The sequence below is a fragment of the Sapajus apella genome, unplaced genomic scaffold (genome assembly GCF_009761245.1).
Source record: "Sapajus apella isolate SASKATOON/1434 unplaced genomic scaffold, GSC_monkey_1.0 scaffold70, whole genome shotgun sequence".
Taxonomy (NCBI): domain Eukaryota; kingdom Metazoa; phylum Chordata; class Mammalia; order Primates; family Cebidae; genus Sapajus; species Sapajus apella.
In genome coordinates, this window is record NW_022437010.1 from 7,904,194 (window position 1) to 8,191,882 (window position 287,689).

At 47.2% G+C, this 287,689-nt stretch overlaps 3 protein-coding genes and 1 long non-coding RNA gene across 11 annotated transcripts in view; 3 read left to right on the forward strand and 1 right to left on the reverse strand.

Annotated features, from left to right (window-relative positions):
- The first annotated feature begins 40,026 nt into the window (after nt 1-40,026).
- SLC22A23 (solute carrier family 22 member 23) lies at nt 40,027-226,752 on the forward strand. 6 transcript variants are annotated; one of them, XR_004260379.1, is made up of 11 exons: nt 40,027-40,759; nt 78,799-78,902; nt 84,791-84,945; nt 170,645-170,813; nt 197,292-197,419; nt 205,484-205,586; nt 207,542-207,774; nt 209,398-209,571; nt 210,562-210,685; nt 221,081-221,812; nt 222,263-222,338. XR_004260379.1 is itself a non-coding variant. In XM_032250062.1 (11 exons), the coding sequence occupies exons 1-11, from the start codon at nt 40,106-40,108 to the stop codon at nt 222,618-222,620; spliced, it is 2,085 nt and encodes a 694-aa protein (XP_032105953.1). In that variant the 5' UTR covers nt 40,039-40,105; the 3' UTR covers nt 222,621-226,752. The 6 variants fall into 6 exon arrangements, 5 of the variants coding, with proteins under 5 accessions (XP_032105955.1, XP_032105951.1, XP_032105953.1 ...); XM_032250062.1 differs by lacking the exon at nt 221,081-221,812 and having other exon boundaries at nt 40,039-40,759; nt 209,398-209,430; nt 209,552-209,575; nt 222,263-226,752; XM_032250064.1 differs by lacking the exon at nt 222,263-222,338 and having other exon boundaries at nt 221,081-222,003.
- On the forward strand, nt 52,045-53,974 carry LOC116531343. The gene is made up of 2 exons (XR_004260381.1): nt 52,045-53,389; nt 53,702-53,974. It is a non-coding gene; the product is annotated as an uncharacterized LOC116531343 (long non-coding RNA).
- Nucleotides 226,753-227,985: 1,233 nt separating the features above from the next.
- Nucleotides 227,986-237,068, reverse strand: PSMG4 (proteasome assembly chaperone 4). The gene is given in 5 exon segments (XM_032250073.1): nt 227,986-228,201; nt 231,204-231,234; nt 231,237-231,334; nt 231,783-231,858; nt 236,775-237,068. Coding segments are annotated over 5 exon segments (501 nt in total). The 5' UTR covers nt 236,949-237,068; the 3' UTR covers nt 227,986-228,079.
- Nucleotides 237,069-268,516: 31,448 nt separating this feature from the next.
- LOC116531340 (tubulin beta-2B chain) overlaps nt 268,517-287,689 on the forward strand; it is a 23,536-nt gene continuing 4,363 nt past the window's right edge. Inside the window, exons 1-4 of one of the 3 annotated variants that reach the window (XM_032250068.1) lie at nt 268,517-268,806; nt 269,603-269,711; nt 270,012-270,122; nt 270,471-270,874. In XM_032250068.1, the coding sequence (XP_032105959.1) occupies nt 268,750-268,806; nt 269,603-269,711; nt 270,012-270,122; nt 270,471-270,874 (681 nt within the window). In that variant the 5' untranslated portion in view covers nt 268,517-268,749. Of the gene's footprint in view, nt 268,807-269,602; nt 269,712-270,011; nt 270,123-270,470; nt 272,023-287,689 lie in introns of those variants that run through there. The other 2 variants (XM_032250067.1, XM_032250066.1) reach the window with 2 other exon arrangements.

Consider the following 287,689-nt stretch of genomic DNA (forward strand, 5'->3'; position numbering starts at 1 on the left):
ATGCTTTCCATACAGCTCTCCTCTTCGACTGAGCCCTCACCAGAATAGCCCTTCACCGTCCGGTCTACCCATTATCCAGTTAGTTTCAAAGCCACTTCCACATTTTTAGGTATTTGTTGTAACAACATCCCCCTTCTGGCACCAATATCTTAGTCTATGTATGCTTCTATAACAAAATACTTCATACTAGGTAATTTACAAACAGCTCAAATGTATTTCTCACAGTTCTGGAGGCTGCGAAGTCCAAGATCAAGGCGTCAGTAGGTTTGGTGTCTGATGAGGGCTTTGTCTCTGCTTCCAAGATGGTGCCTTGGATGCTGCTTCCTCCAGAGGGAACAAATGCTGTGACCTCACATGGCAGAAGGGACAGAATGTAAGAAAAACCCAGCTAATTCCTTCCGGCACTTTCATAAGGCACTAATGCCATCCATTATTAGAATCCTTACCATCTAATCACTTCCGAAACACCCCAATCCTTAATACTGTTGGACATAGTTCTGTCCCCTAGGTCTTAGCACTCTGCACTTTGATGAGAGGGGTGGCCCCAACAATCTCCAAATTACCTCCATGGTCCTTCCTTCATTGTCTGGATGAATGGCATCTGGCTTTCTTCTATCGATACTAATCTCCTTATCAAATTCTCACTTGGTCACACCCTTAAGGATTCAGTTACAACATGTTTCTTGGAGGGAAAATAAACATTCAAGCCATCGCATAGAGCTACTAGTCAACTCTTCTAGCCCTTGTGCCCAAAGTAAGCTCTAAGCTCTCATTTATAAATCTGAGATCAAAAGACTCAGTGAAATAAAGAGTTTTTTTTTTCCTTTAACAGCATATTTTGCTTTTACTCTCTAATGTATCCTTTAAGAGAGTCCCTCCTCCTTAAAAAGCCAATAAGATTTGATTTCAAGTAGCCATTTGTTTCCTATTTTATGTATTTATGGAAGAAGATCCAGTGAGTTAGCTACTTGGAAAGATTTTATCTTTCAATGAGTTAGATTTATGTGAGCGTTTTAAATTAAGAAAGCAAAGGCCCACCCCTTACCCCAGAAATTAATATAACATTGTTTAAGTTGCTTAGGTATTCTGCAGATATCCTTACCTTTGTCAAGATGCTACAGCTAACATCTATGAACTGTTCTTAAAGGAACCAGGAAGATTTTAAAGAGAGACATAATAAACAGGGTAAAAGAAAGTAAATTTTATTTTTTGTTCATCCAGACTTCATTGTGCTCACTGGTCTTCCTCCCACCTCTGATTCAAGCACTGTTTATTGAATAAGTCTCCATTTGTCACTCTTATCTCATGGTGCCTCTCAGCAAATTCCCTTAACATTTCCTGGAGCACCTCTTATACGCTGGAAACAGCTTATTCCATTTTGTTGTTAGTCAGCCTACTCCGGTATAAGCCTTCAAATTGGTTACTCGAGTTTGCACATGTTAGGTGTTGGTTTTCCCAGCAGACACCAGAGTTCACTCATATGCAATGGTCATTCTACAGTACAAATTTGCTTTCCTGGTGACTGTCAAGGTGAAAAAAAGAGTCAAATTTTAGATAAGCCAACTAGCTAGCATATGATCTCTTCTTTCTTTCATTCCAGGTTTGAGGGTTTTTGCTTTTGTGTGTGTGTGTGTTTTTCTCATCCAAGTTTTCATCTCTGCTCTTGAGATTAATTCCACCAATTAGTGTCAAGAGTTTTCTTTTAGTCACTTCAAAAATAATGATAATAATGAAATTAGAATATTGAGAAAGAAGAAAGAGGAGAAAGAAAGAAGAAAGAAAGAAGAAAGAAAGAAGGAAAGAAAGAAAGAAAGAAAGAAAGAAAGAAGGAAAGAAAGGAAGGAGGGAAGGGATAGAGGGAGAAAGGCAGGGAAGGAGAAAGACAAGAAAGTAGCATTAAAGCAGGCCAGGCTTTAAGTGTTTCACTAGCTCATCATGGCACGAACTGCAGTCTCCATCCAGAAAGCCTCTACCCATCAGTGACCCATTGCATTCAGGCTAGCTTTGTGTGGAAAACAAGTCACTTAGGGGCTGCATAAAAGCTTATTGATTATCAATGCTCCATTCTGTGCTAGGTACTTAGACAAGGGGGGGAAAGGAAAAATACAAATAAGCCCCAAAATTACTTCTGCAGAAAGAAATGGATGAAGTACCAATATGGCACCTTCCCAGCTCAGATCATTTCTTAAACTCATTAAAATGCAAAAGAAGCAATCCAAGTGTGCCCCCCAGGAAACTTCCAGTCTCACTAATCAATCTTCCTAACGTTTTTCTCCAACTCCAGCAAAGGTTCTCTGAGGGATGGAGGGAAAGAAAGGCAAACACTGAAGGTGCTGGTTCTCAACCTTGGACATCCATCAAAATCACCTGGGGGACTTGTTAACACAGCTCTGAGTCCCACTCCAGTAGGTCTGAGTCAGCCCAATAATGCATTTCTAACAACTTCTCAGGTGTTTTGGTTCATTTGTGATGCTGCAGCAAAATTGCACACACTGGGTAATTTATAAACAATAAAAAATTATTTCTCATGGTTCTGGAGGCTGGAAAGTCCAAGACCAAGACACTGGCAGGATTAGTGTCTGGTGAGGGCAGCTCTTTTCTTCCAAGATGGTGCTTCTTGCTGCAGCCTCTGAAAGGAAGGTACACTGTGTCCTCACATGGCAGAAGGCAGAAGGCAGAAGGGCAAGAGAGAGTTCCCTTTAACCTAGAGCCCTTTTATGAGGGTGCTAATCCCATTCATGAAAGTGGAGCTCTCATGACTTCATCACTCCCAAAGGCCATACCTCTTAATACTGTTGCATTCGGGATTAAGTTTCAATAATGCATTCTGGAGGAGACACTATTATTCAAACCACAGCACTGGGGGATTTGAGCCTGCTGGTCTGGAGACCACTCTTTGAAAACCACTGGCTACACTGGTTACAAGGCAGTAAACCATAATGGCGACGAACATAGAGTCTGAAATACCACCTCTATCTAAACCCTTGCTCCACGGCTCACTAACTCTGTGACCCTGGGCAATTACTTATTGGTGCCTCATCTTTAGAATGGGAATAATGGGAGCATTTCATAGTATTGCCTACTTCATAGATTGTAAAGAAAACTAAACGAGTTAATAGGGACAAAGTACTTAGAATAATGACTGTCACATGGTAAAGACCATGTACAAACATTAGCTAATATCTATACATTTTTAAAGTTTGTGTTGTTTGTTCCGTGACTCCTTCCTGGCCCTGAGTGAGCAAACCTGTTCTTCTGAATGTCTTTTATGTGAACCCACATTCTCCTCCCAGCTCTGCAAATTATTTGCTGAGTGACTGAGACAAGTCAATGCATACCTGGGCCTTAGTTTCCTCATCCATAAAATAAGAGGGTTGACTTTCAAGGTTCCTTTTTACAGTAAATACAAAATGACTTCTCTAGCTTACTGGAGGCCCTTTGAATGTTCTGGGCTATAGCAAGCTTCTGAGTCAGCATGCCTTGAAGAGTGCCCCAGAGCTGATTGTGCATGGATTGCTCCCAAGTGTCCCTTCTCTCTTTCAGACATGTTCCCTGCCTCCCCCACAATCAAGGAGGAAGGAAAGGAAAGAAGGCTGAGCCAGCTGCTGTGAAATCCCCTCACATATTCCTTAGGGCAGCTCTTGGGGGCAGGTGGCATGGTCCCATTTTTCAGATGAGGAAATTGAGCTTAGGAAGTCGCCTGCCCAGAGTTAGCCAGTTGGCATGGGATGAAGCTGAGATGTGAGCCTGTGAAAGGGGCTGGAGGTGGAGAGGTGAGAAAACACACAACCAAGACCAGAACACCCCCAGAAGGTCCGTCCAGAGTGGGCACACTCCCGGGCCAGCTGCAAAACCTGTTCTTAGTGCCTGTTTGTCACAATCCTCACAGAATAATCAACGTTTGACTTTCTTCCACGGTTTTGGGAGGGCATGTTCTTCTTAGAAAGCTCAGGATGACAGGCAGTTCCTACAGGGTAAGCAGTGCCTGAGTGTGGGGAGCCCAGAGTTCTGTTAACCTCCCTCTCTCTTGGGTCAGTCCTCATGGAGGAGCTGGAAGGCCTCTAGTTCACGTCCCTCCCTCGTGAGAGGGGCCTCTGATGGCTGCTCCTCATCTCTGCCCCAAATTTTACAGGGAACAAGAGGCCCCAGCTGCCCCCGCCTGTACTTCCCTGCACACATCTACTTCTCCTTCTTGTGGTTAGGACACCTCTCCACTGCCCTCCCCCACCCCCGTGCCCACAGGAATCATCACCCATCTGTGACAATTTGGCCCATCACTGCTCCTCCAAAAACTTTAAGACCTGTGCTCTCACTCGGCAATGCCTGCTTCTGCATCCTTGCACCCTGCAGAGCACCCTACCCATCTCTACCTTAGCCCTGGGACACTTTAAATCACTCTTACCTCCTCCTGTATGATTCCACCTATGATATGAAGGTGTGCTCCACACCCCAAATTCATATGTTGAAGTCCTAACCCCAAGAAGTAATTACAATTAAATGAAGTTGGCCAGGCATGGTGGCTCACACCTGTAATCCCAACATTTTAGGGGTCAAAGGTGGGTGGATCACTTGAGGTCAGGAATTTAAGACCAGCTGGTCAACATGTCTACTAATGATACAAAAATTAGCCAGGAGTGGTGGTGCATGCCTGTAATCCCAACTACTAGGGAGCACAAAAAGCACTTGGACCCAGGAGGTGGAGGTTGCAGTTAGCTGAGATTGCACCACTGAACTCCAACCTGGGAGACAGAGTGAGACTCCATGTCATTAAAAAAAAGAAAAAAGAAAAAAAAAAAAGGCTCACACCTGTAATCTCAGCACTTTGGGAGGCCGAGGCAGGTGGATCCTGAGGTCAGGAGTTCAAGACCAGACTGGCAAAGACAGTGAAACCCCGCGTGGTGGCAGGTGCCTATAATCCCAGTTACTCAGGAGGCTGAGGCAGGAGAATTACTTGAATCCGGGTGGCAGAGGTTGCAGTGAGCTGAGATTGCACCACTACACTCCAGCCTGGGTGCCAGAGTGAGACTCCATCTCAAAAAAAAAAACAAACATTAAATGAGATCATTGGGATGAACCCTTATCCAGTCAGACTGATATCCTTATAAGAGGAGGAGATTCGAACACAGAGACACACACAAATACAACCCTTTCCCCACACACACACCAGAAATACTTGTAGCAAACAGCTTGGCATCTTAGGGATAGAGTTCATCCAGGAACTGCTCACACCCAGGGCAGCCCAGTTCTTAGGAGTCCTGGGTAAATGCATGCTGGCTGAACCAATGTGTGGATATGCATCCTGATCTTTCATTATAAAGCCCCTATTGTATGCCCCTCACCTGATACAGGACATGCATGAGATAAACTGAGGCCCCTCACCCCGGCCCAGAGCTGTGCATGAAAAATAATGGATGAATGAAATTGGCTGAATGAATTGGTTTTTCTTTAATGGAGTACAGGGGAAATGAACAAACTGCAACCCTTGACATCTAGAGACCAGCCTGATGCTCACAGCTGGGCATATGCCACAGCACAGAATACCAACTTCAGGTGCCACTCTGCAACAATGATGTGATGAGACACAGCAAGGCGACTGCATGAGCATAGACCAAAATCAAGGTCACTGTGCCACTCACAAAAATATCCCCCTAAAGCCCTTCTTTTGGCTAAAATCAATGTCTGCCACTTTGCTGGTGACAGCTCTGTCTTGTTCTCATCTCCCCTCCTTATAGAGTTGTTGAGACGGCCTGTCATAGACTTGCCCGTCTTTCTGACAGCATCCAATCTAGCGCCGACCTCCACTTCCTGACAGCCTCCCCAAATCATTCAACCAAATCCCCAATCCTATCATAGGACCTTCCTAACACCCTCCTATGGAGACACCCCATGACTCCCGTGAAGGGCATCCTCCCCCACTGCAGCTCATGATAAACCCAACTTGCTCAGTGGCAGGGGTGCTCCAGGGGTTTCAGGCTGGGCCTCCCTGATAGTGCTGTTCAGTTGGTTTCCATTTGGTGACCCACATGCCAGCTGCCAAATTTGTGAGAAGGGGTGTTGAGAGGATGATAAGATGGAGGCCCTGAAGATGAAGAGGAGGGTTTGGGTGATTTCCACAGAGAAGGGGAGAGAGGAGTTTGGAGGGCGTGTTGGCATAGATTGTCCCTGTAATCAATGCAGCCAACAAAGCCTTCAGCAAAGGATGGATGACTCATTAAGCTCTTGAAGTCGGGTGTGGGGCAGAGAAGGACTGGATCTTTCGCGGAATGAAGAGATCGGACTATAACCTGGTATCACAAGAGAGATAGATGGCCCCAAAACGCTCTACCTATCAGGTTATCAAGATTTCCTCTTCACCAATCAGTCTGCAAATGTCTACAGGGCAGACAATTTAATCACATTTAGTCCCTACAGTACCCTATACGGTGTACTGGTCATGGTGGGTTCTCAAGACTCAGGTTCTGGGTGAGGGGTCCTCTGTGAGAAGAAACCCTCCCTCCTTCCAAAGATAGCTGGCCATGTGACCCACCGCCACCCTGCCCACAGCCTGAGGAATTCGCTCTGGGCCCCTGACCCCAGGAAACCCCATCAATAGGCTCCCGCCAGTAACTCTGCAGATCAGGGATGACAGTGGCTGATGGGCCCATTCTTGCCCTTTCTCAGGGAGTCTGGCAGTAAAATAGAGAGGAGGCTGTGAGCATATTCGTTTCCTGTGGCTGCTGTCACGAGCTACTGCAAACTGGTGGCCTCAACACCAGAGATAATTGTCTCACAGTTCTAGAGCAAAAGAGTTGTTCAAGATGAAGGTATTGGTGAGAAGCATGAGTGAAGGCTCAGGCCTTGCTCCTTGGCTTTTGGGTGGCCATCTTCATGTCCACATGGCGCTCTCCTTGCACGTGTGTCTCTGTGTCCAAATTTCCGCTCTTTATATGGCTGTTCATACTCACATATGGAAGCTTTACAAAGGTTGATCTCATAGACATAAACAGTAGAACAAAGGATACTTGGGGCTGAGAAGGATGGGGAAGAGAGGATTAGGGAGAGATTTATTGAAGGATTCAAAATCACAGCTAGATAGGAGGAGTAAGTTCTCATGTCCCGTAGCATTGTAGGGTGACCATTGCTAACAATGCTCTGTACTTTCAAACAGCTAGAAGGAGAATATTAAACATTCCCAACACAAAGAATTAATACATGTTTGAGCTGACAGATACGCTGATTACCCTGATCTGATCCCTACACACCACAGTTCCCCAGTCTTTTTGGCACCAGGGACTGGTTTCATGGAAGACATTTTTCCGTGGATGGGGGTGGTGAATGGTTTGAGGATGTTTCAAGTGCATTATATTTATTGTGCACTTTATTTCTATTATTTTTATATTGTGATGACATTTAAGGCAATAATTATATAACTCACCATAATGTGGAATCAGTGGGATCCCTGAGTTTGTTTTCCTGCAACTAGACCATCCTATTGATGGGAGACAGTGACGGATCATTGGGCAGTAGATTCTCATAAGGGACTCCCATGCACAGTTCACAGCAGGGTTCATGGCCCTGTCAGAAACTAATGCTGCTGCTGGTCCGACAGGAGGCAGAGCTCAGGGGGTAATGCGAACGATGGGGAGCGGCTGTAAATACAGATGAAGCCTCACTTGCTCACCCACTGTCTGTGGGCCGGCCTGACTAGTGTCAGACCTTCCTCGAAAGCTGGACAGAGCAGAGTTTTCTCTGAACTCCCCAGTGATAGGGAAACCACCCCCTCACAGCCTGCTAAATAACGGGCGCCTCCCCGGATGCTGGTGTTACCACAAGGCCTGCCTGCTAAGTGCTGGCACTACCGCAAGGCATTTACTCTTGCCTCCTGATCCATTCTCACAATGTCCCTTCCGTTCCTAATTATGTTTCATCCGATTATGTCTATACTATAAGACTAAAATGTTCCTATACTAAAGCAAAGATTAATAGAGAATAATGATGTAATAAGATTGATTATATAATCGATTATGTGATTGAATCTAATATCTATTTGGTGTCATTTCAATAACTAAGTAATCAGTAAATATATCATTGCTATAACTAAGTAGTCAGTAAATCTATTTGGCATCATTGCTACAACTAAGTGATCAGTTCTTTATTATGCTGGGGCAGATTGTGCCTTCAGTCTCCTGCTGTGGCACCTGGGCAACTTTCTTCCTACACTCACCCCTTACAGCCTGGGTCCTAACAAGCCATGCGCCAGTAGCAGTCCGTGTCCTGGGGCCTGGGGATCCCTGCTGCATACTAAATGTATTGAAACATCACTATGTACCCCATGAATATGTTCAATTATTATTTGTCTTTTTTTTTTTTTTTTTTTTTGAGACGGGGTTTTACTCACCTTACCCAGGCTGGAGTGCAATGGCGCGGTCTCGGCTCACCACAACCTCTGCCCCCTGGGTTCAGGCAATTCTCCTGCCTTAGCCTCCTGAGTAGCTGGGATTACAGGCACGCACCACCATGCCCAGCTAATTTTTTTTTGTATTTTTAGTAGAGACGGGGTTTCACCATGTTGACCAGGATGGTCTCGATCTCTTGACCTCGTGATCCACCCGCCTCGGCCTCCCAAAGTGCTGGGATTACAGGCTTGAGCCACCACGCCTGGCCTATTATTTGTCAATTAAAAAAATAAAATATTTAAAACACAAATTTTCCGTTTTTATAAGGACACTAGTTGTACCGGGTCAGGGTACCCTAATGACCTCACTTTAACTTGATTACCTCAGTAAAGACCCTGGGTCAGACTCTGAGGCACGGGGGGTTAGGACTTCAATATGTAAATTTTGAGGGACACAATTGGACCTATAACAGCAAATCAGCAGCAGACACCCATGGCTGACTCTGAAAGACATCATCTTGACTGGCTCTTTCAAACCTCAGTGCATGCAGATTCTGATTTCTTTGTTCTGGGGTGGGCTAGAAGAGTCTGGTTTTTTTTTGGCAGGGTCTTACTCTGTCACCCAGACTGGAGTGCAGTGGTGTGATCTCAGCTCACTGCAACCTCCACCTCCGGGGTTTAAGCGATTCTCCTGCCTCAGCCTCCTCAGTAGCTGGGATTACAGGCACAGTCACCGTGCCCGGCTAAATTTTTTTTATTTTTAGTAGAGACAGGGTTTCACCGTGTTAGCCAGGATGGTCTCAATCTCCTGACCTCGTGATCTGCCCCCTCCTCAGCCTCCCAAAGTGCTGGGATTACAGGCATGAGCCACCATGCCCAGCCGAGGAATCTTAATTTCTAAAACAAGTGGCCAGAAGATGCTAATGCTGGTGCTCCTGGTTCATGAATCCCACTGGGACTAGTGAGGGAGCTGCACTTCTCCTGGGGACCCCACTGCCCCCTTGAACAGTATTCGTGGACCTGAAGGACTCAACTGTTCTCAGTGACTCCCTGAATTCTGGAGCTTAAGGCAGTTGTTCTCAACTTTGCAGCCCATTGGAACCACCCTGGGAGCTTGAAAAAAGTCATCATGGTCACCTCCCAGAGATCCTGATTTACCATTTTTAAAAGCTCCCCAGGGGATTCGACCACTGCTTTCAGGGATCCTTCCCACAGATCACAGATTTACATTTTAGCAGACACACCTATTAACCAGTGACCCTTACTATAAGAATTTCAACCACCAGTTTCAATGGTGGTAAAATATCTGTGGACAAACAAGTCTTTTGTTCTTCAAATAACAACAGAATGAGGTCATTTTAGTGCTTTGTAAGATTATCCTTGCCAGAAAGTATGGGGTGGGGAGTGAGAATGGGTTATAGTCTTATTTAGAACAGAGCAATGTATTAAATCCTTATTTTCCAAGAATGCGTTGAGCACTGCTCAAGGTGAGAACAAGCTCTCAGCCTGTACAACACCTGTAATCACCAAGGGAAAGGAGTCTCTTACTTGTTGATGATGCCTTAGCAGAACTAGGGTGCCTGGATGGGAAGGGCCTTCTGAGACCAGTCCTCTAGGGACCGTGACTCAGTAGGACACCTCTAAGACTAAGTGCTTAGAAATCATGGAATATACTTATGAGAAAATTATGGTATGTGGCCCACAGTGTTGGCTGTGAAAGCAAGAAGCTGAGATCAGGTAAAAATAGGAGAATGTCATTTCAATAATACCATGAAGAAGGTTTTTTAAACATCATATAAAATTTGAAAAAAATAAAATAAAAACAAGCCAGGTGTGGCGGCTCATGCCTGTAATCCCAGCGCTTTGGGAGACCAAAGAGGTTGGATCACCTGAGGTCAGGAGTTCGAGACCAGCCTGTCCAATATGGCGAAACCTCATCTCTACTAAAAATACAAAAATTAGCCAGGCGTGGTGGCAGGCACCTGTAGTCCCAGCTACTCAGGAGGCTGAGGCAGGAGAATCACTTCAACCCAGTAGGTGGAGGTTGCAGTGAGCTGAGATTGTGCCACTGCCCTCCAGCCTGCGTGACAAAGCGAGACTCTGTTTCAAAAAATAAATAAATAATTTTTTAAAAATTCCCCTGTTAAAGAGTTTTGTTTTCTCTTTGTCCAAACGTCTGACATACGAGCATCAAGTTCTAAATACTATTAGGTGTGCATGCCACCTGTGATACTGTAAATGCCTGCATACAACTCTTTCTTCCTAACCATCATCCTTTCTTGGGAAGCCTGTGCTGTCTCCATCAAGGAATCTCCGGTGTCCAGCATGATGCCTGACACATCAGTTGTCGCAGGCATGATAGATCCTGTTCATGTAGTTTGCTCCCTGGGGTCCCAGTGCCCTGCAGAGCACCTACACAGACAGGAGCTCAGTATTTGATAAATGAGCATCAGCCTATAGAGAAGTAGAAAGTCAAGCTTTCACTAGCTAGAGGCATGCTCTCTGATTTTTCAGATTATATCGTTTGCCCAGATTGGTGCAGCTTTAGCAGGAGGGAAGGTGGGAGGGGTGAGAGGTGGTAGCCATGAGAGGTAAGCAGTAGCGTGATCTTTGACCTGATCTTTACTCTTTTCCCCTGGAGACAGTCTGGTTTGCAGCAGCCCAGCCTCCTACCTCCCTGCTCACCCCCAAGTTCAGAGTCAAGAATCTAAGCTGCCTTTCCACAGAGCAGTGTTTCGTCAGAAGATGCCTGCAGAGTCCTTGTTGTTGACGCCGCCTCTGTCTCACACTTTTCTACTGCTTCCCACGCTCTCCTGCACCTAGCTCACCACGCTCCCAGTCTTGCCCTCAAATGACCCTGAAAGCTGCCTTTTTCCAAACGTGGAGACCCAGCACTTCTTGGCCACTGTCAGGCACTCTCAGGCCAGGGCTGCACACCGGAATAGATTTAAAAGAGCACAGCTGACATGTTGGAAACTGATTAGTACTCTGACATTTGCGCAGCCCAGCTGCCTAAGTGGAATCTATTCACGTCAATCAACTAGTAGCTGTTGAATATCTACTGGGCAGTTTAAGACTGCTAGGTCCTGCTGCAGGAGATACAAAAGAAACACAAAGTGATCTGTGGTGGGAAGCAGTTTCCTCCTTTTATGGGGTGGCAAGAGTAATGCTGAGGATAGCGGCCAGGTGCTTTATTGGGTGACAATGTGGTGCTGAAGGTACGGCAGTCGAGAGCCAAGAAGAGGACTGGGGACAGAAGTAAATGGACAAGGTGGGGCTGGGACTTGAGTGGACAGAGTACAGAAAGAGGGAAGCATCACCGTGTGGGTGATTGTGAGAGTAGAGGTGCAGCGGTGAGAAAGAGCATGTTGTCTTAGGGGACCACAAGGAAGCTGGCCTACTTGGACAGAGGACATGTGTTGAGACTCCTGACCAACCGGGTTGATCAGCTGGGGCAGGGCCAGCTGACAGGGGATGTGGAAAGCTTTGCTGTACAGAGCATCAGGACAGTACTCGGAGAAATCAGCTTGCTCAGCAGGCCGAATAGGAAACACGCCAGAGGCTGCCGGGCCCCAACCGGAGAGGAACATGGCAGTCATGACATGGTGCAGGCCCTGGCTGCAGTAGCAGGACTGGGATGAGGAAGGAAGGACAACTCCAAACTAAGAATGAAGGATCTGGTGACACATTAAATGCAAGGGGAAAGAAAAGAGAGACTTTGGGGTGCCAGGAGGTAAGAGGTAAAAACTTTCACGTAAATTTTAATGGCATAAAAATTAGCTGGAGAGCTTTTTTTCTTTCTTTCTTTTTAAAATTATTATTTATTAAATTGTAGTAAAATGTACATAATACAAACTCACCATTTTAACCATTTTAAGTATGCAGCTCATCTCACCATTTTTTTTTTTTTTTTTTGAGATGGAGTCTCTCTCTGTTGACCATGCTTTCTCCCACAAGGCTGAGCCCCGCTGTGGTTAAATGCCTTTCCAAAGGGCCAGGACTAGGACGGGAGGAGAAATTGCAGGTCTGAGTGCATTCACACTGTTATGCAACCAACACTACCATCCGTCTCCAGAGCTCTTCTCATCTTGCAAAACTAGAACCCCATTACCACTAAACAATAACTGCTCATTGCTCCCCACTTCCTCGTAACCAGCATTCTGCCTCCTGTCTCTGTGAATTTGACTACCCTAGGTACTTCATATAAGTAGAATCATACAGTGCTGGCCCTTTTCTGACCGTCTTATTTCTCTGAGCCTCTAGTCTTCGTGGTTCATCCATGTTGTATCATATTCAGTCATGAACAGAATTTCCTTCTTTTCATGGCTAAATAATATTCCACTATATGTATTTTGTTTATTCATTCATTGATGGATACTTCCACCTTTGGGCTATTGGGAATAATGCTGTTATGAACATGGTGTACAAATATCTGAAGACCACGCTTTCAATTCTTTTGAGCATATAGCCAGAAGCAGAATTTCTGGATCATATGGCAATTCTCTGTTTAATTTTTTGGGAAATCACCAAACGTTTTCCACAGAGGCTGCACCCGTTTTATACTGCCACCAGCAGTGAACAAGCATTCCAGCTTCTCCACATCCTCACCATGGAGAGCTTGTAAAGAGCAGATTCCCAGGACCCTTGGATTTTTGGTTCCAGGATCTAGTGTGGGGGCCCACAATCTGCATTGCTAACAAGCCCCCATCTCATCCTGATGCTGGTGTCCCCCCAAACACACTTTTGTTGGGGTTCTATGAATGTTCAGTCACCGGCAGGGCCTTCGGAAGGAGATTCCATCATGCGTACCCAGGGTTTGCTGAGTCTTATACGTGCCAGGCAGTTGGAGGTAGTCTGAATTGAGCCCTGTATTCCCCAACTCCAATTGGTGTCAGTACAGCTTAGGAAGAATACATGACATTCCCTTTTAGACTCTGATGTGGCAAGTGCAGGGCAGATAGCTTGTGGCCCTTTGTTTGGAAAGCTGTGACATCCTGGAATGGGTGCTGGGTCTCAGACATGCAATTTCCCCACCCATCCTAGTTCTGCGCCTCTGGGAAGGCATTTAACCACAGCGGGTCTCAGTCTTGTTGTGAGAGAAAGCGTAACCTGTTCTCGGAGTTGTACAAAGGGCCAACCCTGATCAAGAACTTAGAGGCAGTTTAGCACCCCGCATACTTACGAAATTCCTAGCCACAGCCTTGCAGGCCACCCTAAGTGGTCTAACAAACAACCAAAGATTCCCTTGGCAAATGCCTTTCATACTGATTGCTTGCCTGCTATGAAGTGTGGGAGGGGCAGCATCCTCTTTGGGTGGCATTGATTTAGAACAGAGACTAAGAATGGCAAATATTGTATTGCAGAGAATTCTTAGCTGTGCAGCCTCTCTATGGACAAACGCCTGATTGGGTGGCAGTGTCTGCCACGGGCATGAGTCAGGGGGTATAGGGTAACAGAAATGTATGATTCCTAGCCCAGGGTCTCTGGGACCATGCTCTTGTTTTTCAATTGATTGGGCTTTGGTAACCCTACCACCACTCCCAGGATTGGAATCTGTTGTCCAAGGATATAGTCATAATGCCAGAGGGCAGCAAACCTATTTAATGATTAAACCCAAAACTACCATCCTGTCAATCTTCAGTATTTGTAGAAACTAACACATTGCCTTCCAATAACTGAATGTTTGATGAATGAATGCTTGTGTGCACACACGAATGCATTGCTACGAAAGTGTCCCTGGCATTACACCTCCAGCAGCATACCTTAAATCACAAAGAAAAGGGGACAGCCCATCTCCACGTTTCATCTCAGATGAGACAAATATATAAGATCATTAACCGGCCAATACATAGTTACAAGCAGATTCACTTGGGTTTCCAGGCACCTCCCTTGGGCACGCTCCAGCAGCACTCTTTCCACTCTACCATTCAGCAGCTCCTGTGCTGTATTATAATGACATGACTATGCTGTTCCTGACACTACAGAATTAAGCTCCTTGAAGACAGGGAGCCCCTCTCATTATTCTTAGTTGCCAAAGCCTGGCGCAGAATCTCCCACATGGTTGTGATTGCAGTGAAGGAAGAGGCCATCTGTGAACCCTCCAGAGCTGGGGATGCCAGCCATGGCGTCCTCGTTCCCATTCCTTTCTCCATATCTCAGACCCTAAGGGTAGCAGAGCAGGCATCACTTGATTTATTTTGGTCTTTGTGTCTATGAATGCATACATTAGCTGGCTTTTTAGAAAGAGGTGGCTATTTGAAAGACTGGAATGAGATGTTGTTTTGAATGCTTAGAAAGCTAGTTATGGGATTAGAAAAATGCCCTCCCCTAAAATAGGAACTGAGATGCTTCCTATTTTTTAATATAAAATGTGAAGTTAACATGATTCACTGTCATTTTTAATGCCCGTGTACATTACAGAGACCCATTTGAGATAAATGATTTTCAAATGCCTGATCAGTCTAGTTTGAAAGCCTCTATGGAATTAATGTGATATAATGTATTCAAAGCATTTTAAATCCAGGCCCTGCTTCAATATTTGTTTCCCATTGTCATCGCTGTTGGAAATACAAGTCCACATAATCAGGACATGGCCAATGGGATGTGTTCTGCCCTGACTCAAACACTGGCTGTTAATCTGAATGCTCTTCTTCTAGCTCAGCCCAGATGAATGGTGAGGTCATGGAATAAGCCTCTGGAGATGTTGATTGTGACCCACGTGCAGTGAGGAGGGAAGAGGTGAGTGGCATGGGAGTGTGTGGGTGTGTGCACGTGTGTGTGTTTACCTTGGATGACCGTACATATCTGCAGGAGAGAAATTTTAAAATCTGTTGGATGCAACAAAAACAGGTGTATACATGAAAAAATTTGATTAAAAAATATGTACATTGAAAAGCCATTCTCCCTACTCCTATTCAGTAATTTCTAGTGTGTCTGTCCAACATTCTTTTATGAATATGTAGACATATCGTATTTTTCCCCCATACAGGGTATTACAAAGGAGAAAAAGTAACGGCAGGTTATGTTTATTAGCATTTATGACAGGCTGTAAGTATTCATTTGCTCCTTGAATCAATTCTAAGAGGCATTAGTAGTATTATTAGCTCATTTTATAGATGCAGAAACTAAGGCAAGTAGAAGCTGAGTTAAGTCACTTGCGCAGGTGAGTGCAGAGGCAGGATCTGAACCAGCCAGAGTTGGAACCCCTAATCTCCACTCCCTCACCTCTAGGACAGAGAGAAGAGTCTGTGAAGTTTCTGTTCTCCCCAGTGGTGGAGTCTCTCCAGTAGGGACTTGAAAATGCCAAGGATCAAATAATCCATTGCCCTTCAGGTCCTAGAAAAGAGGCATGTGGAATGTGAGAGGCAGGAGCTGTAAGGATGATCCCCAGCCCAGAGCCATTGTGGAGTCAGTCAGTCCTATAGACACTTCAGTGTCTATGAAGGAGACTTGTGCTGCTCCAAGGTGAATCCAGGGTGTAGCAGAAACACAACTTCACCTGGGTGGCTCTTCCATCTCCCCAGCATGGTGTGTGTGCCGCACACATGTGCCAGGGCCTCGCAATGACTGGGGCACCTCTCACTCTGTGTTCAGCACCTAGAGCAGTCTCTGATATACAAGGTGCTGAATAAATGCGTGCCCAGAATAAGAGAAGTGAATATTCACTTGTTCATTTAAAAAACGATTGCCGGCTGGGCGCGGTGGCTCACGCCTGTAATCCCAGCACTTTGGGAGGCCGAGGCTGGTGGATCACGAGGTCAAGAGATCGAGACCATCCTGGTCAACACGGTGAAACCCCATCTCTACTAAAAACTACAAAAAATCAGCTGGGCATGGTGGCGCGTGCCTGTAATCCCAGCTACTCAGGAGGCTGAGGCAGGAGAATTGCCTGAATCCAGGAGGCGGAGGTTGCGGTGAGCCGAGATCGCGCCATTGCACTCCAGCCTGGGTAACAAGAGTGAAACTCCGTCTCCAAAAAACAAACAAACAAACAAAAAAAAAACGATTGCCAACCACTACGGACCAGGCACCCAGCTAGAATGGTGGGGATACAGGGATGACCAGGACATGTTTCTGCCTCAAGGAGTCCATGGTTTAGTGGGGAACGTGAGCAGGTGCACAGAAAACTGCGATGAGGAGCTATAAATGCTGTAATGATGACACCACATGTGGGCGCGGAGGACGACCGCTGTGTCTGGTGGGAAACAAATTCTACACAGGTGATTCGTCTGAAAAGGTGTGTGTGGGTGGAGGAGTGGAAACAATTGGGGGTTGTGCTGAAAGAAAATGTCCGTTTTGTCTTTGTCCCCTGGTTCCCGGCACAGAGCTCCTAAAACCCTTGGAATTTCCTGAGCCATGGGAGTATATTTTGTTATCCATAACAAGCCCCTTCTGACTATATCTGAGTTTATGCTAATGAGGTGACTATTGGTGGGCCCCTAGGTAGCTTTAAGGGAGGGGCTGCTAGCCAGGGCAGCCAACAACACGATTAAAGGGCTGGGAATTTCAGACCTACCACTGACCTCTGGGATGTGATGGGTGTGGGGACTGAGTACAGTCACCAATGGCCAATAATTTAATCAATCATCTCTAAGTAATAGAGCTTCTATAAAAACTCCAAAAACTGAGGCTTGTGGGGGTTTCCTGGTGGGTGAACATATCAATGTACTGGGATAATGGTGTACCCCAACTCCAGGGGCACAGAGCGCCTGCACTCGGGTCCTTTCCAGACCTTGCCTTATGCATCCCGTTATTTGGCTGATCTTAAGTTATATTCTTTATAATGAAAGTATAATTGTAACTATAGTGCTTTCCTGAATACTTTGAGTTGTTCTAGTGAATTATGGAAGTTGAGGTGGGGCCGGGAACTCCTGCATTTGTAGCCAAGTCAAGCAGAAGTGTGCGTCACCTGGAGACCTGGAACTTGTGGCTGGCATATGCAATGGATGCAGTCTTGTGGGACAGAGCCCCTTAGGCTACTGGATCGGTGCTAAATTTGTTAGGATTGAATTAATTTTAGGACAACCACTTTGTGTTGGAGAAGCAAGACAAAGGGTTGCCGAGGCATCCAGAGTCTGGCAGCAGTGGGAAGCTGTTACCACTGCCAGGAGTGGAGGGACAGAGGCAGGGAGTGGCAACCAGGGAGAGTAGGAGGCATGAGGAGGGGTGAACCCAACAGGAGCTGTCACTGAGTATGCAGCTGGAGCTGTGCTCAGAGTGCTGAACGCCAAGCGGGGAAGCAGCAGAGATGAGAAGACATGACTTGCATTAGATGCTGTGAAGAATGGAAAGCAGGCACTGACTCTGGAAGGCTGGCAGGTGGTACCAATGGCTCAGCTGATGGTGATTTGTAGTAACACCCACCTGGAGTGCTTTCTCCATCAAAGCTTGGCAGCCTAAGTTTAGGAGCATGAAGAGGAGAAAAAGATTGATCTAGGGATAGGGTTTTGGAAGAATGGGGCACAGCAGATTAGAAGAAAAACAAAACAGTGGGTTTGGGATGTTAATCAGATTTTGTAAAGGTGGTGGGCTGCAAAGTCTAGGTAAGACAGGGAAGAGGTGAAGGCAGCAGGAAGGGGGTGGTAAAGAAAAAGGAATGCACAGAGGAGTTGAGCTGCTATAAACCACGGTGAAGGTGAAGACAGGTAGAGTGAGAGTAACTGAGAGGATGATCTGGAGGAGACAAGGTTGTATTTAGAGATGGGACAGTCAGTCTCAGAGTTTGCGGTAACAATGGCAGTAAGGCATTGATATACACTGTGATCCTCCCAAATTCACATGCTGAAACCCTTTCGATGTGATTGTATCTGGAGATAGGCTCTTCAGGAGATATCAAGACCAAATGAGGGCCAGGTACAGTGGCTCACACTTGTAACCCCAGCAATTTGGGAGGCCAAGGCAGGTGGATCACTTGAGGTCAGGAGTTTGAGACCAGACTAACCAACATGGTGAAACCCCATCTCTACTAAAAATACAAAAATTAACCAGGTGGTAGTGGTGCACACCTGTAATCCAAGCTACTGGGAAGGCTGAGGCAGGAGAATCACTTGAACCTGAGAGGCAGAGGTTGCAGTGAGCCGAGATTGTGCTGATGCACTCCAGCCTGGACAACACAGTCAGACTTCATCTCAAAAAAAAAAAAAAAAAAAAAATCAAATGAGATCATAAGTGTGCTGCCTTAATATAATAGGGCTGTGGCCTTATAAGAGGAGGAAGATATATATATTTCTGTCTCCCTCCTTGCCCCCCCCCGTCTCTTTTTCCTCTTCTCCCTGTTGTGTGAGGACACAGTAAGAAGGTAGCCATGTGCAAGCCAGAGAAAGGACCCACACTAGACCCCAAGTCAACTGGTGCCCTGATCTTGAACTTCCAGCCTCCAGAACTGGGAGAAAATAAACTTCTATTGTTCAAGCCACCCAGTCTGTGGTATTTTCTTATGGCAGCATAAGGTGACTAACACAGATTTTGGTACCAGAAGTGGGGTGCTAATACAAATACCTAAACATACAAAAGTGGCTTTGAAACTGGGTAATGGGTAGAGGCAGGGAGAGTTTTAAGGTACATGTTAGAAATATGAACATTAAGGACAATCTGCTAAGAACCCAGATGGACATGAAGAACCGGTTATTGGAAACCAGAGGAAAGCTGATCCTTGTTATAAAGTGGCATAGAATATGGCTGAACTGTGTCTAGTGTTTTGTGAAAGTATAACTGGCAAGCAATGAAATTGTATGTTTAGTTAAGGAGATTGTAAGCATAGTGTTGATTGAAGGACAGTCTTGGTTTCTCATGACTGCTTGTAGTAAAATGTGAAAGAAGGAAGATGGATTGAAAAAAGGAACTGTTAAAAAGGAAAGGGAACTTGAATATTTGGGAAATGCTCAGCCTATTCATATTACAGATGCCCTTTCCAAATGGCTGTGCCAGTGGATCTGGAAGGTAGGGCACAAACTAGAGGATTATTCTAGAGCCTTAAGATATGATGGGATTTGCCTAACTAGGTTTTGGACTTGCTTAGGGCCTGCTGTGTCTTTTTTCTGTTCAGTTTATCTGTTTGGAATGAGAATGTCCCTGTTATGCCTGTCCCACCATTGTATTTTGGAAATAGATAACCTGTGTAAGTTCATAGGTTTACAGCTGGGGAAAAATTTTGCCTCAAGATTCATTGGGTCTCACTCATATCTGATTTATATGATCTTTAGATGAGTCTTTGGACTTTAGACTTTGGAGTTGATGCTGAAATGAGTTAAGACTTTTGGAACTATTGGGATGAAATGAATGTATTTTGCATGAGATAAGGACATAAATTTGGGGCATAGGGTGGAATGCTGTAGACTGAATTGTGTCCCCCTCAAAATTTGTATGTTGAAGCCGTAGCCCCCAAAGAATTGTATCTAGATACAGGGTTTTTAAGAGGTAACTAAGATTAAATGAGATCATAAAGATGCATCCCTTAAACAATAGAACTGTGGCCTTAAAATAAGAAGAAAGAGAGAACGCTCTCTCTCACTCTCCTAGATATATGACTCAGTGAGAAGGCAGCCACCTGCAAGCCAGGAAGATCACCTTCACCAGGAAGAACCTGACCATGCTAGCACTCTGATCTTGAACTTTCAGCCTGCAGAACTGGGAGAAAAGTAATTTCGGTTTCTTAAGCCACCCAGTCAACAGTACTTTGTTATGGCAGTCCAAACTGACTACAAGAATCATGGCTATGGAAAGATGGTTCACGTGGAGTGGAGGAAAAGATCACAAGCTGAGGAGGTCAAGAAGCTGAGAAGTCAGGTTATCAGCTGGGCCAGCCACATACAGATCAAAAGCACCAGAATAACAGTGGGACTGAGAGTGCTGACAAGGGCCAGTTGCCAAACACTTTAAAGCACAAATGAGGGGAACTGTCCGGGATGGTGTTAGATGACAGCACATCAGAGGGATGGGATGTGTTCTCCCTGGGAGCAGCAATGACTGCTGATGGAGGGAAAGAAGACAGGCTCCAGGACCCCAAGAGTGGGGTACACAAGGGAACAAGGAGGTGAACAATTTACCTCAAAGGACAGATGACCTAAAAACATTTATACTATACTGACTCTGCCACCCAGATATTTACTTCAGTACACAAATGCCTCCCATCAAAAGCCCCAAATGTTTCTCTAGAGTTTCTTTATGAAAAAGAGACTGTGAAAGGAGAGGCAATTATTAACACAAGTGATAGAAAGTTATGAGAGAGAGAAGATGCCTAGGGCAGTGATGGCATTTCTGTATGTGGGGATTCACAAAGGGCTCCGGGTACATCTTTTGGGGATAAGTAATCTGATCTGCAATACAGAGCAGATGAAATGGGGGAAAGGTGCACTGTCAAAGAAATTGACACAAAGTCATGAATTGCCACAAGCAATTGTACCAGATCAGAGGGAAGGCAGTCCAGCAGAGGCAGGTGTTTGGGCACCTGGGAGTGAGTCCACTCACTGTCATCAGGAATCCCTGAGAAAATTCCAAGGGAGCTAGCCAGTCCTCCAACCTCCCAGTGAGCAGGTACCAGTCAAAGTGGACAATGTACTTAAAACCAGAAGATTAAGAAGTAAAGAGAATTTGCCTCTATTTCTAACTAGAAGAATTTGACAGTTCTTTAGAGCAGGGGTCTAACCCCTGGTACCAGTCTGTGGCCTGTTAGGCACCAGGCCACACAGTGGGAGGTGAGCAGCAGGTAAGCAAGCATTACCGCCTGAGCTCCACCTCTTGTGAGATTAGGAGGGGGATTTGATTGGAGCACAAACACTATCGTGAACTGTACATGCGAGGGATCTAGGTTGCATGCTCCTTACGAGAATCTAATGCCTGATGATCTGAGGTGAAACAGTTTCAACTGGAAACCACCATCACCTCCTGTCCCCTGATACCCTGTTCTATTGGTGGAAAAATTGTCTTCCACGAAACTGGTTGATGGTGCCAAAAAGGCTAGGGACTGCTGCTTTAGAGAAATAGAGATGAAACAGGCCCACATCTATGTAAAAAGACATCTGTGTACTAATGGTTAAGAAAATTGTTAAGAAAAGTACAATATTCACTCACAGTATTGTATTAATTCTTCTCTACTAATTCTTATTGTTTATAAAATCCTGAGTTACAGGGCATATCTTTATGATTTCTTAAATAAGATAAAGAAGCATAAACCACAACAGAAAAAGATCAACAAGTTTGACTAAATGAAAATTTATTTATTTATTTATTCATTCATTTGTTTGAAACGGAGTTTCACTCACGTTGCCCAGGCTGCAGTGCAATGGCATGATCTCAGCTCACCACAACCTCCACCTCTGGGTGGAGCAATTCTCCTGCCTCAGCCTCCCAAGTAGCTGGGATTACAGGCATGAGCCACCACACCTGGCTAATTTTGTATTTTTAATAGAGACAGGATTTCTCTGTGTTGGTCAGGCTGGTCTTGAACTCCCAATCTCGGGTAATCTGCCTGCCTCAGCCTCCCAAAGTACTGGGATTACAGGCATGAGCCACCACACCAGGCCTAATATTTTTATATAAGACACCAGAAACAAAGTTAAGCCCAATATCAAGGACAAAAGGAGCCACAGATTGAAGGAATATATTTGTAATGCATGAAACTGATAGAGGATGAGTATTCAGGATCCACAAAAATCCCTGCAAACCATTGTTTTTGAGAATGAACAATTAAAAATAACTTACATATTCACCAATAAGTAAATGGATTCATAAATTGTAATAAATTCATAGAAATAATGCAGAAATAGGTGTTCAAAATGAATACACTAGCTCTCCAAATATCAACTGAGACAAGTCTTGAAAACATAGAACTGAGTGAAAGTGTAAGTTGCAGAAAACTGTTACTTGTATAAAATACAAAACATTACTAGATGTTGATTATGTACACCTATGCGTGGGTACAGAAAACACACACCAGTATCAGAATGGGGGTTCTGCTGCAGAGCAGGTGGGGCTGGGAGGAGGAAACAGTATGAAAGAAGTTTCCACCACAGCATTAGAAATCACAGAGCAGGCTGGGTGCAGTGGCTCACACCTGTAATCCCAGAACTCTGGGAGGCCAAGGCAGGCAGATTACTTAAGTCCAGGAGTTTGAGACTGGCCTGGGCAACATGATAAAATCCTGTCTCTACAAAAAATACAAAAACGTCCCCAGGCACAGTAGCACACACCTATAGTGCCAGCTACTTGGGAGGCTGAGGTAAAAGAATCACCCGAGCCCAGGAAGTTGAGGCTGTAGTGAGCCGTGATCATGCTGCTGAACTCCAGTCTGGTTAAAAAAGCAAGACTCAAAAAAGGAAAAAGAAAAGAAATCGTGCAGCAGATGTAGTTAGAAACCCACATTTGTCACATCTGTATAGCAATTATTATTCTCTGAACTTTTCTGCACGTTCAAAATATCTCAGAGAGAGACTCTTTCAGGCATCCGGAACAAGGTGACCTGAGTCTCTTTCCGAGTCATTCTGTGCTACTGGAAGGTCCCTAAGTGGCCTGTTAGACCTCCTTCCCTCCCCTCACTACTCAGTGAGGTTTGCCAACAGCCGCATCCCCTGGCAGCATCTTGGAAATGAATTCACATTCTTAGGCCCCACCCAGACTTACAGAATCAGAATCTGCATTTTCATACGCCCCAGGTAATTCCTATGCACATTAAAACCTAGGTAGGCTACACAAAACTGCTCCTGCTTCCTCTGCCCCTCCTGCCCACTGCCCCTATTCTTACCCAGATAACTCCAAAGGCAACATCTGGATGGAGTTTAAGGACTGCATGTTCTAAGGCTGTTATAAACCCCTGTCTAGGGCAGTAGTTATCTGTGTATACTGGACACTTTATTTTATCAAATTCTGCAGCATTGTTATCAGTGCTAACCAGACAGTAAATTCCATATTAGTCCAATTAACCTTTGGGGAGTTGTCCATCCTCGTAGTTCACAGAGAATGGCATGACTTCAATGAATGTTTTGTGAATAAATAAAGAATCCACATTTTTAAGACACTGGTAAGGCCATCATCCATACTGAAAATGTTCACTCAGGGAATGGAGTTTCTGATTCTGGAACACTGTAATACATGGAATTAATTTCTTACCATCTTTTAAAGTTCTAAATCTAAAATAGATTAAATTTATTTTAAAATTATTGGCATTTTTAAAAACTGTGCATGTTTAACGTTTTGTAGCAAAGTGCTATTTTTTTATGGCACATCTTAATAAATTGATGTAAAAATGTCTCCATTTTAGGAACTGTTAGTCTTTCAAGGAGTCTGGCCCCATTTGAAAGCCAAATGGCAGATACAGACCTTTTCTCCAGACAAATGTGCATGATCAGCATTAATTTCAGTATTCACAAACCCCAGGCAAAGAGTACCTGCTCTAAATTCAACAAGGCTGTAGATGATGCCCTTATCTCACATCATTCCAGAGTTTTCTACTGTGTCATGTGAACGAAGGTGTATCAGGGAGAGTCCTACCATAGCACGCCTTTCACGGCCACTTCATTCCTCTTGCAGTGAAAACAATCCCCAAAATTATGACCACCTTAAAAAAACTCCTGCAATTACTGATTAATAAAGTGGTGGTCGAAAGTGTTTCCTTTTGAACGTGCCCCCCAGTTTCCACCTGTGGATGTGGAACACAGGAAATCTAAAATCAATACTGCTGCTCAGAGGCCATCACACAGGGTACACGGACCTGAGTGACAGCCCTTTCCTTGTTACCTGGACTAAATAGGATTTTATTAAAAAAAAATTTTTTTTTGAGGTAGTTTCATTCCTATCATTCAGGCTGGAGTGCAGTGGCATAATCTCAGCTCACTGCAACCTCCCAGGTTCAAGTGGTTCTCCTGCCTCAGCTTCCCAAAGAGCTGGGACTACAGGCATGTGCCACCACGCTTAGCTAATTTTTGTATTTTAGTAGAGATGGGGTTTCACCATGTTGGCCAAACCTATCTTGAACTCCTGACCTCAGGTGATCCACCCGTCTGGGCTTCCCAAAGTGCTGGGATTATAGACTTGAGCCACCATCCCCGGCTCTTGTTGCTTTTCTTAAGAAATATTTAAAAAGCACCTTGGTAGCAGTTAGAAATGCAGTGCAAATATTTTATTCTATTTACAGGCACCATCAAACTGCCACATGGCTTTAAATATAATAAACAACTACCAATAAACAAGTAACACCCACAGAAATCCAGAGCAAGGAGGAGATATCTGCATTAGTCTCTAGTGCTAAAAGAAGCCCCCATTAACAGGTCAAGCTTCCTTGAGTTTATTTGCCAAAAAACATACTAATAACAATAATAATAATAAGTCCACCACCCAATCCCTTCCTTAGCAGCAGTCCTTTCCCCTCCCCCTCCACATTCAGTCACTGGAACTGGAAGTCACTTTTACATTAAATAATAATGATGGCCACGCACAGTGGCTCATGCTTGTAATCCCAGCATTTTGGAAGGTCAAGGCAGGCAAAGTCAGAAGATCGACACCATCCTGGCTCACACGGTGAAATCCCATCTCTACTAAAAATACAAAATATTAGCTAGTTGGGACAGCACATGCTTGTAGTCCCAGCTACTCAGGAGGCCAAGACAGGAGAATCGCTTGACCCTGGGAGGTGGAGGTTGCAGTGAGCCAAGATCGCATCACTGCATTCCAGCCTGGGTGACAGAGCGAGACTCTGTCTCAAAAATAATAATAATAATAATGACGGTACTAATTCGCTATTAGTGTCATTTCACAAATAATGAATTTGCACCATTTTTAACTTGGAAAGCTCTTTCACTTTTGTTAGTCTAGCATTTTAATTATGTTGCCAGAAAGGAAAGAGTGAGCTGGAAGCTGGAGCCCCTTCCTTCACTCGGCCCCATTGCCCATCTCAAACCAAACGCAGCTCCTGCCGAGCATCCGCAGAAACCACCCACTTGTGAGTGTGTGTGTGTGTGTGTGTGTGTGTGTGTCTGAATTCGTGCTGAGTCATGGGAGCCAGCATTGTGCATTGTCTGGTTGGTGAGAAGCTCTCAGATGTTTGTGAAATGATCCCTGGGGGACATGAGTAAGCTCTTCCTAGACTCTGAGTGCTGAGGTCAGAGGTTAATTGAAAAAGAATTAGAAATTTTGAAAAAGGCTTAGAAATTCCAAGCAGGGCAGAATTCATAAGAGAGGCTAGCCTTGTTAAAGTAACTGACTCTTTTGAGGACTCCTATCCTTAAGGATCTGGAGAGAAAGTGAAACTTTGGATGAGTAATTTTTTATTTTGAATTTTAAATATCGCACTGATGTTTTTAAAATCAAGCAACCTTATCAAAGTAATAGAACTGCAAGATGAGCTTTCCATAGGGGAACTTGCTTCCACGTGTGGCTGATTAACTACATTAATTGGTTTACTAACAGGGGAGACAATTTGGTCCTTGGTAGCATAGCTGGTTTCTCCTTGCTTCTTTCATTCACCATTTATTGAACGCTAATCCTTCATTTGCACCATTTGCTAGGTGCTAAATGTGAAGGAAACACAGTTGGACCTCCCCAGAGCTTAGTGTTTCATGGAAGAACTCAAAGAAGACCCATTCTAATAGATTTAAGCCATCTGTTTCCAGAGAGACGAAGCTGGGGAATGACCATGTAACCCATCATCTGTGCAAGACGGGAAAAGTGCCCTATTGTCAGCCATTTCTTTACTGGTGAAACCAAGGTGTTCTACACAGATTCGGTTTGCAGAAGGGCAGCGTGGAGAATGTATTGTCTGGGAACCAGAAGAGCTGAGCTCTAGGACCGTGTCAGTTTCTAATAAACTCTTACATTTAGGTCAAAAGATTCCACTTCCCTGGGCCTCAGTTCCCCCTCCCAGAAAACGGGGGGCTTCAGTAAATAGCTAGAGGCTCCATTTAGCTTCATGATTTGCTTTCACTCAAAAACCTCACTGTCCTGAGAAAGGGCGCATTATTAATTCCTCCCTGTCTGGGAACGGAACTAGCTGTGGTGCACTAGCCAACGCGCAAGCAAGCTCAGCCCTGAGCCAGCTGCTGCCTTCCCTCTTACACTGTGACTAACTGCCACTGGGCCTTAAGGTAGTAGTCATTAGAACCAATAAAAGGAATGTTCCTCCTTGCCCTGGGCATAAGTACAAGTGGCTATTTACAAAGTACATAATGGCCTTAATTAGTATGAGTTCACGCTTGGGCTTAATGCAAACAGACTCTTAGTAACAGAGAACTTCAAACAGTGAGGCTGAATTCCAGTGTAGACACTACCTAAGCAAGTGAAGAATCAATTTTGAGGGGGAAAATTAGAGACTTTGGGATGGAGTCCAGAAACCATGGGTGGGGCTCAGTCATCGGAAGAAGGAGAGGGGCCACCTGAATGATTTTCCCTGAGCAGCTGATGAGCGTGCTAATCTGGGCAACAGAAGATCCCTATCAAACTATTGATACAGCTGTGTTTGGGTCCAAATGTGCTGAACCTGGGCCAGCTCTTCAGACACCCTGGGATCTAATGAGCTGGGGACAAGAACTGGGACCTGGCCCTTGTGTGCTCATTTGAAAGGGGGGCGGAGGAATCAAAAGTGGAAAAAAGAGGGCTGGGCATGGTGGCTCATGCCTGTAATCCCAGCACTTTGGGAAGCAGAGGTGGGCGGATCACCTGAGGTCAGGAGTTCGAGACCAGCCTGGCCAACATGGCGAAACCCCATCTCTACTAAAAATACAAAAATTAGCCAGGCATGGTGGTGCGTTCCTGTAATCCCAGCTACTCAGAAGTCTGAGGCAGGAGAATCGCTTGAAGCTGGGAGGCAGAGGTTGCAGTGAACAGAGACTGCACCATTGCACTCCAGCCTGGGCAACAGAGCGAGACTCTGTCTCAAAAATAAAAAAACTAAAAAGTGGAGAAAAGAGAGCCCACAGGAATGGGGACACCGTTTCAGCTTCGTTTTATGGTCCTTTTTTCTTACCTGTGTTCAAAAGCTAGGCCTATCAGACTAGCAGCAAATATAAAACGTACCTTTACAGAGAGGACATATGGACAGGAGTGATTTAAATTCCTGGCCAGTTCCTCTTAGGGTTCAGACATGTTGTCACTCTCGTTAAATGAAAATGTGAAGGATAAATTCTCAGCAAAGATCACAAAGGGAGTGGTGTTTGAAAGCAGCAATAGAGAAGGAAGCAGGCTCTCTAATCTCACCCGCCTCCACACCGCACCAGGATGAGGGAGCCTCCCTGGAAGTTTTCATGTGTCTCCGAAGAAAATAATTACCATCAGAGCCACTTGAAGAACAACAAAAGAAATCCTTCCTTCTAACCAAAAAAAAAAGAAAGAAAAAAAAGAAATCCTTCCTTCTTATTTTACAGTCACGGGTTATTTTAAACCCCAAATGGTATTTCTCAGTTTAATCACTAAACTTGGTTTCAATTGACTTTTAGTCACTTTTCTTAAAGTCAAGAGCATAAAAAATTTCTCACAATTGAGAATATTCAAAAGACCGTGCAGCAGACTCCAAATGCAATTTCAGGAAGAGGGGGCCAAAGGGGTTTGAACAATGGCAACACCTTTTTCCGAAGTCTATCATCCTCTGTTGAAGAGGTGAGAAATTTGTCCAAACAAGCCCCGGCCTGATTATTTTAAAATATCTAATTTCATTTGTAACATTCTTATCTGAGAGGCAACATTAAGATCTTTCTTTTTTTTTTTTTTTTTTCTTTTTTTTTCTTTTTTTTTTGAATCGGAGTTTTGCTCTTTGTTGCCCAGGCTGGAGTGCAATGGTGCGATCCCAGCTCACCACAACCTCCGCCTCCCAGTTCAAGGGATTCTCAGGTCTCAGCCTCCTGAGTAGCCAGGATTACAGGCATGTGCCACCTTGCCCAGCTAATTTTGTATTTTTAGTAGAGACGTGGTTTCTTCTTATTGGTCAGGCTGGTTTCGAACTCCTGACCTCAGGTGATCCACCCACCATGGCCTCCCAAAGTGCTGGGATTACAGGCATGAGCCACCGTGCCTGACCAAGATCGTTTTTAAATGAACTAGGTGGAGGAAAGGGCAAAAACATGATATAGAGTCACAGAAAACAGTTTGGATTCTCCTTGATTGGATTCCTTCTGCAGAGAGATTCCTAGGACCTCCAGAGCCATACCTAGCTCCTTCGATGACTTTCAAACTCTCTCCAGGCACTGACAGTGAATCCCTAAGGTGCCTCAAATAATGGCAGGTGTCGAATGAAAGGCTGAAGTAGTTTACCTAAGCGTCTAGTGAGTTCTGTTTCCAATAGTGGGATTTTCTGAACATCTCACATAATGAAGACAGAGTGGAAGTTACAGAATTTTATACTCAGGAGGCTTGGAGAATATCCCAGAACCCGAAGCAAAAAGGAGTCAGACAACTTTATAAGAAGCCTTGTGTTTTGTTCAGGGAATAAGGGCTAATGCTAAAATGATCCTTCTGACTTCGTAAATGATTTCCAGAGAACGCAAGGACTTAGGGATGTCTCCAGGGAGTGTGCAGGGGATGACAGTACCGGCCTGAGAAGCTGGAAGTGGACATTTTCCTGGAGGGAAGTGATTTGGGGTTTCTCAAGCTCACTGATATTGGGGCAGAGAGGAAGCCAGTTCCAGAAGCAAAGGTATGGGTCACAGAAGCCCACTGAGCCCAACTCTTGCAGGGAGGACAGGGAAAGGAAGCGGGAGTGGCCATGCATCTGACTGGAGATGAGCCCTGTCAGATCTGGACGTCTACCCCAGGAATCAGAAAGACCTGGCAAAAAGACCAGGGGAGGTGGCTAATTGTAGTGGATAAGAATTCCGAGCGTTGGCAGGAGACAGGTCTGAGTTTCCGTTTTAAATCATGGTTCTGATACTTCGACTTAACATCTTTTAAGATTTATATCCTCATCTCCAGAATGGTACAATGATCCTTCCTTCGTAGGTGTGTAGGGTACTTTAAGTGAGGTGATAGATGTGGAAAGGTGATCACGTGCTCAAGATATTATTAAGTTTATCAGGTCACGTTTCTGGTTCTGTCCAAGATGCACAGCAACGCGTTTGCAGCAAGAAGGGCAAGTGGGAGAAGGTGGGGCCAGGATCTAGCATTAGAACTGCCAGGTGGATGAAAACAGAGGTTGCCTCTTGTAGGGGTTCTGTGAGGTGGATGAACACTGCTGGGGTGTGGCAGACCTTTACTCTTGCTTCCCTTTAGCCTAGGGGACCACCTCGAGGGCTGGCTCTCCTGCCCTGGGGCAAGGTGAGGCAGCAGGTCATTCAGGACAGCACAGGTCTGGCCTGCAGACATTCGCTACCAGGAAGTCTGATCATGGCAGCAAATTCAAGCTCTGGGTCTATCCGACTCTACTGTAGAATTATTTAGCAGAGCTAATGGAATGAAATGTCCACTGGGAATTCCAACCTCTTTTCTCTATTTGATTGACAGTGGAATCTGACCCTTGGTTTGTGGAGATGAGGAATCAGATAAGCTCTATATAGATAGCTTGAGTGGCTGGGGTCAAGATGACCATTTCTGATAGCAACTCAAGAATACTGAATTCGTTCTCATTATCTCATTGGTTCCTCACACCAACCTGTGTGATGGGCAGTAACTCAGGTGTGATGATTATTTTCATTTTACAGATGAGGAAAACAAGGCTGGCAGAAGTAATGGGGCTTGTTCAAGGTCACGAACTGGACAAAAATACAGGAGGTCTGACTCAGATGCTCTCCTTTCCCCTAGGTCCTGCGAGGTGTTTCTTAGGGCTTAAAACTTCATCCTTGTGGATGTAGGCTTTTATCTTAGAAGCAGATGGTGAAATAGGGCTTCATGTGCAAGGAAGCAGGAAATGGAGTTGGGGCTTTTGTTGTTCATGCTCACCTGTCCCAGGTTAAGGGGGAACTAAACTCCCAGCTACTTCTTACTGTCTTGGCAAATTGGCCAAGACAGTAGTAATTAAAGAGCCAGGCTTTGAAAAACAAGTCTAAAGCTGGGGGCTGATAGAAGTAAAAGCCCTTGAAGCTTGCTTCCCTTCCCCAGTCTCCAGACTTCCAAATTTAAATAGTTAAAAGAGCCTGGAGGGAATGTGGGCAAAGCAGTGAAGTCAGCTCCTGCAGTGTGACTTTGGCCAGGAGGACTTTGAAGCATCCTACATCCCAATCACACAGTGTTGGGTCATGTTAATAGCAAATCTTGGTATTTTTTGTTACATGAGCTATTCAAGTTCCCTTTGTGCATAAGTCAGTTTACCTTGAGTTTTCTACAATTTGCATGTGAAAAAATACTGATGCTGATGCACTCACAGTCCGGGTAATTTCCTGTAGATTTCTTGCCCTGAAGTATGCAAACCTAATATGCCATCTAAAACTAATTTTCAGGCAATGACGTGTGAAGTATTCCCTTTAGCATACTGTGCCATCTCCCCACTGTCACTTGTGTTCTTGAAGTATGTGAGCAATATTCAAATTTCCTAAGGTTGTAAGCTGTTCAGTGCCAGCTCAGATGATGCTCTTCCCAGCCCTGCTTTCTTTGTTCTATCAGCGGCCATAAGGACAATTGTTGTGGATTGGTGACCCACAAGGTGTCATTTTCAAAAAGTGAGAAATGACTTATCATACAACCCATCAATCCTACCCCTAGATATTTATCCAAGAGAAATGAAAACATATTCTACACAAAGAACTCTATGTGAAGGTTCCTAGCAGCTTTGTTCAGAGTAACCCCAAACTGGGAGCAACCACAATGTCCATTAACATGAGAATGGATGACAAGCTGGGGCCTGTGCCTAGAGTGAGACACTCCTCAGCGACAAAAAGGAATAAAATGTTGATACGGCAACCACGTGGGCAAATTTCACAAGTGTTATGCTGAGTGAAAGAAAACAGGCGCAAGGGAGTGTGAGCTGCCTCGTTCCATTTATTCCAACTTCCAGAACAGGAAAAACTAATCTGTACTGAGAGAAGGCAGATTAGTAGTTGCCTAGGGTGGTGTGTAGGGGGTTGGCTGCAAAGAGGCACAAAAGATCTTTTTTGGGGGACGTGAAATGCTGTGTGTCTTGATTCAGGAGATGGTTTCAAAGGTGTATACATCACTGAACTGTACCTTTAAAATAGATTAATGTAAATTATACCTCAATAAACTCATTTTTTAAAGGCAAGGTATTTCCTTGGGGTTTTCTTAACTTCCTTTTAAAACTTGTAATGTTTATACTTAAAATAGCATTATCCAATTTTGCTCTATAAATACTGTAAGTAAATCATACTATGGAAATGCCGTGTACCAACTACCACAGACATGCACATCTGGTTCCTACCTTTGCATTTCATTCTTGCTATTCCTTTGATTTGGAATATACCGTTCCCTCTTCTCTCTTTGGCAGAATCCTATATAGCATCGTATCCTTCCTTCGTTCATCCATTCAGCAAATGTTTATTGAATGCCAGACCCTGTGACCAGCAGTGGAGCTACCAAGACATATACATCAGGGGCCCTGTGCTTTAGGGACACATACTAGAAAATGGAGTTTTACTTGAATGTCCTTCAATTTATATTCCCAGCATCTTCTGGCTGATAAAAAGACTCTGTCAAAGATTGTTAACCTGGAGGCTCCAGCCTGGCCTGTTACATTACCTAAAAGTAGGCTGGTTATTCCATACACATGTATTTCACAGCCTCCCTGAAGGTTCTATGTTAACTTTTAAGAAATGGAATCCTTGAGAAAGTTAACAAGGCAGAAGAAAAAGCTCTAAGAAACTAAAGAAAAATTGGCTTAAATGTATTTCTAAGTCAATGATGAAAACACAATAGAATATGGAAATGTAATCATAAATGGAACAAGAGAATTTTAACAAAGTGATAGTTTTCATGTGTCTCAGACAGGGCTGGCTGGAGGCCCACCTGGCCTTGCTGGTCTCTTAGACCAGAGCCTGGGTCATAGCTCATACTTTTGCTGATACTGGCATCTTTTAACTTTTGGAGAGTTTTAAAAAATCCATTACTATAATAAGCTCTCATTAAACTTTATTTTTCAATCATTTAAATTTTTGTCTCACCCTCTCATCAACTTTGGGTTTCAAACCATTACAACTTTACTTGATTAAAAATGTCATCATAGCCAGGTGTGGTGGCTCACACCTGTAATCCCAGCACTTTGGGAGGTCAAGGTGGCAGGATCACTTGAGGTCGGGAGTTCGAGACCAGCCTGACCAACCTGGAGAAACCCGATCTCTACTAAAAATACAAAATACGTGTCTGTAATCCCAGCTACTCGAGAGGCTGCGACAGGAGAATCACTTGAACCTGGGAGACAGAGGTTGCGGTGAGCCAAGATCATGCCATTGCACTCCAACCTGGGCAACAAGAGTGAAACTCCGTCTCAAAAAAAAAAAACAAAAAGTCATCATAGAGATAAAAATCTATAGAGAGAAATTACTGATCGTATTAGTCCATTCTCACATTGCTATAAAGAAATACCTGAGACTGCATAAATTATAAAGAAAAGAGGTTTAATTGGCTCACAATTCCAGAGGCTGTACAAGAGGCAGGATGCTGGCATCTGCTCCGCTTCTGGGGAGAACTCAGGAAACTTACAATCATGGTGGAAGGCAAAAAGGGAGCAGACGCTTCACACGAAGAGAGCAGGAGCAAGAGTCGGGGCGGGGGATGGGCTTCTGTTATGTTCAGAGAAGCCCAGAACACATTTTTGCAGGAGGGGTTGCTACTCAATTTTAAACAGATTCCAAGAGAGAACCCAGCATCTTGAGGACAGCATCAAGGGGATGGTGCTAAACCATTCCTGAGAAACTGTCCACATGATCGAGTCACTTCCCACCAGGCCCCACCTCCAACACTGGAGATTACAATTTGCCGTGAGATTTGATGGGGAAACATATCCAAACCATATCACGGATTTAGAAATTGAAATGAAATATTGATGTTTGAGATGTAATTTTTTTTTTTACAAAAGTAAACTTTTAATTTCAGAAGAGTTCTAGACTTACAAAAAAATTACAAAGATAGCACAGAAAATTCCCTCATATCTCACACTAAGTGTGCCTTCTTAATGTCTTATACATTGATAAGTCTGATACATTGTCACAACTGATGTATCAGTATTGATACATTATTATTAATCAAGGTCCATTGTTTAGTTCGATGTCCTTAGTTTTTCCTTAACATCTTTTCCTATCCAGGATCCCATCCAGCTGAGCCCCTTACATTTAGTCATATTCTCTCCTGTAGGCTCCATCTGGACATGACAGGTTATCAGACTTTCCTTGTTTTTGATCACCCAGACAGTTTGAGTACTGCTCAGGTATTTTGCAGACTGTCCCTCAGTAGGAATTTGCTTTATGTTTTCCTCATGGTTAGACCGGGGTTATGGGGTTATGGGAGAAAGATCACAGAGGTCAAGTGCCATTCTCACCACATCCATCATATCAGGGGTTCATAGCACCAGCATTCATCACTGTTGATGTTAACCTCGATCACCTGGCTGAAGTACGCTTTTCACTGTAAGAGCTTTTCCACTGTAACCTTATTTTTCCCCCTTTCCACACTCTTTGGAAGGAAGTCAGTAAGTGCAGCCTCCACTTCAGGAATGAGGACTTACACTCCTGCTTGAAGGCACAGTATCCACATAAATCATTTGAAATTTTATGCATGGGAGATCTATCTCTTCTTCCTCATTTACTTAATCATTTATTTTTTACATATGGATGCATAGTATAGATTTTATAATTTGGGTTATTTATTATTCAACAGTACCTTATTTTTTGCTCAAATGGTTCCAGCTTTGGACTTTGGGAGCTCTTTCAGTTGGCTCCTGTGTCCCTTCCACATACCCCATAACTGACTGGGATGTGGAGGTATTCAGCTCTTCCTTCCCGGCACTACACAAAATGCCCCAGGACCACCTTGTAGATTTCCTGCCCTGCCCTAGAATCAACCATTTCTCTCCAAGGGGCCCTGGTTCCTTATATTGGGAATGGTATTAGATATCAAGATCTGGGTGCTAGGTGTGCTTGTTGATACCAGGGTGTTAAATCACCTTATAAAGAGAAAAAGTGTTTTCCTCAAAGTTCAAAATTCAAAAACTTAAAAATACTGTTAATTTAGAATGCTTTAGTGACTTTATCCATATATTTACATATATTTTACTATAAGAACTGTAAATTTTAGTGCAACACCCTCTTAGATGGCCTAGAATTTGGACTGAAAATAATATGCATACACAGCCAATTTTTTAAATATGAAAAATCCTTTGTGACTTTGTAATGGTAATAAATTCAAACCAGCCTTATTAAAGAAAAAAGTTCAATAAACCAATGTCTTGGTCAAAACATCTTGCCTCGGAAAGTATATTCTGGGTCTAACAATCTACCTCCTCCAGGAATATTCATTCTGCTTGTCACCCACTAGCTTCCAGTCATAGAAAAAAAAAAATCCATTTACTACTTTTAGATTTGGCTACATCCATCTGTGAGTTTTTCTTCACCTCCATTTAGAATTAGTAGGGAAAGCATTAGGGCAAAAGGCTTGTTTAAAGAGCATTAGTTTCTCTTTCTTGAAAAGTGAACTTCTTTCCTCCAAGTTCTGGTTACTTAATTGTTCTTTCCACAAGCCCTTTCTGACAATGATTATCTGCAGTTTGCTCACCCATTATCAAGAGCCCAGCATCCATACTTGAAACCCAAGGTTCATCTGCAAACTTTGGAATGATTCTCAACAAACAGAAGAGGCTGTTTTCATGCTGGAATAAAACACGTAAGGTTTACTTATAAGTTCTTGGCATTGTGTTATTTTCGTGTATGTGTGTGTGTGTAAGTGTGTGTGTGTGACAAAGAACATTTTTAAGTGCAGTAAGACGACAAAGATGACATCTGTGATTTTCAGCTAACAGAAGCCAACATCAAATTTTAGATCAATTTGCTTCCCTAATTTTTCTAACTCAATAAAAGAGTTCAAAATTAAATTTTGACCAAACTTTGAAAGTAACTGGGCCCTAGCAATCATATTTACAACGGAGTAGCTTTTTGCATAGAAGTCTTATCTTCGTTTTACCTGTTTTCACTTGGCCTTTTGATTAATTTGGTTTGTACTAGGTGAATAGGTAGTTTTTCTCATGGTACTACCTGTAGCTTTCCTTAGGATAGATTATGTGACATTTTTATTACTTCTGTCACTTAACCACAGTAGCTTTTTCATTTTCATTTATGATAGGTTTTGTAAATGTCAAATTCCTTGTTAAAGAGTCAGACTTGACATTCCAAAAGGCAAAGGATGATATAAGTAATATTCAAGTATACACAACTACAGTTGGAAACAGTTTCAATCACTTTCTCCCACCCTCCCAAAATCAAGGTAACCTATTTTTCAAATAATTATTTGAAAGGAAGAAATCAAGCTGCAGTAGGAAAAAAGAATGACGCAGGCTATTCTAAAATGTGATGTGTCTATCCATAATTCAAGTATAAAGACCATGAATAATCAGAGAAAACCAATGTGAAATCCATTTGCTATGACTTATAGCATACATTTAAAGTTAATTAACCCTGCCTTGAATTCCTTAGAGTTAACTTTTACAGAATTATAGAGGATTTAAAATTAGGTTTCCATCCATTTTAGAGGCAAGCTAAAAATTTTTTTTCTCTTGTTATCTCCAAGGAAATAAAATTGTTCAAGTGTATTGGTGATTAGGTTATGACTTTCATTTTCTTTCTTTACTTTCTCAATTTTTAGGAAACTATAAACTGGTAGATTCTTTAACATGCTTTCAAAGGAAAGGGGAATGACTCAGCTTCTTTATGAAGATCACTGGGTTCAGGACGCTCCTATAAATTTAGGGTTACAAACACAGTCACTTTGGGGGCCGAATGACATGCATGAGGGACATGTGTGGGGCAGGGATGAAGGCAAGCTGGGGAGTGCCTGCTCATTTACTGCATTCCAAGAAAGCACGGTCCTGCAGACCTGGGGGCATCAAAAGGACAAAAAGCCTTCTGTTATGTACAGAGAAGCCCAAAACACATTTTTTTCTAAGTATTCAATCTCCCAATTTTGAAATGTTAGCAATTATTTTTCTGAAAACATTGCCTATGGTCTGTGAGCTGCATTTGGCCTGCAAGCCACCATCTGTAAGCCAACGCTGCCCAAGAGAAGATCATATTGGGAGCTAATCCAGTAACCACAATGCCTTACAATAAGACATATAATTGTCAAATTCATTTCAAGTCTCATGTTGGCTGATCTGAGGACCATCTTTGAGAGACTGAACAAATATGAAAAGGTAGCTTGATGATTTAAGAATCAAAGTAAACAGAATTTTATGATCTGAATAGACAGTCTCATCAAGCGATTAATAACTTGCTATACTCATTTATTCAACAAAGATATATTGAGTACCTTCCCTGTGCCAGGCACTGTTTTAGCCACCAGGCATACAGCTGAGTACAAGGCACCTATCCCTGAAGGCATTCTAGAGGCAGAACATAAATAAGTACAGAGGTAGTAAACAACTAAGTGAACAAGAAAAATAGCAGGTGATGATCACGATCGTGCAGAAAATTAACAACAGTAATTTGTTAACAGGTGTCTGGCTCTCCTGTACTGGTCCATAGATCTAAAACCTCATGCCCTGAGGCTATCAGAGTGTCAAATTCTTCCTCTTTACTCTTTTTGCTCAGGTTATGAGGTCACTTGTATGTTTTAATAAACTGAAGGCCACTTTATTTTAAATTAGTTACGTTTTAATCTTCTTGACTAGATTTGGTGGAAATGTCAATCCAAGAGGGATTTAGGGAAACCTCTAATCTAATCAACAGCTTAATTATAATGCCTGGGCCAGTGCTGCAGATGGTTAATTTCAAACATTTTATGTTGCTTCCTTTTAGCTTCAGTTTTAGAGGGTACCATTTTCCAGTGTGTCCCTAAATTCTGAGAATGTACCATTTGAGGATTTTTACCAGCTTTTGGAAACAAAGACTAATAACATCTTCACATTGAAACTCTTTGCCTAGGGCCAGGGCTTCTCCCAAGTAAAATGCACATTAACACATATCTTTGTAAACTCTTCCTTATAATTCTGTAATCTGCCCCTGAATAATGAAATGGAGAAATCCTGGAATGTCCAGTCAGAAAATATGGGTTCGAAACCAGATGTTTGGCTCAGCTGTGGACCAACTCTTTGATCTCGTAGTCAGTCACCTAATCCTTGCTGATTCTTTTGGAAAGCCCACTTCTTGGGGCGCTGAACGTGAGGACTGAGTGAGAGTGTGAATTTGAAAGCCAACTCTGAAAACGCTGGCTATGATAGTTATTCTGATTGGAAGGGCCATTAAGGTCAATGGCAATGCTCCTTTTGTGATCAGTTACAAGAAAACAAATGGGTCATTGTGACTGTGGGGAAAAGAAGCAGAGGCAGACACAAAGCAGGCCTCTTCTGGAAAATTAGCCGCTGAAAGGGAAATAAATACAATCTGTAAAGTTACATTTCAATTCAAAAAGAAATGTGGATTGTATGTAATGGTAAGAGGAGTACTAGTAATAATATACGGCTAACATTCATTAAGCACTTACTCTGTTCCAGTCATAGGGGTCAGAACTTTGCATGTATTAGCTGTTCAAATGAGGGGAGGGGAGAAAAGGAAAGGAAAAGTTAAGCTAATAAATAATATGAAGTTGAAAAAAATTACCACGTACACAACCTGCACTATCCTGTCCTCCTTCCCGCCCCAGCTCTTTGTATATGTGGTTTCCAGACCCATTTCTCAGAGGCTTGGTGTCTTTTGCAGCCCTTTGGGCCCCTTCCGCCCATTGTTATCTAATCTCCCCTTCTCCGCCACGCAGGAAGGTCCAAGACCTCCCCTGTCTCCCAAGACCCGCCCACCCGAAGCCTTCGGAAATAGCTCTCTCATACGTTTGTGCCAGCATTTTATGCAGTAGGCACATGTTGCCCTTAACGCTGAACTGCAGGTTAAAAATGTATTCCACTAAACTATGCAGCGGTTAGCTGAGCAAATAATAAAAACCCAAAAGAATACATTCAATACATGTAGTTGAGAATATATCCTTTTGGAAAGCAAAACATTTCTTTTGCTTTTTTTTTCTTGCTTGCTTGCTTGCTTTTTTTTTTCTTCTTTTTTGCCCCAAATAAGACTAGAAATGGATTGCTCCATTTAAGACTTCCATTAATAAACTTCTCAGAATATGAATGTCTCCAATATATGGGGACGCTGGGGTGAAAGGTGCCGGATGATTCTCATTGGTGCGGGCGCTGGGTGCAGGAGGAAATATGCTAATGCAGCCGTTTGCCGCAGGGCTGGTGTTATTTATATAGCGCCGGCTGGGCAAGGTTGGCGCTGGAGCAGGAGAGGAGGGAGAGGTTTGTCTTCTTGTGTGAGAGTACAGATGTGTGCGCCTGTGCACACGGCGTTCCAAACGTGAATCCAAGATCTTGGGGAGGGGGTGGGGAATGCTATCACGTTTATATTGTGTGTGTTATAACAACTTGTGTTGGAGATCTATCCCAGCATCGTGCTTATATCGCATTCACTTAGGAGTGGGGGAAGAAATGGCGATTTGGGAGTGGGTGCGGCTGGTCGCGGGTGGTCAGACGCTGCGGGGGACTGGCGACCCGAAATTGGCAAAGGCGCCTCCTTGACCCTGCTCCACGGACACAAAAATCAACCTTATTTGCTCCTGGAAAAAGCGCAGAGGGTTGTTCCTAAAGGCCGGAGACCCTCGGGCTTGGGACTAAGAGCGGGGCGCGGGCAGCGGGGCGGCCAGGCGCCTCTGAAGAGACAGAGGTCACGGAGACCCGGCGCGCGCGGGGTGGGTGGAGGCACCGTGAGGCTGCGGGAGCCCAGCCTTCGTAGAAGACCCAGCCCACAGGTTCCCAGCGCACGCCGACTTCGACTGGACCCCTCACCGGCCCGCGCCCGCTGCTCCGCGCGCCTCCTCCTCCCCAGCCCTGCCGGGCTCTAAACGAGCACTGGCAGGAGATCCTCCGGCCAGGCGGGCCCGGGGTGTCCCGTTTCCCCCGCCCCCCGCCCCCCTCCCTTGGATCCCGGGCGGCGGCAGCGCGTCCGGGCTGGAGGGGGCGCTCGCGCGCAGGAGCCGAGCGCAGCAGGTGCCGCGGTTACCTCCACCTCGGCGGGGGGAGAGGGGGCGGGCCGGGGGGCAGGGAGGAGGGGAGGAGGAGGGAAAGGAGGAGGAGGAGGGAGGCCGGCTCCAGGAGCCGGAGAGCGCGGCCGGCTCGGCAGGCTGGGTCCGGAGCTCGCGGCTTCCGGGAGGCGCCCGAAGTCGGAGAAATACAGCGCGGCCACCCGGGGAGCAGCAGCAGCTGCCCGCACCGCCGCCCGCACTGCCGCCCTCAGGGCCCGCAACCACCTACAAGGGCGCGGGTCGGGCGCCGCGCCGGCTCCTCCTCCTGCCGCGGCCGGCGCGGAGCAGCGGAGAACGGCGGGTTCGGCCGCCGGCGCCCGGGCCGCGGAGCCGATGAGCCGCGGCGGCTGAGTGCCCGGTCGGCCTCTGCCCGCCTCTGCCCGGCGCCCGAGCGGGGCCGCAGCGCCCGGGGCGCGGGGTCCGGCGGGTGACATGGGGGCGGCCTGACGCACCCGGGGCCGCCGAGCGCTCTCTCGAGCCGCGGGCCCTCCTAGGCGGCGGCGGCGGCTGCAGGCGCCTGGTTCGGCGCGCTGTGCCCGGGGCGCCCGCGGAGCCTCCGCCGCGCTCTATGCGCCTCTGCGGGAGCCGCGGGCCCGGGCCATGGCCATAGACCGGCGACGCGAGGCGGCGGGCGGCGGGCCTGGGCGGCAGCTGGCCCCGACCGAGGAGAACGGCTCCCTGCCTCCCGGGGACGCGGCGGCCTCGGCGCCCCTCGGGGGACGCGCGGGCCTCGGCGGCGGCGCGGAAATCCAGCCGCTGCCCCCACTGCATCCTGGAGGCGGCCCGCACCCTAGCTGCTGCTCGGCGGCAGCGGCCCCGAGCCTCTTGTTGCTGGACTATGACGGGTCGGTGCTGCCCTTCCTCGGGGGCCTGGGCGGGGGCTACCAGAAGACCCTCGTGCTGCTCACCTGGATCCCGGCGCTGTTCATCGGCTTCAGCCAGTTCTCGGACTCGTTCCTCCTGGACCAGCCCAACTTCTGGTGTCGCGGGGCAGGCAAAGGCACCGAGCTGGCGGGGGTCACCACCTCAGGCCGGTGGGGAGACATGGGCAACTGGACCAGCCTCCCCACCACCCCCTTCTCCACTGTCCCCTGGGAGGCCGCGGGCAACCGGAGCAACAGCAGCGGTGCGGACGGAGGCTACACACCACCCCTGCCATCCCCTCCGGACAAGGGGGACAACGCCTCCAACTGCGACTGCCACGCGTGGGACTACGGCATCCGCGCCGGCCTCGTCCAGAACGTGGTCAGCAAGGTAAGGGCCGCGGCCGCCCGGTCCCTCCGACCCTCTCCATGCAGACCGAGGTCCAAGCCCTAGGCAGCTGGAGACCCAAAGTCCCCAAAGTGGTAGTGCTAGACTGTGTGTGCGGGCATTCCGCATTGGCTTCGTCTCCTTCCGTCCCCCAAACCGCAAGCCTTTACTTGGGCTTAAAGGGAGCACCATAGCCTTTCCTAGTTTGCACCCAAACTCCTGTCCCAGTACGCGGATGGAAAGCGCGCCCTTCCCCCCACCTTCAGGGTGAGGCAGCTGACCTGTCACCAGCCCGCCCTGGAGGACTCGCCTTGTTCAAGGTTTCGGGGGGAGCCGGGACCACGGCTCTGTACTGCCCGGAGAGTTGTTCCTGAGTCTCCCACAAAGCAATAGTTTCCCATCTCACACTTGATTCTGACACAGGTAAAGCCCCCTAAGAAACAGGAGTGAGAGCCAGAGAAGCGAAGACTTCTGCAGATCTCCAGCCCGCAGCCCATGCTCAATCCTCCCCAAAGATATCTGACTTTAGACTTTGGTACCCTAGTGTCTCCTCCAGTGTTTTCTCAGTGCTCCAGTAAACATCACTTCAGTATGGGAAGGAGGCAGAGAATATGTCATTTGGGTGTTCCCAGGCCGTCACCGCTCTTACACAGCAGCGGCTTTTGGTTGAGGGACTGAGAACGAGGTGTGCTTTAGCTGAAACACACACCTTGTCCTCTGAGTCGTGCAGCTAAAGCTCCCTTGCAGAGGTATTGCATTGTGTGAAATGTAGCAGAAGGGAGCTGTGAGGCAAGTGTGAAGGCCTAAACACAGAGAGTGGGCAATGGTGGGCACTCAATGCCCTAGACAGCTATAATTTTATTCTTAACATATAAGAGATGTCAAGACACTTGTAGTTTTGCTCCTTCTGTGTTTAAAATAATTAATTCACATTTTAAAGTACATAGAGACTCTCCCTCACCCCTACTCCGGAGAGTTTTAAACGCTTTGTCTAAATGTGAGTTTGAAATTGGACAGTTTCAAATAGTCCGTGTGCATGTAACCTCCTCCCCCCATGTGCATTGGTAAACAGTTGTAGCTCATGGATGTGTAAGATGAAACTCTTACATCATCATAATCATTGTTTTAATCTTGTACCAACCTGGCCAGAAATGCTTTGTCCTGTGGGAACTGGCTGCCTAGGCTGCCCCTTCTGCCCTACGAGGTAATGGGGAAGGTCCTTCTAGCTGGGTTCTTCTTGATCCCACCGACCCCCGCCTTGCTTTCTAAAGGTGTTTCTGTGACTGTTTTCCCTTCACGGAGGGCAATTTTCTTTTTCGGTTTAGCAGCACAGAAAAATTAATGTGCTGCTAATTAATTATTTAAAAATTAATAAATCCTCAGTCTGTCAGACATACACAATGACTATTTAAATCATTGTGTATGTCTGACAGACTGAGGATTTGGCAGCATTGTTAAGTATTTTAAGTCCCTTTCTGGAGCACAGGGAGAATAATGGATCAAAGTGAGTATGTGTGAAGAGTGCTCTGTCCTGGGGTCAAAGCAGAGGTGAACTTGAAAGTGATGAGGTGGGATACAGTGCCATTACCTTGGCAGTGAGGACCCAGGAAACAGCTATTCACACTCAGCCATGCATGGTGGGAGGAGAGGACAAAAATAGTTTTTAAAAGCAGACTATGGAGGCATATTGGAGAGCTGGGCAGTTTTTCTAAATTAGCACTCGAGAGGGGCGCAGACAGCACTCATGTGTGTGGCATGTTTTGGGCAATGCTTGATGACATGTTGCAGTTTCTGGGCCAGACTGAGAGGGAAAACCTGGGAACAATAATTAGAGACACATTTTCTTATACAGTAAAGCCTAGAAAGGACGTATTGATTTTCGCAGACAAAAAAGATCTAAATAAAGGACTGCTTTCCCAGTGTTCTGTGTGTTTCAAGCACATAACAAATGCTTCAAAGAGCTTTTCAAGCACATTTTGGCACGTTGGAAGGCAGACTTTTCCTATGCTGCTGTGTATGTTGAATACCGTATCAGAAGCACAAATGTGAGGTGTATACTATGATGAGTGCCGGAGTTCTAGGGGCCAGGTGCCTGTCAGCCCGCGTCCCAGGTAGAAGCAGAAGTGGAAGGAGCCTTTGCCTTCTGTCAGTAGATGAAAGCTTAGTGTCTGAGATGTCTTTTGTGCCTCCTTCCCGCTCCATTCCATGAGTGTTCCCTTGCAAATAATCCTCATGCCGTCTTCAGTATGTATCCCGTATTTAGCCTATAGCCTTTAGCATGTGTGTGCCCCTGCAGTCTATGCACTATTCTGTCCCTAGGTGCCAGATAGGGAGAGGAAGACAGAAGAGCCACCAGGCACAGTTCTGGACTTCCTTCTCATGTGGCTGCTGATATCCAAGCACCCACCTACACATGCAAAACTATCAAGCCAGTTAGAATCCCAAGTTATTGTAGTTAAAAGGGATCTTAGGGCTAACAATCCTCTCTCCCCTTCTGCATGATATCCCTGACATGAAGTTACCCATCCTAGTTTGAACACTTCCATCGATGGGAAGGGAGTGCTTTGTTAACGAGGCAGCCCATCCCATAGTTGCTCTTCCTTGCAGAGAGGCACACTTTTTGGTAAATAAAACTCAGGTTAACTCAAGCCTATTTGTGCTGCTTGTTCCTCAGAATAATTTTTTTTTTTCTTAAATAAAAGATGTTTTCAATAGCTTCTTTCCTGGCTGAAAAATCTACGGTACTTAAGCAATTCCATACATGCAAAAATTTGCCATACTTATCCCTCTGCTTGGCATGCGTGTCCCTTACACATAGCACCCAGAATGCAACCCAGCCAGGCCGTGTGTGTTGGAACCCAAAGAGGGGACCGATGGATGCTGTCCTTCATCTCCTACAACCTAGAGTTGATGCCTTAGACTTTAACTAGACATGACGTGCTTCCATCTCCAGATCAAGATCGCCCAACCCCCCACGTCCTTTTCCTGGGAGTGGTGGATTAAGTCAGCATTTTCTCAGTTCTAGGCTCATGTAGCATGGCCATGACTTAGGTTTCATCTTAATAATTTTGAGTTTCTCGATCTCTCCTGTTAGGATCGCTTTTGTTTTTATTTTTTGCGTTGGTCCTTGTTATCTATACCAGAATTTGCATTGCAGAATCTGCCATGCCTTCAAAATAATGACAACAATAATATCACTTTTCTTTTGTGCAGCCCTTTATAGTTTATAAAATATTTCATATATATTATTTTCTTTGAATAATAACCCAAGGCCAGTCTCCAGTATTTATTTTTATTTATTTATTTATTTATTTTTGAGATAGGTTCTGGCTCTGTTGCCCAGGCTGGAGTACAGTGGTACGATCACAGCTCACTTTAGCCTCCACCTCCCAGGCTTAAGTGATCTTTCTGCCTCAGCCTCCTGAATAGCTGGGGCTACAGGCATGAACCACTACACCTGGCTAATTTTTATTTTTATTTTTATATAGAGACGGGGTGTCTCTATATTGCCCAGGCTGGTCTTGAACTCCTGGCCTCGAGCAGCCCTCCTGGCTTGGCTTTCCAGAGTGTTAGGATTACAGGTGTGAGCCACCAGCCAGCCTCATAGCAAGTGGTAATGATGGATTTTCAGTCAGTGAACACACATTTGAGTGAGCTACCAGCCAGACTAATAGCAAGTGACAATCATGGATTTTAAGTCAGTGAACACACCTTTGAGTGTGCCATGTGTTCTACACAAGAACCAGGCACAGATGTTCCTCTCCTTAGGAGGGGGTTGTGTCTTGTGTCCAGATAAACCCCTCATCCCTTGGAAATATTGAAAGTTGAAAATGCATTTAATACACCTAACCTATTGAATATGCTGGCTTCTCCCAGCCTACCTTAAATGTACTCAGAACACTCACATTAGCCCACAGTTGGGCAGAATCTTCTCACACAAAGCCTATTTTATAATGTCTTGAATATCTCGTGTAACTTATGGAATACTGTACTGAAAGTGAAAAACGCAATGGTTGTATACTTCGAATACTCATGCAACCATTGCGTTTTTCACTTCTGGTGAATAAAGCGGCCCTTACTGATACGGTTTCTATTGAGTGCACATTGTATTCACACCATCATCAAGTCGAAAAATCATCACCTCGAACCGTTTCAAGTCAGGGACCATCTGTGTTCAACTTTCTGATGATTCTCATAAGCTCTGCATTTTCTCTCCCAGCTCTGTGAAAGGTATTGTCAGTGCCTTGCAGAAAAGAAGAATCAAATTCCTTCCAAGTCACATAGACAGCAAGGTTTGGGGATCTAAGGACTGCAGCTCAGCTCAGTTGCTTCCCTCTCCCACACCAGCATTCCCTGCGCAGCCCAAATTCTCAGATACTTCTGAGATTTTAGTCAACAAAGTTAAAAACAAAAAAACTCCATGGACTTGCAAATATTGCTCTTAATCATTTGCACTGGCTGTGTGAGGTAGCTCATGCCTGTAATCCCAGGACTTTGAGAGGACTAGGTGGGAGGATCATTTGAGATCAGGAGTTCAAGACCAGCCTGGCCAACGTGGTGAAACCCCATCTCTACTAAAAATACAAAAATTAGCCAGGCATGGTGTCACACACCTCTAATCCCAGCTACTAGGGAGGCTGAGGCAGGAAAATTGCTCCAGCCTGGAAGGAGGAGGTTGCGGTGAACGAGATCACTCCACTACGCTCCAGTCTGGGCATCAGAGTGAGTCCTTGTCTCAAAAAAATAATACTTTGCACAGTGTATCCTACATTGTTGTGAGTGAATCTGTTGGTTTCTAATACTCGTCACTTTCTTGAATAATCTCTAGAATTTTGCCAATAATCCATGCTAGCTGACCTGCCCAAGCCCTGTCTTTTTCTGTATTTGAAGTACAGGATATTTGTCCAACTCCAATCTTTTGATAGTATTTCTTCTGTTGTCAAGAATTTGCAAAGATTTCTGACCTTTATCCTGAAAGTTGCTTAAATATCCTGGGAAGTAATTTGTATCCTTTTTCTAGGGCTAAAGACTAGAAGTTATTTAAAGTAACTTTAGTACAATTTAATTAAGACTAGAAATAATTATATCATTGCAACAGTAACACTTTTAAAAATAGCCCACAATTCTATGATCCTAGTTACCATGTAACTTTTTTGAAATGCTTACACACATACCTGTTGAAATGCCTTACACTTTTGAAATGCCTTACATGCATACCTGTTTTTATAGTTCTAATAAAAGTGTTCATCTAATGGAATCTGCTATTTTCTCTTGACACCTTATCAAAAGAATTTGTCCAGTTCTTCCAAAACCCTTTAAATGCATAACATTTTTGCCAATTTATTAAAATTTCTTAAATTCTTTTTCTAATACTGAACTGACTACCATGAGGTCATCCCAGTGGTGGCTTTTGTCTAGCATATGCAACAACAGCGAACATCTCTAGGCATATCTATTTTTTAAAATTGACTATAATAGGTAATACATGTACATGGCACAGAACGCATAGAGTAAAAGTAACATTTCTTTCTGTCTTTGCCCCCAGTTTCCCTCTTCAGAAGCAATTGTTACCAGTTTCTCACATATCCTTCCAGAAGTGTTCTACTTTCATTTATATATTTTGTCTCAGAAACACTAGTGTATTCTAAACACTGGTGTGTGTGTGTGTGTGTGTGTGTATGTGTTTTGCCTTTTTATGTCTGCATAGTATTCCATTGTTAGATTGGGCTGCCATTTATTTAATCACTTACTGAGGAAGCATTGCGTTTGTTTCCAGTCTTTGCTGCTATATTCACAATATGTAATGAAATCTTGGCATGCACAGACATTTGCACATGTGCAAGAAATTTTTAGAAGTGGGAGCATCAAAGTGGGCTGCATTTTTACGTTGATAGGTACTGTGAGAGTGTTCTCTGTAGAAATCTGAGCTATGTCTACTGCTAGTGTTTGTGGACCTGTTCCCCACACCCTCCCTGACCCAGGGGGTTATCAAATGTTTACATATTTTCTAGTCTGATGTGCGAAAATTTATATTTGGTGGTGGTTGTGATTTGCACTTCTCTTATTATGAAGGAAGTTAAACATCTTTTTTAAAGTTTTTGAGCCATCCGTATTTCCTATTCTTTGAACTATCTCTCCATTTCCTTTGCCTTTATGTGTGCATATATGCTGTGGGGAGCATTATTTTCTTATGTATTTATAGGTGCACTTTATGTGTGATGTAAATTAGCCCTTCTGGATGACTTGCAACCATTTTCCTGCTGTTTGTTTTTTTAAGTTTTGTATATGACATCTTTGTTATGCAGAAACTTATGGTTTGGTTAGAGCTGTATGAATCAGTGTTTTTTATGCTTTCTTATGTTAGATTTAAGGCTTAAAAGATTCCTGGAAGACTGGGGGGAAATCCTATGTTTTCTCCCAATATTTTTTCGTTTTTGTTGTGTTTTTGAGATGGAGTCTCACTCTGTCGCTGGGCTGGAGTGCATTGGCGTGATCTTGGCTCACCGCAACCTCTGCCTCCTGGGTTTAAGCAATTCTCCTGCCTCAGCCTCCTGAGCAGCTGGGATTACAGGCATGTGCCACCACATCTGGCTAAATTTGTATTTTTAGTAGAGATGGGGTTTCTCCATGTTGGTCAGGCTGGTCTCGAACTTCCGACCTCAGGTGATCTGCCGACCTCAGTCTCCCCAAGTGCTGGGATTACAGGTGTGAGCCACTGCACCTAGCCTTCTGCTAATATTTTTATGATCTTATTCTTTATTTTGGGGTTGGAGATTTTTGCTTTGCTTTTACTGAGGTATTAGGATAAATTGCTGCAAAGGTCAGAGGATATAACCCCCATTTCATGTTATGAGCATGTTTGACTTGCTCATAACAATGTCCTAAACATTTAATTTGGCAGTGGCCTTTATTGATGCAGGGATCAGAGGCTAACCAGCTGTTAAACAGCCTTTCCTCCTCCTTTTGGGAGGCAGAAGTCTTCTCAGGTCCTAGGTCTCCCTCTTCAGCTTCCTGTTCTGAAACATCCACAAATCTCTCCCTCTCCATCTTTCTTTGTCAGTAGCATTTTTTGCAATGTGCCTTTATTTTGCCCTTTAGTTCAAGGTAGGATTGAGTCAAAAGTTGGTGTCATTTAAAGACAATTTGGACTTTCTGAATCTTTGTCTTTTGCCACAAACTGGTGGTATGTGAGAGCCAGCTTGGCTTCTACTGATGCTGAGCCCACTGCACGAGTCCATCCAACTTTGCATTCAGTGGTGTCATGCTGGCAGCTTGACATTCACCATGGTGGGAGCGTTTATACCGTGGGAACTGGCAAACAGTATAGATCAGGGTTTGTTGTTGTTCTTCATAGAGCCAGTTGTTAAATATTTACCACACTAGTGAGTGTCACCCTGGGTCACTTTGAAAAGAAATTTTTGGCTAGGTATGGGGGCTCACGCCTGTAATCCCAGCACTTTGGGGAGGCCAAGCAGGGTGGATCACCTGGGGTCAGGAGTTCGAGACCAGCCTGACCAACATGGTGAAACCCTGTCTCTACTAAAAATACAAAAATTAGCTAGGAATGGTGGCAGGCTCCTGTAATCCCAGCTACTCAGGAGACTGAGGCAAGAGAATCACTTGAACCTGGGAGGCAGAGGTTGCAGTGAGCCAAGATTGAGCCCCTGTATTCCAGCCTGGCGACAGAGACTCCATCTCAAAAAAAGAGAGAAAAAAAAAATTTTTTTCCTCCCTCCTCCTTTTCACGGATTTGAGTACCTGTTCTGAGCTGAGCATTGTGCTATGTGTTGGGGACACAATGATATGTGAAAGTAGACAGCTCAGGTTCCATAGAGCTTAGAGACTTCTGGGGAAGGCACACCCTAGCTGATCAAATAATCTTTTAATTACAAACTGAGTTAAGTGTGTGGAAAGAAAGGGAATTGAGAGACTAGAACAACAACAAAACCTTGGCCTAGACAGACTGGTCTATGTGAGAAACTGACATCTGAGATGAGATCTAAGATTTGAGCGGGAGGTGGAGAGAGAGGTAAAAGAGGAAAGAGGTGTGTGTTTTCCAGAGACAGCAAACAGCATTTGCAAAGGCCCTGTGGTGTGCAGGGCCTGGAATTGATAGCAATTGTTGTAGGAATGGGGGGTGATGATGGCTTATAAACCATGCTAAGAACTTTTCCTCTAATTTCAGAACAAAAGAAAACCATCAAAGATTATTAAGTGGGATAAGCGATATGGTACAGTCAGAATTCATATTTTTGAAAAGACTTCTCTGGCTGCAGGGAGATCTTGTGTGGTGGGGAGGGGAGGCTGTGCTGAATGCACCAAAGAAAGCCAGCAAGGCCTGTAGAAGATGCGGAGTTATCCCAGTGCTGATGGGGAGGCAGACACTCTTGGGAGATACCAAGGAGATGCCCTTAGCCAGCTGAGGTGAGGCCTTGGGAATGGAGGGCGTCAGTGGAGGGCATGTGGGGTGAGAAGAGGCCCTGGGCCCAAACACTGCACATGCAATGGAGACGGGGCTCTGCAGCCACCCCTAGGCAGAAGGGAGGGAAGGCCACTTTTGACAGGGAGAGGCAGCCTGACCAGAGGCTCTGGAAGAAACTGGGCCTGTCTGTGAAGCAGATATACTGGCCTGCACAGGGGTACTGGGGATGAATGGTGGGAAGTCCTACGGGAAGTTCAGAGGCCAGGCAAGGGGGTCTGAGTCTGTTCCCGATGCTGTCCATAGAAAATATGGGCCCTTTGGAGTGTTCTGGCGTTTTCTCTTGCCCTCCTACTCAACAAGGGAGGATACTAAGTAAATTTCTACACAGCTAAAAGACCCAGATATGTGAAATCATAGGGCTAGGATTTACCTTCAAATTCGGCCGGCTTTGCCTTTGCTAACTGCCTGATCTAGGTAAAAGATTGTCCTGGGCATGGCCATGTTTAATACGATCATGTAGTCAAAGCCTTCAGTTTAGATGAGAAGGCTGAGCTGGAGGGACATTGGCTTGTCCAAAGCCACCAACCTATTACAGTTTGAATCCAGTTCTCTTTGCCCTCTGCCCCAGAGTGGCCCTCACCAGGGGAGAGGGGCCAGGAAGGGCTGTCAGGGGCTCCCACCCTTTGTGACTTCTCTCTGGTGCTGGCCTTTCAGAGGTGACCCTCCTGTTGTGCTTGAGAATTGTGGTTGCTGTATGTTTGGATCACTGGACAGTTCTGCTGTGGCTTTGCATGGGTGGGCTTCTGTACCAACACCTCTCTGGGCAGATGTTTCTATTCTCTGCCTTCTGAGCCCTGCTAGTCAGCTCCCCGTCTTGTCTTGCTGCTCTTAACACCACAGGCCCAAGAGACAGAAAATAAGATGGAAACCTGCCCACGTCGCTTCTCTGCTTGGAGCCTTCCATGGCTCCCCATTACTGTGGCACCCAGCAAGGCCTGAGCCCCATGCCCCTTTCCTCTCCTCCCCTGCCACCCCTCCTTGTTGTAGGTGGTATCTTGTGTATGTTCATAGTTCCCAGCCCGATCTCTCTCACTGCCTTGGTGCCTTGCTCACACTATTCCACTTTTCCGAGCCCCTTGCCTCCTTCCTTCAGCCCCTTGGTTCCTGCTCATCCCTCAGGCCAGCTCAGTCTCCATCTGAAAGATGGCAACCAGCTGTCCCCTTATCCAAGCCCTCACTGGACCTTGGTTGGAAGGATGTCTGTCTCTCTCCCCGCTACTGAAGGTCTTTGACTTTATGAGGTCGACACCATAAATGTCTGAGCTCAACTGAACTTGATGTCATGAAAAGGGCAAGAGTGGCCGGGTGCGGTGGCTCACACCTGTAATCCCAGCACTTTGGGAAGCTGAGGCGGTGGATCACCTGAGGTCAGGGGTTTGAGACCAGTCTGACAACACGGTGAAACCCCGTCTCTGCTAAAAACACAAAAAGTAGCTGGGTGTGGTGGTGTGTGCCTGTAATCCCAGCTACTCAGGAGACTGAGGCAGGAGAATCGCTTGAACCTGGGAGGCAGATGTTGCAGTAGGCCGAAATGGTGCCACTGCACTCCAGCCTGGGTGACACAGCACAACTCTGTCTCAAAAAAAAAAAAAAAAAAAGAAAGAAAGAAAAGAAAAGGGCAAGAGTGTTTGAGTTTGGCAGGCCTGGCTTGCAGCTCTGACTCTGCCGCTTGTCATGGGTCTGTCTCCTGGAGCATTACGGCACCTGTTTCCTCAATGGTAGAGTGGGGTCAGTACTGCCTGACCTTGAGCTTGAGGGCAGTTGTGAGGACACAGGAAGAACACTGGGAAGTGTGCCCCACCCCCACGTGCCTGGCAAACAGCCCCCACCCTGAAAACCTCAGGTGGCTCTCTTCCTCCCCTAGGTGGGGTGAGGACAAGCTGGATGAGTCATCTGAGAAGCGCTTTGAGGGGGAGGAGCTGAAGGCCACACCTGGAAGGGCGATGTATTCCTTGGGTGCTGCCAGGTGTCTGCCGCCTTCGCCCAGAAACAGATGATGTTCAGAGACAGGTGTGCCCTTCTGATAGGAAGCCTGCATCCAGGGGGTTGGGAGGAGTGCCAGCAAAAAGCACCCTCCACAGGGCGAGTTCCAATCTGAAAACAAAACAGGTGACCGGGCCACAGAGCTTAGAGAGGCCAGGATCAGAAAGGAGGGAACCTTTCTGGGTAGCCAGGGCTCTGAGGTCTGGAGAGTGGGGCTCTGCCCAGCGTGTCACTGCCTCCCGGAGTTCTCAGGCCAGAAATCTTGAGTTTATGCCATTTAGTGCAAGATGAGCTTCTTGTGTTTGAAAGCCTGGCTTGGGTGTGCTGCGTGAAAATACGGATCAGAGAGAGTGGAATTTGAGAGAAGAGTTGATGATGACCTTGAGCCTATAGCAGCGGAGCTCAGAGAGCAAATCCAAGGGCGAGTTGAAAACTGGAGACAGCGCTGGGGCCCCTTCCCACCTGCAGCTGAGATTTTATGGGAGGCCATGGACTTTGATCTCAGCACTATAAAAACCTTGATCTTCTGCAGGCTGGGGTTTACTTGTTTTGTTCTTTTGGTCTTTACGGATGAGCAGATCTTCCTCTGCACAAGTGACCTAGAGATTGACAAGGGCCTGTTTGTCTAGGAAAGGGCAGGGGCTGTTGAATGCATGAAGTGGTTTCCTCTAAAATAAACCACTGCTGTGAAAGGACACTGCCAGCACTCACCCGCCGGTGGCATCTGCATGGTATCGTATCCCATCAGACCTCGCTCTGGACTCTTTTTGCTACAAGTAACAAAAACAAATTTAAATTACATTGACAAAATGTAAAAGGAATTTCTTAGAAAGTTGCAGGGCAGGGGGTGGAGGGTGGGATCTGAGATCACCAAGTAGAGTGGGAGCATCTTTTAGGAGCCCCGCTGCCGCTGCCATTCCTCTCGGAAGCCATGTCTTCTCATCCTTTTCTCCATAAGTGACTCTGTTCCCGCTTCAGACGGGCTTCGCCTGACACTTTTGCTCATGTGGTCCTTGGTCAAGCAACGGCCAACGCAGGCCAGCATCTCTCTGTCCAACTCCAGCTTCCTGAGTGCAAATCTGATGCCCAGCATGGCGTGGGGTGAGGAAAAGAAGGTTTTGGAGCAGGGAGTGAGGTTACCTAGGGCTGGGGACTCCTTCTAATGGTGTGACAGGATGTGGGTCTGGCTGTTCTTCAAGCTGGGGTGGAAGGGGCTATAGGCAGATGTTTTTGGCAGTTAATTGAGGGTAATTGAGCATTGATGATTTAACCACTAAATGCTTTAAACAAAGTATTCTTTTCCTTCCCAGAGTCTCGGGATGTAACTCACCTGCTGGCTACTTGAGCTGAGTGTGGAATTAGCAGGAACACATCTCCTAAGGCTTCTCTTCTAGGAATAATTAAACATGGCCTTAGATGTTAGCTGCAGATCACCCAGAGAGCTTGGAAGGAGCCGTTGGACAGTCACCAACACAGTGCTGCCAATTGTCACTCCCACCCCGGCCTTCACACAGGGCCAGTCTCCTGCTTTCCAAACATTTCTTCTAATCAGGGCCAGCTTCATCATTCACAGGTCCCCGTGGGCAATGAAAATGCAGAGCCCCTTGTTGACAAGGCGTGTTGTCACCACCGCAGAGCTGGGCAAGGGTTTCCTCAAGCTTTCCCTGCCGGTCTTCCTTATTTTTCAGTAACTTCTCTGCCCCTCCTTCATTGTATTTTGTATCTTTTTCTAGATTTCTTTTGGCAAAAAGCAACGCACACTTTTTGAGGACCTGCTTTTCCCAGAGAACAGCTTCACAAAGCCCTAACCAATTTGGTTTAGGATGTTTGGTTAGTTCAAGATGCGCAATGGCATGAAGGAGCCCAGGAGCCCTCCTCCATTTGAAAACACTGCTCTCTCAAAGTTAACGGTTAGTGTCTGAACTTTGAGAGAGCGACGTTTTCAAATGGAAGAGGGCTCACTTTACCTGAACAGAGAACCAAAGAGCTGAGTCACAGAGATGTGTGGCTAAGGATGTGAAGTCATAGGAATGCTAGTTTAGTGTTTATCAGGTGTTTTGTTTTGTTTTGTTTTGATAAAGTGGGGAGGAGGAAGGTGAGTCCTTTATATAATTTAATTCAACTAGCTAACAGTTGTGCTTTGTTTCTTAGAATCATTTTAGAAATAGGTGCAGGCCGGGCATGGTGGCTCATGCCTGTAATCCCAGCACTTTGGGAGGCCGAGGCAGGTGGATCACGAGGTCAAGAGATCGAGACCATCCTGGTCAACATGGTGAAACCCCGTCTCTACTAAAAATACAAAAAAATTAGCTGGGCATGGTGGTGCGTGCCTGTAATCCCAGCGACTCAGGAGGCTGAGGCAGGAGAATTGCCTGAACCCAGGAGGCGGAGGTTATGGTGAGCCGAGATCGTGCCATTGTACTCCAGCCTGGGTAACAAGAGCGAAACTCCGTCTCAAAAAAAAAAAAAAAAAGAAATAGGTGCAAAGGAGGTAATGCCAGCCTCAAACAACCACAAGCATCCCAGTGGTCACATTGAATTATGGACGGGTTATGCTCTTAGCATCGTAATTTGCGTTATGGAGCGTTTCCCCCCAGATTAGATGAAAAGCTGTCTTTTGCACGTGTTTACAAGATGCTGTACAAATTGGGCGCCCTTGATTGCTACGTGTTGAGGAACTCCACTGTTTTCAAATGGATATACTTTATCGTCTGCAGTAAGTGGATAGTCTTTGTCCTACTCTTTAAAAAAAATTGTATTTATTTGTAATTGTGGTAAAACTACAAATTATAAAATGTACTGTTTTAGCCATTTTTCAGTGTAAAGTTCTGTGGCATTAGGTACATTCTCATTGTTGTGCAGCCGGCACCATCATCCATCTCCAGGACGATTCCATCTTCCCAGACTGAAACTGTCCCCACGAAACCCCAGCTCCCCATTCCCCACCCTCCAGCCCCTGGCAACCCCATGCTACCTTCCATCTCCATGAATTTGCTTACTCCAGGTACCTCCTATAAGTGGCATAATGCAGTATGTGTCCTTTTGTGACTGGTTTATGTCATTTAGTGTGATGTCTTCGAGGCTTTTCCGTATGGTATTGTGTGTAAGCGTTTCCTTCCTGCCTTAGACTAAGGAATACTCCATTGTGTGCCTGTGCCGTATTCTGTTTCTCTGTTCACCCATCAGCAGACACTTGGGTCGCTTCCACCCCTTGGCTATGGTGTATGTGCAGCTGGGAACTTGGGTGGCATCCTCCTTCTCAAAGACAGTTCTGGACAATCCCTGCATCCCTCCCCTGCCTTCCCCTTCAGAGGCGATGCTGCAGACGCTTGCGTGGTGTCCCTGGTCTTCCTCTCTGAACATCTGCCCTGGGCTAGTGTTACAGATGGAGAGAAGATCGTGTCTACCCTGGAGAAGGGAGCTACTGGTGTAGCCGGAGGCAGCTGGGAAATTGAACATCCCTGGCGTGTGGCACAGGTCGAGCAGGGCAGGGCATAGGAGCTGAGGGTGTGGGGGTGAACTAAGCACACCCCAGGAAGGCAGGTGCGGTGCACTGTGAGGTGCTCTGGCCCAAGAACAGGATGAGGTGTAGAGGAGTTGCTACCACCAGTGGGCAGGGAAGCCCAGGGGGTGGTGGCATTTGAGCCATCCCCAAGGAGGGCTTGGGTCTGAGCAGTGGAAAGGCTGGAGAGAGGGCCTCTTCTGTGAGGAGCTGATGAAGGCGGTGAAGGGACATGTGCAGGGTGCAGAGAGGACATGGCCTAGAGGAGGACATGGGTCCTGACCCTGCAAGGAATCAGCCTTGGGCATAGCTTGAATTTTTATCTACCAGTAGACAATGAGTCTCCTGAACTTTGTAAGCAGGGAAATGATAGAAGAACAAGATTTTTGGACTTGATGGGAGAAATTCAAGAGAGAGGGGCTTGTGTCCACCCAAGGGGTCTGTCCACAGCCCCTCAAGCCAGCCCCTGAGGCGCTGTACCCCCAGGACACACCCGAGTTATTCAGTCCCTCTTGAAAGCCACCTTAATGAGTCCTCATTACAAAACACGGCCTGTGCTACCCAGGGGCCGCAGCCCTCTTCCTCTTGACATGTCTGAGCTCCTGCAAAGTATCTCCTCTGCCCAATGCCCAGTGCCCCTGCCTCCTCCAGGCCCAGCCCAGCACCACGTGGTCTCTGCCCTGCAGGTGGCTGTCAGGTTTGCCTGATGCCAGACCCCACAGAACTGTTCAAAGATTTCAGTTGGCCTCCCTGGGTAAGTTGCTAGGGCTGCAGAGTACCACATACGGGCAGCTTCAACAGCAGAGATGTATTTCCTCACAGTTCTGGAGGCTGGAAGTCCAAGACCAAGGTTCAGCAGGGTTGGTTTCTCCTGAGGCCTCTCTCCTTGGCTGTCTTCTCTGTCCTCACACAGCCTCTCTCTGTGTGTGTCTGCATCCTCATCTCGTCTTCTTATAAGGACCCCAGTCAAATTGGATCAGGACCCACCCTAATGGCTGCATTTTACCTTAATACCCTCTTTAAAAGCCCACTCTTGAAACAGAGTCCCATTCTGAGGTCCTGGGGGTTAGAGCTTCAGTGCATGAGCTTTGAGGAGACAGTGCAGCCGATGACAGAGCTCCAGCATGCACCCTGAGTAGGGTAGCTGTGATCTGTATCTGCACCCAGGATGTTCCCTAAAGCCCTGGGCCTGTGTATTCCGTAACCTGCTGGACTGGCCCTCTCCTGTGGCACCTGATCTTATCTTTGCCTTTTCCCTAAATCCCAGTGTTTTGGTCCCGGGATACTGTCGCTGAGTGGCTCTTTATCACTCCCCTGCTTCAGATCCTCTGTGGCTCTCCATGACCTTTAAGATGAAGTTGGGCCTGGGTGGTGGGGTTCAATGTCCCTGTCTGCCTCTATCCCGATCTTCCCCACAGGGACCCTCAGCTCCACCCACCAATTTGTTTATTTCCCAAAAAATGCTCTGTCTTCCCCATGTTCTTCTTTCAGCCTGGAGTCCACCCCTCCATCCTCTTGCCTCCTGCAGACCTTCTTGGCTCCCTCTTCCTCCCTTCCCATTTCCCACCCCTGCTGTCCTGGCCCAAATATATATCCTCAGCTCCTGGGCCTAGCAGGTACTTAATAAACACTTCCTGCATGGTGCCAGTAAGGAGGCGGTGAAAGGGCTTTGCTCTCATCTGGGTGAGACTGGATGGTTTAATTCTAGGATGACAAGAATTAAAAGAAGGGGACAGATTCATAAGTCAGCTCAAACCTAAAGTCACATTTCAGTGAGCTGCTGAATTTTAAGAAGAGGTATGTAGCTCATATGAAATGGCAACTAATCACACTTGGGCGGATCATGCTGGGCTCTGGAGTCGGTTCTGTCTTTAAGCCGCTGCTGCTCAGAACTCTAGGTCACAGGGCCTTTCCTTCACATGGAACTGGCCCATCCGAGTTCGGGGCTGGAGTGGCTCCAGTGCATTTAGAGTCACCCTGGGGAACTTTGGGAAATGCCTGTGGGACCCCGGCATGCATTGTTTAAAAGAAGTCATCTGGGACAATGTCCACATATGACTTTTGCTCCCATAGGACATTTGGCAATGTCTGGAGACATTTTTCATTGTCACACCTATAGGGGCATGGAGAGAGGGTGCTACTGGTATCTAGTGGGTAGAGACAGGGGAACTGCTAAACATCCTACAGCGTACAGAGCCATCCACATCACGAAGGATGGTCCGGCACCAGATACGTCAAGCTGGAGAAACCCTGGTCTAGACTAATAAAAACATTCATTGTATTTCCTGACCACACGCAACAGATGGCCAGGCCCGTGGGGTGGGACAGTGGGACCTCTGCTCTTCTCTGTCCCACAGTGTGGGGGAACATGGGTGGTCAGGCTGAGGGTGTTTCATCCTGCTGAAAATTCCCACTAGGCAGCCAGAGTTCCCTGCCCTCTGTGAAGGAAGGGTTTGCTGAGCTTGTTATGGGATAAACAAAGCTCAGCGGGGGCAGTGGGCAGAGTTAGCCTGCCTAGGAAAGCACGTTCGGAAAAAGGGCCATAGTGTATTTATGCAGGAATGAATGTTGCTAATGACGAAGTCACTCCTTGAAGCAGGTCCTTTGAACCTCTGCTCAGAATAACCGTTAATTACTAGAAAAGGAAATGTTCTTTGGAAGTAAAAGGTACTTGTTTTCAAAATGTCTCTAATTCAAACTGGCCTTTTTCATAATTAATTCCCATTACAGTGGTTTTATAGTGTTGTCAGCAGTAGGAAACTGGAGCTCTCCCGTGGGACGCAGACACCAAGCGCAGGAGGCCAGAACTGAACGTAAGCACTGTTTACGTTTGCTGAGTAGCAGATCAGGCTGGCTCCCTCCCTGGGGCAGTAAGCCTGATGGATCATCTAGTCCTAGCAAAACACCTGCTACCTGTGCCGAGGCTGGCACCTCGTGGCTTTGCCAGCTCCAAAGGTGAAAGTGCTGGGTATTAGCTGGACTGCTGGCTGGGGGCCCCCCAGGTAACCAGAGCGACCCCATCTCCAGCAGGATGGGCCCTGCCTAGATGCTCGCAGCACCGTCTGCTTGTCCCGCTCGCTTGGCCCTGGACTGGGTATTGTTGTCTTCCTTTTTGTGTGTTCTTGATGTTTTTGGTGCCTCTAGTGCAGGGCTGTCAGTGGTAGTGGCAGGGGAGACTTAGCTGGGCGTCCTGGCAGGGATCCATGTCTGACTCTGAGAGCTGCTTTCAAGCAGGCAACAAAGATGTTCCACTGGGGCCCATCTGGCCAGAGGGAGTGAAATGCAAGAAGGTAATGGGTTCTCACAGGGGCCTGTCCAGGGCTTACCGGTTTCTGGAACTCTATTTGCTGGAGTCATCAAAATCTTTTCAAAAAATTAGCTGGGAGTAGTGGCACATGCTATAACCCCAGCTACTCCGGAGCTGAGGCAGGAGAATTGTTTGAAACCGGGAGGCAAAGGTTATGGTGAGCTGAGATGGTGCCACTGCACTCCACCCTGGGCGACAAGAGCAAAACTCTTTTTTTTTTTTTTTTTTGAGATGGATTTTTGCTTTTGTTTCTCAGGTGGGAGTGCAATGGTGTGATCTCAGCTGACCACAGCTCCACCTCCTGAACTCAAGTGACTCTCCTCCCTCAGCCTCCCAAGTAGCTGGGACTACAGGTGCCCACCACTACGCCCGGCTAATTGTATATTTTTAGTAGAGATGGGGTTTCAGCATGTTGGTGAGGCTGGTCTCGAACTCCTGACTTCAGGTGATCCACCTGCCTTGGCTTCCCAAAGTGCTGGGATTACAGGCATGAGCCACCACACCCAGCCAGAAACTCTGTCTTAAAAAAAAAATCTAGTAGGTTCCAGAGTGGGTTTTTAAAATTATTATTTCATTTTAAGAAAAAACTTATTTGTAATATTTTTCTGGGAAGTCCCATAAGAAGAAACTTGTCAAAATGGATATCATCAAGACTATGAGGGGATTTTCGTGTGTGTGGCTTGGTTTTGTTTTGGGGGTTTTTTGTTTGTTTGTTTGTTTGATGTGTCTGCTGATGGTGTGTTTTAAGTATAAGCGGTGGCTTCTCTGTTGAATTCATTTCTCATTTGCCTTCTTACTGTTCACCGTTTCTAACTCTAGTTCTTTTTGGGCCAAGTCTTAGGTAAAGGACCAACGGGAGAGTGGTGAGACAAGCCAACAGCAACTTTGATGATGAATCTCATTTTTAATAGCAGTTTTGGGGAATCTGAAACAATCTTTGACAGGCAGAAGGTTACCAGGGAATTTACAGACTGAGGATCATCTTACTGAGAAGAGGTTTTTAAGTCTCCAGAAGGCATTTTCTCCTTGGGTAAGGGAAGCGAGGACACACAGCAGCCTTTCTTTTGCAATCTGTTTGATATAGCAAACACAGTGACCCAATCTCATAGTTCAAAATTATGTGGGGAAAATACCACATCAGGCATGTCCTGAGCAGTGTTCGGATGTTTATTGAGCGACTACTTTGGCACAGCCCTGGCTAATTTTGTATTTTTAGTAGAGACAGAGTTTTACCATGTTGGCCAGGCTGGCCTCAAACTCCTGACCTCAGGTGATTCACCCGCCCCGGCCTCCCAAAGTAGTGGGATTACAGGCATGAGCCACCATGCCTGGCTTTCACAGATTTTTTTTTTAAGTGGAGGCAAATGACCGCATAGTAAAATGGACAGATGTTAAGTGTATAGCTTAATAAGTTTGGCTCGTATATCTGCCCATCTAAATTAAGGTATTTCCCTCACCCTAGTGAATTCCGCTCTGCCCATCTCTGGTCAGCCCACCCCTTAGGCAACCGCTGCATTAATATCTATCCCCGCAGCTTGGTTTTGCCTATTCTGGCAGATCATATGAAGGAATCCTGTGGTCCGCGGTGTCAGTCTCATCCCTGGATTCGTGCACGGTACTGTGTGCATTGAAAGTTGTTCCTGGTTGTTGCTGAGCCCTATTCCACTGCCTGGGTGGATTCTCTCTCGGGCAGTGATGGACACTGGGTTGCTTCCAGCCTGTGGTGATTATGCACAGAATGCTACGCAGATTACAAGCTGAACATTGTCAATCCTGCCACTCCCGGCTACCCCTCTGTTCTAATATTTAAAAGTTGATTGGCAGAATCAGGGCAGCCAGTGAAAAGTCTTGACTTATTTATAAGCTAGACAAGTTTCCTTCTTTTTCTTTTCAAAATTTTTGGGGTAGGAAGCAGGAGTGAAGGGAGGAATGTGGGAAGGGGTTACTATTTGTTAGGGGTAAGGATCCCTGGTCCTAGGGAGTCGTGGCCTCATAGCTTCCAGCACTCACTCCCTAGGGCTGCTAAGGGGGCTGTGGGAATGGTGATAGTGCCATTTGGGCAGGAGAAGCCACCTGGAGGTGGCACAACCAGTCAGCTGCTGTTTGTGTCCCACGGATGACGTAGCAGCTGTTCTGAGGCGTTTCCTCCTGTCCCTGCAGCACGTGAGAGTGGCTTTGACAGCCAGGCCCTCCTGCCTCTTTGTAGGCATCTCTTGTGCATGAGAGCTTGATGGAGACCTCTTTATCCTTCCTCCTTTCTGTAAGAATGACCTGGACCAGGCTTTTGAGCAAAACCTCAAACAAAACGGGTGGGGCTCTGCTGTCATCCAGCCCACAGCTAACTGCAAAGAGCCACAAAGCCCCAGCTTGTGGGGTTTCAAGCCAAGGAGGGGAATTCTTTTCTTTTCTTTTCTTTTTTTTTTTTTTTGAGACGGAGTCTCACTCTGTCGCCCAAGGTGATGCGATCTTGGCTCACTGCAACCTCTGCCACCTGGGTTCAAGTGATTCTCCTACCTCAGCCTCCCAAGTAGCTGAGATTATGGCATATGCCACCACGCCCAGCTAATTTTTTCGTGTTTTTAGTAGAGGCAGGGTTTCACCATGTTGGCCAGGCTGGTCTCAAACTCCTGACCTCGTGATTCACCCGCCTTGGTCTCCCAAAATGCGGGGCTTACAGGTGTGAGCCACCGTGCCTGGCCAACGGGAATTATTTTCCGATGGAACCTGCCCTGGAGAATTCTATGTTCCCTTCACGAGGTTCTGGAGACCACTCGGGAAGAATTTTCCAACAGGGATGAGTTAGTGAGAGAAGGAGGGCCGGGCCTCCTGATTTACCCACTCCTGGCTAAAAGCCTTAAAAAGAGCAAAGAAATGTAGGTGGGCATTTCCACCACGTTTAAACATAGGAAGAGCTTGGTACTTTTTGCAGGGTTTCCCAGGGCTTCAAGTTTGCAGCCACTCTGCACTTGATCAGGAAGCATGTTTGTGCTTGTGTGCCTGTGTCATCCTGAGGCGAGCTGCATTCCTCTGAAAGCAGGTTAAACAACTGATGGTGAGCTTTTATTAGGGTAACAGTTTAGAAATTCGAAGCCCCCAAATGTTCCACATAAATGATGCATTCATCATAATGGCTACTGAAATTACTGAGCCGGAGAGGAGAGCTAGAAGGAGACGCATTACTGGAAGTCCTCCCCCTGCCTGGTTTTACAGTGAGCTCAAGAGCAGTTGTACACAACAGCAAGGAAGGCTGCTTCCTTTAGGTTCTGCAAAAGCAGTCTCAGAATTTGGGGAACAAACCATTAAAAATTTATTTTAAACTCAGGTTTTTTCAAAGTCTCCCAGCCAGCCTACCCTCAAAGCCTACGTGACTGTGGAAGGAGCCAGTGTTCACTCAGCAGAGGAACAGAGCTTTCCTACCGCAGGCTCTCAATGACTGAAGATCCAGAGAGCAGAGGCGGGGGTGTTGAGCGCTGGGCTCAGATGCAGGAGAACTGGGTTTGAACCCTAGCACTACTGCCTCTTCACTGAGGAACCTTGGGAATTACTCAGCCCCCTGGAACCTAATTTCCAAGGTGGAGATGACACCTATAGCATAAAGCTTTGTGGGGATTACAGGAAATGATGGATGTGACACTCCCTCTCAGCAGAGTGTGTGCTTTGAGATATGCATTTAATCTGAGCCCTTTTCTGCAAAGAGCTCCCAGTAGAGCTCAGAGGACAGTCATGTAACCAACAACTACAATGCATTATACAAGCACCTGCAATCTCCCAGCCATTAACTCTAGACCTCTAAAACAGAGGTGTGGAAGTTCACGGAAAATGACCGAGGTCAGCCCTGGCCAATGGCAGTCTTTGTGCCCCCAGCCGACCACCTGGGCCTTTGACACGCTTATCTGCCGTGTGCCTTCACTTTCAGAATTCCTCCTCCTTTGGCCTCATATTGTCCCCAGCTATTCAACATTTCCTCATTTATGTGTGCTTCCCGGGTGCTCTCAAATGACCTCTTTTTCAAAATTTCCTCTCTATTCCTACTTTCCAAAACCAAAATATCTGGCCAGCTAATTTTAGCTAAGAGATGAAAGCAGTTCACACTAACGTACGAATGACTGATAGGATTGACCCTACTCCCTCTGTGCTCCTCCGTAACTTACACCTGTTAATTGAGGACTGGCCAGTAGCCCACAGACTTCATGCCCACCCGTAGGTGGTTTTGGAAGGCTCAGCCTTTGACAGCCCTCCCTCCCATTCTCCCCTCCCTGTCCCCTGCAGAGCCAGGCCCAGGAATTTGTTTCTCCTCTTCTGAAAGACTGTGATCCTTGATCAGGGTATTTCTAACAACAATATCATCAACCAAAAGCCCCAAATAAGGTTTGATTAAGTTATTTTTTTTTTTTTTTTTTTTTGAGATGGAGTTTCAAACTCTTGTTGCCCAGGCTGGAGTGCAACAGCATGATCTCAGCTCACTGCAGCCTCTGCCTCCCAGGTTCAAGCAATTCTTCTGTCTCAGCCTCCTGGAGTAGCTGGGATTACAGGCATGCGCCTCCACACCCAGCTAATTTTGTATTTTTAGTAGAGACAGGGTTTCTCCATGTTGGTCAGGCTGGTCTCAAACTCCCCACCTCAGGTGATTTGTCCACCTCAGCGTCCCAATGTGCTGGGATTACAGGCGTAAGCCACCACGCCCAGCCTGAGTTAACATTTTAATTGCATTTTAAGGCTAGTCCTGATTAACATTCTACTCTGTGGCGTGGGTACAGGGTGTGTCCTCACAGGGCCTGCCCTCACACCCATTCTAACTCAGTGTTCAGCCAGGTACCGGTCTCCTTCCTGGAAGCCTCCCTTGAGCCTGCCCCACACTTTTAACCCCTCACACATGCTGTGTTTTCTGTCTCAAACAACTCTTCTCTCTGCTCCCCTCCAGCCTCATCCCTTCTGGTCTTCCCAGCCTGGCTAGGGCTGGCCCGGGCACTCTCACAGCACCTTCTGTGTGTCTGCTGCCATAGCTCTTTACCCCTCTGTGTCATCCTTTCTTAGGCCTGCCCCAAACTCTAAAGAGCAAGGACAGCACTTTTTGCATTGGTGTTTCCTTGGAGCCTGGCACTCAGTAGGTGACCAATAATAAGTAGTCATGGAACACTGAGACTGTGGCACTGGTCTGCAGCCCATCCTGGGGCCTGGCCCATGATGCTGGGGACTGGGTGTCGGCACAAAGGGAGAAAACGTATTTACACAAGGCCAGGACCTAAGAGCTTGGCGTGGCCTGCCTTGAACATGAGAGAAGTCAAAGAGGTGTGTGACTGAGGGAGGGGGGACAGTCTGGTCATTCTTCCTTTTGGCAGGCAATGTCCTTCGATCCTTTCACCCATGGATAAGCTTGGGAGAAAGGACGTCTCACTGCCAGCAGAGATGAGCTGTCGGGCAGAATGGCCTGCATCTTGGAGATTTTCTCAGGAATGTAGTCCACAAGACCACAGGCAGGAAGACCACAGCTGCTCCGTGCTTTCTGCTGCCTGATCCAGGGTTCTCTTCACAGTGCTCTGCCCTCCATGTTTAAGTTAATTAAGATGCTGGTCGGCCCATTGTCTAAAGATAACGCTTTCTTTAAACTTTTTTTTTATTGTGGGAAAATAGACGTAACATAAAATGAACCATTTTAAGTGCACAGTTCAGTGTCAGCCATTCACATTGTTGTGCAACTATTGCCACCATCCATCTCCAGAACTTTCTCATCTTCCCAGGCTGAAACTACATCCCCGTGAAACTGACTCCCATCCCCCTCACCTTAGCCCCCGATAACTCCCATTCTACTTTCTGTCTCTATGAATTTAACTACTCCAGAACCTCATATAAGTGGAATCATACCATATTTGTCCTTTAGTGATGGCTTATTTCACTAAGCGTGTTTTCAAGATTCATCCATGTGTAGCATGTGTCAGAATTCCCTCCCTTTTCAAGGCTGAATAATACCCCATCGTATGCATGCACCACATTTTATTTCTTTATTTGTCTGTCAGTGAATACTTGGGTTTCTTCCAGCTCTTGGCTACTGTGAATAGGGCTGCTATGAACATGGGTGTGCAGATATCTTTTTATGTCCCTGCTTTTGCTTTTGGGGAGTGTACACCCTTGTGGATTTTTTTGTTGTTTTTTTGTTTTTTTGTTTTTTTGAGACAGAGTTTTGCTCTGTCCCCTAGGCTGGAGAGCAATGGTGTGATCTCAGCTCACTGCCACCTCTGCCTCCCAGGTTCACGCGATTCTCCTGCCGCAGCCTCCTGAGTAGCTGGGACTACTGCACCTACCACCACGCCCGGCTAATTTTTTGTATTTTTAGTAGACACGGGGTTTCACGTTGTTAGCCAGGATGGTCTTGATCTCTTGACCTCATGATCCACCTGCCTTGTCCTCCCGAAGTGCTGGGATTACAGGCATGAGCCACCGAGCCTGGCCCTGACTATTTTTTTTTTTTTTTTTTTTTTTTGAGATGGAGTCTTGCTCTGTCATCAGGCTGGAATGCAGAGGCACAATCTCGGCTCACTGCAACCTCCACCTCCTGGGTTCAAGCGATTCTTCCACCTCAGCCTCCCGAGTAGCTGGGACCACAGGCACGTGCCACCACGCCCAGCTAATTTTTTTTTGTATATTTAGTAGAGAAAGGGTTCCACCATGGCCAGGATGGTCTTGATCTCTTGACTTTGTGATCCACCTGCCTCGGCCTCCCAAAGTGCTGGGATTACAGGCATGAGCCACTGCGCCTGGCCCTGACTATTTTTTAAAGGATAACATAGTGTAAATCATTGCCTGCATACTTCATAATCAGCCCTGGACTTGGGCTAACTGAGCAATTGTCCTTCTGCAGAGAGGTGGGGAACATACAGGACAGTGATTTGTTCTCAAGGAAGTGGAATTTTACACAGTTGACTGCTTCTTGTTGTGGTTGACCTTTTGCAGATCACTTCTTTCGTGTGTTAAATGTTTGTCCATATCTTACCAATTAGCAGTTATAAGCTCTCAAGACAGAGGCAAATAGTTATTTTTATTTTCTCTAATTAAAGGCAGAAAAACATTCCTCTGGTTCTTTTGAACATCCTTTGATATACATGCATATCCCTCCTCTCTTCCTTCAGTTAGATTGTCAGGAGTGACAGGACTGTTTTACCCCAGCCTTTAAAATCCTAGAATTTCCATGTGTTATGATTTGCATTGTGTTGACACATTAGGTCATGCAGGGCAAACAAAATATACATGGCAACATCTCTCATATTCTGCAATCCAGACGTGCCCTTGAAAGTATGCAGGAGGGAGAGGGTTTCCAAGGCCAAATACATTTAAAAATGCATTACATAGAGCCCCCTTTTCAGGATTCATGATACACATTAACACATTAAAGGCTCTGAGAAGTCCTGCAAATGAAACACCAGCCTAACTTTCAGTGAATGTTGCCGCTAATTAACCAGTTACTCCCTGTTTTAGATGAATGCTTCCTGATGCCCTTTTAGGCATGCCACTTTCAAAAAATGCTTCAACTGCTGGCTTAGAAGTGAGTACGTCTTTCAAATGCAGCTACACAGAGAGGACAATCCAGTTGTGAGGGGCTTCCTTATTGGTTCATTAATTTTGTAAATATATTTTTACCTTCTCTTTTGCTGCCTATTTGCCTTTGAGAAAGACGGAAGAGAGAACTGGGGAATACTGAATGGATCCACTTGATTGCCCTGTGGCAAGCTTTGTCAAGGCTGCTCTGCTGCATTGGTAGCCGATGGAGAGTATTATTTTGGCAGGGCTGGGTTGGAGTTCAGATGCCCTGGCTTGTTCTGCAAGGCCAAGCCCATGAAGCCCCAGACACCGATTGCAGTTAGTGCTACAGCAGAAAGGCCTTCTCACGTTCATCCCTGGAGTTCCTCCAGCAAGCTCACATCCTCCAAGTCCTGTAACTCCAACCCCTCTAGTAACAGAAGGATGTCTCCTCAGGAGCTGGCCACCCCAGGCCTGTCACCAGTGTTAAAACACTGTAGCACTCAGAGCAGTCTGGAGGGTGAGGAGGGGCAGGAAGGTCTGAGCAGGGACTCTGTGGTGAGGGCCGTGACTTGGGCAGCTTTGCAGCCTCCCTGGCATGAGAGGATCTCTGCTCCCTTTCTCTGTCCCCTTGCTGAGGTTTGAGTTGTGACATGTGTTCTCTACTCCTTTCTGTCCCATACGCATCTGGCCAGGCCCAGGTGAGTTCTCAGGGTAGTGATCCTGGCTTTGGCGTAAGGACGCTTTGAGGTTCTATCTGAGGAAACTCTTGGAGAGCTGTCTCTCAGTCTGCTGGTCCCCAGGATGCCCGAGGCACTGAAGTGGAAGGTCGAGGTCCTTCCTGGCCCACCCCATCTCGGGTGCAGCTGACCTTCTTCCTCTCCTGACAGGAGGGTGGAGGCTGGTCGCCAGGAGCCAGACTGCACAGTCACATTCTGCTGTCATGCTGCCAGTTTGGCATGGTGTTTTTAGAAGATTAATAGTTCAAAGGAAGAAAATAAAAACACACTCTTGGGTATAATAGTGTTGTCAGCTTTTGAGAACCATCCTGCATTTTTTTTCTTTTGGTCAGAAAAATAGTATGTTGAAGGAATGATTGCAGGAAGTGTTGGGAACAAAGCTGTGTTGCTATTCCCAGGATGCTGCTGAGGAGGTCAAAGTGAAGGGCACAGCGTCCTGAGAGGTGGTGGGAGGACCTGAAGCACGGTAGAGCCCCGGGCAGACCTGGGCCTGCCTGACCCCAGCACCTCCCAGCTGTGAACACAGCTGCTCCCTGGAGGGTGGCTTCCATCCTCACCTGGCCCACTTTCTATTCTGGTGCTGACTATGCAGACAGGATGTAAAACTAGTAAAATACCCCTTAATTTGGGTCAGTTAGGGATGAGGCTAAAATGAATGGCTCAGACTCTAATCAAAACCCTTTTTGAAGTAGTTTTATTACTCTCAGATCCAGAATGTTACTTACCAACAGACATAAGCCCCCGAGGACCTGCTTAACTGACAGACAAAATTAATGAGTAATAATCACCTTGTGCCAGTTACTGCACCAGGCGCATTCCTGATGTTATTTTTGACTCTTGTAACAACCCTATAGTGAAAGTTTTGCGACTCCTACGTCATAGATGTTAAAACTGAGCCCCTGCAAGGTGAAAAAGCTTGCCCTGATGATCGCGGGGCCAAACTAGAAATAAAACTGGGGTTTTTCAGGCTCAAAATCTGAGCTCTTAGCCTGCATCCCAGCTGTGCTTGACAGCACATTTGCACACTGGGCTCAGACCCCACTTTAGGCTCTGAATTCTATGCGGCCAGTCTCTCGCTTACCAGGCGATGCTCTTCTTCAGAGATGAAGGTAAGCCAGAACCCAGTCCAAGTGTAAGGAAGACAAAGGCCAAATGGGTAACAACTTGAAGGAGTATGCTGTCCTGTGGTCGTCAGACCTGCTGTGGCTGAGACCTACTATAGTAGAGTAACTTTGGGATGTGGAGTGGGCCCAGGGCAGCCTCAGGCTTGTGCACCTTTTGAAGCAGGTGGGTGTTAGCTGTTTTCATGGAAAAGGTGATCATTTAGATCCACAGTTATACCGGCTTCCAGTTTGAGTTAGACAAAGCAAAAAAAAAAAAGACATTATATCCTTTTTGAGATGGTTAGACCTGTGTTAAAACAGGAGAAAAACTGGTACTCTGATCAATATGTTACCCAAAAGGTGAGTATTGGGCAGGAAGCCTAAGAGTAAGTTCTCAATTAAAATGTTGAGTTAATTTTTTTTTCCGAATCCTTCCTGTTGTAAGAGTCTTGCACTAGAATGAAGGTAGTTCGCCACACTGACCGACAGCAGCTCTCCTGGCTTGGCAGTAATTGACTTGTGAAATTTGTTGGGACAGTCATGCTCCCCTGTGTACCAGGTCACCCTGTCTGAAACTACATTTTCCACGGCAGCCTGGTACGGAGCAACTGAGCCCAAGGAAACCTGGGCTCTGCTCAAGTCTGGCTTGGCTACAAGCATTTTTGATTCTGAACAAGTCACTTCACCTCTCATTCAGTTTCCCCAATTTTAAAATAGGAAGTTGATCATAACTTTTATCAGCATTTTGGTACTAAAAATTCTATTTTAAAATGATGCTGTGATATTAGTATTTTAAATAGCCACCATGTATCAAATACCTGCTATTCACAGACCCTTTACAAATCACTGTTTGTTTAGTCACGCAAAGCCTGCCTGTTTTCAGTATGCTACTTCGCTTCCATATGCAAATGAAATGTGTTTAACATTTGTCAAGACAAATGCCATAACCTATAGCAAGTTAATATAAACCAGAGAATTGTTTTTATTTGTATGAACTAGGGTCGTTTTTGTGAGTTTACGGGGGAAAGAACCTGAGTTTCCATCAGATACAGATTTATAATTTATGTAAGAGCCACTTGATCTTGGACTAGCTTCACCTCTCAGCCTCAGTTTCTTCATCTGTGAAATGGATACACTGGTAATAATGGCCATGTGATAGGCCTGTCGTGCTGTCAGGGTGCTCAGTCAAAGCAGCTGGCAGAGTCCCTAGCACAGGATAGACACTTCACTCATCTTAGCCTCCTTTCTTTGCCTAGAACAATGCATAATTTAATGTCGTAGATTTGTTCTATTAAGAGAGAATTATTCATTGTTTTAAATAAATTCCCCATATACCCCATTTTATATTGGCTTGTATAATAAAACTAGAAATATCTTTCCCTGGAGGAAAATTACCAATAGAGAAAAGTTTGGCAGAAACATTTAAAAACTATATTGCCTATATAAATTTGGTATAATAATTATATATTAATTATTTTAATTAAATTATACTTGAAAAAATAATCACAGCACAAGGATTAAGAAGATAAATAGCAGGGCACAGTGAACACAGGTGAACATAGGAACGTTCTGACTTCTGGGAGGGTCATTCCTACCTGACATTATCACTTTGCCCCTCCCTCATTCTGAGCATTCGCTTAGGTGTAAAGGAATAAGACATGGTCCCTTTCTTCAAGGAATTTGTAGTCTAGCACAGGAGTCAGCAAAGTTTTTCTAAAAAGGGGCATACGGTAAATATTTTTGACTTTACAGGCCATGTGGGCTCTGTTTCAGTTGTTTAACTCTGCTGCTGCAGTGCAGAATCAGCTGCAAATGAATATATGAATGAAGGAGCCAATAAAACTTTATTTACAAACACAGACAGGGCTGTGTTTGGCCTGTGGGCTACAGATTACCACCCCCTAATCTAGTAGACGAAAGACTTGTAAACAGGTAATCATGGTATATTGTAGTAAACCGTCTGTATGTTTATCATGAGTACAGGATGCTTCAGAGGCGCAGAAATGAGGCTCCTGATCTGACTTTGGGAGAGCATACCTCTCAGTGGAATTTATTAAACTTGGTAGAAATACGGACGCACTTTCATTTGGATATTCGTAATTTGTACCCCTTTCCCTTTTCACTTGGCTGTGTCCTTACAAAAGTAATGTGTTCCTTGAAAGAAAAAAAATGCATGCAGTACAGAAAGTCGGCCATACTTTGACCGGCAGGTAATACACAATGTTAAATAAATTTGGCTGTGGTGAGGCTTGTCCTTTAAAGCAGACATCAAGCCAGAAAAGCTGGAGTGGGAGAATGAGGGTGTTGTGGGCGTGGGGCTCAGAAGAGCAACGTGGGCCAAAGGCATGGAGGCTCTGGGGAGCTGGGGAGCACTTCAGCAAGGCTGGGTCATGGCCGGGGTTGGAGCAGAAGGTGGTGATGAGAGAGGTAGGCGGGGGCAGCCAGTTTGCAAATGGGGAGAATAAAAGGTGACAGGTGACTCCGGGCCGTAAAGGGAAGGTAACAGGGTCCTGTTACAACAAGGCCATAGCCTGCGGCTGTGGGAAGCCACTGAGGCGTTTGTTTTCAGCAAGTGGAAGATAACTTTCCTTCACCCTCCAAGTCCCCTTCAGGATGGACCACCTGGGTCCTTAGTCTTCTCATTTCAAGGATCCCCTGATGCTCTCAGCAGAAGCTTCTCACACCTGGCTCTCTTCCAGAATTGATGGGGCTATCTTAAATTTTAATGCTACAGTCCAGCTCTGTTCACACACTGTGTTATACTAGAAAATATCCTCCAGTAACACTTGAAGCAACTTTTGAATTTCTCAAGTTAACAGACTTGAAGTTATATCATATAAATGAGTGTGCTAGAAACCCGTGTGCTGACTTCTCACAGGGCATTCATAGCTGCTGCCTTTTGATGCTCAGGGCTCTGTGGGGTTCCTCCCTCCCTCCCTCCCTGCATGTCTCCCCTCTCCTTCCTTCCTTCCTTTTTAACTTACAGGGCTTGCTCTTCATTTCCTTTCTTAGAGGTAGTTGATGAGGGCCATTCGTAAAATATACATTGCAGAATCAGGAAAGACTCTTCAAGGTTTGAGTAGCTAAAAGGGCATTGCTTATCAGTTGTCTCCGCTGCCTTGTGGGTATCTATTTAGCTTCCCCAAATGCCACCCGGGTACTGTACCGAAAGAATAAGAACATTCAATAACGAAGACCTCTGCTCAGAATGATACACCTCCTTCTTTCCTTCAAGAAAAAGTAAAAGAAACAAAGAAAAGTGACTCATTGTTCTTTTTCCTCAGAGATAATCCTACACACCTGAGGATGTGTTCAGGTGGTAATTTTTCTGTTTCTCAAGTTCTGCATCTCTAGCCCTTCAAAAATAATCAAATTCAGTGAGACCCTAGAAAGCCCCAGTGTCAGTAAATGAAGCAGTTTCTATTCTCTCCCACTGGGAAGGCTGCACTGCCACAGAAGAGGAGCAGGCAGCAGAGTTGTCATTTGAAGAAAAAAAGACAAAAAATAGATTATTGCCTAAGGGTTTGAATGAATCTAAAATTACTACATTACTCATTAAAATGGGACTACATGAAGTTTAGGAAATGTGAGCAGCTTTAACGCCGAGGCCCTGGGGTGGGTTTCCTTAGAGTGGCTCCGAATGCAGGTCTGCTAGAGTTGGGGTGTCTCTTCCATCTAGAAGGGAAGCTTGCAATCGAGTTTTCCCTGCTGTTACCCTCAATGTGCCATGGTTATTATTTTAGCACTAAGGTAAAAAAAAGGAAGGGCGAGGAGTGATTTGAGCAACAATTAATATTCATAAACAACAGAGAAACAAAACTCAAAAGAGAAAAAATTCCCCCGGAGTACCCAAGGATGTTCATTACGTCATTCAAGGAAGCTTGCAAGGATGCCAACTCTAATTGGCAGTTGTGTTGGCTACTGTTGACAGCAAACCTCCTAAAATCGGAGGATGAGCTTAGAGGCAAAAAACAGAGAGTAATTTGAGGTTTTCAAGTCATGCGGTATATCCTGAGTTTTGATGGAATCTTTTAGGGGAAAAAAATCTGTCTACTGTTAGATTAACAATGTGAAAACCACGGTTAGGTAGCATAGGCTGCCTAAATGTTGAGAAACTAATTGCAGCTAATATGCTTCATCAGCCTGGCTTGTGGAGGGTGTTTCTTTTGTCCGTCTGTGACCTCATCTTCCAGGGTGGACTCTGTATGTGTGTGTTCTTGTCATTTCTATTGTCTGCAGTTAAGAAGTGCAGAGCACAGCACATCCATGGTATAGAAAACACTGGTTCATGAGAGGCTGCTGAAATTCTACTTTAAGGGGGAAAAATGCTGACCCTACATTTCTCTAAATTCCTGCGACCCAGACAGGAACTTTGTTTCACTTAAGCTTTTGAAGTTTTAAGCAGTAATATCCTCTTTGTAGGGCTGAACAGAAATATTTTCTTTTATCTCAACTGATGCTGCTCAGCCTTAGGACAGTGTGCACAGTGACTGGTAAAACCCTCGTGGTTTGCTGATAGAACAAGTTCAAATGGGGATCTCCACTACAAAAGATGAAACTTGGGGAAAAATTTTCATTCACTTCCCTAAAAAACACTTTTCGCTTTGGTCAATGAGCATTAACTTGCATAATCCTCAGACTGTGAAGACATGGTTTGTTCCAAGCCACTTTCAAAATAAGCTTTCTCTAGGCCTGATTTACAGGATTGTCTTAAAGTACGTATTTCTGAGGAGGTGAAAGGGTTTTTCCTTTGTTGGTTTGTTTTTTAATGATTTTGTCTTTGCCTCACCACCATCACTGCCACTGTGGGAGTTTACATTATTTTTCCATACATTTTTTTCTGTCATCTGAGGGTTTATGGATTCATCATAGAAAGTTTGGAAAAGTCAAGAAAAGTGTAAAGTTGGAAGTAAAACTCAGTCTTATTTCTACTCTTTAGAGATAATCACTTTAAAATATATTGGAATATCTTCTTTTAACTTTTCCTGCATATACAAACATCTCTTCTAGTCACTGCTTTTCTGTTCTGAGGCTTTGCCACACGATTATACCATAAGCATTTTCCTCGATCATTCATTTTCAAAAGTGAAATTTTTAATGGCTGTATGGTACCACTGACATTTAGTCAGGTTTTCAACTTTTGCTCTTATAAGTTACAAACAGTGAAAATCATTGCATAGGGATTTTCTCTGTGGGTGTCTCTGATACTTTACTTGAGATAAAGTTCCAGGAAAGTGAATTGCTGGGATGAAGAGTGGATGCCGTTTCAAGTAATGTGCTGCGTGTTGCCATATTGTCTTCCAGAAAAACAGCACCTGGTTTATGATCTGTGTACGGTGGGTCCCACTTTGTTTCTCCTGCATCTTTAGAAATTTTTTTTTAATTTTCTTTTGAAAAACAAAACATTGTCTTGATTTTCTTTTCTTTTCCTTTTTTTTTTTTTTTTTGAGACAGAGTCTCACTCTGTCACCCAGGTTGGAGTGCAGTGGTGCAGTCTTGGCTCACTGCAGCTTCTGTCTTCCAAGTTCAAGCGATTCTCCTGCCTCAGTCCCCAGAGTAGCTGGGATTACAGGCACACACCACCACACCCAGCTAATCTTTGTATTTTTAGTACAGACAGGGTTTCACCATATTGGCCAGGCTGGTCTAGAACTCCTGACTGCAAGTGATCGTCCCTACTTGGCCTCCAAAAGCGCTGGGATTACAGGTGTAGGCCACCACACTGGGCCGTCTTCATTTTCATTAGTGAAATCAAACATTTCCCAGTGTTTAACTATTTGTGTTTCGTATTGGTTAATCATCTGGGAGCTTACTCAATTTCTGGTTGCACTGTTGGTGTATATTGATATGTAAATGAGTATATATTACAAATTTAGGTCTTTACGATTTTGCTTATGGTATTTTTGATGCATCAATATTTTAAATAATAATTAAAATTAATAGTAAAGTAGTAGTGGTTAAACTGTTACAAAATCTACCAGTTGTTTCCTTAGGTAGCTTTTCCCCCTGAGTTTTTCTCTTTAGAGATTTCATCTTCATTTCAAAATTAAAGAGGCAATCTATTTGCTTCTAATTTTTTATGTTCTTGTTTTACATTTTATCATTGAATTCATTACTGTTGAAAATAAGATTGTTTTCCTTATCTCCCATTTATTTTTCATCTTCTTTAGAAATTTCGTGAGTTTCCTTGATGAATATTTCTCCACTCTTGCAAATCAAGCAATTCAATTATTCCTTTCAAAATTATATTTATATATATATATATATAACTATAGTTTTATATATATACACACGTATATATATATATATATAGTTTTTGTTTTTGTTTTTTTTGTGTGTGAGATGGAGTCTCTCTCTGTTGCCAACGCTGGAGTGCAGTGGCATGATCTCAGCTCACTGCAGCCTTTGAGTCCCAGGTTCAAGCAGTCCTCTGCCTCAGCATCCTGAGTAGCTGGGATTACTGGTGCCCACCACCATCCCTAGCTGATTTTTGTATTTTTAGTAGAGATGGGGTTTCACTGTCTTAGCCAGGCTTGTTTTGAATTCCTGACCTCATGATCCACCCGCCTTGGCCTCCCAAAATTCTGGGATTACAGACCTGAGCCACCATACACCCAGCCTCAAAACAACATCAATGGTATTTTCTTTAGCTTATCCTTAAAGTATATAGGTACAAAAACAGTCTACCAGATTTTCTATAAATCTACTTTTTTTTTTTCTTATTTTGCCAGAACACATAGCAATTAATGTGTGGAAAGCATAGACACACTCTGGAGTCCTTTGTCTCACCACCCGGTGATGGCTCAGAAGCGTCACATGGCATCATCATGAATGTCCCTGGTCTTGGAAAAACGACAAAGCAAGCCTAAGATTATGAAATGGGACCCTGACTTCAGTACTTTTATGATCTTGTTAAACCTGCGATGAGGTGTTAACAAGCTTAATTAAAGGATTCTTTCCATTGTTCTCTCGGGAATGGATTTAAGGGTGGCTGGAGTTCAAGGACACTTTTGTATTAGTTCAGGAGAGGGAGGATGGCAAATGGGCCTCATCTTGTCTGCTTACCTCCTGCAAATTCCATCCCAAGGAAATGTGACCAGAGAACAGTTTCGATTTGCAAATCACAGAAGCCACTCTGGTATTTCAGGAGATAGGGATTGAATACAGGGAATAGTGCTTACTGAGTTGCAGATCAACTGTAAAGTGGGCCTCCAGAAGGATTCCTGGCACAGCTCTGCAGAGCCAGCCTGTCCAGGGAACTGTGCTTCTGTTAGGAGGCTGAAGACTTAGGAAGTCACTGTCCCAAGCACTGGTTCCAGGATCACACCTCCTTAGCCACCTCCAGAGCTGTTGGCTCCCAGACCACCCAAACCTCGCCAGATCTGAGCAGCAAAATGGATGTCTCCCTTCCTCCCCTCTTAACTCCCTTCCTAACGTAAGTCATCCAGAACTTAGAACGAGGTTGCACACAGAAAGTTATTTTGGGGTGTGCACCTGATCGGCAGGACCCAATCACATTTGAGACTGTAGGTGTACCAGAATCTGAGAGCGTTGTTTTTGGCCTTCCAGCCCTTACTATAGGAGCACACCCCAGAAGGAGACTGGAATCGCATGAGTCAGTGCCTACCCCATCCCTATAAATCGGGGTGTCTGTGGGGACAATGGAGCATGAATGGTATGTTTGGGATATGTCTGAAAGGTAGAACCTGCAGGAATTGGTGATTGACTTGATGGGGAGAAAGGCGACAAGGGTAATGTCAGATATAAAGCCCATTACATTAAGTTCTGGTTTTGTACTTTTTAGAACATTACTCCTGTTAGATATTTTTTGAATCTGAAAAATTATAAATTGCTTTAAACATTGCTTACCCAAATGGTCAGTGAAATGACCAGTTGCCATATCTCACCTAGAGCAATGTGAATAAATTTCAAGAGCCAGGTGACCTCAAAGTTTCCTCATACTTCTGAAATTCTTTAGGAGATTATACTGTATCTGAACATACTTTCTTTTCGTGATACATTTTTGTCGATACCAGAAGTAGAAGTCAAACAAGGGCGTTGGCGGCGTGGGTTCCCCAGCCCCACCCTACCCTGCTAAATGACAGCGCCTCCAGGATGGCAGGGGTGGTGTTCCAGGCGGATCCCCAGGCATGAATAACCCTTATCATGGTAAATTTGCTGGGCCTGGGAATCCAGTTGGTTTACTTGTTGCTTCAGATATGCTGTCTGTTCTTCTGCCTAGTTGAGGAGGGTTTAAGGCAGCAGGTGTCTGCCTTGCCCTGGGTTTCCTGCCCCCCGACCCCCACATCCCAGGGGGAAGCCCACAGGTTAGGAACTGTGGAGCCGTCAATACTTCTAACCAGGCTTCCTCTCCCTACTAGCCGTGTGATTGGCTCAGTCTCCCTCCACTGTGTTCATTTTCCACTGTGGCACTGTTAATTGATAGGGCTGACCACTGAGCATCTTATTGGCTAGCACCTTAATGGGGTCATGGCTGCCCCAGGCCAGATCTGCCCATTGCTCAGGTGGCTGAACTCACAACAGTATTGGCAATTTCCTCCAGTCCCCTGAATGCTTTATTAAAATATCTTCTGCCTCCTGGCCATCTCATAGAAGCATAATGTACTCATTTGCATCCTTTAACCTCAAGTAAACTCATCAATGGGAAGTCTTGGTAGAGACATGAAAGCATTTCAGATGACTCCCTGCCATTGAGACAGCAGCTGGTGCCCTTCTCCCCGGCAGCAACCTGGGGTCGGGACGTGTTCCTCTCCTGCCAAGATTGTGTCTGGCTGAGGCTGCTGCAGGCATGGTGCAACTGGGACATGAGTAGTTCCATGTAAGCACCTCCTCTCCCAGAGCGTATAAACCAAGCTGGGAAAACAGAATGTGCACACACTGTGGGTTATGAAGCTGTAACTCACATTTTAAGGCAAAACCTGCATTCCTGAAGTTAGAAATAGGTTGCATGGTGGAAGGTTTTTATTATCAAAAATACATTTTTTCCTAGAAACAGCACATATGTGAATGTTGGTTTTCCAGGCTTGCCTCCAAAAACCCACTTAACTCATCACCTAGCTGTACGACCCGGCGTTTGCAGGACAGAGCAGCAGCCAGGAGTCTTGTGCATGGTTCCCACAGCGTTTTAGCTTCTCCCTGCTCTTGGGAGTTGTTTGAACCCCAGCCCAGGACAGTGAAGCTCATTCATTGCCTTCGAAATGGCAGGGCAGCATTGGCCAGTAGTTCTCAGAATCACTGGGCAGGCTTGCTGAGCCACAGTGCTGTGCTTACCTGCAGGAGCTTTCATTCAGTGGGCCCAGGATGGGGCCCAAGAACTTGCCTTTTCTAACTAGTCCCCAGGTGGTGCTGATGCTGCTGGTCCCTAGACTGCAGTTTGAGGACCACTGGAGCAATCATGGAAGGACATTAACCCTGGAAGGAGTTCTGAATTCTTAATAAGAACCTGGGCCAGACGCGGTGGCTCACTCCTGTAATCCCAGCACTTTGGGAGGCTGAGGCGGGAGGATCACAAGGTCAAGAGATTGAGACCATCCTGGCCAACATGGTGAAACCCTGTCTCTACTAAAAATACAAAAATTAGCTGGGCGTGGTGGCATGTGCCTGTAATCCTGGCTACTTGGGAGGCTGAGACAGGAGAATTGCTTGAACCCTGAAGGCGGAAGTTACAGTGAGCCAAGATTACGCCACTGCACTCCAGCCTGGCACCTGGCAACAGAGTGAGACTCTGTCTCAAAAAAAAAAAAAAACCAGAATCTGTGCAACCAGCAGTGCCCGGCTCCCCAAATTCATGAATAAACCCTGACAACAGTAAATTCCAAGCCATCTTTTATCAACGAGGCCCTTGTGTAGTCTGTGCTTACATTCCATATTCTCTTTCTTCCTGGGCCTGGCGTTGCAGATGACTCTCGAAGCAGATAGGGTAGAAAAAGAAGTCACCCTCCTCAGGTCTCTGGAAAGCCATACCTGCCTTGGGGGCGTCGGTGAGCCAGTGTGTGTGTGTGTCCCAGGGAGTCCAGGGCAGACGTGGAGATGGTGTGACAGGCAGTGACTTCCTACTTATCCCAGCCAGGTGCTGTTCCCCGCATCCACTGACACGGAGCTTAGCTTTTCCTGAATTTCACTGAAGCTGAGAATCACAGCTGGGACCTCAGGGGCCTCGATAAGGCTCTGGAAGTTTGGGAACATGGGGTAGGAGGACCTCAGTGCCTTTACAGTGCCCTCTAAGGATCCATCCTCTGTTGCAGTCTGGTAGCATAGAGACAAGGGGCCAGGGGAGACACCTAAGAAGACAGAGCTAGGATCAGGGTCAGCCCACTCACTTCTGCATGCCCCACCCCCTTCCATATGCCCTACCTGCTCCAATCCTGCCTCTGCTCTCAGAATACCTCCAGCTGTGGCATTCTCAAATGCATTGGCATGCATTTCTTCAGCTGCTTCCCTGTACCACCCCATTCTCTGTCTTCACTGACCTAGAGTTGAGAGTCCAGAACTGGAAGCTTTGGCTGCTTCTTTGCAGCAGAAACAGGACATCTAGACCCCCGCTCTGCTGTCTCCGCGGCCTGGCCAGCAAGGACCCTGCTTATTTATTTGCCCCTCTGGCCCGGATGCAAGCTGCGTGTGGATTTGAGTCCACACACTTGGGCACACATCACTTAGAGGGAACAAACAGGGGTTTCTCTCTTGACTCTGCAAGTGGAGAAAAGAAAAATGAGAAGGTTGTATTTTTCTTGTTAAATAATCCAATAGTCTGAATGTTGTGTTTACTAATTGACCGTTTTTCTTTCCAAGTAGAGGAGATGGCTTTAGAGGGGAACACAGGAAAACACAAGGGACATTTCCAAGGGCAAAATAATGTTTAGTTAAAGTCCATATTTCGCTATTCACTACTAACTCTCACCTTTATTTTTAAGGCTCCTTGTAAAGTTTTGGGAGTGTTTTGGGATGAAAATTCGAAAGTAACTTTTAACCTCCCCACGTCATCTACCCATGCAGAAAGTTGTCAGGGTCTCCCAGCCCCTGGGCCCTCAGAGCAGCTCTTCAGGGAGGGATCACTGGTCCTCAGGGATGCCTGGTCTCCCTTGCTGTCCTGCTTTGCCTCAGTTTACATTTCTCGTGGTGGTTGGGACAGAAGAACACACATCCCCAGATTTCCTGCATCATCCTTTGCAGACTTATAATCTGTCCCAGACGGAAATGTTACATTTCCTTTTGTGGGCAAATTATATGTCTCATTGGATTTTCAAAAATGTGGAGGAGACTGAATGGCGTACGCGGCATGGTACTGGCAATGGTGCTGCGGTCCTTACAGGGTTGTTGTATTGCCCTTAAAATTGAGTACGACTAGCTCTGTGTATGTTTCTCTCTGATTTATTTTCTATTTGCCCCTCTCTAGTGGGATCTTGTGTGTGATAATGCCTGGAAGGTCCATATCGCTAAGTTCTCCTTACTGGTTGGATTAATCTTTGGCTACCTAATAACTGGATGCATTGCTGACTGGTGAGTACCAACGTGCCTGCCGCACGAACCTTTGGAAGCCACAGCACGCCTCTGCGGGCTAAAGAAAAGTGGTCAGTGTTAGCTTACCGTGACTGAGTCTTTTCCCAGTGCCAGAGCAGAAGGCCAAAGGTGCCACATGGAGAATGCAGAGCTCAGAGAAATGGCCCATGCACATAGCAGATTATTTGGAAGTGTGAATTTAAATTCAAAGAAATTCTCTAGCTGCTAGAATCTAGCAGAACTAGCCTGCAGCCCCATCTACTTCTAACCTTTTATGTTCATTGAGAAAGAGCTTAAAGACTTATGTGCAGGGCTCCAGGGGCTGGGCACTAAGGGGTGAATACAGAAGATGCATTAAAAGATAGGGGAAGGGGGAGCTAGAGACCCTTCCCCCATGTGAGCGAATGAGGAAGGCAGTGCTGATGAGCACCTCTGAACGTCATGTAGATCTTTAGAGAGGGAGAGTCCTTGGCTTGGCCAGGAGATGCCTCCGCAGGGTCTGTGGGGAGCTGCGTCTTGAGAGATGAAGAGCATTTGGGTAATACAGATGGGCTCTGAGGGCAGAGGAGGTGGTGGCCAGAGGTGAGAATGCATATGCTTTGTGTGGGTAGGAGAGGAAGTCCGGGTGCCTGGGGCAAAGCACCTTTGTAGTTCAGGATGAAGGGATGAGGTTGGTAGGACAGAGGTCTGCAGGGAAAGATGGTAGCAGAGACATGAATCATAATGATACCATTAGCAGGTGGCACTTGCTGAAAGATTACTGTGTAGCAGGCACTGTGCCAAGTAGTTCCGTACATTGACATCTCCTTACAACACCCCAATAGGAGGTGCTATTATTATCTGTGTTTTACAGTTGAAAAAGCACAGAAGTGTAAGTAAAATCCCCAAATTCACCCAGCTTTAAGCTGGAGAGCCAGGACTTGAACCTCAGCCACGTGGCCCCAGAGCCTGCCCCTCCACCAGGGTGCTGCCATGCTTTTATTTAAGACATTCTGTGGAGCCGGGCACGGTGGCTCAAGCCAGTAATCCCAGCACTTTGGGAGGCCGAGGTGGGTGGATCATGAGGTCAAGAGATCGAGACCATCCTGGTCAACATGGTGAAACCCCGTCTCTACTAAAAAAATACAAAAAATTAGCTGGGCATGGTGGCACGTGCCTGTAATCCCAGCTACTCGGGAGGCTGAGGCAGGAGAATTGCCTGAACCCAGGAGGCGGAGGTTGCAGTGAGCCACGATCGGGCCATTGCACTCCAGCCTGGGTAACAAGAGGGAAACTCCGTCTCAAAAAAAAAAAAAAGACATTCTGTGGTCACAGGAGCAGCAGCGGTGACGTGTCCAGGCAGGGAGGCAATTGCACAATGTTGACAGGTTTTTCAAGTAGTGAGATTGCTCAGGAGAGGGGCGTAGTGTAACTGTCCCCCCAGCTTTGCACTCTTTTCTCTTTAAAGGATTTTTTTTCTTCTGGTGAATCAGGACATCTTGGCCTGATGACATAATAAGGGCCCAGAGTGATATGGAACAAATCTGTAGGTCCTGTGACCTCTGCACCCCAGTTAACTGAGAATGCTGGCCAAGGCAAGTGCCTGGGTGGACAGCAGTGGAGAGTCACATTACACATGTGGAAAATATCTTCCAAAACCAGCGTTCTATTTGGGAGTTCCCTGAGCTGGCATGTAATGTGATTTCCTGTGTGCTTGATATCTGCTTCATCATCACTTGCAAGTGCTCCTCATGGACACATTCTCTGTGAACAGCAGCAGAGAAGCAGTCAGTGACCTCTGGAGACCTATGCGGGGGACCCCTTGTGGGCTTTCTCTGGTAGAGGCAACACAGGGTTTATTTTTTAAACCAAATACTTGAGTTCATAGGTTTCTAGTGCAAGCTATATTGGTCTGAAATATACTGTTTCCCAGAAATCTCCACTGAAATAGGTTAGAAAAATATACTAATATAATCCATGTTACCGTCTTTCTAAAAAAAATGCAGACTTGATGGGTTTTTGTGTCCTTATTCAAGAAATAATTTGATAGAAAAGTAAAAATCGACTTTTATTAATGAACCAGTCTGTAATAGTTGAAATTGTTTAAAGGTTGTTTTCTTGGCTTTCTTCTTGTACACACATGTGATGTGGCCTCCCTGATCACACACCAGGCCTGAGGACAAAAGACTAGAGTTTGGGTCTTGCTCTTTGAGTAACCAGAAGTCTGACATCACAAACCCTTTCTCTGCAGTTGCTTTTCTGAGGGTCCTCATCAGATGGGCAAGATTGAGGGGGTACCCTGGGAATCAGGGGCAGACTGCCTGAGTGGTGGTTTTTTAACATTTTGAGTGGGCTTCCCTTTCCATTTGAAAGCTTGGTATTTTCCAACCCCATTCTCTGGCATTTTACTCCCTGCTTGAACCTTGCTTAAAAGGAAATAAACCCATTTAAAGGGAACTGCAGACCTCACGGCTTGTGGGCCCTGTGTCACGGCTGCACGGGGAAGTTGTCTAAGTCGTATAATATGCTTCCTAAAGCTGCAGTCAGCATTTAGCAACATTTAAACAGTACACGTCTTTCTTTAAAAAGTGCCTGTTTTTGACATTAAGTTTTGTCTGGGGATGTTCACTGGGCATGGGTATAGAACCTGCTAGTTCAGGTGGGTGGGGGGAAGAGGATGGTCTGTAGCCCCAGAGATGCACTCCTTCTTCGCGGCCTTTGTCACTGCAGCAGGCCTCTCCCCTCTTCCCCAGCCCACCCTGGGAAGCTGGCCAGCATGGGCTGCCCTGGAGGACCCCTTGCCCTCCAGCTCCTGGCTGAGCGTGGCCAGAGGGAAGCAGTAGCTGTAAATCCTCAGGGGAGAGGAGAATGAGGTCAGGCACTTGTGTGCCCAGCTTGCTCTCTGCCAGGCTGGAGGGGCCAGCCACCTCCTGTCCATGACCTCCACATAGCATCTCATTCTCTCTGGGGCTAGGACTGTCCTTCCCGTACTCCCTGCTGTCCAGAGCCATAAGGTCAAACACCATCTCTTGTGGGTTCCCTCACAGCTTATTTACTCTTTTATAAATAATCCCTTTATTAAAATCTCCTCCAGTCACTTCATTTGAGTGGGACTTCTGTTTCCTGTTGAGACCCTATGTCAGCTCTCTATGGCTGCTGTTACAAATTACTGCAAGCTTGGTGGCTTCCCTAATCCGAATGAATGATCTTAACAGCTCTGCAATTCACAAGTCCAGCAAAGGTCTCACTGGTCTAAAGTCGGGTTGTCAGCAGGGCCGTGTTCCTTTTTACAAGATCTAGAAGACAGTCTGCTTCCCTGCTTTTTCTAGCTTCTAAACGTCACCTGCATTCCATGGCTCATGACCCCATCCTCCATCTTCAGAGCCAGCAATGTCAAGTCAATTCCTTCTCACATCACTACCTCTCTGGTTACCTGGAGCCAGGGAAGATTTTTCTTGTCATTAGATTGGACCTACCTGCAAAGTCACCTCATCTCAGGGTCCTTAAGCTTAATATCATCTTCAGAATTCCTTTTGCCATGAAAGGTAAAATACTTACAGGTTCTGAGGATTAGGACATGGACATATTTCAGGACCACTGTTCTGCCCGCCACAGATCCTAAGTGGTAAAGTCCTCTACATTACAGACAAAGGCTGTGGCTTTATCAGTCCTCTCTGAGGGTGTTCTGCTCTGGGAGCCGGTTCCTGTGAAAACCATCCATACTTGTAGCTAACATGTATCGAATGCTTGCTGAGCATTTGTTCATATCCATTCCTGTCGACAACGTTATGAAGTAGACATTCATTGGCCCTTACCAAAGGGAACTCGAGGCTCATTTGAACAAGCCTGGCCTTACTCCAGATCACATAGTTCGGAAGTGGTGATCCTGGATTCAGAACCAACACACTCTGACTTCAAAGACTGTGTTTGCTCTGTAGACCTTGATGATAAGTTTTACTTCTTGATTTTAGCAACTTTGGAAGGCAGGGACTTAGAATGGTTGCTACATGCTTAAAAAGATCAAAACTCTTTTCTAAAACATCAGAACAGAGCAAGCCACGTTTGGTAGGCATCAGGGATGTAGAAGTGTAGAAAGAAATGAACACGAAAACATTTCACTGTTTACTTTGCGCCAGGCGTTGCGTCTGTTCCCCTCATCCCCGCTAGTGAATAACCTCAACACTCCACCACGTAGGATGCTTATCCCCATTTTACAGACCAGGGAAGTCGAGGATAATGCACGATGTTAGAGTTAGTTCATTTTCCTTCATTTTAGGAGAATGACTAAAACTGTATTTTAAACTTATTTTTGTAAATGAGTTAGATTTGGACAAAATCAGCTACACAGTCTTTCCTAGTAAGGGCTTCCTGACCCCAGCACCAGACAAGGGGAAGTACTGGCTAAAATCTCTAGGTGAGATTATTGACTTACATTGAGCTCCTCGCCTCGGCTTGCTTCACTAAACCAGAGTGACTGATGGGAATGGTTAGAACCAAAAGTTCTGAGTAAAATTTCATCCTGTTGTTTCTTTCCCTGTGTTTTCTTAAAATTACATCTATCTCCACAAGGGAGGGCCGTGCCTTGCTTTTTTTTTTTTTTTTTTTAACAGTTTTATTGACAGATAATTTGCATCCCATAAACCCACCCATTTTAAGTGCACAATTCAATGGGTTTAGTATATTTGCAGAGCTGTACAGCCATCACCACATTCTGAATTTAAAACCTTCCTATTCCCTCAAAGGATGATGGAAACATCACCCTCCAGTCCTGGGCAACCACAAATCTACTTTCTTTTTCTGTGTATTTATCCTTTCTGGGCATTTTATTTAGATGTAGATGACTTGTCATAAACATGCCTAGGACAGTTCAAGCCCCTCAGCTACCCTCTGTGGTACTGGGGGCACTAGATCTAGATTTCTCCCCCTTTTTTATCCTGGCAGACAGCATCCACTCTGCCCCCATTTCTCCGAGTTATCCTTTAGACCAAGCCAATCGTGTTTGATGGAGAGTTTTTGTTGCCGTTTTATTTTTAATCGCTTAATGAAGGAGAGATGGAAAGTCAAGAAGGGGCCACAGGAACTGGTGACTTTCCGATTCTTGTAGACCACCCTCTACTGTCCTCCCAGGCACTCTAGCAGCACATCGCCCCCTAGTGGTCACTGATCTGAAACGGGGGCCAGCTCCAGAACCCACGAATTTAGTGTCTCTGTGGCCCTTTCCAGGGAAACATTGCAGCCTGGGCTCCCTGCCCCTCAGTCCAGCAGAGGGGCCACACTGTCAGCTCACTATGAGGTCACGGGGCATTTACAGTTCACACTATCTTAGCTTGGTGTATAATCCCTTAAAAGTTACTTCTTGTCATGTAGCTGAAACTAATTGACAGATGGCTTGGCCCTCGCTCAGATAGGCTGTATGGTAGGATCAGGTGTCACTTATCCGGCTTAGTTAACAACCTGGAGAGAGGAAACAAAGCCGCTTGGCTTGGTGACCATGTTGACCTTTGATCCAATCCCAAAGGTCAGCAATTTCTCAAGACTCTTTATGCTGGGCGTATCAAGGTTCCTGTTTGGAGAGTTAATAATTTTGTCCCTCTTGCCTTGAATTCTATCGCTATACACTCAGAAACAGACTCAGCAACAGGAATTGGATTGGGCTCAAGTCTGAATTCTCTTACCCTGTACTTGGTTGATCCCTGCTTCCTTATCTCAAGAATTAGGGGTTGGGCTAAATCTCCCTTTCTGCCCCTAGCAGTCTAGGATCTAGTGAAGTGGGTGGAGATGGCACAGGACTTTTTGCCCAGTACTCATTCAACACATATTGGGTGCCTGCTGGACACTGGGTTTCAGCATCTAGTGTCACGGTCTTGTTTCACAATGATTCCTAACCTTTTTTCCCTCTCCCTGTGCAGGGTCGGCCGGCGGCCTGTGCTGCTGTTTTCCATCATCTTCATTCTGATCTTTGGACTGACTGTGGCACTGTCAGTGAATGTGACAATGTTCAGCACACTCAGGTTCTTTGAAGGATTTTGCCTGGCTGGAATAATCCTCACCTTGTATGCATTACGTAAGTAGGAACCTTCATGACTAGTCTCGCAAGAATTTAGCAAAAGTATTGTTGCCTGGGGGGTCCTGGGAAAGATACTAGGCATGCTGCTTGTTTGGGGTGGCAGCTTTTTGGAAACAAACACGAAAGGCCTCTAGCGTTGTGAAAGAGGCTTTTCAGGTGATGCCGTGCAACGTTTCACCCAATCCTGATCTCCAGCTTGGGCTCAGAGCACATCAAAGGACATAGGAGGTTGCGTAATTGCTTGGAGAAGTGGCGATGAGCCCTTTCCTGATATGGAGAGGCTTTGGCTTTTCTCCAGAATTTTCTGCATTGACATTCTGTGTGCTTCTATCTGGTGTATAATTGGGTATCCATACAGAATCCAAATTTTCCACATTTTCATGTCCCCAGATGTGACCTTAAGTGGTCTGGAACTGAATCCTAAGCATTGGTACTGGAAAAGTAAATGGCAAGATTTGGTAGTCTTTGCTCTTTTTAGGAGGAGGAGACATTTCTTTCATTCATCTCTCTTGTTTGTTGGCCATATTAGCTCTGCTGAATATAGTTACATTTCACTTGTTTGTAGTTGGTGTTTGCTAGAACACAACCACAGACCCGTAAGGAGAAGGAGAGTTTTAGGCAAGAATATTTCACATATTTACTGGTTTCATACTTTTTAGTCACTTTATGGAAAGATCTGTTGGGAATACTGTAAGATTTACGATATATTTTGTCTTTCTCTTTGACAGCCTGCGAAAGAGTCGCGTATAGATTAAGTAGCAATTTCCACTGTGACAACATAAGAATGGTTCTAATTCTCTTAAATTTGCATATTAAAGACTTCTTTCAGATAGCTAAAATTTTTGTTCCACTAGAAATATAATCAATTCAGAACATAGTTTTATTGTCACAGGAAGGCGCAGACACAGAAAAAGACTACTATTTTTCTAGATCCATAGTGGGCAGTTGTGTCATCAACATTTAACTGAATTGTAGTTCCTTAAAAATCACCTTTTCCAGTTGATTTGCATTTATCTTAGAACCCTTGTCTCTTGGGGGAGTTCCTTAGGAAGACATGCGTGACAAGATGAGTGGGCCTGGGTGATGGTGTTTGGGGACTTTGTTTCTTTGAATAAATAACATGACTGTTGGGCTTGAACCTCCCCAGGCAAAGTGCCTGTGCCATTGTCTATGTCCCTGACCCCTGTCAGTCTGTGCAGAGGAACAGGTCTAAGCTCTTTTCTAGAGAAGCCTCCTGTTCCTGCCCTCAGGCATCCCTTGGCCCACATATGCGCAGGTACACGCTGGGAGCCTTCCTCCAGGCAGCTATCCTTGCCAGGCTTCCATTCTCACAGGGGAAGGCAATCCAGCCCTCCCACATAGATAGATGGTCATAAAAGGAGACAGCTCTGCACTTGGACAAAATGGAATAGCTGTGCTTCAGGACCTCTGCAGAGAGTATAACCTCAGTTTCATTACCCCCAGGCGAGAGAGTGTTCATGGAAAATTGCCTTACCGCAAAGATGGTGTATTGGTTTTATCTTGTATGCCAACTGCTAATGACTGGCTGAAGCTGCCAGAGAACTAGAAGAAGACTTCTGAGGACACTTGGGGGCTCAGCAGAAGAGAACACCTTGATCTGTTAGCCATGACTGCCAGGGTCAAGGAAGGAGGGTAGGGAAGGGCTACATGTATAACTAGTATTTGCCATCTGGAGAGACTATTGGTGCGTTAAGCCAGACCAGGAGTGAATTGTGCCTGAACGGCATGGTTTCCACCTCACATACTAATAGAATTGTTTTACTGACTTGCATTGTGACATCATGCCATTAACCTCTGAAGCCAATTGCTATATTTACTGTAAGATATTATGTTGAGGATTTTTTAAATTAGATTACACAGTGAGCTCTTTATAGCAGAAAGCTCTCTTCCACTTCAGAACCATACAAAGAATGTACTTACCCTAGGAGATTGCTTTACTCCAATCTCCTAGGCACAGAATCATATAACCCAGGTGTTAAAATAAATTTTTTTCATGTAGGAAATTTTTCAGGCTTTCCAGGTCATGTTGTCTCTGCCACAGCTACTCAGCTCTGCCATTGTAGCCTAAAAGCAGCCATAAAGAATATGTAAATGAGCAGGTGTGGCTGTGTTCTAATAAAACTTTATTTATAGAAACAGATGGTGGGCCAGATTTGGCCAGTGGGCCATCATTTTTCAACCACTGATGTATTTGTGTGTGGGCCTGATAACACGAGCTTTAAATTCTGACCTCTCTCCTCGTTTCATTTTAACTTCCCTACTTTAATTTCTGCTTTGTCACATTTTTCTTTCTCCACAATTTGTGTTCTTTTGTGTGTATGTTGTTAGTATAAGCAACCTTAGGTATTTTCTGCAGTATAGCAGGTCATGTTTTCTTAGACTGGGACCACAAATGAAATAAACATCATGACAAATGTCAACGCAATGAAAATGTTTCAGGTATCAACAAGTGATTGATTCACTGTTAGACCTAATTAAGTATTTGAAGTTACACAACTAAGCTAAACCAAAGGGATGTGAATGATGACTCAGACTTTGTTGAGATAATATTTAAACAATGAAAATTTGGGAGAGCTGGTTGAGAGACGGCAAAAGAGCAAAGCTTTTAGAGAAGAATCAAAAGGAAATAAAGGGAGAATTTAAAAAGGAAATAAAGGGCAGGTGAGATGGGGATAGGATACGGTTGGGGTGACTCATGTCTATATACACAGGGTAGTCTTGGGAGAAGGGAGGGGCTGGTGACGAGAAGTTAAGAGAGGAACTCCCAATCAATAAAGCAGTCCCTGAGTATCCAAATCAATGTACTTGCTAGCATTTTATGCATAAGTAGTATTTATGATTAGGTAATGCTTGGAAATTTGTTTTGCTTGAAGAAAATTATTGATAAGCCAGGTCACAGGGTTGAAGTACTTCTTGACTCTTAAGAAAAGTTTAAAATGTTGGGGCATTGATCATTTGGAAGTTATATTTGTAATGGCCTCAACTTCTTCTCCCCTCCAACCATAAGGGGTTTATCTGACTTAATGCATCTGCTGGAAAGGCCTGTGCTTTCTTAGAACAGAGCTGGATAGCATTCTTTTTTTAGTCTTGCAGGTGCTTGGCAATATAAGTAAGGAAAGTAATGATTTTTGCAGTTTTAGTTTCTTGTGTGGCTTGCCGTGAAGGTGGACTCTTCATTTTGAGAAATGCTGCTGACTTGTGGAAGTTTTCTGCTTTATTAGCAAGGCTGATGAAGTTTTTTTTTTTTTTCTGCTTTGGATTTTTAAGGTACATTCCAGTTAAATGCACTTTACATGTTTGTTTCCCTCAAGTCGCCAAAGGGAGACATGGTTGTGTAGTTAGTACATAAAATAGAGATTACTGGCATCTTCCCAAGGTGTGTTTGCATGGAAGCCGAGTTGCACATTGGCAAGAGCAAGAGAGAACAAGCCAAGCTCAATGGGTCTCCCAGGCACAGTAGTGGCCTCTGAGATCATTGTGAGACACTGAAATAATTTCTAAATACACTTGGGCTGGATCTCACACACACACACACACACACACACACACACACACACACACACACACACGCAGTCGAGTCGAGAAACTGACTTAGCAAGGCAAGGGGCATGGACCAAGATAAGAAACAATGGATCACATTTTCCTATTTATTTATGAAAATACAGTCTTATTTTCAGCCTAAAGAAATGGTCACTTCTCAGCATAGGTGGATGTGATTTGTTGTGGTGTGAATCCGTTTCCTAACCAGGATCCATAACGTCACAAACAAGGTAATATAGCACTGTGAAGGATGTGTCTTTCTTCAAATGCAGGCAAAGAGAGGTGATGTTTTTTAAGTTGATTTGATGTTGGATATATACGTCCTGTGAGAGAGAATTTTTTAAGTAAAAAATGCTGTTTAAAAATGTCTGTCCTCACTCGATCTCTGCCCTTTCTTTCCCTCTCCACTTCAAACAACCTCCCCCAACTACAATTTCCCAATTTGAAATAATGAACAATACCTTTTGTTGACAGAGAGACCAAACTTTAGTTACTATGGCCAAATGAAGGGTTTTTTATTCCCCTTAACAATGAACAATTTTCTTGAAAAAGTCTCTCAAAGATGTTCTTACTCCAATAACCCTCCTTAAACCCAGACAGCCTAAATGATTGGATAAATGTTACACAAGATCAAGGAACAACCAGAAATTTCACAGCTGACTCAGCGGCTGATTACTTTGCAAAAATAGAAACCAAGTCTTGACTTAACTGGTAATAGACTCAGAATTTGAGTTTGCTCTTGATGGGGTGCTGGTCCTTTTTCACGTGACACTAATGGTTTTAGACACTTACAGAAGTGGTTGAGTAATTTCTAATGTGCTGTTGTTGGATGGCTTTTTCTTTCTCACTATCCCATATATTTTTACACTTCAATATTTCCCTGAACTAATATTCCTTGCAACATATTTCAGTCAACAGGATCATTAAGCATCAGCACTATGCTATATAGGTTAAAAAAAAAAAATTGACCGAACCAAATGGCTCCATAGGGTGAGTTGTCAAAGTGTTGAATGAAGAGATTGGAGATTGCCAATGTCAACTAGAAGTGTCTTCAACTATTGTGTGGGCTTCTGGGGAATAAACATTTGCTCTGCATTTGGGTGAAGGGAAAGTTTCACAGGAATATGTGCTCAGTGGTCTCTTTCTCTCCACCCATTTCCCCATCTTCAGATACCTGGGCCTTCCCAGTAGCAGCACCTTCTCAGGGCAAAAAGCCCTTCTCCCGATGGGACTGACTCTACTCACAAGGCTTTTTCCACCAAGGAAGTGAGTCAGAGTTTACTGAAGGCCTTTGACAAAACCTTTTTTTTTAAGCTTCAAAGGAATTTTGGTTTTACTGAGGTTCAGATAGGCACAACTGGGATATCGGAGCAGATTGAGGTCTCTCCGTTGGTCTTTTTCTTCACTGGAAACATATTACTAACCCTGCGGGCAAACCGTGCAAAACAAAGGAGTAAATTTCTAAGCAAAAAGTAACAGGGCATTTGCTGTGTACCCCACTGTCTTCCCTGCCCCACCTCTGAGCAGTCAGAACTTCTGGCCTCGCTGCCGAGTAAGTAAGAAGTGCCTGTTGAGGGAGTTCCAACCCCTGGGAAGGTGAGGATGCTGTGCTGGCCAGATAGGTAGTAGGTCTACTGGTCATGGGTCGGAGCCTGGAGGGGTGAGCCATCCAGCAGGGAGCCACGCGTGCCACTGAAGACTGATTTTTCTCAAAGTTGTGCCAGTCCTTCAAACAAAAATTTACTCAGACCTTTCTCTCTCTCTCTCTGTCTACTTACATGTTAGCCAAAACTTGGACTTTTCTTTCTATAGACCTTTCTCTGAAAAAAAAATACAGATGTCTTTAGGGCATGTAAGGATATTATCATGTCACCTGCATATTAAAAATGGAAATATGAGAGCAGAGAAAGAATAAGCGGCCAATGGCATCACTGAGACCCATCTGCCCAGTCTGTCCAGAAGTCTGTGCAAGAAAACATGTAGATATGCCTAATGTACAGATAGGTTTTCCAGTGCATATATCTCCTGGTGTTTTGAATTTGGTGAAGGTAGGCCTATGTCCAGATCAGAGGAAGATAGTAGCAAATATTCAGAGACATCTGGGTATTTTAAAATTAGAATATTTGGATGCTTTTCCACACAGAGGAGGCTGTTCTTAAACTGTGCATCAGAACCTTACGGACTAGGTTTTTTCCAGACTGGAATTGTAGCGTGTCTGTGCTTCATTTGAAACAAAGCTGTTCACTGCTCTAAAGGGGGAAGTGAAAGGGTCTGGAGATCAGGAGATCTGAGCTGGACTGTGGACTCCACAGTTGACCGACAGTGACCGTGATGGATGGCGAGAACTCTCTGAGCTTCTGTCTCCCTATAAAGTAAGGGGATGAGATTTTAAACCATGTTTTGTGTAGCTGTGCGATCCCTTCCTGGAATAACGCATGGAGAAAATGAATGGAAAGCAAAACAAATGGAAAGCTATGAGCACCAACGTAAATTCCAGTTTTAGAATTCTACAGCTTTTGAATTCTTAGCTTAACCATTAGCCTCCTTCAGTGTTGAAGATTTCTTGGGGTGGGAGTGGGGGGCAGTGAAACCAGGGGTGCTTTCTCTTATCTCCCCAGAAGTGCCCGTCTCAAGTCCACACTAGTAACTAGAGTTGTTGGACTTCCAGCCTTCCTCTCTGTGTGGCTGCTGTACCAGTGCTGCTCTACAAAGGTGATCTGGGAAGAGGTGCTGTGATAGGGTTAGATTAATGGTTAACAGCTTCCTTTTCCCCAGGGTTCCAGACCCTGCCCTCATGTCAGCAACCTTGCCCTTGCTGGCCCCTGCTGGGAAATCCTTTCTTGCTTGCTCCATTTGCCTCTCTTACCATATGTTTGCTGGCTAGAATCCTATTACACACCCTGGGATTTTTTTTTTTTCACACCTGGACAGACAGGATGGGACCTGAAGCTAAAAGCTGAGTTGACCAGAGAAGAGTGTTCAGGAATGTGAGAGAGTAATATTGGGCTGACTTTGTTGTGTTTTGTATTTGCTCTTAAAAGCAAATTAAAAGAGGAAATAAATCAGTCACCCTGAAAGCAAGTAAAAAAAAAAAAAATCACACACACACGTGCGCACACACAAGGCCTCTTGAAAACATCCGGACGTATCTGGTGGGAAGCAAAATCATTATTGGTTTGCCAAGACTTGCTATTAGTGAAAAGACAGACTCTTGGCTGAGAGCACAGAGAGAAATATAACTTAAATGGTGCAGAGCCATGAAAGTTTGTTGTCAACAACTGTTTCTCAAATCAGCATATCCTGCCAGATAGGCTGTGTTACAAAGAGTTTAAATTTTAGTTTTTCATGACCTGCATGGAAGCACAAGATTGCCTTTTCCTTTGTTCATTTGCTCCATGAACGTGGAGGAGGTGAGGACCTGTCGGGTGCCAGGAGATGGACAGTTGGTTCCTTGATTGCATACTAAACCCTCGCCATTGTTGAGTATTGAGGACATAGAGGCAGACACGTGTTCCTGCCCTCTAGCACACTCAGAGTTTAGTGAGTGAAGAGGCAGGGACACACCCTGCTGGGACTATGGGTACCAGAAGAGACCCCTGAGCTGTGAGTTCTGTGGGGTCAGGGGGAACAGGTGTTTGCTATTTGCAGTGGGCACTCAGATCCTGGAAGAGCCTAGTGCACTCTGGGTAGTGGGGTGATTGGGGCTTAGGTGGGGCCTAGTGCACTCTGGGTAACATGGGTGATTGGTGTCAGCCAGAGCCTAATGCACTCTGGGTGGTGTGCGTGATTGGGGCTTAGCTGGAACCTAGTGCACTCTGCGTATTGTGGGTTGTTGCGGTTGTCTGGGGCCTAGTGCACTCTGGGTAGTGTGGGTGATTGGGGTTGTCTGGGGCTTAGTACACTGTGTGGTGTCGGTGATTGGGGTTGACTAGAGTCTAGTGCACTCTGGGTAGTGTGAGTGATTGGGGTTAGCTGGAGTCTAGTGCACTCTGGATAGTGTGGGTGATTGGTGTCTGCTGGAGCCTAGTGCATGCTGGGTAGTGTGGGTGATTAGGATTGGCTGGGGCCTAGTACTCTCTGAGTAGTGTGGGTGATTGGTGTCAGCTGGAGCCTAGTAAATTCTGGGTAGTGTGGGTGACTGTGGTTGGCTGGAATCTAAACCATGAATAACAAAGCCAGGGAAGGAGGATGGAACAATACACACAGACCTGTCTTCTATGACCTTAGGGCAGTGGCGGGCCACTGAAGAATCTCGATTGAGAAAGAGAAGTCTTTAGATGACCGTTTTAGAGTAATATCTCATCTATTGTGTGAGCAGGCCAAGGAGGAAAAGAAGGCCAAGCTAGAAGCTGGGAGGCTGCTGTGGTAGTGCGGCGAAGACGGAGAAGAGCCCACGTGCGGGTGGTGGTCATGGGGCAGGAGACTCTGAGGAGGTAGACTGCAGCCTCAATGACTGAAGAGTGGGGACAAGGGTGAAGGAGGGCCAGGGGCCTGGCCTGGATACCTGGAGAGAGGGGATTTTTCTCTGAATGGCGAGGCAAAGGGCTCAGCCCAAGCGTTCTATTCTGATTCCAAATCCGATAGAGCTTGAAGCTACTGACTATTCCCTTCCTCCCATGAGTCTGACATGGGAAGATGATGACTTCCATTTCAGACATTGTAAGCTGGTGGAGCCTTAGGGCATCTGAGAGGATGGATTTGCTAGATTTGTTATTCAGAAGTTCGGGAGCAAGGCCCCTGTGTCCTCAGCATGAAGGTAGTAACTAAAGGCTACCAGAACTGAGCTCACCCAGAGGCTCTGTAGTTGAGCAACAAATGGGTGGAGGTAGAAGAGCCAGTGGAGGGGGATGGGGAGAAACTGGCTGTGTGGTCACTGGAAAGTCAGACCAGGCTGGTTACCAGGGAGCCAAGGAAGAGGCTGAGGGCAGAGTCAAGTGATGTAGGACATTGAAAAATGTCCTTTAGGCATAGCGAAGATTGCCCAGTAGGTCAGAGGCAAGTGTGGCAAGAGCAACTTTAATTCCATGTAGTAATTAATGTAATGTGAATTATTTCAAGTAGGTTTTAATTCGCGTATGCCCCAGAGAAGCGCTGCCTTGTCCTATGCCAAGTATTTTAGAAACAAAGTTACTCTTCTTTTTACTATAGTAAAAAAAAAAAAAGAGTAACTTTGTTTCTAAAATACTTGGCATAGGACATTACATACAGTTTACCATTTCAGCCTTTTTTTTTTTTTGAGATGGAATCTTACTCTGTTGCCCAGGCTGGAGTGCAGTGGCACAGTCTCGGCTCACTGCAACCTCCATCTTCCAGGTTCAAGCGATACCCTGCCTCAGCCTTCTAAGTGACTGGGACTACAGGTGCCACCACGCCCAGCTAATTGTCGTAGTTTTAGTAGAGACGGGTTTTTGCCATGTTGACCAGGCTGGTCTCAAACTCCTGACCTCAAAGTGCTAGGATTACAGGCACGAGCCACCGCACCTGACCCATTTCATCCATTGTTAATTGTGCAAAATTTAGTGATATATTTTCATTGTTGTGCAAGAAATTGATTTTTTTAGAGTGGTAGATGTTTATTATTATTGAGTAGAAAAAACCTGAATTGGAAGGCAAGTTGATAATGGCTATTTTAGCTTAAAGTCATCTGAAACATGATATTCCCATGACTCAATAACTGGATATTCAGATATATTTAATACAATTGAGTTGAGTTAGAGTTGCAGTTTTGTTCTGATGTTTCACTATCTGTACTGAAAGGCAGTGTGTGAAGATGTGCCATATCCCCACTCTCTTTCTCATCAACACACACCAGTGCACACACATATGTGTGATCACATGGAAGCACTTGAGAAGATGCTTAGGTGGAATCCAGACTTGGATTGGAACCCAAGCCCCCCCACTTGCCAGCTGTGACCTTGAACACGGTAGCTGACTACTCAAAGTCAGTTTCCTCACCTTGGAAAGATTGGGCAGGCGGCTGATAGGATGAACATGATTGTCATCTGTAAAACCACGAAGTTCAGGGAAATGTTGGTGGGCATTTGCGTGTTTGTGATGTGATGGCCACCATCCCACTGCATGCACCAGTGCTGTGCTGAGATAATCGGTCCTTTCCTCTTCCATGAGGCCCACTCATGTGAGGGATTCTCTGGGCTCAAAGCAAGTTTGGGAACTTTGGACTGTGGCTGTCTAGTAGCTTAGGGTTGAATTGCAGAATAATCAGTAGGTGGGGGCAAGAATCTGCTTCATAATTGTTTTTCCAGTGGCTAGCTTAATAAATTACCTCTCTTATAGCATCCATTCAGAGCTTTTAAAATGCATTTCCAGGCACAGTGGCTCAGCCTATAATCCCAGCGCTTTGGGAGGCTGAGGCGGGTAGGTTATTTGAGGTCAGGAGTTTGAGACCAGCCTGACCAACATAGTGATAACCCATCTCTACTAAACACAAAAAATTAGCCAGGTGTGGTGATGCATGCCTGTAATTCCAGCTACTTGGGAGCTGAGGCAGGAGAATCGCTTGAACCTGGGAGGTGGAGATAGCAGTGAGCCGAAATTGTGCCATTGCACTCCAGCCTGGGCAACAAGAACGAAACTCTGTCTCAAAAACAAATAAATAAATAAATGCAATCATACGTTGCATTTTAGAAATCTTAACCACTTCAGGGATAGGAGAGGACAATAAACTCCAGAAAAAAATCCTCCAGGACAGATCATTCCTCGGACTCTTCTATCTGACTACCTGAGTATCCATCACTCACAGAATGCTTCATTAATTGGTAAGAAAAAGCCACTGAAGAAAGAATAGTGGTAGTCATTTTCAAGATTTATCTTATCTATATGCCACCTCTCCCTTTCCCTTCCTGGTATTAATCCCTAAAAACGCCTGTAAACATTTTGTTCATATTGTTAAATATTAACTCATGACACTGCTCATGAACCATGACACAGCTGTAGGCTTGGCCCTGTTGTTTGCCATGTTCTGCCATAAGGCTTCACTGTCTGCCCTCTGGAGGGGCGGATGGCCATTCCTGTCTGCGATGTGGCTGGTGTGAGAACGTGTGCTCCCAGGGTGGATGTGAATGGCTTCTTAAGGAAGGGCATGACTTTGAATAACACAGGGTTTATTTTTTATTGTATTTTCAAATGGCTCTTCTGGGGGAAAGGCAGTTCAGGAACCACATTCCAATTGCTGGTCCAAAATCCATGTAAGACCTAGCAAGTACTTGGGGTGAAACGACCGGCAGTGCCTTGTTTTGCACATTTTATGATGGGAGCTCGTGGTCCCTCTGAAGAGGCATTCTCTCTGCATGGTGAACAACCTCCCGAGTCTGGCAGCCAGGTCTGTAGGAACCACGTGCCCTGAGACTGGGGAGGGGAGGTGTCATGTCAGGTTACTTCCTGGGTTGCAACAGCCTGTCCAGCTCAGCTCCATGGCAGGAAAATGGGTCCTCTCTTCGTGATGTTTATAGCTCCCACTGGCCCAGACTCTGGAAGCAGGGCATTGCTGGTGATTCTCTAAATGGTGAAGTCAGACTCAGGGGCCTTCTGAGTGTTTTTAGTTTTTTTGGTTTTATCGTTTTATTTTATTTTTAGGAGTCAGGGTCTTGCTCTGTTGCCCAGGCTGGAGTGCAATGGTGCTGTCATAGCCAACTGGAATCTCAACCTCCTGGGCTCAAAGGATCTTCCCGGTGCAGCCTCCTGAGTATCAGAGACCACAGGCAGGCACCACTACGCCTGATTACTTTTTAAATTTCTTGTAGAGATAAGGTCTCATGATGTTGCTCAGGCTGGTCTTGAACTTCTGGCTCAAGCAATTCTCCCACCCCGGCCTCCCAAAGTGCTGGGATTACAGGTGTGAGCCACCAAATCTAGTCCTGGGTGTTTCCAAAGCTAAGACCTCTACCCCAGTAGAAACCAACATCAAGGAGCCTGAGGAGGCAGGGAAGGTTGCAACTGGGGTGAGATGCTCTTGGTAGAAGGTGCAGGGCCTCCTCTTTGGGGCAATGTTCCCAGGTGACAGAGTGGGACAGCTCAGAGGGCCTCTGCACCTCCTGCACAGAACACAGAGACCAGAAAATTATGGGTCTCTGATTAAGGGCTGTTATTTTCTTTTTGTTTTTCCTTCCACAGGGCTTTTGATGATTTTTGTGTAAAAAAAAAAAAAAAGTGCTTTGTATCCACCCAGAGAGTTGGCGCTGGCTGCCCTCTTCGCTGGCTGAAAGGTGCTTGTGTCCTTTTTAACCTCTGCCTTTTGAAAGCATGTCTTGCTTGTTATTTGCTTTGTGTCAGTTCTGGGAAACGGCTCAGAACTCCCTCCAAACCAAAGTCAGATTTTCAGGGTTGGGGGCAGGGTTCGGAATTAAGGGCTGTTTAGTTCTAGCTCATTTATTTCCGCATCCATGTCAGTTTTAAATAGTAAAGAAATTTTGCTAAGTTCCCATGGGACTTAGAGTTTTTCACTATTTCTTCCCTGCCATCAGTTTAATTTGTCAAACTGGCATTGCTTTCTAAGCGTGCAAGGCTACCGGGGTACACAAGGACTCTGAGATGGAGCAGAATGTGAAGGAAAATATGATTTCTCCTCTTTGGTAAATGGCATTGGCTCCTTTGTGTCAGGGTGGGGGCATGTGACTACCCTCACTTCGCAGGAAGTGCTTGCTGGGAGCTCCAGGGCCCCCCATTCTTGGTCATTTGCTCCCCATTGGGCTGGCCTCAGAGCTTGGAGCTTGTATGATTGTGTCTTGTATCTCATTATGTCATTCCCTTACTTCTTTTTAGAAAGAACAATATACAGCCCTGGAGTGTAAGAGTTAGACATCTAGCAGCTGCAATGAATCTTGGCCGGAGACTTCCCTTTTGGCACACCCCAGCATGTGTGCGTGTATACAGCATGGTGCTGTACAGCTGAGCACTGTTTTGATATTAAGGAGGAAAAAGCGATTGAGGCTATCATGATGATAGTACCTTGATAACAATGATGATAAGGTCTTTATTAAGCATTTTCTAAGTTCAGAAACTATGCTGAGTTTTACACATATACATATACACAAATATATAGAGATGTAAATTTCACAGTAACCATATAAAGTAGCTCCCATAAATAGCCCTTTTTACAGTTAAGGAAACAGACCTCTAATTCCCGGACCTCGTCTAATTTGCTGGAGATGCCTTGAAGCCAGAGCTAACTTACCGAGCTTGTACACTGCCCCTTCTCTGAGTCTTACCTGAGCCCCTCTCACCAGGAAGCCTGGCTAGTCAGGATGTGACTCTCCATAGGAGACACGGAATTGTCATGTGAGGACTGTGCAAAGGTAAACTTTTTCACTGTCGAGTGCTATGGAACTATTTAATGCACCCAATAATTCTGTGATGTGAGCACTCATTTCACAAATGGAAACCTGAGGCTTAGGGAAGGTAACTTGCCTAAGGCCATATACTAATGAAATGGGAAAAGTTCCCTTGTCCCCCTGGAAGGGCGTGGGATGAGGGAGTGGCTCACTTCTCCAGTGCCATGCTGCTCAAACCTCTAGGGGAGCATAAAGCAGGCAGGCTGTGGAGCTCCGACCCCACGGCAATGTCTAGGGGTGGATGTTTACAGCTCCTGAAGCCCCAGTGGGTGTGTGTTACAGAGTGTTCTTTCAGTTTAGCCATCTGTAGGCACTTGTTTAGCTTTAGACCCCTGATATATTCAAGGACAGAGGGCTTTCTGTATCCCGGGGTTCTTGCCTTGGTGTACTGGAAGAATCAGATCACACCTGGGCTTGGAGAATGAGTGCAAGGCTTTATTAAGTGGAAGTAGCTTTCAGCAAATGGGGGAGCTAGAAGGGAGATGGTTTTCCCCAGTAGTCGGGCTCCTTGGCGGCCTGGGCTCTCCTCCGACTGCCCCGCCAAATTCCATGTCGCTCTGCGGTTCAGTGGCCTGCCAGCCTGCTGGTGCCTGCCAGTGCATTCCTCTCAACGTCCAGCTGCCTGTGTGTTCCGTTCCTCTGCTGATGTGCTCCTCTGCTCCTCTCAATGTCCAGCCACCTGTGTGTCTGCCTGCTAGGGTCTCGGGTTTGTTTGTTTTGTTTTGTTTTTAGACAGAGTCTTGCTCCATGGCCAGGTTGGAGTGCAGCCTGGCGTGATCTCGGTTCACTGCAGCCTCCATCTCCCGGGTTCAAGCGAGTCTCCTACCTCAGCCTTCAGAGTAGCTGGGATTACAGACGCATGCCACCACGCCAAGCTAATTTTTATATTTTTAGTAGAGACAGGGTTACACCATGTTGGCCAAGATGGTGTCGATCTCTTGACCTCGTGATCTACCTGCCTCGGCCTCCCAAAGTGCTGGGATTATAGGCGTGAGCCACCAGATGGGGCCTCTCGGGGTTTTCTATAGGCACAGGATGGGGGGGGTGGGGTGTGGCAGGCCAGAGTGATCTTGGGAAATGCAGCATTTGGGCAAATGCCTGTTCTCAGGTAGGTCCGTGGGGGTGGAGCCCTAGCCAGAGACCATGCCCTCCTCTACCCAGTACTTCCCTTCCCACCTTCTGTATCATTTAAAGGGGCCACACTCTTCCCTTCCCAGCACGTCCTTCCCATCACTAAGAGGTGGAGGAAACAGAACTGCCACAGTTCCAAGTCTGCCTGGCTCCAGTGCCCTGTTTATACTGTTGTGTTCCCAACAGCCCCTTCCTTCTTTGACTTGAAACACGTTGTTATAGTATTATTTTAAAGTGTACAATCATCTTATAAGGAATTTGCATGAGTTCTTGTAACTTCCAAACAACTATAAAATTAAAATATTAACAGCAAGACAGTTTCAAAACCTGTATAATATAATTTAAATCCAGGAGTTCCGTGTGATGGAAACAGAATTATCCATTCATGCATGTTGGGTTGAATAGCAGAAAGATGTAGCTTCAGATTAATATTTAATCTATTTTGGCATTTTGACTTGAGTAATTCCAGTGTCCATGTTTCCTTTTTGCATAATTTTGCCATCTGAGGTGGCAATGGTTTTCAGGCTTCGCTGACATAGAATACTCAAACTTTATATATTTCCCCTGGCCTGCTCTGTGAGCCAGCTTCAGTCATTTGCTGTGATGAGGTGTCACTTGATGGCTGAGCTACTGTATCTGTGTCTTCTGAAGATAAAGTTAGATTTGTGGCATTGCTTTAGAGTAATAATTAAATATGCATTTAGTCCATTTATGGCCGTCATTGAGACTGGAAGCATTCATTATTGCCTGTTTCCTGTTACTCTTCTTGCTAATGAAGTTGATCTTTACAGAGACAGATGGGCACGGTCCTTGTGGTCCTCTGCCTGATGCTCAGGCTCAGTGGGATTAGCTGTACACGTGTGAGATCTTGATTCTCTGACTACTTTATTCATACCTGTTAGACCTGCATTTGTGCAGCCAATCATGATGACATGTGGCCTTTGGTGAGTGTAAATCCAGATGAAAATGCGGGCTCCAAAATCTTACTATAGGTCCACACCGGGCTACAGGCGGCCCACCCGTTGATCGAGAATATCCTTGTGTTAATATAAGACTAAGATTTTCACTGACATGAGAGCATAATATTTTAAAACTCTTATAGACTACCGAGAACACACGAGATGGCTACAATCGTCCCACCCCCTTCCAGAGCCAGTGTCCTGGAGCCCAGCCCCACCTTGGTGACCCACCCTCCCTGCCTCATACCTGCCCACCTTGGTGCCTGCTTTTCATCACTGATTTGATGGCATGGCTTAGACCTGCCCCCTGCCCGTAACTCCATGGTCCAGTTGCCTCTGTGACTCTCTGGCTGCTTTCTCCAGCATCTGAGGATGAAGTACCTTCCCCGAGTCTTAGCTTAGCCCCTGTTACCAGGGAGCCTGGCCAGACAGATGTGACTCTCCACAGGAGACATGAGATTGTCCTTTGGGGGGTGTGCAAAGGTAGACCAGAGAGGGGCAGGCCACAGAGGAACTTGGAGACCTTAAGGGGTCTGGTCTTTACCCTGTGGGCTGTGGGGAGCCACTGCCAGCTTTTTGAGGGACAAAGTGATATGCTTTGCTTTGTGTTTGGGGGAGATCACTCTGGGGTCACACCCTTCTGATTCTGGGGGCTGCCATGAAACAGTCATAGTTTGTGCAGTTTAGCAAATTCAACCTGATAATTTTCTCTTTGATGCAGTAGGCATTCCTGGAAAAAGTTAAATGGAGAACTAATCCTCCAAATCTATATTTCCCATAAATGAAATTTACCAAAATCATTCCTCTTCTTGACAGTTTTGTCACTGAAAAGATGGTCTTTGGAATCATGGTTCAGTTTTCTTGTGTTTCACTTGGGCTTTCTGAGTCCCGGGAGTCTAGAGCCCTCCAGCCACATACAAGAATTATTATGAGAACTTTAATGTGTGCCTGGAGTTGTTGGGGGAGTATCTGGTTACTCTGTGCTATACGGATCTTGTTCTTTGAAAGGATTTAATTGAATTACAGAATGCACCACCCAGAGAGTGCAAGCTACAGTCCTGGGCTATTACAGTGCCTGGTCCCTCTTTTCCTTTGTAATTGTTACCCTAAAACACAGTGGTGTTCTCTGACCCATTCTGGGTTGGACCTTATTTTCCATTTCTTTCACGGGGTCACTCTTGGATCTTATTTCATGTTCTCTGCAGGGGTCATTGCCCTTTTGCTGTTTTTGCAAGCTCTCCTTTTTGGCATTTTTCCTTCTCACCTTGTGACAGTGGAATCGAATGTTTGCACAGTTGGCTTTTCTGATCTTGATGCCTGTGTGGAGTGTGGGGAGAGGAGGGCAGGGCACAGGGAGAAGCCACGCCGTCTCCAGGGCCTGAGAGGCCGTTGCCTCGTTCCTACCCTCTTTTCAGAGGGATGAGGACGTAACTCCAAATGAAGGAATGATTGAAAAACAGAATAATTACCTCCTGAGAAGCTATGCAGACCTCTGCCCTCTTCAAATGCTGAAAGTTATTATAAACAGTTTGTAAACGTGAACCTGAAGAATTTGGGTAAAGATGCAGGAGCAATGGTTGTCACATGTCCAAGTTATAAAAGGAAAATCAAGTGGGAAACATGCTTTTCTTCTGCCATTGTCCCGCTCACATCATCCTACCAGGCTAGGCAAACCAAGCATAATAGACAGTTTCAAAGAGGAACTTAGAGGAGGGTTTAGGTCAGAGCTGCCCAAGAGAGCTTGCAGCATCAACAGAAATGTTCTCTACCTGTGCTGCCCAATAGTCTAGCATTGGGCATGTGCACTATTGAGTGCTTGAGATGTGCCGTGAGTGACTAAGGGACTGGATTTGTCCTTTTTTTTTTTTTTTTTTTTTTTAAGACACAGTCTTGTTCTGTCACCCAGTGTGGAGTACAATGACGCGATCTCAGCGCACTGCAACCTCCACTTCCCGAGTTCAAGCAATTCTCCTGCCTCAGCCTCCCAACTAGCTGAGATTACAGGTGCCCGCCACCATGCCCAGCTAATTAGAGATGGGGTTTCACTGTGTTGGCCAGGCTGGTCTTGAACTCCTAACCTTAGGTGATCCACCTGCCTTGGCCTCCCAAAGTGCTGGGATTATAGGCATGAGCCACTGCCCCCAGAATCAGAAGGGTATGACCCCCAGAGTGATCTCCTCCAAACACAAAGCAAAGCATATCACTTTGCCCCTCAAAAAGCTGGCAGTGGCTCCCCACAGCCCACAGGGTAAAGACCAGACCCCTTAAGGTCTCCAAGTCCCTCTGTGGCTTGCCCCTCTCTAGTCTACACCCCACACAGGACAATCCCATGTGACCTGTGGAAAGTCACATCTTGTCTGGCCAGGCTCCCTGGTAACAGGGGCTAAGCTAAGACTCGGGGAAGGTACTTCATCCTCAGATGCTGGAGAAAGCATCCAGAGAGTCGCAGAAGCAACTGGACCATGGAGTCATGGGCAGGGGGCAGGTCTAAGCCATGCCACCAACCCAGTAATGGAAAGCAGGCACCAAGGCGGAAGGCAGGGAGGGCGATTCAGGCTGTGTGAATATCACCCTGGTTGTAAGTGAAGAATGAGCTATAGAGGTCTGAGCAGGAAGCAGCAAAATCAGTTAGAAAGCCATTGTGCTTAGTTGTCCAGACAAGAAACTAAAAGGCTTTACCTCAGGGGGTGGCAGTGGAGATAGAGAGAAATTGAGGGACTTATAATGAATGTAACTGGAGGCAGAGCTGAGAGGATTTGCTGTTCAAGGGAGAGAGAAAGAAGAAAGGGTGACGCCTCATGATCCAGATGGATTTGGCTTGGATGCCAGAACAGTTGGTTGGATTCAAAACCAATTGCTCAACCACATTCTACAGGTATTGATTAATGATTTGATATCAGTCAGAATAAAGTCTCTGTGAGTTGGTGAGGACATTTATGTGCAAATCACATTTTAATGAGCCCAAAAGGGGGATGGTCAATGATGAATGATAACCTAAAGTCACTCTTCCTTTTCCTTACCATTACTGGTGGATTCCCAATGATGAATGATAACCTAGGGTCACTCTTCCTTTTCCTTACCATTACTGGTTGATTCCCAATGATGAATGATAACCTAGGGTCACTCTTCCTTTTCCTTACCATTACTGGTTGATTCCCTTGTGAGTCATTGCTGTTATTTTCGTTGTAGCTCCCTGAGAGAAGGGACAGGACTGATCTTGTATCCTCTCATTAGGGGCATTTTGGTAAGTTTGAGACATTTTTCATCACTCTAATGAGTCAGGGTATGATTTATCTTCATTCAACTCAGGCAGTTGACCAAATTCACTGAAAGGGAGGCGCCAACATCAACAGTAAGTGTTCTGGTTCCCTCAGATCTCTGGGTGGGGCTTCGAGGCAGACCTCCAGCTTCCGCACTGGAAGCCAGTGGTTTGGCAGGTTGACAGCATATTATTTGGGTCTGTAGGACCTGAAACTGATGTTTAGAATATAAAGAAAGGAGAGTTTAGTACCCTCCATAGCCCCACTCAAGGTCCACTGATACATACAAGGCTCAGAAATGCTGAGTGGCAGCCAGCTTTTGGTGCATGAAACTGACTGATAGTGAAACAGAACCAAAGTGGCCCCAGCATGTGCATCTCTGTGTTAGGTTATTCTTCGATAACATTTAAACCTGCAAGTGAGACCTAAGTGTACCCCAGAACTCTAGGCCCCTGGGAGCACTAGGGTTCACTCCAGCTATGTGGATTTCTTCTCATGAGAGATTCTGAGGACAGAGGTCATGGTACATGTGAACAGAATTCTTAGCCTCCTCATGTTAGGTTGGCACTCAGACTTAATTGGACTTTGGGGAGGAAGGAGAGAGGGAGTAGGGCAGAGGAAAGAAATACAGGATCTACTTAGATCTCTCTGCATTCTGACAGAGGGGCATCTTTTAAAATCTGATGGAGTAGTATTCTGTGATTAAGGCCGGTTACCTGAGATGGCTGAGTATTTGTAAAATGTCCAGGCAGTCCTGCTTGCTTTCTTCAGTACCTTTTCCTCCTCGGGGTCATTGGATGTGAAGTGTAACATAGGCCCAGAGGTTATGGAGAGAGCCTCATTTCTCTTCCTGACTGTGGCTCACCACTGGTTGCTGTTCCGGACGAGCCCACAGACGGATGGTGGCAGCCGGCCCGGCGATGCCGTGCCAGGAGAACTTTTCATCCCAAACCAGGCCTTTTTTTGAAATGCAAAGCGATGATGTCACTTTGGTATTTGAGCCCATCCTTTGGCTGAGTATTGTTCTTGGAGGATGGGGACATCAGCTTTGCGAAGTTAGTCAAAAGGCAACAACGCGAGCAAATCTTTGGAACTCGTTCCAGGAAGGCTGTTCTCCACTAACAGGTGTGGTGTTGCGCAGTGGGTTTCGAGCAGCTGGCAGCAGGCTGAAATGCACATAGCAGCTCCCTTTCCCCCATACCTGCTTTGCAGAGTGATTCTGATCCTTCGGTGTGTCAGGAAGGATAACTTCACCCCTGTACTTTCTCCTGCACAGGCCCTAGGCCATCTCCATGAGTGACTCCACCACCCTGAGGAGTTGAGATCTTCATGGAGTGGGAGGAGGGTGACTGTGATGAGCCTGCAAAGGTGGTGAGGCAGGGCAGTGAGAGAGCAGGAGACACAAGGGATGCCAGGGCTCTCTGTGGACACATCGACTCTGTTTCTCGCCCCACCTCCCTGCTCAGAGAGGCCTTCCCTGACTGCTTACTCAGCGCTCACCAGCTTGTTCCTCGGCTCACCGTCTCCTGCTCTAATTTTCTGCACAGACTTAAATTTCAGTTGTGGTAGAAAACACATCCCATAACATTTACCATCTTAACCATTTTTAAGTGTATATTTCAATAATGTTAAGTGTATTCACATTGCGCCTCCATCACGCCACCCAGCCCCAGAGCCTTGTTTTGATTTTCATTTATGAGATGGGGTCTTGCTCTGTCGCCCAGGCTGGAGTGCAGTGCCACCGTCTTGGCTCACTGCAACCTCCACCTCCCAGGTTGAAACGATTCTCCTGCTTCAGCCTCCTAAGTAGCTGGGATTACTGGCACGCACCACGATGCCCGGCTGATTTTTATATTTTTCATAGACATGGGGTTTTGCCATGTTGGCCAGGCTGGTCTCAAACTCCTGACCTCAGGTGATTTGCCTGTCTCGGCCTCCCAAAGTGCTGGGATTACAGGCATGAGGTACTGCACCCAGCTGCCCCAGAACTTTTTCATTTGCAGAGCTGAAACTCTGGTCTCCATAAAATACTAACTCCCCATGCCCCCTCCCCGCAGCCCCTGGGAACCCCCACTCTGCTTTCTGTCTCTGTGAATTTGACAATGCTAGGTACCTCATAAGTGACATCATATGGTATTTGTCCTATTGTGACTGATTTACTTCAGTTAGCATCATGTCTTCAAGGTTCTGCAGCACATGACAAGATTTTCTCCCTTTTTAAGGCTGCATCATGTTCCATTGTATCCACGTATCCGTATGGATGGACCACATATTGCTTATCCATTCATCTGTTGATGGACACTTGAGTTGCTTCCATGTTTTATATGTTTTGAATACTGCTGTTGTGAACTTGGTTGCACAAATCTCTCTGAGTCCCTGCTCTCGCTTGTTTGGGTATATACCCAGAAGTGGAATGGCCGGATCATATGATATTTGTATTTTTATATTTTCGAGGAACTGACGCAGTTTTCTACAGTGGCGGGCTGCTCATCTTACATTCCCACCAACAGGCCACAAGGGTTTCAGTTTCTCCACATCCTCACCAAGACTTGTCATTTTTTGTTTTGTTTTTGTTTGATGGCAGGCTTTGTGATCTGCATACACTTCCACTCTGATATTTTTGTTTATTGCATTTTGTTTCTGTTTATTGTGTGCTGGTCACTGCATTTCTGCCCTCCCCCCTGAGGAAGTATGTGAGCTCTGTGACTCCAACACTGTCATCTGACCTATTGATTCTCACGTTCCAAAGCACTGGATACATTTGTTGGATGAGTCGCCTTCGTCTTCACTCTTTGTTGAATGAATCCCCTTCTGTGTTTCTGTGGCAGCCTTGCCCTCTCCCTACATCTAGGTCAGCGAGCCATTTTGATTTTACAACGTGAAGGGCTGTACCGGTGATTTGGGTGCCTGGTTGTAGACTGCATCTGGTTTTATTATGATTTTAGGATAACTGGTAGGAAAAATTGTATTTGCCAGAGGTGTCTTGTTGGATCTCTCAGGCAGCAAGAATTCCACCCAAAGGACATGCTGTGGCAGAGACCGTTGTGGACTGCCAGAACACCCCCCCCCCCGCCCCGCTCCGTGGTCTCCCTTCTCCTTTCCTGCCACCCCACCCTCAGAGAATTTTACTAGAGAAGCCCACGTCTCGGGTTTCGTTAACTCTTTGAGTGAACTACAAATGTACTTATTTTTTCATCATATTTTAAAAACCATTTTAAAGTAATTTTGGAGTTACAGATGAGTCACAAAGGCAGTACAGAGATTTTCTGTAAGCCCCTCACTCACCCACCTTCCACTAATGTGAACTCATAACCACGCTACATTAGCCGGGCGTGGTGGTGCGTGCCTGTAATCCCAGCTACTCGGGAGGTTGAGGCAGGAGAATCGCTGGAACCCAGGAGGCGGAGGTTGCAGTGAGCAGAGATCACACCATTGCACTCCAGCCTGGGAGACAGAGCTAGACTCCGTCTCAAAAAAAATAAAAATAAAAAAAATAACCACGCTACAGTACCCCAAGCTGAAAAACTGGCATTGCTGTGGGCCTGACCGAACTCCGGACTTTCCTTGAATTTCACAGCATTTTCTCTCCTGCCCTTTTTCTGTTCCAGAACACTCTATTAAATGTCATGCCTCCACATTCTCCTCTGATCTGTGACAGCTCCTCGGGCTTGTCTTTTGTGACCTTGACGCTGTGAGGACAGTGTTGTAAAGGGTTGGTATTTTGCAGAATGCTTCTCAGTGTAGGTCTGTCTGATATTTTCTCTTGCTGAGGCTGGAGGGGAGAGTACCACCCTGCCCACGGCGTCGTATCGAGGCGGGGGCTCTGATGTCAGCATGAGTCACAGGTGACGCTAACCTTTCTCGCTTGAGAGGGGATGTGCCAGGCTCTTCCTCTGCAAAGTTACTGCTTTTCCCTTTCTCCACTCAGTTTGTTAGGAGTGAGTCACTTTATTTCTTCATCAAAGGGACTCACGGCTATGAAGGGCAGAGAATCCACGTGGCTAGGTACACTGCTGTTCAGCTCCTCACCTCGAAAAGCTGTCTCTTCTGAATGCATGTATCTTTTTTAAAGGTTAATAAGGTTTTTCTGAGAAATGAAGGAAAAAAGCTGGGTGAGATTGGAGGAGAGTTGTGTGTGATTGTTGATTTCGAAGGCTGGAATGGTGGTCTGAGTGATGAACCAGAGAAAGGCCTGCCCCGCCCTGGGCTGCCTGCCCCACCCTGGGGCGCCTGCCCCGCCCTGGGCTGCTGGAAGCAGGTCCTTGTTCCCCATGTTGCCCCAAGGTCTGTGTGTCAGCAGCAGAGTGTGCAGACTCTCCAGATGTCCTTCTGCTGGTGCCCTGGGGTGGGAGACCTGGTCCCACTGCCGCCTCCACCCCTCCCAGGCTGGGAGACCCGGGGGCAGGTCCCCAGCAGTCCTGGATTCACTTTCTTCATCTGTAGAGCAAGAGGGTTGGACCTGGAAGGCCGCACTGGGCTCTTGGGCTGTCCCCGACCATGCTTGGCACGGCTACTGAGGAGTAAGCGGCCTCTGAGCCTGGCAGTGCCAGCCTCCTCTGTGTCTGGAAGAACAAGGCTGCCTCAGAACCCGGAGCCTCCTGTGGCTGCTTTATTCAGACCCTCCCCCACTTTCCAGAGAAGCCAACTTCTTGAGGAGGAAAGAGAAGCACTGACTCCGGGTGCCACATCCAGGGACCCCGGGCTGATCCTGCGTGTGGCGAACACGCAGCAAGCGCACTTTCCCTTCTTCACTCCTGGCCTGAGGCTTGTCTGACTTCTGGCTTGGGCCGCCACCACCCTCAGCTGCCTTTTCTGTCTCCTCTTCCCACCTCCCCTGTCTTGGGTTCCTTCTTTCCCTTCTTCCCTCCCTCCCTCCCTCCCTCTCTTCCTCCCTCTTTCTCCCTTCCTCTCTTTCTCCCTCCCTCTCTTCCTCCCTCCCTCCCTCTCTTCCTCCCTCTCTCTCTCTCTCTTTCTTTCTCTCCTCTCTCTTTCTCTCTTTCTTTCTGGCAGAGTCTTGCTCTGTCACACAGGCTGGAGTGCAGTGGCATAATCTCAGCTCAGTGCAACCTCCGCCTACCAGGTTAAAGCAATTCTTGCGCCTCAGGCTCCCGAGAAGCTGGGATTACAGGCGTGCTTGGGTTTCTAAACTTCTAACTGTGTGCAGCCAGGGCACGCTGGCCTCCCTGTGATGTTCCCAGCTAATGTCAAGCCAGGTCATTAATACATCCACCTTGCTAGGTAATGAGATGCTTGGGAGGGGTGTGGAAAGGTGTGAGTTCTTCAAGCCTATTGAAGTCCCCTCGTCAGTGACCACAGGGGTGAGCGTGAATGGAGACTTGGAGAGCCACATCATTTAGAGTGAGATGGGCTGTATCTGGCAGCAGCCTCGGCGTCCTGCTCAAATGCGGGGCTGGGGTATTTGTTGCAATATCTTGGCAGCCTAATAGGCTATTCTGTGGATGTACTTTACGGAAAAGAACCGTGAAAAAAATGAGATGACCAAATTTCCCTTTGCAGCGTTCCAGCTCTAATACATTTCTCTGTCCTGACAACAGAGTGTTCTCTGAGGAATGTTGTTTGTTTTGAGGACAGGGAGTTTTTGTTTTTCATATGGGCCAGTTGCAGGCACACGTGTGTGTGGGCAGCCCTGGTCAGGCGTGGCTGGCACTGAGCACGGGCTGTGACTTCAGAGGACTTCCCCAAGGAGCCCAGACTTGAAAGGGAACTCAGACAATTAGCTCCAACAGTGGGGGACAAAGTTAATTTTTAGTAAACTTGTCAGTTCTGCGGTTCAGTTAAGGTACCAGTGTTTCACAGCTTTTTGTTTGATTATAGTAAAATGCACATACCATAAAATTTACCATCTTAATTTTTCTTTTTTTTTCAGATGGAGTTTCGCTCTGTCGCCCAGGCTGGAGTGCAGTGGTGCCATCTCGACTCACTGCAATCTCTGCCTCCCAGGTTCAAGTGCTTCTCGTGCCTCAGACTCCCAAGTAGTTGGGACTCTAGGTGCGTCCCACCATGCCTGGCTAATTTTTTTTTTTTTTTTTTTTTTTTGTATTTTTAGTTGAGACAGGGTTTCGTCATGTTGGCCAGGCTGGTCTCAAACACCTGGCCTCAAGCGATCCACCTGCCTTGGCCTCCCAAAGTGCTGGGATTATAGGCATGAGCTGCCTCACCTGGCCCTTCTTAACCATTTTTAAGTGTACAGTTCAGTGGCATTAAAGTTCATTCAAACTGTAGGGTACCCGTTCCCACCATCCATCTCCAGAACTCTTTGCATCTTCCCAAACTGAAAGCATACCCATTTAACAACAAAGTCCCATGTTCCCTCCTCTCCATAGCCCTTAGCAATCCCCCTTCTTCTTTCTGTCTCCTTTCTGACTTCACTACACTAGTACCTCATATAAATAGATTCAAACAGCACGTGTTTTTCTGTGACTGGCTCATTCTACTGAGCATAGTGTCCTCCATGTTTACCATGCTGCAGCAGATATCAGAACCCCCTTCCTTTTTAAGGCTGAATCATGTTTCATTGTACAGATAGGCCCCATTTCGTTTACCCATTTCACACTGAGGTCGCCTCCACATTCTTGCTGTTGTGAATCATGCCGCTGTGAACATGTGTGTACAAATGTGTTTTTGAGTTCCTGCTTTCAGTTCTTGAAGGCATACACCCAGAAGTAGAAATGCTGTATCATGTGCTTTTAGGGACTTTTAAAATCACTGTATTCTTTGGAGGCTGCCTGTGAGGTTCTGTTTAACTTACCATAAGCATTAATGAATAAAAGTTTTTATTGACGTTTTCAAAAATAGAAGTAACAAGAGACAAAAAGAATGTGGTAATTATTTGGTAATTGAGGTTCAAGTTCAAACTAGGTAGTGTGATGATGAAACCAGAAGGCAGCTCTGTTCCGTGTTTTATTTTCTTTGTATCATTATCTGCCTCCATGTTTATTCTTGCCACTAGGGAAATGTGTTTTTTCAGTGATTTTCCCATGGATATGATTTAGAAATATTTATAAAGTGTTTACGGCATTTGTAATTTTTACTTATATATACTTTTAAATGATTAAGAAACATTCTTAAACAAAAATGTTTATTTAAAATGAGTCTGAGATTTTTTAAAAAACCTATTTTGATAACGCTGATGTATGATAGGAGATTCTTTAATTTAGAGAAGGGGCAACCACTTTGCAAAGATTCACCTTGAGATGTCTTTACAATTGCAAGCCCTACAGGTGCACGAATATTTCATTCGATGTACAAAAAGTCGATTTGCACAAATGTTTTTTCTCCTGCTGACAGCAGTCTATAAGCATCTGCTGTGATAATGAAGCACCCCGGGCAGTTTGGGCCTGGCATCGTTTTAGCTTTTTTCAGTAGTAGGTGTGTGCGTCATTACTTTGGACATCCAGGAACTGGCACTGTCATCAACTCAGAAGAAACATGAGGGACTTTAGGGTCGCAGGGGAAGCCAATGTTGCCACAGCCAGAAGAATCTTGTAAAAAGGCAGCTCTGGTCAGTCATTTTACTCTGTACCATAAATCTTTCAAAGGCTCTCATTGCTTTTAGAATGAAGGCTTCCTGTGGCTGGTCAGGCGCATAGTAGGGCCCCAGGGGGCCCTCTGATCCCCGTTGCTCACCACCCCTACCTCACTTGCCCTGCCGGTTTTGCTGGGCTGATATCAGTTCCTTGAAAACCTCATAATCTGTGTCATCACTGGGCTTTGGCCAGAACGCTGTCCTGTGACTTTTTCTCAGGGTGAAATTTGCTCGTAAAGTCCTCAAAGGACGTTGGTGTCACTTTTATCTAGGGATTTTCTTCTGACCCTGACATGAGTCAGAGGCCCCTCGTCCACGTGCCTGTGGCACTCTCCCCTGTCCCAGATACAGAACCACTGACTCAGTGTTCAAAATGGTTTCGTTTTATTTAGCCATGGAGTAGATATAAAAATGCTAAGAAGATATATGTCAGATACCAAGGATTCTACACCGTGCACACTCAGATACTCACTGCCCAGCTTTGGTGCCTTTGAGGTGCAGCTCCACCCTCAGAGGAACAACCAACTGGAATTTTGTGTGATTCGCTCCCTAAACAGTACATCATTTAGTTCTGAATGTTTAATAAACCATACTGTGTGTTCCTGCATTCATTACCTTTCGCTCAGCATTATTCCTGAGGTGCCACCCATGTTGATCTTTATAGCTTTATAATTCATTTGTTTCTCAGCTGTCTGAATATGCTGCTGTCATTTGGGCTGTCATTGCTTTTATACATCTCTCTATTCCTTCTCTTTCCCCTACACCCCCATCTTCACCCTCACATACAATGTCAATCTCCGAAAGGGTAGAGTTTATCCTGCTCATTGTTAAGTCTTAGGACCTGGCACATAAGAAAATGTTTGTTAAATGAAGTGCATACCCTTTGGTCTGAGAGTCTACTTGTAAACAGTGAGTGAGTTGACCATTCCATCAGTAATCAGCAGCAGTGCCCTTCTTTGGCAAGAGCTCCTTCCTCTTTACACCTTTCCTGGCTACAATACTAGACTAGGGCTCGATAAACTTCTTCTGTAATGTCCCAGATGACAAATACCTTAGGCTTTGCAGACCATATTTTTTTTGCCATAACTACTTAATCCTGCCACTGTAATATAAAGCAGCCATAAATGATATTGTAAACAAATGGGTGTTACAATAAAGCTTTATTTACAAAAACAGGCAGGGGGACAAGTTTGTCCCAAAGGTTATAGTTTGCCAACCTCTGCTCTAGATGATTCACCTCGTTGGAAGGAAGGGCAATATTGCTACTAGGTCAGAGATGGGAAACTTTGATCATAGAGTCCAGAGGGACTTTCCCAGTCTATTAATAGTACAGGCAAGGATAAAGTTGAGCTTGTGGTACCTCATAAGGCCATGTGGCAAAACAAAAGTCAAGGGAGAAAGGTAACAATTTTCAGGCTAGGGCTTAAGTTCATCTTAAGGATAAGTATGTTATGCATTGTGGACTGCGTTACAAAGCCACAACTAAAAATACTACCATAAGATTTGAATTTTAGGCTGGGACAGAGTTTAGGTATTCATCACACTGTCTTTCATCTGACGCTTTCTTCCCTGCCTCATCTCCAGCATCTGAGGCTTGAGCCTGGCTGGCTATGCATACTGAGGACTAAGAGTTAAAGGCTTAACCCTGTCACTGTGTCAATCATACAGAATAGATTCTCATGGAGAGAATACTGACTTATCTTTGTTGAACCGAGAGGGCAGCATCCTTGAAGAGTTCTAAGTACAAGTGGAGGACCCACCTTCACTGAGTTATTCTCCTTATGTTAAAGCGGACCCCCTTGTCATGACATCAGGGTAAGCAAGGTGGAACATTACAGGGAAAGAGCATGGGCCTGGGGCAGACGGATGGGAACCTGGGTCACTTGTAGTCGTCTCATTCTTTAAGCAGAGTACATGTCTATCTCACAAAATCAGTGAGGGATGTGACTTGCTCATGATGGCAGCAAGTGAGTTTGAAAGGAATGTGGCTGAGGGAGGCCAAGAAGATGCTGATAAGAATAGGGATTTTACTGTGCACTGCCAGGCATTGTTCTAGCTCTTTCCTCCTCACTCCATTCTCACCTTAACCCCGTAAGAAATAAATTCCACTACTGTCCTTCTCACACAGATGGTAAATGAAGCAGAGAGAAGGCAGGGTGCTGGGCTGGGCTTGCTTGACTGCAAGAGCGAGGATTGGGAGCACAGTGTGTCTGGCTGGAGAGTCCTCACTCTTCTGTACGTCCTGGTTTATCACAGTGGCAGCGCTGATATTTTAAGTTTGGCTGTTGTTACATTTTTATTGAGGATTGGTCCTGAAACTCCTCACCACTGAGGCTACTCAGCCTCATTCTGCTGTCCTGTAATTAGTTGATCCTGCCCAACCTATGGCAGAATAGACAAAAGGTGTCCTAGGGAAATGTCCCTGAGAAAGATCAGAGTATAAAGTTGAAGACGGCTGAGTCCCACTGTGCTACAGGTGTGGTGGTTAATGACCAGACAGACCTTGCTAAGGCAGGGTTCTCTTCCTCGTCTCCCCACAAAGAGGACCCAGAAGGCTGGAAAGATGCAGTGTCTCCTTGCCTGATAGAGATAGCCACGGGAAGGGACTTCAGTTAGTCCTTTTGATAGTTCTTGGGCTCTGATGAAGGAGACGCAGAAAGTGGCTTAGAGCCATCAGCCATTCCCCTAAGGATACAAAGCACCCAGGAAGTAGTGTCAGTGCCTTCACATATGATGCGTCTTTGAAGCAGTTTTAAAATGTTGAAGACATCTAAGAATGCCCATGAGTTTGGGCAGATCCATGCAACTGGCCCTGACCAATGAGCTGTGAATGGAAGTGACCGGTCGCTTCTGGACTGGAGCATCCAGTTACCTCTGAGAGACTTGATAGGCCTCCTGCACACCAGCCAGCAGCATTCACCATGATGGCTGGCTGCTCCTTCAGTTGCATCACCACGTGACAATGGCAAGCAGAGACCCTGCCAGCCCTCAGTAGGCATGCAGTATGAACAAGAAATAAGTTGTTGACATTTTCAGCCTCTGAGATGTTAAAAAGTTGTTACTTCAGTGAAACGCCACTGTGGCTAATATACAAACTCACTGCAGGTTTCCCCTGCCCTTGCTAGTAGCTTGTATTTTTAAAAAAATAGCTTGATGTGAGTTAGTACTAGCATGAAAGGATGTTAGGGTTGATTTTGTGTGGATAGAGTTTTGTAGGGAGTAAATAAGAAGTTCCAAAATAGAGTCCAGTTTTCATAAGACTTTGTACATACTGATTTAAATCTACCAAAATGGCTAGTTTCATGATAATGTCAATAAATGTTTGATTCAATGGTCAGGCCATTGTTAGGCTACTCAAATGTATAGAAATACTATTAGCTGATGCATTCAAATTAGATATTCCCTGGAATATTCTTCTTACCAATTCCTTGTTGTTATGATTTGAAATAATTCGCTGTTATACTAGTATCTTACCCAACTATATCAGGATAGGTTAGCGGAGGTGTTATAGTCAAGGCTTTCCTTCCTGTTTATCCAAACTGATTCATTTCGGTTTGAAGCTTTTATCTAAATGTTTCTAAAGCCTGCTCTCACCTTGTTGAGTTGGGTCAGCCACTCACCCCTATGGAGTCAGTGTTGTTCAGATATCAAGTATTACTCTGGCTAAGAATCTATATTCTATTATTGATGTCTTTAACAGAGATTGTTTGGGATTTCTCTTCCCTTCACCTTCTAGCCACCTCATCCCTCATTATTTTTTTATATTTTCTCAATCTCTCCCACAGGCATGTGTACACGTGTACAGACACACACACACACACACACACACACACACACACACACTCTCTCTCTCTCTCTCTCTCTCTCTCTCTCACATACATATCCCTTTTTCTCCAAAGATTTAAACTGATCCTGTTCTAAGATCCCTGGTGCTGGGGAAATGTGTGCACAGCATTTATCATCCCTAATGAACAAAACCGCAGGAACCCTCTGAAGCCTCTGCTGGGAATGAGGGCAGCTTGTTGAGTCGTCATCAGGTCCTCTGAGCCCGCCCCAGCTGCACGGCTTCTGTTTGAATTGCCTAAGTTTCTGCTTAAGCACGTGCTGCAAAGGTTTAGGTTTTCAGCTTGTGTTCAAGGTGATTCGAAGCAAGGTGAACTTAGTGGGAGAATTTTAGTATTGGGGGAAAGGAAAAAATGGCAGCATTTCAGTCCCCAAAAGGTCTGTTTGCCTTTCTCTTTCACTTAAGCTAAGCCCTTGGAAACCACGTGGAAAATGCTGTCTATCCTTCCCTCTGCCCGCCCGCTCACCCTTCCAAAATGCGCTGTCCAAGCCCTGCAAGTATAAAGCCTTGAATTTGCTGCATGGTGTTCGATAGTTCTGTGACAGCATTCCATAGCAGGAGATATACATCATATTCTGGACAAGGAGAAGCACACTCTGAACTTTCTCAGGGAGCGTTAGGTGGTTTTTCAAGTTCATAGATAGTCATTAAAGAGGTAGACCATTCCCTCAAAGAACTTCTAATCCAGCAGGCTTGAAAACTACTTTTGCCAAGAGGAAAGAGCATATTTGTTGGGGGAAGGTGATGTCCCATTGGTGGAGGAGAAGGATGTTTTAAGTTGCTGCTGTGGTCTAGACTCAACATCAGAGACTAGAACTTGTCTCAGAGGCAGGTCAGGCATGGGAGAGACTCTTCAAAGAGCTCATTAAGGGCACCAGAGTTACACTGTGGAAGAAAAGGGACAAAAGCAGGTAGGCTGCAAGGAGACCCAGAAACTCTCCCATAAAGATGGCTCTTGCCTGACCTACAGCTTAGAGCCCAGGCCATGCACAGTTCCGCTCTGCCTTTGTGTTAAAATCTGACACTGAGGTAGGGCACGGTGGCTCACGCCTGTAATCCCAGTACTTTGGGAGGCCGAGGCAGGTGGATCATCTGAGGTTAGGAGTTCAAGACCAGCTTGGCCAGCATGGTAAAACCCCATCTCTACTAAAAATACTAAAATTAGCCAGGTGTGGTGGTGGGTGCCTGTAATCCCTGCTACAAAGAAGGCCAAGGAAAGAAAATTGCTTGAACCCACGAGGCAGAAGTTGCAGTGAGCCGAGATCGCGCCACTGCACTCCAGCCTGGGTGACAAGAGCGACACTCTGTTTCCAAAGAAAAAAAGAAATGAAATTAACAAAATAATAATAATTTAAAAATCTGACACAGAGAGAGGTTCAGAGACGTGCCTAAGGCTGGACAGATGGACAGATCTGAGCCAGAGTAAGAACTCAGACCTCCTGTGTAGCAGTCTAATGGCCTTCAAGTACTGAAAGCCAATCACAGCAGACAGATAGGAACCACACAAAACAGGAAAGGAAGTGATGGCTTTTCAAGGGCACCTGTTGCCTCAGTCACAACAGCAGCAATGGTCACTTTGTAAAAAGTTTTGAAAATACCCCTTAAGTCTTTGAGGAGTTAGTGCTGACGCACGGGCCGAGGTCTGCGTGTGCTTTCGGCCTTCTATTCCTGGGAGAACCGTCCTGGTTCTTACCACCCATGCCTGATGGACTTCTGGCAATGCTGACTTCTGGCCTCTCAGTGCACCCACCTGACAAATGTGGGCCCAGCTAGGAGAGAAAAGGACCAAAGGCTCCCAGGTCAGTTGAGCAAAAAGTACAAAGTGTTCGGAGCCGTCGGTGATATTAAATGTTAAAAGAGGAGTCGTGGGCATGTAGGAATCAGTCATGAGTGTCCGAGGTACTCTTAGGTATGTGCTGTCAGGATGGTTTCCAGGTAAACAGATTCCATAACAACCGTTGCCCTGCCTGGCAGACACCTCGGGACTCCTGGGTGTCCTGTTCCCCGGAGGAACTGCTCCCGGGAGCTGTGAAACGGCAACATCCTCAGGCCGGCAGCACTACTGATGCCTCACATGCCCTGTTCTTGTGGCGGCTTGGGCTGTGGAAGGGGCACGATCCCCTCGGGAGTGGCTGTTCTCTGGGGGAGCTGAAACTCCCTGTGCGAGGTGTAAGTACTTCCCTGCCAGGGCCGCTGCGCTAGTGTCATTCCATCTTGGGATGTTGTCAATAGTCTCCTCACTCATTTCCCTGCCTACAGCCTCTGCCTGGCCCAGTGCTGTTCTCGACTGCTCATGGTCTTTCTATAGCACAGCCTGAGTCACTGATCTGCAGCCTAGACGCATTCAGTGAGAGACTTGGGGGAGCACGGATTACTCGTGAGGCCCTGCGCAGCTGCACACGAGGGGAATGGCATGAAAACCATAACGGTGCTTTCTGCCTTCACACTGCCCACAGACTGGAGAGAGCACACGCGTTGCACACAGCCATTGCACCGTTCAGTACAGCAGGGCGGCCCCCCAGCCAGAGTGATCCAGAGACCTGGCGGAATCCGGCAGTTGGTCCGCTCTCTCAGCGTTCATCCCACTGCTTTCCACCCAGTGCTCCCACTGTTGACCCGCTCAGTTCCATTATTCCATCAGGAATCAGCAGCGGTGCCCATCTTTGGCAAGAGCTCTTTCCTCCTTACACCTTCTCTGGCTATAATAGTAGACTAGGGCTCAGCAAACTTCTTCTGTAATGTCCCAGATGGCAAATATTTTAGGCTTTGCAGACCATATGTTTTTTGTCACAACTACTTAATCCCGCCACCGTAGCATGAAGCAGCCATAGATGATATGTAAACAAATGGGTGTTACAATAAAGCTTTATTTACAAAAACAGGCAGGGGGCCAAATTTGTCCCACAGGCTATAGTTTGCCAACCTCTGCTCTAGATGACTCATCTGGTTGGAAGGAGGACAATATTGCTACTAGATCAGAGATGGAGCTGTCCACCCAGCCCTTCCCCCAACACCTTCATGTGGACCCTTCCCTCCATGTGAAATGCCCTTCTTCCTCCATCTACCATCTGCATAGCCGCATTCTATCTATGTCTCAGGGACCAAATCAGAAGGCCCTTTTTCTTGACAGACCTTCTTCCTGTCTCCCCCCCGCCCACAGCCAGGAGGCCAGCCTCACTCCCCAGACCCCTGCAGGACCTACTTCACCTTTGCCTTTCTTACAGGATGCCTCTCACTCCAGCTAGTCTGTAAGATAAATGTCTGTCCCATCCATTTTTGTCCAAATAACCTAATACAGTGAGCTAAATGCCTAAATACACTGAATGATATTTAATAGGCACTTAAAATATTTGCAAAATAAGTGAATGATATAAGATTGATGCAGGGTGGCTGAAATTCTTTGAAATTTAGAAGAAGGGAAAGAACAGCATGAACTTTGAAAGATAGGAGAGTCTCCCTATGGAAGGGATGACTCGAGAGGGAGGTAGTTGGGCCAAAGTACCAGAAGGCACATTCTGGGGTGGAAGAGGCACAGAGCTACTGCAATGGGCACTACAGGATATTGGTGGGGGCAGGCAGGGGGGAGGTGCGAGGTGATGGGGGAGCATGGGACGTAGCCCAGCTCAGAAAGGTCGACTTCAGAGGGGGACAGTGGTAAGGTTTGCTTTGCTCTGTGATGTAGAGTTGACCTCCTGTGGCTGAGGCACAGCAATGGGCAGACGCGTTGCTCAAATCAGACAGTGAAATGAAGGAGGAGGAGGCGGCGGCTGAATGTCCAGTCTTCAGCCTGGTTTCGTGCTAATGGATAGCGCTCTGCAATGACTGCACAATAAACCTTTTATTCTGAAGCCAGCATTAGTATTTACTGATGTGCTCTTACTGGCACGATTGTTTAATAAAATCTGCAGGATCTTTATTGCCTCAAAGGCAATGTGTTTTTCCAAAGAAATGTATATGGCCATAAAATATTCAAAAATGAAATATGGAAGAGGCTTTCTAATGCCTTCTAGAAATAGAATTGAAATACACACGGTACCAAGTGAATTTATTTCTACTATTACAATTCCTAATTTACCAACTACTTAAAAAGCAACTTCAAGTAAGCAGAATAGGCATGTGTTTTCCTCTGAGGGGAATATTTTAATAAGAATAGAGACAGTTGATAGATAGACATTTGTATCTGAATCTCTTCTTTATGCCCCCATTAAACCAGAAATTGGTCTTTGCCAGTAGTGACCAAGAACATGTGTCCAAGTCAAGATGAATAACTGGCAGGGGGCCAATTGCAAAAGTGCTTATCCTGTCATATTTAATACTCATCTTGTATATTCAACATATGTATACACATTGGAGGCTTTAAATTCCCTCCTTGGAGAGAGAAACTGTACACAAAGCAGTAAATTATGTCTGCTGAAAATAGGTTGAGCAGTTTCTCCCCAGAACTTGCGTCCCTGCCCACGGTAATGGCCTCGGCGCAAGCCCACCAGCCCACATTGATTCTGGCAATAAAGCTCACCGTAGTGCACCACTGCAGTCGTAGTCAGCAAATGGTCTAGTTGGGCGCATAACTGTGCTGAATACATTGAAAAGCTATTAGCTTCCTGAGGGTCAGTAGCTGATATTCCATTTCAAAACAGAGAATGTTGTTAGATATAATCATGAGAATTCATCAGACTCCACAGCAGTTTCTAAGTAATATTTTGACAGGAGGTGGTTTGTTTTGAATCTGGGAGTACTGAAAATGTTAAACGGTGAACAGAGGTGGATAAACCAACTATCAGCTGGTTCATTTTTTTCGTAGGCTTGTTGGTAATTTTTTCTACTAATTTTTTTTCTTCCTGTAGCTTATTGTCATTGAAAGTCTTACTTCTTATAGCTATTGAGATTATTGTTTTCCTTTATGCATAATTTTGTGTGAAATAAAGAATGTGTTTGGATTTTCTTTCAAGACATCCTTACTTCCATCACCAGCACCATTATTCACTCAGTTTTCTGCATTTACTTTTCAAACACCCCTGCCACTGTTAATTAGCTACCAGTGTCCATCAGTTTCCTCTTTAGAAATGGTTCTTAAAAACCACAGCCACCACCCAAATTCTAACCTAAATCTATTAGAATCCTAAAGGGATAAAGTAGGAAAGAATGTCAGCGATGGTTCTCTGAGGTCTTACGTGGACAGATCTAGCTCTGAAACCGCCTCCAGTTTCGGGTTTGGTCTGCCCCCAGGGCTGGCTGTGCTGGGGGACATTGTGCTGAGATTCCTGCAGCAACTTGTCAGCTCCTCGCTCTGCTTCAGGGCTTTGACCCAGCTAAGCCATCCCTCTCTTCTGCCCCCGGATTCATCTTCCCATATCCTCACTTTCATTATGGTCACTTTCTTTCTCATTGGCTGCCAATTACTTTCAGACCTTTTAGCTTTTTACTTACAGGTCATCATAGTTTCATTCCGCCCAGTTTCTCCAAAGCATGCCTTTTATTCCAGCCAACTTTCCTTCGGCTCCTCAACTTACCACGGTCATTGCTGGCTACAGCCCTTCGCTCGTGCCGCTACCATCATTAGATTGCTTGTTTTCCCTTCTGACTCTCCAGGATTTACCTTCGGGATCCACCTCAGCATCCATGTGTTTCCTGCTGCCTGTCATCACAGGCCTCCCAGTCCCTAGTGGTTATTCTCATCCACCCCGCTGGTCTCTGACTGCTCTCCATGTGCATGGTGCCAGGGAGGGGACTCAAAGATGCACCAGGCTTGAGCCTGGACGCACAGCTAATAGCTCAGCATGGGCATTCAGACTTGCACACAAATCATTCTGGTGCTGGGGAGGATGTCATAAATGCTGTTTAAAAAAGAAAAAGATGCAGGTAAAGTTGGGCCTGTGTTTATACTAGCGTAGACCTCTCTCTGTGTCCAGAGAGAGGCAGCATGATGTAATGGTTAAGAACTGAGATTTTGAAATCAGAGGATGTGTTGCTGATAACTAGCCTTGTGACCTTGGGCAGATACTTAACATTTTTGTGCTCAGCTTCCTCATCTGTAAAGATGGAGGCAACAAAAATACCTGCCTTCCAAGGTTGCCATGAGGATTACTGGAGTTAATGTCAAAGTGCTTAGGACAGTGTCTGGCATGTAGTAGCCACTAGGTAAGTGTCCAGTGTTCACTGTTACTGCCATCGTCATCATCTCCATTGCTGCCTCCTTTACTTGACTCTTAAGTTTCTGAAGGGCAGCGATCACAGTGTGCCCTGAGTGTGTAATGGGTGCCTGGTCAACACTGAGTGGAAGGATAGATGACCTGCTGCTGCTGCTTCCTCCTCCTCTTCTTTTTCCTTCTTTCTTCTTCTTCTTTTTCTTCTCTTCTTTCTCCTCTTTTTCTTCCCAGCTTCTTCTTCTTCTTTTGATTTAGGATGGATATAGTCGGAGCCCTCCCCCTCTCCCCCAGGCCTTCCTATGCCTCACAAAGCACTACTGCAGAAGAACAGTATTTTAAAATGAATTGGCTGAGCAGGACTGCATCAGAGGTCCCCAAGACCACTCCCAGGTTGGCTGCATAACTGGGACTCACAGTACTTGGCCTATGGTTGTATGCATGGCTATGATTTATTACAGCAAAAGGACACAGAGCAAAGTCAGCAAAGGGAAAAAGCAGATGGGGTAAAGTCTAGAGGAAACCAGACACAAGCTTCTAAGAGTCCTCTCCTGGTGGAGTCACACAGGATGTGCTGACTTCCCCCTCATGGGACTGTGACAACACATGTCCAGGGCTGTCTACCCAGGAGTCTTGCTAGATACTTAGTGCCCAGGGGGTTTTGCAGGACTGGTCACACAGGCACAGGCTGCCTGGTGCATGCCAAAATCCCAGACTCCCAGAAGGAAAGCAGGTGCTTGGCACAATCCACATTGCTTGTGAGACATCATAGGGAAGATCAGTTAGGGGATGGTGGGAACCCTTCTGGAATCCAACTTCCCAGATGCCAACCAAGAGCCAGCCTTGCAAGCAGGCCTTCCTGAGGAGAGCAGCCTCAGGACTGCTGAGCTAATTCTTTCCTACATGGTAACGTAGGCTGAAGGTACGGACTGGGCAAGCTTTTGGCTAACTGGAGTTTTACAGAAAGAATCCTGACTCTCACTTAGCATATTTTAAGTATTTCATGCATGTTTGGTGATGAAATATAATGAACAGAAAGAGAGATTTGAGATGGACATTGTGAAATAAAAACAAGTCGGAATTTGGAAGAGAATGTTAGTCTAGATTGCCCTATGACTTGCGTGCCCTGAGGCTCACAGTGAATGTCCAGGCTGTGCTCCAGCTCTCTGGGATGCTCATGGTCTCACCTGCTGCTCACGGCTGAGCTGGGAGGCTGGAGTCCATGCTGATGGCCCTGTGCATGAGGATGGGAGACACGCAGGTGGGGGGCGGGAGAGCCACAGTTTTCTCAGGCCACGCCGCCAGTATATGACAGAGCTGCAGGCTAGTCTCTGGCCCCTGAACTCCACAGCCCACATGTGTTCCTTCCACACAGGGCAGGAAAGCTTGAGTGTAAGAAAGATCTCCCAGGGCTCCTCCTCGTGCCCTGCTCTGTCCACATTACATGCTGTCAGCATCTACTCTCATCCTCCCTTCCCAGCACAGCCATCAGAAGGAAACCGCAGGCTTAGACCTTCATGCATTTTGCCACTTTGATTCCACATTTTCAAATCCCCGTTATCTGTTACTGCATTCATACCCTATTTTGAAACACCAGAGGGATGAGATTTACTGGCCTGGTAGTATTCACCCTGTTTCAGACTTTCTCTCTCTTCCCTTGCATATTCAGAGTCCCAAGTGGTCCAGCCTTCTCGCAGGAGTCTGTGCCCTTGAGGCAGAGCTTAGATCCTGGACTAGGTTGCCCAGGTTCACGGTCTCAGCATGGATGCTTCCTAGCTGTTTAAGCATGGGCTAGAAAGTGTTCCTCACCTTCCTCAGCTCTAAATTAGGAATGATGAGAGTACCTACCTCCTGGGATGGCTGTGGGATTAAAGAAGATACCATATTGTATTGATTCTAAAATGCATCCTCCAAAATACACATACTCTTGGGCATTTGTGAATCAGGATCTTACAATCGATGCTGCGTCAGAGGTTAATAATAGTAGCTTTTTCTTTCTTGGTGGCACATTCAATAATGGTGCATCTTAAAATCAATGGCATCTTAGGTTAGATAAAATACTGTAAAAAGCATGTAGCACTTAACACAGTGCCTGGTGGGAAATAAGTGTTCAGGAGGGTTAGTTATTGTTGTATCAATGTCATCATCATCAAGGAAGGAGATCCGCTAACATTCATCAGTGTTTTCTGTGTTTCAGTATCTAATTCTTAGAACTCACGAGACAAAGATTTTCATCTCTATTTTGCAGATGAGAAAACAGGTTCAGGAAGTTCAGGCAACTCCCCTCCCCGCATAGAGCTGGTAAGGGGCAGACTGAGGGTCCATCCAGGAGTCTAAGTCCCCACCCATTGGCCAAAGTTGGCCACCTACCTGTTTTCATAGCTGCCTGCAAGCTCTGAATGGTTTTTACATTTTCAAACAGTTGAGAAAAAATAAAAAGTTCAATATTTTGTGACACACAAAAATTTAGGAAATTTCCATTTCAGTGTCCACAAATAAAGTTTTATTGGAACACAGCCCTGGAAATCCTTCACTTATATAGTCTATGGTGGCTATTGCTCTCTAGCAGCAGACACCATGTGACCTGCAACACCTGAAATAGTTGCCATTTGGCTTTTTTTCTGGAAGAGTTTGCAGATTTTTAGTCTAGCCGTTGGCACTCTGACTTGTGCCCATTTGAGGAAAGCAACGTCCTATTCATCTTCTCTTCCACACTTGATAGGTACTCAATAATTATTTGCTAAAATGACTTTCTGTCATCACTTCTAAATCTGAAAAGTAAATTTCAAGTCATGGAAGTTACCATGGCATCAGATAAACATCAAAATAAATGCTCGTCCGCTCAAGGAGTGGAGAGCAAGGTACAGAGGCTCTCCAAGGCTCCTTCCAAGTAAGCTCATATTTATGTTGCGATCTGTCTTGGAGATTAAGTAAAATAAAGTGATTTTGAAGAACAAGGCCACATTGCCGGGAGCAGCTGAATGGTAAATAAATCTCAGGTAGGAGATGTTTTCAGGAAATTGAACGCTTAATAATCTCTGCTTATCAGCCCTTAGAAGGCCTCCTATGCCATGGCAGGACCAACGCAGGTGACAGTGGGGTTCAGCTCTCAGATACCCTTAGCAGGTCTGAAGAGAAGTGAGTAGTGATGTCCTGGCTTTGAAAGTCCTATTGGTTTTAAGAGATCAATCAAGTTATTGAAGCCAAACCACAATCGACGTTTTCTCTGCATTAAACGTTTACAAGGGAAGCAGGGGTAGGCGCACTCAAGGTCATCGTGAGGCCTTGCTCAACTTGGAGTTTGAGCTGGCCTAGGGCGCACAGGCCCAAGTCAGATGAGAGGCACTGAGGGGAGCCAGGAGGTCCCACCACTGCACGCTGAAGGGGCTAGGCACAAGCTACCCTGCAGGCCACCTGGATGCCATCTCAGTTTGTGTATCTGTGGCTGCAGCAGCCTAAGAGCAGCAAAGATGGCCATTGCGGCACACCTGGAGGCTTTGCCTCCAGTGGGAGTATGCTTTGCTTTCCACACCTGTGCAGAGAAAGCTTTGTAGAAAGTGAGGACCAGGCTCGAGCCACCTGCCCTGGGAAGGCATGTGCACCCCCGCTGCCCCGTGAGCCTTGAAGTTCCTCGGAGACCCACAGCCGAGGCTCTCCAAAGCTTGCTTCAGGCATTTTAGTGGTGGTGTTAAATAATTTCCCTTTCAGTCATTTCCCATAGAAACATAATTCTTAAAAGGCTTTTTGCCTTTTTATTTTTTGAGATGGAGTCTCGCTTGCTCTGTTGCCCAGGCTGGAGTACAGTGCTACCGTCTCAGCTCACTACAAACTCCACCTTCTGGTTTCAAGTGATTCTCCTGCCTCAGCCTCCCAAGTAGCTGGGATTTCAGGCACCCGCCACCATGCCCAGCTAATTTTTGTATTTTTAGTAGAGACAGTGTTTTACCATGTTGGCCAGGCTGGTCTTGAACTCTTGACCTCATGACCCACCCACCTCGGCCTCCCAAAGTGCTTGGCCCCACTTTTTGTTTTTTAAAAGAAAATCCCAGGAAAAAAGTAAATTTAGGGGAAAAAGATTCCCGACCAGGAATTTGTTTAATGGAAATGTATACTCCATAAAGTCAAATTCAGCAAAGCCTATTGTAGCTGATTTTCTAATAACCATCCTGATAAAATTGGATCTATTTTCTTACAGTTGCCTCTTCCTCCAAAAAGAGAAGTGTGATTCTCAACAAATATTAATTATGGTTACAGCATAGTGAATTTTTGCTTATTAGCCTTTCTCTTGAATGTGGAGACATACCTATATGTAAGGGAAATTTTCACAAGAAAAAATAATCATGCTTAAGATTCATTGAAAGCCATTTCTAAAACAAGCCATGTTTACATATGTGTGTGCATACATTCTAAGCATGAAGTATGTCAACAGTTTTTGGGTTAAAATGCTTGTGTGGACTAGTCCAGGGTCGCTATAAGTGAGAACCTAAACACATGTTTATTCCATTACCTTTTTTTTTTTTTGAGATGGAGTCTCACTCTGTCATCCAGGCTCGAGTGCAGTGGCATGATCTTGGCTCACTGCAACCTCCGCCTGCCAGGTTCAAGCGATTCTCCTGCCTCAGCCTCCTGAGTAGCTAGAATTACAGGCATGTGCCACCACGACCACCTAATTTTTGTAGAGATGGGGTTTCACTTGTTGGCCAGGCTTGTTTCGAACTCCTGATCTCAGGTAATCCACCTGCCTTGGCCTCCCAAAGTGCTGGGATTACAGGCCTGAACCACCACCTATTCTATTACTTCTAATCAGTTATCCATGGACTTTTAGAAAACATGTGGATGTGGATACCACCTTGAACAAAGGTTGGAGAAAAATTATAAGGAGGTGATGGCGACTTTTAGAATGCTAAGGCTATAATCCTTTTTGTGCCATCATTTTTTTTTTTTCACCCTTTAGGTTTAGCTGTGGTGGGGGGTGGTGGGGGGCGGGCAAGAATTCACATGGTTTTTACCAGTTCCCTTCTGCCTAGGATGGTTACCACATCTTCAGACAAAATGCTTGAAGAAGACTGGAGGAATTATAAGCTAGGCTAAATTATTCATGAGAATATTAAGAAGGGAAAAAGTATTTTCATTAAAAAAAAAAAGGTAAACCTCACACTGTAGTGACAGTCAGAATTAGGTTAAAAATAGAGCCGTCTCTGGGAAAAACCATCGAATTTTAATTAGCTCATCACTCTGAGCAATTCTGGTGTGTCAGCAGGTTCTTCCTTGCCATATAGTCATTTTTATATGTTTAAGTAAAAATAGGAACTGGTGCGCAGCCTAAACAGGCTGCATAACGAACCCTCCTTCCCAGCAACTCACATCTTGGAAAGCGGATGCTGCTGCCTGGCCTGATAGGACTTTCCCTCCTGCTTGGTGTCTCTGTCAATCCTTGCTGTCTTCCCCCACTCATACCGTTCTTGCCCCCCAACATCCCTCTCACAGTTCATGATTCCCCATTCTATTGGATTTTTTTTTTTTTTTTTTTTTTTTTTTTGCGTAACTTATTGCATTGGAGGATTGGTTTTAATTTCCCTGAAATCTTACAAATTAAATTGCCTATCCTTAGCTTTTTCAGCTTTTCCTCACTCTGACCCACTTTATGTTGAAATGTGGCCAGTTTGACAGAAGCGAAAGCTCCTTTTAAGGCAGTACTTCTGAATCTTATGAATATTTTTGGGTCAGAGACCCCCTTCCAGAATTTGATGGCAGCTACGAGTCCATCCCCTGCAAAAGCACATATCTCTTATACATACATGTACATGTGCGTAGAGGTTTCACATGAAGTTACAGAGGCCTCTGATATCCCTGAACACATTCATGGATCCCAGGTGAAAATTACATGGCCAAGGAGCAGGTCGGGTTGAGCATGGGATGCAAGGGCCTCACAGGGAAGCCTGACCTCTATCCTCGCCAGCACCAGGACCATGTGGAAGAGCAGGGTGTGAGGGGCTAGAAAGGAGAGCATATCCCCAAGATGGAGATGCCATCAAGACCTTTGTCATATAGGGCCAAGGATTCAAATACACCTTCTGTTTCCAGAAAACACCGTTAGTCCATAAGGGTGGGAAGTGAGTGGTTGTGACTTCCCAGCCCAAGGCCACCCACCTTTGCTCTCTGCCTTCAGTCACCTTAACCTTGCTCAAGTCCAGTGATGGGTGCTGGGCCTCTTGGTCCACTGGTGAAGATGCAGAGATGGACATTTCTTGATGAGGCTGAGACAGGAGAGAGGACTCAGTGTTCAGGAAAATGAGACTTGACCCAGCAAGAAAAGCGCAGAATCCAATGTCAGCGTTTTTCCCTGAACTAAGCAGAGGGAACCGTTGTTACTGATGAGTCCCAGTGAGGGTCACTGGGTGCACTGATGGAGGCTGGTTCCTTTTTTATTTCATGTGACTAGTCTTTAAGTGCTAACAAATACGAGTTCTTCTACATAGAAGCCACTGGAAAACCTCACCTAGAATTCACTCTAAACCCTTCTGCTGCCACTATGAGCTGTGTGACTTTGGGAAACCTAACCTATGTCCCTCAGGTTCCTCCTCTGTGCAATGGGAGAATGAGTGTTTTCCTCCCCAGACTGTAAAGTCACAGAGAAGCTGCTTGGCCCCTTCTATGCACTCTGAGATCCAGATGCATCTCAGTCCTGGCCAGGCTGCCATATGCCTGCACTGATTTTGGGGGGCATCAAGGAGTGAGATACAGGTACTGCAGAAGGCTGTTCCTAGGGCAGGGACAATGGGAGAACAACCCTGTAGGCACGATCACATCCAGCTTGCTAACACCCAAGATGATGGCATATTGAAATAGACATTTCCCATTACACAGTAAAGCACAAGCAAAAACGAAGAAAGAGATGTTTTCAGTGATGGCCAAAGAATAGGCTTTGAATACCCAGCTAACTGAACCAGGCTGACCCTTTATCCTGACTCAAAAATTTGATTTCTGGATTGCTTGAGAAATGTGCTTTGACCTTCTAAAGGCCGTGAGACTGATGCTCTTGCCACTAATGCAGTTATAACCTCAGAGAAGCAGAAAGCTCCAGGGACAAGAGCATTTCCTTCAAAATACACATGCACTTCCCTCTAAAGGTCTGCGAGCAGATGTTTGGTGGAGACAGAAGGCATCAGGAGTTGGTGGGGTGCCTGCGATGATTGATTGCCATGTTTGCACATAAGTGAGTTCTTGTTCATCTGCTTACTGCCTAAGACCTGGCGTTAATCCCCCCTGCCCTTCCTTCTGGAGGAAAATGATTTCTGCCGGGGAGTTGAGTAACACTGACAAATATCAACTAAGTTTTCATTTTGAGTGGAGGTTGGGATAGGCGACAGAGGCCACTTGCTTGAACTAGGTCCTACCCCCCATTGCTGGGATCCTGCCTGTCCAAGGTTCATGCTGGCTTCTGCTGGGGTTGTGGTCAGGAGGTAAATTATTAAGCTCTGTGCTTTAGTCACTCTCTGAGGCTATTTCAGACTGATACTTAGTGGATGAAAGTGGTCTGTCAAGTTATATGAACTTCAGCAATTACATAGATCGTATAGAAGTATTTTCCACGAGATAGCTTGAATAGCAATAACTCAGGAAAAGGTAGTTCGCGTGTACTACTGATGGTAATAATAAAGTAAGAAGCAATTTGTTGAGTCAGGAACTGTGTGAGGGACTGATCATGTATTAACCCATCTTCCCACAACACTGCAAGCTAAATAATTAACACCATTTAACAGAGGAGAATGCCATGGCTCACAAGGTGGACCAAGCTACACGGTCCTAACGTAGGGCATCATACCTCACACCTTTCTCTTTCTGATGCCCTTCCACCGTGTTTTCTGCTGTTGGGTGACGCCATGCACACTCCAATGCATGCACCATTGCTGTGAGAAGTTAAAGGAGCCAGAGAGAAATTTAGTGAATAACAGAAACTAACATGTCTTTGGTTAATGAAGTATGTTGGCTAGAAGATGAAGTTTTCTGGTTTTGTTTTTCCTTCTGCTACCGATGTTTCCAGTAGACTTAAGGTTAAGGATGCTTGCATTAAAGACATGATGACTGTTTTTTTAATGTTTTAACATTTTTAGGGGAAAAAACATGTAGTTCAACCCTTGTCTATTGTAACAACAGAAAAGAATATTTTTTAGCAGATTATCCTGGAAAATACAGGAGGATCATTTCCAGAGTTACAGGTCTAATTTGTGATCTTCAGTGTTAGCTCTTGGCCAGAAACATTATTAAATAGAGAATGTGCTATGTGAGGGCATCAGGTCAGCCCACTGCTGCATCCCCAGTGCCTAAACAGTACCACTTACATAGTCAGGCTCAGCAACACTGGAGTGCCTGACTGGACTGGATCTACAAGCCAGTATTTTAGGAAATTCTGTTCTATAGCTTCACTATAGTCTCTTCCTGTGTCTTCCCAAATTAAACAAAGAACAGAGGTCAGTGCAGTGGTGCAATCTTGGCTCACTGCAACCTCCATCTCCTGGGTTCGAGTGATTATCCTGCCTCAGCCTCCCTAGTAGCTGGAATTATAGGCATGTGCCACCATGCCTGGCTAATTTTTGTATTTTTAGCAGAGATAGAGTTTCACCATGTTGGCCAGGCTGATCTCGAGCTCCCCACTTGAGGTGATCTGCCCACTTCAGCCTCCCAAAGTGCTGGGATTACAGGTGTGAGCCACCATGCTCAGCCATAGAGTGGTTTATTAGTTAATAAACTATATTGCCGACACCTGTGCCTCATTCTCTTGGCCCTTTAATGTCCCCTTGGCTCCCTGGGGCTCAGATCATTCCAGGGACCTTGGCATCTGTTTGCCGTCCCCCTGCCTCCTGTCCACCCCCACCACCAGAGTGAGCTTTCCAAACCCAGACCCATTGCATCACTCTTCAGCTTCATGTCCTCTCAGCAGCCCTGACTGTCCCCAGGCCAGATTCCAAGTCTGAGCCCACACGTCCCAGATGGTGGACAACACCAGCTCGTCTCCTGCCACTCTCCATGCCATGCTCCTCCTGCCAGGTGCCTCTTGCTCCCGTGTGGCTGCCTCGGCGGGGAGTGAACTGCTCCCTCCAGCTGCACCCTGCACGCATGAGACCTCTCACTGACCCTGGAAACACAGCAGTAGGATCACTTCCTGATGCCCTCCTTTACCTCTGTGTTGAATTTAGGTGCCTCCTCTGTGAACCTCATCACACGGTATGAGCAGGGCCCCTGGGCCAGGTGTGACATCATCACATGGTGTGACCAGGAAGCCTGCACTGGGTGTGACCTCACATTTTTTTAAAAGAAGGGAATGAATTTTTTTTAAGGGAGGAAATAAATATAAAAAATCTTTGTCCTAGAGTCAGAAAACCTGGATTCATGTCTTAAAGTTGAGACTCTCTTAGCTCTGTAACGGGGTAATTTACAATAGAGAGCTGATGTTGGTTCCTGGAAGTATAACATGGGAATGATGCCTCTTCCAGCTTACCTAGTTGCTGTGAAAATCAAATGCACTCATATGAATAGAGAGGTTTTTGAAGATATGAAACCCTGCTCAGGTATCTGGTGGCACCATCGGGACCCTTGATGTTCATTTCCAAGCAATACAACATTGCATATTTGGGTGCAGACTGGATAATGAGCTTTCTGTTACCTGTGACCCATCCCAGAGAGGCTCATGAAAGTGCCTCAGGAGAGAGCGAAGGCAAAAGCTCTGCTGGGTAAGATGCACAAATGTCAGACCATGCCAGAGCCTTCCCTTTGTGGGCCCATGGGCCAGGCCAGATAAAGTCAGTACTGTTTGGGGCCACCAACCATACCAGAATGTCCTTCATGCCTTTGCTGTGCCCAGAGGCAACTCATGCCTGTGAGGATCAGCCAGTCCCTGGCTCTGCTCCATGTCCTGTGTCCCTTTGGAATGTAGAGCTAGTGCCCCAGAGAATACCAAGATGGGGACAGGGGCACTGGTGTGACCATCTAGTAGATGGCTGAGCAGAGGCCAAGGAGGCACCCAGCAGCTCCCCAGAAAAACACCCCTTTGTCTCTCTGGAACCTGGCATTGGTTAAAGGCAGGAAGGACCAAGCTGGAATGCTGTGCTTTTTCCTTTTTGGGGTGTCATTGTCCTCTGGAGAATCACAAGCAGGCGCCTCAGTGCTGAAGGTGCCACGTCCTAGTTTGGGTGTGACTGTGGGTGCCCACGCTGGGCCCAGGGTTGGCCATGGGCAGCAGCCTGTCACATCAAGGTGAGCAGCAGGCCACGAGTGGTGACTAAGCATGTGAGCCATATTCCTGCCCATTCCTTTCCATCCCCTCCCCTTCTCCCTCAGAGCCTCTCCTCAGCCTGTATCCTGGGGTGTCACAGTCCTCCGAAGAGGAGGCCTGGGCCTTGTCTTAGGTCCTGTTCTGGCGGTAGCCTGGCCCCTGGAGCAGAGCCCTACAGGCAATTGCTGACCGTCCACTCCTGCTGTGACACACAGGCAGTGCTGCCCGAGCTCACCCATGCTGCTGCCCTTGGTGAGGACAGGCCAGCTAGGGCTGCAGGAAGAGAGAACTGACTTTGATGTGGGGGAGACCCATCTGCTTTGGTATTTTGTGTTAATTTAAAATGGCAAAAACATAAGTCACAAAAAACATGCCCTTGCCTGAGCGTGCCATGCCTCACTTCTCAACCAAGTGGAGAGCCCATTTCTGAAGCTCATCGGAAGTTGCAGGCAGTGGGCTGCGGGATGTCCCAGGATGCAATGAAGGGCCCTGGGTCAATGTTCTCAGGCAGGGGCATCACCTGCTATAGGCACAGGGGCCAGGCAGCCTGGGCTGACTGTGGTAGACATAGACCCAGCCAGAGCAGCCAGCGTCCGAGGAAGTAGGGTTAGCAGGATGCCCACACGGGACGGGACGCTGTGCCTGCCGAGTGCTGAGCAGTGGGAATGCAGATCAAAACTCTCTTCCTCGGGCTCTGAGCAGTATGAAGTTGAAAGGCTGTTAATTGGCAGAGCCTATTTAATATTTCATTCATGCACACATGGAAACAAAGAGGCGGCCATGGCAGGAGCTGGCACAGGACATTCCCCTGTCCCCACCACCCCATTCCCCTTGCCCTCGAAATCTTTATTCGATGGTCCTTAATGTCCGTATTTCATTCATGCTTCCTCTCCTGGGTCCTGGAAGTCTGCATGCTTCTGGGACCTGCAGACTTTCTCCATGGGGAGAGCTGGGCTCCAGTTCTCCCCTCTTCGCTCTGTGTAGTAGAGAGACGGAGAGGCCAGATTTGTATATGGCGTCTTGGGGGCTCTACCTGGCCCCAGGGTTCCATTCCTCTAATGCCTTGCTAAAGAGATGGGATGGGGGCTTTCCTGTGCTCATTAATTTCAATCCCATGGAGCCCAGGGCCATGGAGAGCTCTAAGAAAGGTCATGGCCTTTGCCTGGTTAACAGCTGCTTGGGTCAGGAAACAGTATCCTTAGTGGTTGTTTCAATCCCTGATAAAAACGAATGCAAGTTTTTTTAAAGTTTACTTTAAAAAAAAAATGTATTTCTCCCTAGAGGACCTCACAGGGCCTGTAATTTGCTGACAAGCACATGCATCTGAGGGGAAGGTGTGTAGAACGATCTGATAGATTTCCTCTGTGTTTCTACAGCCTGTGTGTGAGGCGTGCATGAGCATCAGCAAGCAGCAGTGTGGTGTTGGATTTGGAGTATTTTCCATGTATGATTGTAAATCCCTCGGGGTAGGGACTGTGTCTTTATCTCCCTAGGTCCTGGCGTGAGAACTGGAACGTGTTTCCCGCTTTATAGGTGTTCTGGGCCTGGATGCCTTTGCAATCTGTTGAGATGGCCTCATGTTTCTTCTTGCCCCAACAATGTGATTCGGCAAAAAGACAACTGAGTAACAGACCCATGGAGCCATTTTTCTTGGATCCCATGGGGCTTGCTATATTGAGACTGGGCTTTCAAGTCTGAATTCAAATGAGAGTGAGGGTTGCTAATGCAGAGAGACTAATGTTCTCTGTGAAATTGGGGACAGAGGCTAAATCTGGAGACCCAAACCCCAGAATTTTAGAGGTAGAATTGATGGCAGGTGGGTCATCATTCTCCTGGGGCCCCAGCCTGTGTGGCCTCTCCCAGCAGCTGAACTTTGGAGCCCCTCTCTGTGACATCCTGCTCCTAACCTGGCCACACGATGCTGCTTGAGGCAGCCATGGCCTGAGCTAGGACAGCTCTTGAGAGAGGAGAGCAGGCTCTGGGGTGAATTGTCATGGTCACAGATGGAAGGGACCCAATTCCTTTAAAAAAGAGCAATGTAGGAGTCTTTAAGTGTCTTTAAAGGGCAGGGCTTGAGGGTCCTCATGTCCCTCCTATTGAAGCACCTTTCCCTCTCTCTCTCTCTCTTTTTTCTTTGGTAGAAAGACAGTCGAGGCGGTGTGTTCTGTGCAACACTGCTACAAGCCTCCTTTGCGGGGAAACCCTGATCTAAGTCACAGCTGGCTGGGGTCTTAAGTCCCTGAGTGATTTAACTTGGAGTCAGGCATAAAACGGGGGTTAGAAATAGAAAATATACGAACAACAGGATTATAAAATGTGGGACACTTTCTGTGGCCTGGACGTCCCTGCTGCCTCTAGCTTCCCACAGCTGCTGATGCCCACTGGCGCCTCAAATCACTCCGGTCCCTGCTCTGACCTTCTGTTCCTGCTACACCCGTTCCCCACCCCAGCATCCTTGCCTGAGGGAAGCCTTTGTCCAATCCTGTTCCCGCCCTGGATGACCACGCCACCTGTGGGCCTGCCTGGCCGAACGCAGGTCTCCATCAGAGGGGCCCGTCTGCCTGGGGGTGCCTGCACATCTGTTGTGTTGACATCACTGAGGACCCTTTAGGGGCTCAGGCCAGCTGGTGGGCCTCTTCGTTTCCTAAATAAACTGGGACAGTATCGGGGGCTTAGATGAGCAGTCAACATAGCAATAAGTGATACAGAGATGTGTGGACTAAGAAGACTGTTGAGGTTGACTCGGATGTATGCAAAGACCCTGAAGCGACCTCCCTCCATGGTTGAGCCATTGCCTGCAACCCGACCGTGAAAGTGCAGTTCTTGATTTTAAGGCACATGGAAGAAATGCCCCCAAGGATGGTAATGCTGTGAGCTCTGTGACTCACCCCACCTCCTGGTGATTGAGCTTATCTGATCCTCCAGAGTTTAAGGATCCTCGGGTGGACGGGTGGGCGGGGCATGGGTGAGGCCAGAGCTCTCAAAAGACAATACTACGAACTTGCCTTTTTTGTTGTTGTTTTATTTGGAGGGACTGTTCGTTTTATCACGGTAAAATAAACATGGCATAAAATTTACCATTTTAACTATTTTTAATGTACCGTTCAGTGCCATTAAGTAATTCACATTTTTATGCCGCCATTTCCACCATTTAGATCTAGAGTTCTTTTCATCTTCCCAAACTGAAACTCTGTCCCCAATAAACACTCACTCCCCCTTCTCATCCCCCTAGTCCCAAGCAGCCACCATTCTACTTTCTATTTCTGTGAATTTGACTACCTAAGAACCTATTTAAGTGGAATCATGCAATGTTTGTCCTTTTGTGACTGGCTTACTTCACTTAGCATAATATCTTCAGGATTCCTTCAGAACAAGGATCTCTAAGGACAAAACAGTGAAAATTAGAAGAAAAACAACATGTTTCTTTATTCTGTAGCATGTGTCGGATATGGCCTCCTTTTTGAAGGCTGAGTCATATTCCATCATCTGGCTGGATCATATTTTCTCACCCATTTATCTGTTGATGGACCCTTGGGCTGTTCCCACCTTTTAGCTGTTGTGAATGTGCTGCTGTGAATATAGATGTGCAATATCTTTTCACGTCCCTGCTTTTGCTTTTGGGAAATATATACCCGAAAGTGGCAGTGCTGGGTCAGATGGTAATCCTGTTTAATTCTCTGAAGCATAGCGGTGCTGTTTTTTTCCAACTGGCGGCATCATTGTACATTCCCACCAGTGTTGCACCAGGGTTGCAGTTTCCCTACATTCTTGTCAGCACTTGTTATTTTCTGTTTCTGTCTGGCCACAGCCACCATCCTGATGGATGTGAAGGGCACCTCATTATCGCTGTGATGTATGTTTCCCCAGTGACAGTGATGCCGAGCATCTTTCCATGTGCTTATTGGCCATCTGTATGTCCTCTTTTGTTTTAAACTTGCACTCAGATGGATAGTTATGTGTGTGACCTAAGAAGAACTGCTCAGTGATGAAGAATAAATATGGAAACACCAGCTAGCATAGCTTAGCAGCATCTGTCATCTGCCTGAGGGCCCTGAGTTCCCAGAGAGATGGCGGTGAATTCCCGGGAGATGCTCATTCTCATACTGTCCTAGAATGAAATGAGTCTCCGCTGGTGTGCTCCTTGCTTTCCTTCTCAGTGCCCATCTTTTTCTTAGTTGAAATGATGGTGCTACCTCATCATCTTTGCTGAATATGATTCTGGATGTAGCCTGTGTTGTTCTGGACTGTCTCTGTGTTGCACTAAATTAGTAAAGGAGCTTTCATTTTTGCAGTTATGTATTTTGAACTCCCTGTTCTCTCTTCATGCTGAATGACTGAGACATGATTAGACATGGGTGGAGCACACCCGACTTGATGCTGACGTGGAAATGCAATGGGCGGCAGCTCGGGGCGTTGAGTAGTAGCAAGCAGACACCACCCAGGACGCCATGCCCAAGGGCAGCCAGGGCTTCCGTTTGAAATGGCAAAGGCTCCCACCACCCCTCTAGCCTCCCGATAGCAAATCCCTTCTCAGTTCCTCCTCACTGGAGCTGTGGCTCCTTCTGGTGTTTTCACTGGGTTGATGAAACAGAAACTCTCCTGGGGCCTTATTTATTTTTATTTTATTATTGTTGTAAGAACATTTAACATGAGACCTATCCTCTTAGCAGATTTTTTCAGTGTATGGCACAGTATTGTGAACTATAGGCACAATATGTATAGCAGAGTTCCAGAGCTTATTCGTCTCGTTTGACTGCAACTTTATGCTCATTGACTAGTAACTCCCCATGTCTACCTCCCCAGCCCTGACAACCATCATACCATTTTCTGAATTTGCTTATTATTTTTACATGCCTCATGTAAGTGGAATCATGTAGTATTTGTCCTTCTGTGGCTTGCTTATTTCACTTAAAATAACTCCTCCAAGTTCATCCATGTTGTCGTATGTGTGAGAATTCTATTCCTTTTTAAGCGGAATCCTATTCCATTGCATTTTTCACTGTGCTTCATGTGTCCATTCATCCATCAGTGGAAGCGTGGGTTGTTTCCATATCTTGGTTGCAGTGAACATGGGGGTGCTCCTCTCAAGTGCTTTGAGATCCTGATTTCACTTCTTTCGGATAAGTGCCCAGAAGGAGAATCGCTGGATCATGTGGCAGTTCTGTTTTTAGGTTTTGAAGAACTGCCACATTGTTTTCCATAATGACCACACCATTTTGCATCCCTACCAGCAGTGTTGAAAGCTTCCAACTTCTCTCCATTCTGGTGACTTTGATACTGAGAACTTAACTGTCTAGCCTCTCCTGCACTGGCCGCCTTTGCAAGAGCTGGTTGCCTCTCTGAAACTCTCCTCCCAGGCCTCTTCCCTTCCCCTCACCCACATGGCAGGACAGACCTACTTACTTTTCCCTTAAGGGAAAATTCAAATGCAGCCTCTTTGTCAAAGCCGGCCTGTCCCTTTTTGTGCACTCCTGCAGCACAGGGCCCCATCTGTGTCTTACAGGCACGTGTCTCTTCCATCAGACTGTCAGCCCCTTGAGGCCGGTGATGTGGCCTCTTCATCTTGGCATCTCTCCTGGCATGGTGCTACCTCATCATCCTTGCTGAACACGTGAATGAAATGCATTCATTACGCACAGCCTCCTTCTGTTTTTCACTGTTTGTCATCATTCAGTGTTTTCTGTGAGCCAGGAGCTGGGCATGGCGTGGTGAATAAGAACACAGTCCCTAAACTAAGGAGCTTTTACATTGGTAGCCAAAAAGGGAAATTCTAAATTTCTTATGACAAGCATTTAGATATCTTTTTGATATTTAGAATGAGGTAAACACAGTAGATGTAGTCCAGTTTTGGAACCCATGAAGACCTGAGCCTAATTCAGCAGGTGGAAAGCCTGGAAGGACACACTTGTATTTGCAATCCTTTCCTCATGCTAATTAATAAGGGGATTAATCCTTAGACTATTGCGGAGCCACACCCACATTTAAAAATAAAAATTAGGAAAGCTGCCTGGATAATTATTAGCAAAGATTTTACCGAGGCTGGGATGAGCCCTCCAGCCGTTTGTTTGCACTGGGAGTTTTACAGTGTACTTGACCTTTGCTTAAGGTAAGGGAGTTTGTTTGGCAAAAACAGTGATAAATATTCCCATGGCATTGAAATCCTGCTGGATTTCTGAGACTCTGGGCACGTGGATGTGGACACTGGAGTAAATGTGAGCATTTCATACAGCGCCTGCCTTGTTTTAGGTTTTGGGGCTCTGTTTTGGTTTTCTCTTCCAGTCTGTATTGCTAGGTTTACTGCTTTGAAATTGTCTTTGTGGCCCAGGCTGCTGCAGCCTTTAGAACAAACCACAGCAGTTGGGATCTAGAGGCCCTTGCCTCTCCCAGAGGCACCACGGGCATCAGTGTCCATGACCTGACCTTTGAAGGTACCATTTCCCATCTTGGAAATGGGGATACTACTTGATATTCTTATTTATAGGATTTGGTGAGGGCACAGGAGGTAACACATCCACAGATGATCTCTCTAAGGGCTTGGGTGTGATCGTGCACCTTGCGGGGTGGTTGATACCTTGGGCAAGTTTCAAGACCCAGAGGTTTAAGCCAGTCCATCTCACTGCTGAGCCAATAAGGAAGAAGACAGCATGGTTACAACAAAGCTCCAGGCTTAGGAAGAAATGTTTCACGTGGTTGGTGTCCTGGCCAGTGGGTTTGGTTCTAAAATAAACACTCCTGTCTCTGGGGCTGAAGGTTTGCCCAGTGCAATGGAGAAGCCAGGGGGAGGGTAGTGCGGGTTGGCTAAGTTTAGGGTTAGCTTTATTTTCAGAGGCAAATGAGGAAGTGAGAGACTGCCAGGATCACTCCTCTGAGGCTTCCCCTGCTCCTTGGATGAGGTTGCTGCCATCTCTGAGATGGGGGCGTGGCCTTTTACCCTTGTAGCTGCCGAGGTTGGATCCAAGACACTGTTTTACCATCCAGTCCTGTCAGCTGTTCCATGGCCCACCATTTCCTTTTGAATGTTTCCAAGAGCCAGGAGTTCAGATTCCAAGGGCTGGCACGTGGAAGGAAAGCCCTCCAGAGAAAACACGCGTGCTTCTGTTTCTTTCGTTAACTGTGAGATGTTTCTGACGTCGCATGTATTCACTACCCAGACTCAGAAACAAGCCTCGTTAGTAAGGCCACCCTCCCGCCCTCCCCGCCCCACACCTCCTCCCTACCCCTGTCCACGTGTCCCCCCACCTCAATTTGCTATTTTTCACCCTCATGAGTTTCCTTAGGTTTTACCACATCTAGAACACCGTGTTAAACAGTTTTGCCTTTTTAAAAAACTTTCTACAAATGCTGTCATACTGTTTGTTTTTCTGAACGTCCTTCTTTTTTTATACTTCAGCATTATTATTATATATTATATTTATTATATTAATTATATTATCCAGTGGCTCCTCCGTGTCAGTGCAGGGACAGGGAATGAGCGAGAGTGATTCCAGCTTTGAGAGCTGGCGTTCTTGCAGGGCTGAGCGAGACCTTGGGCTCCTGTGGCCCAGGACTTAAGAAATAGAAAAGGAGAATAGTAGATGAGCCAGAAAATGAGATTAAATTTGGGAAGGCACAGAAAGGATTGACTGGGCCCCGCGTGGCCCAGCTCTGGAGCCTGGGAGTGGGGCTGATGCAGGGAGCGGGGCAGGAGGGCCCAGACCAAGCCCAGACTCATGAGAACAGTAACCTTGTGATGACCTTGGCCTTCATGCAGTAACTTCCCTCTGTCCAGCAATATCCTCTTCTCTCATACAGACGGTAAGAGGGAAAATATCTATCTGTAACTACAGACATAGTTTTAAGAGATTATCATAGAACGCTTTTTACTTGACCCCGGGAGAGTTGCTGTGTTGCATAGAATAGGGTGTGAAGAACCCATGAACAGACTTGTCTCCCTCCTGTCTTTTAAGTTCAAAGGCTTCTCACTATACCTAATAAATCAATCTCTTTGCTCTCATATTATTTCTGATTTCCAGTTTGAAGATGAGAAAACTGATCTTATCAAGGTCTCTCTATTCATCCTGTTTCATTTGAAGAGCTACTGGATAATATTGGAGGGAGACTTTTTTATTTAGTTGGGGATGGTGGGGACGACAAAGACAGGGAACCATTTCCAAGTGGGTAGAGTGTGGGAGCACAATGAGGATTTGAATACTGCCATGGGGAGAGATGCTGGGTTTTTCTGTTTGTGTTTTTGTGAACTCGGTAGTAGGAGCCTCATCGTTTTTCCTGTTGCCTGTTTAAAGGAAAGGGTACCGCACAAATCGTCCAAATGCCTTGTAGTTTCAGGGGCAGAGTTGACACTGTAGCCCCCTGACCCTCAGGTCCTACTTTTCTATTTTGCATGTTGTCTACCCATGAACTAATGAGGCCGGCCTGCTTAAATGACATGGAAAGACAAGTGCCAACTGAAGAAGATGTTGAACTATGATATTCAGCAGCCCATTGTGTGGCCACTTGGCCCAGCATAGTACCTTCCCCATTTGTTAGACATTCACTATTTGATTAGTAAGAAATTAGAGATGGTGTGGATCACTGAAATCTAGTCTAACTTAAAAGTTAAGGCAAAAAGTGAACATAATCACTGTATTAATCAAATATTGACTCTGTTTCTTAACAACAAAGTCCTGTTGGGACAAGCTGAACTGCAGGGGCTCTGATAGCAATGTGCAGGTCACAGGGGCATCTGACATCCTCCCAGGTGTTACCAGGGCGTGTGGCTTGTACATACGTATTAGGGAGTGTCTCTAAACTGCTATTGGCTCTAAGTTTGCACTGTGTGCTGTTCCCTCACTCAGGTTAATGAAAGATTTGTCATTTTTCTGCTTTTTGAACATCGGTAAGCAACACCAATTATTCTCAGACCTCCAGTTTTCATATGCTGTGAGAATATGATTTAAGACTCAAGTGAGGCCATTTCCCATGATTCAGGTGAGTCCAGTAGCAGGTTTCTCATTTTCAGGTGGAAAAACAAGAATGAGGCAGAGATCAGAGCCTGTTTTCCCTTTCATCACAGCTGGGGCTCAGTGTGTGCTCACCTTCGGTCTTTCTCTCTGTTTGTATATTTGTGTGTCTGCAAGTATGCCTATGTGTGTGTGGCTGTGTATGTGAATGTGTCAATATGTGTCTCTGTTTGTGTCTGTGAATGTGTGCTTGTGAGTGTCTGTGGCATGTGTGTGTGTGTCTGTATGTCTGTGTGTGTATGCTTGTGTCTACAGCTATGTGAGTTTGTCTGTGGCTGTGTTTGTGAGTGTGTATCTCTGCATGTCTGTGTGTGCATGCTTGTGAGTGTCTGTGGCTGTTGAGTGTGTATGTGTGTCTGTATGTCTGTGTATGCTTGTGTGTGTGCCTGCATTCTGTGTGTGCATGCTTATGAGTGTCCATGGCTGTGTGTGTGTGCATATCTGTGTATGCTTGTGAGTGTCTCTGGCTGTGCTTTCGAGTGTGTGTCTCTGCATGTCTGTGTGTGCATGCTTGTGAGTTTCCATGGCTGTGTGTGTGTGTGTCTGCATGTCTGCGTATGCTTGTGTCTGTGGCTGTGTTTGTAAGTGTGTGTCTCTGCACGACTGTGTGTGCATGCTTGTGAGTGTCTGTGGCTGTGTGAGTGTGTGTGTATATGTGTGTATCTGCATGTCTGTGTATGTGGTTTTCGCTGTCAGAGCAGCAGGACCAGAGGCACTCACACATCTCTTTCCACAACCTGTCCTGTTCCTCCCTTCCTTCTCTGTGGTCCTGGTGGGCCTGTTTTGCCTGTGGCCTCTGCCACCTCTCCGCACTCCAGTAGCCCTGCCTGGGGAGGGGAGGACATTGAGTGCTTTCGCCTTGACTCCCATTTCAGAAACAGAGTGACCTTGCCAGTTGGGTGATGGACAGTCATCCACCCAGAGCATCCGTGTCTGCTCTCTGGTTTGGTGTGGCATAGAGGGACTCCATCTATCTCGAGGTGGTCCCCAGGACTGTGGTAGCCCAGGCCTTGGCCCTGCTTCCCATCCTCCTGGTCAGCTGGGGGTCATGTACATTAGATGAGAATGCATTAGAACCTGGGTTTCCTGAATCAGTCCTGAGTGAAGTAGCAAGTCTTCTTGGGGACAGTTTTGATACAGCAGACATATGGCATCCACAGGGCCCGCCCTATGGTGTGGTGTGGCTCGGGAATGAGATGTGCTACAGAATCTTCAAAGTGGCTAGTGACATGTTCTTAGGCTAAAGCCAAGAAAGGCTGCGGGGAGAGAGTTTTCCAGAGCAGCGGGTGGGAGGGGTGGGCAGGCAGCCACAGAGAGGGCTGTTGATTGAGCTGGGATGACTGCTCATTAGTCCTGACCATCCAGTACTTGTGGGCTGAACATTCCCCACTGCCTGGCACGCTCAGGGCAACCCCCAGGATTTGTGTTCATTGCCCAGCTCAGCCACCCCCACCCCATAAAATCTCAAGACTTGTCTTTCTGCCAGCACTAGCTGATAACATCAGATTATTTTTCCCTGACCCTTTTCCTTCGCCCCTTCATTTTCCACCCCAAGAGGCTAAATGGCCTGGCATTTTCCACCGCACTCCGATTACCCTGGACAAAGGGCCATCCGGCTAGAATGCTAATAGGGAGATTTTTTTTTTCCATGCTGCCTGAGCCTCACAAAAGCTGGGGGCTTTAGCTGCGGGGCCTCTCCAGCTCTCACTTTCTTTCCTGTAATTCTATACAGATGGCATTAGCCTTTTATGAGGTCTTTGTTTGTGGCCATTCTGAGGGTACTTTTCATCTCACATGGGTTTCTTGAATTTTAAGTGGAATTTGTTCCAATCGGCCTGGCCTTACTTCTCATAGAGGAAATGCAGGCTCACCATTATAAGTTAGGAAATTCAAAAGGGATTTTTGTTCAGAAAAATATCTTTCTCTTTCACCACAAATTAAATGCCTCAATAAGAGAAGGTGATTAAAAATTCAAGTGCCCTTTGAAGATACAAGACGATTGACCTCAGAATGGGAGTGAGAAGGACAGTGAGACCAGCTCCCCACTACCCCTAAGAAATTCCATTTGTTTTTTCTCTCTCTGATGTGAAAATAACTCAGTCTCCCTTGAGGAATCTGCTTTCTTAATAAAAATCACCATTTGCATTTTTTGAGTGAAAATGCTGATTTTTCTGTTAGAAACGGAAGAAAAACGAAAACATGCTAGCTGTGACCACCAGTTTGACAAATGGATTGGTTAATCCAGTCTGCAGCTGTCAAAGCTTCAGAGAAGGTAGGGGCCAGGTTTTCTGCAAAGGGCCAGAACATGAATATCCTGGGCTGTGCAGGCCACGCGGTCTCTGCCAAGCCTACTGCTGTTACCACAACAGCAGCCACAGACGCCCTGGAAGTGAATGAGTGTGGCTGCACTCCACAAAAGCCACGTTTATTGACACTAAAATTTCAATTTCACGTAAACTTCACACAAGAGATATTATTCATCTTTTGGTTGTCCTGAACCATTTAAAAATGTGGAAACCATTCTTACAGGCAAGCTGAATAAAAACAAGCAGTGTGTTGTACAAAAAACAGCAACCTTCAGCAGGATTTGGCCTGAGGGTCATAGTTTTCCAACCCGACTTTAGAGGAGCTTTTAAAACTGGAGTTTATGACACATTCGGGGTTGGGTTACGGGTGATAAAATCCATCCCGTCAGTCCTGCCAGCATTTTTAAAGAAAAAGAATAGAATTAAGTACATCACACACAATAAGGGTTAGGTATTGTTTCATGAAACTTTTGGGGTGTGTGTGTGTGTGTGTGTGTGTGTGTGTGTGAGTGTGCGAGCACACACTGAGTCACTATGCCGTCCAGTACTGGGAAAGAATTTTCTACCAACCACAGCCGTACCAAGACGAAGAACCAAGGGAGTGTGAATCGAGTTAGCCCACAAGAGGGGATGGAGGGGACCGTGGTCATCTGCCTTCATGTGTCACAGGAATCAAGAGCCCTGGAAGTGCTGTGTCCCAGGTCTATGATCAGAGAGCAATGGGAGCCACAAGCCACCACCTTATCTCTCCTGAGGTATTAGGTTGCTTGGGGCACTGCCCGCTCCATATGAATTTCCTGCTTTCATGTTAGGCTTATTTCAGTTCAAAGAATTCATCTTCTCCACTCTGCTCTTCCACCTCCCAAGATTCAGTGATATTTAAAGCACTTGGTTGGTTGAGTATTCAATATTCTTCACCAAACAGAAATACAATAGTGTGTGGGAAAAGGGGCCACGCATTTTAATCTGATGAAAACAGCTCATGCCAGCCGTGAAGGTTAGCCTAATGCAAGCCAGGCTGTGAGGAGGTGGAGGAGGAAGGAAGGTATATTTTGGTACTGTAATAATTCAGGGCCTGCAGGGGATGCCCGTGAGTGATCCACATTCTAGAGAGCGTTCTAGAAACTCCAGGGGACACAGGGCTTCCCTGGGGGTTGGCTTCGTGATTTGGTGATAGGAGTCAATTTGGCCAGAGTCCCTGGTAGGTGGGATAGGAAGAGAAGGGCTGCCTCTTAGGTCCCTAGGAAGTGGGGAGGAAGAAAGACAGGTAGGAGACAGAAAGGTGTTTGGAGCTCCCGCTGCACAGTCTGAAGCCCCAGCTCAGTGCCAAGCTGCCTTGTTGGCTAGGGCAGGCTTCCTTGAGGGCTCTGCAGACTTCGGCAGGGAAGGGTGAAGAGCAGAGGCCAGCTGGCCCCCGTGGGAAGTGCCCCATTGCCCAGCTGTTTGCGGAAAAGGCAGCTGTCCTCGAGGGCAGAAGCAGAGGAGCATCCCCCTTCCTTGCCATCCTGCTCAGGGGAGGCTTTGTGGCTTGCTGGTTTACTCAGAGGGAGACACTGTTTACTCTTCTGAAGGGGTAATGAAAGATGAGCATCTATTTCCAGAGTGGTGATGAAGGCTGGGGAGACAGGTGGAAAGGAAGAGAGGACCAGTTGACTCTCCTCTGGAGCAAAGCCTCTAAATTCCTGAGCCCTCCCTGCCCTGGCTCTGAGTCATAGGGACCCAGTCCGTTGGCTGGGATGGGTTTGTCTCCTTGTGACTGAGGTTGCTTGCTGTAAGGTTCAGTGACTTTCTGCAGCTGGAAGGTTTGAAGCTCTGTTTTCCCTGGATGGTTTCCTAGTTGGATCTTGGGATGAGTGAGCAGCCACTGGGGTGAAGTATCTGGCCTCAGGTGTCAGGTGGGTCAGGTCCTGGGAGTTGGGAAGGGCACCACACCAGCCCAGTGCCTGGAATGCGGTAGATGCTCATGTGATCGCCAGGTCAGTAAGTGCCGAATAGCGGGCTGCATTTTTCTGTCAACAGGGCCGGATTCTATAGTGTGCACTCATTTAGCTGCAGACAGGACTCAGTAAGCAAGCAGTGGCTTTGCTCAGTAAAGAATCTGAGGGCAAGACAAACACAACGCAGACTGCTGTTGTCACTCTGAGCAGATGGCCACAAGTCAACCAAAGCTCAGGTAAGAGAAAACAGAAGCTTGTAGAAAATACAGCTCCTGTTCCAGGAAAGAGGGCACCTAGGCCTTGGTTCAGAGAGTAGACCCCATAGTGGTAGTAGTTGTTCCAGGTCACGGTCAGAAACCAACTCCCTCCCTCACTGCCCCACGTTCCCACCTCCTTCCGTCCACAAGCATGGAGTCGTGGAACGTGCAGCCACCGAGGACTAGAGGTTTGGGGTTGAAGAAAACAAAAATAACGTCTCTTTCCTCCTGGAGCCTTCAGTCCAAGGCAGGAGACACAAGGCACGCAGGTAATTAGATATGTGTGTCCCCCGCAGCTGGGACAGGTGCTGTGAAGGAGGAGCCTACAGTGAAATAGGAGCCAGGGAGGCCTGAGTTAGACGAAGGAGTGGAGAGCAAAAGCCTCCATGAGAAGAACACATCACCGCGCAGAGACAGGAGGGTGCCCAGGCTGGGCCGCCAGTCGCACGCCTCCCAGCGCTAGGCAGAGCTTCATCTCCAGCAGTAGAAGGAAGGGCTCTTGGCCGCAGCCTGAGGGCAGGGCAGACTGTGTAGGACCTATAATGCCAAGCCAAAGACTCAGGAATCTTGTGGATAAAGTGAATCTCCAGTGGAGATTACAGGAATATTGAGAAAATATCAGATTTTTTAAAAATTCAATATGAAGTCTTAAAAAATCAGATTTTTATCCTAAAAAGTGTAGATCAGAAAATGTAAAGTAGGAGGAGCAAGAGGAGGCCACTGAGGTGAATCAGGAGGTAGCCAACACAAGCAGCGAATGAGAGAGGGAGACTGGGAGAGACGCAGCTTAGGAGACCCAGGAGATCAAGCAGAGACCCAAGGCATTTGGGAGTTCATGGCGTGGCAGAGCCCTGCTTCCTGTACCAGGGAAAGGAATGACCGGGTGCTCCTGGTGTAGTTAAACTCTCCTGTGCAGTTCAGCGCTCAGAGGTCAGCTGTGATGACGCCCCGACGTTGGGGGCGGGTTACTCAGGTCAGCCGCCAACACTCACCAGAGCCTTCTCTGTGCCAGCTCTTCACCATCCTGAGAGGTGTGAGGAAGTGTGAGAGAAGGACATGGCCCACAAGAACGCTAGGGTTCAGTCAGGGGGGCAGACACGTGTGCGTGTAAGACAATGCAGCTGTACAAAATAGGAAGCCGCTGGATGTCCAGCATTGACGCGAGGGGTAAGTCCACGAGTGGCGTGGCCGCGTGGTCAAACTTCGGGCTCTCACAGGACATCACAGCATGGGGGGAAGTTAATGACTTGGGGAAATATGTGCAACGTAATGCAAAATAATAAAAGCAAGCTGATAATTTAAAAAAAAACTTTTGGAAGATTGGGAGGAAATATACAAATATAAAATATGAACACTGGGTGTTTGGGTTATTGGTGATTCCCTTAATACATACCTCTGTATTTTCAGGGAATTCCCATGGTATCTTTGTTTAATGTAAAAAGTTAAAATGTATGTATGTTATCCTGTAGATGCTACTAGCAGGAATATGCTGTGTGTCATATGTGTGCCCTGACCCAAGACAGCTTCGCCAGGTCCTAGGTTAGATTTCATCCTGGGTGGCGTCAAGTGCGCAATATTTCTAATAGGACTGAGCTGAGTGAAGGCATGACAGGAAACCAAGTGGAAGGTGGGCCCAAGGAATGGCCAGGGAATGGGCACAGCTCCTCTGGACTCCCAAGAGTCAGTGGGAGGGTGCAGCTGGGCGTAGCGGAGGTGCTGCATGCCCGCCCAGGATCTGCATGTTATGACAGAATTGTGGGGCCGACACAAGGGTTTTTGTTTTGTTTTGTTTTGCTTTTTGAGATGGAGTCTCACTCTTGTCGCCCAGGCTGGAGTGCAATGGCGAGATCTCGGCTCACTGCAACCTCCGCCTCCTAGGTTCAAGCGATTCTCTGGCCTCAGCCTCCCGAGTAGCTAGGATGGCAGGCACGCATCACCACACCCAGCTGATTTTTTCTATTTTTGATAGAGGGGTTTTACTGTGTTGACCAGGCTGGTCTCGAACTCCTGACCTCAGACGATCCACTTACCTCGGCCTCCCAAAGTGCTGGGATTACAGGCATGAGCCACCACACCTGGCCAACACAAGAGCTTGAAGAGACGCTTGCGTAGGAATACTCTTGTAAGCTGTGTGGCAGCAGGCATGGAGGGGACCCTACCCGAGTTGGAGCGGAGCAGCGGCAATGGGGCGCACAGTCACTAAGAGGATTTGTAGGGAGGAAGCTGGCTGGACCCTGGGACTTCATCCATGCTAGGGAGGAAGGGGTAGCTGCCCCAGTTCTCAGCCTGGGGCAACTAAGGGAATGCATGGGTCATTAACAGACATGAAGTGGATGGAAGAGCTGGCTTTTGTGTGAAGAGGGGCAGATGTGAGTGCAGCTTCAGATGTGTAGTGTTGGGTTTTAGAGGTACGTGAGCATGTGAGCAGGTCAGCAGAGACGTTGAGCTGGGACCTGGGCAAAGATGGCCCTGGGATGTCAAGTTGATATTGTGCACATCCAAAGGGGGGCCGTGCCCTTTAACAGCCAGGAGCCCATTTGGGCTTTGAGCAGTTCGAGGCGGGAAAAGCTTCAGCGACGCCAGGCTGAATCAGTCATCGGCTGTAAGTGGAACATCTCAAATGCTGAAGCGGAAACCCTTTAGTGGCAGTGTGACAGCTGACAGCAAGCATGTGTGTTGGGTCACTTGGTGTGTTCTGCAATACCAAGGAAAGCCACAGCAGCCAACACTCTCAGAGAATGGGAGACACCAAAATAGAAACAAGCTCGGCTGTATGTACAGCAGGTTATATACATAAAACTAAAATAAAAACAAAATCTGTTTAGCAGCAGGTAGGCCAGTTCTACTTCATGATTATTTGGAAGCAGAGCGGGTTTTATATAATAACAGAAATGTATTACTGTAGTCGGCAAACATTTGACCATCAATTCCATATGAATACGAGTCCCGCATTTCTCTCTTATCCTCTTGTCTTGGGGAAGGGCACCATGTTTTTAGAAATATAAACTACCGGGGCCAGGTGTGGTGGTTCACACTTGTAATCCCAACACTTTGGGAGGCCAAGGCAAGAGGGTCATTTGAAGTCAGGAGTTCAAGACAACCTGGCCAACATGGTGAAACCCTGCCTCTACTAACAATACAAAAATTAGCCGAGTGTGGTAGTGTGCACCTGTAATCTTAGCTACTTGGAAGGCTGAGGCATGACAGTCACTTGAACCCAGGAGGCGGAGATTGCAGTGAGCCAAGGTCACACCACTGCACTCCAGCCTGGGTGACAAAGCAAGACTCTATCTCAAAAAAAAAAAAAAAAAAAAAAAAAACTATAAACTACTGGTACTTTCTTTATAACTTAAAAGTGAGTGCTTTCCCTGTAAGAGGTTGTTTTCTTAAGATGAATGGAGGTGGACTATACAAAGCTCAAACATGCGTCTTTGTTTCTCAGTCACTCGGTACCCATTGAAACACCTCTGTGTGCTAATTCCCTAGTTGCTGAGGCCAGGAATCTACTGAATTTGAGAATATAGTAGAAGTAACACTAAGATAAAAGGAAGTTAAGAATTCTGACAAAGCCAGTTGTTCTTTGCATTTGGACATAGGGACGTATGTATTACAGTCTCAGCCATGGGTCCTTTGTCTAGTCAAATACTGGACAACAAATTACCATTTTCTTTGTGTAAAGGAAGTTTGCTCAGTGAGGAGCCCATCTGTTTCCTGATACTTACAATTGCTTGAACAATTCACCAAGACTAGGAAGATGGTTCTCTCAGCACAGGCTCCCAGTGCTGCCAATAAATGAGTTTTGTCCTGTGTTTGCTTCTAGCTCCAGAAGCACCTCTACCCCATTTTAAGGAGGCAGCAGGTGGATCGTTTGCGAGAAGCTTGCTTCTGAAATTATAAGGACCAAAAGGTGATACTGAAGGAGTTCATGATTGCCTAACACTTACTTATTTCTATACGATTAAAGTTTGGAATTTGTTCTTTCAAGACACGCTGTTCATTACTACCTCCAGAAAAAGGATCTTTATGCATCACTCTGTGTACAAATTAGTTTCACTTTAACCTTTAGCGAAATTCCAGACATTTTAGCATGGCTTTTAGTTTTGCAGAAAACTTAGAACCCAGGCTGTTTGGCTCCAGAGCCCAGCTCCTAACCACACGGTCGTGTTAGACGCTATCGCCTGCATCCTTTGAACTTTTCCATAGAGCTTTTTAGACTCATCAGAGGGATCCAAGAAAGGAGGAAAGAAAGAGGGGAGGAGAATATGGCACATGTAGAAACACACAAGTGTTCTCTATTATTTCTTATGCTTTTTCTATGTATGTGAAATATTACATTTTTTTTTAAATTCAGTTCAGTTTTTCCCTCCTTCTTACTTACATGCCATTGAGAATGCTGGGAAGGTATTTTCATTTTGACACCTTAACATCAGATTCTAGATCAGTGCTGTCCAATAAAACACTTGAAGTGTGGCCAGTGCAACTGTAGAATTGAAGGTTTACTTGTACCTCATTTTAATTAATTTAAGCTTAAATAGCCACCTGTGACCACTGTATTGGACAATGCAGTTCTGGAAGAAAAAGCCACAGAAACCGAGACATTCCCCAGTGCTGTCAGAATGGACAGTAGATTCTAATTTGTGTGCCATTCCCCTTAGCAAAAATCTTCTTAAAATATTTTCTAACTTAGGAATAAGTGAATCAAGTCTAAAATTTACTCGAGAAAATAATCTCAATATTTATAGAATGTGAGTTCCTTCTTCTGCCATCCTGTGTGTTCTGGCTTTTCCAAAGAAAACCTTTTCCTTCCTTCTTGTGTGTATGTATTTAAGGGCTGTTCTCTGGCCGGCACCAATGTTTGACAGTGATTAGCTCTTCTCTAGGTTTAAATACAGCCGACTCCCTAAGGTCATCAATCACCGTCATTATGTTTGGAAGCAGATGGACAATTCAAGAGCAACCTAGGGTCTTTCGACATTTGGCTGGTTGCTGAGTATTTAATTACGTCTCAACAAACATGGGAGAGAGCCCTCATTGATGAGCTTAGCTTGTTAAGGGCTGGTCTCATTAATGGTCATGGTGATAAATTGTGCTAGTCTTATTGAAAAAAAGATGTCTAAAAGGAGGACATTATGTCTAAATGATGAGGATTTGGGCGTGCGTGCATGTGTGCGTATGTGTGTGTATTTGTGGGGACTAGTGGTGTTTTTTTTTTGTTCTTAAAGGATAAATCTGGTGTTTAAAATCCCAAGATCTCAATTCAAGTTCTGGATACTATAAAGCATATGACCTGAGGCCTGTTTGGTAACTAGCCTCTTGGGGCCTCCCTGTTAAATGGGATTAGCACTTGTATACATGGCAAGAGTGTGGTTAGGAAGAGCTGTGGAGATGCAGTGAATGTTTGCTGCTGAAGTGGTCCAGACTGTGCCACTGGCTGTAAGGATTGTTTTGAGCTGAGCATAAGGATTGAGCTGAAAGCATTTGAGAACCAGCAGATCAGGGTGTGGCGTTGTCTGCCCTCCCCCATCTACCTATAAACAGAGCTTTCCCAAAGAATTCAACTGTCGTAAATCCCCATTTAAAGGTGATTTCCTCCAACAGAGGCGAAGATGACAAGTTGGTGTAGGATAAGAAATTGCATAAACACACCTTACGAAAACCTTCCCTGACGTATTCCCCCATGTATTTCTCAGTCGTTCTCCACTATTCATTGTCGATTGAAATCCTAATGCCCACCCTGTGTTAGGATGGTATATAAAGCCCCAGATTCCAGCCTCTCCTCGGAGCCATTTTTTTGTACGCTCCTGCGGGTATGTGAATACACTTTGTCTTTTCTCTTGCCCCCAGCCTTTCTTCTGTCAGTTTAATTCACAGGCCCAAAGCACTAAACCTAAGAGAGTGGAGGGAAGGTTTTACTCTCCAGCAGTAAGATGAAGCTGTTATTTGTATGATGGCAGTTTCAGACAGATGGAAAATCCTAGCAATTTTGCTGACATTTGATGGCAAAAGTTCCTCAAGGTTCTAATGTCCTGGGCACCCCTCCTCCCCCATTGATTGACTTCCTGGACTCCTTCCTGAAGGCATCTGTTTCTTGGAATCTGGACTCAGGACCCCAGGGGATTCTGATGCTGTGGGTCAAAGAAGCCCCACTTTGAGAAGCACTGTTTTCAGAGACCTCTGCAGATTGGAAGAGAAAAAGGCTTGTGTGCGTTTCACAGAGGGTGAACCTTGAGCCCAAATGGCCTCACTTCCATAGTTTCTGGGACTATACTTCATTATGAATTTCAAATTTTAGTATTCAGTTGCCTAACTAAAGTAAGGCATTCCTTTAAATTTTGTTTTATCGCAATTTGTTGGCCACACAATGACTTTGAAGGAGAATTTTGTTAAGGAGACGCATATCCTTAAAACAGCAAACTACATCGGGCTGGATTTCAAAATCTGGCTTCCATCTTAAAACACAATGGTAACTGAAAATAAGTTTTCATTTTCACGCAGACACACCTAGAATTTAAACCCGTATTATGTACCTATGTTGTATTTGGCCGGAGCGTAGAAAGTTATCACCAGACAAAAGTATGCCAGATTGCAGGGTCATTTATTTATGCCGGCGACCACAGAGGACTCACGTCTCTCCAACCTGTGGTGCCAAAAGGAGGGTGCCATGATTTTTTATACCCGAAAAACCACCTTGGGAGTGGGGGTGAGGGGCGGGGATGGGGATGATAAGGTTTCGGACATTTCAAGGGCTAGGGGGTTCTGTGATTCACCTCCTGGGTGGAGACAAGGGCGGGGGTCTCCGGACATTCCAAGGGCTAGGGGATTCTGTGATTCACCTCCTGGGTGGAGACAAGGGCGGGGGTCTCCGGACATTCCAAGGGCTAGGGGACTTTTGTCATTCTGTTTGTTACTTCAGTGGTTTACAGAAGTCAGAATATACATTTGTTTACACATCGTCTGGGTGGTGATAGAAGTCACAGATTTTAGCAGTTACTGATAAGAAAAGGTAAGCAGCTTTACATAGTTTTGAGGAACAAACTGGCAGTTCTATTTACAGAGGCCAAGGACAGTAGTTATTGTGAGGAGAATGGGGCAGCCTTTTCAACTTATCTAAAAACAGTTTTGCATTTTATAAAATAGTTTTGCTCCGGTTCTGGCTCTAGGCCAGCACAATATCACACCTAGAGGAACAAGATGCCAGTTTAGGAGCTGCTGAGCCGGGATTATCTTTTTAATGCTACTGAACGGATTTCTTCCTCTTATCTATGAATCGAAATGTAGATAATCACTTGGTCCTAGGATTTGTTTAGGAAATGAAAGAAGTACATGAAGATTTAAGTTGTAGGATTTTTAAAAATCTGTTAACTTTTCTTTTAAAGGATTTACAGGTGTGGAAAGAACGGCCCCAGCCTGGAATTTTATTCCCAGCTTGTGTTCTGCTTCCTGCTCTCCCCAACCCCACCCCCCTCCCTTGACAGGGAAGCTTCAGTCATAACAGATGACAAATGAATTGTGCGTGTGGTTTCTTCTCTTTTGCTTCTTTTCTCTTCTGCCAACTCTGTGAAAGGCAGCTCAGCGCGAATCAGGAGTGCTGGCTGAACGCTAACCCCCAGAAGAAGTCTGAGGTGGTTTGGTAATGACAGCATTTACATTTGAATGCCACCTAACACCAGAGCAGTGATTAACCAGTCACTGCAGAGTCACATCCTAACTCGAGTAACACTGTGATTTTTTTCTGGGTTTTCATGTTCTGGACCCAAGGACTTGGAAGAAAGAGAGAGAGAGAACAAATACCATGCACCTAGGAGTTTCGAAGTGAGGTCTGACATCTGTCATTCTAAAAAGTTTCAGGTGCGTCCTCTAAACTTCACCTTGAAACAGCCTCTTGCACTGTATAAAAGGCTTTTGGAACAAAATTTTTTGAACAACTACAACAAAAAGTATGCTTCAGTGGCATAACTTTTTCAACATTTCAGTCCTTCATATTTAACATTTTTCCTCTCAACTTGATTGGAGGGAGTGCATTCTGAGAAACCCTCTTTCCACTGAACCTCGAAACAGCTTCGGAGGTCATCTGTGACTTGGGCCAGCCTCTGGAGAACCTCTGTGTGGGGAGTGTTTCTCTGTATTAAATGCTGTGTGTTCTGAACATATTTCCCTCAGAGCCAGGAGCTCACAGGAGCCACGTGACCCCTGACTTCATGGCAGGCCACCTTCAACCCTGTGAAAGGAGGGAAGGTGCCACCACAGGCACTGGTGATGGGAATGCCAAAGGCTGTGTGTAGCATGAGAGACTGGCCCCTCCTCCTCAACCTGACCCTGAAAAAAGGCGCATAAGCGTGAAGACATGAGTCCTTTAAATATCATTCCCTTAACCCCATATTGCCCCAGTTTCTGTTTTCCCAAATGGTAAATGTGTCCTTTCCAGATGGATCGCATCAGAACCCACAAGTACCTAGGGACACTCTCTCGGTTCTCACATCTCCAGCACGTCACGAGACTGCCCTTTTCCTGGAGGCCCCAGCTGTTTTCCATAAGGGTGGCACTCCAGTCACTATAAATTTGCTATGGCAGTTGTCCCCTGCTTTTTCACATGGGACCTTGAAGATCGTTTTTGGCCTTTACACAAAAGATCATTTAGAAAGGTCCTTATACTGTGGTTAGAAATCGGGTCACTTTGCAAGTTGCTATTCTTATGCAAAATGTTCCCAACTTTTGCAAGAATTATAAACTTTTACAAAAGTTAGTTTATATCATGGTTGCCTGGAAGTAAAGGGGCAATTTATCATAGACTGTTGTGATTGTGCACGGGTCCCCAGGCCAGCTCACAGGGCTGTTTAATCGTGTCCCTGAATTATTAAACTAATGTGCTGTTTGAAGGCACTAGAGAGAATGTGCTGGGCAGAAGTTTTGCTTTATATCATCACTTTATTTGACTCTCACAAACAGATAGGACCTCTTGTCATTTCATAAGAGAGTCATAAGCATGTTAAGCCTCTTGCTCAATGTCATTCATATAGCTGGTACTTGGAAAATAGAAATTCCAACCAATTTCAAAGCCCTTGCCCTTGCCACTCCCTTTTCCAGGCTATCCCTCCTGGATAATACTGCTTTTGTGGGAGCACTGTCTGGACTAGGAAATACCTCCCTGTGGGGAAAGGAGAGGAGGGAAGGTGTATTCTCGTGGACACATTTTTAATTTCATACGTCTATATAACGAGGCTCAGATGTTCCTCAGGTGTCATTGTTACAGCAAAGGGGTCCCCATCCAGACCCCAAGAGAGGATTCTTGGATCTCATGCAAGAAAGAATTCAGGGCAAGTCCACAGTGCAAAGTGAAAGCAAGTTTATTAAGAAGGTAAAGCACTAAAAGAATGGCTGCTACATAGACAAAGCAGCTCTGAGGGCTGCTGGTTGCCCATTGTTATGGTTATTTTTTGATGATGTGCTAAACAAGGGGTGGATTATTCATGCCTCTCCTTCTTAGACGACATAGGGTAACTTCCTTACTTTGCCACGGTGTTTGCAAACTGTCACGGCGCTGGTGGGGGTGTAGCAGTGAGGACGAGCAGAGGTCGCTCTTGTGGCCATCTTAATTTTGCTAGGTTTTGGCTGGCTCCTTTACTACACCCTATTTTATCAGCAAGGTCTTTATGAGCTGTGTTTTATGCTGACCTCTTATCTCATCCTGTGACTTAGAATGCCTTAACCATCTGGGAATGCAGCCTAGTAGGTTTCAGCCTCATTTTACCCAGCTCCTGTTTAAGATGGAATTGCTCTGGTTCACACGCCTCTGACATTAAGAATTGGAAAGCTCTCACCCCAGGAGGGACAGGACCAGGGCTTGGGAACTCGGCTGCACCTGGGGAATGAACAGAAGAGGAAAAGCTTTGTGGCAAAGCTTGACAAAGTCTTTGAAGACAGATCACCATCTGTCTCCATCAGTGGCCTATGTGCATGGTGATGGGTTATCAGATTAGGGGTGGAGGAAATCACACTGTTTTAATTTTTGTAAAAGTTGAGGGAGGAGTTTTAAAGGATATGAGATCCCGACTGGTAGGAGGCTGACATGGATTTTAGCTGCAGTGGCAATAATAGCCACAGAGCTATTGCATCACCTAAGAGATGACTGGCTCCTCCCTCCCCTCAACCCTGTTGTTCCCTCTGCAGCTCTGTGCTCTCCACACACATCCCCTCTACATCTGGCATCTCCATCAGATGCTCAGGCTTCAGCCTTAGGGGTCACTTTCTCCATGGGGCCCTCCTGGGCACCTTTGTTGGACCTCTCTTGACCCATGTTCCCCATCTGGTCAATGTTGATAGAATAGTGGTTTAGACGGGAAAGAGCTGATGTTCTCAGACAAGAGCAAGAGACCCAAAAGGCGACATCATCTTACATAATTAAACTTGGTGCTACCACTTTTAATTCTGTATGGGCTTTTAAATCTCTAACAGCATTCTTCTTTTTATTATCACATAATTATGAAATGGTACCATTTTAAGGATGTAACTATAAGAGAAGAAAAAACATTTTTCTCTACCCTTTTAGGTTTAGAACCTGGGACCCTGTCAGTAAAACTGACTAAAGGCAGATTAAGGCCAGGCACGGTGGCTCACACCTGTAATCCCAGCACTTTGGGAGGCCAAGGCGGGCAGATTACTTGAGGCCAGGAGTTCAAGACCAGCCTGGCCAACATGGTGAAACACCGTCTCCTAAAAACATAAAAATTAGCCAGGCGTGGTGGCACGCACCTGTAATCCCAGCTACTTGGGAGCCTGAGGCAGGAGAATCGCTTGAACCTGGGAGGTGGAGGTTGCAGTGAGCCAAGATTGTGCCACTGCACTCCAGCCTGGGTAACAGAGCAAGACTCCATCTTAAAAATAAAAAATAAATAAAGACAGATTAACAGGAGAAAAGGGCATACTTGTACTTGATGCCAGGATTTTAATTTTTACGTGTATAGGGAAGTCTCACAGAAAAGGAAATGAAAGCCCAAATAAAATGGTTAAGCCTGAGAGCTTGTATACCATTTTAACAGAAAGCGATAAATGATTTGAGAAATGACAAGACAAAGGAAAAGGCTTTGGGGTTCTAGAAGCAGTGCATTATTGGAAGGTAAATATATGGGGGAAACTGGTGGAAGATGAGGCTATTTTATGAGGTTTGTTTATGCAGATTCAAGTCCGTAGTGTCCTCAGTGATGAGTCATCGCATTTCCTCTTGCTCCTGTGGGAGAAGGCAGGGAGTTTAGGGGTGACAACTTCACAAAGAGAAATTTGTGCCCCGCCTCTAGGCAGAAAGCTGGGTGAGTAGAGAGCTCTTCCTGCATCTGCTGTTTCCCAACTGCCTTCAACCCAAAATAATCACTTTGCAAAAGTAGCATATTTACATATTTCAAGGTGATGTGCTCTGAGCCTCTTGACAACTTTGTGATCTTGTTCCACATTCCTTTCACACATTTGAAAACCCAGGACCAGAGGGAGTCCCCGTGGATCACAGAGGCCGAGCCCAGCCTGTGGCCTCTGTGTGCCTGTTACCCACACCAGGCTGTCCGTGCCCTCTGTGGAGCCCGAGCACATAGCACACAGGAAACAATCACCTGGGTCCCTGCTTTTTTGCCTCTTGTTACCTTCCCATCAGGGCTTTGCAGGGGCCTGGGCTTGAAATCTAGCTCTTCCTTTTCCTAACTGCATTTACGGGAATCAGTGAGTTAGTTTTTCCTGAGCTTCAAATGAGAGTGTTAACACTGGTGGCGGGATAAGGCAGGATTAAAAAAAAAAAGGAATTGTAACACTTACCACAGAGGTGGCTGTGCAGATGATTAAAGGCACTGTGCCCAGTACCTGGCACCCACAACGCCTCCCTGAATGCTCACCGCCCTCCCCAGCAGCACCATTGGCAGCTCTGTAAATGGCACCTCCGCCTTAGGCACACATAGTCACTGACTGCAACTCTGTGGGGTGGGGTGGAGATTTGCTGTGACAAACAGGCCACCTGGCCTCCTGTGGCTGAGGCAGCCCTGAGGAACTCTGTGCATTTGTGTTCAGTGCAGAGCCTCAGAGGCTGCATTCATGACGGACAGTCATGCCATTGTGTCAATATGCTTAGTAAACACTAGTCTGCCAGGCGTAGAGGCTCACACCTGTAATTCCAGCACTTTGGGAGGCTGAGGTAGGAGGACTGCTTGAGCTCAGGAGTTCAAGACCAGCCTGGGCAATGTAGCAAGACCTTGTCTCTACTAAAGTTTTTAAGACTCAGCTGGGCATAGTGGCATGTGCCCGCAGTCGCGGCTACTTGGGAGGCTGAAGTGGGAGGATTGCTTGAGCCCAGGAGGTCAAGGCTTCATTGAGCCATGATCACACCACTGTACTCCAGCCTGGGTAACAGAGGGAGACCTTGTCTCAAAGAAAAAAAGCACTCAATTTGTCAGCTCAACAAATGTACCTCTCTCATTTATGTGGTCTGATTCAGGGAGAGTTAGTGGAGCGTCCGGTAAGTGCTGAATACAATGCTAGATGTTAGGAAGGACACAGGTGAGAGAGTGGTTTTCCTTTTCCAGGAGCTCGCTACCGTGGCAGGATAGGGCTTTACAACCATCTGGCTGGCCAGGAACATTGAGTTATGTGAGAAGAACAGCCTGTGAGAAGGGGAATAGGCCTGGGACAAAATCATGGAGGACCATGTTTGGTGGGCTCAGAATTTGGACTGATGTAGAATTTTTAGCAGTATTGAAATAGAACTGTGCTTTGGCAGCAGTAAGCTGCCAGCAGGATGTCAGCTGGATTAAAGAGAAGAGCTCTTTGGTAGCAAAAGCCTTCATCAGAGGTGACTGTGGCAGTCCAGGTGAGAACACTGTGGGCGTGGCATGGAGGTGCTGTCTCCTCCTTCCCACCCAAGTAGATGACCACACGCACATTCTGACTACCAGCCTCCCACCTGGTTGGGAAACATTTACTTAATGCTGAGTTGGGTGAAGTGCAAATCTGTGTGTGTGCATTTTCTTTTTTTGTGTGATGGAGTCTCGCACTGTTGCCCAGGCTGGAGTACAATGGCGTGATCTTGGCTCACTGCAACCTCCGCCTCCCGGGTTCAAATGATTCTCCTGCCTCTGGAGTAGCTGGAATTACAGGCACCTGCCACCATGCCCGGCTAATTTTTTGTATTTTTAGTAGAGATGGGGTTTCACTGTGTTGGCCAGGCTGGTCTCAAACTCCTGACCTTATGATCTGCCCGCGTCAGGCTCCCAGATTGTTGGGATTACAGGCGTGAGCCACTGCACCTGGCCGTGTGCATTTGCTACAACTTCCAGCCACTCCTAGGCGAAGAGTCCAGATTTCATATAAATGAGTCCGTCAACTCATTTATAAACTCAGATATCTTATTAGGTTATTAGATATCTTATTAGTCATTGCTGTTTAAAAACCAAGCTATAGAACTGGAGGGCAAGACAGAGCCTCCAGGGAAGAAAAGCCCCCAGCTCAGCATCTATTTGGCAGCCCAAGCTGTGCACACAGCAGGGCATGGGTGTGATACACACAGTGTGACCCATCAAGTCTCCTGTATGGGACGTGAGAGCCCTGCCCACTGAGGCTTTGTCCCCACCTGACACAAGGGCAAGAGAAACTCACCACAGAGATAGCGGAAACTCAGGGGGATGCTGTCACTAAATTCCTGGTGCAGGACTTGGCTGAGAACTAGTGTTCCATATGTCAGAATCCTCATGGCTCTGTCTGCATGAGCAGGAAATTCAAAGGCCGACACTGTGTGTGACAAGCTCTATCAAAAACAAGATGGCCCAGAAACAAGATCGTGCCAGAGCAAGGCGGCACTGGGTCTTACAAGGTCTCGGAGCCTCTGCCACTGCTGAAGATGCACTTTCACTTAGGTTGAGAGGAACACCACATATCGCTCTCACCTGCCAGTGTTTTCCTCAATCACAGACCTGTTTCTCAAAAACCCCTTTCCAGTTGCTGGCCTGGTCTGACCCTTTATTTCATGGCTGGTGCCATCATTGTGTTGAATGGAGCTTTCCGCTTTGGTAGAGGAGGAGGAAGCTCATTTTAACTGCTCTGTGTCCTGTCAACTTCAGCTGTTGTTTTTATTGTAATGTCCATTTTTACAAAAACTCAAAAGTAATCCTAGGGACTTGTATTCTCCAAAGCCAATGTGGTGAGGGTCCTGAAGAGCCCCCGGTGAAATCACAGCTTGCTTTCGTTACCTGCTAACTCTGTGACCTTATTTTCCCCTTGAACAAAATGAGCAGGTTGGACAAGGATCAGCAGCTGCAGGCTGGCAGTGTGCAGTCAGCCCCTGACCCCGCTCGTGTTCTGTGTGACCTAGACAATGTTTTCATTTCTAATTGAATTTAAAGGCCTTTAAACTGGGCAAGCACTGGGCGATGTGCCATAGGCTCCACCCTTAGCACCCGGCGGGCTCCACACGTTCCTTATCTGCCTGGCATTTGACTCTGCCAACCCTGATGAGTGTACTCTGAGTTTCCTTTCATCTGAAATAGGCTGAGAAAACTTGAATTTCTTTGCAACATTGGGTCTCTTAAGCTTCTGCCTGTTTTGCCCTTTGGGTGTTGAAAGAACTATTTTTTTTTTTAGTGGAAAAAAAAGTCACATGCCTGGTGTTGGTTAAAAAAGCCAACATCTAGGCCAGGCACAGTGGCTCATGCCTATAAATCACAGCACTTCGGGAGGCTGAGGTGGGTAGATCACCTGAGGTCAGGAGTTTCAGACCAGCCTGGCCAAGATGGTGAACTCTACTTAAAATACAAAAATTAGCTGGGCACGGTGGTGGGTGCCTATAATCCCAGCTACTCGGGAGGCTGAGGCAGGAGAATCGCTTGAACCCAGTAGGAAAAGGTTGCAGTGAGCCGAGATTGCGCCATTACACACCAGCCTGGGCAACAAGAGTGAAACAGTGTCTCAAAAAAAAAAAAAGTCAATATCCAGTTACCCCAAGGCCAGCAGGCCAATAGGTGTTGTAAGCTCTAAAGCAGCTTTGCTTTGTTTTATTTTTAATATGCTAATGCTACAATGGGAAAATTAACTATGGAATCTCAGGGCTAAGATGTCTAAAACTCTTCAGTGTTCAGAACGCTGCTTTTCAAAGGGTGTTCCTGAAGCAGCTGCATCAACATTCCCTATCTCATCCACTTATTTGGAAGCTTCAGTGGCTAATTTTTGCAAAGTATACTGCAGTGGTTCTTCAAGTGGAGCCTGTGTCAGAATGACTGCACAGCTTGTTGACACAGATTGCTGAAACCAACCTCAGTTCCTGATAGAGTAGGACTGAGAAGGGCCCTTACTCTGTGTTTCTGAGACGGTGGCCCCAGGTGAGGCTGCTGCTGCAGGTCTGGGACCACACTTGCAGACCACTGTCCGGGAGGCAGTCTCCTCTGTGTGATTGCAACATGGAGAAGCAATAGGGCAGGGATTAGGATTTTGTATAGCATGGTCAGGGCAAAGCTGCCGAGCAAGATCGCACTTAGGCAGAGACCTGAGGAAAGGAGGAGGGAGATAGGCAACTCTCTGGGGAGGACAGATAGGGAGTGCATGGCCCCGAAGGGGGATGTGCTTGCTGGGTTTGAGGAGAGGCAGGGAGGCCAGTGTGGCTGAAGTAGAGCGATGGGGCGGGGAGGGGCAGGTGATGTGGTCTGAGGGGTATGGGGGGTGGAAAGCATGTGGGTCACTGTGAAAGACTGCATTCGCTCTGAGTGGAATGGGAACCCTCGGAGGGGGGCATGTGGTGTGAAATTATCCATCACCCAGAGTGATTGTGATTTCATGGTGCTGCCTCTTCTGAACTGACTATTTCAGGGCAAAGAGCCGGCCCTTATTGTTGAATACAAGTTCTTCCTTACAAAGTAATTCAAGGTGAAAACAGTGCACAGTGAAGGATGGAATTAGAAAATCAAATCACCATTTTGCACTCCCTAAAGAAACCATTAGGGAAAACGTTGGTGAACGACCCTAGGATGGGAAGCTGAGGCACCGCCACTTGGCTCCAGGGATCCGTGATAGCCTCATTCCCAGCAGGTGACCTCCTGCGGGGCAGCACCGTGACGCCCAGACACCACCTGTGATACGTTCTTCCAAAAACCTGAACCTGGGTCTCACTGGACCGTTAGGTGGAACTTCCCATTTAGAGGTTAAAACGGTATGAAGGAATAGGTGAACAACATCGTGGGAAAGTAGTCACATAAAACCAGCGGTTTCTTCAAGTGTCATGGGGAAAGAGGATGCAGGGAGGTCTCTAGATTGAAGGAGAATTAAGATATATAGAATGTGGATCTTGTTTGGATCCTGATTTTTAAAAAAAGAAACCATCAAGAAACTTTTTTGGAGTAATCGAGTAGGTTGGACACAGACTAGATACTGAATAATATTAGAGAATTATTGTTAATTTTGTTAGATGTGAAATGTCTTTTTTAGAAGAAACATATTTGTATTTAAATGTAAAATGACATGATTTCAGGAATCTGATTTAAAATATTACAAGGAAGAGAGAGAGAGAGGCAGAAGAACCTCAAGGGCCAAATATTGATAATTGCTACACCCAGCAGATGTCATATGAGGATTCATTACATGATTCTTCTTTGTGAATATATGAACGGTCAAAAGAAAAGTGTTTTTAAATCCAGATGCAAGAGAAGATGGGAAAATAAGAGAAGAAGAGAAAAGACTTACTTGGACAGACTAAGTTGCCAATAATTCTTCTCTATTTAAGAGAATTATGCCAGAAAGTAAAATGCATTTACTATTACTAGATTGCCACACAGTAATGACACTACGAACTGGTGTTGAGATCTATTCTTGTTTGCCAAGCTCACAAAATAACGACAACTGACGATGACACTGATGATGAGAAATAAAAGTCAGATGATCTTCCCCACCCTCTGACAGCCGGGGAGCTAAGAGCGTGCTGTTATGGGTCAGAGCTTGAAGTAACTTAGGGCTCATCTGTTTGGCCACACTCCTCGGAGGTTTCAAATGCGAAGGCCTGTGAGGCTTCCATTTGCTCAAAGGCATGATATAATTATACATAGTCACTCACTGCGTGTGATTCTGACCCCTAGAATGGATAGCACCGAAAAAACTGAGGATTGAGAATTGGCAACTTTGGAAAACCTGGGCGGTAAGCTGCTCTCCACCTTGAAGCCACCCTGTCCCTTCTCTGCTCCTTGACTTAGCTTGAAAATGCGTGCCAGACCTGAAATGAAAGAACTCTAGTGGATGGGAGGTGATTCTAATCTTTGAAGTCATTCCTCTCCTTGGCTTTTTCAGCTCTTTTTAAATACTAGGAGACTAAAAGTGTCATTAATTTAAATTCTTGAGCATGTGCTACTGAGCATCAGTCTTTGTTTTTAAACAGCAGAGATTGCTGAGCATTTAAATCCCTATTCCTCATTTGAGTCATTAAAATGTTGGTTTTAGAGAAAAGACAGAAAGTAGTAGATATAACTTATTATCTGAAAGGAAACTGAACTCTGTGGCTCATGTTGGGCTTTATGGTTAATTTTCCTCAAATTATTACTCACATATGAATTTATAGAACCATGATGTGGACTTTGAAAAGTCCCCACGTAAGGTGCCAGGCTAGCTGCTTACAGATTCACTGACCAATCTCTTCCACGTTGACTCTGATTGGGGGGCACAGGTAAAGTGACTGAATTAGGAAAAAACGTTTACATTTATTCATTTGACAATTATCTGAGCTTCTGGTGTATGTCAGGCACAGTCCTAGGCTCTGAGGAGCAGCGGTGGGCAAAACCTAAGAAGCCCTTCCGTCCTCGGAGCTTAGATTCTGGTAGGGCACAGAGGAGGCTGTACTTGAAGACTGCAGAGATGTGGAGTCACATGAGGGAAGCTGGCTTCAACTCCCATCTTGTTTATTTCTTAGCTGTGGGATCTTGGACAGTTTACTCAATCACCATGAGCATCAGGATCCTCCCATATAAAATGAGCCTGAAAAACTAAAAACGATACGTACGTGATACAGTCATTGTGCAGATGAAATGAGTTTAACACATGAAAAATACCTCCCAAAGCATTTAGCCTTCAGCAAGTGAGAACTGTTGCTTAGCTTAGTACTGGAGACATGATAGGTATTGAGTTGATAATTAATTCAGTATTTCTGCCTTTGAGCATTTAATGCCCATGTCTACATGTCTGGCAGGCACCGGAATGTGATTTGTGAGAAATACTTAAAATTTCTTTGTTTTTTAAAAGGTTCTCTTTCTCTAAATGGATAAAACTACTCTTTCAGATTCTTCTGACCATTCCTTTGGGTTGGTAGGTCCTAAGATAAGAGGAAAAAGGAAGTCTTCCACGTGGAAGGAAACATGTAGAGCTGTAATAGCAACTTTTTGCGATCATACCCTCAAATGCTATTTGGGTCTCCGTGACTGGCAATTTCAGGCCCTTCTGCTGTAATAAGGAATTCCACAATCACAGGCCCCAAGATCTATTTTCCAGGATTCTGGGGGCCATGCATTCTTGCCTGTGGCAGTAATTATTGAGTGGTGTGTTAACTTCCAGGCCTGCTTGCAGAATGACAGGAAGGAGGGAGAATGCATGGGAGAGGAGAGAAGTTTGCTTGGTGGCCCCGGAGATGGTGAGGCCAGCGAGCAGAAGGAAGCTCCCTGCAGTTCTCCACCTTGCCAGGGAGGGGAGCAGTCCAGGATGATGGGGCTGTCTTCAGAGGACTCCGGCGGACTCCAGGTGGGCGTCAGCAGCCTAGGGCCAAGCCAGAGCCAGGTTGGAGGAAGCCCAGCGAGGCAGGCAGCGTGGCCAGCCCTCCAGTCTCTGTTTAGAAAGCTGTGCCTCCTCCCTTTCCACATTTTCCCTCTGCTGGCAGAAATGGGCTTCTAGTCTATTGGATGATGGAAGAGGGCTGGGAGAGGAGAGGAGGGGCGTGGTCCACTTGTAAGGACAGCGGGTTGGAGACGCATCCTCTGTGAATCCTGTGCATTCCGGGGCTGGGCAGGGCAGTGGGATTCCCCAAGCCCCCGTGTCCTAGTGGCCGAGTCAGCCTACGCGAAGACTTGCCCTTGGGAGAGGATGGCCCAGCCATTCAGCGGTGGCCTCTGTGTGAATGGATTTCCCATTCCGCAGTCCTATTCTGGAAATTGCGTTTAATTTGGGAGCCTGGGCAGTGTGGGCAGATGCTGTCCTTTCCTGAGCCCGTCTCACCTCCCTCTGCTAGTGAGTTGTGTAGACTTGCCCTGTCCCTAGAGCGGCCTTGGGTCTGCGGAGTGCCTGGGGTAGCAGCACAGCTGGGATGTCACAAGGGCTGGCTTCTCTCACCAAGGGATTTCGAAATAGAAGGCACCATGGAAGTGGGTCCTCAGTCCTTGCTGGGCTCATCGGGAGCTCTTCTCTCCTGAGAGCCTTGCTGCTCCTCAACTCAGACCTCTGTGTGGCTTTCCTCGGAATTCCATGATAAATCAGTGAGGAGCAGTGGGGGGTCTGTGCATGCCTTTCTGGCTGAAATGAAGTCCCTCAGAGGGAGACACAGGCATCAGGCATGAGGGTCCCTCACAGGTCTGTGACTGGACAAACACCCTTCCCCACAAGGTGCTTATCTTTTTAAGCAGCCTGGCCAGCTCTCCCTGGACAGCAGAGGCCTGGAAAGAAAAGGACACTGTCGGCCAGGCATGGTGGCTAATGCCTGTAATCCCAGCACTTTGGGAGGCCAAGGTGGGTGGATCACAAGGTTAGGAGTTTGAGACTAGCCTGGCCAATATGGTGAAACCCCGTCTCTACTAAAAATAAAATAATTAGCCAGGCATGGTGGTAGGCGCCTGTAGTCCCAGCTACTCAGGAGGCTGAGGCAGGAGAATCTCTTGAACCTGGGACCAGAGGTTGCAGTGAGCCAAGATCACACAATTGCACTCCAGCCTGGGTAACAAAGCGAGACACCGTCTCAAAAAAAAAAAGAAAGAGAAGAATACTGTCACACGGAGTTGGTGCACTGTATTGTCTGAGTCCATTTTGACCAAGCTTTTTTTTAAAACACAGGCTAGTTTAGGTCCCAGATGGAAGAGCTTGATTCACTAGAGTTAGCCTCATCGCAAATCAGCTACCCTAACGCTTAGCAGGGCGGCCTCGTGTCTGTGAGGCCAGCGACACGTAGGAAGCCTTCCGTGGCATTAGAATGAGCCAATGCACTCTGAGCGCTTCATGAGTGTTGTTTTCTCATGACCACCCTCTGTGGTAGGTACGAGCATTATCTACCATGGATACAAGGACACAGAGGCTCAGAGCGGCTGCGTAACTTCACACCTCCCAGCAGAGGCCCGGGAGGAATCTAACCCCCACCCTCGGACCAGAGCCTGAGCCTCCTCCCGTACCCTGCAGGGCACGCTTTGTTCCGCGGGCTCGATTCTGTGAATTCCTGTCCTCTGGCTTAAGTATTGTCAGTCAACTTAATATATTCCTTTGTTACTAGCCAACTCCAGTCCAGAAAAATCCTGTACACTCCTTTCAGAGAAGCCAGAGCACTTAGCAATCCCAAGAAAATGTCTATTTTCCCTGCTGTCATAAGCATTCAAGAGTTTCTTAAACGTATTTAAGGAAGAATAAGTGTTGTGTTTTATTCATTTGTGTGTTATGGGAAGATGGGGACTTTTTTTTTAAAGATTGGCTTCAAAAGGTTTTTGAAATTGTATTTATAATTACCGAACCCAATGAAGAATTAGATCAGTGTGTTATTTTTGGGGGTGAGGGAGGTGGGAGGGGAATGATAAAACTTTGGTCTCCCCCTGGTATTTCTGGTGGGCAGATGCCTTAGCTGCTGGAGCTGGGCTGAGCCCTGTCAAGTAGCACAGCTCGGAGCTTTGCGTTTTCCATGGGGCTCCTTCCCTGCGTGGTGCAGTGTTTTGACAGACGGCCCCTTGAGCTTGGCAGTGCCCTGTGAGGCTGGGACCTGGTCCAGGCTGGCTGGGGAAGAGAAGCAGGGACAGGATGAGAGAGTGGGGAGTAAGAAGGGGAGGGGAAGGGGTGCAGCTTTGGAGATGAGCTTCGTGGAAGGCCCCATGTGACCCTGTGTGATGTGCAGGATTCCCTGACCTCTGTCTCAGAGTTCAACCAGAGAAAAGGAAACAACGGGAGATCGTGCCCACATGACTGTGAGAGTTGGCTGGACTGACATCCATGAGGGGCCAGCGGGAGGGCTAGGCATCAGGACTTCAGGGCATCAGGACTCCGGGGCATGAGGGCGGGCACTGCCGTTCACAGGTAGAATCTTCTTCCTTCTCAAGGAAGCCTTGGCTGGGTGTTCAGGTCTTTCAACAGATGAGGCAAGACCCACCCAAATTATCTAGAAGCCCCTCCCTCCAAGTCAGCTGATTTTGGACTTCACTCACAACTATCAGCTATCTCCCCGGCAGCACCTGAGTCCATGCTTGAGCAAATCCCGTGACTACAGCCTCGCCACATGACACATCACACCCCTACACCCCACTCCCTCGGGCCCTCCTCCTCCGTCATATGAAGTGACTCCTCTGGGAGGCACAATGTTCTTTTCCTCCTGAAAATTGGTAAGAATCTGACAACTTCTGAAAAGCAAATCTCCCCGAGCTATGGCCTCCTAACAATGCCACGTTTCTATCAGAGCCTCCAGGCGGCCTCTGTGCTCAGACTGAGTCATGGTGCTGCTGATTCACCGACCAAATGCCTCAGTTCAGTCTCAGCTACTTACGGTTTCATTCTCACAACCCTCAGTAATTTCTCTGCTTATTGACAAAGTATATCTAGCTGCCAAGAGTAGCTCGTAACCATTTCTCATTAAGGTGTTTGATTGGTTGTTTGGTTGGCTGGTTTTTAGAGATGGGACCTCACCATGTCAAACGAGACCAAAGAGAGACTTGGCAATAATTATACTGTTATGTAGGTTGGGTATTCCTAATCAGAATATCTAAAATCCGAAATGCTCTGAAAGTTTTTGAGCACCTAAACGACACTGCAGGTAGGAAATTTTACACGTGACCTTATGTGATGGGTCACAGTCAAAACTTCGTTTCATGAACAAAATTACTTAAAATCTTATATAAAATTGCCTTCAGGATATGTGTGTAAGATGTAGATGAAACATAAATGAATTTTGTATTTAGACCTGGGTCCATTGCCCAAGATACCTCATTATACATATGCAAGTATTCCAAAATCTGCAAAAATCATGCATGAGATTATTAATCATAAACGCTAACACATAGCAGTTATGTTCCAACAAAATACGCTGTTTAGTGCTCACAGCATCCCATTTTGTAGACAACAAAATGGAGGCACAGAACTCCTAAGTCACTGAACCAAGGTCACAGCTTCTAAGTACCAGGAGCAGGATGTGAACTCGGGTACTGTGGCTATGGAGTCCAGGCTTTTAACCGCAGCAGTGGAAGTGCTACACACTGGCCACTTGAAATAGTTTAATGTCTGAATCTTTGATGCGTCACCCAAGATGATATTTTATTATGGCACTTAAATGTTTTAGATAACCAGAGGGAGTCTTGCTACCCATAAATGAAAAATCTACTAAGAGGATCTGGGTTTGGCTCCATTGGCAAAGAGATTGATTCTAGCAAGTACCAGGACACAGCTGCCAGCCAAGGTCTTCCACCGGCGCTGTGGACGCCTGCCTGTGAGTGATCTGCTCTCCACATTAGCCAGGCCCTGAAGGGGCAGTTGGACTGGGGACATCATTCCCTGCCTTGCAAGCCCAAGCCCCAGTGGGCCTGGCCAGGTGGCTGGAACCATCTCCAAGGTGTGGGAGCTGCTGCACTAAATGCTCCTACTTGCAGATCCCCGCAGAAACCATCCACCTGCATCCCCGTCCCTCCTTAGGGATGCCAGGACTCAAGGCTTAAATGTCCTCGTGTGTTCTTTCCTCTCCCACTTCAAAAAAAAAAAAAAAAAAAAAAAACTGATTCCTCATCTTCCAGAGAAACATGTGATTAATGGCAATCCTCAAGTGCCTGCAGTTTCTTACTCATTGCTTTCTTTTACAAAAACGTCTTTATAGCCACCTTCAGAATATAGTTAGATTCAAGCGGTTCGGAAAGATTTTCTGGTGGGTCAAGGCAAATAAGGTAGTTACCTGCAGATGGCCACACCTGTGTCCTTCCATCAGCCCACGTGTTTTTCCATTGCCTCGGCAGGAATGCTAAAATACCAAGTCTCTGCTGGAGTGCTCTGAGTTTTTCTACCTGATGAAATAAAGTCGAGGCTCTGCTAGGATTACCAGCAAAAACAGAAGGAGTGGAAAGGTCAGAAAATTATTCCACTCCCTCAGCTCCCACAGATATGTCTGCGAGGCAAAACATGCTGACAATTTTGGGGAAACACAGTGAGCCAGTGCTTCTCAAGGAGTTGTCTGGGAGCTCATTCAGATGCAGATGCTGATTCTATAGGTCTGGGCGGGACCTCAGATCCTGCATTTCTAACAAGCTCACATGTGATACCGACACAGCAGGTTCGTGTACCACTCTTTAGGCGGCAAAGGTTTAGGGACCACACCGACCACTTACATACAGGAGAGGATTGAGAGAAACTTTGGAAGAAAAACTATGACCATTTAATCATTGTCATATTGACAGTCACACTAAGAGATGTGCCTGCCACAGCAATTCACCTGTAGCAAGAGGAGACTGAAGTCAGACTGGCCCAGCCAGGGACCATTTTCCCTGCTCATCTTCAAGCCTAGAACCTGGTCTGGGAAGTGGCCTCATGATCCTTTGTGTGACATCACATCAGGGTAGATTAGGATGTGGGGTTAGACATCCCAAAGCAGGCTCTGGTAAAAGAAGTGTAGTTGCAGATATTTTCTTTTTTTTTTTTTGAGACAGAGTCTCGCTCTGTCGCCCAGGCTGGAGTGCAGTGGTGCAATCTCAGCTCACTGCAACTTCCACTTCCCAAGTTCAAGTGATTCTCCTGCCTCAGCTTCCCGAGTAGCTGGGGTTACAGGCATGTGCCACTGCATCCGGCTAATTTTTTTTTTATTTTTTGTAGAGACGGGGTTTCACAATGTTGTCCAGGCAGGTCTCAAACTCCTGACCTTGTGATCTACCCGCCTCCACCTCCCAAAGTGCTGGATTATAGGTGTGAGCCACCGCGCCTAGCCAATTGCATATATTTTCATTGTATCATGTCACTAAATTAAAGAGAGGTATTGAAGAGAAAAACAGCAAGCAACATATGTCTGCTGTACCAGCAAACCACTGAAACAACGCCATCGTGCTATTTCCACATTATCTCTTTGACTTTGTTTAAAGGTTACCTGGATGGCCAAGTGCTGAATTTCCTTATCTGATACTAGCCCATGCCGAGCTTCCAACACTGAACTTAACCACACTAATGTAGATTTCTGGTTTCCATAGCAGCCAATTTACTGCTTGTGCTTAATATGTGAAAATGAGACCTACAATTGTTAGTCTTTTCTTAAAGACCTTGTGTTCTTTTATTTGTAAGAGCAGAAATGCCAGAACTGGACCCTGCTAGGAAGTGATCTTTTAAATGAACCTGACCTATGGTACCAAATTAACAGCATCGCAGCAAATGGGCAAGAGTGAGCCATTTAATCGTGTTTTCCTAATTAAATGGTAGAAACCTCTTTCTAAGCAATAATCAGTAAAATCTGGTTTCTCTCTTGTTCGCTGTTAGCTATGATGATGATCTGTTTGCTTGTGACTGATCAGGAATGGAGATTCTGATGGCATAATAATTTTTTTTCCAGCAGATGAGCTGCTGTAGGAATTGGCTGGCATAGTGCCCTCTCCTTGTTAGGGCTGATAATATCCTTATAGCCAAGTGTAATTCATCTGTTCTCTGTCTAGTCTGTTTCCCTTCTTATTGCCTTCTGACCTCCTCCCTCTGCTGTGGTCTCTAGACAGCCAGCAGATGAGCTGTCACAACTGATCCATGAGACCCACCATCCGAACAGCCTCTAACATACAGGCATAGAAAGTGTCCTCTCCCAAGGATCTGTCTTCCTCCTCCTCTATCCTCTTCTTCTTCTCCCCCATTTTCCTTCTTCCTCTTACCTTACGTTTAAGAGAGCAAGCAAGCAAGAAACCTTTAGAGAATACTGCATATTGCAGAAGAATTTTACATGCTCTATAGGGAAAATATATATATAACCCAGCTGCTTTTCTACTATAAAGGGCTTTCATTACAATGATTCATGCAGTAGCTCTGTATTGGTTGTCACTTGGGTGCTACAGATAAAAGTTTTCTGATCTTTTTGACTTAAGGTCAAAGTAAAAGAATAGATCCTTGCAAATAAGAGGGGCTGTGGTCCCCCTCTACTCAGTGAGCATTTGTTGAAAATAGACACTGTTTTTGGTTTTAGAGCTACAAGGATGAATTAGACATGGCCCTTGCCCAGGGAGAGGTGTCTCATAGTGACAGAGAAAGGACGTACAACTCTCCCACTTTGCAATGGCCAACAGAACTCCCACATGGAGAAGGGGCTTTCTGGTAGGATCATTGCTATATGGTCTGAGTCAGCCTTATTGTTTGTTTTTGTCTTGTTTAATAGACAAGGTGGGATTCAGCTCAGCCTCCCCACCATCTCACAGTGTGAGTAGGTTGCCTGGAACTTGGAGTGCCCCAGGCACACTGGAGCAAGAACCAGAAGAAGGGGTGGGTGGTACACGTGGGTGGTAGTGAGTAGATGGACATGCCTGGTGTTCTGTCTGGAGGTCAAGGTAGCCCCTAATACAGCATCATGGACAGGAAGGAATGGCAACGGGATGGTCATGAGGGGAAACGTGCTGGACAGCAAGCTCAGTGACGTCTGGAGAGCACAGGAAGCGGGAACAATGGGTGATCTCTCTCATAAGCAGCACCATTTCCTGGCTTCTGAGCTGAGCACCTCTGAATTACAGCATCCCCTTGTCATTGACTAGTTCTGTGGCCTTGAATAACCATCTCACTTCCCTTCCCATTTGGGAGTCTCAGTGCCCTCATAAAACATTGGCACACCACATAGGGCACTTGTGGTGGGCAGCAGATGGAAACGATTTCAGTCGTGGTGGGTTGAGCAGTGCACTGGCCCGGGTGCACCCAGGACTCCCTCCCCGGGCTGTCGAGCATGGTACTCATCTCTCTCTCGTTGGTTCTGTGTTCTAGGAATAGAGCTGTGCCCCCCTGGAAAACGGTTCATGATTACGATGGTGGCGAGCTTCGTGGCCATGGCGGGACAGTTCCTCATGCCTGGGCTAGCTGCCCTGTGCCGGGACTGGCAGGTGCTGCAGGCCCTCATCATCTGCCCCTTCCTGCTCATGCTGCTGTACTGGTCGTGAGTATCCTCTGCACGGTGCCCTGGGCTGGTATGTCTGCACGTGCTTCCTGAAGGCCCAGCCCCGGGCAGGACATATGATCCCCAAACTTCCCACTCATTTCAGTTTGTGGTTCTGTCTGAGAAGGGTTTCCTCCCTTTTTAAACAATTTTATTTTATTTTTTTTTATTATAATTATTATTTTTTTTTTTGAGACGGAGTTTCGCTGTTGTTACCCAGACTGGAGTGCAATGGCAAGATCTTGGCTCACCATAACCTCCGCCTCCTGGATTCAAGCAATTCTCCTGCCTCAGCCTCCTGAGTGGCTGGGTCTACAGGTGTGCACCACCATGCCCAGCTAATTTTTGTATTTTTAGTAGAGACGGGGTTTCACCTTGTTGACCAGGATGGTCTCGATCTCTTGACCTCATGATCCACCCGCCTCAGCCTCCCAAAGTGCTGGGATTATAGGCATGAACAATTTTATTTTTTAAACTTTCTGTCTTGGAAGTGTTCAGATATATACAGTAGTAGACAGAAGCGTGGAATGAGCCCCCCATCCCCTTCACCCAGCTCCAAAAATCTGCAGATCTACTGATCAGTCTGGTTTCACACCCACTTGCTGCCCACCCCACGGGGTTATTCTGACATGAATTTTATAAATGGATTTGCAGGGAGGTGGGGGTCTTGTGTTGGGAGGGGGGAATTTGGAGATATTAAGGGAGTGATTTAGAAAAGCCCCCCTATCTCTTCTAGGTGAGGGGTAGGTAACCTTCAGCCTGTGGGCCAAATCGGGCCCACTGTCTGTTTTTGCAAATAAAGTTTTATTGGAACACAGCCATGCTCATGCGTTTACATAGGTATTAACTATGGCTGCTTTCTGGCTATACACACAGTTGAGTGGATGCAGCAGGATGCTGTGGTATAAAGCTAAAAATACTATCTAGTCCTTTACAAAAAATAGCTTGCCCACCCCTGCTCAATATCAGTCTAATATGTGTTTTTGAACTAAGAGTAACCTTAAATGTTTTGATTTGCTGATTTTGGGGGGAAAAAACACTAAACTCACTGGTATAGGGGGTTTCATAGGGCAACTGGGTTTTTTTAAAAACTCACTAGAGAATTAATGTTGAGTCAAGGTTAAAAATCACTGCCCCATGGAGAGATATTTACCCAAAAAATGATTGTTTTACCTTTTTATAAATGCTGTTTTTCTTCCTTTCCCTTCCTTCCCATCCCCCTCCATGCTGATACTCTCACCTCACCTACAAGTAGATTATGCATGTGACACTGTATTGCTACTATTTAGTCCACAATGAAAACCAGCTTTCTGGCTATGCAGTCAGCCGTGCAGCTGTGTCCTTGCTTTAAGGCTTCTCTGGAGCCGAGCCTCCTTTGCTCAGGTGCCTGGGAGGGAAGAAAGCACCTATCTTTTGGCTTAGTGGTACTGTCCCCCATCCCCTCCCTGGTAATAGATGTACCACAAGGGTGCAGGTGCATTTCCTCAAGAGCCTGGGTCTTGCTCCCTGTATCGTGAGGACCTCGGTGGCAGCATGGGGCCAGCAATAGCAGCTGGGAAGAGGTCACCTGCCAGAGAGTCCACTCAGCAGCCACAGCTGCCAGAATGGGGCTCCTCTGCTGGGGTCCCCTCCAGCTCTTGTCCGAAGTCAGACATCCAGACTCCTCCCACGGCACAGGTGTGTTCCAGGACAGCCTTTATGCCCCAGTAGGGCCTTAAGGGGCAGAGAATGAGCAGTAGTTTCCCTGGATAAGGATGGAGTGGGCAGCTCTCTTCCTTTTATCTCCTAAGGAAGCCTTTCTACCCCCTCCCTTGTGGCGGCCTTTGCTGGGCTTAGCTGTTTCAGAGTTCAAAGGTGCTGACTTATCTAACAAATGCTTTTCTGTGCTTCCGGATGTACCAGGCACAGATGGCAAGCACTTTGTGATGGTAAATGGTTCCACCCCATATCTCAGCAGCCCATCGTACAGAGGATAGAACCATGGTCCCCCGACCCCCGCCGGCTCATGTCAGAGCCTGGACCTGAAGCGGGCTGGCTGTTGTCACATCTGGCTCCTGATCTCCCCTGCGTAGCCCCTAGTCCTTGTTTGTTCTTTAGAGATACAGCACTCTAAAGCACTAAGTACACTGCTGGGCATCCTGGTACATGCAATAAATACTTGCTCATTAAAGGAAAGCAAGCAACTTTCAATATTTTGCCACCAACAGCTGGTCATGCTGGCTGGTGCTACAGCTCACCCCCTCTCCCTAGCAGGCCCCTGTCTTCCCTCAGCTTCCATCCCTCATCCCCACCCAGCAGATCCCCTCTGCCACCTCCTCTGCTGCTGGCCTGTACCAGGGTTCTCTCCTAGGCTGGGAGAACAGGGCACACCCTGTTGGCGACTCATACTCCTGGCAGGGCAGACAGGGTTGTTTCCCTCGTCCAGGCTCTGCTCCCACCTGTCCCAGGCAGGAGGACACCTGATGGGGAGACGTGGCAGAGAAGGTTTTTCTGAAGCAGTTCCAGTTGTACAGGGCTGACCTGTATGAGAAGGGCTGGGTTTTTGTTTTTGTTTTTTTTTAACTTTAGAAACATATTGAGGTCTATTGATAGGCAAGGTAAGGCATTCATTTATTTAAATATATTCTAAAACCTCAGCAAAATTCTTTGAAATACACAGTTTTAAAAACAAATCATAGGCCGGGCACAGTTGCTCATGCCTGTAACCTCAGCACTTTGGGAGGCCAAGGTCAGAAGTTTGAGACCAGCCTGACCAACATGGTGAAACCCCATCTCTACTGAAAATACAAAAATTAGCTGGACGTGGTGGCGTGTGCCTGTAGTCCCAGCTACTTGGGAGGCTGAGGCAGGAGAATTGCTTGAACCTACTAGGCAAAGGTGCAGTTAGCAGAGATTGTGCCATTGCACTCCAGCCTGAGTAACAAGAGCAAAACTATCTCAAAAACAAAACAAAACAAATTGTATAGCTTTTGAAAAGGCATCTAAGGGACTTGCAGAAGTAAATGTGTGTGCATGTGTGTGTGTATGTGCATGTGGGTGTGTGCATGTGCGTGTGTGTGTGCATGTGTGTGTATGTGTGTGCATGTGTGTGTGCGTGAGGACAGTGGTTCCCAGGTGCTCTGCCCCCCACTTACAGCTCCAGCTTTGCAGTCTGGGTAGAGCTGGCCCAGCAACTGGCTGTGCTGTGTTCAGCCTGCTGCACACCTCTCTGAGCCCCCATTTTGTCATCTCTATAAAAAGTGGATCATAATAGTTCTTACTTCATGGGGTTGTTTTGAAGTCTGAAATAATGCGTGGAAAACACATGCATGAAGGCGCAGTCTGAAGGGAGGCTCAGACATGGAGCCTGGAGCTCTGCCATTTAATAGCTGTGTGACCCTGAGCAAGTTGCTTAATCTCTCTGTGCCTCGGGTTCACCAGCTGAGTCATCATGGTCAATAATGGGGTTGAGAGGAAGTGAATTATGTATGAGACATTTAGAATGGTGCCTGTAACTTAGTGCCATGTGTATGTTAACTGCCATGATAATCATAATTATTTTCATGTTTATATTACTATTAAGGTGCTTAGTACATGTCTGCTCTATAAATACTCATAAATATTAAATATTAGTCACTACTGTTACTGTTATTGCATCCTATTAATATATATAGGAGTCTAGGTATAATGGGACCAGGTTAAAAACATTGGTGCTGAGAAATGTAAACCACCTTTGCCTACCAGCCTTAAAAGCCTCCGCTAGAATTATTGGCTTTAAGAGCCAGTCATTGCCTACTCTTTTTTTATAGTCTTCCTCCCATCTGCTGCAGTGAGTTCTGTTACTTGACAGGATGGAGTGGCCCGCTGGGGAGAGGGGGTGTGAGCTGTACCACCAGCCAGCATGACCAGCTGTTGGTGGCAAAATATTGAAAGTTGCTTGCTTTCCTTTAATGAGCAAGTATTTATTGCATGGCTCAGGGTGCCCAGCAGCATACTTGGTGTTTTGGAGGGCTGTGTCTCTGAAGAGCAGACAGGGGAGCACGTACATTAACAAGGACTAGAAACCGAGCTGCACAAGGCACAGTCCCCAAGGGGCGGCTTCTTGGGGTAGGGACAGTAAAGACAAAAGTGTAGGGACTGGCCAGAAGGGATCTTCTGGTCGAGATGGCAGACTGAACAGACATGACCCCTCCACACACACCCGCAAATGCTGGATACAATACAGTGCTTTTTACAAGTGTGACGCTGAGCTCCAGTGCAAGAAAGGGAAGTCCCAGGCCAGGCACGGTGGCTCACACCTGTAATCCCAGCACTTTGAGAGGCCGACATGGTGGATCACCTGAGGTCAGGAGTTCGAGACCAGCCTGACCAACATGGAGAAACCCCATCTCTACTAAAAATACTACAAAATTAGCTGGGTGTGGAGGCGCATGCCTGTAATCCCAGCTACTCGAGAAGCTGAGGCAGGAGAATTGCTTGAATCCAGGAGGCAGAGGTTGCGGTGTGCTGAGATCACACCATTGTACTCCAGCCTGGGCAAGAAGAACAAAACTCCATATTATTAAAAAAAAAGAAGAAGAAGAAGAAAGGGAAGTTCCCAGGGGTCAAACCAAGGAGGGAATCCCAGCAGGAGCAGACACCAAGGCAGCTCCCAGGGCATCTGCACCAGAGAGGAGCATGAGGAGCTTGGGTTTGAACACCTGTGGGGGCTAGCGCTGAGCTCCCAGGCCTCTGATGCAGTTAGAACTGAGCTCCTTCAGCCAAGCCAGGAGGCAAAACTGTCAATGGCCACAGGACGGGGAGATCTTTGCCTGCCACAGGGACGCAGCCCAAAGCTGGCGGACTGCCTTGGACCATGGGCAGAAAAATATTCACCCAAAGAAACTGGAGCCTTGAAGACTGCACCACACAGGGCTGTGTGTTCCAAATTCCAGGTGCTCCCTGAGGCTAAATATCAATGGAATAACCCGTGAAGCTCATGGGACCTCTCAGGGTCCAAAACAGAGCCTCCTACAGAGCATTCAGGACTCACGCAAAAGAAAAATCGCTTTAAAGATGAGCTCACAGGCAAAGTTCACAGATCCACGGGGAAACCCCCATGAGGGCCAAAACCTATAGACTGGGGAGTGTGCCTCTCAGGAACTGTGGAAGATCCAGGAATCTGAAAGGGCAGTGAAGGGAGCTGATATTTGTTAAGCAGCCACACCAGCTCATGCTGTCCCTGATGCCAGGCATTCTAGATATGTCTCTAGAGTGAGCCCCCGATCGCCTGAAGAGCACATTGTAGGGTGGAGGTGGATGGGAGCCTGAAGACCGCATACTCACAAACGTGAGGAACATGCCTTGTTTTTTTTGAGACGGCATTCCACTCTTGTCATGTAGGCTGGTAACAATGGCCACAGCGATCTCAGCTCAGGGCAACCTCCACCTCCCAGGTTCAAGCGATTCTCCTGCCTTAGCCTCCCGAGTAGCTGGGACTATAGGCACACGTCACCACGCCCAGATACTTTTTGTGTTTTTAGTAGAGATGAGGTTTCGCTGCATTAGCCAGGATGGTCAATCTCTTGACCTCGTGATCCACCCGCCTCGGCCTTCCAAAGTGCTGGGATTATAGGCGTGAGCCACCACACCCAGCCGAACATGCTTTTAAATAGACTTACATACCAAGTAGGGTGGTCAGGAGAGACCCCTCCGAGGGGCTGATGTTCATGCTGGGGCAAGAGGAAGTCACACAAACTTCTGGGTGGAAAAGAGTCCTAGGCAAATGGGAACAGCCAAGGCAAAAGCTGGCTTCTGCTAGGCTTATCCTGGAACAAGGAGAGGACAGCCAGCATGGCTGGAGCATGGTGGACAAGAGGGGGACGGAAGGTGACTCAGAAAGGCAGGTGGAGTCAGACCCTATGGGGCCTGAGGAGCACGGGCTTGTTCTACAAAGACGTAAGACGCACTGGAGGGTCTTAAGCAGGGTCATATGCCCTGGATTGGGCTCTGTGAGGACCCATCTGTCTGCTTTGTGGAGAAGGCGTGGAGCCGGGCGAGGGCCGGGGCAGAGGCAGCGCACACACTGGGCTGTGTGACATCCTGGTGCCTGCACTAGGGAAGGCCATGTGTCACCTGCAGAGGGCTGATTTGAGAGATACTTTGGGAGTGGCCCTGGTGAGACTTGCTGATGGATCTGAAGTGACTATCAAAGGTGAGAGGAGGCAGGTAGGTCTGTTTCCAAGATAGGGAGGCCAGAGCTTTAAGAAACATGGAAGCTCAGGAGGGCTGGAGCCTGAAGTCCTGTCCTGCCATCTACTGTGGAGGGTGAAAGCGTGAGGGGACCAAGAGGCTTGACTGAGGCTGCAGCCTGTGTTAAGATGTGGTTTTATTATGATCCAGGTAGAGTGAGGTCAGCAGGCCAGGAGACAATTGCCATTGAAAGATCATTTATTACTCTCAGTTCCCAGGTAAAGGGGGCACTTGGGGCTACACAGGGCCTCCTGGGAAGCACCAGGTAGGTCAGGAGGCAGACGGTGAGGGGAAGACGTGGGCAGGAGCCTTTACTGTGGTTTCTGCAGGAGGAGCAGGTGAGGCAGACTGCGCAGGTTTAGTTTTGGTAGTTTGATCATTTCTGCAGCTCGTAGGCATAGGGCTGTCCCTCGGGTCTGGAACCTGGCCCTGGGGTGACTGGGGCAGGTGGATAGTGGCCCATGTGTGAGAGCCCAATGCAGAAAGTGGTTGGGGTGTTGGCTCTGGATGGGTTGGTTTGCATGTGAAAAGCGCACTTGCAGGTGAATCTTTTGCTCTGTCTAGGAATTAGCCAACCCTGGGAGGAACAGCCTCTCTAGAATCAGCAAGGCCCCAGATGTCAAAACATTAAGAAATACAGAAAATAAAAAGGCTTGATTAATATGCAGCAACCGCAGGGTTCCAGAATTCTGGACTGAAGTGACCCCAAGAGGGGAGACGCTGGCCAGGCAGCAGCATGATGCACCCAGAGACTGGACGGAGACGTGGCAGGGGTGCAGTGAGCGCAGGAGCTCTACAGTGACGCGGGGAAGATGGGACGCGTGAATGATTTATGCCCCAGCAATGGAGCCAAGATAGGCGAGCAGTGTCATTGCACGAGCTGCCGGGGGATGCTTATATTATGTTGAGCCTTCTGGGCCGTGTCAGGACCGGCTGGGCTTTAGGTGAAGGAAGAGCTGCAGAAGCTGGTGGCCAGAGAATGGGAGGGCACGCGCTTGGGCGTTGGTGCTCTTGTGTGCTTTGCAGAGTCAAACTTGAGCACTTAGTTGTGAAGGAGGAGCAGCAGAGGAGAGAGTACTTGTGAATGTTTTTCAACTGAAAGTAAACCCCGTCAAAGCGGTAATTCCACTGATGGATGCAGATGCCTGAAGAGAAAGGCACCTTTAGTCATTTTCCTCAGGCATTTTTTATCACTCAGTAAAAAGCGGCAGGGCTTCAGCGCTCATCTAGAAGGAAGTCATACTGACTGATCCTTCTTCCAGAATAAAGGTGAAATCCTTCCAGGGTCACAGCCAACAGGTGAAGGGTTGTGGGGAGATGCAAGATCCAAACCATAAGAAGAAAGGAACATCTAGGAGCATCTGGGAGGATTTCCGCTTAGATGCGCTGGGAAGATAGGTGGTTGGGGGTGCCGGGATGGAAGAGGGAGCTGGGTGCAAGGGCTGCCGCTCTGAAATTGTACACACTGGGGAAAGGTGCCCCTTCTGAGTGTTTACAGCCTGCACCCGTATGACTTAATGTCAGAGCTCCCCCCTCAGCTGGGAGTCCTTCTGCAAGACACAGCCAGGTCACGGTCAAAACATTAGGACAAACAGAAAATACAGAGGCTTAATTAATATACAGTAGCCACAGGGTTCCAGAATTCTGGAATGAAGTGACCCAAAAGTGGAGACGCTGGCAGGAAGAGGTGGCAGCGGCAAAAGTGTGATGCACCTGGAGGCTGGACAGGGAGGTCCAGGTCTGCGATATGTTAGAACATCCTGGAAAACCATAGCGTGGAAGATCAGCAAGGTAATATGTGGGACAGGGTGACATCAGTTTTCCTGCACAGGAATTCACTGTTGAGGAATGACAAAGGAGGGAGAAGGCTGCTGGAGAGGCTGCCCACGTGGTGTTTATCTAAAGTAGTTTGGAGGAAGTCATAGGAAGTAAAGGCTTCTAGAGATAATGGAGATGTGAGTGCCACTCTCCCAAAACGTTGGTGCCTGTATCACCTTTCCTCACCAGGTGAATTAAGGGTACTGAGTACACGGTATCATTTATAATGCAAAAATTTGCAGCTGGGCGTGGTGGCTCATGCCTGTATGCAACACTTTGAGAGACTGAGGCAGGAAGATCACTTGAGCAGAACAATTCGAGACCAGCCTGGGCAACATAGTGAGACCCCATCTCTACAAAAAATTTAAAACATGAGCCAGATATGGGAGTGCATGCCTATGTCCCAGCTACTCAGGAGGCTGAGGTGAGAGGATCACGTGAGCCCAGGAGTTCAAGGCTGCAGCGAACTATGATTGTACCACTTCACTGCAGCCCAGGTGACAGAGCAAGACCCTGTCTCTTAAAAAACAATGTGTTCATCTGCTTTAAGTGTAGGTGCAGGATTTTTATGCTAATTCAACAAGCTCCCCAGTGAGGGCTCTCAGCCCAACATGTGAGTGCTTAAAGCGGTATTCTCTAGGGGTGGAGGTGTCATTGTAAGCACGGCAGACAGCCCTGCCCTTGTGGAGCAGTGGGGCAAGGAAAGAAAACATCGCACTTGGACATCTTATGCCTCCCTCGTGGCAGACACAGGCACTGTGGCATCGGCTAATTGAGTGTGTCTTAACTTTTTAAGAGAGACGCTTTTCCTCAAATCAGCTACACGCTGCTTCTGTGTGAAGATGTATAAACCATAGTACTCTCAAATTCCTTAGCCCTTCCTGCATCCAAGGAACAGGAGGTTAGGGGATTTATTACTGTTTGTAAGTAGGGAAACTAAGAAATGAAGAAAGCTTCACCAAATCACTCCTAAGTGTGGGAAAAGCATTAAAAACCGGTTTTCAAATGTCAGTGGTTCTCAAAGTGCAGTCCCTAAGCCAGCAACATCAGCATCACTTGGGAATTTGTTAGAAACCCAGGTCTCATGCCCAGCCCCAGCCCCAGGCCTGCTGAATCAAACCTCTGCGGTGGGCCTGGCAGCCTGTGTTTTAAGAAGGCCTCCAGAGATGCTGCTGAGCCCTGCTGTTTGGGAAGCACACATAGGACCTAACATATTTTGAAAAAGGATGGTAAGTTGCCAAAGAAGATCCTATGAGTCAGCTGCGTAGAACACACACTTTTCATACATGAAAGAGGGTTCGAGATTCTGTAGTGAAATGAAACTGATGTCATCCTCGAAGGGTCTGTGAGATCTGTGGTCCTGTCCAATTCCACGATGTGAACGGATGTCCTGACCATCTTGGACAACAGAAGTCATATGTATTCCCGGAAGTGATGAAAGAAAGTAAAATAAGCTGGGTCCTGGCTCTACGCGTTTCCTCTGCGCTGTGGGGACACGCACACATGCAGGCACATTGTGGAGTCTTCAGTCACAGCAGTGTTCCAGGTTCTGAGAAGGGAAGGCTTGCCCAACCTGCTCCCCCGACTTCCCCACAGGCACAGAGGGGGCATTGTGCTGGCAAAGTGCTTTCCACACCCAAACCCATCCCTCCAAGCCTGCAGGAAGCATGTGGGTACGTTTTTCTTGTGCTTTCCCCCAGGACTTTTAATCAGGTGCATAGCTATTAGAAAAAGATTGTCACCTGGAGCCTACCTAATGTGTGTGTGTTGCATGAAACGCCTGGAGAAAGAAATGCAAAGGGCTGAGTGTGTGAGGCTGGTGAATTATTAACTGCGCTCAGTTCGGTTGGAATTTCACTGTGACAAGAGGAAAGAACTGCTGGCAATCAGCGTGATTGTCAAAAGCACCTGGGAAAGCAGTAAGAAGAAGAAAATTAGTCGTATGGGAAATAATGAGGAAATTATAGAAGGATCACGCACTGCGTAACATTGGAGAGTAAGGAACAGAACCAACAAATGAAGAGCTAAACTTTAGCGTGGAGGACGTGAGAGTGTGCTGCCGTAAGGGACACTGGCCGGGAAGAAGACACTCCCAAGGCTGGCTCTGTAGAAACTCTTAGAAAAAAACGGACAAGCTAAAAGGAGTTTCAATATTTTTTAATTTCAAAAAGAAAGCTATTATAAAACATTTAAATGGCCTCAGGTTAGATGAATGCCTTGTTTTAAAAAAATACAATTCCAATATGTAAATAGCCCTAATTTTGTGGCTCTTTTAAATATCATTAAAGATATTTTGGTCAGACTAATACCAATTTTTAGCATCTCTTGAGAGTTTGTTTCTTAGACACTGCTGAGAACTTTACGTAACTTAGCTCCTTAAATCTTCCTGAAGACCCTCTGAGGTAGATACAAGGATGGCCTCCAGTACAGATGAGGAAACTGAGGCACAGAGAGATGCAGTGTTGCCGAGTCCCCATGGCTATTTTATTGTGCACCTGCCCTAATAGTGGCTCAATAAAAATGTGTTGAGTTAATCAATTAATTTTGCTTCTTTTCATTGTTGAAATGACTTTTTTTTTTTTTTTTTTTTTGAGACAGTCTTTCTCTGTCTCCAGGCTGGAGTGTGCAGTGGCACGATTTCCAGTCACTGCAACCTCCGCCTCCTGAGTTCAAGCAAATCTCCTGCCCCAGCCTCCCAAGTAGCCAGGACCACAGGCGCCCGCCACCATGCCAGGCTGACGTTTTGTATTTTTAGTCGAGATGGGGTTTCACCATGTTAGCCAGGATGGTCTCGATCTCCTGACCTCATCATCCACCCACCTTGGCCTCCCAAAGTGCTGGGATTACAGGCGTGAGCCATTGCTGCAGGCCTGAAATGACTTTTAAAAGACCCTTTAAGAATTTTTATACATACATAATCCAGCAGGTATCAGCCATTTTTCTTGCCCAAACACACTTGACAGACACAACACCTCTGTCAAAAACAGTTTTATTTTTAAAAAGGGGCAAAATTCTGCATTATACAAAGAGACTCTTTACAGAAAGAGTAAGTGCTGTGGGATCCCTGCATGACAGGAGGGAAACTGAATTCAGTTACGGCAACAGTTAAACCACGCAGGAAAATGCTGTCCTCAAAGGAAAATGGAAGAGCTGAGTCATGAAAACCATGCCGTCTCTGGGAGCTTGAGTCAATAGGCAATAATTATTTTTACAAGTTATCCGATAATCAATTTGAGAGATTGATAGGAAACATCAAAAAATTTTGGGGTCGAATCTTGTTTGCCTATGAACTGTCCAGATGGGAGAAAGATTAGGTAATACTGACGAAAGGCAGGGGTGGAAATAAAATGGTATTCCATATTCAATCATGAAAATGGAGCAATTAACAGTGAGATTGGAATGCTTTCTGTAAGTTGGTATTTTGGGATTTGCTGATGGAATTTTAGGGAGCCCTCAGGCTACACTCCTCAGAGACTGTGTAAGACAATAGAACCCCTGAGTCAACACAAATGCCCACAAGTAGAAGTGGAGAGACTCCTGCAGAGGGGAAGGGAGCATCCAGCCTCTGCTCTGGAGGCCAGTGTTGCTGTCCCCAGTGCCAGCCTTCATCCTTCCTGCCCCGTGCTAAGATGTGCCCCAAGAGTCCATCTCACCACCCTGCTCTCCCCGGGAAGCTGGGGTCGCTCCAGGCCAGCTTGAGATGCACGCAGCTTTGAAACAGGCAGGGCGCAGCCAGCATGCGTCTGCGTGTACATGTGTGCACAGGTACAGATGTGTGTGTGCGTGTACTTTGTGGGGTGGTGGGGCTGGGCTTTTGGCAACTGACAGAGGCCAAGTGGGTAGGCCTCTGGTAACAGGTGTCCAGAGCCAGTGGCTAGGGTGTTGATACGCTGGAGTGAGGGCAGTGGGGACTCAGCCACCCGTCTGCTTGGCCCTAGGGCCTCTGGCAGAGCACACGGCCAGTACCTAAAGAGTGGCAGTCCTGAGTGCGATCGGCCATCAGAATTGCCTAAGGTGTCGTGACTCATTTCATTGGGAGGTCAGGCTGCTAACATAGGTGTCGATAAAATTCTGCGTAGAAGCAGAAGCAAGAGTCCCCTTATTCGTCTGCCCACTTACCTCCTCACGTCGTTTTACAACATCAAACTTTTAAAAATCCATTTGCGAAAATGCCACGTTCATCCCCCTACCACATTATATTTTGAAGGTTCTGTGTGCCTTATATTTTCTGCAGCCTGATAATTGATTCTACATGTAAATGAGTGAAAGCTGCAGATGGAGGGAGAAAGTTAACCCAGCTACATTGAAGGTTACAGATTGTAGGTAAATCTGTAACTGGACTCTAAGTATTCATCTGCTTATAATATGAATTGAGGCATGTTTTAAATGTGTGCTGATTGTTATGCATTCAGAGGTTGTTAATCATGAAAGGTCTGACTCCAAAGGCGTTTTAGGCACTGACTTCATTTGGTCTGGCAAAAGCCTAAAGCGGCATAAGTGCGTTTATCGAGTGTGTTGCCAGGAGCGACGTCTTCTTCACCTTTCAGAAGGAGGCGACAGTGAGCTTTAGCCCTCCATCCCCCCTGGTCTACAGATGTGGGGAAACTGAGGCCTGAGGAATAAGGCGACTTGCCCAAGGCTACAAAATTGGCACACAAACCCAGGGCTCCCAGGAGATTCCTACCATGATTTTTCTAGAACAGAACTTTGGAGCCTCAGTGTATATCACTTTGAAAGACAAAAGAGACACAGGATTCTGAGCTTTAGTAACAGATAAATTAGCAGGATAGTCATTTAAATTATAAAACCACTTTTTCTCCCGAGAGATTTTCAAGGAATTCATTTGCCTTAGGAAAACCTTGGGGTCTAACCATCCTCAGAGCCTATCTTTATTCGATTTCATGATACTCATCCCTTCTCTCTAAATTCTGACATTTAATGAAAGCCACCTTATTGTTTTATACCAAACAGAACTAATGTTTAAAAAATCCAAGTGGAAGATTATGTACAGAATCCAAGCTTATATTTTTTACAAAAGTTTTGAACCAGAAACTAAAGATACTCCCCAAACTGGTACTTAATTCAACTTTAGCATTTAATTTATTATTATTATTATTATTATTTTTTTTTTTTTGAGACGGAGTTTCGCTCTTGTTACCCAGGCTGGAGTGCAATGGCGCGATCTCGGCTCACCGCAACCTCCGCCTCCTGGGTTCAGGCAATTCTCCTGCCTCAACCTCCTGAGTAGCTGGGATTACAGGCACGTGCCACCATGCCCAGCTGATTTTTTTTTTTGTATTTTTAGTAGAGACGGGGTTTCACCGTGTTGACCAGGATGGTCTTGATCTCTTGACCTCGTGATCCACCCGCCTCGGCCTCCCAAAGTGCTGGGATTACAGGCGTGAGCCACCGCGCCCGGCCTAATTTATTATTTTTTTAGAATTCTTCAGAATCTTTTAACACTCTGATGCTTGACAACAGCCCAAAGCATCAGCAGCTAGAATCACCCGTTGAAATCAGAAGCACCCTCACTGCAGCCGATGGCCCTTCTCATGTCACATTCAGGGAAATCTCATCTCCATGATGGCTTTTGAGATTCTCCTCCCTCTCCTGGTCCCTGCTCTGTGTCCACCACTCTGTGATGGGAAGACCTATTTGATAGAAGCTCCTCCTTTATTAGGCATTTATTAATTTACATGTTTTTGCCCCAACTAGACAGTGAGCTCCTTGGGGCCCAGACACTGTGTGTTTCGTCTCCAGGGCCAGCTCATCCACAGCAGGTGGATGGTGCCCAGTACATGTTTATCGTTTTACAACATCAAATGGCATCACATGGAACCACAGACAGGAAGACACACCTGTCTGCACAGGTATCGCCCTAAAACTAAATATTTTGAAAAACAAATAAAGGAATGACTTGAGGGTAAAATTAATAAGCGTGGACAGCTCCTCTTATTTCCTTCCTGTATTTTCTTTATGAGTAATTGTGCTAGTACAATATGTTAACGAGGGTAGACGTGCATCTTATACAGAGAATGGCCAAGCCGGCATTTCATCAGAGCGGGTGTTAAGTGAATTGGCAAGAAGGCAGCCGACATAGTATACTTGTCTATGTCAGAGACTCCAACTGGATAGAGGAATAATTTGTTTTATTTTTAGACGTCAAGGAAAAATGATCAACCTCATAGTGTTTCACAGTATTGAGTTTTAATTACAGATTCTACTGAGCGATGATTCAGGTTACAGGGATGTAGAACAGATCCATGAAACATAAATCAGACGGGCTTGAAAAGTAGCCAAATCTCCACTCCAAGAAAGAGGGCAGAGGTGGGAATGCAGACCACAAGGAACACACTGCTGTTAAATCATAAATTACCCTGCGCTGTGCCAGGTGCCCCAGGAGACAGGGCACTCCGACTTCAACTGCGCGCTCACACTCAGCTTTGAGAAGCGACGATGTGGTGCTATTAAGAAAACACAGAGAAATTTCCCTGGCTTGATACAGTAACATCGTGTACATGATGCCATTGGGGAAAAACTCCACAAAAACATAGTTTCCATATAAGTCTCTAAGAACCAGCACTTACGCGTAGCTAATTTGGGTGAGACTCTTTGTAGAACACATTTTTCCTGCTGTATAAGCAATACTGCATACATGGTGTGATATAGTGAAAACTCTACTGGTCTAGGGGCCTTCAGCCCCAGGTTCCAGGCCTGCCTCTGCCATTCATGAAGCCCTGCACAGGGCACTGGCATGGCCAGGTGCCAGTCATCTGCCAGGCAGTGAGGGGCTGGGTTAAGTGTGACCCAGAGACCTCCTTCTGACTATAGCTCCGTTTTGTAACATTGCCTGTCCCTCGTGAGCAATTGGAGAGCCATCCCTATGGCAGCAGGTACTTCTGTGTGACAGTGGTGTGACCCTTCAGAAGCATCTGTGTATGAAGCTCCTGTACCCCCAAGGAGGCTGGACACCCGTGTGCAGTTGGCCTGCTGACTCCTGCCACCTGCTTGTCAGCCCGCAGTCCTTATGACAGACAGGTGCCACTCTGCTTGGAGGCCTCTTCCCAGCACTTATGGCCTGGGGCTTTCTCACCAAGGATTCCGTTGTCTGAGTGAAGACCCTGGGCACTCCTCTGTAAAGCAAGTCTGTGTTTTCAGTGAGTGGACTGAATAACTTCTGCATTCAGTCAAAGACCCTTTTTACTTAATTTCTGATTCTTAGCTCTTTTCATTTTCCTTTTTATTTTCATTTTGAGACAGGGTCTCACTCTGTGGCCCAGGCTGGAGTCCAGTGGCATGACGTTGGTGCACTGCAACCTCCACCTCCTGGGTTCAAGCAATTCTCCTGCCTTAGCCTCCTGAGTTGCGGGGATTACAGGTGGCCGCCACTGCGTCTGGCTAATTTTTGTATTTTTAGTAGAGACAGGGTTTTACCATGTTAGATAGGCTGGTCTCGAACTCCTGCCCCGCCACAGCCTCCCAAAGTGCCTGATCTTTGGCTCTTTTTAGATTAATTGAAGCCATGTGGTAAGGGACCCACCAATCCACGTTGTGGTTTTTTTGTTTGTTTGTTTTTTATTTTGAGATGGAGTCTCGCTCTGTGGCCCAGGCTGGATGCAGTGGCATGATCTCGGCTCACTGCAACCTCCGCCTCCCATGTTCAAGCGATTCTCCTGTCTCAGCCTCCTGAGTAGCTGGGATTACAGGCCCACGCCACCATGCCTGGCTAATTTTTGTATTTTCAGTAGAGACAGGGTTCTACCACATTGGTCAGGCTGGTGTCGAACACCTGACCTCATGATTTGCTTGCCTTGGCCTCGCAAAGTGCTGGGATTACAGCCGTGAGCCACTGCACCCAGCCCAAGCTGTGGTTTTATGTTAGGTTTTATGTCCCAAGTACATGCTGGAAAATGGCATGATTCATGTTGTTGTGAGGTTCCATTGACCTTGAGCTAGTGCCCTCTCCTCACAAGTAGGAGTTAATGTGCTTGTATTCAAGACCTCAGGAGATGAGCCACTGCACACTCCTGGGGGAACTGTCTCTGGGCACCAGGTGGGCAAACGTGTGCCAGTCTGGAAGGAAGGGCATTTTTAGAGTGAGACTAGCATTTTTCACTGAGAAGTGGGGGCAGTCTGTCATAGTGCAGGAGGCACCTGGAGATGCATGTGCGAGTCGATGCCCTGAATACAATTTAGAAGGACACGTGCCCAGCTGAAGAGGGCTTAGCTGTAGAGGATGGGAAGGTGAGTGCCAGGCACTGGGATTGGGGTGAGCAGTGTCGGGAGAGGGTGGCTTTCTTCTTATCTGTAATATTTTCTTTTAATTGCGGTAACATACACATAACAAAATTTTCCACTTTAACCATTTTTTTTTTTTTTTTTCGAGACGGAGTTTCGCTCATGTTACCCAGGCTGGAGTGCAATGGCGCGATCTCGGCTTACCGCAACCTCCGTCTCCTGGGTTCAGGCAATTCTCCTGCCTCAGCCTCCTGAGTAGCTGGGATTACAGGCATGCGCCACCATGGCCAGCTAATTTTTTGTATTTTTAGTAGAGACGGGGTTTCACCATGTTGACCAGGATGGTCTCGATCTCTTGACTTCGTGACCCACCCGCCTCGGCCTCCCAAAGTGCTGGGATTACAGGCTTGAGCCACCGCGCCCGGCCCACTTTAACCATTTTTAAGTGTACAACTCAGTGACCACATCCACAACTCAGTGACCACATCCACAACTCAGTGACCACATCCACAATGTTGTGCCACCATCTCTACCGTCCATTTCTAGAACTTTTTCATCTCCCCAAACAGAATTGCTTGCCCATTAAACACTAGCTCCCCATTCCCCGGTCCCAGGTCCTGGCAGCCCCCGCTCCACCTTCTGTGAGTTGGACTCCTCCAGTGCCTCGTGTGAGTAGAACCTCACGGTGTCCATCTCTCTGCAACTGGCTTATTGCAGAGCACAGTGTCCTCCAGGTTCACCCGTATTAGGCCATAGCAGGCATCAGATCCTTTCTGTTCAAGGCCAAATCATATTCCATTGTACAGATGGACCACATTTTATCCATTCATCCATTGATGGAATCTGTAAATTTTTAGTTTTCAAGTAGCGAATGGGTTTATCTGTGATTTGCTTAATTAATTCCAAAGTCAAACTCTTGACTCCAACGTCCTCAACTGTAACTCACAGACGGTTACTGCTTCCGACTGCTGTGGGCAGTGTCACAAGGGGGGCTGTGCCAGCAGGTGCTCAGCATGCACCGTGGTGTGGTTCTTGCACAGCTCTCGCTGATCCGAGATCCATGCCATATTCGACGCCAGTAAGGTCTGGTCCTAGTCAGTTTTCCAGCATACAAATACCCTGCAGTGGGACGTCAGCGGGGCTCCATGAGGAAAGACGACTGAAGGCTAAAGGCACTGGTATCCCAGTTGGGTTCTGCCTGCATTGAGTTCAGGCCAGTTCAGGTATCATGGCCAAAATACTTTAGGGGTTCTGGAATCATGAATGAAGATTGTGGACCTTCTAACCGTCCCAAAGGGGTTTTTGTAAAGGACTTGGGTCCAATCTGTCATTCACCTTCAGACAAAAGGTCCAGTAGACATGTCATCAGGAGGAAACAGCCCTCTCCACAGTCCCCGAGTTCTACTGGAATGTGGGGGATCAGAGCATCAAGATGAACTGAGACCCAGAGCCAGTGAGGACAGCTGCCTGGACGTGCTGCTAAGAGCACAGGTTTTATGCCCCCTCCACCTCGTCAGTAACAAAGTGCCGCCTGTTTGTGGCGTAGCACTGCTGTGTGCCATCTGCTCAGCATGTTCATGGTCCATCAGCAAACATCCACTGTGAGATCCTCCAAGTTAGCAAGCATCCTACTCACCCTAGAGGAGGAATCCTTGTGACCCTCCATTGCTGTATCCACCCTGCGCTGGGGATGCTGGCACCTGCTTGGTGGGAAGGCAGCTATCTGCCTCTCACTACCACTAAGAGATCGCAGACACATACAGCCCAGCAGCATCTCTGCCTGTTCCTTCCTGGTCCTGGGTGACCCCAGCTTGAACATTCTGCTCTAGACAGCATCCTTGTCCTGAACGGCTCTTGAGAAGCAAAGAGAAAAATGCCATCCACTCTGTATCTGACTAACCTCTGCAGGGCTCTCTGTCTTCCTCTGCCTCTTGCTCCCCACATGGGGTTTAGGGCTAGGTGTGAAGGCTGGGCTCCTTTAGGTCTTCCCAGCCTGACATTCTCTCCAGTCAGGCTGTCGGTTTAAATCCCAGCTCTGCTGTTGAATAGCTGTGTAATCCTGGGAGATGTATTAGAACATTCTTTGCCTGAGTTTTCCCATCTGTAAAGCAGGGATAATGATAGCACCACCACAAAGTAGAGAATTAAATACTCACAGCTTTAGAAACTTCTGCTCTACTTCTGTGGCTTCAAGGAAGCCCTTTGCTGCATGAACCGACTTCTTTTTCCCTTACCTATGATAGAGCTTGTATGAGTCCCCTCCAAATCACATGTTGAAATGTGCCCCCAAGGGTTGGAGGTGGGGCCTGGTGGGAGGTGTTTGGGTCACGGGGTTGGTTCCCCCGCCGTGATAACTTGCTGCCCTCCCCACGGTAATGAGAGAGCTCTCTCTATTAGGCCATTCAAGGCCTGGTTGTTTGAAAGCGCCTGGCAACTCCCCCTCTCTTGCTCTTTCTCACCCCATGACATGCCAGCTCCCCTTGTCCTCCGCCATGAGTAAAAGCTTCCTGAGGCCTCACCAAAAGCAGAGCAGATATTGGTGCCACGCTTCCTTTACAGCCTGCAGAACTGTGAGCCAAATAAGCCTCTTTTCTTTTCTTTTTTTTTTTTTTTTTTTGAAACGGAGTCTCTCTCTTGTCGCTCAGGCTGGAGTGCAGTGGCACAATCTCCGCTCACTGCAACCTCTGCCTCCTGGGTTCAAGCAATTCTCCTGCCTCAGCTTCCCTAGTAGCTAGGATTACAGTCATGCGCCACCACACCTAGCTAATTTTTTGTATTTTTAGTAGAGACAGGGTTTCTGCATCCTGGTCCGGCTAGTCCTCTTTTCTTTATAAATGGCACACCCTCCAGAGCCTCCAATGTTCCTTTATAGCAGCTCAAACAGCCTAAGACAGTGGGACTCCTCCAGCTTGTCCCTCTCCTCCTGCACTGCCATCCTGGCCACAGCCACTCTGAGAGCCAGCTTCAAGGCTTTCTCCCTGGAAGGCTGCTGTGGTTTCCATGCCTGGTTGTATTTTACGGTTGCTGAAGTCATCCTCAAGGTCATTCTCTGGCCGTCTACATGTGAGCATGCACCAGGCAGATGTGGCTCCAGCTACCCACCATGCTTCCTGATTTTTTGTTGAAAATGATCCATTTCTCTGGGACTCAGCTCTGTTTCTCCCAAGTCCTGGGCCTTTGGCTGGCTTTTTAATTTGCATGGCATTATTACATCATGCACTTGTCAGCAGAGATTCCATTAAGTTCCCATAATACAACTACACCGCACATTGTCCAAACTAAAACAACCATCCCTGGGCTTGCTCAGAGGCTGACAGACCGATGAGTTCTTTATGGTTTTGCAACAAATTTAAATTCATGGAGTGCATCATAAAACTGAAGTATTCCCTACCCACTCCCTTTGGGTGGCATTCTGGAATGCTGGAGGAGGCATCTCTGGAACAGTACTTCCCGACCTTAGTCACTGGAATGCCATCCAGGTGATATGGATTTGCTGCTGTGCTGTGTCCACAGAGGTGAAGGGTATGCACTCTCTCATCAGACTGCCTAGGTTCAAATCCCAGCTCTGCCACTGAATAGCTATGGAATTTTGCCTGAATTTAGCAAAACTCTCTTTGCCTGAACGTTGCCATCTGTAAAAGAGGAGTAATCATAGTGCCACTACATAATGAACTGGAAAGCATTAGACACGGGGGAAGCTGGTGGATCCATGCCTGTTGATCGTAAATCCTGTCATGGGGAAGGTGATTGGCAGTGCTGCCTGCCCGTGAAGACAGTAGTGTGGCTAAGGGGAGCCTGTCCCTCGTCTCATGCCCAGATCTCCTGGGGAGCGCTGTCTTTACTTCAGTCCACTCCAGTCCCGTGGCTGCGACTCATCAGAGCCCATAAGGCTCAGGATCTTCCGCTACCTGAGCCCTGAGTCCCTCTCCTCTTATCGCCTCTTCTCACCTCATTCCCAGCATTCGAGTTTATCAGCTTGCTGCTCTCTGAACACAAGTGCACCGTCCCACACGCCCATGCCTTACCTCTGAGTCCTGCCCCACACACCTCCAGCAGTATGAGGGGATGCAGGGCCTGCCCTGCTGCCGCTCACCTTCCAAGACAGCCCGAGCAGAGCCCGGACTTTCCAGAGCCTCCCCTCACCAGCCCCTGGACCACCTGCCTAGGAATGCCCCCGCTGTAACCCACACCGTGCAGGCTTCCATACAACTCGCTCAATGGGTTTGTCACTACACATCCATTTGAGATAACAATGTTCCGTATGTATTAGAAAAAGCAATCTGGAGACCCATTGAAAGCTTGGGCTCCCAAAGAGGCCCATAGCCATTTCTTAAATCCTAAGGTCACACCCTGCCTTTGTGAACAATACTATCCTTGAAATCTTTTCCATGAGCTTTGCAATTCTCAGAGTCTCTCTGGAAGGGCACTTGCTCATCCTCACTTCTCATAAAGCCATTGATTTGCTGTTGTCAGTTTTTAGGTATCCAAATTGTGTTGCCTTTAGACCCAATTTGTGGATGACAGAGACAAGTGAGTGGTCACTAAGGAGCAGGCAGAATCCCAAACGCCTGTCAACCCTTGCACCACTGGGCTGCACACACGCCCTCCGCCCCAGGCTCCAATCCGTGTCTATGGCTTTGAAGTCTGGGACAAGGAGAGACTTTTCGCCTGAAGGGCAAGGGCTCTGTGGGTCCAGATAAGAAAGGGGAACAGCAGAATTGACTCCTCTCTGGGACTCAATGCCTGGACTGATGGAATTCCAGTAACTTCAGTGTCTGCCTGGTATCCACAATGCAGGCCTTTATCTTTGTGCTGGCATCTGTTAAATTGACACATCATAATTGTACGTATTTATGTGGTACATAGTTGCGCTATGTTAAATGTATAGTGGTCACATCACAGCATGCAGCATATCCACCCTCTCCAACATTTATCATGTCTTTGTGTTGGGAACATTATATATTTGAAACAATATGATATATTATTATAGTTATCCTACAGTGGTATAGAACACTAGAACATATCCCTCCTATCTCTTGTAATTTTGTACCCTTTAACCAATCTCTTTGTATTCCTCCCTTCTCCCTACCCTTCCTAGCCTCTAATATCTTCTGTTCTACTTTTCACTTCTATGAGATTACCTTTGTTTAAGCTTCCACATGAGTGAGAACATGTAGTGTTTAACTTTCTGTACCTGGTTTATTTCACTTAACATAATGTCTTTCAGTTCTATCCATGATGCCGCAAATGACAGAATTCCATTCTTTTTTACAGCTGAATAGTATTCCATTGTGTATATATACCACATTTCCTTTTCACAGTCATCTGTGTTGGACACCCAGGTCAATTTCACATCTTAGCTATTGCAGAAAATGCTGTAATAAACTCAGGGTACAGACGCATCTTTGACTGATTTCCTTTCCTTTGGATGAATGCTAGTAGTGGGGTTGCTGGGTCATGTGGTAGTTCTGTTTGTAGTTTTTTGAGGAACCTCTCTACTGTTCTCCATAGTTTACATTCCTACCAACATCATATAAGAGTTCCCTTTCTCCACATCCTTGCCAGCATTTTTTTTTTTTTTTGTCTTTTTGATAACAGCCATCCTAACTGGGGTGAGTCAATACCTCATTGTGGTTTTGATTTGCATTCCCCTGATGATTAGTAATGTTGAGCATTTTTTATATATATTTGTTGGCCATTTGTGCCTTTTGAGAAATGTCTATTCAGATTATTTGTCCATTTTTAAAATCAGGTTGTTTCTTTTTTTTGCTTTTGGGATGTTTGAATTCCTTATATATTCTAGATATTAATCCCCTGTCAGATGAATAGTTTACACATATTTTCTCTCATTCTGTGGTTGTCTTTTCAGTCTGTTGATTGTTTCTTTTGCTATGCAGAAAGTTTTAGTTTCTCCAGGATTAAGCTATATGTTACAACACAAAACAAGTCTCAAAAAATTTTTAAAAATCAAAATCATACCAAGTAGCCTATCTGATCATAATGGAATAAAACTAGAAATAAGATAACAAGAGGAACATTCAAAACTGTACAAATGCATGGAAACTGAACGACATACTGATGAACAACCAATCAGTGAAGGAAGAATTTAAGAAGGAAACTAAAAAATTTCTTGACACAAATGGAAATAGAAACACTGTATACTAAAACCTATGAGACACAGCAAAAACAGCATTAACAGGTAGGCTTATAGCAACAAATGCCTACACCAAAAAACTAGAGAGATTTCACATAAACAACCCAAGGATGTATCTCAAGGTACTAGAAAAGCAAGAACAAGCTAATCTCAAAACTAGTAGAAGGGAAGAAATGATGAAGATTAGAGCAGGCATAAACAAAATTGAGACTAGCAAAACCAGAGAGAAGATCAATGAAACAAAAAGTTGCTTTTTTTGAAAATATTTTAAAAATTCATAAACCATTAGGTAGACTAAGAAAAAGAGAAGACCCAAATAAATAAAATTAGAAACAACAGGAAAAAAAAGACATCACAAAAGATACCACAGAAATACAAAGACTCATCAGAGACTGCTATGAATATCTAGATGCCAATAAATTCAAAAACCTAAAGGAAATGGATAAATTCCTGACACATACAGCCTATCATGATTGAACCAAGAAGAAATAGAAAGGCTAAACAGACCAATAACCAGTAATGAGATTGAATTAGTAATAAAAAGTCTTCCAAAAAACAGAAATCCAGAACCAGAGGGCTTCACCGCTGAATTCTAATGAACCTTTAAAAATTTAATACCAACTCTTTTCAAACTATTCGAAAAGAAAAATGAAACAAAAGAAATTCTCCCTAACTCATTTGACAAGGGCTTTATCTTGAAGGCAAAATGACACCACTCAAATGTCCATACTCAGATATGCCTCAGTTTGGATTTTCCCTGAGCTGTCACTCACCTCCCATCCTGGCTTCAAAACTGTGTATAGTGAGCACACCTCCACGGTTCTCCCCGCCCTTTAGGTAACAATTGAGGATACATCAAGGAAGAGGACTTGAGATTGCTGGGGGCAATGAAAAAGCTACGTCCTCTTGTGGAGGCTCTTCCTGGCTTGTTCACTCCCCCTGTGCCCTCAGCCCTGGGCAGTGGCCCTTGGGGGTCTGGCCAAGGGTTTGGAAGGTATGGCTGCAGCCTCTCCTCTGCTGTATCATCTGGGCCTTGTTCTTCATTTATGGTCTTGATTTTCAAAATCCATTTCCTGCCATGGAGTTAGTTCCACAAACATTTGATATAAATAAATTTTAATTATTTTGAAAGGACACAAATTTCCATGTTGTATGCCGTATTTTAAAACTGTAGAGTCCATCTGCAAAATCACTTGTGCTGTCATCTTAACATATTTATATGTATTCATATATTGTTTCTTAGAAAAGCAAAAATTATGGAAATCACAAAATATTTAGAATCAAATCACAAATGTATCTCAAGTGATAATACTTAGATGAAATTTCAGTCTTAAATATACATGAGAAAAATTAATAATAATGACCTCTATGTCTGTCCTGAGAAATCAGAAAAAGATACTAAACCCAAATGCATCAGAAAGATGGAAATACTATAGATCAGAACTTAAACTACAGGGGGTTGGCATTTGTGTTCAGTTATTTTATTATAAAGAAAAGATCTGATTTTAAAAATACAGCAAAATGTGAATACTATATAATATGAATGTCATGTATCTGAGTGTTTCTATTTGCTTGGATTATGTTATTCACAATTAATTTGTTATAGCTAGAGGCCAGTAAAACAAACATTAACTTTGATTATTAAAAAAAAAAATCAGTGCCTACATTAGCATTTGGGACTTCCATGTGAGATGACTGGGGACCCCCTGTCCCTGCCGCAAAGCCCTCCTGCATTCCACACACCTGCTCGGCAGGACAGCTTTTAGCTCTTCAAGAAGTTTCTCATGTCTCCCAGAGTGAGTGAGATCAGACCATCCCAAAGGTACCACTAAATTCAGTGGGAACCAGCTCTTTATGTAAAGCACAGTTACAAACAAATAGAAATTTGGACTTTTTTCAAATAGGTAAGAAGGAGGCAGTAGTTATTAGATATCAATAGTGATGTGACTTTGAAAAAAAAATTCTACTTCTCACAGTCTCTTCCTGCTGGTACAACAAAATACCTTAGGCTGGAGGCTTTATAAACAACAGAAATGTGTTGCTCACAGTTCTGGAGGCTGAGATGTCCAGGATTAAGGCAGCAGCAGATTCTGTGTCTGGCAAGCGTGTGTTGCTCATAGAGGGGGGCTTCTGTGTGTCTTCACATGTGGGAAGAGGCAAGGCTCCTCTCTTCAGCCTCCTGTTCTCATGACTTGATCATCCCTAAAGGCCCTTTCTCTTACTGCTATCACACTGGGCTTTAGTTTCCAACATAATGAACTTGGCCCGGCGTGAGGGAAACACCACTAATACTTTTTCCAGCTGCTAGAGTCATTTAAAAGCTCTCCTGAGCTTGCAAAGCAGGTGTTAGGTAGCTATAATAACTTCTTACCAGCATCAGTCCTGACTTTCTTGATAGGATTTAACTAAAATAAGGTAGAGTGATACCTAGAACGCTGAGGACTACAAGAGGCTAGGACCATCCTGAGCTTTGATTTCTACTTTTTGACTCTCCCAAACAGTCAGGAGTCAGCTTCCTGCTTTGCAATAAAGTATTATTAGCCCATAGCCACACCCACTCCCATACATCCACTCTCAGGCTTTGATGACTTGGACTTTTGCAGAGATAGAATTCCTGCTCTGCACAGTCATGATGTTCTCTTTGAGTGGCTTGGAAGTATTGTCCTAAGTGTAAATTTATAAAATTGATAATAAAACACTAGCTTTTTTTTTTTTTGTATTGGGGCTCCTCACAAGATTCCGTCTTTAAAAAAAAAAAATAGATTCCGTTGCTTTGTAAAACTCAAAACCACTGTGTTGTGGCACTGTCTGAGGGACAAGTGACGTGCAGTTAGCAGCAAAATGTAAACAGCTCTGAAGGAAAACCCCGGAGAGTAAGCTTTTGTATTCCAAAACTGAAAATAACTGCAAGTTAGTCGCATTTGGAAGTAACTTTTTAAATGTAAAATCATTCTATTACTATTTATTGTGAAAAAATACAAAAAAATCACCAGCCTTCCATGCATTGTTTCTACATGCTTTAGAAACCCATGGTTACGGCCGGGCACAGTGGCTCACACCTGTAATCTCAGCACTTTGGGAGGCCGAGGCGGGTGGATCACGAGGTGAAGAGATCAAGACTATCCTGGCCAACGTGGTGAAACCCCATCTCTACTAAAAACAGAAAAATTAGTGGGATGTGATGGTGTGGGCCTGTAGTCCTAGCTACTCGGGAGGCTGAGGCACAAGAATCACTTTAACCCAGAAGGCAAAGGTTGCAGTGTGCCAAGATCATGCCACTGCACTCCAGCCTGGTGACAGAGTGAGACTCTGTCTCAAAAAAAAACAAAATAAGAAATCCATGATTACTTTGAAAGGTATACACTGATTTCTTGACATAACTGGTAGAATGTTGTTCTTATCTGCTACTCTGTTATATTTTTTAATTATTTTTTTATTTTTTAATTGACACATAGTAATTCTACGTATTTATAGGGTACACAGTGATGGTGTAATACATGTAATGTAAAATCATCAGATCAGGGTAATTAGCATGCACATCATCTCAAATATCACTTTTTTGTGTTGGGAATGTTTAACTTCCTCCTCCTAGTGATGTAAAACTCTACATTATTAGTAGCTATGGTCATCCTACAGTGGCATGGAACACTTGAACTTGTTCCTCCTACCTAGCTATAATTTTGTATCCTTCCACCAACCTCTCCCTATCCACAGCTTTCCCCCACCCTTCCAGCCTCCCGTCACCCTTCCAGCCTCTAGTGTCCTCTGTTCTACTTTTTACTTCTATGAAATCACTTTTTTTTTAGCTTCCGTATGTGGGTGAGAACGTGTGTTTTTTAACTTTGGTTAAACATTTTTAAGGTCTCGATTTTTACACTTTGGAAAAGAAAATCGGGAATGTTTCAGTGCCCACAGTTTTATTTCCCCTGACTGGGCTGATGCGTGTCTGGAGACTGAACGCAACCTGCCTGGGAAGCTCCCGGGCCACACCTAAGCCACGCTTCCCAGTGCTGTGCAGAACTGGAAGACATTCACCCATTCCCTTTGTGTCTTTGAAGGATATTCCCCGAGTCCCTCCGGTGGCTAATGGCTACCCAGCAGTTTGAGTCTGCCAAGAGGCTGATCCTCCACTTCACACAGAAGAACTGCGTGAGCCCTGAGAGCGACATCAAGGGCGTGATGCCAGGTGAGCACACCACGGGCTGGCCAAGGCTCGGAGAGGCTCCGTGGGGCAGGTCCCTGACACCTGGGCTGGTTTTGTGGTACCAACAGCTGTTTTAACCAGCTGTACAATTCTCCTGTGACCTTTTGGCCTGCACAAGGACAGTTAGCAGCCTTGACATTCTCTCCACGTTCTAGGCTAGAATCTCCACGTTGATTTCTTTCATGATCAAGTCCAGCACACTCTGGTTCTCCTTACCTCCTGCCTAAATCCAGAAGCATGCCATGAGCCCAGCATACACTGCTCAAGGGAAGATCTGGCTATCTGGCCCATAGCCTGCCTGCCTGCCAGGTTTAAACACTGCCAGAGCGCTGGCTCAGGGCGTAGATGGCCCTCATGACCTCACCTGTCCTAAGCATGATCAGAGAACCACCATTGTCTTTACCTGGCCATAACCTATTTGTTGGGCAGCTGAAGACAGGGAAAGTGAAGTGTTTTTGGATAGTTGTTCCGAACCATAGAATTCGTGTGTATTGGGAGCATTAGCACAGCTAGGTGGGGGTTCTCAACCTGGACATCCACATGTATCACCAGGAGGTTGTTAAAATCCAGATTCCTGGGCCTCTCATGGCACCCAGAGATTCTGACCCAGTAGATTTGGGATAAGCCCTGAGAACTTGGCGTTTTGAATAAGCACTAGAAGAGATTTTGATGCAAGTGGTATACAGAGCTCCTTTTGAAAATCACTGGGGGGCTCATGCCAAGCTCTGACTCACTGCCCTAACCAAAGACCTGGGGTAGATTGTTGTTATAAAATTCCCTGGGAAAATAACCTCCAGGCCATTGTCCAAGAGAGAATATGCAAACTTCCCTGCAAGGAGCAGTGAGTACTCAGTCGAGGTTTCTCCGGCGGGGCTGTGCTTGCCCGTTTTGGATGGTCCAGATGGCTTCCACAGACTTCCCCAGACCTCACTCATTAGCAGGTTAATGCTCTTAGGCTTACAGTACAATTTGTTTGTGGTATTTCCCTAATTAAGTCATCACACTCCGTTTCTTTCACGTTAAAATATTGTCTGGGAGTAGCTTGTTTTCTCAATCCTAATTACACTGATTCATTTCCCTCCTATATTTGGAAAGTGGTATTAAATCCTTTTTAAAAATTTATTTCTTTGCTTATGAGTTTTGCTGGTGCTTATTTCCGTTCCAGTGTCCCAGGCAGGAGGCTGGGTGAGAGGGAGTTGGTGACATGGGACTTAACAAAGAGGAGCGAGGCTTCACCTTCACCTCCATGGGGAGTGGTCCTCAGGCACTTGCTCTGCCCAGCAACCCTTCACAATGGCCTCTGCTCTCTGCCACCCCCGGCAGCGCAGTGACAGGGCTGCTGAGTGCCGGGAGAAGGCAATGTGCCTTCAGAGGCTACATCTGCCACTTCCAGCTTCCTCTGCCCAGACTGGGTTTTCTGCATTGAATCTTCCTCCCATGGCCCTGTCTAATCCCACAGCCAGCACCTGCTCCAAGCCTCATGTCTGTCACCCTCTCACACCCTGGCTGGCTGGCTGGGCTCCCGGCTTTGTTCCATCCTCCCTGCCGCCAGGTCACACATGATCTGATCACATCACCACCGGCTTCAAGCCTCTCCAGTGCTTCCCAGTGCCTTTCAGGCAGACCCCAGGCCCCCCAGGCCACCGCAGAGGCCCCCTCTGATCTCTGCCTCCCTGCACCCCACACCCTGGCCTTCATTTGGCTCCCAGGATGCACCGTCGTCTTCTGCACAGGGCCCTCCCCGTGCACACTCCCTGTCCTCTCAGCTCCCACTCTTGCCTTGGCCAGCTCTCAGAGACCAAGTCAGCCCTCCAGCTCTTCATGGTTATAGCTTCAGCCCTTCTCCCTGCTTCCTCTCATCCCAGCTATGACGAATAATTGCAGGGTTCCTTAGTGTCTGTCACCCCTGCTGAGCTGCAAGGCCAGACAAGGCAGGGCCCCTGTCTGTAGAGCCAGACACTTCTGTGCCCCCAGCGGCAGCCCAGCCGAAAGCCTGACGCGTAGCAGGCGTGCCGTGAATATTTATGGACTACACAAACCCAGGGCTCCTGTAGGAAGGAAGGGTTAGGATTGCAGGTTGCATCGCCTCTGGGTAGATGAACGTCTCAGGCCTGGCTGGAGGTATGTGTGGGGGTCCAGCAGGGCTGCTCCTTGCCCTGTCGGTACACCCTAACCCTGGATTTATGCCAGGGGGAAACCTGATGTTCCCAGGTTTCTTATTTCCTTTCCTCTTGTAAAGCTATCCTTAGTTTACCTTCTTGCAAATCGGATGTTCTCAGTAGCCTGGCTGCTGAGTCAGCTCAGATATGAGGGTGTGTCCTGGGTATCACTCTCTCAGTGTCAGTCCTGCAGCCTTCATATCACATCACGTGCCCAAGTGCTGACAGCGCTCCCATCTCATAATCCTGAGGCTTCGAGCATTTATAGCAGGAGCAGAAGGCCCGCTGGTTTCCAATGTGGCCATGTGGCCAGCAGCCTAATGCAAAAACGAAACCCAGGATGAGTGCCACACACAGGGCTGTGCCTTCAGTCCTACAGGCTGGGTATCCCTCATCCAGAATGCTTGGGACCAGAAGTGTTTCGGGGAATGGATGTTTTGGGATTTGGGGATATTTGTATTACACTTACTAGTTGAGCTTTCCAAATACAAAAATCCTAAATCTAAATGCTCCAAAGAGCATTTCCTTTGAGAATCATGTGCGTGCTCAAACAATGCTCAATTTTGGAACATTTCGGGTTTCAGATTTTCTGATGTAGAATGCTCAGCTGATAGTAAGATAAGCAAAAAGTCACTGGACAGTGACTCTGCCAGGTGCAGGGGTTGGCGGGGAATGCTTCACACACATCTCATCTGCACCTGAGCTTCAGGAGGGAAAGGAGCCGTTCTCCCTACATGACAGGAGCAGACGGGCACAAAGAGGCTGAGTGCTGGGGAACAGGAACTCCATGATCCCTCTAGCATCAGGCCAGCCCCAGGGGAGGGAGAGCAAATGCGCTCCTGTCTTCTCTCTTTGTGGGGAGGAACGTGCAGGGTGCAGGCATCCTCCATCCTCAGCATCAGTCCTCTCCCGGCAGCCCCACACCTTACGCCAGAGAAGCCAATCTGCCTAACATGGCCAGGACGCATGGGTGAGTCTGTGATCTGAGCGTCCTCATCTTCGCCCCGTGTGGGGCTCCCCCCTGCCCTTAGCAATGACAGAGCTTGGGTTTTGTCCTGACCTGCCTCACTCTGTCTTAACAATGTGTTCAGATCCTGGGATGACAAGAGAGTGGATGTGTCAGGCCACCTCCACGTTCCACACTAGGTGCCTTGCACATGTCACACCACCAGTAAGTGATAAAAGTGACATCTGCCCTCAGGCAGGCTGCATGGGGGCCTGGCTCCCCACCGCTCTGCAAGCAACCGCTGTGGCTCATTCACTGGGCTCGGATGAGGTGGAGCACGTGCCTGGGCAGATAAGGACAGAGATGAGAGAGGTCACGGTGCCAGGTCAGTTGTTGAAAGCTTGGCTAGACGCTGAAGATTGTGCTATCTAAAGTGACTTCATGATAAGATTCCTATGGATGCTTATCTATACTTGCTTTCAAAGCACATTTATTCCAGTGGCTGAGTGGACCCATTCTAAATCCGTCCCAGAGGGGAAAGGGGCTGGTGGAAGAGGCAGCAGGTGCTTTTTCTACTTCCCAACACGGGCGTGAGGCTCAGGGCTGCCTCCTTGGAGCGTTTAGTGTACAGTTTTGTTGTTTGTTTGTTCTGAGATGTAGTCTCCCTCTGTTGCCAGGGTGGGGTGCAGTGGCGCGATCTCTGCTTACTGCAACCTCTGCCTGTCAGGTTCAAGCGATTCTTTTGTCTCAGCCTCCTGAGTAGCTGGGACTAAAGCCACGTGCCACCACACCAAGCTAATTTTGTATTTTTAGTAGAGACAGGGTTTCACCATGTTGGCCAGGATGGTCTCAATCTCTTGTCCTGGTGATCCACCCACCCCAGCCTCCCAAAGTTCTGGGATTACAGGCGTGCACCAGTGTGCATTTTTAATGACTCTTGTGGCAGCTTCCCTTCCTCCCCTTCCTCTTCTTTTTTTCTCCTCCTCCTGTTCCTTGTCCCCCTCCTTTTTTACTTTCTTTTGCTTTCTAGCTCTATAACTGATATTTTTCCAATGTCACTCCTAATGCACTAGCATCGTCCAGTAGGATGATAGTAAAGCCAGTTAATCTCACACCCCCACACAAGCGAATTCCAGTTCTCCGCTGTGTGTGCTTTCCCTGCTCCTCCCGAACCTGGTCTTAGGTGAGCAGCCACTGCCTCCTCCTCCTCTGATGTCCTCAGGAAGCCTGTTAACTCTCACACCAGATGACCAGATGTGGAGAGGTCACGCTCTCCTTCCAGCAGATCAGCAGGGTCAGCAGGGCGTCCTTTCCCTTGCTCTGTTGTTGAAGAGAGGCTGGGAGATGTTGGCTTCGCTGAGCGCTGGCGGGAGGACACGTGCTCCCTGAGTGCTCCCAGAGGCCACGCTGAGTTCTCCCATCTGTCCCTCAAGCGCTTTATCCTCCTTTACAGATGAGCAGCTGGGCTCAGAGCAAGGACAGTGTAGCTGTTCCAAGGAGCCAGCCAGAAGTGCAGAAGCTGGGCTTCTGCCCAGGCTCATCAGGCCCCTCACAGCACCCAGACCTCGGCCCCGACCTCGTGAAAATGCAGAGAGGCACAGGGGCTGCAGGGTGGAGTTGGACATACCTGGCTCACCAATTCAGTAGGCTTGATATAGTTTTTGGTTGGAAATTTTCTGATGGCTCTAGTCAAGCAGGCTGATGTGTCGTCCTCCTCCTTCGTCTCAAGGGGACCGTGGGAGCCAGGTGCTCACAGCAGCATGTCCTGGAGGCCAGTGTCACACAACCTGGCTCGGCTCCCTGTTACCCATTCATTTCTGTGCAAGAGGAGTTTAGAGAAGTCTCTAGATGTCCATCATACCTGGACAGACAAAAAGGTCTCTTGGCCGGGCGCAGTGGCTCAAGTCTGTAATCCCAGCACTTTGGGAGGCCGAGGCGGGTGGATCACGAGGTCAAGAGATCGAGACCATCCTGGTCAACATGGTGAAACCCCGTCTCCACTAAAAATACAAAAAAATTAGCTGGGCATGGTGGTGCGTGCCTGTAATCCCAGCTACTCAGGAGGCTGAGGCAGGAGAATTGCCTGAACCCAGGAGGCGGAGGTTGCGGTGAGCCGAGATCGCGCCATTGCACTCCAGCCTGGGTAACATGAGTGAAACTACGTCTCAAAAAAAAAAAAAAAAAAAAAAAAAAGGTCTCTTGGATTCAGCTACCACTGAGGGTGTTAGAGCCATCCACATGTTCTATAACTCAAAGCTTGTGGATTTTGGCCCAGAAGAATAGACTTAGTGCCGTGGAAGTTTCATGTTGTGAGTAAGAAGGCTGGTGATGTGCGTAACAGACACCCTGACAACATATCAATAGCCCTGGAAAGGTTAATCTAATTCCTCTTAGAAGAATGCAGTTACCTCTGCAGACTACAGTCAATTTTTTATACTGGGTTCTAGGTTTAATTTTATTTTAAAAGCTCAGGTCATAATGCAACTGTATTTGCTTCTTTTTTGTTGTTGAGATGGAGTCTTGCTCTGTCACCCAGGCTAGAGTGCAGTGGCATGATCTCAGCTCACTGCAACCTCCACCTCCCGGGTTCAAGTGATTCTCCTGCCTCAGCTTACTGAGTAGCTGGGATTATAGGTGCACACCATCATACCCGGGTAATTTTTGTATTTTTAGTAGAGACAAGGTTTCACCATGTTGGTCAGGCTGGTCTCAAACTCCTGACTTCGTGGTCTGCCTTCCTCGGCCTCCCAGAGTGCTGGGATTACAGGTATGACCACCATGCCCAGCCTGTATTTGCTTCTTTAACATCATACTTCATAAACAATAACATATTAGGAGTTCATTTTGGGATATTTTTTTTTAAACTGTAAACATATGAATATGCTAATAGACATTTAAATTTTCTTCTCTTAAGTCTTCCATGGTGAGAAAATGTAGCTATTACAGTTGGTTTCTGATGAGTTTTGTAATAGCAAAGATACTTTGATCATTAGATCCAAGGTTTTCTGTTAACCATGATATTTTCAAGCTCTTTACATAGAGTAACTGTTCCTATAGTCAAAGTAGTCCATTTTTGCTGAGGAAAAATAATGGTCAGTAGACCTTGGGAGCTGAGAGGATCCATGGGCCTGCAGCTGAAATGCCAGCCCTGCTGGCTTGCACACAGACTTCAATCTTGTATGGGAAGGAAGAAGGTTCTGGAAACTCAGGAGGCATGATATCCCTTAGACAAGAAAAAGGTTTCTCCTTCTCCCTTCTGTGCCCTGGCTAGTGGCACTGAGTTCAAAAACAATGTGTTTGAATAAAAAGTTCCTAAATCCCTACAGTTAAGCAACACATGTTTTCTCTGTAATGAAGGAGCTTCGTAACCCTCCAGCCACTGGATGGCAGGAAGGAGGTGGAAGAGGAGGACTGAACTTGGGTCATCCAGGTTTCAGAGTGGCCCTTAGAAGCACAAGACCGGGGTCCTGGAGACGCAGCCCCGAGGGAGCAGGAGGGTCCCTCCAGAGGCAACGACATTCCTCCCAGCATTGAAGCCTTCCTTGGCAGACAGAGGCCTCACCTCCCCACCACTTTTTTTTATTTTATAAATGTATTATTCAGGGATAATTTTAGATGTACAGGAAAGCTGCTGAGATCCTACAGAATCTCCATATACCCTTCACTTGCGTCCCCAACTACAAATATCTGATATTGTCATGCTACTGTCAAAACTAAGAAAGTGACATTGGGACACTGCTATTCACCAAACTCCAGCCTTTATTTGGTGTCTCCCATTTTTCCATGATGACTCTTCCCACCCCGGATGCCACCCAGGACTGCATCTTGTCCTCCTCCCTCCTTAGTCTCCTGGTCTGACAGCTGCTCGGTCTTGTTTCTCATGACCTTGACAGTCTTGAAGAGTCCTAGTTCCCCTCTAATTCGGGAAGTCTCCTTTTTTTTTAAGCTCCCCAGAAAGAGATTATTCCATGAAGGCATAGCAGGCTCGGAGGGCAGAGAGGTGACAGAAGGCTGAGTGGCATTCCTGCTCCCTGATGCACAGGCAGACAGCTCCTGGAGGCCAGGGCACCCCCATTCTGAATCTTCCCTGTAAATTGCCAAATCGACCCCAGCACCTCCACAGACCCGTTGGCCTGGTGAATGTAACACAGTGCTGGCGGACTCCCTTCAGAGGGGCTTTCAGAGCTGCAGGAGCCGCACAAGAAACCCAATCTCATGACTTTATAGTTAGTCACATCCCGTGGAACCAAAATTGTCCAGCTCCCGAGGATTTCTGTTAACTAAAACGTGCACACGTATACATATGCGTATGAATGTGTGCATGTATGCATGTATACACATACACGCAGATGGATTCACTTATGTTTTGTCGTTCAAAGACTCATATGCCCTAAGGGCAGTTTCTCCCGAAGTAGCTACAGCTGTGGTAAGTTCCACCCCACAAGGCTTAGGAGCATATCTGGGTGTGGCCTTCCCAGTTTCGGAGCAGGGAGTGACATCGATGGATGCAGACTGTAAGGAAAAGAACTGCTCGTTTAGATTTGCCCAGGGCCGAAAGAGTGCCTCAGTCACCTAGGATATCATCCCTGAGCTCTGTACTCAGACAAAAGTGAACCGAGTCTATGCTGTGTGTTTATTTGTGTGTACTCTGCCTGGTTCCAAAAAAAGGCTTTGCCGTGGAAACGTGCTGACGGTGCACCTGGCGCCCTCTCGGGCACCCTAGGGAAACCTGAACTGCAACGCTGGAGGCGGGATCTAGGTTTCCAGCCTTTCTATCCTGGAAACCTAAACCCCATCTGCTGGCTTAAAAGAAAAGAACAGAAAAAGGCTTTCTTTCCCTTCTGTGGTGCCCGAACTGGGGAGCCAGGGCTGTGGCTGCAACTGCTGCCCCAGTCTTCTGTGGGTGCCTGCCCGGGGTTCACAGGGTCTGTTTCTTTGCAGAGCTGGAGAAGGAGCTTTCCCGGAGGCCCAAGAAAGTCTGCATCGTGAAGGTGGTGGGGACGCGGAACCTGTGGAAGAACATTGTGGTCCTATGTGTGAACTCGTGAGTCACAGAAGACAACTACCAGCTGGGTGGGAGGGGCCGGGGAAAAAGGCGGGCGTCGGTGAAGGCCAGGGCCCTGCTCCCTACCCCGCTGAACCTGGAATCCTAAGGCTGTGTGTGAAGAGTGACATGGGTGGGCTAGAAGGTATCGACCTCCCCCTCCCGGAAGCCTCGAGCAGCCGGCACCCCCAGCCCAGGCATGTAAATCCTGTGAGCAGGGCCTCTCTACCACGTGCCCACGAGGCCCAGGGAACCAGGATGCACATGAATGCATCTCCTCAGGGGCACAGCGGGGGATGCTGCAAGGCTGGAGCTTCTTGGCCCTGTCTGAGGACAGGGGATTCGAGACCCATGAGGCCTTGGCTGCAAGGTGTCCATGCCCCCTGCCTGTAGCTGGCCCTACCCTTCCTGGACCTGCAGCCAGCCTGGCCAGAGGCCCCAGGGCAGCCACGGGTGGGGGCAGGTGAGCGGGGACATGGAACCTGTGGAGGAATATCATGGTCCTGTGTGTGAACTCATGAGTCACAGAGGACAAGCGTTACCCCGCCCGCTGGGTCCTGCAGGGGCTGGGGCATCACTCATGCAGATTCTTGGCAGCCCAGTCCCTGGGTTTGGTGTGTACCTAGAAGGTCACTCCTGTCCTGAGAGCTCAGTGGCCTTGACTGGGCAATGTGGTCCCTTGTTCAGGGTTAGAGGTCACCAAGGTTGGGCGGGGGAGGGATTTGGCTCATTTGGGTTAGAGGTCATCTGGGGTGTTACACTCATTTGTGAAAGGTCTCAGGGCTGCCACCAGGTACAGACAGAGGCCCAGGGTGAGGGCTCAGGGACAAGTATCCCCACAGCTTTTTTTGTCAAAGCAGCTCATTTCATCAGTTCTCCATATTGGGGTTCTGGGCTCAAACTGATTTGGGAAGGGTATAAGAGGCTCTACCGCCAAAGCAACCTTGTCCTGGAGCTCAGGAGGCCAGGGCAGACATGTTTCCCAGAATGTTGATACGCTCGTGTGGGGCAGTAAAGAAGCCTGACCCAGGGCAGTCTGGAGGAAACGGGGATAAATTAAGAATCAAAATAGAGGCCCGGCATGGTGGCCCATACCTGTAATCCCAGCACTTTGGAAGCCCAAAGCAGGTGGATCATTTGATGAGGTCAGGGGTTCGAGACCAGCCTGGCCAACATGGTGAAACCCCATCTCTACCAAAAAATACAAAAATTAGCTGGGCGTGGTAGTAGGTGCCTGTAATCCCAGCTACTTGGGAGGCTGAAGCAGGAGGATCACTTGAACCAGGGAAGGGGAGGTTGCAGTGAGCCAAGATCACACCACTGCACTCCAGCCTGGGTAACAGAACAGGCTTTGTCTCAAAAAACAAATCAAGACAGAGCTTCCTGAGGACCATACATGTGCCTTCCATTGGCCTGGCTTCTGCCTGGCTCCTCCAGGCTGTGTGGGTGGAGGTGAGGCTGGTATAGGTAGATCTCCACCTTTCCAGAACTCTAAGTGCCCAAAGAAGCACAGACCCAGAGAGGCTGTCTCTGAGTTGCCTCTTACCTGCCTCGAGCCTCACAGGAGCCGCTCTGTCCCGCCTGCCGCTGTGCAGTGGGTGTACAGGGTCTGCTGTGTGACCCTGGAATTAAATGAGTCAGTAACCGGAGAGCGCTTTGCCTTGGAGGATTCCCATGAAAGCACATGTTGTTTTAACAAAAGGACTCACCGCTCTTGTGCCTACACCTGTCTACTAAAGCCATGGCAAGGAGCCTGAGCATGGACCTCCACCAGGGGAGGCACTCCATCTTTCTCTGACATCCCCTCTTTTGCATCTGCTCTGTAATCTGCTTGTGGTTCGGTCATGACAGGCTTTTCTATGACACACTGAGTTTCTTCTCCATCTCCTGGTCACCCGACCCCGCGTGCAGCCCCTGGCATGGTGCACCCACCGCCGCTCTCACTGTCTCCGCAGACTGACGGGGTACGGGATCCACCACTGCTTCGCCAGGAGCATGATGGGCCATGAGGTGAAGGTGCCGCTGCTGGAGAACTTCTACGCCGACTACTACACCACAGCCAGCATCGCGCTGGTGTCCTGCCTGGCCATGTGCCTCGTGGTCCGGTTCCTCGGGCGCCGGGGAGGGCTGCTGCTCTTCATGATCCTCACCGCCCTGGCCTCGCTCCTGCAGCTCGGGCTCCTCAACTGTGAGTGGGCCAGGGAGGCAGGCCGGTACAGGGAGGGGAGCTGCCCAACCCCCAGGGGCGTTTGAAAGGGTCAGATGCCAGTGGCCACTCTAAAATCTGTCGGTGGAAGGAGCTGCTTTGGAGAAGGCAGAGCTTCCACGGGAGCATCTGTGGAGCCCACCTCAGAGGGCACTGGGCCGTCCTCCTCCCCTGCCTGGCCCAGGCTGCACCATGATTCCTTCCGAGTCCTGGTGGCCGGGACTTTGCTAAAGGGTACACTGCTTCTGTGTGACTCACCACATGACAAAGGAGAACAAAGAATTGTTTCTTTTGCGTGACATTAAGGGGGAAATACATCTGTTTTGTCACCCTCGAATGGGGGCCCTGCTTTTCAGCAGATGTTCCCGGGTTCATCAGTTTCTCTTTGGACCAAAGAATTTCTCAGTAAAGGTTAGAAATAATCTAAGGCAAAGCTAGAGAATCCATCAGGCCCCTCCGGCAAGCTCTGCGTAGCACCTCACCAACAAATACCCACCCCCGTGTGTGGACAAACCCCACAGCACCTCCGTGCCCAGCCCAAGGTGTGACATGAGCAGGCAGGACCTCTGAGCCTCTTCTCCTGCCCTGGCAGGGTCCTCCTGGGACAGGCTCGGGACCCTGCAGGAACATCGACCCCACAGGGCTCCCGTCTTTATGAGGAAAATGAACCCAGGCTCTCAGAACTAGACGCCAGGGCTGTCCACTGCACCCCGATCAGAGCAGCCTTGTCGTGCAGCCTGGATTAGAGATGGCACCAGGGCTGTCCACTGCACCCCGATCAGAGCAGCCTTGTCATGCAGCCTGGATTAGAGATGGCACCAGGGCTGTCCACTGCACCCCGATCAGAGCAGCCTTGTTGTGCAGCCTGGATTAGAGATGGTGCCAGGGCTGTCCACTGCACCCCGATCAGAGCAGCCTTGTCGTGCAGCCTGGATTAGAGATGGCTAGTTTCAATCTCAGGAGCAGCTTTCTAACTTGGACCGTTCCTATGCAATCTGTCCCTTGCTGGGAGACTGCTGTTAGGCTTAGCAAATGGAATGCAGACATGGTGGCTGTCTCCCTCCACGCCCGTTCCCCAGCTGCCCTTCCAGGGAGCCTCTGCCCCACTCACACAGGTGGGATGGAAGTGGCAGAGGCCTCAGCCCCCTGCTGTTGCAATGCCCCTTTGGCCCTGCACAGGAATGCACAGGAAGCCCAAGCGAACACCAAGCGGCCAGCCATGAGGGTCAGAGCTGGGCCAGCAGGGAACTCCCCACGGCACTTGACGTTGCTTCCGTCAGGCTGCAGTGACCCATGGGTGGCTCTATATGTGAGGAAGCTCACCCTTTGCACCTGCTACGGTCTCACTGTGACAGTTCCATTTTCTCCCCAGGCGCTGAGACCAGCGGGTTCTAACCCCTGTCTTCCTAACAAAAAGATCTGTGTTTAGTGCAGTATGACTTCCACTGCCCTGGCAGCCAGCGCCATCCCAGACATGGACGGGAGTTTGCTGGAAGCAAGTCATGTGGGAACACGCTGGGCTAACTCCACCCCTAACGTGCTCTCTCCTCTCTTCCCGCTTGCTTTGCCCTTGCGCTGTGGCTGCGATCCTGTCGGCGGGCCCAGTGATTGGAAAGTACAGCCAGCACCCAGACTCAGGTGAGTCCCAAGCACATGGGCTGTGCGTCCTCTTCTTGTATTGCATCCAAACGGGCGTTTTCTGGAAGACTCACGGACCTGTGGTTTCCATTTCCTCTCTTTCTCCCCCTTGCCCTCCAAGAACTGCAGCTGAAGTTGGCCGTAGGTTGGACACTATACGGATACATTTGTATTCTCCCTCTTGCCTCTAGAAAGAGCGACCGGTGCTTCCCTGTTTCTGTGCTGCTTGGCATGCATGCCCCCGCCCCTTCCCCTGGCACCTGGCTCGGCACAGGCCCTGGCCTGGTGCCAACATGCTTTGTCTTGTGAACAGCATCTGGGTGGGGTGAGAGCGCCCAGGAGTGCTGGGGCCCGGCTGTCTGTGCTGCCAGGGGAAGCCGATGCCCCCCCTTTGACTCATGTAAGCTTGCTGTCCTCCAGCCATGGGGACAGCAGAGTACTGGCCTGCACCTCGAAGCTGCTGCTGCACCCGCCTGGCCTGCCCCAGCCCTCGCCGTGTCCCTGGGGAGCGCTTGCCCTCTCTGCAGCCCCGTGGGAACTAAGCTGAGCCCCAGCCGTGTGGCCTGACAGCATGCCCATGCACGGTGCCAGACACTGTCCTGGTGCGAGGTCGGTCTCTGGCGCCATTTCCAAGGGCTTTGATGGGTTGAACACTTTCCCTCCGGGTCGATCAATTCTGTGGCTTGAATGTTTGTGTCCTTAAATCAACACTGACTCAGCTACCCTGTCCCACACGTTGGGACATCAGACCTGAGGCAGTGGGGGCTCTGTGGAGAGCAGGGCCCTTTCTGGAGCAAATGTAGGCCAGGGAAGAGGGACACTGGTGTGGCACCGGGGACATACCAGCCTGCCCTCCCACCAGGCATAGCTCCGGGCTGAGGAATTCCAGTAGAGGCCGCCATGAGCTCCAGCATGCCTGACACACAGAGACTAACAGGAGCCCCCAGAACTCACTTCAGGGGCTCTGGGCTTCTAGTCCTGGAGGTGCTGCTTGGTCCCCAGAGGGAAGTGCACACCCATCCTTGCCTCACGCTGGGCAGAGGGGAGGAGCCATGCCGTGCAGCCCCGGGCCTCCCTCCTGCCCTTGCCCGGCTTCCTCTCTTCCCTCACCATCCCCTTCTGATCTGCCAGGGATGAGTGACAGCGTCAAGGACAAATTCTCCATCGCGTTTTCCATCGTGGGCATGTTTGCCTCCCATGCAGTGGGGAGCCTCAGCGTGTTCTTCTGTGCGGAGATCACCCCCACGGTGATAAGGTGCGTAATGGGAGACACCCCAGGGGATGCCGGCTTCTCGGGACTCAAAGATGAGTCCCTGGCTCCAGGGTGGTGTGGGATTAACCAGCATCAGCTCCGTCACTGGCCCTGGGCACGTTGGCTTCGTGGTTCACAGCTCAGGTGTTGGTTGTGCCCAACCCTGAGGCTCCCAAGAGTCAGGAGAGAACCTGCTCCTGGGGTCCTGTCCAGAAAGCAGCAGGAGGAAGTGGGGACAGGGAGCTACTCTGGGCCCAGGAAACACGTCAGTGACCGGCAAGGGGGACTTCAGCCGGTCACTCATCCGCACTTCCACTGGACCCTGTGCTGCCAGCTCTGCTGAGAGACTTCACGGCTCAGCTATTTCAAAATGTTTTAAAAAGTAGAAAGAGCCTTATTTTTTTACTGACCTGGGAAGTTGATGTCATGAACCCAAAGAGAGAAAGCCCAGCAAGTGAGTCATGGACTCATTTAAGAAACATGATGGAGAGCCCACTGCGTGCCAAGAACTAGGCCCAGAAAGCATAAGAGCGCAGCCCAGCCTCGTGGGGTCCGTGGGCCTTTCATCCTTCCCAACAGTGTGACTGACCTGCGCTCAGCCACTGTGGTTTTAGTTCGGAAAGTGAGGCTGGCCCCTTCCTGGCGCCGTCTTTGTCCCTGGGTGGTGGTTCATGGGTGCTACACATCACTGACAGTTGCCATGCTTACAGCGTAATAAGCAGGCATGCCTCCACTAAAAGGGCATCACTCAGCCGCATTTATCTTCCTAAACTGTTTGTGACTTACTGAGGAGCTTGAGTTATACCACACTGCACTTCTTACAGGAGTATCGTCAGCATTTCTCATGTGTGTGCCTTCCTAGAACAGAACTGGAGAGGAAGGCGGTAGTGCAGCCGTGAACTAAGCCCAGGTGCCCGCATGGTCACACCCTTGGGAAAGTCCAGGAGGGGGCGCTCCAGTCCAAGGTGGGCTATGTGGAGGCGAATTATCTCAGCCCCTCTGGGGAAGGCTCAGGGAGCAAGTAGGCAGGTCCGTGGACTTTCTTCCTTCCCACATTTCCAGCAGCCATGCTGACACCAGTATCTTCACATCCGCACTCTGATTCATTCTCTTGGATCTGTATCACACAGGCCCAGCCTGACAGCTACTGGGTACCTGGGCAGAAATGCCAAGGTATTGTATGATTAAGCACCAAGTAGCCTCTCCTGTCTCTCCCTTCTGCATAAGCCACGGGGGAGAGATGAGCCAGGAGCTTATTTAGTGTTTAGAGTTGCAAGACACCTCAGGCAGACGGCCGGCTCACTCCGTCTCCCTTCTCCTACTTAAATGTCCCTCCTTTATCAAAGATAACAGCCAAGGCAAGTCTCTCAATAGAGCAGAAGCCACAGTCAGACATTCTGGGTTTCCAGCTGGCCTCCTGCAGCCTTTGCCTGATTATGCATCTTTTGGGGGCCTAGTGGGTACCCCTTAACTCTGGCAGTTGGTAGGGTTCATTATTCTCTGTTAGATTTGGCTTGGCAAGCCAGGCTGCGGGAAATACTGTATCCTTTTCCTGTTTAATGCAAACCAGGAAAGATTTGGGGATAGAAATTCAACAAACACGTTCTCAGATTCAGCTTGCCAAGATGACAAACTAGAAAAAGTATGTGACCCTTGGTGATGTTTTTGTGCCTGCAGAGGATGAAAGGAAATTGAGTCCAAAGGGGGTCCCTGGGCCAGGCAGGGAGAATGTCTAGCGTTCCTGACAAATCCCTCTTCTCTCTAGGAGCCCTTCTCACCCTTGCCATCTGGAGGCCACAGCCCTTTCTTGCAAATGCACTAAGGAACAGTTCCCGTGGAGGCCCTGGGATGGAAGTGGACTCCCCTCCCATCCCCCCACTTGACAGAAATTCAAGATAAGCTGGGATGGATGGCCTGGGGCCCATGAGCTCCATCTTTATTAGCACAGAACTAGCCTTTCCCTGTGACACTATATTACAGATAAGCCTTCTGGCAGCAAAGGGTAAGGGGCCAGGATGGACTGCCCAGAAACCAATACGAGGATATGAAATTTTCTGCAAAAAGTTCAAAAAATGCTTTTATACTTTTCATACTTGTTCCACAACAAAAAGCAACAAAGGCTTGCAGAAATCTGTTGCCCCAAGGATAATAGAGGCCAAGTAAACTATTGCTTCTTGAGCTCCTGTCCAGACCTCATGCTGACAGAGAACCAGCTCCCCGCTCAGGCCCGGGCCGGGTGTGTTTCTCATCAGCCAGTGCACAGCTCATCAGATTCACTTGGAAGACATTGGGAGTTGGGTGACTTTGCAGGCGGGATAGGAGGAACCCTGTATCTGACCATGCGCCTCTCCCAGCTTGACATAGGTGGAAGTGGCCTGGGGTCCTGGGTGGATCGGGAAGCAGCTGCCGGCTGTGCTGGGCTGATCTTTTCTATCCACTGTCCATCGGGGTGCTGCAGGTGGGCTGCGAGGCTTCCCTTGCCCTCGCGCAGGGGTCCAGTTGAGAGAGGAGGCAGGCACTGGAGATCATGACGCCTGCCTACCCTCTCCTGCTCTGCCCACGCCGGCGACCCCAGCCCTTTCTAGGTCATGAGTCGGATGGGCCTCCCTGAGACCCTCCTTGACCAACGCCTCCCTGACATCTGTCCTCTGCTCTAATGCTGCCTCCAGAATTGGCACCGAGGGCCAGCATGGCCTGGGGTTAAGGGAGCATCGGAGTCTGTTCAACGTCTTTAAAAACTTATGTCTTAAAAATGTCTGACATCTGAAAACAAGTAGTGAGTGACAGACAGGAAGGCAACAGGCATCCCATGCCAGCAGCGCCTGTGACGTGCAAGCGCTGAGGAGCCGGGCAGGATGGGGGGGCCGTGCTGAGGATATGGCTCAGAGCCTGAGACGGAGCCGGACGAGCTGCCCGTGATCCTGAGGCCACCTCCCTGCGAGGCCTCGGGTGGGTCCCTCGGCTGGTTTTCGTGTCCTTGTCTCAAAACAAAACTGATTAAGGCACCTTGTTAGGCGGGGGTGGAGAACGGAGAGAAACCACGTGCAAAGGGCCTGGCTCAGCACGGGCCCTTCCTATTCTTCGCTGGGTATCTTCAGCAGTTACATTTATTTCTGTAAAAAATGGTAGAAATATTTGCTCATCCTCAACTTCACAGAAACTTAGTCAAGTAATATAATTAAAATACAGTAAGTAATATAAAAGGGGAGGTGGAATGGGAGGCTCGTCTCTGGTGTTGCAGTGAGAGAGGTCACGTTCACACGGCTATCAGAAATTTGATTTTGGAATCCTTAATTCATGAAGTTTGCCATTTCTAATAAGTCGGTCTGAATAGCAATCTTTCTACCTTATTTAGATCCTGTTGCTAGTAAAATAATGATATCCCGGCCAGGCGCGGTGGCTCAAGCCTGTAATCCCAGCACTTTGGGAGGCCGAGGTGGGTGGATCACGAGGTCAAGAGATCGAGACCATCCTGGTCAACACGGTGAAACCCCGTCTCTAATAAAACTACAAAAAATCAGCTGGGCATGGTGGCGCGTGCCTGTAATCCCAGCTACTCAGGAGGCTGAGGCAGGAGAATTGCCTGAACCCAGGAGGCGGAGGTTGCGGTGAGCCGAGATCGCGCCATTGCACTCCAGCCTGGGTAACAAGAGCGAAACTCTGTCTCAAAAAAAAATAAATAAATAAATAAAAATAATGATATCCCATGGATATTACAATTTTATTCTCCTAAAGCACAAGGAGGCAGCGCATGCCGTCCGCAAGTCAGGAAGCTCTGACTTGTAAACACGGACGTATACTGCCCTCTAGTGACAAACCAGAGAAAAGCAGAAAAGGCACAGGCAGAGCCCACATTTTCAGGGGCAGGAAATGAACCCAACACCTTAAAACCAAGGACGTAACAATCTCTTTCTCTAATCTGAGATTTCAGGAGAGAAAGAAAAACAAAGCCAAAAATGGCGTACCAACTTCTGCCAAAATTTTCCTAATATTACTGAATAATGTCAAGGAATCTTTGATAGAAAACAAGAGAGTTGCTTCTGTAGAAAAAAATAAAAAGATATATTCCGCATTATATATGCATGTGTACATGTGTTGCATATTATATATCCACATATATGTAGGCATTTTTTAATGATCTACAAATTAAATATGTTTAATTTGGCACAATTAACAAGATAGATCAGTATGATGTGGTTCACCTGGCACCACACGAGGCTTTTGCCCCGTGCTGTTTGCCCTTTAATGGCAGCCCCATGCCCACCCCTCCTGGGGGTCTGCACTCTGCCCTCCTGTACGTGACTCCCAGGTGAGCAAGGGGAGTCCGTTCACTGCTTGTCAGTGCCAGGAAGGTCAGACAGAAACCTCGGAGGTTTCCGAGAAAATGATGTCCCCGTCAAAATCAGGTCCATTATCCCTAGCATCTGATATGCCCTGTGGCTTCCTGAAAGAGCCAGGTCGAACAGAAAGACTTAATTGGCTATTTTAAGTGTTCAGTCTTCATCTTACAGAAGGATTTGCTCTTACTGCTCATTGCAGTGGTCATCTATATTTAACCTGTCCCATTCATCTGGGTGAGCTGACCTTCCTACCCAGGAAGCCAGTGTGATCCGTGAGCATCTGGTATTCATTAAACACAAACAACATGTGCCTGTTGACGTCCTAGAAAATAATTCTTGCCCTTGAAGGGCTCAGAGACTAGTAAGGTGACAGGCACATGAACACATACTGACAGAAAGATGCAGAGTGTCTTTGAATGGTGGTCTAGGTCCTCTGCTCCAGGTCCCTCACAGGCTGCCATCAGTGGGTAGGGTCCACCACTAAACCAAGTCAGGCACTGGTAGAATCTGTTTCCCCGCAGGCTGTGGGGCTGGGAGCCTCAGCTCCTCGCTGGCCATTGGCCACAGGGACCACAATCACAAGGCAGCTCGCTTTGTCAAAGCCAGCAAGAGTCTGCTAGAGTCCCTTTTGGAACCTCATTGTGGAGGAACATCTCTATCCTGGCTGTACTTTATTGCTAAAAAGTAAGTTATCTGTACCTTGTACCTTGAGGCCCAGTGCACACTCAAGGCATGAGGGTGGGAATCACTGGGGCCAGTCTAGAAATCCGACTATAGCGCTGAGTAGATGCCCAGGTGCCAGCCAGGTCTCCGTGGCCGGGCAGCTGCTGGGGACAGCACTCTGAGTGGAGCCTGGTCCTGCCCTGGAAATGTCTCATGTCTCTTAGAGACACATAGACACGCAACATGAATGTGTCTTTGGGCGACACAAGTGTCCTGAGGATGCAGGGGAGCACCCAGGAGAGCCTGCTCAGCCTGGACTGAGGAGGGGTGGCTGGGACTGGGGACTCCCAGGGTGTGGACCAGAGCCCCGTGAATAGCACTCTAGAGGGAATGCACGTGCAGCAAGTGCACAGTGGCAGAGGAGGCGGGGTAGGATGCCAGGGCTTGGGGAGCAGGAACAGAGGTCCCTGAAAGGGTGAGGGTGGGCAGGTGTGAAACAGGTTGAGGCAGTGTTTGCAGGGCTTGGTGTCTCGCTCAGGGGGAGGCCAGGGTGGAGGAGAAGGGCCCCAATGGCACAGCCCCCTCTGCCTACTTTTAGGACTCCATGTCATTCTTGGAGGCATTAGGTCCATGGGAGAGGCTCGTCCTCTTCGCCTGCCTCTTCAGCTCCCGTTCCTCCCACTCCTTGCTGCCCCCTAGACCCTGGAGGACTTGGGTGGCCCCTCCCCGGCACTCACTGAATACCATGGTCCCTAGAACCAATCCGGGATCTTCCTGTCCCCATGCCAGTCACATTTGTGCTTTAAGCCCCACCGCACTTGAACATTGGAGCTTTTCTCATCCCCATTTACAGATGCTGACTGGGGCTTGACGAGGTGAAGCTGGTGGGCAGGGGGGCCAGGATTCTAGCAGGCTCATGGGCTCCAGAACGTGTGCTTCCAGTCATGGCACTTACACCTGTGTGGCAGCAAAAGTCTGTTCCGTAGTTCACTTTTGGGCTGCTCCTTTGTACTCAAGCCTGGAGGCTAATGGCTGATGCTCTGGTCTTGACAGTCATCTAATGGAACAAACGTTAATGAACCCCTGTACCGAAAGGCACATCTCCTTCTTCCAGAAGCGCACAGACAGCGCCCAACCCAGCTAACCTGTGGGAGCTCAGCTGAGCCCTGATGGGTGAGCCTCAGACAGAGCTGAGGGACCCCCAGGCCATGAGTATTGGGACTGAAAGGGAGAAGACAGGAGGAAGAAGTGGCACCCCTGGGACCTGTCCATCACCTTGCAGGGCGGAGGGAGGCATTGGAGGACTTTGAGCAGCCAGGTGACATGATTAGCTCTGTTCTAGGAAAATCGGTTTGGCAACAGTGAGGAAACAAAGTCCAGGGGGTGCAGAAGATGCGCCAGGGAGGAGCAGACCCAGGACGGGCTAGACAGGAAGGAGCTGGGAAAGGGAAAAATCCCGTGACTCTTTGCCCGTTAGAGCTGCAGGCCTGGCAAGGCTGCCCCTGTGCCCCCCAGCCCTAGGCCCACTGTGAATGCAGATGGGTAGACTGCAAACCTACAGAGAGGCAGCCATTTCTACATTAGAGGGAAAGAAGGGAGGGAGACGTGTCTTCTATTCCTTTGTTATAAAACAGGACAAAAGGTGGTGGAAGATCACTCATCATCCCCCACCCCCCCAAAACACACACACACGCACACACACACACACAATCACCACTCTTCCACTGCGTTCTGAGGAAAAGGCTCTGAATCTGCAGTTCTTCCTGGGGTTATTAGCATAGACCTGTACATGTCTGGTTTAAGAGGGCCACCTGGGAACCCTGGAACTCCCATCCTGCCTGCCCGGGTCACCCCTGCCCAAGCCTCCTCCATTCACATCCCCCCATGTCAACCCCAGGACAGCCTGAGTGGGCCTGTGGGAGCAGGCAGCAGGTCCCAAAGGCAGGGATGCACTCCTCATCCTGAGCAGCCAAGCCTGCAAAGACCCCAGCACAAGGGACAGGCTGCTCAGCGCCACAGCAGGCAGAGTGCAGCAGAGACCCTGGCCAGAGGTAGCAGTGGAAACGGGAGTCATGGCCGGCCTCTGAGCTCCTGGAAAGAAGAGGCAAGGCCTGGCAGCTACCCAGAACTAAAAGCTTTGGAGGTTTGTACCAGCTCCCACAGCAGGAACAGTTTTATTTTTTTGAAAAAGCAAAAGAATAGCTTTTTTTTGAAGCAAAATTTACGGACCAAAAAATTCATCCATTTTAAGTAAATAATTCAATAACTTTTAGTAAACTCACATAGCTATGCAACCACTGCCACAATGCAGTTACAGAACATTTCTTTCTCCCCAAATCCCCTTCTCCTCCTCTGAAGTGATCCCTACTCCAGCCCCAGGCTACCACGAATCTACTTTCTGCGTCTACACATTTGCCATTGATTGACTGATTGACTGTGAGACGGGGCCTCACTCTGTCACCCAGGCTGAAGTACAGTATCGTGATCTCAGCTCACTGCAACCTCCACCTCCCGGGTTCATGTGATTCTCCTGCCTCAGCCTCCCGAGTAGCTGGGATTACAGGCATGCACCACTACGCCCAGCTGATTTTTTGTATTTTTCGTAGAGGTGGGGTTTCACCATGTTGACCAGGCTGGTCTGGAACTCCTGACCTTGTGATCCACCTGCCTCAGCCTCCCAAAGTGCTATAATCCTCCCAAAGGGATTACAGGCGTGAGCCACTGCGCCCAGCCTTTTTGACTTTTCATATACAGTAAACTGATTCATACAATCACTTAGCATTATGTTTTTAAGTCCATGTGGTGGCATCAGGACTTCATTCCTTTTTATGGCTGACTAATATTCCATTTTATATGACAGGCTGCATTTTGTTTATCCATTCACTAGTTGATGGGCTTTTGGTATTTCCAAGTTTGAGCTATGATGAATAAGGCTGCAGTAAACATTTGCCTGTAAGTTTTATATAGAATTATGTTTTCACGTGTTTCATAGGAGTAGAATTGCAGGATCATACAAAAGCTTAACTTTTTAAGTTTGTTATTTTCCTCCCTTATTCCTTTCTGTCTCCATTGTTAAGCACAATTATTGGCATAAAAGAGGTTTTCAGTACCCATTTTTAGACTGCATTCTAGCCTGGGCAATAAAGCAAGACTCCTGTTCTCTCTCCCTCTTTCTCTCTTTCTATTTTCCTATCTCTTTTTCTCTCTCTCTAAAAAAAAAAAAGAAAAGAAAAGAAACTGCCAACCTTGTTTTCCAAAGTGGCTACACTGTTTTATTGATTTTGAGACAAGGCCTCACTCTGTTGCCCAGGCTGGAGGGCGGTGGCACAACTGTGGCTCAGTGCAGCTTCTGCCTTCTGGCCTCAAGTGATCTCCCATCTAAGCCTCCCAAATTGCTGGGATCACATGCGTGGGCCATCGGGCCCAGCCAGCTGCACTATTTTGATTCCTGCCAGCAGTGAACAAGGGTTCCAGTTTTTCTACATCCTTGCCACATGTCTTATTTATTACAGTCTTTGTTAGCTGTCTTTTTTGTTAGTCATACTAGCAGGTGTGAAGTGGTGTCTTACTGTGGTTTTGATCTGTGTTTTTCTGATGACTAATGATGCAGCACATCTTCTTGTGTCTTCTTGGATGTACAGTTTGTATAGTTTCCTTGGAGAAATGTCTGCTCAAATCTTTTGTCTATTTTTTTTAATAGAGATGAGGTTTTATTGCCTAGGCTGGTCTCAAATGCCTGGCCTCAAGTGATCCTCCCGCCTTGGCCTCCCAAAGTGCTGGGATTACAAGCATGAGCCACCATGTCTGGCCTGCCCATCTTTTTACTGGATTATCTGTCTTCTTTTTGAGTTGTAAGAATTCTTTATATATTCTAGTTACAAGTCCTTTATCTGATATATGCTTCACAAATAGTTTCTCTCAGTCTACGGTCTGTCTTTTTCTTAAACATGTATCTATTGAAGGGTAGTTTTTAATCCTAAGGAAGTCCAACTGATCAGCTTTTTCTTTTTTTCTTTTTTTTTGAGACAAAGTCTCACTCTGTCACCAGGCTGGAGTGCGGTATCTCAGCTCACTGCGACCTCCACCTCCTGGGTTCAAGAGATTTTCCTGCCTCAGCCACCAGGGTAGCTGGGACAATAGGCGTGTGCCACCACACTCAGCTAATTTTTGAATTTTTAGTAGAGGGGATTTCACCATCCTGGCCAGAATCGTCTCCATCTCTTGACCTTGTGATCTGCCCACCTCAGCCTCCCAAAGTGCTGGGATTATAGGCGTGAGCCACCGCACCAGGCCAGCTTTTTCTTTTATGGATCCTTCTTTTGATGTCACGTGTAAGAATCTTTGCCTAACCCAAGGTCACAATACTTTTCTCTTGTTTTCTTCTAGTAGCATTATAGTTTGAGCTGAGTCTAGGCACTTAGATTCTATGATCCATTTTGAGTTCATTTTTTTGCATGATGTGAAGGGTCCAACATCGTTCTTTTGCATGTGAATATCCTGTTGTCCCAGCACCACCTGCTGAAAAACTATCCCTTCCCCCTTGCTGGATTTGCCTCTGTCCACAGTCAGTTGACCATAAATATGAAGGTTAGTTTCTGAGCTCCCCATTCTGTTCCACTGATTGATCTATACACCAATAGCAACCTGCCTTAAGTAGTGTGGCTTTATAGTTTGAAATTGGGAAGGCAAGCCTTCCAACTTTGTCCTTTACCAAAACTGTTTTTGGCTACTCTCAGTCCTTTGCATTTCCACATAAATTTCAGGATCGGCTGTTTTCTCAAAAAAAAAAAAAAAAGCTGGAATTTTGATAGGGATTATGTTGAATCTATAGAAGAATTACCCTCTTTACAGTATTGAGTCTTCCAATTCATGAACATGGAATGTCACTCTATTTTTATCTTTTTAATTTTCTCTCAGCAGTAAACTTTTTCAGCATATAGTCTTGCATTCCATTTGTTATTTCTAAACATTTTATTCATTGGATATTATTGTGAATTGATTTTTTTATTTTTTTTTAAATGGAGTCTCACTCTGTCGCCCAGGCTAGAGTGTAGTGGCACGATTTCAGCTGACTGCAACCTCTGCCTCCCAGGTTCAATGATTCTCCTGCCTCAGCCTCTCGAGCAGCTGGGATTACAGGCACACACCACCATGCCCAGCTAATTTTTGTATTTTTAGTAGAGATGGGTTTCACCATGTTGGCGAGGATGGTCTCGATTTCCTGACCTTGTGATCCACCTGCCGCAGTCTCCCAAAGTGCTGGGATTACAGGCATCAGTCACCACACCCGACTGTGGATGGAATTTTCTTGACTTCATTTTTGGGTGTTTTGTTGCTAGCATGTAGACATGTAATTGACTTTTGTATGTTGACCTTGTATCTTGTAACCTTGTAGGACAATCTTGGTGAATTAGGAGCCACTTATAATGCCAACCAAGAGAACCACAGACTAGTCAAGACCTGGAGTCACATACCTGCCTCCTACCTGCTGTAGGGACCTCCCTTTCAGCCCACTCAGGCGCAGCAGCTCCAAAGACAAAGGTCTCTTCACTCCAGGGGGGTGCCTAACTCTTGAGCAGCACCATTAGAAAGCTCTTCCCCAAACCAAAGGTCCACTCTGCCCGCTGCTCTGGAGATAGGCAGACAACTCCAATCCCACTTCCTTGAGACAAGGCCACCTCTGCCTGCCCCCTTCAGTGAGGCCCCAGAACTGGGGACCAGGCAGCCTTCTCTGCCCTGGACTGTTACCCGAGCACCATGGTCCCACTGCAGCCTGGCACAGCACTGCTTTCTCAGGGGCCAGAGAACACCTCAGTTCCAGTAATGTGTTTTTAGATCAAAGTAGAGAGGTTTAAGGGATAGGGGTTTTGTAGGTGTTGTGTCTACTAATCCTTGGACTCGGCCGCTCCCACACAAGGCAGGGAGTGGAAATCAATGGCTAGCCTTCTGGGTTTTGGTTGTCCTGAGCTCAGAGCTGCAGTGAGTCCCTCTCTGTCAGTGCACAGCTTCATTTGAGGGACCCTTCAGGCACAATCCTCAGAGATGGGACAGTGTCCACTGGTGGTTCACAGAGCAATTTTAGGAGACACGTGGGACATCAACTCAGTGAAGACATCACTCTTTTAAGGTATCTTGCAATCTCTCCAGTTATGACAGAGAAAGTCTCTGTCCTTGCTGATATGTCCTTAGTACCCTCTTTAACCCTTGGTAATCCACCATGCCTTGGGGAAATGGCATAGTTTAATTATATTTTGGTTTTCCTTGTATATTAAGGCAAGTTCTCATGGTCCCCCAGCCCTGAAAAAACAATAAAAATAGAAAAAAAAAAAAAAACTAAAAAGATAAATTAAGTAAATATTTTCAAATTGATGAGGAAAAACAAGTCACTGACCTAGAGTGGCCCTGGACAGATACAGCTGGGGTGCAGGTGGTGTGGGATGTCCAAGGTCGGGGTACACTGGGCAGTGCCCAGGGCAGCAGGGCCCCTATAGAGGCGGCTCCCCAGTCCACCTCGAGCTTTCCCGGGATCCTGCCGCTGAGCTGAAGTGGCTCATCCTGTGCTTCCCTCCCCCTGCAGATGTGGCGGGCTGGGGCTGGTGCTGGCCAGCGCAGGCTTCGGCATGCTGACGGCACCCATCATCGAGCTGCACAACCAGAAAGGCTACTTCCTGCACCACATCATCTTTGCCTGCTGCACGCTCATCTGCATCATCTGCATCCTCCTGCTGCCCGAGAGCAGGGACCAGAACCTGCCTGAGAACATTTCCAATGGGGAGCACTACACACGCCAGCCACTGCTGCCGCACAAGAAGGGGGAGCAGCCACTGCTGCTCACCAATGCTGAGCTCAAGGACTACTCGGGCCTCCACGACGCCGCAGCCGCGGGGGACACGCTGCCTGAGGGTGCCACAGCCAATGGCATGAAGGCCATGTAGCCGGGCCTGCAGAAACTGGGGCTCAAGGATCTGGGGCAGCTTGGACACAGGTTTACAGACCGGGGACCGAACACATGGCCAGGGGTGGGAAAGCTGCCCCACCCAAGCTGAGCCCCTCAAGTGGTGTGGGGAAATCCTGTCTTTCCAAAAGTCCAAGGAGCACAGGTCGGAGGAGACAAACTCTTTGGAAGTAACCCTTCCAAGACTTTCTTTTCTGCCATTAAATGTTTGTATTTATTTTGGTCATTTTTACAAGAAGCACTTTATTCCCTCTCCCTCTCACTGATCACAGGTGGCATCACCTCCTTCGGCAGCGAGACACAGGCACTCTGGGAAGATGCTACAGTGATCACGGCCGTGGCCCGCCCCTCTCCAGAGATGGGACGCGGCTCCTCGCAGCACCCAGGAGCCAGATGTTACCTCGGCCATCAGGAACCCCCGACGCCGCCTGCCTGTGTGCAGAAGCAGGACGTGACCGTGGAGCGTTTCCAGGACTGCATTTTAGACAGAGTGAAATGTACATGAATTAGGCTTTTGCTAGAGAGTCTGTGATGGTTTTTTAAGGTCCTTTTTCCCTTTCTGTTTGTAAGGTAAGAGCTTCTGTTCCATGTGCAGGAGAAAACAGCCCCCAGACACCATTAAAACCAGCTTCACCTTTCCTTCAGGATCATCCTTTTGTACTTGATGCTGAAAGCTCTTGGAGAAAAAGCTTAAACATTTCACCAGAAATCTTAACCGAGCAGCAGTCACATCGCCACAGCTTTGTGAGTACACAGCTAACAGATGCGTCGAGGCCTGAGCTGTGCTCGTTTTTATTCCTCCTCTCCCAGACTGGCTCCAGCAGAACAGCGCTCGTGCACAGCCAGCCCTTGTGCCAGCACTACTTGAAAACATGGCTCCTTTCAAAGCTACAAACAGTAGAAAAATAACTCAAAAAGATGGTGGAGGCAAATCCACAGAAGCGGGGCTGCCCTCCCACACACACCCATCACCCACACCTCGAGCACACACCACGAAGATCACCAGCTTAGATGGCCGTCACCTCAGACATCACTCCAGGAAGCACCTGCAGGAGCTGGGCCCCCTCACGCCTGCCTTCCTGGGCCGGCTTCCTGCTTTTAGTCATTCGCTCAGCACAGAGACAGGAATTCGGGCAGGGAGCCAAGATTGAATCCTCATAGGTGAGTACAAATGACCTCCAGCCTCTCAAAGGCACCAATACAAATTGAGAGAAAGCAATAACTCACCAAAGCTCAACGCTGCCCCTGCCGCGATCTCCAAGGGTTTCTTCGTGTTCCTCGTTTCGCCCCAGAAAGTGAAGGTTTCCTCTTGGCATTTTCAGAGGAATCATGCAGGACACCCAGGGCCGCTAAGAGACAGCCTCCTTGGTAAAGGCAGGCACCACTTTACAGCAACTTGGGCACCAGCTTTTCTGGACAGCCTGGCTTCTGACTGGAATTGTTCAATTCACCCCTTCTCAAAGTATGTCTTTGCCGTGGGCTGTGTCCATCCAGGGAAATTGTGGTCTCAGGCCTAGGTGAGACAATGAACTGACTTCCGACAGTTGCTAAAATTCACAGGGCAGAAAAGGGGTTGACTTTCTCCCCTTCCAGCTTTCCACCTGGCCTGCTTCTTGCTGTCTCCACCCGTGTCTCCACATCCGGTCCGCACATCAGTAGGAGCCTAGTGATATGTAAAGACACAGCAAGAGGCAAGCAGACTCACGGCCACGTGTTTCCAGTGGCTGGGCCATGCCAACACCTGGGGTCTTGAGACGCCCAGGAAGGGGGCTGTCTGGCCAGCCTCTCCCCACCTCCCCTTTCTCCACGTCCAGCTCCTCCTCACCTTCCCTCTTTTTTAAAGTCACATTTCCATGTCTCAACATTAGTTTGCATTCACCTATACAAAGGCCTTTCTTTAGATCTGTGCAGGCTTTGCGTGCCAAATCTGTGAAATTCCTTTTACCTTTTTTGGAGTACTTGCTACAAAGCTACCTGTCAACAAATCCCATTATGCACAGAATAGGACCTGTCCAGCAGCCAGGCCAGTAGGCAGTTGGGGAAGCAGGGAAGGTGGGAAGGGTCCCGCGAGGCCCCCAAGCCTGCACCTGGACGTGTGTACGCCTGCACCTGGACGTGTGTACGTCTGCACCCATCGCCCTCAGCACCAGGCCACCCTGCAGTCCACTTGCTGTATTGTGGAAGGACTTGCTAAGTGATGGAAGTTGCAAGCAGTCGCATACTGGTCATGCAAATAGTTTTTTTAGAAACTGAAGCGGGAGAGTGTTGCCAGAAGTCTCTAGGAAGGTGGTGGCAAGGTACAGCACTCTACTCTTCCGGTCGTGGTCTCTGATCTCCACCTCAAATGACAATAAAAAACCTCCAACGAAGGTCCAACGAAGACAGTACTCAGCACTTCAGCCATCAGGATTAATCCATCAGTGACTGGAAAAGAGGCTAGCTTTAGGCCTGGGCTCTTGGGACCAGAGTCCAGCGGGTGTGAGGCTGACTTGCCGACGGTCAGCGGGTTACGTCTCTCAGACGGCAAGGCAGTCCCACAGCTCTCCTCCCAGTGCAGCCTCGGGAGGAGGCTGGGTGCCTGTTCTGTTGCAGCTTCAGCCTAGGGATATCTGAGGCTGCCAAGGAACACCTTTATGAAATGTTACCGGAGCAGCAACACTTCTTTGTGGGCACAGACCCAGGAAATCTGGTACCAAGTGAGCAAGGCGGCAGGGCCCACGCAGGCCTGACACGCGTCTAGGCCACCGGGCTCTGCAGGGGAGGCTGCTACAGCCGCCTGCTTCCCAGCAGTCTGTCACGCTTGAGCCCCTCAGTCCTGTTCCCTTCCTGGCTAATAGAGAGACCCTTCTCAGGCACCCAGCGTTGCAATTTGGCCCTCCCACCCCCTGCTACTCTCCTCCACACACCCCTGCCTTCTACCAGCCTACCTGTCAGCCTTTCAATAAAAGTTATGCACAATTGTGAACACCTGACATGGAGCTGAACATTTCTTCACTTCTTTTCCTGAAGTCAAACTCTTATCAAATACTCTAATTATTACCACCCAAGACAAACAGGAAAAAGGGTTAAATGTTTTTGTTTACTGACAGTAAGATCACCTGCATCTGGACGGGCTGGTAAGATGGTTTGGCTACAGAACAGAAAAAAAAAAAAAAAAAAAAAAAAGAAACCTCCTAAGGGAAGGGAAGTATCGCACTCAAGACACCACCACTTCCTAGAGCCAAACGAGCAATCCCGAACTGTGCGTGCCATAAGTGAGCCTGTGACATCACAACGCCCGGCCCAAGTGCCGCACGCGCGGGGAGGCCCGCACTCCCACTGTCCTCTTGTCTGGAAGGCACCGCCTCACTTCCATGTGCCCTGTGTGTTTTTGGAAAAGCAGCATGGTGTGTCCTGTCTAGCTGCCAACACTTCCCTCCCTGTCCTGAGGTTGTAACATAGTAACTGTGTTTCTGTACGTGTGGGTGGGGATTCTCTGAAGGTGCTGCTTCATAGCACAAGCTTACACTGAGTTCTGAACTGTCCTTCACAGCTGCGTGTCTGCATGGTGTCGCATCTGTTGTACCTTTGGGGAAAATTTGTATGTAAATGTACAGAAATAAAAATGTTGCCCCATTAACAGATTTCCTCTGGAATGTCTTCCCTACCTCACCTGATGATGGTATCCAACGAAGGGCATTTCACTACCACTGATGAGTAATAAAGTCCTCCGTGTTCATTCAGACCTCACTGCATCACTACTTTTAACGCCTCTGTAAGCTGTGTCTTCACTCGCCCCGAGGTGGGTGGAGGGAGGCAGCTCACTCTGCTTCGAGTCCTGGTCTTAAAGGTAGTCAGAGGCAGAGGCTGGATTAAACACACACTGTTTACCGAGTGCCACTCTCAGACCACCTGAGAGATGGGGGCCATCAGTAAAATTAAGAGGAATTTTTTTCCCTTGTTCATTTATGTTCTGCTGATCCGTGGTCTGAAGGTTCCTAGAGACGTCTCAAGAATGAGTATCTTACACTGTGATTCTGTGAGGAAAGACTGGTAACCCAAAACTCTCTTCTCTAATGTAGTATTTTTTAACAAAAATGACAATATTTCTTTAATAAAGTATTTATACCAAACTCTTCTCTCCATAGCCCTGATTTTGTGTCACTTACTATTATATTCCCAGAGAGGTGTCCACTCAGCTTTGCAAGCTGCGATGAGGCTGGCCAAGGCCTTGAGGTTAGCACGGAAAGTCTGCAAAGGAGAGAAGCGCCCGGAACCACAGACTTACTCCTCCGAAGCGCCTTTCCATCCTGGCCAGGGTCACCACCTCTATTTGCCTGCCGCTGGCTCAGTGCGAGACTCTCCCTCTGGATGAAACATGTTACAGGGTCCTGAACCATCTGCCTCTGAACAAAAGGGTTCAGATGGACCCCAAAGTTAGGAATTTCTTTGCCAGTGGTCCTCAACCTTGCCTGCGCAGAGGCACCAGGGAAGCTTTCAATCCTGCCAAAGCCTGGGCCCCAGACCATCTGAACCTCTGGAGAAGGGCCAAGACTGGAACCTACTTCAAGTGGTAGGATTAAAGATTAAAGGCTAAGGTGTACAAATGACCAAAGCAGGTGCCTGAGGTACTCTGGATTGGGGATAGAAGAGAGGGAAGAAGGGAAGACGATGAAATGACAGGAAGAGCAAGATGGACCCGAAGCCTATGAATCCATAAAAAGGGGATAAAACCATAATTGACATCAAAATGCCATAGTTTGCAAAGCATTTCTACCTACCTATTTAATCTTAACAAGAATTGAGCAATGTGGGGATTACTCCCACTTCATAGATGAGGAGACAGAGCCTAGAGAAGTCAGACTTCACCAGACCACAAATGTAGTAATGGGGCAACACAGGGAGGTACTCAAATGTAGGCCCAAAAGGGAACACAGCAAAAAAGGAGCCCCCAGAGGAAGGGTTTAGGGAGAACACAGCAAAAAAGGAGCCCCCAGAGGAAGGGTTTAGGGAGAACACAGCAAGAAGAGAAGTGCCCTGGGGAGGGGTCACTGCAATGAAGAGATCAATGCATCCGTTCACAAGGCAGAATTCTGGGGAATGCACACACAAAGCTAAAGCATATTTATAAAGCACTTTAATTCTAGATGTACATAACAGTCATGTCTGATTGAAACTCTTTTAGATTATTAGATTACAGCCTTCAATCCCAACAAAAATCCCATTTCATACCTCTAGCACTCAGACCCAAATGAGGACGTGTGTACCTCCCACTCTGCCTCACCTTCCCCAGGTGGCTCAGTATATGCCTTTTGGCCCACACACTGCTGAGAAGGAAGCTCAAAAGATTAACCCCTTAAAAACAAAATGGGAAAGCAGCCTGATGACAAATCAAAATTCAATCCATTTATTTACATGTACATTGTACATAAGTTACAAATTCTCACTGCTGCCACTCAGCTAGAACTTTTCAGGGAAAGCCTCCATCTCTTCCTTGATCCTGTTTTCTACAAGTAATGCGAAGTTACTGTCTGTGTTTTGAAGGTTATAGCTGACAAACACCTGTTTGTTGGTCTTCCTTGCTAAAAAGAGAAAACACATTGGTATAGCCACTCCTGAAACACTGCAGGCCCATGTTCCTCACACCCACATGCAGCTGGGCAATGCTCGGAAAGAGGATGGGGTTGGAGGGCAAGAAGAAAGCTCCAATCTCCACGATGCTCTTCAGACAGGTGCTGCAAATGTAGACGAGTCACTCAGGCCTCTCCCAGTCTCTGCGCCTGACCCGGGGTTCTGAAGGGCAGGCCCCACCTCAGCAGCCTCCCTGGGACTTGTTCGAGAGGCAGCTCCTGGACCCCACCCAGCCCTCCTGAGCCCCACCCAGCCCTCCTGAACCCCACCCAGCCCTCCTGAACCAGAAAGCCAGGATGTGGGACCAGCTGTCTTCGGGAACAGGCCCTGCAGGTGCCCTGCACTGCTTAAGAACCTCAGCTCTACACAGACGGGTTTTTGGTGTTCTCATTTTTTCTTAATTTTTTAAAAACACAAAAAATAAAGTATTTAAAATAAAAAATTAAAGTTCTCCTTCAGCACCACCCCACCCCTAACCAGTTCCACTTCTCTCCCAATGGTAATTCTACATTTCCATGCATTTGCATGTATGTGTATATACACATAGATATTCATGTGTGTGTGTATATATAGATAGGCATATGGACACACATGTAATTTTCTAGTGAATGTAAGTTTTGGCCCCTTTCCACAGAATCAATAAAAAATAGCTGAGGTGCACATTGGGCCAAATGCAAAAATCAAGCAGAGTCACATGCCCAGAATCTAAAAGCTGATACCCTGAAAACATGTGGGCGGGAAGGCTAAGGCAGTTCAATGCTGCCTGCCCCACTGAGGGGCCTCCTCCCTCAGCCTCCCCCACACCCACACCCAGGGCCGGTGCAGGATCTACTCACCCCTGGAGAGGCACTGACCTGTCCCCATCTCTGCATATGGTAACCAGGTACTTAGCCTCATCACCAAAAGGCAGAAAGGTGGTGTGGTGAGGCTGAGGGACACCAGGCCACCGGCACCATTACTAAAGGCCGATTTGGAACACATGTCACAGGATCTCATACAGGCAGTTCTGTCCTTTCAGTTGCTGCTGTCTGAGCTACAGTCCCACGAAGAACCCTGAGAGGCAGTCTCGCTCAGGGGTGCAGGCGCGGGCAGAGGCCTCGTCATGGCCTAGACACCTCTTCCAGCTTTGTTTGTAAATCGAGGAAGGAGAGAGCCCAAGACCCCAAAGGCCTGTTTTTCTGCTGTACAAGGCCTTGTGATTTTTAGGGCTGAAAGGATCTTGGGTATTACTTAACTGACTGTCCTTACAGGGCAGCCAATGCACCTATGAGAAAATGAGAAGGTGGTGAGCCCACCCTCTGCCTGAGGACAGCTGCTGAATTGTATGGCATGTGTTTACATCTCAGTAAAGCGGTTTTTCTTATTAAAAAAAAGGAATGTGTGTGGAGAAAGGCAGCTGTTCGGTTATTCCAAGAGCTGGTGTTAAAGAACAGCTTACAGTACTTAGCACAGAGCCTCCCACCACTGTGCTGGGTGCAGTGTGCGCCACAGGCAGACAGCTGTGCCCAGTTATCTGCTCAGCCCTGCGGGGACCAGCCCCACCCTTTCCTAGCTCCATTAGGCAGGCTGGGGCCACTGTTGTAGAGGGTGATCTGAAGGCAGGCAATGTGGTAGGAAGCGGGGGCTCGCCAAGGCTGGCCAGGAGGAGTCTATAAGTCACACCCTGCCCTCTCCCCGGGGCAGGAAGATCCCCTCTACCCCAAGGGGGTCCCCTGGGATTCCAATTGCTCCAACTGCAAAGACAGGACTTCCGGGAAACAAAGCTGTGTGTGGAGGCATCATCCCCCTCAGACCCAAGCTATGCCCTCCAGAGCCATAGGAGGGTGGGTCCCCTTGGCCACACCAACTCCTGCGATGCTTCCAGAGCTACTCAGAACCCCCCAGGCCTTCCCTTTCCGAACTTGCTTTCATCTCCCAGGTAAGATACTGATTCGGGACACCGCTCCCTTTTCATTACAGTGCATTTTCAACTTTAGGGCCAAGGCCCAGGCTCCAGACAACTGGCACAGCACAGGACTTTGCTGGACAACCCCTTCTTGGTCTGAGCTCTGCAGCACCAGTCCCTTCAGAGATGCTGGAAGCCACAGCACACTCGACTCGTCGAGATACTGGGAACCCCTTTTTTGCATACAGATACAAGGCCTCCATCTCACAGATATTCTGGAGCCTAATTTACCTTATTGATATAAAAGTTATTTACAGCCTGCCAGACAAGCTCTCAGCACCTTCTCTACTGGAGTGTCTCTCTGCAACCCCACCCAGCTTTCTGTCTGTATAAATATGAATACCTTCCTGAGCCTTCTCCCACCAGCCAGGGCCACACAGTAACCTATTCCATCTAAGTGCTACCCCTTACATATTCACAAACACAAGGTAACACAGACACAAAAGGGGGCTTTTACTTTCATGTGGCTCAGAAAAAAAAGATGTAAACACAAAGAGGGAATGACGGCAATTGGGAAATCGGGCAAAAGCTAAGCAGGAATTCTATCTTCTTTGTCACTTTTCTGTAAATTTTAAATTACTTCCTAGTTAAAAATTACCAAAGTAACTTACAAGTCAAGTCTCTACCTCCAGGGCAGTGAAAAAGGATACTGTGAGTTCCTGAAATGCTGACCTGTGTCCTCCCTGACCTCCGTCCTCTCCACACACTGCCCTGAGCCTGCTGGGGACGCTCCACCCTTCCCTGCCTTCCCGCGCTGGCCAGTGCTCCCCGGGGCCACATGCCATGCTGTTCATGTGTACTCTCCTCAGTGTGACTGACACAGAGGTTCCGGCTTGTCAGGGATCAGGTCCTTCTCTGCCCAAGACACAGAGGGGCTCCGTCACTGACTCCACAGCAGAAGCAGCTGGGCATGCTGGAGATGGCCAGGCCTGGGCAGGAGACAGACATGCTGTGCACACCAGCCACAGGCACTGGGGCTGCGCATCGCAGAACACACAGCATCCTTACCTGGCCCACCTGGGTATGTACAGGAAGTATGTGCTGGGGTGTGGGAGCAGCGGAGCCTTCAGCCTCATTGTCTCTGCTTAATCCCCGCTCTACACCACACTCGCAGGCCAGGCCAGTCTCCCCTCCCAGCCCTGAGGGGCATCACACTGTAAGTGAAGGACAGTCCTTCCTGCACAGAGGTGACACTTGCTCCACCAGCTGCACTGACTCCTCCTAAGACCCTGGAGGCTACACCTTGAGCCACTGCGCACAGGGGCAATGGGCACTGCTCACTCTCTTCTCCCAGGAGGAGATGATGCACTTATGAAAGGGAAATCGGCTTGTGGACTCAAGGACGCAGCCAAGGACGAAGTGGGCATCCTCTGGGGACAGGCCAGCCCTGGGACAGTGGCGGTGACAGGTGGGCACAGACGTGTCCCTTAAAGAAGGCACAACATGAAAAGGTCTGAGCTTCCCAGCAGCAATGAGGTGATTGTTCTTAGCATAAAGATTCTTTACTTCCAAAGGGACTTGCCTCATGGTTCCATTAGAGTGGGGCTCCCACCTGGCTGGCTTGCAGCACCAGCCGTGGGTACGTACCTAGGCGCTGGGCAAGGCCAGTGGAGGTCGTGTCGGAAGTGTCCCCAAGGAGAGAGGTAGACACGGGGATGGAGTCCTAAAAGAAAAACAAAGGGCACTGCAGCTTCTCCAGCTCCCACAGGCCAGCCACACTTCTGGCGTCGGGGCATCTGATTCTTCACAAGGGCGGCAGTGGCAGATTCTGAGAGGGCAGACACAGGTACCAAGGGAAAGAGGGGGTGGCATCCGTCAACAGCCAAGTAGGTAGACCCCATGTCACATACGAGGTCGACACAGTTGGGACAGATGAAGATGGAACCACAGTGCTGTTAATAAGTTTCAGGACCAATTTCACATGAAGGGCTCATTTTAGGGTCTGAAACTCCACAGCATGCTGAATGAAGGTCAGCGTTACAACCAAAAAGGAAACAAACAAGATCATTAAGGCCACAGCAAGAAGGAAGTGACTCCCAGTCTGGGCTCCTGTGCCCTGGTGCCTGGCACCCCACAGCAGCTAGCACAGAGGCAAGATGCCTAATCTCAGCCTATGAGGGACCATGCCACTCCAGCCCCTGCGGGCTCCTCGGGGTCAGCAAGTGCCCTATGACTTTGAGAAAGGGCACCAGCCACCAGCATCCAAATAGGGAAAATAACAACTTCTGAATATGCTTGGCCAACCGCATTTCAGACAAGAAGCAATAAGGTGAAAAGAGCAGTACCAGTGATGCTCACATCAACCAATGGGCCCTTCGGAGGTGCGGGGGTAACCTGCTCCCAACTACTTTGGGAGTAATCTCTCACCATTAAAAATGTCTAGCTAGTTCCATAATCCCAGCACTTTGGGAGCCTGTGGAGGCAGGACTGCTTGAGACCAGGAGTTTGAGACCAGCCTAGGCAACAAAGTGAGACCCTGTTTCTGCATTTTTATTAAAAGAAAAAAAAAAAGTAAACTACCACTAGATTTGGGAGCAGGATACACCCAAAAAAAAAAAATTATTGGTAATATGGCCAAAATTGCTTTTATCAAAACAGCAGATTTCTAGGATAAGCAGCCTGGATACAGAGGTCTGAGAATCTTGGAAAGTGGCAAGATTTTTAGAGGTACAGAGACTTTGGGGTTTGGTCCCCCTGCCACCCCAACTGTCCTGGTGGGGACAAGTGAACTGAACAAACAGCTACTGCGTGTCCGACAGTACAGCAGGGCACAGACCAAAGACACTGCTCATCTCCTAAAGGCTCAAAGCCACTTTACGAAAGACAGATTCTGTTCAGGGGTATAAAAGACTAGAGATCAAAATACACAGAAGGATGAAAGCATTTACTGTATGCTTTTTCACTGAAAACGATATAAAAAAATATGATCTTAATGAGCCTGCTGTACACAGATTCCTCAAGTTCAACATTTAGCTGCACGGTAATAGTATTTACAGTTAAACCTCCTGGAAAAAAAGAAAATCTACCTTACCCAGGCTGGTCTTTTCCACCAAAAGTTAAATGTAAAGCCCCCCGCTTCGTGTTACCCTTCTTCACAGTTCATTATTTCCAAAATCACACCAGGACTGCGGTCTCACAGCAGATGCAAACCCAGAGGCTTTGCTGCAGCTGAAGCACCACCTTCCACTCCTAAAACCAGCTGGGGGTCTAAGAATCCTGGAACAGACAGGGCCCCAGGTCCCGGGCCAGCTTCGCTCAGTGTCACTAGTCGATATAGTTGGGACAGATGAAATTGGAGTGTCGCTAGTCCTACAGCCTCTCTGGGCACCAAAAATCCCTGCTCAATCCAAGGTCAGCCAGCTCCAGGTTGCATGGTTTCTGTTCCCTACAGTCTCACACATAGGAGTTTGGGGAAGCGGGAGGAAGGAGACCTCACACATCATCTGGAGCCAATCTCCACACGTGGGCTGGTAAAATTCCTGAGAGGGGCCAAAGAGTAAGGAGTTTAGGCTTTATGGGCTACAAAGTCTCTATTAGAACTTCTCAGCCCTGCCACCAAAGTGCAAAAGCTTCCATAGACTCTACCTGCATGGACAGTAGATGAAGGGCCAGCCCACAGGCCACAGGAAGCTTGTGCTTCCTGCCTTAGGCTAAGGCCTGCACCTCTTTTCCCCAGCTGCCTCAGCCCTCTGCCCCTGGTGAGAACTTCCAGGCACACTGTGGCCAGTGAAGAGTGGGGCTGGACTTCTGACAGGTCAGATAACTGAATCAGTCCCCTGTTCCTTTTCCTGCCTGGCCTTGCTGGAGGGTCTCTTTCCAGATGAGAAAATACACCCCACTGGGAGCTGTGACCACCATGTGGTGGGGTGACCAAAGCCGCCCACAAGAGGAGCCTACTTCTTCCAACCTTACCAGCCCAAACCAACACTGCACAAAGGGGCACAAGGAAGCGGCACCGGATCTGACCAGTGCCCAAAGCCTTGCCCACTATTACTAAAGCCTTGGGATTAAAGAAAGAATGCGAGGTAGCACAGAGCACACGGCCCCACCCATCACCCGGGTGCCCACAGGCCTCCTGCACTGCCACCTGCTCAAAGGCCCACCACCAGGACACTCCAGAAAATTAAAAAAAAAAAAAAAATAGGAAACACCCAGGAAGTGCCACAAACCACATGGCTTAAAACAACAGAGGTTTCTTTAAAATAAGGAAAGAAAAGAATTCAAATGCCATCTCCTTCCTGAGGCCTTTCCAGGTACTGTCAGGCACAACTAAAGGGCTTGCCCATGACTTCCTGCCCCCAGCCTCCTCAGTCTTCACTGCCTGACTAGCTTCAGAATAGTCTCACTAACGGGGCCTCACTCATTCATTCCACTGGGCCATAGAGAGCAGTGCATCAGAAGCTAGGGATACACACACTCACCCTGGACAAGCAAACAAACCTCACCGTGGAACACTCAATAGCTGAGAGAGGGAGCTAACAAGGCGGGAAGACCAGCACTGCCGAGTGTGAGGGCAGGGAGGAGCTCTAAGACGTAACAGATCCCGAAGGTCATTGGAGTCTTTGGGTGCTCTGAGTTCACCTCATGAAAGATTTTGAGCAGAGAAATGAAAATATCCAACTTCAGTCTTAAAACTATCATTCTGTTGCCCTGGTTACAAGGCAGTGTTGTGGCCTGAATTGTGTCCCTGCAAAAAATATGCTGAAGTGCTAACCTCTGGGTACCTATGAATGTGACCTTGTTTGGAAATAGGGTCTCTGCAGATGTAATTAAGATGTAATTCAGGCTGGGAGCGGTGGCTCACGCCTGTAATCCCAGCACTTTGGGAGGCCAAGGCAGGTGGGTCACGAGGTCAGGAGTTCTGAGACCAGCCTGGCCAACAGAGTGAAACCTTGGCTCTACTAAAAATACAAAAATTAGCCCAGCATGATGGCCCGTGCCTGTAATCCCACCTACTCGGGAGGCTGAGGCAGGAGAATTACTTGAACCTGGGAGGCACAGGTTGCAGTGAGCGGAGATCGCGCCATTGTACTCCAGCCTGGGTGACAGAGCAGGCCTTAATCTCAAAAAAAAAAAAAAAAAAAATCTAATTTAAGACAAAGTTATACTGGAGTAGGGTGGGCCCTTAATCCAACATTACTGATGTCCTTATGAGAAAAGAGTCAGACTCACTTTGGGAGACTGAGGAAGGAGGATCATCACTTGAGGCCAGGAGTTCAAGAACAGCCTGGGCAAAATAGTGAAGCCCCCCATCTCCAGAAAAAAAAAAAACAATTAGCCAGGTATGGTGGCACATGTCTGTAGTCCTAGCTACCCGGGAGGCTGAGGAAGAAGGGTCACTTGAGCCCAGGAGTTTGAGGTGACAGTGAGCTATAATAATGCCACTGTACTCCAGCCTGGGTGACAGAGAGAGACCTTGCCTCTAAAAAATAAAATAAATAAATAAAAATAAATAAATTTTAAAAAAAAACAGAAGGGACTGGTCCAAGAGCAGTGGTGTTTACACCTAACCGATCACAAGCAGTCAGATTTCCTGTTCCTTTTCCACTCCCACTCCTCCACTTGACTAGCCTAAAATAAATAAATAAAAATGTTTAATGTTTTAAAAAGAAGAGGGAAATACAGAGAGAGACACACAGGCAGAAGATGGACACGCGATGGCAGAGGCAGAGACTGGAGTGAGGCATCGGCAAGCCAAGGGCCACGCAGTATCGCCCGCACCGTAAGAAGCAGAGAGAGACATGGGATGGTTTCTCCATCGGGGCCTCCAGGAGGAACCAACTCAGCCGCCACCGTGATTTCAGACTTCCGGCCTACGGAACTGTGAGAATAAACCTCTGTTGTTTTAAGTCGCTAGGTCTGTGACACTTCCCGACAGCGGCCCCAGGAAACCAGGAGACACCAGGCAGCGACGCGGAACGCCGGAAAGGCGGGAGGGGAGGGGAGATGGTGATGTCCCGGGCTCGGCCCAGCGTGGCAAGGTGAAGGAGGTGAGGGGGGCTTGCGTTTTGTCTGCTTTGACTGGCGGCAGTGCCTGGAGAATCAGCGCGTGGAATGCTGAGAAAGAGGAGTGTGAAGAAAGATGAATCAAAGACGACAGCGAAGCTCCGAGCGCACAGCCAGGAGGATGGAGCTGCCATTACAGGGCCGCAAAGGCGGAGGGGGGAAAGGTTTGGGGGAGAGAGCCTGGTGTGTGCCTGTTGCGAGGTGCCTGAGGTATCAAGAAGAGAAGCAGGAGTCCCGTAAAAACTTATCAGTGTGGTCAAAATCCAGATGGCACGAGAGCTACGAGGTAGACGAGTCCCCCAGCGCGCGCGTGGCGTGCCCAGGACATTCTCACCTACAGAGACCAAGGGACGCAGCCGCAGGGCGGCGGGACAGGGAGAGGGGCTCGGGGCCCGCGCTCAGCTCCCGGGGTGGTGCAGGCCCGGGCGCCCGCGGGTTCCCTAAGACATCCCGCGGGAGGGCTTCGGGAGAGTCGGGCGACCACTGGAGCCAGGAGAGGCCTGGGGCTCGCGCCGTCCCCGCGCCCCTGCGCCCCCACCCCGCCGCCCGCACCCTCTGCTGCCAGGCACTCACGTAACGGCTGCACATGGCCACGGCGAGGTTGCGCAGGTGCGGCGTGGCCCCCACCCACAGGAACAGAGAGTCCGTCAGCCGCATGACGTGGAAGTGGACCAGCTGCTCCCACAGCCTCGCGCTGAAGTTGTGCAGGGAAACGTCCCAGGCCGCGGCGGCCACCGGACCCTCCATGCCGCCCTCAGCTCCGGGCCCACGGCGCCAAACGCCGGTCGTCAACGCCGCCGGCTCGGCCAGACCCGATCGAGCGAGCGCCGAAAGGCCGAGCGCGCTTTCGCTTTCGGTCCCGGAGGGGCGGGGTAAGGGGCGTGGCCAGGGCGGAGCGAGTCGGAAAGGGCTTGGGTTGGGGCCGTGGGCGGGGCGGGGCGGCTGCCGGCCCTGAGCTGAGCAGGCCGAGACTTGGCCTCGCTGTCCCGGGCTGTCATGCCGGCCTCTCCTGCACTCCATTACCTCTCTGGACTCGCCGGGAAAACCCATTTTAGTCTCAGAGTCCGATGGTGGCCTCTAGGAGCCACGTGCGCCCAGTGGAATTTCCCTCGCTTTGTTCCCCCCCACCCTAATTAATATATTATTATTGAGGCGGGGCATTCAAGGACCGAAGCCAGCCGCACCGCCTTCCCAGGCCTTGACACTGCGCCCTACAGACATTCACTTTTAATTAGTTCTTTAAGCACTCTGAGAACAGCCATCTCCCGTCCCACCTCCTCCTCCTAGCAGTGCCTTAACTCCACGGAGGCTTCCATTGTAGCTAGCCGTAACTAAGAATGGCAAGGGTATTGGGAGAAAGCCTTTAGAAAGGAAAATTGTGTCTACTAAGTTGACAGGAGGATGGGCAGGCACCCTTTTGGACGCCGAGCCCCGAGCTGTAATCGTGTACAAGCATGGGCCTCGGACTACACCCTTAACCTCCCTGAGACTCAGTTTCCTCATCTGCAAAATGCAAATAAAAACAGGTACTTGGCCAGGCGCGGTGGCTCAAGCCTGTAATCCCAGCACTTTGGGAGGCCGAGGCGGGTGGATCACAAGGTCAAGAGATAGAGACCATCCTGGTCAACATGGTGAAACCCCGTCTCTACTAAAAATACAAAACATTAGCTGGGCATGGTGGCGTGTGCCTGTAATCCCAGCTACTCAGGAGGTTGAGGCAGGAGAATTGCCTGAACCCGGGAGGCGGAGGTTGGGGTGAGCCGAGATCGCGCCATTGCACTCCAGCCTGGGTAACAAGAGTAAACCTCCGTCTCAAAAAAAAAAAAAAAAAAAAAAAAAAACAAAAAAACGTACTTTTCAGAGAAGTAGAAAGGATCGCAATAGAGTTTCATGGGAAGCACCATGAATCATCCCATTGTCATACCCATGGAAAGACCCCTTAATTTAAACTCTTTGGGACATTACAGAGTTGAAATAAGGAAGGCTTCAATGGGTTGAGAAGGTGGGAAAAGAAAAAAGCCCATTTTGTCAGATTCTGTTACACCTGACTTTAGGATTTAACTTGGAACCCCATAAAAGATCTGTTTTTTAAATCTCTAATAGATCTAAGTTGACTTGAAGTTTAAGAGGGCATTTTCCATCGTTTTGTTCTATTTGCTAATTATCGATGATTCAATAATACAGTTTGCTTCCAGGTCAATATTTAAACAGCTTTATTAAAATGTGATTAACATGCAATAACTGCATGTATTTAAAGTGTACAAATTGGAGTCTTGACACACGTATAACCAGTGAAGCCATCACAGTCCACAGAGTGAATGCGTCCAGTACCCCTCTTGCTCCTCAGTAATCACTCCTGCCCTAACCACTGAGCTGTTTCCTGCTGCACAGATGAGTTTGCATTTTCCTGAGTTTTATATCAGCGGAATCAGTACTGTTTTTTGTCTGGCTTCTGTCCTTCATCATAATTATCCTGGGTTCATCTGTGTGTGTGTCAGTAGCTTGCTAAGCAGTGCCCCATTGTATGACTATATCACGGCTGTTTATCCCTTTACATTGTGATCTGAGGAACCAAAATAGATGCCCCTTCATCAGCTAGGAAGACCCAAAGTTTAAGGAAACAAAGTTACCTACCAGTGGAGAGTTCAAGGCCTGGCTGGCATGGCAAATTTCTAAATCTGGATTGTAGGGATAGTTTCGCTGGTTATCCATGTATCAAAACGTCAGCGCTCCTCTCTGTCTCCAGCTGCGCTCTGTCACTGCTGGGGGAACACACAGGCAGGGGGTCACAGCCAGTCATGCCCAACATCAGCGGCCTGGAACCCTGAGCTGCAGTCCCTAGACAGCGTCCTCTCTCACTCCCCTTGACTATGTTCCCCAAGCCCTGAGCTGACCCAAGTCCAGGTTCAGCAGACACCCTTGCTTCCGATGTTATGAAGAAAATAGATTGGGCACGGCGGCTCATGCTTGTAATCCCAGCATTTTGGAAGGCCAAGAAGGGAGGATCACCTGAGATCAGGAGTTCAAGACCAACCTGGCCAACACAGAAAAGCCCTATCTCTACTAAAAATACAAAAATTAGCCAGGCATGGTGGTCCACACCTGTAATCCCAGCTACTCAGGATGCTGAGGCAGGAGAATTGCTTGAACCCAGGAGGCGGAGTTTGCAGTGAGCTGGATTGTGCCAGTGCACTCCAGCCTGGGCCACAAGAGCAAAAGTCCAGGGGAAAAAAAGAAAAGAAAGGAGAAGAAAGGCAAAGAAAAGAAAAGAGAGAGGAGAGGAGAGGAAGAAAGAAGAAAGGTGATCAGGTCAGATTTTCCCAACAAAAGGAAAAGTCAAAAGAAAGAAGAGGAAAGAAGGAAGGAAGGAAGGAAGGAAGGAAAAGAGGAAAAGAAAACAGAGGTGATCAGGCCAGATTTTCCCAACTCCTTGTCCCTCTCCTAAAACCCTTCTCCTCACTGGACCCTATCTTACCTTCTGCTCGCTCTGTGACAGTGAGAGAGGCCCCTCCTTGCACTGAAGCTCAATCCATCCACCTGTGCTCTGACCCTGTTTTTTCACGTCCTCAGGAAACTCCCTCATTATCTGTGATGGCATCTCCAAAGAGTCTGCATGTGCCACCTAGGTCCGCTTCAAGAAAGGACTTTTCTCAACTGCTAGAAATCCTCCCTTCTGCTGTGGCCTCCTTCAGAGCCTGCACACCCTCCCCAGGGCAGCCTACATCTAATAACTGATGGAGGCAGCGTGTGAAAGCCAGGCCACTTTGGCTCAATGCAGGACAACTCACAACTCTGATGGGCCATTTTGGCTCCAGCGTGCCCATAGAGTAGGTCAAGCCTGCCTACTACAAGGATGGTATCCACCTTACGGCATCAAAAGAAATCAAAGATGGATAGTCAGGCGGCTGAATAAAGTCACCCCCAAAAAATATTATGATGCCTTTTTCAGTTCCTGAGCCTGGAACCCAAGAATTGGAGAGGTGACTAGGTCCCCTGTACAACTATGTACAGTAACAATTCCACAGCTATTCCCCAAATGATGAACTGAGTGAGAGGCTGGCCATACAGTAGAGAAAGAGGAAGATGCAAACATTTCAAGGGGTAGAGCTGGAATTGAGATCGGGGGACTTGAAGTGTCATCACAGTCTTTCTCTAGATTGGGGAACCATGCATACAGAAACAAAATATAAATGGCGTCTTGGCCAAAGGTCCACTGTGTCTATGGACCCATCAGGAGTCATTTCCCTGGTCCTCAAATGTATAACTCGGATATACATACCTAGACATTGGCCCAGCACCCACATTGGGTCTGTGGCCGATAGAGTAGGAGCCATCATAGTGGAGAAAGCCAAATGGAAGCTTCTAAAATTATTGCCCCTCCCCCAGCCACACAAGCAAGTCAGAAACAGTCTTGCATCCTGGGGAGGATGGTGAAAATTAGTGCCACCCGTCAGGAGCCAAAGGATGCAGTGGTGGTAGCCTTTGAATCTCTATTTAATTCAGCAGCCAAGTCCTGGAAGATGGCAACTGACTTCCATAAACCCAACCAAGAAGCAATCCCAATTGTAGCTGCCATGGCAGGTGTGGGATCTTTGCTAAAGTGGTGTGATAAGGCCTCAGGTACATGGTATGTCGCCAAGGAGGCAGCAAATGCATTCTTTTCTATCCCAATCAGAAGAGGAAGAGAAACAGTTTGCACTCATGTGAGACGGACAATATTCATTTACAGTTTTGGTCAGGATTCTGTCAAATCTCTGCCCTCTGTCTGAAAAGACTGGGACTGTCTGGACAATGCACAGAATATCACATTGGTGCATTTGCCATTGCCACCTCTGTTTCACCAGTGCCCCTGCTTCAGTCCACACCTTTGGCCATACAGGGGAATCTCATAGAAATCGCTTCAGAATGAGGTAAGAGCCTTAGCTTCTGGATGGGTCAGCATGTGGGTGTAAGCTACAAATGGATGACAGTCGCACCACGGCCTCACTCAGGCAGTGGGTCTGAGTATCTATTTCATATGGACAGAGCAGTGGCCCAAGGTTGGATTCTAGACAGACTTATGGGCAGTGGGGAATGACCTGGCTGGGCTGGTCAGGGACCTTTGGGGAGAAAGACTGGAAGGTAAAAGAGAAGAAGGTCTGGGAAGGTGCATGTGGATGGAGTGTCCGTGAAGTGTGAACATCGTGTCACGTTATCTTTCAGCAAACAACATCCACCGTGGAAGAGAGATTAAGCAACTACGTAGACAGAATGACTGGGCCAGTGGAGGTTAGTCAGCCTCATCTTCCACTATCCCAGGATGGGCACGATGGGCCCAAGGTGGCAGAGATTATGCATGGACCCAACAGCGTGGAATTCTGCTCACCAGGGTTGATTTCGCTCCTGCTGCCACCAAACATCCTATTTACCACCAACAGAGAGCTCAGCTAAGGCTTCAGTATGGCCCCACTCCTCAAAGAGAATGGCCAGCCATGTGGCAGCAAGTTGGTGATGTTGGACTTGTTATAAGTAAAATTTTGATGCTGCAAAAGAAGTAGCACTTGAATAGAAATTTCCTCAGCAAGGCAATTGACTTCTATAGAAGGGTGTGGCTCTCAGATGGAACAATGGCAAGTACACACCTGGACAAGAAGGGGAAGGGGTACTTTACCTGACAGAGGTCTCCCCTACTGCTGTGTCGTTCCCCCATTGGCTAGGGTTAGACCGCACAGTCTAGTCTAATTCCATTGACTATTTTAAAGGGAGCAGGGGTATGAGCCGGTGTGGCAGGGTGGGTAGTTTGGTGGGAAGGATGGTTACGGGCAGGTCAGAGCAGGTAAGCAGGGGTCAAAGCAGGTAATCAGAGCAAGTGACCAGAGCAGGTGACAGGGATGAGTCAGGACGGGGCCGGGGACCAGGGGAACAGATGTGAACTGCTGATTAGAACTGGTGGAAAAGGTTGTTTACTGAAACTAAAAGGAAGTTAAACTTTAAAATACAGAATTAAAGAATAAGAGAGCTGACTGATTCTTTGAAGAGAAACTTGGGGTTCACTATATCTAACAGACTCCTTCTACCTAGAGGAGTCAGCAATTTATTCTTACAGGAATAGAAGCACATTGCAGGTGTGAGTTTGTCTTTCCTGTCCACAGGGCCTCAGATAACACCATTCTCCCAGTGCTCCCACATAGGAGTGGGTGATGGCCGCATCACATACTCTGCACCACCCAGAAGCTGCTGCCCTCTGAGGGCACGGCTGAAGCACCAGCTCAGAGATGGTAACTTACAAGGGAGCCAGGCTCCTGTATGCACCCTGAATTAAAGTATTTTCTTTTCTTTTTTTTTTTTTTTTTTTAGACAAAGTCTTGCATTGTCACCCAGGCTGAAGTGCAGTGGCACAATCTCCACTCACTGCAACCTCCGCCTCCCAGGTTCAAGCAATTCTCCTGCCTCAGCTTCCTAAGTAGCTGGGATCACCGGCGTCCGCCACCACGCCCAGCTAATTTTTTTGTATTTTTAGTAGAGACAGGGTTTCACTATGTTGGCCAGACTGGTGAACTCCTGACCCCAAGATCTGCCCACCTTGACCTCCCAAAGTGCTGGGATTACTGGGGTGAGACATCACGCCTGGCCAATTAAAGTATTTTCTAAGGTGCTGTGTCCCCAGTGAAAAGACTACATAAATCAGGGAACCAAGAGTGGAAACAGGAGCAGTCGTCTCTTCCAACAGCCCACTGAGGAGAGTGCACTTCTCAAACCCGCCCCTGTGGACTGCGGGAGTAGACGCCCCATTTCCGAAAGGGAGAACACTTCCACCTGGACACAGCAAGAGCCCCACTAAGCAAAAAGCCATGACGGCTGCAGGCCACTTTGGGCTCTTTGGCGAGCTGAGAACAGTCACCATTCTGGCGGGGGACAGTCACCCTGCCAGGAGGAAGAAAGCTGTTGACACCCCATGGGAAGAGGAAGGAAAGTGTTCAGTACACTCTGATCTACTTGGGCACCAAACGGGACTCCCTTGCCCAGTTGTGACAGTAAGTGGAGGAAACAGCAACTCCAGCCTGGGAAGGCAGATCCCCTTGCCAGGGAAGAATTGTCACCCAGCTGCTGGGAGCACAGGGCCTTCAAGTGTCATCCCCCACAGAGATTCCTTCAGCTACTGAGAACTGCCTTGCCCAGGGTCCTTCCTGTGGGGACTTTCTGATGAGGACAACAGATTAAAGACATGACCACTAGGGCCCAATGTGTATGGTCAACTCTGACAGCCATTTTGGCCCTTTCATGGCTGATTTTGCTGCTCCCCTAATCTCTAAAGCATGCATCTGCAGCCAGCATTGCTCTCAGAGACACAGGTACACCCAGCTGCCTGCAGGCGTTCCCACCTGACTGTTACCCAGCATGCCCGTGGGTGCAGCCACACAGAGCTCCTCCTTCCTTCCCCTCTCTCCATCCCACCCCCAGGCCAGCTTGCCTGCATTCCCGACAGTGGTGCACATACCAGACACACTCACTTCCCAAACTCCAAGCATGGGACTCTTCCCAATTATCTCCCACGCTGGCCTGCACTGCTGCTGAGGCAGTCTGACATTTCCTTGCTTCTTGATTCACTAGCTTCCAATTTTTCTTTCTCACTATTGCCAGAGAGATCTATAGATGATGCTACGCCCTCTAATAAAAATTCTTTGGTGGTGTGTAGCCCAACACCTTTGCAGACACACCAGGCCCCTCACCCAGCTGCTGGTCCCCTTCATGTGTGTCCCTGACATCACGCTCAGGCGGTAAGTCCACAGTTCAGTATCTGCACACCTGTCTGGCCCATGCACACGGCGCCACTGGGCGGGGGCCTGCCCTGCCTTACCTGCCTGAGAGACTGCTCCTCCTGGGTTTACCCCAACACCATCCCTCAGAAAAGCCTTCCCTGGCTCCAGGCCGGCTGGTGGCAGCTTCTCTTGACCCTCATTTTTACCTCCCATAGAGCAATCATTGTATGCAATGTTTTATGTAATGGTCTTTCTGCATGCTCACCTTCCTCTCTGGAAGCTCCTAAGGAGAGCCACAGGGCCTTTCCTCTGCAGTGCAGTGCAGCCTTGGACCCTGCATGTGAGGCAGATAGCAAATGCTGATTGAAGGGCTGAGTGAGAGAGAACACAGAACGGCCTCACTGCAGGCCTCCTCAGGGTCTTAAGCTCTAGTCCTGGCTCCACCACTCATTATCTCTATACCTTTCTTCTAGTTCTCTGTTACCTTAGCTGTAAATTGAGAAGATTGGCTTAGATTGTCTCTACGGCGCCTTCCCCAGCTAATACCCTATGAAGATCAGATAAGAAAGCAGAATGGTAACAAGAACCCTTCATCGCCGCCGGTGTCATTCTGCAGGGGGCCACTAGGTGGCAGGTGGGAAGGAATCGGGCAGGATGAAAGCTGCTTTTGCTTTCAGAAAGCAAGGGGAATCCTTGTATTCCTGCTCCTCCTGAGTAGTCGGCCGGGGACAGTCTTTTCTCCAGGTTCTGCAACTGCAGAATGCTCGATGAAGCATGGGTCCTGGTTCCCAGGTAGTCCACAGCCCACAAATGCAAAACCACCCAGCATCAGAAGGCGAAAGAGGCCGCTTCAAAAGAGAAAAGGCAAGGTGGCCTACAGTGCTAATTCACCCCTCCTCTTTCTGTGACCAGCTCAGATTGTGAACCTGTGTGTCTTCCATGAATTTCATTAAGAACAAAGATTCAAAGATGATGGATAAGAAAACTGCTCTGGGACCAGCTGGGCAAGGTGGCTCACATCTGTAATCCCAGTGCTTTGGGAGGCCGAGGTGGGTGGAGGTTTGGAATTCGAGACTAGCCTGATCAACATGGAGAAACCCCATCTCTACTGAAAATACAAAATTAACTGGGTGTGGTGGTGCATGCCTGTAATCCCAGCTACTTGGGAGGCTGAGGCAGGAGAATCGCTTGAACCCAGTAGGTGGAGGTTGCAGTGAGCTGAGATCATGCCATTGCACTCCAGCCTGGGCAACAAGAGAAAAAAAAAAAAAAAACTCCATCTCAAAAAAGAAAAATTAGCCAGGCGTGGTGGTATGTGGTGGTGTGCACCTGTAGTCCCAACTACTTTGGAGGCTGAGGTGGGAGGATCACTTGAGTCCAGGAGTTCCAGGCTGCAGTGAGTTATGATTGTACCACTGCACTCCAGCCTGTGCAATAGAATGAGATCTTGTCCCAAAACAACAACAAAAATCTTCCTTTGATCTCCTCTGCTTCCCTCTACAGCAAAACCCCTGGAAAAAGGCTTTCTGTGTGCTGTCTCCAATTCCTCTCTTCCCTTGCTCTTGTGAACTCACTCAAATCAGCTTCTTTCCTGACATTTCACTAAACTGCTTCCACCAAGGCTGCCACGCCACATTGTAGTCTCTTCCTAGATCAATGTGCAGCATTTGACCTTCAGGGCACTGCTCTGTCTTGGTACCTCGTCCCTCCAGGCCCGTCCTTCTCAGGCTCTTTGGCTGGTTCTTCATCATAGTCCCACCTGTGCTGCCGAAGTGTCCAGGACCCTGTTCTCTCCAGCTCCCCAGCCCATGGCTTAATTCCTTCTGCACACGGATGACTCCCATACTGGTTTCTCTGGAGCCAACTTCTCGCCTGAGCTCCGATGCATATGGTCAGCTGCCTACTCAGCATCTTCATCAGAAACCTCCAACTTACTGTGGGGTTTCCCCTCCAATCCAAGCCTGCTTTCCCACAGCCTTCCCCATCTCAGAAAGCAGCCCTTGCATTCTTCCAGGTGTGGGTCCCAGCTGTCCCCACGCACCCTTCGCAAGCACAGACAAAACACTTTGGCCAGCAGCAGCCGTTTCCCAGCACAAAAAAGAAGGCGGCTTGCCCAAGTTCTGATGTCATCAGGCCCTGGTTCAAAAGGAAAAATAGGATAATCCTGTTTGGTCCAGAGGGAAAAAGGCTTAAAGTGAATGGAAAGAAGCCTCGCGTCACTGTGATCCATAGGCAGAATCAACCAGGATGAGATTTTTCTATAACTCTTCCTAAAATGTCAACAGTTTTCTTAACTGAGCAAGTGTCAATACAGCCCTGCCCTACCCAGAGGACAGCTCTGGCCTTAGACCCTGGGCAATCCCTCCAAAGGGCATGAAGGAGGTACCCTCTGTTCACTCCACCTGATCCCTGTTGCTGTGGACATGGGGGCAGCAGGAGCCCAAATTTTACCTTCCCCAGCCCTGCCCCTGCGATGTCAGCCCTGGGCTCTGGCTCAGGAGGAACCATGAGTGATGAATAAAAAGATTCCTCCCCATCAGGCTGGGGCAGGCTGGCTTTTTTACCCACTTGCTTTAAGGAAGGACAGTAACAAGATGGCAGATTAAGCACAGCAAAACAGAAAGAGGTTTCCGGCACGAGAACAGTTGGCCAGTTGGTCCTCACCTTGCTGACCCTTTCTTCCAGCAGGTTTTCCATGCACTGAGCTCTGAGCACTCAACTGTGTACTTGATTGGATCTCCAGACACAGAGCTTGTTGCTCAGAAAGACCAGCTAACACAGAATGATAATCAACAATAGGAGACAGAGCATGAAACACTACACAGTTCAGGAGTCAGAAGGGGCTGAGCCACACTGGGCAGGTAGCTGGGCCTGGGATGTCAGGGGGAGTTAGGCCAGAGGAAGAAAGAGGGTGTGCTGGGCAGGGGAGACAGGGGCGAGCAGTGGCCTAGGGCAGCATCGGACCTGGGGGGTAGAGTAGCCCAGTGGAGTAAGACTTAGGTCACATATTTGAAGAGCCTCACAGAAATCCTAGGAAAGCCAGACATGGTGGCATATACCTGTAGTCCCAGCTACTCAGGAGGCTGAGGCAGGAGGATCGATTGAGCCCAGGAGTTGGAGGTTGCAGTGAGCTATGATTCCGCCACTGCCCTCCAGCCTGGGAACAGAGCGAGACCCTATCTCTAAATAAATTAATTAAATAAAATACAAATCCTCAGGCAGCAGGTATTATGACTTACTTTTCTGTTTTCTTCTCTTTTATTTTTTTTTAGATGGAGTTTCGCTCCTGTTGCCCAGCCCAGAGTGCAGTGCGTGATGTCAGCTCACTGCAACCTCCACCTCCTGAGTTCAAGCAATTCTCCTGCCTCAGCCTCCCAAGTAGCTGGAATTACAGGCACATGCCACCACGCCAGGCTACTTTCGTATTTTTAGTAGAGATGGGGTTTCACCATGTTGGTCAGGCTGGTCTTGAACTCCCAACCTCAGGTGATCCACCCTCCTCGGCCTCCCAAAGTGCTGGGATTACAGATGTGAGCCACCACACCCGGCCATGACTCATTTTTTCAAACAAGGAACTGAACGCTGAATAAATGGAGAGCCCACAAGGCACTTGGTCACCAAGGGTGGAGCTGAGGCTTGGATCCTGTTCCACCTCCCCACACCCCTCACCAGGTGGAAGAATGAGGATGCAAGGCAGGGCTGGAAGGTGAGGATCCATAAGGGAGCTGTGGGGTGCTGAACCAAGGACCTGAATTTAAGTGAACACACAGGCTTCCAGGCAAGGTTGGAAGCATGCACACAGTGGCGCGGAGTGAGGGACATACACCTCTCCCAAGTCAGCTCCAAACAGCCAAACAGGCCGTGCAGGTAGACAGCAGTTCTGGGGCCGCGCCACCAAAGCCAGTAGGAACTGTTCCGCCCGCTCTCTCTGGGTTTCTTATCCCAGACCTGGAAATCTCCAGCACAACCCCAAGGTCCAATGTTTCCATTAAAATGTGGATCTCACTGTGATTTTATTTGCTGACTGTTAATGCTTTTTAGCTAAACGAATTCACGCATGTGGGAAGGGGAAATCCCTCCCCAGATGGTGTGTACCCTCATTTGGGTTGGAAAATATGTAGTTGCACATATGTGTGATTGTGGAGGGGGCTACCTGACAGCTCTGGCACACACGCGTGATCAGTGGGGCACAGCGAGATTCCCCGAGGATGAGCAAAGACACAACTCCCCGTCCCAGGAAAGAGAATTTATATCCTGAGTCCAAATCATGCCTAGTGAAAGAGTACCTTGTCTTCCGGGTAAAGCTTCCGATGTTTTATTAGAATCCTCAGCCTGACTTCAGCGCGCTGTGCTTAAGATATTCAGTCATGGAGGTTGGCAGAACAAAAGGCTGTTTCTCTCTTTCCCTCTCTCTCCTGCTGAAACGGATCATGTGATGCAGAAGCAGATTCATCTGTAAGGCCCTGCGTGGGTGGGAGGGGCAGGTGGGCTGCTCGTTGAGCTTGCCGTGCGGTTTTGCTGAGAACGTCAAAGCCCTTTTTCCGCACTGGTCCCGGGACGCTGCATGAGTCACCACCTGCCTGCAAGCCAGTGCTCGGCCCCCCATACCCCCACGGGCTGTAACCCTCCACCCAGCCGTGCACAGCTCTGCTCCTGGCACAAAGGAGGGCTTCTTAGCCGGGAATATGGCTGCCCGGGAGGGGCGACTTCTGTGCTTTTTTTTCCTTCCTGGCACTGAAAACAAGCACATCCACCCAACAAATAAAGACGCGGTCAATGAAAGCAGCTGTGTTTCAAGGGGAGTCAGGGAGCAAGCCAAGGAATAAATGAAAAGACCCAGTGACAAAATGCCCATTCATCGGGTTCACTCGGCAAACATTTACTGAAGCATCTGTGTGCCAGGCACTGTCCTGAGTGCTGGCAAGACACAAAGATGCCCTTGAGAACAGTGACCCCTGACTGTCCCTCCACTGGAACTGGGAGGCAGACTCACACATAAATACGGCACAGTTAGCCATCCACAGTTCACGGCATCTAAAAGAACCAGGATTGCACAGGATACTTAGGAATGTGCGCCAACATGGGTGAATCTCACAAAAAGAATGGTGGGCCCGGCGCCGTGGCTCACGATTGTAATCCCATCACTGTGGGAGTCCGGGGTGGGTGGATTACCTGAGGACAGGAGTTCGAGACCAGCCTGACCAACGTGGAGAAACCCCGTCTCTACTAAAAATACAAAATTAGCTAAGCTAGGTGGTTTGTGCCTGTAATCCCAGCACTTTGGGAGGCCGAGGCGGGTGGATCACTTGAGGTCAGGAGTTCAAGACCAGCCTGACCAACATGCTGAAACCCCATCTCTAGTAAACATACAAAATAAGCCAAGTGAAGTGGGTCATGCTACTCGGGAGGCTGGGTAGGAGAATCGCTTGAACCAGGGAGGCAGAGGTTGCAGGGGGCCAAGATCACGTCATTGCACTCCAGCCTGGGCAACAAGAGAAAAACTCCGTCTCTATTTCTATTGAGCCCTGAAGCCGGCAGAACTAACACCTCCTGCTGGAGGGCAAGGCAATAGCTGCTTGTTGGGGTAGGAGATGGGGAGAACACCAAGGGGGCTTCTAGAATGTTGAACACCTGTAGTCAGAGCACCTTTTATTTTTGTTATTATTGAGATAGGGCCTCACTCTGTCACCCAGGCTAGAGTGCAGTGGTGTGATCATAGCTCACTACAGCCTTGATCTCCTGGGCCCAAGCAATCCTTCCACCTCCACCTCTCCAGTAGCCACAACTACAAGTACATGCCACCACACCTGGCTAATTTTGTTTATTTTTTGTAGAAATGAGGTCTCACTATGTTCTCAAGCTGACCTCCGACTCCTGAGCTCAAGCGATCCACCAGCCTCAGCCTCCCAAAGTGCTGGGATTACATACAGGTATGAGCCGTCACACCCCGCTCAGGTGAACAGGTGAAAGAAACAAGCAGCTCTGGGAACTGCAAGGTGCTGAAAAGGTGGGGGCAAGACTGAGCAAAGGCGGGGAGCACAGGATAGAGCAGGTTAGGAAGCTGGTACAGGAATCAGGACAGCGATGCCGAAAGAAGGAAGGCAGGGGTAGAGGAAAAGGCAGAATTAAATTCAGCAAAATGCTCCCAGTTGAGCAGATCCTATGAAAAACCTTCAGCTAAACCCCAGGGGCAATCCACTTACAAAGGCAATCTTCTTATAAAGAGAGGGAATTCTGACACAGGCCATAGCATGGATGAACCTTGAGGACTTTTGCTCAGTGAAAGACAAAACAGGACAAATACTGTATGAGTCCACTACTAGGTGGTGGCTAATCAAATTCACACACAAAAAAACAGGAAGTAGAATGGGGGTGGCCAAGCAAGGGCTGGGGGGACTGCGTGTTGGTGTTGAATGGGGAGTTTTCAGTCTGGGAGATGAAAAGTCCTCGAGGTGGATGGCGGTGACGCTTGCATAGCCATGTGAACGTGCTTAATGCCACTGACCTGTGCACTTAGAAATGGTTAACATGGCAAATTTTACACTATGTAGTTTTTATCACAATGAAAGTTTTAAAATTTTAAAAAGTTGAGGCCAGGCGCAGTGACTCATGCATATAATCCGAGCCTATGCAGTGGGTAGAGAGTGAAACCAGGATTATTCCTGGCATGAGGTCTGTGCTTTTCCCATTCATTCCTGATGGCTCCTAGTGCTTTCTCCCAAGGTGATGGCATTGAAGTGCAGATTTCTCTTTTCAGTCCTGAGTTCTAGATTTCTCCCCACAACCTCCAAGGTAATGGGATTAAGAGATAGGGCCTCTGGGAAGTTAGTGCTCTTATTAAAAAGATCCCGAGGCCGGGCGCGGTGGCTCAAGCCTGTAATCCCAGCACTTTGGGAGGCCGAGGTGGGTGGATCACGAGGTCAAGAGATCAAGACCATCCTGGTCAACATGGTGAAACCCCGTCTCTACTAAAAATACAAAACATGAGCTGGGCATGGTGGTGCATGCCTGTAATCCCAGCTACTCAGGGGGCCGAGGCAGGAGAATTGCCTGAACCCAGGAGGCGGAGGTTGCGGTGAGCTGAGATCGCGCCATTGCACTCCAGCCTGGGTAACATGAGTGAAACTCCGTCGCATTAAAAAAAAAAAAAAAAAAAAAAGATCCCAGGATTGGTGTGGTGGCTCATGCCTGTAATCCCAGCACTTTAGGGGCTGAGGCAGGTGGATCATCTAAGGCCAGGAGTTCCAGACCAGCCTGGGCCAACAAGTCAAAACTCTACTAAAAATACAAAAATTAGCTGTGTGAAATGGCACGTGCCTATAGTCCCAGCTACTTGGGAGGATGAGGCAGGAGAATCGCTTGAACCCAGGAGGTAGAAGTTGCAGTGAACCAAGATGGCACCATTGCCTTCCAGCTTGGGCGACAGAGCAACACTCCATCTCAAAAAATAAAATAAAAGGCCCCAGAGAGCTGCTTTCTCCTTCAGCCACATGAGAACACAACAAAAAGTTACCACAAAGCAAAGTGCCCTCACCAGACACGGACCATGCTGGTGCCTTGATCTTGAACTTCCCAGCCTCCAGAACCAGGAGAAATAACTTTCTGTTGTTTATAAACTTCCCAGTCTAAGATACTTCGTTATAATAGCCTAAATGGATTAAGACAGTCACCCATCCTATAATATAACACTGATGATAATTGTTCCAATCACTGGGCACCTAGCCGGTGTCAGGAACTGTATGATGAACTTTAGGTGTTGACATTATGGTTAATATTAAAAATTAATATTAATTAAAAATTAATATTCCTTGTTTCCACCATTTTTTAATGTGCCATTTGATTCCAAATGCTATGCTTTTCTCACTTGGCTCTTCTGTTTTGTTTGTGCAATCTGGCTTCATCTCGGAAGTGTGTATTTAAGGTTCTCTCTAGGTTAGAGGGAATGTGGCAGCATGCCTGTCGATGTCACCCACTGCTTCTCTTATCCCCTTCCCAGCTTACCCCTTCCCTCTGGGCCTTTTATAGGATTGTGTGTCTAGTCCAATAACAACATCCATGCCCATAAACAAAACACCTCTGCATATAACACAACACACTTGCCTACTTGCTGACTGAAAGAGCTCCCACGGCCTCCCAGGTGCTGCCCTGTACCTGCAGCAAAGCCCAGCTGAGGCTGGAGAATGAGTAAGTCACCACCAGAATCCTGCCCTGCAATCAGCTCTCTTCATCGCAGAAATTCTTGCAGCAGAGTGGAAGGGAACCCGAGAGGAGAGGTGACACCTTTGCTGATTCCTCTTTTATCTTTCCAAACTGCATGGCTGAGACAAAGCTGAGCACAGAGAAAACAGGCTCAGAAAAGACTGGTAGAACCTTTTAATGCTAAATAGGCAGGTTGGGGTGCAGTGGCTCACACCTGTAATCCTAGCGCTTTGGGAGGCTGAGGCAGGAGGACCACTTGAGCTCAGTAGCCCAGCCTGGGCAACATACTGAGATCCTGTCTCTACCAAAAAAAAAAAAAAAAAAAGTAAAGGCTGGGAGTGGTGGCTCACGCCTGTAATCCCAGCACTTTGAGAGGCCAAGGTGGGTAGATCATGAGGTCAGGAGATCAAGACCATCCTGGCCAACATGGTGAAACCCCATCTCTACTAAAATACAAAAAAAAAACTAGCCGGGCTTGGTGGTACGTGACTGTGGTCCCAGCTAATTGGGAAGCTGAGGCAGAGGAATCGCTTCAACGCAGGAGACGGAGGTTGCAGTGAGCCAAGGTCGCGCCACTGTGCTCCAGCTGGGTGACAGAGCAAATCTCCGTCTCAAAAAAAAAAAAAAAATTGGCCAGGCATTGTAGCATGCACCTGTAGTCCCAGCTGTTTGGAAGACTGAGGTCGGAGGATCACTTGAGGCCAGCAGGTTGAGGCTGCAGTGAGCTGAGATGGTGTCACTGCACTCCAGCGTGGGTGACAGCAGGAGACCCTATCTCAAAACACAAACATATAAACTCTAATAGTTGTTAAAGTTAAATGATCTACAATCTGGCTTTATGGAAGGGTAAATTGTCTTCTCACGGGTGGAAATGAAAATTCCCTTTAGTAGTTGGAGAGCTCTCGACCCCCGGCCTCTTACCGCACCCCAACTTGTCTACACCCCACCATGCACACTTTTCTAGAAGAGACCCCTTCTACTGTCCCATACTGACCACAGTGAGCTCCCCAAAGTGCTCATCCAGGACACTGAAGATTCCAAGTTTCCAGCCCAGAGACTGGAGCCAACACAATCCCTTTTCAAGGACTTAGCATTTGGGACCCACAGAGATTTTCTCTCACTCAGTGGGTGACTGGGCTATAACAGTAGACTTCAAAGTGAGGCTAGCAGATTGGGGACATGAACACATTGGAGGCGTGCAGAGTCATGAACAGCTGTCAAGAATTGGTTTGCAGATCTAAAATGACACCTGTGCTCTTTCCTATACAGACACGCTCTGTGGGCGGGTGCTCTTGTTCTGAGAGCTTGTCTTGCTTTTTCAACTGCCCTTTCAAGCTCAAGCTTCCCCTACTGCACAGAAGAAAAGCAAGCCTCTTTCCCTCTGGAATTGTACCATGGGCACTGCTCAAGGGAGTGGAAACTCTCTGACACCAAACAAGAGACAATCCAAGAATAAATGGCACCTGAGTCCCAGGAGAGCAAAGCAGAGTGAGGGAAGAATTAGCGAGTGATGTGGAAAGGACATCTTTTCATCCCAGAGTTAAACCCGGGCAAGCCTCCACACCTCAGTGCTCCGTCTCAGAGCGAAAGAACACCTTTTGTGGATGGAAAAGGACTTGGGCTGTGACCAGATGGGCCTGCTGAGGGAAGTGCTGGCCACTGGCTGGGTTAATGGAAAGAAGTATACACAGATGAGGGACAGCAGGAAGGCATAGTTGGTGGAAATAACTGGAAAAAGTAGAAATCATCATCAGTTATTAACAAAGAATTGAATTATATGTAGAAACATGGAGGGGTGATAGTATTGAATTTTACATTTACTTATGACGGCAATATAGTCTAAGGTGACAATTTTTCAAAAGGAGGAAAACGCAAACATCTCATACACATATGAAGGAGAAAGGGCCAAGCACAGTGGCTCACACCTGTAACCCCAGCACTTTGGGAGACTGAGGCAGGTGGATCACCTGAGGTCAGGGGTTCGAGACCAGCCTGGCCAACATGGTGAAACCCTATCTCTACTAAATACAAAAAATTAGCCAGGAGCAGTGGCACATGCCTGTAATCTGTATCCCAGATACTTGGGAGGTTGAGGCAGGAGAATTGCTTGAGCGCAGGAGGCAGAGGTTGCAGTGAGCCGAGATTGCACCATTGCACTCCAGCCTGGGCAACAAGAGGGAAAACTCTATCTCAAAAAAAAAGGAGAAAGATTGGAGAGGCATCTCCAGGGCAGAGGACAGGCCTTGGGGTCAGGAGGCAGAACTGAAGACGGCCATGTGCAGCTTGCTGGTTACACACACATGCACGCACGTGCGCACACACACACATACCCCCCAGTGCACCCCCACATACTCAATCACCTGCCAAAGGCACAGAAATGGGTCTGCAATTACCCTTGGTCTTACTTGGTCTTTTTGGAGTACTTTCAATAGTTAGGCTAATCACACTTAGGGACAATTTTTGGCCAACCCAAATGCCCATCAGTGATAGACTGGATAAAGAAAATGTGGCACATATACACTACGGAATACTATGCAGCCATAAAAAAGAATGAGTTCATGTCCTTTGCAGGGACATGGGTGAAGCTGGGAGCCATCATTCTCAGCAAACTAACAAAGGAACAGAAAACAAAGCACTGCATGTTCTCACTCATAAGTGGGAGTTGAATAGTGAGAACACTTGGATGCAGGGAGGAGAACATCACACATGGGGGCCTGTCATGAGGTGGGGGGAGAAGGGAGGGAGAGCATTAGGACAAATATCTCATGCATGAGGGGCTTAAAACCTAGATGATGGGTTGATGGGTGCACCACGGCACATGTATACTTATATAACAAAACTGCACGTTCAGCACATGTATCCCAGAAGTTAAAATAAGATAAAAATAAAAAGTAGTTTTTGGAGAAATTAGATCGATTCAAGAAATGGGGGAGGGAGGAAGAGGAAGGAGAGGCAAAGCAAAGAAAGAAAATCAAGTAGGTGAGCGCCCAGAGAGTAAGCAGCAAGGTGGAGGAACAACACCCATGTCCTAGGGACAGAAGATTTACAAAGTCTGTGACCACTTACTTTAAATATTTGAGAACCTGAACACTGGAAGATAATATTGGGGCTGGGAAACCGAGGCATGAAGTCACCTAAAATGAAACTATTCCCCCCAAAATGACACTCGTATATCAAAGAGAGAAAATGATTTAAAACCAAGTGAAGGCTAGTGGTGGTGTGGGGGACATCAGATATCTGAAATCTGGAATGTCACAGTTAGGAAGCTTGGACCTGTGACAACAATGAGAATAAGATGAGGGCACCCAGGGCTCGCCATCTCACACGTGGAGGTGCGACGTGACAGGCAAGGCTGGACATGGCAGCCACCTATCCTGTCTCCTCACAGCTCCCATAAGCGGGAGAAAAGGAAGAAGCATGTTATTATTCCCGTTTACAGATGCAAGGCAGGGACAGCCTGGGCTTTGTGTCCAAGGCCTCTTAGCTGAAGTCTGCAAGAGACAGGGGAAGCAAATTGGAGTGGGCAACTCCTCTTCTGAGTGAATTAAGCTACCTCCTGCTGCCTTCTAAAATCAAATTGTCGTGGTAAAAACAGTGTCCTGCCAAGAGGACCTGCCAGCCAAACCTCCCCCTGGCTAACTTGATAATGGACCTGTAAGTCTGGGAAAATAAGTTCACCTTCTTCCTTCCCTTCAGTATTTCTGCAGTGGGATGACACATGGAGGAGAGCCCCGGGGTGAAATTCATTTCACATCGAAGCTTCAGTTTTTCCTGGCTGTAGCTACGGCATAAAGGAGTCATTTTTGGTTGTTGTTATAGGTGGCTAGCACTGTTTACTTTGGGTTTTCCAACATAATTTGGCTTTTGATTTAGAGATCACCTTAGTGATAATTCTACAATGACTAAAGACATGAGATTTTAGGCTGAGAGTTTGTTTGTTTGTTTTCCAAGAATCAGTTACTGCTTTTCTGCCGCCAGGTAATCTACAATCATTCAGAGAGAGAAAGGGAGAACAGAAAGGGGCGAGGAAGGGAAGTCAGGTCGGGGATGGAACAGTGTCATTATTGAAAGTGTCAGTGTGACTCAGATAACCTTGATGGCACTTGGTCTAATAAGCTGTCACAGACTTTTTTCATTACGCTGTCATCAAAGTCATCTGCAGCCTTTAATTACTCGGCCTCACCACACTCTGTTTAGCAGAGAAAAGAGGAAGGTTTGGAAAAGAGTGAAACTGGGATTAAAAACCCAGTAAAGGGCAACGAAGAGGAAACAACAGAAAGGCAGGACCCTGCAGACCTGAGGAATTATGTTCTTCTTTTTTTTTTTTGAGACGGGGTCTTGCTCTGTCACCCAGGCTGCATTGTAGCCGGAGTGCAGTGGTGCGATCTCGGCTCCCTGCAACCTCCACTTCCCTGGTTCGAGCAATTCTCCTGCCTCAGCCTCCCGAGTAGCTGGGATTACAGGTGGCTAATTTTTGTATTTTTAGTAGAGACAGGGTTTCACCATATTGGCCAGGCTGGCCTTGAACTCCTGATCTCAGATCCACCCACCTCCCAAAGTGCTAGGATTACAGGCATGAGCCACCACGCCTGGCCAGAATCGAACTTTTCTAATTTTACAGCTTCACCTACTGTGTTTGCTCCTGGAGGGCGGAGACTTTTGTCTGATTTATCTACTGCTGTCTTCCCAATACCTAGAACAGTGCCTGATGCACAGGAAGTATTTGTCAGATGCATTCCATGGCCTCTAATGCCATTTGCACTCATGAAAGCTGGGTGTGCCTGGCTGTGCGGCAGTACTTCCAAAGGCCTGCAGGACTCCCCAACTAATGTCCCGTTCACCAGGAGGAGGACTGCAGCCACACGCATTGTCCTGGGAAGGTCAGCCAGGCCTTTTCCCAATGTCTGTCTGGGAAAAGCCCTGGTGTTGTGTGCTTGGTCCTGCACCCAGAATCATGGGGGCTTCAGGAGCATTGTGAAGCAAGGGGTAGTTCTTCCCCCGCACCTCCCACTCAGCAGAACCCACTAGCCCTGTGCTTTTCTGATCCTGAAGGAAGCTAAGTCTGAAAAGTTCCTGCGCCTTTAAAGGTACTAGAGGCAACGTGTTGCCCACTCAGGAACTGTGTGATTTAAATAGGTTTCTAGGATAAAGGTAACCCGTAGCACAAAGGAACGAGTCCCAGGGAGTGGCATTCCAGATCATTTGAATCCCAAGTGAAGAAATTATTATGATGTGGAGGTGGGGACCTCCTTACTACTTCGAATTACAATAAGGTTGTGAAGATTTTTTCTTCCATTTTGAAGTATCTTGACAATATTTTTTAACTTCAGAAATGTCTATTAAAGGTGTTTACACAGCATTTTCATAATGTTTGTTAACTACTGGGATTGATGCTAAATAAAGCAGGCAGGTAATACTTCAGATGGCTTCATCGTCAGAGTCTTCTTCATTTGTGACTCAAAATGCACAATTTTGGCCAGGCACGGTGGCTAATGCCTGTAATCCCAGCACTTTGGGAGGCTGAGGTGGGTGGATCACCTGAGGTCAGGGCTTTGAGACCAGCTTGGTCAACATAGTGAAACCCCGTCTCTATTAAAAATACAAAAATTAGCCAGTTGTGGTGGTGCACACCTGTAATCCCAGGTACTTCGGAGGCTGAGGCAGGAGAATTACTTGAACCTGGGAGGCAGAGGTTGCAGTGAGCCAAGATGGTGCCACTGCACTCCAGCTGGGGTAACAAGAGCAAAACTCCATCTCAAAAAAATCCCAAAATTTCAGGACAGCCTAAGCAAATAAAAATGAAATTACAAAATGGGAAAATGGAATTGGATTCGAAGCATGAGGAATGTTCCACCCACTGTGGCACTGAAGTAATGGGAGAGCCTCTGGGTCCTCCTGTGAGCTGCCACTAAAGGAGCCTGACATTCTCGAATCTTGCAAAAGATGGAGACAAAGAGTCCTTCTGCAATGCGACAGGATGAATGTGGAGCGGTGATTCCAGGTCAGAAGCAGAGCCTTGGGGACCTCTGATTCTAAAAGGTGAGGTCAGGTGGGGTGCGATGGCTCACGCCTATAATCCTAGCACTTTGGGAGGCCGAGGCAGGCGGATTACAAGGTCAAGGGTCAGAGACCAGCCTGGCCAATATGGTGAAACCCTGTCTCTATAAGAATACAAAAATTAGCCAGGCATAGTGGCACGTGCCTGTAATTCCAGCTACTCAGAGACTGAGGCAGGAGAATCACTTGAATCTGGGAGGTAGAGGTTGCAGTGAGCCAAGATCACGCCACTGCATTCCAGCATGAGCAACATGATAAGACTGCCTCAATAAATAAATAAATAAATAAATAAATAAATAAATAAATAAAATAAAGGGTAAGGTCTCTCCAGAACCCCAAAAGATGGCCCTAACTGCATGGGAAAGCCTGTCACAGTGCAATGTTCTCTAAGTGTGGAAGAGGATAAGACCAGTGGGAATGAGAGGCAGAAGGCAAGGAGGCCTGAAAGCCCCCCATGGCAAGGACACGTCCAGGTGTATTCTGTAGGAGTGACCAGTGGCTACGTGGGTAGTGGGCCGAGCTTGTTTTCCTCCAGTATCAGTGTGCAGAGCAGGGGAGCCTGGAGAAGAGGGTTTCTCTCTGAAATCATGGGTTCAGCTGTATTAGTTTCTATCCAAGGCTGGCATAGCTCCCCTTCCACTTCAGCAAGGACAGCGGGCCAGCTGTCATGAGACTTCTCACCACGAAGAATGGTCTGGGGTGGTGTGAGATCTCACTGTTGGCCATAATTCATTCAACATTTCTTCACTCTCTACTTGTAAATTTTCATTTCCTCTGCAGCTGGTAGCTTCTGTCATTTCTTTTCCTATTTATACCAGTCCTGAATCAGCTTCTTTTAACCTTGCATATCTCTCCATAGAGGTCATTAAGAATCTCTCTGCTTTCTGCTGTAAGTTTTTTTCTTTTGCATTCTGGTGCAATTTTGGTTTTTAGTTTTGCATTCTGGATCACCAGAGGTCAGGAGTTCAAGACCAGCCTGACCAACGTGGAGAAACCCCGTCTCTACTAAAAACACAAAAAATTAGCCAGGCGTGGTGGCGCATGCCTGTAATCCCAGCTACTCGGGAGGCTGAGGCAGGAGAATTGCTTAAACCTTGGAGGTGGAGGTTGCAGTGAGCCGAGATTGCTCCATCGCACTCCAGCCTGGGCAATGAGAGTGAAACTCCATCTCAAAAAAAAACAAAAGCAAAAACAAAACAAAACAAAAAAAAACCCTTCTCACTTCAGTGATCTGCTTCAACTATAAAATGCAATGTTTTAAAACTTTAATTTCCTTCTCTCTGCAAGCAGGAGTTTCTTATATATCTTTCAAAGATTTCGCCTATGATTTTGTTAGTTCCCTGAGTTCAGTGTATTTCTTATTCTAATCATTCTTCCTCAGTAATTGTTCCATGCACCTCTGAAATTTGAAATTTGAAATTTGGTTATTGTTTTCTTATGCTGGTTGGAACTTAGACTTTTTTTTTACTTAGCCTTTATTGTGACATATTTTTCTCTCTGAAAATTTTACAAAATGCTATATTAAAATGGGTACTTTTTTCATACAGCTTTGGTTTTCTAGTAGCTTGTCCTGTTTCTTTCCATGACATTTGGCCTTAGCAGCAAAAATAAGAAGTGGCTTTTCTCCAGGAATCCAATTCCCTTCTTCAGGCCCCCTGACGGTTCTCAGCCCACTCACCTCAAACACAGGTGTGTTCTATACCCTGAGTTCCTGAGAAGATGCTTTGCTGCTTTGATCTTCTGTCTAAAATCTCACAATTGTTGAGAGTGCATATTTTCACGTGGTAGTGCAGGTCTATGCAGTCTGTTGTTCCATTCCTTGAGGTCTTCTATTCTTTGCAGCAGGAATAACTCCCAGAATAAACTGGCTAACACCAGTTCCCTGCAAGGTAATAATTACAACCTCCAGAGAACCTGGGAGACCCCAGCAGTCAACGTCTTTCCTGAAGGTGCAGAGCTTTCCACCAGGGCGGGACGTCTGCATTTATCTCTAGGCCATTTCAGAGGCCCCACATGCCTTAGCTCACAGGCTGTCACGCAGCCTCTGCCGGGACCTCCAAACCTCTGTATGGCACTTTCATTCTGAGACCTACGTCTACATTCTCTGGGGTCCTTTTTTCTTTCCCTCAAAAGGACTCACAAGAATACTTTTTTAGTTCTTCTATGTTCAAACATATATGTTACCTTTAAAATTAAAAGTCAATGTAGCTGGATATAAAAAGTCCTTGAGCACAGTTTCCTCAAAAATGTTATAGAAATTGTTTTGTTATCTTCTAGCATTGACTATCATTTTGGAAAATTCTGAAATAACCCTGATTCCCCCTCATCCCATAAGAGTGACTTGATCTTTTTTTTTTTTTTTTTGCCCAGGCTGGAGTGCAATGGTGCCATGCTGGCTCACCACAACCTCCGCCTCCCGGATTTAAGCAATTCTCCTGCCTCAGCCTCCTGAGTAGCTGGGATTACAGGCATGCTTCACCACTCCTGGCTAATTCTGTATTTTTAGTAGACACGAGTTTTCGCCATGTTGGTCAGGCTGGTCTCAAACTCCCGACTCAGGTAATCCGCCGACCTCTGCCTCCCAAATCACAGGTGTGAGCCACCACTCCCAGCCAATCTTTTTTCTAGCTTGTCCAAAAGATCCTTCCTTTATCAAAGAGCTCCAGGAAGTTGATACTTTTTAATCTTTTCTCAATTTCCTCAAAGATGGGGTTTGCATTTCTGTTCTCCTTTGGGTGGCTTCTGAGAGAAGCAGAAAGTTTACTTGGTTCTGTCTTCTCCAGACCTCATCCCCAAGACATCAGTCTGTTTAACAGCCCTGGTTTGCATGGCAAGAAAGAGTGCAGACTAGTGAGCTAGTTGGGGTGGCTCACTAGCCTGGGCAATATCGAGAGACCTAGTCTCTAAGAAAATAATAAAATATAAAAAACAAACCAACCAACCTAAAAAAGAGAGTGTAGACTAATAATTCAACTCTGATTCCTAAGGAAGTATTTCCTTCTCTCCTTCCATTCTGTCTTAATCAGATATCTTAGTTATGTGTTACCAATATAAACAAATGAGGGTGAAAACGTAGGAAAATTGCTGTGGGAGAGAGAAAGATGATTGCAGAGGAGGGCACATCATCCAGCCCCACCGTGTCCACCTCAGCCTGGAGCCGCAGAGTCTGGGAAGGATGGGATGTGGGCCGGACCTGGCCAAGAGGTAATGATGGAAAAAGAGGAAAAAGATTTGTTTGTACTTATCTGTAGAACAATCTGCTCCTGCTTCAGGTTAGAGGTACCTGGGGGCTTTTCCTAATTGCCTTATATATGTGATTTTTTTTAACCCAAGTTCTGTTATTATTTGCCCGTACTTAGTTTCAGGCAATGTGGAAGGTATAAAGCCAAGGAACTAACTCGAATCCAGTCAGGGGGTATCAGAATGGGGCAGGCAAGAGCATCTGTTGGAATGTTGGAAGAAACTCAGAACTTCTGTTTGTTTCATATAAAAATAAAGAAATTATGCTTTAGGTAGGTAGAGTTCAAAATGACACAGGTGCCCTCACAGGATATTTATGTTTCGTGGTGGTGTGTCATGAATTGTTCCCCAGAAAGGGAGATCCATAAAGGAGGAATTATTGCTGGGTTTGCTGAGCATATTATCTGCTGTTTGCTCCCCTGACTCACACAACTGGCAAGCAGCTTTAAAGGCTACAGCAAAGAAATTGCAAAGTGAGGATGATATGAGTGATATGAACACACACAAAAAAATAAGGAAATGGCGAAGTTGACACTCTGCTCCTTATACAAGCACTTTGTCAAACTCATTTTGGGGTAAAAAAGTCATGATGAACCCCAAGTCTGCCTAGATGTTGGCCAAAATAAAACTGAAGTTATAGAAAACTGTGAAATATTAATATCTGATATCATTAACAATGTACCTCATACTAAGTATATTGTGCCTTGGATATCAGCTTATAAGAATAAATAAATACATATAATTTATGAATAAATAAATATATATGTATTAGGAATGTATAACCTCCTTTTTCTTTTGTTAGTAGAGATATACAATGAAAAATCATTATACCATTACTCTGATATAATAAATGCAAAACCTGTACCAGCCTATGATGCAAACTGGGGGCACAGAGCGTAGGCAGTTCATTGTTACTGGCAACTAGTGGGATGTATTGCAGATAGATGAGCCACATCATGAAGAATGAGTCAGATGCCCTGGGTGAAGAAGCAGAGAGGGTTATGCTGGGCAATGGATTACTGTGAGCAGACTCAGAGACTTCAGAGAGCATGTCCTTTTTGGAGATCAGTGGGCAGGTAAATGTCTTCTGAAATGCACTGCATCTACCAGAAGGGTAGCAAATAGCACTGGAAAATTGAGGAAGGAGATCCTTAATCCTTTTAAGCTTCTAAGGGCCCATCGCCCTAGACTTCTACATTGCATTTCAATAGAAGTAAAGGCTTGCAGACCCGGGCGCCACCCTTGATCACACTCCCATAGATTGTAAGCATGGTATGGAGGAAGCTTTCTGGAAGGCATTGTTTTTACTTAAACACGATCACACCCCCACCCAAGTCACATACCCCAGGACCACTTCATGGATCAAGACCCTTTCACATGTAATTTCTAGAGCTGTAAGTCTTTAAAAGAGCAGGGATTTTCTTTGTTAGGGGAGCTCATCTGTTAGGCATCTATGCCGCCATAGCTCCCGGCCGAATAAATCACCACTTCCTTCCCAGGTCAGTGTTCGAGGGAGGTTTGTTTCACAGCATTTCCTGCTTCAAAGGTAGGTGATGTCCAGACTGAAGGGCCTGAATTCTATGCTAGGTATTTGGACCACACACCATAAGCAAGACAGAGTTGATGGAGATATATGAACAACCTACAGAATGGGAGAAAATATTAGCAAACTATGAAGCAGACAAAGGACTAATATCCAGAATTACAAGGAACTTAAATAAACAAGAAAAGAATAAATAACCTCATTAAAAAGTGAGCAAAGGACGTGAACAGACATTTCTCAAAAGAAGACATACAAATGGCCAACAAACATGAAAAATGCTCAACATCACTGATCATTAAAAAAATGTAAATCAAAATCACAACGAAATACCACTTCACAGCAGTCTTTATTATTAATAAGTTTAAAAAAAAAACAGACATTAGCAAGGAATGCTTATTTCCTATTGATGTGAATGTAAATTAGTTCAGCCACTGTGGAAAGCAGTTTGGAAATTTCTCAAAGAACTAAAAATAGACCTACATTCAACCCAGCAATCTCATTACTGGGTATATACCCCCTAAAAAATAAATCATTCTACCAAAAAGACACATTAGCTCTTATGTTCATCATAGCACTATTCACAATAGCAAGGATGTGGAATCAACCAAGGTGGTTGATTCCACCATCAATGGTGGAACAGAGAAAGAAAATTTGGTACGTATAAAACACGGAATACTACACAACCATAAAAAAGAACAAAATCATGTCGGTTGCAACAACATGGATGCAGCTGAAGGCCATTATCCTAAGCAAATTAATACAGAAACAGAGAACTAAATGCTGCATGTTCTCACTTATAAGTGGGAGCTAAATACTGGGTGGACACAGACAGAAAAATGAGAACAACAGATACTGAGGACTCCAAAAGGAGAGAGGGAAAGGGGAGAGCAAGGGCTGAAAAACTCCCTGTTGGGTACTATGTTCACTTTGTAGGTAATCTGGTCAATAGAAGCCCCAAGTCTCAGCATCATGCAATGCAACCTTTTAACAAACCTGCATATGGACTCCTTGAATCTAAAATTAAAATGGAAATTTTAAAAAAGAAGAAGACTGGGCATGTGAAGCCCCAAGAGCTCCGTTTGGAAGCTGCCCTGCTGTTTTTGCAATGTGGCCACAGTGACTGCCCAACAGGCAGCTAGAGCCCAGAGGCGGGGTGTCGCTGCATGGATGTGACCACCTGGATACGCACGTTTTCATTTCATTTAAATGGCAAACAAAGGTCTTGGGCAGATGTCGAAGAGAAGGGGTGAACTGCGGAGACATTTCCGAGCAGGAGCTGATCCGGAGGGTTTCCAGTGCCGGGTGAGAGCCCCGCAGCCACAGCGATGTTCTTGCCTCCGCCGCGGAACTCACAATGGCTCCTCCGCCATAGCCTGCCGCGTGCGTTCACGCGCTTCCTCCAGGACTTATTCGTAGGTCTGTTGATTTCACAGACCGCACCCTGCAAAGGGCACACTGTCCTTTTTAGTATTTCATATAATTTCTTCTCTTTTTGTTTTCTACCAGGCCTGGCTCTGTGTCTAGGACTCAGCGTGCGTCCCCGGGCTCGACCTCCCCCGCCTGCCTAAGAATCTCACAAATCATTGACGGCATGGGGGAGGGGAGACTGCCTGTAGCCGGGAAATGGTGCCCTGAAAAGCCAGGGTTCTACCCCCTCTGCCCATTTGTAGGACAAAGAAGGCAAAGCTCTTTCGTGGAAGCTCGGCACTCTCGGTCCCGACCCAGGCCGTTCTAACCCGAATTAGCGACCTCCGGAGATGGGAAAACACCCGGCCTTACTGAGGAACAAAGAACAAGTGTTCCGGCACTGCGCCGCCTTCGTGGGCTCGGGGTGTTGGCTGCTGGTTCCAGCCTTTTGTTACCTTGCTGGGCTGGTCCCTGCGGGGCCCACGGCTGCGGAAGGACAGAGCTCTGAGGCTGCCACCCTGCAGCCCCTGTGATTAAAGAGCGCCAGGCAGCTCCGCCGGGGCCGCTCCCTTCCCAGGCGGAGGAGGCAAGTCCTGGGGAAAAGGGGGAGGGCAGTGGAATAGAAACTGGGGAGCGACAAAGCTGAGAAGGCGCAGATCTTGGCAGATCCCGGGTGCCTCCTCCACTGGCTCCTTTCTGCAGTCAGTATGGGGCTGCCACCCCTTCCTAGCCCCCATGCCCCGGGCATTTGGCTCTTTTACATAAATGTTAGGCTTGGTAGCTTTCCAATATTTCTAAATGGAGAGCTATGAGAAGAGGTGGTGAGTGTGTGTGTGTGTGTGTGTGTGTGTGTGTGTGTGTGTGTGGAAGGAAATAATGATGGATTTGCAGTCTCTTTCTTTCAACTCCTCTTTATTCATTGGCTAAGTGTTGGTTGCCTAGGAAACCGCGTGCATCTCAGCTGTGGAGCCAGCTATGGGGGCTGCGGGTTGGGTTTTAAGCTGTAAATGCCGGCAAGCAGTGAAGAACCCTAACCCTAAATGTCTAGTAATTTCAATAAATGTGTCAAAAATATATGTTGCATTATGAAAACAATGCTTTAAAAATTTACTACTATGTAAAGCCTCCTTCCTATCAGACTTCCTCGACTACTTAAAACAATGACTGTGTGTGTAATAGATAAATGTAAATTTACTTGAGGACGTGCCCTGAAAGCAATCTGAAAATTGTGAAAGCAAATGTAATTGTAATAGTTTAGGGGATGTCTTATTCACTTCAGTCGCTCAATAGGTTATGTATAAAACTAATGTTGAATTGTACTTTATGCAGGGATATTTTTACAATTGTCTCTGGAAGGGAAAATTTTTAAATGTTAGTACATCATTAAGACTAACATTAAGAGATCATGAAATATGTTTCCCCTAAATCTTCGTGCTTGATATGCGATGACCTAGATTGAAATGCATTGCATATAATGAATAGACAGAAATGCTGGGGACAGAACTGCCAACGACTTTTTTTTCTTTGAAAGTCGGGTAGTGAAAGTCTCTTCAAGTGAGCTACATGGATTAATAATGATCTTTTTTAAGGGTTATCAGATAAACCGAAAGACTTTAGGGAAAGTGTGTCTGTTGTCAACATTTCAACACCAAATCAGCTACTTGTGAAAATTAAAATGTGCAGCATCACAATTCCAATGGGAGTGGGGGTGGGTGTCGACGGTTAACAAGAATGGTTGCCCGGAAGGGTCCGGTGTGTGCGGACAATTCAAGCAAAACGCATGAAAGGAAAGCAGATCTTGGGCCAGAAATGTCCCCAAGGGCACTCTGGGCTTTCAGAAGGATGATTTTCAGTCTCACCCTATCCCAAACCTCCTCCTTTAAAAGAAACCTGAGAGGAAAGGGTCCTTTCATCTACATGATCTTGAACACGCGTTTTCACCCAGGCACTCAATGGAGTTTTGGCTCTGAAACAGAAGCTGAGAAATGAAACCGTTAGATGAGGGAGGCAGAAGGCGGTCAGCTCAAGTTACCCAGCGTGGAGCTAAGCGCCTCCCCCCGCCTCCACCAGCGCTGAGTGTCAGGGTTGCTCCTGAGAGCTCGCAGCAAAGCGGTGACAGCTCCGACAATGTCTACAGTCGCAGCACCGGTGCCGCCCTCACTCTGTTCCTTCCGGCGCGGCTTGGTCCCACTGGAGCCGCCATCTCGAGACTGACACCTGCCACAGCCCTTTTGGCTGAGATCCGGTCACTTTCCCTGAGGTCTGGGGTGCCCTAAAGACGAGATTCCAGTCTGTACCCTGTCCTTAACTTGCTGTGTCACCTTGGGAATTGCTAGCCCTCGACGTTTTGGCATCTGTAGGATCTGGATTAGAAACTCAGAGGTTAGGCCCTGAGATCTTGGAACCCAGAAAGGGGGCATATGGACAGACCCTCCCCTGGTCCCTGCCTGTCGCCGGACCCCACCCTAACCCGGGCACCCCAGCCGCGTCTGGAATACCGACCCAAGAGCTCCAGTCTGGGCGCTCAGGATGTTCGGGGACGCCTGGGCTTTTGTTCTCGCTACTTCTTTTTGTATATTGGAATCGACTTGAACCCCCCTCCCACCCCACAGCGGGAAAGGAAGGCGTTGACAGCTTGCTGATAGTTCTGGGAGGGTCTAGTTCAACAGCTGCAGGCTCCGCTCCGCCGCAGGAGCCCTGGTCATTCGGCCTCTCTCGCCAGGGGAGGTCATTTCACTCCGCCAACGGCCCTTTCCAAGTGTGGGGCGGCGCGCTTCAGTCATCGAATTGCAGGGAACAGGTTGTACAGTAAACGTTCCTGCCACCCTTTCCCCCCCACCCTCAACGCACGCAGGATTAGCCTCTCTCTCTCTCTCTCTCTCTCTCTCTCTCACACACACACACGCACACACACACACGAAAAGTAACAAAGAGACCAGCTCCTGCCTCGGTACCTAGAGACTGCGGATTTGAAGGGAGGGTTGGTGCTCCAAGTCTGCGCACGCGCTCGTGTCAGTGTGCGTGGGTCTTGGGTGGCCTCGAGCGCGAAGTGCTGCAGTTTTCAGTCTTATTGCCCCCGCCCCCTTCAACTGCAGCAAGAAGCCTCGGACCTCTCGGCCTCAGCGATGAAAGATAAGAAAGTTCGTTGCTCAGGCGGAGGCCACCCTTGGACCCCACCCTCTTACTTGACAATAGATGAACTGAACCCGAGGTCGGGGGGCGCCTGTCGTGTGATTTTAAATACTCGGTTGCACAGCGTATCCCACGCTTCTGAGAGCCCTTTGTTCCGCCGACAGCCCCGCCCCAGGGACCCCACCCTCTTTCTGCCCTCCCGGCGGTTAGTGCAGAGCCGCCGGCCACTCCCACCCCATCACTTGGGAGGAACAAAAGTCAACCCTCAGGGCGGAGGGGTCCTGGGTACCACCAGGGCGTTGTGCACTCTTGGAAAGGGCTGGGCAAGGGTGGTGGGCTCTAAGGTCACTTCACCCCTGGATGCTACTTTACAGTGAGAGGAGCCACCAGCCCTAGACAGACAAAGGAGAGGGCAGGCCCACGCTGGGGCGGGGCGGAGGCCGCGCTGGTACTCTTGGGCCGCAGGTGTCCAGGGTCGCCATCACACACGACTTCCTTCTGAGGCCACCTGTCCTCCCTCAGCCCTCTATGAGACGGGCATTGGCGCCTGGGCAGTCGCTGGCTTCCAGGATTGAGGAAAAGGGCAGTGATCTCACCAGGGGCGGCTGGCTGGAGGGACTCAGGCCAGTGGCCAAGGAGGAGCCGCAATCTGAGGTGGCCGAGCAGCCTGTGCCACCTCAACCCTCCCACCTGCCTGTACCAGAGCACCTGACGGCCTCTCCACCTGCTCCAGTTCTCCATCGTTCCCATCCGGTGCCAGCTCTGCCCCCACCCCGGTCAGGCCGCGCTGGTGGCCCTCGCCTCACCGCCCTCTCGCCCTCCTTTTCTTCACCCTTCCCCCATATCCCCATACCCAGACCCCCACCACAGCCCCAGACAATGAGCACGCCCCCACCCTACTCCCAGAAGACCCCCCCTCCCTGTCTGCACGCCCGCTCTGATTGGCCGCGGGCCGGTGGTCCAGCCCCCCGGACGGTCCCTAGGGCTCGGAGCATTACGTCAGCCGGGCCTGGAGAGCGCCAGCGCGAAGGAGACTGGGGGGCTCGGGCTGGGGGCGCGGCTTGCGCCGGCCGCCCCACCCTCCTTGCATAAAAGCCGGAGCCCGCGGGGCCGGCGCTCTCAGCCCGTCGGTTCCCGAGCGTCTTCCCGGTGACCCCGTAGTGGGTGTGTGAGGGGAGGACGGACAGATCCACCAGACGCCGCCGGAGCAGGAGGACGCTGACGAGACACCATGCGTGAGATCGTGCACATCCAGGCCGGCCAGTGCGGCAACCAGATCGGCGCCAAGGTGGGGCGCCGCCGCGGAGGGGGTCGATGGGGGCGGGAACCTGGGCCGAACGCCCCTCGGGGTCCCCAGGCGCTGTCCCGGGAAGGCCTGGGGATCGCCAAGTGCAGACCTTCCCGGCCGCTTTGTGCCGCCGAGGGTGGGGTGGGCTCGGAGACGACTTTCGCGGACAGAGGGGGCACCTCTCTTTCTTTCTGCGGTAACTCATTTGGAGTCCCGGCCACCCCTCGGCCTCCCTCCTGGCTGGCTGCTTGGCAGGCACGCGTGCCTGGAGAAGACGAGGGTGTGTCCGCGAGGCTGTGCGTGGCGTCCCGCGCCAGGGGCTGGGACACGAGGAGGATTCATTTAGCTCGCTTGAACTCGAGTCGAGCTGCGGGGGGTGGGGAGGAGAGCGATTGTCTTGCGGTCGCCGGACGTGCTTCGAATCTAAAACCGCGGCCCTTTAGCTCCTTCGCGTCCCTCTTTCCCCGCCCACCCGCTCCTCGCAGGCTGCCCTCGCCTCCTGCCGCCGCCTGGGGCTGCGACCCATGCGCCGAGCTCTGCCACTGCCCGGCTTTGGCTGGTGCTTCCACCCCTCGACCCTTACCTCCCGGGGCGAGCAGCAGCTGTTCCCCTGGGAAACGCCCAGTTTCAACTTTCTGACCCTGCAAAATACAAGCCCAGCGGCTGGTCCCGGGTCACGCCGCTCTTTAAAGCTCCTGAAATGTTGGGTTGTTGGAACTGAGTCGAGGACATTTCATTGTGAGCCTTGGCGTTTCTGGGGGATCGTGCAATACTAAATGCAGCTTTTCCGTCTCAGTTTTGGGAGGTCATCAGTGATGAACATGGGATTGACCCCACTGGCAGTTACCATGGAGACAGTGATTTGCAGCTGGAGAGAATCAATGTTTACTACAATGAAGCCACTGGTAATCGCCCTTGCCCCACCCCCACTCCCTTCCGTTTTTTTCTACCCCTCCCCCCTTTCCCTTGCATGGGATTCCAGGGGTGTGGCCCTGGGAGAGGGTGGACTATTCAATTTAGGAGCCCCACTCTTTCCCTGCAGTATTTCACTGGACTTCCTTGTGCCGACAGAGCCCTTTGAGAACCTGGTGGTGCGTCTCCCTTTGTTTGGGGCATCATCCATGCCTGCAGGATGGCAGCAGGCACCAAGCCCTTCTCTGCAGAGCTCCTTGCCGGAGGGTCTAAGTCACTGTTGTTCCCTGCAGGTAACAAATACGTTCCCCGGGCCATCCTCGTGGATCTGGAGCCAGGCACGATGGATTCCGTTAGGTCTGGACCATTCGGCCAGATATTCAGACCAGACAATTTCGTGTTTGGTGAGTGCCTGGTGTGGCTGATGGCATGAGGGACCCATTTTACACTGGGCAGCTGAGACTGGAGAGGTGTGACTGCCAGAGGGAACGCAGGAAGAGCATCCACTCGTGTGCCAGCTTAGCTTTACTATAGGGTAAAAATGTTTGCCTTACAACTTCTAAGAGCTTGGTATCCCGGCCTTCCTTATTTAGAATTATATTTACAAACAAATATGTTAATGTTTGGCCATTTTGATGATAATCTGAAATAGTCTTATCTGAGCATCGACTCACTGATCCATATGAAGGGGTTTGAGGTAAGGTATTTAATACAATCACCAGTGACTTAAGATATCTCTTTCCCTCTGGCAGGCCAGAGCGGAGCCGGGAATAATTGGGCCAAGGGCCACTACACAGAGGGAGCCGAGCTGGTCGACTCGGTCCTGGACGTGGTGAGGAAGGAGTCAGAGAGCTGTGACTGTCTCCAGGGCTTCCAGCTGACCCACTCTCTGGGGGGCGGCACGGGGTCTGGGATGGGCACCCTGCTCATCAGCAAGATCCGGGAGGAATACCCAGACCGCATCATGAACACCTTCAGCGTCATGCCCTCACCCAAGGTGTCAGACACGGTGGTGGAGCCCTACAACGCCACCCTCTCCGTCCACCAGCTGGTGGAAAACACAGATGAAACCTACTGCATTGACAACGAGGCCCTGTACGACATCTGCTTCCGCACCCTGAAGCTGACCACCCCCACCTACGGGGACCTCAACCACTTGGTGTCGGCCACCATGAGCGGGGTCACCACCTGCCTGCGCTTCCCCGGCCAGCTGAACGCAGACCTGCGCAAGCTGGCGGTGAACATGGTGCCCTTCCCGCGCCTGCACTTCTTCATGCCGGGCTTCGCGCCCCTGACCAGCCGGGGCAGCCAGCAGTACCGCGCGCTCACGGTGCCCGAGCTCACCCAGCAGATGTTCGACTCCAAGAACATGATGGCCGCCTGCGACCCGCGCCACGGCCGCTACCTGACGGTGGCTGCCATCTTCCGGGGCCGCATGTCCATGAAGGAGGTGGACGAGCAGATGCTCAACGTGCAGAACAAGAACAGCAGCTACTTCGTGGAGTGGATCCCCAACAACGTCAAGACGGCTGTGTGCGACATCCCGCCCCGCGGCCTGAAGATGTCAGCCACCTTCATCGGCAACAGCACGGCCATCCAGGAGCTGTTCAAGCGCATCTCGGAGCAGTTCACGGCCATGTTCCGGCGCAAGGCCTTCCTGCACTGGTACACGGGCGAGGGCATGGACGAGATGGAGTTCACCGAGGCCGAGAGCAACATGAACGACCTGGTGTCTGAGTACCAGCAGTACCAGGACGCCACGGCCGATGAACAAGGGGAGTTCGAGGAGGAGGAGGGCGAGGACGAGGCGTAGATGCCCCGCGAGGCGGGTTAGGGAAAGCGGAGGAGGAAGGCGAGGGGGTGGGGGGCTTCCCGGGACAATACCCGGGCAGTGGAAGGAAAGAAGCATGGTCTACTTTAGGTGTGCGCTGGGTCTCTGGTGCTCTTCACTGTTGCCTGTCACTTTTTTTCTTTTGTAATATTGATGACATCAATGTAACATTTGAGGTATTTCTGAATTACTGTTGTAATGGCTAAAATCACATAAACGTTTGTGTCGGAATGGTGTCCTCTCTTCTTTCTCTTCCTTTTTCTCTTCATTAGCAATTTAAATGTAACTTTCTGAACGCATTGCGTTAAATTCCTCCTTTGACAAAAAGCAAAAGCATAGGTCAAAACACAACTGAATTGATTCTTTGGATATTGAACCAACCAAATAAAATTGAACCAACCGCAGTTAAGATGAGAGATCAACCTGAGTTTTAAAATGCCTTTAATAAATGTTAGTTGCAAAGATGTCTTCTTGAAAGCACGCGGTGTCTTCATGTGCAATTCCTACTATGCCTTTACCTCCTTTACAAGAAAAGTGTTTTTAGAGTAGTTCCTACATACAGCATAAAATTCTAGAGTGCAAAGTTAGTGTCCCTTTTTCCTGTGTTCCTTGATCCTCTCTGGAGGGGAACCTTTCTAATCATGGTTATCTTTCTCACATCCCTGCAGAAATATTCCATATATTTTCAAGCCCATGTAGAGTATTTCCCTTTTTTCTTTCTTCACACACATGATGTAATACTAACACAATTCTGCAGCCTTCTCACTAAACAGTGTATCTTGAGCCTACAGAGAACTTCCTCTTTAAATGGATATGTAGCATCCATTATGTAGCTGTGATGTGTTTTATTTAGCCGGTTCCCTACAGCATAGTGTCACAATGAATAATTTTGTTATTTATTAGTGTGTATATGAGAATAGTTATCCTGTAAATTTCCATAAATGGACTTGGCTTTTTTGTCAAAGGCATATGCCTTTTTAAGTTAGTCATATCACCTGCACTTAGGAATAGCTATAGATTTATAAATAGTTAATAGGATCATTCTCAATTTTAAAGCAACTTTTTCTCCAGGCAATCATTTGTACTATATTACAAACTATTTGTACTTATTTTATCATCATTTGAGTTTAGATGGAATTACAAATTCTGAATTGTTGGGGAATTTTAAGTAGGCAATCCAGAATAGTTTTCAGTCTATTGCAATTTTTTTTTTCCATGCAGAAATAGAATTGGGGATTTGAACCCAAGTCTGACTCTGGACTTGAACTCAACCACTAAAGAAGCTGTGGGATGTCAATAATGGATTTTCAGTTAAGATGTTCCTGTGGGATAAATTATACCTTGTCAAAATAGTGCTGATACTCTGCTTTAATCTGGGCCAGTTAGTTTCTCATTTTGAGAGGAGAAAAAGTGTGAGTTATAAGCAAATGTACAAACTTATTTACATACCCCTATAGAAAGAAAGGATCAAGGAAACTAGGTTTAAGATACTCACACAAACTCAAAATTAGAAAATATAAGTCTTTAAACCTGACCTTATATTTATTTTATTCTGCTTGGTCTTACTCTTACTTATATGTTAAAAAAAGAAAAAAGTGTAGAAAGAAGATTTCCATTATTTAAAAGGCTTAAATATATTTGAAAATAGTTACAAAGAAAACTATAAGCTGTATAATTCCAAATAGTGTGAAAATAAGTTAATTCTGCCACATAGCTCCCATAAATGGAAAAGAGCACAGTTCACTTTATCAAGCATTATACATCTCTAAAACTTGACAGAGTGATGAGTGGGGTCAAACAGGTGTCGGGAGCCAGTGGCTTCAGCTCAGTTTTCTATATTTAACTGCAGAGTGGTAGATGTGGTTCCTGCTGAGCTGGTGTAAAGCTTCCAGCATCCTAATTGAAGGGTGGCATTAGCTTTAAATGCCCCGAACACCTGGGGCAGCTGCCAAGGTTCCCTGGATCTACCCTTGGGCATGCATTCCCTACAACCTGTCAGGCACATGTTCAGTACCCTCAGAGAATAGTGGGGTTGTATCCAAGGGCCTCTTGGCGTATTGGATGTGTGGTACTGCTCTTCCACCTGGTGAGAAGGGAACAGGCAGGCACCAGAAGAAGAGCTTGCCAGCCTGTCAGTACAACCACATCTGCACTGCTAAAGCTTATTTTGGTGTGATTAGAATGGTGGGTGCCAAACTGACCTGTCAAGCAGGTGCTCTGGGGCCTAATACAGACTTAAATGCATACATTAAAAAACAGTTCAAAATGAGAAAAATGCTCAAACTAATACCTGGATGAAGATACTATTTTGGAACCATCAGTTTTGTTTGTTACATTACCATTATGTGATGGCATTTGGTGGTGGTGATGCTGGTGGTGATGATGGTGGTGATGGTGGTGGTGGTGGTGATGGTGGTGGTGACGGTAGTGATAGTGGTAGTGTTATAATGGTGATGGTAGTAATGGTGATAAAGGTAGTGATGGTAGTGGTGGTAGTTTAGTGATGGTGGTGGTAGTGATGGTAATGGTGGTAGTGGTGATGGTGATGTGGTAGTGATGGTGGTCATAATAGCAGTAATGATGACACCAGTAATGATGGTGGTTATGGTGGTGGTGGTGGTGATGGTAATGGTGGTGGCGGTGGTGGTGATGATGGTGGTGGTAGTGATGGTGATGGTGGTGGTAGTAGTGATGTGGTAGTCTTGTCATGGTGATAGCAGTAATTATGGTGATGGTGGTGATGGTAGTGGTGGTGTGTTGTGATGGCAGTGTGCTGGTGGTGGTGGTGGTGATGGTGGTGGTGATGTGGTAGTGTTGTGGTAGTGACATGGTGATAGTGGTGATGGTGGTGGTGATGGTGGTAGTGGTGGCAGTGGTGGTGATGTGGTAGTGTGGTGGTGGTGGTAGTGGTGGTGATGGTGGTCATGGTGGTGGTGATGTGGTAGTATTGTGGTAGTGATGTGGTGGTGATGGTGGTAGTGGTGATGGTAGTGGTAGAGGTGGTGATGGTAATGGTAATGGTGGTGGTCATAATGCGGTATTATTGTCATAGCGGGGTGGTGGTGTTGGTAGTGGTGATCATGGTGGTAGTGGTAGTGATGGTGATGATGGTGGTGGTGGTGGTGGTTATGTGGTAGTGTCGTGGTGGTGGTAGTGGTGGTGTGTGTCTGTTTCCAACATTTCCCAAAAAAAATGTTTTATCCCTCCTTGATGTGGCCTGAGGAGGATATTTACTTCCAGGCAAACACAATACCAAATTACAAGACCCACTGAGGCGTGATGCATGATTCAGAGATTGCGGTTAGGGAAGGGGAGTTGAAGTCACCCTGAGGTCATCTAGAGAGTCTGAGAAGAAACTAAAACCTCAGTGTGCCCTAGGTTGGCCTGCACCTCTATATCAGCCTCAGGGATGATCTAAGACTATGTTAGATTTTCCATTTTATCACAAAAAATGATTGATATTAGATTGATAGCAATTTGAACAAAAATCCCCTTGAGAGATTATCTTATTTGCCCTCCTTGGTATGTAAGTAGGGAAACTGAGGATCAGAGAATGATTTAGGATCCCAGAACACTCGGGTCTTTCACCCCGTGCTGACTTCCCTGCAGCTGCATGGCTGAGGCTCTGTTGTATGCAAAGCCACCTGAGGATCACGAAGAAGGGAAAACGATTTCCCTGGTATCAAGGAAAACCTGAAGTTGTGCCTTGGTCCCACTCAACTTTCCCAGATGGGCTGGGCACAGACATAGTGCCAGCCTTTTGTCTGTAATGAAGTCACTGACAGGTGATGTTGAATTGCCTGGTTATAAAACACCACATACACAATGCTCTAATGCAAACATGGTTACAAAAGGGAATATTCTACCAGGGGTTAGTTGTGAAAATAAGTCGGAAGCTAAGGAGAACTGGAGTGGCCCTTTTTTCAAATCCCCATTTAGTTAAGATGTGTTAAGATGTGGCTTGGCAAACTGCTATGAGGCAAGTTCTTTCTGGTGTATAAGAGACGTCCTATTGTGAGGTCATGCTTTTCTAAATGCACTTCAAAGTCAAACCGTTTCCTTGGAAAGAGACTCTTCCATACTTTTGTTTTTTAACCACCTGCCTTCCTGCCTCCCCACCCCTCGTGTTTCTCTGCAAGAGTGCTTGCCGACACACACCCAAAGAAGCTTATTTCACTCAAAACATTTCAGTCATTTTTTTTTGTCTTTTAATTGAGATACAATTTGCATACCATAAAATTCACCACTTAAAAGACTTTAAGTCAGTGGATTTTAGTATATTCACAGAATTGTGCAACTATCATCACCATCTAAGTCCAGAATATTTTTATCACCCAAAAAAGAAACCCCATACCTATTGTCAGTCACCCCCCATACACCCCTCCCCCATCTCCCACGCAACTCCAAGCCAGGGAAACCACTGCTCTTTCTGTCCTTATGGATTTGCCTATTCTGGACATTTCGTATAAATGAAATCATTCTATTTGTGATCCTGTGTGTCTGGCTGGGCCTTTTTCTTTTTCTTAGCATATATTTTCAAGGGCCATTCATGTTGTAGCATATGTCACTGCTTCATTCTTTCATGGTTGAATAATATGCCATTGTATGGACAGACATGTTTTTGTTTATTCATTCTTCTGTTGATGGATATTTGGGCTGTTTCCACTTTTTCACTATTAAGAATCATGCTGCAGCTGCGTGCAGTGGCTCATGCCTGTAATCCCCGCTCTTTGGGAGGCCAAGGCAGGAGGATCACTTGAGCCCAGGAGTTTGAGATCAGTCTGGATAACATAGAGAGGCCCCTCTCTCTACCAAAAAAAAAAAATTTTTTTTTAATTCGCTGAGTGTGGTGACATGTGACCGTGGTCCCAGCTACTTGGGAGGCTGAGGTGGGAGAATCACTTGAGCCTGGGAGGTTGAGGCTGCAGTGAGCCCAACCACATGAATGAGCCCAACATCCATGTGTTTGTCTGTGTGCATGTTTTCAGCTCATTTCACCTAGGAGTGGAATTTTTGGGTCATAGGCAACTCTAGGTGCATAATCATTTTGACTTCTAGCTAGCAATACACACACACACTTTCAGATTTGCCCAGAAGGCCAAGATGCAACACAGATCAGGTAAGCATTCGTACTTACGCATTTATAGTCTTAGAATCATAAGGCTTTAGAAATGGAGAGAACCTTAGAGACCTTCTGATTTAAGTTCATCAGTTCACAAATGAGGAAACCAAGGCCCCAATTAAGCGATGTTTCCAGATCACTGCATCAGTTAGGACTGATGTTCACTGCAGGCAACAATGGCAGTGCGTTATTTTTTCCTCTCACTTAAAAAATATAATGTAGTGGCACACAGCCCAGGCAGTGTAGCTTCACAACACCCTCAGCGTCCCCGACTCTTCTCTTTCTGCTCTTCTGAACGCCGCCAGCGGCTGCCACCATCAAGGTCTCCTGCTGCAGGATGGCTACTGCAGCTCTAGCCACGGCCCCTGGTTGCAGGCAAGATGGAGAAGGAACTGGGAGGGTAAAAAGTCACCGTCCAGCTGAGCCAGGCTTCTCTGCAGATCTGTGCCAGAATCCCCTCAATGACTTCTGCTTGCATTTCCTTGGCCCCCACTTTTTCCACAAGCTGACTGAGCAAGATTATCTTTGAGCTGGGTAAGTGATCTCCCCAACGATTTAAAGGTTCTGTTAGGAAGCAGAGAATGGGCACTGGACAGGTAACCAGCAGTTTCTATATAAATATTTTTTTTTTCTTTTTTAAGATGGGGTTTCACCATGATGGCCAGGCTGGTCTTGAACTCCTGACCTCAGGTGATCCAACCACCTCGGCCTCCCAAATTGCTAGGATTACAGGTGTGAGCCACAGCACCCAGCCATAACCAGCAGTTTCTTCTATAAATAGACAGTGGCTAAGAACTGATACTAACCCACTCTCTTAGGACCTCTTCCAGTGCTCTTTGTAAATGTAAGATTGCAGTGTTTCATGCTAACAAGGACCCTTCATTTTCTAAAACAGCCAAGGACTAAATGAAAGATTTCTTGGTCTGAATTCCTGAATCAAAATGTTTACTCTGCTTACCTTGGGCTTTTTTTTTTTTTTTTTTTTGAGACAGAGTGTCGCTCTTGTTGCCCCGGCTGGAGTGCAATGGCATGATCTCGGCTCACTGCAACCTCCACCTCCTGGGTTTAAGCAATTCTCCTGCCTCAGCCTCCCAAGTAACTGGGATTACAGGCACCTGCCACTATGCCCAGCTAATTTTTTGTATTTTTAGTAGAGATGGGATTTCGCCATGTTGGCAAGGCTGGTCTTGAACTCCTGACCTCAGGTGATCCACCCACCTGAGCCTGCCCAAGAATGAGCCACTGCGCCCAGCCTCTTTCTAGCTTTTAGTCAACTGATGACAACTCCCCAGAACTTCTAGGGAAATTCCTTTCTATGATAGACAAGAAAATGTTTACATCAGGTTACACATTGGACTTTTCAAAAACAAATATGTTCGCTGTGACTTGCATGATTGCCCATTGATGAAAAAGAACCAAGACGACTTGGTGAATTGGAGGTACCCGGGTGCACACCAGTCATGAGCAGCCATGGGACCGCATGGTCTCTGAGACGATGTTATCCAGGGAGAAACCGGCAGACAACAGGGACTAAGGCAAGTCCGAGGGCTGGAGGGCAAGTCAGTGCCAGAGAACATGTTAGATGCCCACGTCCAGAAGTGGCTGAGAATCTGGAAGGACAGCTGAGAGGGACGAGCCTTGAGGGGTTAAGACTGGAAGATACAAGCATTCAGCATGTCCAATCATTCAAAGACAAATCTCTGAAGAGCGAACTATACCTAAGGGAGGCAGAATGTAGAGAAGCACCCTTACAACGTTTGCTTTCGTGTAGATCTCTGGGTAGATAGGCGTGGTTTGAGGATCTTGATTTGCAGCAAAGCGGAAAGGAGTTCACATTTCTCAAGTGTCTGCTATGCGCTGGAGACGTTACTATTGTCTATAGCGTGGGATGGAAAAGCAGCTCAAGTATGCCATTTATGAACTTTGGGACCTTTTAACAAGTTACTTCCTCTCTCTAAATCCCTTTATAAAATAGAGTTCTCGGTATCTGCTTGTACAGGGGATAAAACAACAGTAAGATATGTAGTGAGAAGAAAGCAATAATAGCATATGTTGAACATGTGCCGTTTGTTGCATGTTTATCTAACTTAATCCTCACAAGAATACCGTGTAGTTTGGGTGCTTTCGATTGTGTCTGAAATCAATTCAAAATTTGCTTATGAAAGCAGTAAGGGTGGGCAATTATTGGCTCATGTAATTGAAAAGTCCAGGAGGCTCTAATAACATCATCAGAACTTTCTCTTTCTTCATTACTTTCTTGACTTTGTAGTCCCCAATTCTGTCTTTATTCTTTGGCAAGATCTCCCCAGATGGTGGCAACTTTAGGCCTCTATCACCCCATTGCTAGAGAAAAATTCATAGCTGGGCATGGTGGCATGCACTTATAGTCCCAGCTACTTAGGAGGCTGAGGCAAGAGGATCACGTGAGCCCAGGAGTTCAAGGCCAGCCTGGGCAACATAGCTGTTAAGCATGCTTTGAATGAAGAGACCCTCAAACAAGCTTTGTGTGAACAACATGGCTGTTTATTCACCCAGGGGTGAGCAGGCTGAGTCCAAAAAGAGAGGCAGTGGAAGGCAGTGGGATAGGAGTTGGATTTATAGGTTTGGGGTAGGCAGTGGAAAGTTACAGAAGCTACAGTTCAGGGTAGTTTTTGCAAGTTGGGAGGGGGTCATAGGGTCTGGAGTCACAACGTTGACCTATCAGTCGAGCAAGTTTGGTTACAAAGTTGGGTTGCCTTATCAGTTGAGGCAGGAATAAGAAACAATAGAATGTCTCAAAGTTAATTAGGCGCTGCAGGGGTTGGTCATTCTTCTCCTTTTGTGGTTTTCCAGTTACTTCAGACTTTCTAGTTCCAGGAACTCATCTGGAGGTGTACATACAGGTCACCGAGGTTACCATGCAGTCTATGGTGCAGTCAGTCAGCCTAAAAGACCTTGCATAACAAGACCCTACGTCAAAAATAAATAAATAAATAAATAAAAAAGACCGGCAAGAACTGTGTCATGTACCCATCCCTGAATCAGTCCTGTGGTCAGGGTAAGAGGAATAATGACTGATTGATCAGCCTGGATACTGGGTCCTCCTCTGAGGTGGGTAAGGAAGGGCCAAGTGATCAGTAGTCTCATCATTTAGGAAACTAACTGATCCTGAAAGAATTTAGGCTTAGACTAAAAAACTTGCCCTAGAGTCATTCAGTGGAGAACCTGGAGAGAAACCCAAGGTTTCTGACTCCATAGTGCATGATCTTTGCAACGTAATACCAAAAAAGTGATTACAGCCAGTGAAAACGGGCAGCCAGAGTGGCCACTGAGGGCGAGGCTCACGCAGAGATAAGCAATATTCCATCTTGCCCACAGGCTCAAGGCTAAATTAAGGCCCTCGATTACATGGAACACCCCCTTTACCTCTTTTTTTTTCTTTTTTTGAGATGGAGTCTCCCCCTGGTCACCCAGGCTGGAGTGCAAGGGCACGATCGCCACTCACTGCAACCTTCACCTCCCAGGTTCAAGCAACTCTCCTGCCTTAGCCTCCCTAGTAGCTGGGATAATAGGCATTTGCCACCACACCCAGCTAATTTTTGTATTTTTAGTAGAGATGAGGTTTCACCATGTTGGTCAGGCTGGTCTTGAACTCCTGACCTCGTGGTCCACTCTCCTCAGCCTCCCAAAGTGCTAGCATTATATGCATGAGCCACAGGCCCAGCCATTTACACCCCTTGTTAGGAAAGGCCCCTTGCATGATGAAGTGTTTCCATTCTGACCTGTCTGAGCAATGGGAATTGTTTGGTCTACTGCTTTCCCGCTGCTCTTCCCCTACTCTCAGTTTCTTATCTTGCCTGTGCATATCAGTTCTCAGCTGAAGATCCTAGAGGACCTCTCTGCTGACCTCCAATCTCTCTCTGTGAAGTTCCTTCCACTTTTGTATTCTGCTCTGTATTCTAGCTGATGGGTTCTCAAAATTCTAACTTGGGCTCTGAATTCTGATTTCTGTATTTACAACTCAATGAGACCACCAAACTCTGTCTGGGTTTCTCCCTCCCTGCAATACAGCATGGAAAATACCTCCAGATAGTAAATTGGGGAAATTATATGACTACCTCATTTGTTCCCCTTTTCTCTGGAGTCAGTGTCTTTCATTGCCTGATGTCCAATGTCCTGAGAAACACAGTTGCATGTATATTGCCCAGTTTTTCCACTGTTTCAGTCAGGAGGGTAAATTCAATTCCTGTTGCTTCATCTTGGCTGAAAGCAGAAGTCCTTTCTTCATTTCTTCTATTTTTTTTTTTGTTTGTTTGTTTTTTAGATGGAGTTTCCCTCTTGTTACCCAGGCTGGAATGCAATGGCGCGATCTCAGCTCACCACAACCTCCGCCTCCTGGGTTCAGGCAATTCTCCTGCCTCAGCCTCCTGAGTAGCTGGGATTACAGGCACGTGCCACCATGCCCAGCTAATGTTTTGTATTTTTAGTAGAGACGGGGTTTCACCGTGTTGACCAGGATGGTCTCGATCTCTTGACCTCGTGATCCACCCGCCTCGGCCTCCCAAAGTGCTGGGATTACAGGCTTGAGCCACCGCGCCCGGCCCATTTCTTCTATTTTTATTTTAGACAAGGTCTCACTCTGTTGTCTAGCATGATCATAGCTCATTGCAGCTTAGGACTTCTGGGCTCAAAAGATCCTCCTGCCTTAGCCTCACCAGCAGCTGGGACTACAGGTATGTGCAGGAAATTTTTTTTAATTGAGACAAGGTCTTACCATGTTGGCCAGGCTCGTCTTAAACTCCTGAGGTGATCCTCCCACCTCAGCCTCCCAAAGTGCTGGAATTACAGGCATGAGCCACTATGCCCAGCCCATTTATTTCTACCTCTTCTGAGCGCTTTCTTTCTTTCTTCCTTTTATCTTTATTTATTTATCTATTTTTTGAAGAAGGTTTTTTTTTTTTTGAGACGGAGTTTCACTCTTGTTACCCAGGTTCAAGCGATTCCCCGCCTCAGCCTCCTGAGTAGCTGGGATTACAGGCACGCGCCATCATGCCCAGCTAATTTTTGTATTTTTAGTAGAGACAGGATTTCACCATGTTGGACAGGATGGTGACCTCCATCTCTTGACCTCATGATCCACCCGCCTCAGCCTCTTAAAGTGCTGGAATTACAGGCGTGAGTCACGAGGCTCAGCCTCTGTTGCTCATTTTTAATCGAAATTAATTTTTCTATAATTTTAGGAGGAAGAGAAAAGCCTCCATAGTTTAATAGCTGCATGGATCTATAGCGCCCCCTTCTGTTGTTTTCAGAAAGTGACTTTTTGGTTATTGACCTACTTGCTGAGAGCTCGGCTTCAGGGCTCCTTCCCTGGTTCACCCGGACCCTCTCTTTCCTTTGCGGCTATTAATCCTATCCTACTCATTGTGGATCTGCTTCCAGCAGTTTTTCCTTGCTAGAAGTCTTGTTCTGAAAGGGAATTTTGATTGTTTCTTTTGAGAGTTCATAGGGTTAGTTTCTCACCTATCCCGAGGGAGGAGGGTGAGGGGACAATGGTAAAGAGAGATTCGAAACTCCGGTCCCACCACTGCTATCTTCCACCTATCCCGAAATTCTCCTGAGTCTAATAGTTCCTACTGTCATGTTTCCATCTCATCATCCCTTTACTGCGACAAATATCTGCTGAGTACCTACTACGTGCCTGACACCGTGCTAGGGATGGGAACGCGGATAAACACGCTGCAGCCTCCAGAGGTTCCAAGCCCACAGGGGAGAGAAACAGAACCGCAAGTAAGCACCTGCGCACGCGGTGTGCACAGAGGACATCATTCACTCGCTTTGGCTGGAAATCAGAGTCATTTTCATGCAGGAAGCAACATGTACATCCCCCAAACTAGCAGGTCTAATGGAATTCACATATTAATAAGAACCCAGGTTCTTGTAGGTGAATGGACTCAAACCAGGGCTCTTGAAACAGCCAGGATGTGTTATTACGAAAAATGCAGCTTGATAATGAGAGCTGACTCCTTCACAGAGCTCATGCTTCTCTCCCTCATTAGCCTGGCCTCCTTTTTTGTTTGTTTGCTTTCCTCTACGCCTAGCAGTGTTGACAGGGGTCTCTCTGGGAGGAAGACAGTATGGCTGTTGCCTGGAGTTGATCCTAGCTCTTCCTCCTGCGGGAGACACCTGCTCATAGCTTTCCATTCCTCTGCTGAAAGAGGAGGCTGCAGGGAGCCTGTCTGCATTCTTGACCTGTGACGTCCAGCCCCGGACTTTGGCCATCCCATCCCCTGGGCAGGCTCGCAGGCTGGCGCACAGGCTGGCATCTCACAGTCATGCCCCTTTGTTTGGATTTTCTCGTAAAAAGCCAAATGGTTGATGTGTGTGCTGGCAGGAAAGAGGGCAGGCTGTCATCTGCCCGGCTTCACCCACAGCCGCCTCTGTGGTCAGATCCTCTTTAGAGGGCACCAGTGCTTCTGCCCTGCTTCTATTCATCAGAACAGTTTCTGTTTTTTTAGTGCTGAATTCTGTATTCAATTATTCCAGGGTTCAACTGGAAATTTTAAAAAGATAGAAAATGCAGTTATCTTTGGAGCTTGCAGTCTTTCCCCAGTCCCTGCTGCTATGGCTTCCTCCAGTACCAGAGGCTCAAAAGTCACCCTGAGGCCAGGAGGAGGGAGAAAGAGGGATGTGACCTAAAGAAGGCTTTCCCCTAGGTCAGTCCCACTAATGGCCCCGCAGAGGAGGACACTGCTAAGGGTAAACACAGCCTGAAGGTGGTGACTGAGGGAGCAGGAGGAGGAGGACTGAGAGTCCAGGAGAGAAGGGATCAGCAGGTTCCCAGCAGCCTCTCAGCCCTGCCCTCTGAGTGCCCTGGCATCCTGATGCCAGCTTCCTTGGCTCATGCCTAGGTCTTGAGGCAACTCACTGCAGAGTGAGCACCACTTCTAGCTCTAGGGGTTCACCGACACCTCCATTCTCCATCCAAGTAAGGAATGCTCCTTTTTAAGATAGTTCCATAAGATGAGGTTAGAAGCTGGGCATGGCGGCTCACACTGAATTCCCAGCACTTTGGGAAGCCGAGGCGGGCGGATCACTTGAGCTCAGAAGCTCAAGACCAGTCTGGCCAACATGGCAAAACCCTGTCTCTACCAAAAAACCCAAAAATTATCTGGGCCTGATGGAGCATGCCTGTAGTCCCAGCTGCTCGGGAGGCTGAGGCACGAGAATTGCTTGAACCCGGGACAGGGAGTTTGCAGTGAGCTGAGCTCACATTGTACCACTGCGCTCCAGTCTGGGTGACAAAGTGAGACCCTGTTTCAAAAAAAAAAAAAATTTTTTTTTAATTAAAAAAAATGAGGTTAGGATAGCCCTGGAAGAAATGAGAGAGTCTAAATTCCGGAAGCAAGGGACTTCCAAGCCACAAGATCCTATATTTTATTTTATTTATTTATTTATTTATTTATTTATTTATTTATTTATTTTTGAGACGGAGTTTCACTCTTGTTACCCAGGCTGGAGTGCAATGGCACGATCTCGGCTCACCGCAACCTCCGCCTCCTGGGTTCAGGCAATTCTCCTGCCTCAGCCTCCTGAGTAGATGAGATTACAGGCAAGCACCACCATGCTCGGCTGATTTTTTGTATTTTTTAGTAGAGACGGGGTTTCACCATGTTGACCAGGATGGTCTCGATCTCTTGACCTCGTGATCCACCCGCCTCGGCCTCCCAAAGTGCTGGGATTACAGGCTTGAGCCACCGCGCCCGGCAAGGCAGGTGGATTACCTGAGGCCAGGAGTTCAAGACCAGCCTGGCCAAAATGGTAAAACCCCATCTCTACTAAAAATACAAAAGAAATTAGCCAGGCCTAGTGCCAGGCACCTGTAATCCCAGCTACTCAGGAGGCTGAGGCTCAGAAGAATCGCTTGAACCCAGGAGGAGGTTGCAGTGAGCCAAGATCGTGCCATTGCACACGAGCCTAGGTGACAAGAGCTGAAACTCCAGCTCAAAAAGAAAGAAAGAAAGAAAAATTATTCTCTGCAGAATTCCTGTCTCTCCAATGTTGGACCTCCAGCCCAGTCCTCATTTTCTTACCAGCTCTTTCCTGTTTTCCATGCCCTTCTGTTCTTACTGCACTTTCAAGGAGACTCACTTGCTTTTTTTTTTTTTTTTTTTTTTTGGCGGAGGCTTGCTCTGTCACCAGGCTGAAGTGCAGTGGCACGATCTCAGCTCGCTGCAACCTCCACCTGGGTTCAAGCGATTCTTCTGAGCCTCAGCCTCCTGAGTAGCTGGGATTACAGGTGTGAGCCGGTTTCAAGGGATTCTCCTGCCTCAGCCTCCTGAGCAGCTGGGATTATAGGCATGTGCCACCACACCCAGGTAATTTTTGTATTTTTAGTAGAGACAGGGTTTCACCATGTTGGCCAGGATGGTCTTGATCTCTTGACCTCGTGATCTGCCTGCCTCAGCTTCCCAAAGTGCTGGGATTACAGGTGTGAGCCGCCACACATGGCCCCTACATCTTCCTATTCTTATTTCATAGATTCTCTATCATCTCTTACGTGAGGAGATTCATGAGGTTTTCAAAGATGTTTTCTTCCCCCTACATCATTTCCTGTTTCCGTTTTAACCCTCGTTTGCTTGTTTGGGTTCCTAATTTGCCTGACAGAGGCTTCCTACAGGTGTCTGGTAATCTTTGGTTGTCTACTCATTTCTAAGAGAGAGGTCTAGGAAGCTAATTGAAATTTCTGAACCCATGGATAGAGCTTTTTGGCCTTGGGATTCACTGGATGGTTATGGGTGATCTGTCATCTATCTGGTTGTTTCCTTGGGGAACCATCAGTGCCAGTGTGTAGATTGAACAGCAGCTGCCAGTTCCTCCTGTTCCTGAATAACACTCTGTCACGGTTACATTTGATGTGTCAACTTGGCAAAGCTGTGGTGCCCAGCTGTTTGATTTAACAATAGTCTACATGAAGGTATTTCATAGACATGATTGACGTTTAAAATTGGTTGACTTTAAATACAACAGATCATTTTCCATCATGTAGATGAGCCTCATCCAATCAGTTCAACAACTTAGGAGCAAAACCTGCGGTTTCCCAGAGAAGTCTGTAATGGAGAAATCTTGCCAGGCCAGGCACGATGGCTCACGCCTGTAATCCCAACACTTTCAGAGGCCTAGGCAGGTGGATCCACCTGAGGTTAGGAGTTCGAGACCAGCCTGGCCAACATGGCAAAGCCCCGTCTCTACAAAAAAATTACAAAAATTAGCTGGGCAAGATGGCACACACCTATAATCCCAGCTACTTGGGAGACTGAAACAGGAGAACTGCTTGAACCCAGGAAGCAGAGGTTGCAGTGAACTGAGATCACACCACTGCACTACAGCCTGGGCAACAGAGCGAGACTCCATCTCAAAAAAAAAAACAAAAAAAGAAAGAAAGAAAAGAAGAAAAAGAAATCTTGTTGTAGTTTCCTCGTGCTGGCCTGCCCTATGGATGTCAGTCTCTGTTAGTTCTGTTTCTAGAGAATCCTGAGTGATGCCCACACCTTTGAAAGGTGACTTTGCCACTCTGTCGGTCAAGAGCTGGAGCCCGTTTCTCTATCTCTTCAACCTAGGTTTGACCACACAATTTGCTTTGTCAGAAGGGACATTAGCAGCTGGGGACCCTTCTGCCACCACAAAAGCCTAGATTCTCCTGATGGATGATGGAAGACACATGGCTGCTATTCCAGCTGACATCAAGCCAACCACTGGACAAGACAGGGAGGCTCTCCTAGGACACAAAGTCCCAAACGAACTGACCCAGAGCAGATAAACTGCTCAGCCAAACTGCAAGGCTGTGATTAACAAAGCCTTCGTCTTAATCCACCAAATTTTGGGGTGGTTTGTTACACAGCAAACACTCACTAATATAGTCATTATCGTTAGGTATTTCTTAAGTTGATCATATTCCCCAGAGTAGAATAAGCCAATGTCCTGCTCCTTATTCCCAGCTGCCAGCATTGTAAGAGCTGAGCGGAAGGCTGGGGTTTTCAGCACTCAATATGTAAGTATTCCCTTAATTTTCCAAGTAAGTCAGGGCAATTTATGAAGCTTTAGAGGGCACTGTGTCCACATGGAAGACTGTCCTCTTTTCTGACATCAAGTACAAGTTTGGAGGGTTCCCCAAGCCACCCTAAGCTTTAACAATTTGCTAAAAGGACTCACAAAACTCACTGAACACTGTTGTACTCACAGTTGTGGTTTCCTACAGGGAAGAGAACACAGCTTAAAATCAGCCAAGGGAGGAGACACATGAGGTGGAGACCAAGATGGGTCCAAACGCAAAGGTTCAGGTTGTTCTTTCCTGAAAGGTTCAGGTGCCTCAGGCTGGGTGTGGTGGCTCATGTCTGTAATGAAGGTATTTCATAGACATGATTGACGTTTACAATTGGTTGACTTGAAAACAACAGATCATTTTCCATCATGTAGATGAACCTCATCCAATCAGTTCAACAACTTAGGAGCAAAACCTTCAGTTTCCCAGAGAGGTCTGTAATGGGGAAATCTTGCTAGGCCAGGCACAGTGGCTCACGCCTGTAATCCCAACACTTTCGGAGGCCTAGGTGGGTGGATCCACCTGAGATTCGGAGTTCAAGACCAGCCTGGCCAACATAGCGAAGCCCCATCTCTACTAAAAAAATTACAAAAATTAGCCAGGCAAGATGGCACACACCTATATTCATTCAAAGTGCTGGTGGCTCCCAGCACTTTGGGAGGCCAAGGTGGGCAGATTACCTGAGGTCAGGAGTTCGAAACCAGCCTGGCCAACATGGTGAAAGTCCATCTCTACAAAAAATACAAAAATTAGCTAGGCATGGTGGCACATGCCTGTAATCCCAGGTACTCGGGAGGCTGAGGCAGAAGAATTACTTGAGCCCCAGAGACAGAGGTTGCACTGAGCCAAGATTGTGTCACTGCACTCCAGCCTGGCAGAGAAAGCGAGACCCTGTCTCAAAAAAAAAAAAAAAAAAAAAAGAACTCCAGTGAGTGGCCCA

Coding starts and splice junctions, on each gene's coding strand:
- SLC22A23 (XM_032250060.1), top strand. CDS start 40,106: ATGGCCATAGACCGGCGACGCGAGGCGGCGGGCGGCGGGCCTGGGCGG. Junction 170,814..197,291: donor CTCATGCTGCTGTACTGGTC/GTGAGTATCCTC, acceptor GTGTCTTTGAAG/GATATTCCCCGAGTCCCTCC. Junction 205,587..207,541: donor GTGGTCCTATGTGTGAACTC/GTGAGTCACAGA, acceptor CTGTCTCCGCAG/ACTGACGGGGTACGGGATCC.